The 286,045-nt window shown below is 40.0% G+C and overlaps 1 protein-coding gene, 2 long non-coding RNA genes, 2 other non-coding genes and 1 pseudogene across 13 annotated transcripts; 3 read left to right on the top strand and 3 right to left on the bottom strand.

Annotated features, from left to right (window-relative positions):
• Nucleotides 1–31,865: 31,865 nt before the first annotated feature.
• On the bottom strand, nucleotides 31,866–32,340 carry LOC129652775 (40S ribosomal protein S26-like; annotated as a pseudogene).
• A 32,178-nt stretch (nucleotides 32,341–64,518) lies between these two features.
• ATP2B1 (ATPase plasma membrane Ca2+ transporting 1) lies at nucleotides 64,519–199,661 on the bottom strand. 8 transcript variants are annotated; one of them, XM_055585826.1, is made up of 22 exons: nucleotides 199,522–199,661; nucleotides 137,364–137,791; nucleotides 125,152–125,349; nucleotides 119,399–119,653; nucleotides 119,185–119,310; nucleotides 114,968–115,108; nucleotides 112,491–112,529; nucleotides 111,588–111,749; nucleotides 109,751–109,965; nucleotides 106,476–106,718; nucleotides 104,148–104,389; nucleotides 101,374–101,611; nucleotides 96,478–96,657; nucleotides 95,743–95,830; nucleotides 95,274–95,380; nucleotides 81,135–81,326; nucleotides 80,684–80,897; nucleotides 80,046–80,257; nucleotides 78,519–78,626; nucleotides 76,425–76,607; nucleotides 75,923–76,036; nucleotides 64,519–67,799 (listed from the first exon to the last, which is right to left on the bottom strand). In XM_055585826.1, the coding sequence occupies exons 2-22, from the start codon at nucleotides 137,569–137,571 to the stop codon at nucleotides 67,488–67,490; spliced, it is 3,777 nt and encodes a 1,258-aa protein (XP_055441801.1). In that variant the 5' UTR covers nucleotides 137,572–137,791; nucleotides 199,522–199,661; the 3' UTR covers nucleotides 64,519–67,487. The 8 variants fall into 8 exon arrangements, with proteins under 8 accessions (XP_055441801.1, XP_055441820.1, XP_055441810.1 ...); XM_055585845.1 differs by having other exon boundaries at nucleotides 75,950–76,036; XM_055585835.1 differs by lacking the exon at nucleotides 199,522–199,661 and adding an exon at nucleotides 198,900–199,164.
• On the top strand, nucleotides 94,290–94,422 carry LOC129642658 (small nucleolar RNA snR80). The gene has a single exon (XR_008709906.1). It is a non-coding gene; the product is annotated as a small nucleolar RNA snR80 (small nucleolar RNA).
• On the top strand, nucleotides 182,599–184,435 carry LOC129655452 (uncharacterized). Its single transcript, XR_008716009.1, has 3 exons — nucleotides 182,599–182,704; nucleotides 184,086–184,130; nucleotides 184,240–184,435. It is a non-coding gene; the product is annotated as an uncharacterized LOC129655452 (long non-coding RNA).
• A 12,719-nt stretch (nucleotides 199,662–212,380) lies between the features above and the next one.
• On the top strand, nucleotides 212,381–212,498 carry LOC129642396 (5S ribosomal RNA). The gene has a single exon (XR_008709694.1). It is a non-coding gene; the product is annotated as a 5S ribosomal RNA (ribosomal RNA).
• Nucleotides 212,499–236,377: 23,879 nt separating this feature from the next.
• Nucleotides 236,378–252,909, bottom strand: LOC129641765 (uncharacterized). Of its 2 annotated transcripts, none has more exons than XR_008709421.1 (4): nucleotides 252,818–252,909; nucleotides 251,688–251,776; nucleotides 237,232–237,284; nucleotides 236,378–236,930 (listed from the first exon to the last, which is right to left on the bottom strand). It is a non-coding gene; the product is annotated as an uncharacterized LOC129641765 (long non-coding RNA). The 2 variants fall into 2 exon arrangements; XR_008709420.1 differs by lacking the exon at nucleotides 252,818–252,909 and adding an exon at nucleotides 252,398–252,486.
• Nucleotides 252,910–286,045: the final 33,136 nt, after the last annotated feature.

The raw sequence follows: 286,045 nt of genomic DNA, 5'->3' as shown, positions 1-286,045 counted from the left end.
TTATGCTTGCTCTGGCTCGGCTGGTAAAGAACCAGCCTGCAATGCGGGAGACCTGGGAATGACCCTGGGTTGGGAAGATCCCCTGGAGAAGGGAAAGGCTATCCACTCTAGTATTCTGGACTGGAGAATTCTATGGACTGTATATTCCATGCGGTCACAAAGAATTGGACAGGACTGAGTGACTTTCACTTTCACCCAGCTCCCCCAAGCCAACAGTTAACCTATTGCAGAAAATTCCTGCAGGAAATGAGCATTAGGATCACCTGAAGGACTTGTTAAACTGCAGAGAGCTGAGTCCACTTGAGAATTTCTGGTTCAGTAGATCAAGAGTCTGAGAATTTGCATTTATAATTATTAGGGTCGATGCTTATGCTATCAATGAACTATTTTGTGGAAGTCCGCAGAATAAAAAATAAAAAGTTGTGGTAGCAGAGTTAGGGAAAGAGACAGGAAGTAGAATCTGGTGTTTGCCAGGGGCTGAGGGGGAGAAGGAGATGCGGAGTTACTATTTTATGGGTGTAGAGATTCAGTTTGAGAAGATAAAGTATGTCTAGGTGGATGTACTTAGTGTCACTGAGCTATATACTGAAAAATGGCTAAATAGTAAGTTTTACATGGGGTGTATCTTACCAAAATTGAAAACAAAAGTAAGAGAGAAGTATTGAAGGGAAAGAAAGCACATAAGTAATGGCATCCTATTTGGAGGGTGAACTTCAGTAGAACGGAGGGCACTGTAGGAATGGAGCATTCTGGCACTCTTGGGGTGCTGGCAGTAGGGATGTAAAAAAAAAAATGAGCGTTGACATAAATAGAGCTTCCCAGGTGGCACTAGCAGTAAGAATCCATCTGCCAATGAAGGAGACATAAGAGACACATTTGATCCCTGGGTTGGGAAGAGGCCCTGGAGGAGGGCATGGCAACCCACTCCAGTATTCTTGCCTGGATCCCATGAACAGAGGAGCCTCGCTGGTCCCAGTCCATGGGGTCGCACAGAGTCGGACACGACTGAAGTGACTTAGTACACGCACACGTGACATAAATAAAATGAAGGGAGGGGGCAGAAAAAACTGAAGTGCTGTCCTTGGTCCTGAACCAATACTACCTGTTGGCAAATAGTTATCGGACCTGCCTTCAGACACTGATAACTCTTTTTTAAGACATATATTTTAATATTTAATTTTCTAAAGAAAGAATGTAGCTTTTACTGTCTCAGAATAAATAAAATCATGATAATAATTCACAATTTACCTAGCTTCTTTCATGTATATTGACAGTTGTATCAGGTTTCCACTTGTAAGAATTTTCTCCTTTTTCCCATTATGAAGAAAAGACAATACACGCCTCCCTTCCCCTCTCCATCCAAATCATCAGCTTATGCATTAGAAGGTCATTTAAGGTAAACCATCACTGTGACTTGTCAAGTAAGTATGTAAGAGGGATGAAGGGGAAGACGGAATTGAAGATGGCTGACAGGTCTTTGCTTAAATGACACTCCTCAAAGAGGCTTCAGAGACCACCCTATTTAGTGTGACTCCTCTTTGCAGTCATTCCCTATCCCATATCCCTAACCATCCTTGATTTTCTTCATAGCCTTAGCTATTCCCTCTGCCTTTACTTCCATAAAATCTTTGCATGACCCCCTTCGTTTCCTTCACTTAAGTCTCAGAAGCTTTCCAAAAATTCATGCCTCATCTCATTCTATACCACACCAAACTTTTATTTTTCTTCAAGCCTGTATGCTTCACAACTTAAACATAGTCAAATGATTTTAAAAGACATTTCACTAAAGAAGATATATAAATGGTCAGTAAGCATGATGAGATTCCCAACATCATTAATCGGTTCAGTTCAGTCACTCAGTCGTGTCCAACTCTTTGCAACCCCATGGACTGTAGCACGCCAGGCCTCCCTGTCCATCACCAACTCCCAGAGTTTACTCAAACTCATGTCCATTGAGTCAGTGATGCCATCCAACCATCTCATCCTATGTCATCTCCTTCTCCTCCTGCCCTTCAATCTTTCCCAGCATCAGGGTTTTTTCAAATGAGTCAGCTCTTTGCATCAGGTGGCCAAAGTACTGGAGTTTCAGCTTCAGCATCAGTCCTTCCAATGAAGATTTGGGACTGATTTCCTTTAGAATGGACTGGTTGGATCTCCGTGCCATCCAAGGGACTCTCAAGAGTCTTCTCCAACACAACAGTTCAAAAGCATCAATTCTTTGGTGCTCAGCTTTCTTTATAGTCCAACTCTCACATACATACATGATTACTGGAAAAACCATAGCCTTGACTAGACAAACCTTTGTTGACAAAGTAAAGTCTCTGCTCTTCAATATGCTTTCTAGGTTAGTCATAACTTTCCTTCCAAGGAGTAAGTGTCTTTTAATATCATGGCTGAAGTCACCATCTGCAGTGATTTTGGAGCCCCCCAAAATAAAGTCTGTCACAGTTTCCACTGTTTCCCCATCTATTTCCCATGAAGTGATGGGGCCAGATGCCATGATCTTTTTTTGTTTGTTTGTTTTGTTTTCTGAATGTTGAGCTTTAAGCCAACTTTTTCACTCTCCTCTTTCACTTTCATCAAGGGGCTCTTTAGTTCTTCATCACTTTCTGCCATAAGGGTGATGTTATCTGCATATCTGAGGTTATTGATATTTCTCCTGGCAATCTTGATTCCAGCTTCTGCTTCATCCACCCCACGTTTCTCATGATGTACTCTGCATATAAGTTAAATAAGCAGGGTGACAATATACAGCCTTGACTTACTCCTTTTCCTATTGGGAACCAGTCTGTTGTTCCATGTCTAGTTCTAACTGTTGCTTCCTGACCTGCATACAGATTTCTAAAGAGGCAGGTCAGGTGGTCTAGTATTCCCATCTCTTTCAGAATTTTCCACAGTTTGTGGTGATCCACACAGTCAAAAGCTTTGGTATACTCAATAGAGCAGAAATAGATGTTTTTCTGGAACTCTGTTGCCTTTTTGATAATCCAACGGATATTGGCAATTTGATGTCTGGTTCCTCTGCCTTTTCTAAAACCAGCTTGAACATCTGGAAGTTCTTGGTTCACGTACTGTTGAAATCTGGCTTGGAGAATTTTGAGCATTACATTACTAGCGTGTGAGATGAGTGCAATTGTGCAGTAGTTTGAGCATTCTTTGGCATTGCCTTTCTTTGAGATTGGAATGAAAACTGACCTTTTCCAGTCCTGTGGCCACTGTTGAGTTTTCCAAATTTGCTGGTGTATTGAGTGCAGCACTTTCACAGCATCATCTTTCAAGATTTCAAATAGCTCAACTGGAATTCCATCACCTCCACTAGCTTTGTTTGTAGTGATGCTAATCATTAGAGAACTATAAATTAAAACCACAATGAGATACTACTTCACAACCACCAGGATAGCTATAGTCAAAAAGATGAACAACCTTAGGTTGCAAGGATGTTTCAACATACGCAAATCAATAAATATGATACATCACATTAAAAGGATGAAAGACAAAAATCATATAATCATCATGTGCCTAGCCAATATGTCTCAGCATGATATGTGATCATTTATGTGTTTTCTCCCTCAGTAGCTCTTACCAAATCATGGTGGATATCAGTTAATGGCATCTTAAACTCCCCAAAAAAGTCTACTGTGTCCTCTTCTAGGCATCTGCATCCTGTGTTGGATCAGGAGTTCCTGAAATAGTGCCTGAAGACATGAAAAAGGAATCTATTCATATGTGCCCTGATTTATTATCACTGATGCAGTCACTAATTGACTTTTCTCCTGCTGCTGCTGCTGACAAATTCTGCTGTCAAGTTACGCACATGCTAATCTTTTTCTGATGACTACTCAGAACAACAGAAAACTGCAAAACATTAGGTAGGGGTCTTGGAAAGTCTTTCAATGTCTTTCTGTTACAGGTGAGAAACCAAAGATCCCTGAAGGCTCACTGATTCCCACACTGTTCAGCTAGACCATCATGGAGCCAACCCTACAAGTCAACGCTCCAGAATTCCAGGTCAGGGCTGGCCCTTGACTACGAATGTGTACTCTATGTTCAAGATGACCTCAGCCAGAGGTTATGACTTTTTAATCCATCTTTTTATCCAGATTTAGTGGAAGTCTTATAGTCTCTATGGAATATACTTATGGTCCTCAGACTATACTGATATATTCATGATATAAACATTATTAAGCATACTACTATGAACCACACAATATTTTAAATAAAAATATAAGTAAAAATGAGAACAAAGGTAGAAAACTCACTTACCTTCTAGGCCCAAGCAGATAACAGAAATGAGTGAGACAGGCTAGACTGTAGGGTTACCAGATACAACAGCGTGTCTTAACTGAATTGCACGAGTTACACAAGACATACACTGAAAACAGTACAATAAAATCGCTGTATATCTGAACTTCGGGAATTTGCAGAGACCTGGAAAGTGCCTGCCCCTCTCACCTGAAGGGGGCAGCTGCCACTCAGTCTCAGAGGTTGTTGCCATGGGAAACACAGCTCTGGTGTCACCAAATTATTTAAACTTGATAAGCTGGAAATCCAGGCTTTTAGTCAAACTCTCCCACACTGTAAAAGTTGTAAACTGACTTGGAAAATTTTACAGACTACTTGGGGGGAAAAAAATCACGTCTGTAGATTCTGATGGTGTTTAAGGGAGCCCCCAAATAAGACTTCTCTTTCCCACCCAAATGGGGAAGCAGTTGAGCCCTACAGGTTTCAGACACATGGAGGTCGAAATGCCAGCATTGATATCACCAGTGCTGTAACAATAATGGATTTGGCTTAAGTATTAAGGATATGGGCTTCCCAAGAGAAGCTAGTGGTCAAGAATCTGCCTGCCAATGCTAGAGACAGATGGGGCTGGTGTGGGGGGTTGGGTTCAATCCCTGATTGGGAAGCTCCCCTGGAGGAGGGCATAGCAACCCACTCCAGTATTCTTGCCTGGAGAATTCCATGGGCAGAGAAAGCTGGGGGGCTACCGTCCATGGGGTCACAAAGAGTGGGACACGACTGAGCGACTGAGCATGCGTGTAAGCATTAAGGATATAACCAAACAGACTCCTAGCAGGTTCCTAAATTGAACTAACCGTGTTCTCACCTGATCCAGCCGTTCACTCCAGCAAAGCAGAGTTTACCCTTCAATGAAAAAAGCAAACTGGAATACTGCCTCTTCGCAGACATAAGAGGCAGGATGTGGAGAGAGGCGGACCTGGGTGTGCTCCGCCCCTTCTTCCCGACTCTTCGGGCAACTCTGCGACAAGGAAAGCCAAAGGGGAGAGGAGGTGGATGCTTTAATTTCTGAAATAAAACTGTTTTGAATTAAGGGTGTACTGGAAGGCATTTTATTATCAGTGAAAGAACAGATGAGGCATGGGGCTTCCCCCTCTCCCTTGCAGATTTCACACAGAGAGGAAGAAGTAGGCCTTTGGGTAAGTTTGAATGGGCAGAAGAAGAAAAGAATTAAATTGTTTTCTAATTGCACCTTATGAATCCCGCTTTTTTATTAACATGAATGTTGCAGATATTTTTAGTTTGAATAACTGAAAACGCATCTCAAACTGGCTTGTGTAACAGATGTGGGCACAGTGTGGTCGAGACCACAGATCTGTTTCCTGTGGTTCTCTCAGATCTGCCTCTCTCCATGCTGGCTTCTTCCTTAGACCCAGCACCCTGCTTGGTTACAAAAAGGCAACTGGCAGCAGATGTAACTTCATGTTCCCGGTTCACTTCTGAAGGGGAGAACATTACTTCCTGAAAGGGAGGATCAGAGATTCTCAGTTCCCTGCTGAGTAGAACACCTGCGAAGAAATCCCTGTGGCTAGGGAAATGCCACATTCTGGCTGGATTAGGCTTGTATAAATTAATCCAGTCAATGGAACATAATTAAACTACCCAGGATCCTTCCACAAACGCTAGTGAACAGGTAGACACAATCAAAATGCAAGGCTGCTACCAAGTAGGATGGAAATGATGTGGGTGTGAGATGGGGAAAATGTACACCATGGGAGATGAGGCTGGACTGAATAGAAGACACGGCTGTTGAGCCATGACCTCTGAAGAGGAAAAGGGATTGGGTAGAGGCCAGGAGGAGACTGGACTGTAAAGGGGTTGGACACAGAGTGTGAAAGGGCTCTGCAGATCAGTGAATTAATCGAAGAATCCTGGAGCTCTAAACAGCACATTATATTATAGAAACTGTAAGGAGTTGATTTGTTGGCGTACGAGGTACCAGGGAGATGAGGGAGAGGTAAGAGTGTCACCCGAGGAATCTGGACACAGGATGAGTAGAACTGTTAGGAGCTAGAAGCCACTCTCAAATAGGGTAATTGAGAGCTTGGTAAAGGGACTATTTACAACGCTGTGGGAAGGGTTAAGGGAAATAACAGAGAGATGCTGTGTTGCTGTTGTTCCATTGCCAAGTTGTCTGATTCTTTGCGACCCCATGGACTGCAGCATGCCAGGATTCCCTGTCCCCCTTTATAAAGGCATAAAGAGACCTGCTGTTTTATGAGGTAATAACAACACAAAGTCATTGCCATCCCTAGGTCTGAAGGGGAACAGGGAGAGCCAACACCAACGGACCAGAAATCTCAGAGTCTAATGACAGGAGCTGTGGCCTTTGCTGGAAGGGTGTTGTTGTCTGCTCTTAGAAACCTGGCTGGGAGGAACCTGGAGAAATAATACCCTAGACCTCAGCGCTGGTGACTTCCATTGGTTAGGATAAACTAGAAGTTGGTGGGTGAGGGACATTATGAAGGCAGTCTATTACAAGTCAGCATCCTGGGGTCCAGAGCAGAGTGGAAAGTGGTGGAGTGTAGAGCTAAAGAGACAAACAGGAAACAGTCAGCACAGAAGGAGGGTGAACCCCTGGAGGAATAAACAAAATCTCATAAAGCATCCTGGGGGGCCCAGGACGTTATTGAAAATTTCAAAGTTGGAGCAACACTGGCCTCTAGAGGGAGCTCAAGGATTTCTCTCCTTGCACTCACTGGCTCTAGAGACAAAACATCAATAGAGGCTTAAAGAAGAAATATATAGATTCCACGGAAAAAGCCCTCAGCTGGGAGATGGAACTCAGAAGTGGAAAGGAATTGCTCCCAGAAATGGAAATTTTCCCTTTGCACTTAGATTTGCTACATTTGGGTTGATTTGTAATAATACCAATTAAATGATTTGTAATAATACCAATTAAATAAAGCTGCCACTAAGCATTATTCACTGGAGGCCAAGTTTTAGTACAGCGTTTAGTACAATTCTTCAAGGTATACACCACTTAAATTCCCATTTTACAGGGGACTGGGAGAGCACGGATTTGGACCCACATAAGGCTGAGCCACTCTACTCCTTTTTGCTTCCAGGTTGCTGGTTTAGTCCACTAAAGGTTGCCCTTCCTTAGAAGCCTAATAAAGCCATATAGCCTAATAAAGCCAGGGCAGGGTCCAGGGAAAAGGAGCTTGAAAGTGGAAGAAGCTTTCTATGTTAGGGTTTATCGTCATTGAACAATTTTAAGCACATATATAATGACTGAAACTGACTACCTGCCAGGCTCTGGACCAGGCGCCAAGGTTCCCCAGGTGAGCAAGATGAGAGCACGACCGTGCAGCACCTAAGGGAGTCCAGAGTCTGCTTAAGCAGAGGCGCATCCCGAGTCTACGACATGCCGCCTGGCTGAGAGGGGCCAGGCACTTAAGTCACTCAATACTCTGTTTCCTCATCCATAAAACATACATAGTAGATGAATACTACTTAAGAGCAATGCCATGGGAGCTTCCCTGATGGCTCAGTGATAGAGAGGCCACCTGTCAATGCGGGAGACATGGGTTTGATCCCTGATCTGGGAAGACCCATGTGCCGTGGAGCAGCTAGGCCCGTGAGCAACAACTATCGAGCCTGTGCTCTCCAGCCTGGGAGCCGCAACTACGGAAGCCCGCGCACCCTACGGCCCTCTGCAGCAAGAGAAGCTATCACAATGAGAAGCCCACACACCACAGCTAGAGAGCAGCCCTGCTCTCTGCAGCTGGAGAAAAACCTGATCAGCAATGAAGACCCAGCAGAGCCAGAATGAAAGAAAGAACAGCACCGTGCATGTTGTTAATATTACAAAAGTATGAGCTGCTGTCTTTACGACATGCTTTCAGCCTCTGAAGCTTCTACAGTAGGTGGAGAGATAGAAAGACAAGGTCAGGTTTTTGGCCTGAGGAGCCAAAGGAATCAAAAAGACCACACTGTCTGCCACATTGGCAAGATCCAAGGTTATAAGGGGAAAAAAAAGTCTTCTGGAGGCTCTAAGGAAACCCAGTTCAGCTGTTGGTCTGGGGGTCAGAGCTCTGAGTTCCGAGGCGGCAGACAGCTCTTGCTAGCATTCCAATTCTGATCAGTTGATATTGGCTGCCTAGACCAACAGTCAGAAGGCTTCTCAGACTATATGTAGGATTAATAGAAAGAATGCCATGAGCCAGAGAAGATGTCTGTCTCAATACAGGATTGAGAGGGGAGAGCACGTGATTCTAGAAATGTGTTCTTTTGCCTGGAATATTCCTTGAGCAGGGTCCTCTGGGGAGGACTCGGAGGTCCTGACCAAAGTCTGAGATGAAGGTAATCCCTCGGCTTCCCAGTCTGTCCAAGACCGTCCTTGACTCAGCGCTGAAGGAATCCCCTCAATCTCAGGCACAACCCAATTCATGTCACAGGCTTTTTCTACCTGACAACCCTTAACAAAACAAACAGCAACAAAAAACTATGAACTCAGACCAGCTGAGATGACTGGTTTCTTTTTTTTTTTTTCAGTCTGTGGAAAGGCATGGATTCTGGCCTGCTGTTATGTGTTGGCCTGTATATCCCCTAAATTTCCCTTCTCCTCACAGCAGCCAATCGTATTTCAATTTCTCAGCGATTTTTCCCTGTTCTATGCACTGGAAGTCTTAGCAGGAAACAGATGGCACCCTCAATGGGGTTTAACTGAAAAGCATTGCGCGGAGGGATTATTTACAGAGGCGTGGGCAGGGTTAATGGGGCCGACAAGATCTAGGGAGACCCCCAGGGATTAGCTCTCAGCCCCCAGAGAGGGGTGCAGCTCCCGGTGTGCTGAGAGCTGAGCTGCCCAGGGAGACCCACGGCTGGGAGCTGGAGCCTCGGCCAGCAGGAACCCCGGGAAGGCGGATGCATCCCCGACCTCGCCCGCCTCCTGCCCGCTGGCCTCCTGCCAGTGCCTCCGGTCAGAGGGCAGGGAAACCATGCCAGGCGCCTGGTTCAGTAGCCGTCAGACTCCAGGCCCCAGAGCCTGGCCAGAAAGGACAGAGAAAAGACCTAAGAAGAACCAGGCTAGGCCGCCCTGCTGTCACTCAGCTTCCATTCTAGTCCGTTCCTCCGCTGGAGAAAGCAGCTCAGGTCCGCAGCCATGAGAAAACTCGAAGTGTCATCACTGAGGGATGACAGAGTTCGTTCCTGCTGCTTCCTGGACACTAGACCCGGCAGGCCGCAAGGTGGCCAGGAGAGGGAGATGAGGAGCAAGCAGGGACAACTGAGTCCGGCTGCTGCAGCCCCAGGCCTGAGCAGATCTAACGTGACCATCCTGACTGCCTTCTCCCGCCCCCTCTGCTCATGATGCCCCGACTCTCAGCTAACACCCTGGCAGTGAAGGCGGTGCTGACCTGAAGGAATGAGCCCGCCCTTCAATTCCTCAGGACCCAGCTATCATACTTAGTGCTCTGTCATTATGGAGTTGCTCTGGTCTCCCATTGACCATGTCAGCTGCACAGGGAGTACGATAAATCCCACTGGGCTCCAGTCACAGCACTGTCCCCATTTGGTAGCAATCCAATTTCTCCCTGTTAAACAGAATCAATCACACTGGCCCATAGAAACACCCAATGCTTTGCCCTTAATTATGGCAGGCACAGCCTGAGATGGCCATGGGGCATTTTCAGTGCTGTACAGTGGAAATATGCCTCCCTGTTTGGCATAAGGACTGCAAACTCACTAGATACAAAATGTTTCAGGGACAGGAAGATAACCTTCTTGAAGAGGGTTATTCAGGGTAACAGTGAGAGAAGTCACTTCCGCCTCTGCCCTGGGTGCCTACAGACATGTACTCAGCACCTTGTACTGACCACTGATCTGACCACTTGATGAACAACACTCCAACCTCACACGAGGTCGTCTCCCTTGCCGCCCCCTTCCATAAACCAAACCTTCAATAAGTCAGACAAAGACAAGTACCATATGATATCCCTTATACCTGGAATCTAAAAATAATGATACAAATGAATCTTAAAAATCAACAAATGAAATTATTTACAAAACAGACACAGATTTAGAAAACTAACTTGATCCACCAAAGAGGGAAGTCGGGGGGGAGGGATAAATCAGGAGTTTGGGATTAACATACACACACTACTATAAATAAAATAGATAATCAATGAGGACTTAGGGCTTCCCTGGTGGCTCAGCTGGTAAAGAGTCTGCCTGCAGTGCAGGAGACCTGGGTTTGATCCCTGGGTTGGGAGGATCCCCTGGAGAAGGGAAAGGCTTCTGGAGTATTCTGGCCTGGAGAATTCCATGGACTGTATAGTCCATGGGGTCACAAAGAGTCAGATACAACTGAGTGACTTTCACTTTCACTTTTCATTGAGCTCTACTCAATATCCTGAAATAACCTATGCGGGAAAAGAATCTGAAAAAGAATGGATATACGGGTACGGATAACAGTGACTTTGCTGTACACTTGAAACTAGCACAACATTGTAAATCGACTATACTCAAATATAAAATACAAATTAAAATTAAGAAAACTGAGACTTCAGTATGACACGCCACCATTCCATCAAGCCAGGTGCTTCTAGGTGATGTAAGAAACAATGGATTTCTTGATGTCAGCTCTCAGTACCACAGTTATTTCATGGTAACTGAGTTCCGCAGTCAAAGGCAGTGACGTGCCTGATACCATGGGGGTGAAGAAGGCAGTCTATCAACCACCTATGATAACGCTGGCGGAAGCACGACGAGTGCCTCTTCCAAACTGCAGTGCTCCAAAATAATTGACCTGAGTGGCTGATGCTCCTAGGAAACGGTGCCACATAGGGACTCAGGGTTGGATTCTGGTTTAGAAAGTTGGACACTCTGCGGCACAGGGGCTAGATGAACTGTGGTGAGAGGAAACGCACATTTTTGTCCCCATGTATTGCGTCTATCTCAGTTCCCACAGCCACTTGGTACTTGAGCCATTTATGCAAGTGCACAGATGGCCAGGGGAGGGGGTTCACTGACCAACAAGGCATAGGCCATCTTGGCTGCCTCCTTACTTAGCCTTCCATGCAGTGAATGTCCTCTGCCATTTACGTGAGACTCAAGTCGCTTCAAACACTGTGGCCATTCTTAGGAGTCCATGACATAATTTCTCTGCAGATGATCTTGGCATCAGTCTTCCAAGATGTTTAAAAATTACTGAGTCCCTGATTAGTCCATCCACCTGTTAGCTATTGCCCATGAAACAGTATATTTCAGGAAAACTCATCTTACCTTTTTTTCCATGTCAAGTGACCAACCAGATCACTTCAGTGCCTGAAGTTCTATCAGAGGGAGATTTCCCTCCGAATTGCAGAGCCACCCTAGACAGATACATCCTTAAATCAGGCCAGAGTCCCCCTGTCTTCTGATTATTTGGTCAGAGGGAGTTCCCTGAGGCCAGAGGTAGGGTTTGAGGGAGAGGTGGGAAACAGCAAGAAATCTGAGTCATCTGCTTCTGCAGCAAAGAGAAGTGCTGAGAATAGAACCGGGGATGTGAAGGAATAACAGTTCACCCACATGCGTGCAAGTTCTTTGCCCTTAAATTTAAATGGGATTTAAAGGGAACTTCAGGAAGCTTCTTCTTACTTTATGTGAGAAATTCTTACAGACCTAACAGCATCGATATTCAAGCCAAGAAGGCAATAAAGGAATAACAACTTAGCACTTGACATATATTTCTGACACACAATGTATTTCTTAGTCCATCTTAAATGTACCTGAGGTAAAAGTAGATGCTTCTTACAACTGAGCTTAATTGATTTTTGCCAGAAAGTCTGTTTGGAAATGTGAGCTTCTGATACATTCCTTTTGCATGTGCTTTGTAAAACATTTCATTTTTCTGTTTTCTTTCCCAGTGAGGGGAAAAAAATCACATCAGTTCTATAAGATCAGTTATACATAAGCAATCTTAAAACTGCTGGAGCCCCAATATGGAGTCTTTAAAATAAATGTGCTTAAGCTAAGCCATGATGTCAGAAGCCATGAAAGGTAGCACAAGGGGGCATCTAGCGGCTGATAATGTGTGTTTTTTCTTCTGGGCATTGATTACACAGGAAACTTCATTTTGTGAAATTACAACAAGCTATGTGCTTATGATAGATGTACTCTTGTACATGTCTGTTACACTTCAATAGGAAGGGAAAAAGAAAATGCATTTTATATAATCATGACATTCTTGCAAAAGTTTTCCTGAGCTAGAAATTAGATTAGACAATTTTGCAAAATGCTGCACAATTAGTGCCTTTTTCCAACTAACCAACCCACCAAAATCATGTACTGGAAGGTCTAGGATGCACAGCATTGCATTAAATATTGTCCATAGCTTTGTGGGGAGAGCAACATATCTACATTAAAAGCAATTAATTCACAACAGAAATATTTATTGAGTACCTACTAAGTAGCAGACATTATTCTAGACTCGTGAGCTTACACAAGTGAGCAAAACAGGCAGAATTCTTGTCCTTGTGGAACTGATGGCCTAGTGAGAGAACACAGCCAGTTAGCAACCGATAATAAGTAAACTGCATGAGGTATCAGATGGTGACATGGGATGTTCAAGAGAGTCGAGCAGTGTAAGACAGACTGGGAGTGTTGTGAGGGAAGTTGAAATTTTCAATAAGATGTTCAGGGAGGTGTTACTAAGAAGGTGATAGTTAAGTAAAAATGCCCAACTCTTTGTGACCCCATGGACTGTAGCCCACCAGGCTCCTCTGTCTATGGGATTCTCCAGGCAAGAATACTGGAGTGGGTAACCATTCCCTTCCCCAGGGGATCTTCCCAACCCAAGGATTGAACCTGTGCCTTCTGCACTGCACACAGATCCTTTCACCATCTGAGCAACCTTGGAAGCCCCAAAAGAAGATGCTACCTATGTGTAAAGGTGGAGGAAAGGAATCCAGGCAGAGGAAACAATGAGCCAGGAAAGGATCTGATGAGTTCCAGCCAAGGAAACCAGTGTATTAGGATAAGGTGAGTCAAGGGGAAAGGAGTAGTTGTGAGGTCAGGGAATTAATGGAAGGAAAGAGAACTGTAAGCTGCTCTATGATTTTGGTATTTACTTTCAATGAAATGGGGCAAGAATCTGAGTAAGGGAATGTCATGAGCTGACATACATTTTGAAAGCATCTAGTTGCTTTTTGTAAATAGACGACAAAGGAGGAAGAGTAGTGTGAAAGGAAAGCCTCCTACACCGTTGGTGGGAATGTAAATTGGTGCAGCCACTATGGAGAATGGTATGGCGTTTCCTTTAAAAACTAAAACTCAAGTTACCATATAATCAAGCAGTCTCACTCCTGGGCATATATCAAAAAAAAACCCCTGAAAACTCTAATCTGAAAAGATACATACACCCTAATGTTCATAGCAGCACTGTTTACAATAGCTAAGACATGGAAGCAACCTAAATGTCCATTAACAGATAAATAGATAAAGAAGATATATATAGTATATATGCTATATACATACATAACATATATATATATATATATATATATACACACACATGCACACACACAATGGGATACTATTTAGCTGTAAAAAGAATGAAATAATGCCATTTATAGCAACATCAGTGGACTTAAGGGATAATCATACTAAGTGAAGTAAATCAGACAAAGATAAATATCGTAGGATATCACCTATATATGAAATCTTAAAAAATGATTAAAATGAACTTATTTAAAAAACAGAATAGTGTCAAAGACATAGAAGGAGTGGGGATAAATTAGGGATTGGAGATTAATGGCTATACACTGCTATATATAAAATAGATAACTAATAAGGACCTACTGTACTGTATAGCACAGGGAACTCTTCGCAATACTTTGTAATGACTATATGGGGAAAAAAATCTGAAAAAGAGTAAATATATGTATAACTGATTCACTTTGCTGTACAGCAGAAACTAACACAACATTTTAAATCAACTATACTCCAATAAAAATATTTTAAAATAATGACCTACTGTATAGCACAGGGCTTTTCATATCTTGTAATAATCTGATAGAAAAGAATCTGAAAATAATATATATATTAATATATACATGTATGCCATGCATGCTTAGTCATAATCAACTCTTTGTGACCCCATGGACTGTGCCCCCACCAGCCTCCCTTGTCCATGGAATTTTCCAGGCAAGAATACTGGAGTGGGTTGCTATTTCCTCCTCCAGGGATCTTTCTGACCCAGGGATTGAACATGGCTCCTGCATCTCCTGCATTGGCAGGTGGATTCTTTACCGCTGCTGCCACCTTTGAAGACCCATATGTGTGTGTGCTTATAAATCACTTTGCTGTATACTTCAATTTTTTTTTTAATTGACAAACAGAAAAAGAGTAGCAGCGGGAAGACCCATCAGGAAACTTTTGCAATAACACACGGGAAAAGCGATGGCGATGATGGTGCCTGGGCCAGGCTGGTAGCAGCAGACATGCACATCATTGTCAGGGTTTGTGTATATTTTGAAGATTGAACCGACAGGATTTGTTGAAAGATTGGGCATGAGACTTGAGTAGTCAAGCGTGGTTTTGAGGTTTCAGGACTGAGCAAGGTGAAGTTGTCAACTCAGCTGAGGAAGACTGTGGGTAGGGCAGGGCTGGGGAGGAACATGGCAAGTTCGGTTTGGGGCACCATGAGTTTGGGACATCTGTCAGACATGCTAACAGAGAGATCAAGTAGGTCATGAAGCGTCTATGAGTTTAGAGTTCAAAATAAACGTGTGAATGCAAATGTAAATTACAGATTAATAGGCACAGAGGCTATATAAGATTAGATGAGATAACCAGGAAAAGAACACAAAATAGAGAAGTGAACCAAAGAGAAGGATCAAGCAATAGACAAAGAACAGCCAGTTCTGTCCTAGGGCATCCTAAGCCTGCAACAGAGCTGGTTGACTTTCCACTGTAATAACTACCTTCCAGGAAAAGAAGTCCAAGGGCATTTTACTAGTTTCTATGCCAAGCCATGATCATGAATAATCGCACAGTACCTGGAACATAGTAATAAGAGCTTCTGAATTATTACAAATTGTTGAATGAGTTATTTCAGGGCTCTGGGGATAGGCTAAAATCTCCTGAGGTTTGAGCTCTTTTTATTAGAGAGATTTGATACTCTAAATACAGTTAGACTTCCTCCCCTTCATACCCTCCGGGCACAGTGGGGATCAGATGGGCCAAGGTGCTTCCTCCTTGGGACTGAGCTGAAAGGCTGAAGGCGGCTTCACTCAAAACAAGCTGCTCTTTCTCCCTAATCAACTCTATCTGATCAATTCTTTTTTATTTTGTAACATGTACCTGCTGTGACCAAGCACTCTTCTTGGTATCCCCGGAGAGGGGAGAGTCTCTGGGCCATCTCCCCTCTCAGCAGCTTGCTTCCTCTCTTCACTGAAGCCTCTGTTAATGTCATCTCCTCAGAGAAGCCTATTAGCATCATTTGATCTCAAGCTGTCCTAGTCTCTTCCACTTTCTTTTTATACCACTCATCACTATCTGCCACTTTATTAATTTGTTGGACGGTTGGTGATATGAACTGAGATGTATCCCCTTAAACTTTGTATGTTGAAGCCCCACTTCTCAGCATACTATATGTAGATTGAGAACCAATTAAGGTTAAATGAGGTCCTAAGAGTGGCTCCCTGATCCAACAGGAGTAGTGTCCTTATAGGAAGAGACAGCAGAGATTCGTCTCTCTCTTTGTGTGAGGACACAGAAATAAGGTGGCCATGAGCAAGCCAGAAAGAGCTCTCGCTAGAAACCAAATTAGCCAATACTTTGATGTTGGACTTCTAGCTTCTGGAACCATGAGAAATAAATTTCTGTTGCTTGAAGCCACCCAGTCTACGGTATTTTGTGAGGGCAGGCCAAGCTGACTGAGACCATTGGTTACCTCCTGCCTCTTCCACTAAAAGAGTCTTTTTAAAGCAGGATTTTGGGGGTTTATTTTTCTTATTTCAGTGTATGCAACTAGAACAAAGTCTCACTCATAGCAGGCCACTCACTAAATGTGGATGCACGAATCAACTCTCAGATCTTGTCGAGATGTCACTTAGTTCAATAGTTTTGTGGATGACCCCATGTGGAAGGATCACGCTGAGCAAGAGCTAAAGTAAAGAACATGTGGTCCCTGGCTCACGAGAAGCCTGCAATCTGATCACTCTGGGTTAGGTTGCTCTGTTAGGCTGATAGCAATTCACTACCCCAAACTCTAAATTCCGTTTCTTGCTAGGCTGCAGAGAGGAGGGACAGTGCTTTGGGTAATAACAACCCTCATTTTAGCAGAGGCTCCAGGCTGTTTTCCATGAGAGTCATCTCCAGGCAAACAGAGCAGGTTTTCAAAATAAATTTAGTGTCTCATTTGGGATGAATAGTCTGCATTTTCATCTTATAAATCATACCTAGCAATCCTTTTCTCAACTTTGACCCTTGAAGAGTGGAGGAAATGGTGTTTCTGAGCAAACCAGTCACTGGATGGGAGTCCAGTACACTTGTAGGAAAGGGTATGGAGAAAATCCTTATCTCTTTTGTCAGGAGTCTCCCAGTGCAGGATCTTTTATCCTTGACTAAGCTCTGACTCAAAGTTTCCCAAAATACACACACACACACACACACACACACACACCAGAATTAATATATTCAGACTGAAACCAGTGAACACAGGGGCACGTTGTGTAGAAGCTGACCTTTACTGTGACCTAACTCCATGCACTCCATAGACATGAGAGTCAAAACTAGACAGTTGTGTGGGGGAAAGGTAATGATATTATGGATCCACAAGGCTGTAAAAGAATAACAAAGAAGATAAGCAATAAGAAAAACTTTCAAGGTCTCACAGCTCAGTCCCCTGTTTGGAGGGAAAAGGGTTTTATTTCTGTCTCAAACGTAGGCTTAGGCAAACTCAAGCCTTGCTCTTTGTGGTGGGCTTATAAGCAGGGTAAATGGAAAAAGGGAAATTCCTGGCAAGTACTGGTTTGGAGATGGTACAAAAAAACCTCAGTAAGTATAGTGTATTTCCTCCTTTCCTGAATCCATACTAACTTGCCCAGTGAAACTTTCTTTAGTCCTTTGCTGATTCCAAAACTTATTTTAATTCGTGTGTTTTGTTTCTTATTTCCTTTCCCACAGATGGTGGGTAAAATATAAGCCTGTAAAAGTGAAGCTTAAAAGACTTTCTTTTCTTTTTTTGGCTTTCAAATATTTCACATGACTATACGGTAGTCCCACCTCATCCGCCCACACTTACATTTTTCCTCTTCCTAGCATTAATAGGTCTAAACATTTGGTTAGGCAGGAAATTTAGAATAGAAATTCCATCCACCATTCTCTTGTCTCTTCTAGGAGCTTTTAAAAATGATTGAAGAGGTTCAATTCTAGGTGCAATAGAGTGAGCACACTGACTCATTCCACCCTCTTCCTCCCACTGACTGTAGCTACGAAACCTGCATACAATAAATGAAGCATCTGAGGGCTCTGAGGGTAAATAGTAGCAGTCAGATTGCAGAAGATGACCAAAATGGTGAGTTTATTACTTTTTCTCCTCTAGTATCACTTGAAATGAACTCAAGTCTACCCCATAATATGCAAAAACAATAATATACAATGCCAAGCGAAATTTATCCTGAGAATACAAGACTGGTTCAGGGTTGAATATCAGTCAAGGCAATTTCATCATATCGACATTTTGAAGAGTAAACTAACAAATACCAAAAGTATGAAGTATAAAAGAAGAAATTGATAAATTGGACTTCATCAAAGTTAAAAATTATTGATATGCAAAAGACATTAAGAGCATGAAAAGACAAGCTATGTGCAAAAGAAATATTTGCAAATAGTATCTCTAAAAAAGGAATTTAACCAGAATACCTAAAGAGCCATCAAATATCAATGAAAAGAAAACAATCCAACTCTGACATAAATCATATCAATGTTTACTTAGGTCAGTCTCCCAAGGCAATAGAAAGAAAAGCAAAAATAAATAAATGGGATATACTTAAACCGATAAGCTTTTACACATCAGTCTCATTTCCTAAATGAGATGAAAAGATAGCCTACATATTAGGAAAAAATATTTGCAAACGATGTGGCCAACAAGGGCTTAATTTCCAGAATATACAAACAGCTCAGGCAACTCAATAACAAAAAATTAAAAAAACTCAATCAAAAAATGGTCAGAAGACCTAAATAGTCTTCTAGTATAGAAAGTTAAAAGTGAAAGTGAAGTCGCTCAGTTGTGTCCGACTCTTTGCGACCCCATGGACACCAGGCTCCTCCATCCATGGGATTTTCTAAGCAAGACTACTGGAGTGGGTTGCCATTTCCTTCTCCATCTACTATATAGAATAATAATTTCTCCAAAGAAAACATACATATTCTAAGAGGCATGTGCAAAGATGCTCAACATCACTAATTATTAGAAAAAAGCAAATCAAAACTGCAACGAGGTACCACCAAATACCAGTCAGAATGGCCATCATTACAGTCTACAGATAACAAATACTGGAGAGAGTGTGGAGAAAAAAGAACTCTTCTGTACTGTTGGTGTAAATATAAATTGGTGTAGCCACTATGGAGATCTTAAAAAACTAAAAATAGAGTTGCCATATGATTCAGCAATCCCACTTCTGGGCATGTAACCAGGAAATATAAAAACTCTAATTCAAAAAGAAACACACACCCCAATGTGCACAGCAACACTATTTATAATAGCCAAGACACGGAAACAAATGTCCATTGACAGACGAATGAATAAAGATGAGGTGGTACCTATGTACAATGGAATACTACTCAGCCATAAAATGAACGGAATAATGCCATTTGCTATGACATGAATGGACCTAGAATTTATTGTAGTAAATGAACTAAGACAGAGAAAGATATCATATGGTAACTTTGTGCTTAGTTGCTCAGCCGTGTCCAACTCTTTGTGATCCGATGGACTGTAGCCTGCCAGGCTCCTCTGTCCATGGGATTCTCCAGGCAGTGGGTTGCCATTTGCTTCTCCAGATGATTCCATCATGTGGAATCTAAAGTATGACACAAGTGATCTTACTTATGAAACAGAAAGAGACTCACAGACATAGAAAACAAATGGATTGTTACCAAAGGGGAGAGAGGGTAGAGGAAGAATAAATTAGAAGTTTGGGATTAGCAAATACAAGCTGTTAATACTATATAGAAAATAGATAACAAAATCCTATCTAATAGCACAGGGAACTATGTTCAATGTCCTGTAGTAAACCATAATAGAAAAGAATATGAAAAAGAATATGTTTATATATGTATAACTGAACCACTTTGCCATACATCAGAAACTAATACAATGTTGTAAATCAATTATATTTCAATTAAAAAAATAAAAGAAGCTAATATTAAAATGGGTAAAAGACTTGAGTAGATACTTTACCAAGGAGAATGCAAAGATTGCAATAAGGCCCATGAAAAGATGTTCAACGTTATTAACCATTAAGGAAATACGACTTATAACCACGACGCATCTATTAGAATGGCTAAAATAAAAATTACCAAAATACAAAGTGGCAGCAAGGATGCAGAGCAACTGTAACTCTCGTACTTTGTTAGTGGGGATGTAAAATGGTATATGCCCTCTGGAAAAATTTTGAAAAAAAATTTTATTAGCATAGAGTTGATTTACAATGTCGCATCGGTTTCTGCTATATAGCAAAGTGTATCAGGTAAAAATAAACATATATTTATTCTTTTGGGGGGCTTCCCAGGTGGCTCAGTGGTAAAGAACCCATCTTTACCAATTCAGGAGATGTGAGTTCGATCCATGGGTCTGGAAGATTCCCTGGAGAAGGAAATAGCAATCCACTTCAATATTCTTGCCTGGGAAATCCCATGGAAAAAGAAGCCTGGTGGGCTACAGTCTGTGGGGTCTCAAAAGAGTCGGATAACAACTTAGCAAGTAAACAGCAACAAACAACAGCAAATTCTCTTTCAGATTTTTTTCCCATATAGGTCATTATAAAGTGCTGAGAAGAGGTCCTGTGTTACACAGTAGGTCCTTATTAGTTATCTATTTTACATATAGTGGTGTATATTTGTCAATCCCAGTTTCCCAATTTGTCCCCCCTTACACCCCGAAACCACAAGTTTGTTTCTACATCTGTGAGTCTATTTCTGTTTTATAAATAAGTTCATTTGTACCACATGTAAGCGATATCATATGATATTCGTCTTTCCCTGTCTGACTGACTTTGCTCACTCACCACATCCAGCAATCCTATTCTCGGGTATTTACCATAGAGAGATAAACACATTTACAAAAGCAAACAAGCTTTGTACATAAGTGTTTACATAGTGGCTCTAGCCATAATCACCAAACGTTGGAAACAAGCTAAATGTCCTTCAATTAGTGAATGGATAAACAACCCATGGTGCATCAACACAATGGAACACTACTCAATATCATGAAAGCGCCTTTGAATCATTCAACAACTTTGATAAATCTCAAAGGCATTAAGCTGAGCAGAAGGAACCAGTCTGAAAAGGTTACCTACTCAATGATTCCATTTATATGAAAGCCTCTAAAGGACAAAGTCATAGTGATGAATAACAGATTGGAGCTGGAGAGAGAGTGAGATGGCAAAGGGGCAACACGAGGGTGTTTGGGGCAGGATTGAGCTGTTCTGAATCTTGATTTTGGTGATGGTTCCATAAATTTATGTACATGTTAAAACTTACAGGCCAGACAGTACATACAAAAAAGTCAACTTTACTGTATGTTAACTTTAAAAATAAAACTGGAGAAAACCCAGAAGACTGCACAGACACAAAGCAGGCAGAAAATCATCATTTTACTCAGTTTTCCTTTTCTACTTATCTAGGGTAGAAAACTGTTCAGGCCAAGTACTTTCAGGTTTAATATTCTACATGTGTATTCATTCCCAATTTCCATCAAAGCATCCATGCAGCTTGAGTGACCCAGTGAAGATCTGGAACAGATAGCCGGGGGAAAGGACTGGCTATCAGAAAGTTAATGACTTGGCCTGATGCCATGTTTAAAGGAACAAGAATGACATTCAAACCCTAATGGAAGTATTAAGGTTCAGTATAAAGTATTCAGTCCAGGAGACAAGGAGACAGGCTTTAGTTTTAATCAGCTTTTCCAGCAATAATCAGCAATATGTTCCAAGAGTTTGCTGGGTCAGCAAATGACCAACTTCAAGTTCTTAAGCTCACAAGAAGGATAAGCCATTGCTCTTCTATGCTCCTCAAAACAAAGCTCTATATACAACAGTACTATATACAACAGTACTATGCCACCTGGCCCAAAATAAGACTACAAATTTGTTATTTATTTTTTTAGACTGAAGCTCCCTGAGGACTTACCTGCCTTACGCACACTTGCTCCCAATACCCAACATATAATAGATATTCACCTAGTGTTTACTGGATTGTGTTGAATAGTAGAAAGTAGCTCTAACTTGGGGCTTCCCAGGTGGCTCAGTGGTAAAAAATCCACCGGCCAACGCAGGAGCCACAGGAGACTTGGGTTTGCTCCCTGGGTCAGGAAGATCCTTTGGAGTAGGACATGACAACCCACTCCAGTGTTCTTGCCTGGAAAACGCCAAGGACAGAGGAGCCTGGCAGGCTACAGTGCATGGGGTTGCAGAGAGTCGGACACGACTGAGCATATGCCTCTACACAGAGCTTTAACTACCAGGATTATTTTAGAGTCTTAGTTCCAGACGAGGTTAGCAGTCATAGTAAAAATAAAGTGAGAATGTCTGGTAGGAAAGAGGGCTAAATGTTTTTCAAGGTCTGAACCACAAGCAGAAAAAGGAGGCATCATCTAGAATCCTAATGATGGAAGTCAGGAGACGTGAACTTGGCCCAACCTGGGCTCTAGCTCTGCAGCACTCACGGAGCAGAAGCGCAGGGAGTGTATAGGCAGGGGGGCCACACCCCTTGAGCCCTGGGGAGCGGAAGATGGTATTGTTTTTAAAATATCAGGAATGAACTGAGAACATGCTTTAGCTTGGCTTGGGTCAGTTTTCAAGTCACCTCAGGAAAAATGAGAGCTACTTGCAGGAATCCCCACGCATTATTTCTGTCAACAGCTCAGGAAGGCAGGCAGCCTCGTTCCTGGACCAGCACTCTCTCAGTCTGTCTGCTGCGATCCTTTATTGGCTCCATTTTCCTCTCCCCACCCACCGAGTCCTCTGCTTCGGCATTGACTCCTGTTGCCACTACTAACAGGGAGATCTCTTAGAATTTTCTAGTTCTCATGGGTTACAGAATGTCACTGGGCCACGATAATGTCACAGCCTAGACAATGGATGGGCTGCCCTTGGGTCATAAACGCCTGCGCACATGAGGCCACAAAAAGTCGGGGCCAGGGGTGGGGCAGTTCTCTTCACAAGTGCTAGGAGGGGATGGGACCCGACATTCAAGCACAGTGCTTCCTTGGGGTTTGGGTGGGGGCTCATGGTATTTGGGTGACTCTCTTCTTACTGAGATAATGCAACAGATGAAGGGGTGAGCGAAGGTGCGACTCTGCAGGCCGGAAGGACAAACTCACAAAGACTGGAGGACACAGCTCCTGTTGCTGCCAGGCACTCTCAGGCCAGACACAGAGTTGGAACTTTGTTCTCTGGACCCAGGAGGTGCCCTCTGCTGCAGATTTCTTTTGAGGCTCCTGCAACTCCTGCATTGACAGGCGGGTTCTTGATGACTGAGCCACCTGGGAAGCCCAGATCCTGTTACTCTACTACCTAAAACCCTGCGTGTCTCCCACTCCTCAGAATCGCAGCCCAGATTCTTACAATATCTGACAACGCCCAGAACAACATCGGCACCCCACTCATCCCCAGGCGCCCCTGCACCCCCACCTTGTTCTGCTGCGGGCACACCAGCCTACTGGCTATTACTTGGACACTCCAGACCTGCTTCTACCTTGGCCCCTTGCACTAGCTGTACCTTCTGCCTAGGAAAACATCACCCAGGCAGCTCCAAGATTCTCTGTGATCAACTTCCAGTCTGTCTCGCCCTCTGGCCTGTGTTCTAGATTCCCCTTGTCCTGCTTCACTTTTCCGTAGCTCAGATCCCTTTTGAACACAGCACATAATTAATTATTGATCAGGCTTATTTTCTCTCTCCGGCAGTAGAACATAAACTCCAGAGAATAGGAATTGTATCTATTTTCTCCACTGATCGGTCTTCAGCACCAAAAACAGAGTAGGTAGAGAACAGGAGCACAAGAAAGAGCTTTGAATGAATGAGCAAGTGGGTATCAGCTACTGCGGGCGGCGTTTCCCTCCCTGGCAACCTCAACTTCTGATGATGACCTGAATCACTGCCTCACCTTTCATTCATTCATTTATTCATTTGTTTGCTCAACAATTATTTATGTGTCTGTTCTGTACCAGGCCTTAGAGATAGCGAACAAAACTAAGTCACCACCTCTTTCCTTGCCAGGAAGACAGGCGATAAATACATAAATAGATTGAAATGTGCTCTAATGTTACATGCTATGAGATACCAGGATATGCTGCCCCCAAATATGCTTCTTTTGCATAAGGATTATTGTAAGCTGATTATTTTGAGAAAGAAATCAGAGTAGAAATTACCCTTTTGTAAGGAAAATTTCCATTCATAAAAGAAATCTCCATTTGTAAAAAGCGTCTCTCACTCTGTACCAGGGAGAAGAGGACTCTAAATCACAGAAACCTCTTCTCCATAGAGAAGGAAGGCGCAGATGTCACTCTGCAAAGCAAGACTTACTCTTGTTTATTATATTTTCCTAGTCACCTTCCCTTAACTTGCCACCTCCCCTCCCACCTTTCTTCTTTTGTTGTAGCAGAAGATAATGTTTAAGTCCAAATTCTAAACCACTTCTGAGTCACTCTTTCCAGAGTTTCTCTCTGTATATGAGGCACGCTGCTGCTACAGCTATTTAGTCGCTCATTCATGTCCAACTCTTTATGACCCCATGGACTGTAGCCCCCAGGCTCCTCTGTCCATGGAATTTCCCAGGCAAGAATACTGGAGTGGGTTGCCATTTCTTTCTCCAGGGGATCTTACCAAGCCAGGGATAGAACCTGCATCTCTCGCTTCTCCTGCATTGGCAAATGGATTCTTTACCACTGTGCCACCTGGAAGTCCAGGTAAACACATGTTAATAAACTTCTGTTTGTTTTTGTCTTTTAAACTGTCTTTTGTTACAGGCTTCCCTGGTGGCTCAGATGCTAAAGCATCTGCCTCCAATGCGGGAGACCTGGGTTCAATCCCTGGGTTGGGAAGATCCCCTGAAGAAAGAAAACCCGCTCAGTACTCTTGCCTGGAAAATTCCATGGATGGAGGAGTCTGGTAGGCTACAGTCCATGGGATCACAAAGAGTCGGACACACTGAGCCACTTCACTTTGTTACAAGGACCCCAGCTGAGAACCTCAAAGAGAGGAAGTAGGATTTTTTTCCTCCCCTAAAGGCCATCATATGCTAAAGCTGGAATTTTCCTGGCAGTCCAGCAGTTAAGATTTTGCCTTCCAATGCAGGGGGTGCAGGTTTGAGTTCTAGCTGGGGAGATAAGATTCCACATTCCTCGTGGCCAAAAAACCAAAACATAAAACAGAAGCAATATTGTAACAAATTCAGTAAAGACCTTAAAAGTGGTCCAATTCAGTTCAGTCACTCAGCCATGTCTGACTCTTTATGACCCCATGGACTGCAGCATACCAGGCCTCCCTGTCCATCACCAACCCCTGGAGCTTGCTCAAACTCATGTCCATTGAGTTGATGATGCCATCCAACCATCTCATCCTCTGTCATCCCCCTTTCCTCCCACCTTCTATCTTTGCCAGCATCAGGGTCTTTTCAAATGAGTCAACTCTTCGCATCAGGTGGCCAAATTATTGGAGCTTCAGCTTCAGCATCAGTCCTTCCAATGATACTCAAGACTGATTTCCTTTAGGATTGACTGGTTGGATCTCCTTGCAGTCCAAGGGACTCTCAAGAGTCTTCTCCAACACCACAGTTCAAAAGCATCAGTTCTTCAGTGCTCAGCTTTCTTTATAGTCCAACTCTCACATCCATACATGACCACTGGAAAAACCATAGCTTTGACTAGATGGACCTTTGTTGGCAAAGTAGTACCTTTCCTTTTTAATATGCTGTCTAGGTTGGTCATAACTTTCCTTCCAAGGAACAAGCGTCTTTTAATTTCATGGCTGCAGTCGCTATCTGCAGTGATTCTGGAGCCCAAGAAAAGAAAGTCTGTCACTGTTTCCATTGTTTTCCCATCTATTTGCCGTGAAGTGACGGGACCAGATGCCATGATCTTAGTTTTTTGAATGTTGAGTTTTAAGGCAGGCTTTTCACTCTCCTCTTTCATTTTCATCAAGAGGATCTTTAGTTCCTCTTCACTTTCTGGTCCGCATAAAAGAAATAAAAAGGAAAACAACCAATCAGGATGAGGTAGAGTGTTAGTCTCAGGAGGGTGACTAGGGAGGCATCACTGTAGAAATAACATTGGTGGAAGAGTCTGAGTGAAGTGAGGCAGGAGCTGCACGGCTTTTGGGAAAGGTGCTCTCAGCAAGAGAACGGTAAGCAAAGGACCAGCAGCAGTGGCGACATGGGTGGCATGTTGCTGCCCTCACTCAGCCAAACATCAGGTGGTACAGCCTGCCTTCGCCACCCGACACCTGATCAGTGGGAGGTACTCATAGCCCTGGGCAAACAGTGATGCTGTAGATGTACTGTTTCAACTCTCAGATGGGCTCTCCTCTTGTTCTTAGTTCTCTCTCCTGAGACAGGAAGGAAGTGGGCAGGGAACAACCACAAAAAGACAGACAGAGCTACTGAGGATACAACATAAACTGCTTAGAATCTACTAGGCCCACGATGGCAGATTTGATTTCCAGTAGGCCCTGAGTCTCGTTACATGCTCACTGTAACACACCAGCATGCTAAATGACACATCTACAGATGCCATGGAAGTTCCGAGGCCAACACTAAAAGGCCAAAAAGTAGGTGGTGATCCAATTCCTGCACATTCTCACCCCTTCCCCCAAATACCTGGAACAGTTCTCCCACTCATTAGCCTAGGAAATAACCCAGCTGGTAAAAATTAACCACCCCCACACTAGGGGGTTGCTCTTGCCTTTTGAAATGGACCTGTGTTCTGCCTATGGAGTGTGCATCTCTGTTTTCACTTTACTATGGCTCATTCTTGAATTCCTTACTGCAGGAAGCCAAGGAACTTTGTGAGACCTGGGACATGACCATTCTCTCAAGCCCCATTTCCTGCAACCGCTTTACAAAGGATATAAATAAACCTACTTCTTACCTAGCACTTTGCCTCTCACGGAATGCCTTCTGCACTTAAACATAAAGAAGTTGAGTTTCATTAAGTCCGGAGATGAGTCATGCAGCTTCAGTTGGAAGATGCAAGTCCCATCTGAGGTGTGCAATTTCACTCCCACTTGCCATGGCAGCCCTTCCCAACATGCACACATCTCCAAACCAAAAATAAAATTAAAACACAGCAATGAAACACAGCCCTTCCAAACATGCACACATCTTCCACACCAAAGATAAAATTAAAAACACAGCAACAAACTTTTACTCGAAGCCTCTATGCTGCAGGCAACATGTTAAATTTTTTCCCACACATTTAATTCATTTAGTCTCCAAATATACAGGTTCAGTTCAGTTCAGTTGCTCAGTTGTGTCCAACTTTTCGTGACTCCATGAACCGCAGCAAGCCAGGCCTCCCTGTCCATCACCAACTCCCGGAGTTCACCCAAACCCATGTCCATTGAGTCGGTGATGCCATCCAAACCACCTCATCTTCTGTCGTCCCCTTCTCCTCCTGCCCTCAGTCTTTCCCAGCATCAGGGTCTTTTCAAATGAGTCAGCTCTTCACATCAGGTGGCCAAAGTATTGGAGTTTCAGCCTCAGCATCAGTCCTTCCAGTGAACATCCAGGACTGATCTCCTTTAGGATGGACTGGTTGGATCTCCTTGCAGTTCAAGGGGACTCTCAAGAGTCTTCTCCAACACCACAGTTCAAAAGCATCAATTCTTCGGCGCTCAGCTTCCAATGGCACCCCACTCCAGTATTCTTGCCTGGGAAATCCCATGGATGGAGGAGACTGGTAGGCTGAAGTCCATGGGGTTGAGAAGAGTCGGACACGACTGAGTGACTTTACTTTCACTTTTCCCTTTCATGCATTGGAGAAGGAAATGGCAACCCACTCCAGTGTTCCTGCCTGGAGAATCCCAGGGACTGGGGAGCCTGGTGGGCTGCCGTCTATGGGGTCGCACAGAGTCTAACACGACTGAAGTGACTTAGCAGCAGCAGCAGCTTTCTTTATAGTCCAACTCTCACATCCATACATGACTACTGGAAAAAGCATAGCCTTGACTAGATGGACCTTTGTTGACAAAGTAATATCTCTGCTTTTTAATATGCTGTCTAGGTTGGTCATAACTTTCATATTTAGGTACTCCTATTTTATAGATGAGAAAATTGAAGCATAGGGATGTAAAACTTGACCAACGATCTCACTAGTAACTGGTGGAAAGTGAAAGTGAAAGGGTTAGTCACTCAGTTGTATCTGACTCTACAACCCCATGGACTGTAACCTGCTAGGCTCCTCTGTCCATGAAATTCTACAGGCAAGAATACAGGAATAGGTAGCCATTTCCTTCTCCGGGGATCTTTCCAACCCAGGGACTGAACCTGGGTCTCCTGCATTGCAGGCAGATTCGTTACCATATGAGCCACCAGGGAAACACAGTAACTGGTGGAGCCAAGAGTCATTTTTTTAAAGACAATTTACTTCTTGAATCTTTAAATAGGAATTGTCAACATTTTTGTCCATAATTGAAGCATTTTTTAGTGTTATATGAAATAATGGTGCTTCTGATAATCAGTAATCACTTAGATGTGATGAAATTTGGTAGGTAATTGTATCAGTAATTGTTTGACCATCCCCATGCTCTTCGTACTCTGAGCAGATGAAGTAAGAGATATAGAGAGGTCGTTTGCCACTGTAAGATGATGGAGTAGAAGGATGTGTGCTTATCTTCTGGGAGAACTTCAAAATTTCAGCTCGCTGCTGAGCAACCATAGAGAGGAGAATGTTGAGTCCCACCAAAAAAAGATACTCCATATTCAAGGGTAAAGGAGAGGTGCCAACCAGACAGTAGGAAGGTGAAATCGCGTTTAGAATCAAACTCCATACCCATCGGAGACACTCGGAAGGGTTGAAATAGAGATGAGATCAGTTCAGCCCTGACTCTGAAGTAACTGATGGAACCGATAGTCAATTCAGAGCCAGGGCTGAACTGACCTTGTCTAAATTTCAACCCCATCCCTGCTGGCAAACAACCTCTCTGCATCTCTTACTTCATCTGCTCAGAATACGAAGAGCATGCTGCTAAGTCGCTTCAGTCGTGTCCAACTCTGTGTGACCCCATAGACGCAGCCCACCAGGCTCCCCCGTCCCTGGGATTCTCCAGCCAGGACACTGGAGTGGGTTGCCATTTCCTTCTCCAATGCATGAAAGTGAAAAGTGAAAGTGAAGTCGCTCAGTCGTGTCCGACTCTTAGCGACCCCATGGACTGCAGCACACCAGGCTCCTCTGTCCATGGGATTTTAGAGGCAAGAGTACTAGAGTGGGGTGCCGTTGCCTTCTCTGATGAAGAGCATGGGGATGATCAATTACTGATACAATTGCCCACCAAATTTCATCAAATCTAAGTGAGTGTTGAGTATAAGAAGCACCATTATTTCGTATAACACTAAAAAGTGCTTCAAGTAAATTATGGAAAAAATGTTAAGATGACTCCTATATAAGAGATGGTTCAAGCAGTAAATTTTCTTTAAAAAATAGATGATTTTTAAGTATGGTACATCCATAGCCATCAAAACCTTTTTCTTTCCTGTGTCAAAAGCTGAGATATCCCTCCTCCAATCTGAAATTCTCTCATTATGTTCTCTATTTTTTTCTCCTCCTTGAACTTTTCCCACTGATTTTTTCCCTTTCTCTCCAGTGTTTTTCAGTCCAACTTCCTCAGACTAAAAACATCTCCAGCTCTCTTTTATCTGGAAAGTCATCAGCCTGGCTCTCATAATGTCATCCTCTAGCTATTATTATTCCATTTTGCTCTTTCTCTTATTTTCCTTCCTTCCTGTCTACTATTTATGTTGAGGCTCATAAAGGCTATCAGACATCAGATATTCAGATCCTAATTATTAATCCTAGTGTGTGTCTGCAACATCTTTGTTGTGGACTTGTTGCTGTGGTTGTTCTTTGCCCAGAAACCTCCCACTAGGGAACCCATCTTCCCTTATACCAACCCTTAGAAACATTGCTCAGGAGAACTGACTCACCCAATTACTTCCACCAGGAATGCATATGTGATCCAGGCCCTGATAGAATGCTACCTCAAGACCGACACCATGGGCAGACATGATCTAAACCAGACCGAATCAGATTTCTGCCCTGAACTTTCCTCTTAGGGCTCTCATGAGAGATGGAGTCTTTCTCTCGAGACTGTGCTTTCACTGCTGGTGGCCATTTGGTCCATGATGTGGAAACAGCCTAAGTGATGGAGAAAGATACAGATCCCTCAGGTCATTCTTTGATGTCATAGATACAAATATGCATCAGACTAGGATACTCCTAGACTGTCCCCTACGTGAGTTAAAAGATTTCCTTTTTCTTCATGGTGCTTGATTTGTGTTTTAGTTACTTGCAATTAAAAGTGTTAATGCAGCCTTCTACGTGCTTTTATGTGATGGTCAGTCAAGGGCAGCCACAGGAGATCACAAGAAAGCCAAGTTTATTATACTCATGGGTCTAGACTGGAGTCACTGTTGCCATACAGGGTCACAGGAAAAGCACCAGAATGTGGGTTTTATCTTCAAGCAGAAGACAGGAAAAAGGAGGAAGGCTGAGGCTAGAAATTTTTTGCAGTTTCTAGGGGAAAGTCAAGGCATCCTAGGGTAAACAGTCTTGTTTCTGTGGGCTCTAAAGTATAGTATCAGTCGCTCAGTTGTGTCCAACTCTTTGCAACCCCAAGAACTGTAGCCCAGCAGGCTCCTCTGTCCGTGGGAATTCTCCAGGCAAGAATATTGGAGTGGGTTGCCATTTCCTTCTCCAGGAGATCTTCCCAACCCAGGGGTTTAACCCTCATGTCCTGCATTGCAGGTGGATTCTTTACCATCTGAACCACCAGAGAAGTCCTAGTCACCTGACACCTGGCCTAGGATGATTAAGGCAGAGGGATATTGTCTGCTGGGGTGTGAGGCCTGATAGAGGACGGCTGTAATTGGTTTGTTGGTATATCAAAGGTGTGCTCCCAGACAGGTTCTTGGAGCTGCTCAGTCACTAAGTTGTGTTCGATCTTTGTGACCCCATGGACTGCAGCCTGCAGTGGTTCTTTACCACTTGAGTCACCTGGGAAGCCCTTGGCTATCTCTTAAGTTTGCTAGCTCCAGGAGGAACAGTCTATCTCCAGAAAGGCTTTTTAATTTTTTTAAATTCATTTACTTTTTATTGAAGCATAATCGCTTTACAGAAGTTTGCTGTTTTCTGTCAAACCTCAGGTGTCAAAATAGCAAATAAACAGAAAATAAAAATATATATGATACCTAAAGTCTCACAGTTTTCAAAGAGCTTTGATATGCTTTGTTTCACTTGATCTGATGGCTTTTCAGGGCAGGATATGTTTGTCTTGTCTTGCTTTTGCTCATGAGTAAATTTCTGGGACTTAGCACATGTTGGACATATGACGATTGCTCAAAAGTATTTGTTGAGTTAAACGAGAAGTATATATGTTATTATTTCTCCCATTTTATAGAACAGGATACCGAAATCAGAGAACTAGTTAGGTCCTAGAGTTGATTTAGAATGGTCTAGATTAGGAACTTCTCTGGCAGTCCTGTGCATAAGACTCTGCCTTCCAATGCAGGGGGCACAGGTTCAATATCTAGTCAGGAAGCTAAGATCTCACATGCCAGTGTGGTTCAGCCAAAAAAGGAGAATGGTCTAAGTTAGACTAGGGTAGCAGGCTATGGTGAAAAACTAAACTGGGAGTGTAGGATGGACTTGGATTGCAATACAGGTGACAAATTCCATCTTAGCTTTTTTTTTTTTTTTGGAGTTCTACAGCAGTTCTTAACTATGTCTCATTAACTTTTGCTCCTCTACAATCACTCCATCCACCCAGCAGCCAGAGTGAGCTTTTTAAAATGTCAAATCAGATCCTATCACTCTTCTGCTGTAAGGTCTTCAATCGTGGCCCTTTTCTTTCAGAAATAAGAGCTCCAATCTTCAATACATAGTGTGGGGTCCTTATGACTTGGCTGGTTCTGCCCATCCCTTGGACCTTTCCTCCTACCCTCCATTTCCTCCTATCCTTGCTGCTCCAGCCCCTATAGACTTCTTTCCATTCTAGAAAAATACAGTCCTCTCCCAATTCAACACCTTTGCCTGGAACACTCTCCCTCCTTCACTCTGTTTTTTTTTTTTTTTTTAAGTATAATTTCCATTTTATTGTCATTTCAGAGAACCCAGTATTTCTTTAATCTTTAAGGACTTGGATTCTTACTTGGGCTTTGGAGGAGGACATGGGGTAGCACCTGGACGTCTAAATCGAGGATAAAGGTGTTCAGTCTTTTGGGGCTTCCGAGAGATTCCTGACTACCTTACGATGCATTGCACAATGCATGCAGTAATGGAAGCTTAGGAACACATGGGCATCAAAGACACTCACTTCAAAAATGTCCCTGAAGGCTGCGAGCGCTACGATGTTCTAAATAAAGACTTCTTAGTAAACTTATCCTCGGGCAGGCACCAGGCACAGCTGGTGCAGCGAATAGGCTGCACGTGGCCGAGGCCCTTGTTGGTCCGACTGTTATTCTTGTTTTTGGTCATTATTCTTTTCTTGGTCATCTTGGAAGTGCAGAGGCAAGAGAGGTCCTCCTTCACTCTTTATCTAGTTAATTCCTCCTCGGTGTTGAATTTTCAGTTCCAACATCATTTACTCTAGAGGTTTCTGAGCTCTCCTTCCCCACTCTCATTCTAGACCAGGTCTCTTGCTACCCACTCTTTTCCCCGTGTTTTGATTTCATAGCCTCTATCAGCTTGTCATGATTTATTGAGTATAGACTCTCCAAAAGACCACCAGCATAACCTGTCACTCAAGTAAAACTTAGAAATGTCTCAGAAAGGGGAAGTCAGGAGCTGATATGATAGAGTTTTGAGGTCTTGACTCAAGTGGTTTTAAGGGGATCCAGTTGAGATCAGGCAAAGTTCTTTATTTAATCATTTAGAAGTAGTGAATTGAGAATGAGCTGGGGGTCTTGAAGCAAGGAGTTATACAGTGAAGAGTTCTGTTATCCTGAGACATTGACTGTTTGAGCAGCTGAAGTTCAGATAAATTGATTTTTTAAGGAAGTTCCTAAAGCAAACAATAAAGATATTTACCAGTGTATAGTCTTAGCTCCCTGGGCAGGAATCACTGGAATAAATCATGCAGTCTTGTTGATGTAGGTGGCCTTAGTTCTGAGTCCCAAGTTACAATGATATGTATGCAAGCAGTCTCAGTCCTTTTGACATGCCTGTGTCTCTGTCATCTGTGGCAATTGTAACTTTACATCAGATTGATGTCCATCTCTACCATGGAGTCTATGCTTTGTGAGGGGAAATTGCACATCTGTTTTGCTTACCATTTTATTCCCTATACCAATCAGAGAACCTGGAACGTACAAGGTATTCACCTAATATTTGCTTAATGACTGAGACCTTTGACAAGAGCCTATGGGAGGATGGGATAGAAATCAGAACCTGCATTTGTCTTCACTCCTACATTTGAGTGGCTCTAGTAATGCCAAGTTGGGTGCCGGAAGAACTCATTTAAAGATGAGAAGTTCCACTTTGGGAAATGGAATTTCATCTCTGACAGCAAACACATATCTAGAATTCAGGAAAGGTAAAAGTCAGGGCAATATATGCAAATGTAATGAATTTTGTTGATTCAGAATGGCTTAAAAAGCAAAGTAATGTGGAGCTGTCAGATAACTATCGTTGCTATAAATCTGATTTTATCAGAAAAAAAATCCTTAAAAATCCATTTAGATTGAAAGTCCTCCTCAATCTGGCACGGGCAAGACTAATTAAAGTGTACTATGTTGGAAAGATGATGATAAATACATACGTAACACCTTCTGCATGCCAGGTACTTTTTCTAAGTGCTTAACCTCCATTAACTCATTAAACCTCATAATAACTCTATGAGGTAAGTGCTAGAATCATCTCCATTTACAGATAAGAGACATAAAGAACTGAGAAAATCTTACAACTATACAAAATAGGACTCCATTAACATAGCTTTCTACACTGGGAAGTTCTTGCCCAAGAAGATAGAGCTTGTAAAATATTTGTCTCAAAAACATCCAGAAAATGCATTCATCTGAAGGCTAGACAGCTCAACTGGGAAAACGAGATTGCTTATCAAAGAGTTGTTTACTTACCAAGAGTCATTTCAAAACCTACACCTTGCTGAATTCACCAGTCTTTAATTGTGTGTCACACACTTGGTCCAGCCACAAGCAAGTTCCCACGCTGGAAATCTCACCTTCACCTTATAAATACCCATCCTTGAAGTTCCACTCTGAGACACCCTAAGATGATGCCAATACAGGGCTCTCCTTCATTGTAATGAGCAGCAAACTCGGCTTTGCTTGAGCAATAGATTAATTTGGTGTTCTTTTCAGGGGCCCAGCAGTTAATAGAACCACAAGACTAATGCCTTGTGTCCAGGGCTTTACTAATGTGTTCACTAATTTTGCGTGGAGAAGGAAGAAAACCAGAATTTATTATCCAAATAGATGCCCACTTCATTTGGGTAAAGACAGTTAAGTTTTGAGAAAATTAAGGGCAAAATTCTTTGTATCTGAACCAGAGTTGAGTAGAGCTTTAAATTGCATTAAATAAAATCATAGGGAACTTGGTGCTTTTGCTGCCATGAGCCCTGGTTCAATCCCTGGTCAGGGAACAAAGATCCTGCAAGTCATGTGGCCAAAAAAAAAAAAAAAAAATTAAAAACATATATATATATATACATAGTCATAGACTAACAGACAAAAGCAAGATACTTAAGTGAATATAGCCAAAAATGTCATCAAAACCAGCCAGGTGAGAAGGAAGGTTAGGATGCAGAAGGTCCTATCAGGCACAGAGATGAAAAGCACTGGCTTTGCATTCAGAAATGAATTTAACTTCTGGCTTCAACACGTAACAGCAATTTGACTTCAGGCAATTAACTTCCCAAACCTCAGCGGTTCACCTATAAAACAGAAATAATGGTCATACCTACATCACAGAGTTAATATGAGAACTGAAAGGGACAGCATATGCCAAGAGTTGGCCATGGTGTAATTGGTGTACATGCTGCAGTTCATGGGGGTCACAAAGAGTCGGACGCGACTGAATGACCGAACTGAACTGAACTGAACTGATTGTTATTATTACCACTCACTGCAGGATTTTAGGGCTTGGGAAGAGGGAAGATAAGATCAGTGGTATACTTGAAGGAAACTGGAGAATTTAAAGAGAAGAAGAAAACTGTCTTGCTGGCTAGGAATTCAGTGTTGGGCTTTTCTGTCATAATCTGGTATTTTTCCAGGAAGACTAGTTGCCAAGGCCAGAGGGGTAGTTCCCCAGTGAAACTTTTTCTCCCTTTTTGACATGAAAGCACTGTTTACCTCCCAAGAGGCAGAGTGTAGGACTGTAGCTGGAGTTTGATCTTAAAAGTTTAAGAATTCAGAACCCTGAGAGAGAGAAGGAATCTGTCAATGAGAAACACCTAAGCATTTTTGTGTGGCTGGCTATGCATGAGGTGAGCACTGTGCAAAGGAACAGGAGCTCACTGAGCCAAGACATGTTCTTTTCCAAACTTGCTTTTTCATCAACCATGCAAGTCTTGCCCAGAAGCACAGATAGGAGGTGTTGGGTGGGTTCAGCGCTTATTGCAGCCACCCCAGCTTTTTGTCTGGCCCCCAAAGAAGAATAATCTTGGAAAGGGAGGCCATTTTCTCATGACGAAGAGAACTGTAGAGTCAGTGTTTATTTTGTATTTATCATGAGCCTCTAGGGGCTGCTGCTTTGCCTGCGATACCTTATTGGATCCTTCTCACAAACCTTTGCAGGTATTATCATTCTCGTCATTGAACTCCTACTTGATTTACTTGTGTTTTCTTTAGCTTTGCGAAAGAGCCCCAGGGTCGGGAAAATTCAATGCTTTGCAAGCAGGCAGGAGAGACGTGGTGTGGCGTTTCACTGAATGTGGAAACAGAAAACAGTAGAGAGGATCAATGATCCCAAGCTCAAAGTAGAAGCAGCAGGATGGAAAGACGGTAGGTTGAAAAGATAAGAAAGGCTAATGACCCCTATTTTAACAGTGTGGCCTTGAATCGTAATTTCACATGCAGGAAAAAGTCTCTAAATAAAAAGACGAGTTTTGAAGGTGAACTTGAGAATATGAGACTCAAAAGGGTGAATTTCTTTCTGATGCTAATGTGGCCACTTGGAAAACTCGGTGGTTTTCCAGATCCTAAATGAATTCTTGGAATAAGGTTAAAAGGTATGAAACATAATATTGTATGTATATTTTCAGTCTCACCTTCAGCTTTATCTCATGTGACTTGATTTTAAGTTAATACCATGTCAAGATACAGCCCACATGGGTTTTAATAATCTAAAGTCCATCTCTTATTGCTATATAAGAGATAGGAGAGTATATAAGAGATATCCTATAAGATTGGAGAGTGATTCACTCCTGTGTTAGTTAATTTCAACCCTTTCTCAGATGCAGTCAAAATAAATCAAAGTTCTTCAAAAGTAACCTAAGGGCAATAGAGCTGTGCCAGTGTTGTGAGACAGACATAAATCCTTTCACAAACGTTCTAACTTGTTGAACTGTGTATTTCCAAGTTTCAAGCTTAAAGAATCCATTATGTAATCTTAAGAGAGGAAACATCATCCCAGAAGAAATGAGATTTGCCAAACTCTTCAAACCTTCTTCAACAACTTAGCGAACATTCCTGAGCTTCTTTTATGCGTGATGCTGTCTGCATGTTTTCATATATATACGGAAATGAGAGAGCATAAGCTGGACAAAAGTTATAACACAAAGTAGGAAATGAGTTAGCATCAAATCTCACTGAGTTTGGAAAAATCAGAGATGGGATTGTTCAATGGAATACCTTAGGAAGTATGTGGGGTTTGAATTTTTTCTTGGGTTAAGTGGGATGCGGTGGAGGGCAAGCAGTGGGGCTTTGGAATAAGTAGAATGGTTAAAGGTCTTCCCTGGTGGCTCAGATGATAAAGAATCTGCCTGCAATACAGGAAAGTGAAAGTGAAAGTCGCTCAGTCGTGTTCAACTCTTTGCAACCCCATGGACTGTAGCCTACCAGGCTCCTCCATCCATGGGATTTTCCAAGCAAGAGTACTGGAGTGGGTTGCCATTTCCTTCTCCAGATCTTCCCAACCCAGGGATCGAACCCAGGTCTCCCACTTTGCAGGCAGACGCTTTACCGTCTGAGCCACCAGGGAAGCTGGAATATAGGAAGACAGGAACCTGGGTTCAAGCCCTGGGTCAGGAAGATCCCCAGGAGAAGGAAATGGCAATCCACTCCAGTATTCTTGCCTGGAGAATTCCATGGACAGAGGACCCTGGTGGGTTACAGTCCATGGGGTCACAGAGTTGGACATGACTGAGCGACTAACACACACACACACACACACACACACACACACACACAGAATGGTTAATAGTCTACTTTGATTGAAAAGGGGATTATAGTGATTAGGGTCCCATGATAGGTCCGGTGCTGAAAGCTTGCTGGTTTGCTTCCTAGAGAGAGCCATTGAATATTAGGTAGAGGAGTAATTTCCTTTGCTGTTAGTAAATAATGTGAAAAGGATCAGAGCCTAGGATGTCCCTTTGCCCTCCAGACACATCTCTACCTTCTCCTCCTGCTCTTCTCCCCAGTGGGCAGGCCTGTGGAAGCCATAGGCCCTTACCTCCTGGTTCAGCCACGGAGTGACTAAGGAGGTGAGTGATGCGAGGGAACCTATTTTCTAGGCTCCATCCTTGCAGGGTCATCTCATGCTGCTGCCTCCCATAGAAGAATTGCACACTTCCCCTTGGGTTCTGATGGCCATTCCTTCTTTTCTGGTTGGGTCCAGGGGTGGGGACAGCCCAGCTTGAGTACTATCTTGTTCCTGCTCCCTACAGCCTGCTCACCTTGTTATTAGTCTTTTTCTTACACTTTCCTCAAGTTGTCCTAAGATGCGTACACTCTCTCGTCCTCACTGAGACCTCCATCAGTCCTGAGGTAGAGACATGCAGGGTATCTGCTCACCCTGATCCCAGGCGGGGTGCCAAGGATCTGTGTTCATGCAACGGGGTTCCATGCTCCAGGCTATAGTTCACTCAAAGAATGTTTAGACACCTCACTCAAATTAGTCCAGTCAGATATTCTTCTGGGGAGAATGCCTGAAGGAGTTCTCCATCTGGACTGAAGAGGAGGGGAATGCACGGGTTGTGCTGTGCCATTTCCACCCACCAAGTGGACTGACAAGCTGAGTAAATTGGTCCATAGAGAAATTCACTCACTGAAATCGCGTGAGTTCTGAATGGTTTTGCAGTTTTAGGTTCCAGTCCCTCTTGAGGGCCAGGTAGGTTCTAGTCCTCAGGCCCCATGAGATAACTATTTTTTTTTACAATAAACATCACAGCACCACATCCCACATTCTGTGTGTGCAAACACACACACATGCATGCACACAATTCTTTGTTGGTTTAAATATGTTGCAGTTATTTTCTGTTCACAGCGATTTAACAGAAGACCCCAAACATGTACCCCTCTTAACCACTTATGGAGTACTTAATGTGCACCAGACTTCACATGACTTATCTCGTTTAACCCTTCCAACTCCCTGAGAAGTACTTCTTGTGACTCAGCTCTCTCATGGGTTAAAAGTTTCCTCTAATAGCTTCAAGTATCCCCAAATATTTTCTTGTGTCACCCAAAGCGTGCCTCATTAAAGGGGCCCTGGTCACTAGTTCCTGATGGGAGAGGGATTTCCTCATAACACCAACAAACAACTCTCCAGCACCAGCTGGGTGTCAATATGGACTCTATCCACTCTGAGACCGCATCAGTTTCCGTAGGTAAAGGGCTCAGTCCCACAAGACAATGCTCTATTTCAGATGCCAATGGTAAATCCAGATTGTTACTTGTACCTCTGATTGATGGAATATGAATCAAAGGGTCCCAGGACTCCCTCCTTGGGTTTGATTAATTTGAGGGAGTGGCTCACAAAACTCAGGAAACCCATTTATTCACCAGATAACCAATTTATTACAAAGGATACAACTCAGGACCAGTTAGATGAAAGAGATGCCTAGGGCAAGACATGAGGGAAATGTGTGAAGCTATAGTGTCCTCTTCAAGGGCAGCGCTCTCCCCATATCTCCATGTGTTCGCCAGCCCAGAAGCCCTCCCAACCCCACTCTTTTGGGTTTTAGAGAGGCGTCATTACACTGGCATGATGGATTACATCATTCGCCATCGATGACTGAACGCAATCTCCAGCTCCCATGCTCCCCGGAGGTTGGGGGGTGGGACTAAAAGTTCCAACCCTCCAGTCATGCTCGATCCCCTTGGCAGCCAGCCTCCACATTTAGTGCTTACAAAGTTCACCTCATTAACATAAACGCAGTTGTGGTGGAAAGGGGCTTGTTATAAATAAAAAGGCATCTATTCCACCTTTACAGTCCTGAAGCGATTTCCAGAACTAAGGAGAAAAGACTCCCATAACTCCCATTACCCAGGAAATCCCAAGGGTTCTGAAAGCTGTGAGCCAGGAACCTGGGACAAAGACCAAATATAGATGAGAAATATATTTTAGTCATCGGAATGACCAGATATATGTTCCTTCTAAATCGCAATATCTCACTTATAGTTTCTTATAAACCAGTCTGTCAGCCTCAGTCACCACACCGTCTGTTCTGTTCTTTTTCTTCACACGCAGATGTCACTGTGAAACAGCGTCTACAGTCAAGATCTCAGCTACAGATGCTCCTGAATGCTACCGGTCCTTGGGGTGCCCAGACATCTCTGAGTTTAATGAAGAGACGGGGAGAATGTTTCCTTGCCCTCTGTGTCAACGCATACCTTTAGCAGTTCTTTGCATGGCGAGTAAGTAGCTTGTATCTCCTAATGAGAAGCAGGGCTTCCTAATAGTGCGCCAGGCGGCACTGATGAACCACAGAAGCTACTGGGGATATTGGTCCCCTTGGCCCCTGGGGCAGCCCGGTAGGACTGGAGCGACAGAGCTCAAACACATCCATGTAACCTTGAGCAGTCTCTTTCATCACCCCCCAGTGTGGCCTATAGAGACTATCATTTTCTGTACATATTATGACATGAATCTAGCCATCTATACAAACCCAACCACACAAACCTGTGCCAACCACAAAAGGGATAAAAATCCAATCTGGACCAGCTCAACAACAGACACTGTGCCATTACTTGACTGCTTGCCTTTCCTGTTTTCTGGTTTCTCTTCTTTGTTAGGAAATAAAACTTGCATGCAAAGGAAAAGGCAGACTGTGGTGTATGTATGAGTGTGTGGGTGGGTGTATATATATATAATTAGATATAATATTGTCTATACAGATCTTCCTTGACTTATGACGGGGTTATATCCTGATAAACCCATCACGAGTTCAAAATACTGAAAGCAAAAATGTATTTTATACCCTAAACATACAGAACATAAGGAGTGGAGTCAGGTGACAGCTTCCAGATGCAACAACTTTGGGGTCTGGTGCAACGTTTGAGGCAAGGACACACTCTCTCGGCATAGCTGTGGCCAGCGACTGAGCGTGGTAGGGGTACTAGGGCCTGTCCACTTCTGCTTAACTTGGGACTCCTCTTCAGCAAGTCAGTGAGCTGGGGCTCTCCTTTGGGCTAGCCAGGATGGTCTCAGAGCTGCATCCTGGTCCAAGGCTCACGGTGCCTGTTGCTTTATCCCTTTACCATTCATAAGCATTGCCCCCTGTAGATCTCCTGCCCTCCTAGCTCTGTCTTGGTGTTCCTTCCTAACACAAGCTCCTGGAGAGATATAGAATTATATCCCATATAATTCTATTTATCCTCCACCAGCATCTAGTATGTTTTGCACATAATGAGTTTCTTTATTCCTTTTGTGATGGGGTTTAGGGAGAGGTTAACAAGCAGTTTTACATGGTGGTAATGAGCAGTTTCAATATCTTTTTATACTAGTTCTGGGGAAGCTCTGGACCCATAGTAACACAGGTCAAAGATGCCCCCCACCAACTTTTTGGCCGTGCTGCACAACTTACAGGATCTTAGTTCCCTGACCAGGGGTCAAACTCCTGCCCCTGATAGTGAAAGCGCCAAATCCTAATGACTGGAAAACCAGGGAATTCCCAAGGATGGCTTTAGAGCATCAGATTCAACTTTAGATTTTGCTTAAATGAGGATTCCTGTGTCCCACGCTCAAAGATTCTGACTCAGAGCCATAGGGAAGGGCTAGAACACCTCATTTTCAGTGAGTATCCCCCAGTGGATTCTGAGCCAGAGGTCCTCAGACCATACTTGAGAAGCACAGATTTTGAGACTGACTGCAAGGCTCCAAAGTTCTCCTCTTCTCCCACAGCTACCACATTCAGTGGTGCATGCGTCCCTGAGAACCGGGGGGGAAACTTGGCATAGTCTAGAATGAGGGTTTTTCTAACTTCTAAATATGTTCCTGCCTGCATTTAGAAATGAATAGGTCCCCAAGGACTGAAAGGAGATCAAACCAGTCAATCCCAAAGGAAATCAACCCTGAGAATTCATTGGAAGGACTGATGCTGAAGCTAAAGCTCCAATAGTTTGGCTACCTGATGTGAAGAGCTGACTCATTGAGAAAGCCTCTGATGCTGGGAAAGATTGAGGGCAGGAGGAGAAGGGGACAACAGAGGATGAGATGGTTGGATGGCATCACCGACTCAGTGGGCATGAATCTGAGCAAACTCTGGGAGACTGTGGAGGACAGGGGAGCCTGGCCTGCTGCAGTTCACGTGGTCACAGAGAGTCAGACACAACCTAGCTACCGAACAACAATGGCACCAAGAGTACAGTGTAAGGATTTCCTTGAACCTGGAAGAGACATAAACTGATGCTATTCCCAGCTGACTTCTGGATATGGACTGGGATCATGAAAGGGAAGTACTAGGCTCATCTTCCAGTGTGGATTGCTGGCATGGGAGTCATTATGAAGGTAGCCGTTCAGTTTAATCCAACCTTGTCCCTTTGTTATTCAAGCAGAATGTCTTCCGTTCATCTCTTATCTTTCCTACAAGGAAAGTCTCAAATCACTTTCTGACTCCTCCAAGTGCATAGCTGCTTCCCAGACCCCATCGCCCCGTGTATTTTTTTTTTTTTTAATGAAATACATTACATTTAAGTTACTTACTTTATGTATCCTTTTCACTCACTCACTCACCTGAAAATTATTTGAGAGTGAAGTCCATTTCTTTTTATGTCTTCATTCCAATGCCTAGACTGTGGTAGGAGCTCAATTCATGGGATGGATGGAAAGAGGGAAGGATGGGAGTATGGTAGCAGGGAGGAACTCAAGATGACCGGACACCTCCTTGAGACTGCTTCAGTTCACTTCACTTTGCTTCCCATAGGCACATCCAATATCACATTAACTTGAAAATAAATGCTTATGTCACAGAATGTATACACATATATCTCTCCTTTGTGCTTTCAATGGATTTAAATCTACATATTTTTAAAATTATAATTATTACGTATTTCTTTTTGGCTGTTCTGGGTCTTCATTGCTGTATGTGGGCTTTCTCTAACTGCAGGGAGTGGGGGCTACTCTCTAGCTGTGGTGCATGGGCTTCTCATGGCAGTGACTTCTCCTGTTGCAGAACATGGGCTCTAGAGAATGTGGGTTTCCAGAGTTGGGGCATGAAGGCTCAGTAGCGGCAGCACACAGGCCTAGTTGCACCGAGGCATGTGCAATCTTCCTGAACCAGGGATGGAAACCGTGTCCCTTGCATTGGAAGGCAGACCACCAGGGAAGGCCTTAAATCTACTTTAAATGAATTTAAATATATGAGAACATTTTTAAAAAGTAAAAGAAAAGAAAATTTTCTAATCAAGATGAAAATTTATATTGTAGGAGGCAGTGGGTTAGAGCAGGCTGTGGAATCCATTATGCTGAGGTTAAAAATCCCACTTTGTGACTTACTGGTTATATAGCTTCAGTATCCTCACATGTAAAATGGGATCCATAATATTTATGTCATAAGAGTTATACAAGCCCAGGCCAAGTCCCCAACACATAGTAAAGGCTCAACAAATATTAATTAGCTTCTTCTTCTTTGGCCAAAACTTAATAGAATCCTTGTACTTGGAGAACAAACCCATGTCGTCACTTTTTAAAAATTTCTAAATGCACACACATAGATTAGATATTCAATAAGTACATGTTAGATGAATGAGGAAATTGTTTCATTGCTTCTAGCTTATTCCAAATTCTAATTTTAGTTCACTGCAGTGTTCAGAAATGAATTTAAAAGCATAGTGACATGACTCAAAAGATTAAGGTTTTCTATCCAGAAATCTAGATTTAAATCTTCAGTGGTTGACTTCTGAGTGGAGTGCAAATGTTGGCATTATCTCCTTTATTAGCAATTTGTAAAGAGCTGGGATCTCACACAGCTGCATGCAGCTCAAAGATGTACCGAGCAAAGAATAAATTTCCTGCCCACGCAAACTCGAGGCAAAAAAACCACAAGCTGTCTTACATTATTCTGACAGCCCAAGCAAGATTTCTTCTTTTTCTCATAAAGAGACTTGACACAATTACAAGAATTTTCCACTAAGTAGAGTTTTTACCTTATGGGATTGGTAAAGCTGATGATATATTTGTCTTAGGAGAGACCAAAGTCTCAAGAGTTACAGAAATGTACAGATCTCACTCTAGCAATTCAGTGAACAAAACATTTCTCTTTTAAGCCTCCAGGTGATTACTCCTATGAACTGAACTGGGTCTGCTCACAGCACCTGCTGAGTCACATTTCAAAAAACACCAATACTTTGTCTTCACAGCCGTAGTGTACCCAAACTTGTGGCCCAGGTCAAAGTGGGCCACTCCACCTTGAAACTGTTTTGGAGCCCAGTTCTTATTTAAAATGGACAACAAAGGGAAAAGGGGGTTCAACGGGGGTTCTGCTTACAGGTCTATTTATCAGAACCCATCAGTGTGAAGCACAGACAGGGCTGTAGACATCTAATCTTCTCAATGAAGCTCAGGACTAGGCAAAGACCAAGAAAATTCCTATCTGGGGCATTCATTCTGGAAGAGGCACTTAACATTATTAAGTATTTGTGTATTTATTTTATTTATACCTTCTTTCCAGAAGGAATATAAAACTTATAAGACAACACAAAGGATAAGTGGGAACCCTATACAATAGGAAATAGCAATGAAGCCAGAAGTCAGGGGTATAGATGGTACAGCAGTCCCAGTCTTCCTGCCAGCAGTGGCCTGCCAACTCAGCTTAGAAATTCGTCCCAGCCAATGAAAGATCACTCCACGTGGTTCTCCATGTCCAAAAGGCAAAAGCACATCAGTTGTTCTGAAACACAGAGCAATTCTTGATACTGAGCCTTCAGGGAGATATTTTCCCCTCTATGCTTCTGAAGGGTGAGAAGTTTTAGTGTATTATACAACCACCCTACCTGCTCCATACACTCTGTCTTGGAGCTCATTCTTCAGGACCCTGTATACACAAAAATAGAAGAATGGGAATCAGATTACTTCTCGATTAATAGATGCTCAACCACTTATTATTTTCCCAAGCCAAGGTTGTCTGGTAAAACCACCTTTGGCATGACCTGAAGGCTTGAAGCAGAAGTCAGCTCTCCCCTCTTCCCCTGGAAATGCACATGTAGGTCAATTTTTGGAGTCTGCCTCCCCTACTACATGGAGTATGAGAAAGAACAGAGCATAATTAACCTGGGAAAGAGAATGTTGTCATCTGTGTGATAAACCACCCCAAACTTGGTGGCACAAACAGTAACGGTTTCTCATGACCATTGTCTCTCATGGCTCTGAGGGCTGAGGCAGCGAAGCGAAGCGTCCTCACACAGCCTCTCCCATGGGTGCAGTCAAGCAGTGGCTGGGGCTGGGATCATCTCAGAGGCTTCCTCACACATGTGTCTGGTGCTTGATGTTGGCTGTCATTCGAAACTATCCCCAGGATTGTCAGCTGGAAGGTATGTATCAGGTGCCCCCAGGGACACTGGACATTCTCACCCCTTGACATCTGGAATCAAGAGCAAGTGGGGGTGTGCGAGGGGAGGGGTGGAGGAAGGAGGGGAGGTCTGGATGAAGCTATAGTGTTAAAGTGTTAGTTGCTCAGTCATGTCCGACTCTTCACAACCCTATGGACTGTAGCCCTGCCAGGCTCCTCTGTCCATGGGATTTCCCAGGCCAGAATACTGGAGTGGGTTGCCATTCCCTCCTCCAGGGGATCTTCCCAACCCAAGGATGGAACCTGGGTCTCCTGCAATTGCAGGCAGATTCTTTACCATCTGAGCCACCAGGGAAGCCTGGATGAACCTATATCACCTCCTTACTTTCAAACAAACTTTATCTTGGAATAACATTAGATTTACAGAAAAGTTGCAAACAAAGTCCAAGGGACTCTCAAGAGTCTTCTCCAACACCACAGTTCAAAAGCATCAATTTTTCAGTGGTTAGCTTTCTTCACAGTCCAACACTCATATCCATACATGGCCACTGGAAAAACCATAGCTTTGACTAGACGGACTTTTGTTGGCCTACAAGGAGATCCAACCAGTCCATTCTAAAGGAGATCAGCCCTGGGTGTTCTTTGGAAGGAATGATGCTAAAGCTGAAACTCCAGTACTTTGGCCACCTCATGCAAAGAGTTGACTCATTGGAAAAGACTCTGATGCTGGGAGGGATTGGGGGCAGGAGGAAAAGGGCACATCAGAGGATGAGATGGCTGGGTGGCATCACTGACTCAATGGATGTGAATTTGAGTGAACTCCGGGAGTTGGTGATGGACAGGGAGGCCTGGCATGCTGCGATTCATGGGGTCGCAAAGAGTCGGACACGACTGAGCGACTGAACTGAACTGAACTGCAAACAAAGTAAAGAGTATCTATACATGCTTCACCCAGGTTCACTTTCCCCTAACGTTACCATGTTAAAATTCATTAAACTCTAGACTTTATCAGGATTTCACTAATTTTTTTCAATAATGTCCTTAATTTTTTTTTTCTTTTCTGTTTCGGGATCCAATCTAGGATCCCACTTTGCATTTATTTTCATGTCTCCTTAGTCTGCTTGGGTCTATGACAGTTTTGAGGGGTACTAGTCAGTTACTTTGTAGAACACCCCTCCAATTGGATTCATCTGATGTTTTTCTCATGACTAGACTGAGGGGATGGATTTTTGGAAAAAATACCACAAAGGGGAAGGGCCTTTCCTATGTGTAGGTATACAATATCCATGTGATATCACTGGTGATATTAACTTTTATCACCTGATAAGGTCATATTTGCCATGTTTTACCAAAGTTTTTATTTCCCCCTCTCCCCATATTCTATTCTTAGGAAGCAAGTCACTAAGTCTATCCCACTCTCAAAAGGGAGGGTGAGGCTAAACTCCACATCCTGGTGAGGTAGTATCTGCAAGGATCATTTGGAATTCTTTTCTTTGAAATATCTGTCTTTCCTTCCTCACTTACTTATGTCACATATATTTATTTTATACTTTGGATTATAATACTACAAGACTTCCCTGCAGGTCCAGTGACTAACATCCCACGCTCCCAAAGCAGGGTGCCCAAGTTTGATCCCTGGTCAGGGAATAAGACCCCACAAGCCACAGTTAAGAGTGCATATGCCACAACTAAAGATCCCACATGCCTCAACGAAGGTTGGAGATCCCGTGTGTCACCACTAAGATCCAGTGCAGCCAAATAAATAAATGAATATATTTTTAAAAATTACTACAATAATACATTCCTTTATTGCTCAGATTATTCCAGCTTTGGGCATTGGGGGGTCCTTTAGTTCACTCTTGTGTTCCTTTGACATGCCTTCATTCTTTAACTTTTTAAAGCAGTTCCTGGTACTATAAGATGTTTGCAGGATCACTTGGATTTTCCCTATCCTATGCTCTAATTTCTAAAAGAAACCTCGGTTCCTTTCCCTGGTATGGCATTGCTTTTTGTGATATAGCCTCAAGTCACAGATTCTCTGTCTGCCGACTGAGTGAGGCACAAAGTTTCATCCAGGTTCAAAGGGAAAGGAGCCTCAGTGCTGTATGTTAGGAAGAGAGAGAAAAGGGGATATTGTTAGAAGAGTCTCAGGATGAGATATTTTCTTGGCCATATTTGGAAGATTCAAGCTGTCACAGGTGGTAAGGGCATCAAAGACTCACAGGAGGTGAGGAAGTCAGCTGTGTGGCCATCTGTGGGAAGAGTGTCCATGCAGAGGAAACAATGAGTGCAAAGGCCTTACAATGAGACCACACCTGGTTAGAGAAGGGGATGATGAGCAGGGTCATAGAAGATGAGGATGCAGGGTACAGGGCTGAAGATGCTTGGAGAGAAGGAAGGGGTGAATGGCTTGTGTATGTGTGTGCGTGTGGTTAGGAGGTAAGGTTGAAGTTAAGTGAGCTTCTTCGCTGGCACCAAGAGAGGGAAAGTCCCAGCTTTCATAACCGCTTTCCCAGCTGTGCAGCAGAAAAAGAAGGGGGACCAAAAAGCTACCAACTGTCAAGCATTAACAATGGAGTCAAGGGTCTTTATTACAAATACATGCCACAAATCTCTTAGGCGACAAGGATAGCATGGTGCTTAAAACTTTAAGCCTGGAGTGAGGCTGAAGTTTAAATCCTAGCTCTTTAGCTGTGTGATTTTCATTAGCTCTTTGAGCTTGTTAGGCAAATTAGTTTCTTTTCTGCATCTCAGTTTCTTCATCTGGAACAAGGTCACAAATTAGGTAACTCCTTGCTTGTGGTGAAGCTTAATGATGTCAGTAAACTGTATGCACAGCTTTGCAATTTAGCATGCCACATACTCTTTGAAAATTCTGTGATTGAGGTTTTTATTTCAGACACGTGTGATCTTCATGGTAGAGCCATGTCAGGTTGCCATCCGTTCTAAAAATGTTATTTTTCAAAATAGTTTATTTCCTTTAATATTGAAATCATTGCATATTCACTGCACAAAAATTAAACTTTTCCTTTATGCTCTAAGCTCCTCTAATAGTTTATAGTTAGAAAACAAAACAACACTTAAAAAACCAGAGAAGGAATCTTGGGTGAATCATTTTGTAAGTAAAGAGTTCTTTCAATTTAGATATTAATTTATATTTGAAGTTTAATTTTCATAGATAGGTTTTCTTAAGTCATAGGATGCACTTAATGTGTTTTGAGACAGTGAAAGTATGACTTTTCAACATTGGTTATTGGCATCTCCTATATGTTTAACACTCATTTGTTCATCAGATAACTATTGCGTGCTTGATTGCTCAGTCGTGTCTGACTCTTTGCAACCCCATGGATTGCAGCCCACCAGGGTCCTCGGTCCATGAGATTCTCCAGGCATTCCCTTACTCGAGAGAATCTTCCCAACCTAGGTACCAACCTGGGTCTCCTGCATTGCAGGCAGATTCTTTACCATCTGATCCACCAGGGAAGCACCAACTTTGTTTGAAACCGGGGAATTATGCCATGTGAACAAGCAAATACAGACTATATTCCTAAGGGATTTGGTTGTCTAGTGGGTTTGGTGGACAATCAGATAATATCATTCTAATAGGGTTTTTATTTGTAAAAGACAGAAACCAAGTCTGGTTACCATAAAGGGAAGAGGATGTTTTGGAATGGTGCTGCATAGCCCATAGATACTGTAGGAAACCAGGAGAGAAATCTGCATAGAAAACGGGGATGTTGCTAAGGGAGTCTGAGCCCCTGAATCAGGTCAGAGCCCAGTCCAGACATCCCTGCTGCCTCTGCTGGGCCCTGCCATGGACATCACTGCCACCATGGACCATGAGTGCAGCCGCTGCCTTTGCTTCTTTGTGGCACCCACTCTATGCAAATCCAGGAACAAAAGCATTCAACTAGAGGTGCCCAGAGATATGCTGTTGGGTTGAAGAGGTCAAGAGGAGGAGGTTTTGTTGAGGAGGTTAAGAGGAGGACCTCCAGCTGGGAGGTAAGAAATGTTGGGTTTTCCACCAATCAATTGAATATAATTACATCCATCACAGGCGCAAAGAAGAGATTACTCTTGTTAAGTGCTTTGACGGAGCACCCACAACAAAAACACACAACATTCTTGTGCTTCCCAGTCTTCTCTAGGGCTGCAAATGCTGCTGGCATGCCTCCTGGGGAAGCACCTTCTTTCAGCGTTTCCCACACATCATCATTCTCGTGTCTCCTTCCCCAGGTGGCCAGAGCTCTGCCCCGTCTACATTCACACTTACAACCACTCTCTTAAATAAGTGTCTATGCATCACTGCTGTAAATGGAAAGACAGCATCATTCATCATAAATAGATGGTAGAAGTAAGAATAAATACAATGGAACAAACAAAGCTATGAAGACCTAGCTACCTCCTTTACTGAAAGCTCTGAGGCTGTGTGCCCATTTACAGCAAATGTTAGGTACTGAAAACAAATTGTCATCAATCAGAGATTTTATCTTTGACCATATTAGAAAACTTAAAAGAGGACAGAAAAGGGTCAAACCTTCAAACTTTGTATTCAGTGCTTTTCAGAATGCTTTCTGGGCACCATTTAAAATTACTTTTCATGCCATTAGTAACACGTTTCATGCATTGAGTGATAAATGTTAGAAAGAGTGTGGGCTTAAACACGGGCAAGCTTTGAGTCTGAATTTTAGCTCCTACACTTATGAGCTCTGTGACTTTAGACACGTTATGCAACCTCTCGGAGCCTCAATATGTTGCTGTTGTTCAGTCGCTCGGTCATTGACTCTTCGCGACCCCATGGACTGCAGCACGTCAGGCCTCCCTGGCCTTCATGGATCACTGCCTTGTCGTGGCCAAGGGGCTTGCATAACTCAATGAAGCTATGAGCCATGCTGTGCAGGGACCCGCAAGACAGATGGGTTGTAATGAAGAGTTCTGACAACATGTGGTCCACTAGACAAGGGAATAACAACCCACTCCAGTATTCTTACTGCGAGAACCCCATGAACAGTATAAAGGGTATAAAAAGAGCCTCAATATACCTCTATAAAATAGATGCAATAATACCAGTTTTCCTGGTGTCTTAAATAGATCAGTGCTTCCTGAACTACGTTCTACATATGAATCACTGGGAAATCTTGCTAACTGGAGATTCTGATTCAGTAAGTCTGGGGTGACGCCCGAGATTCTGCATTTCCAAGAAACTCCCAGATGATGCTAGTGTGTGGGCCACACTTTCAGTAGCAAGGCTGTAGTTCTGTGCTGTCAGTATGGAAGTCATCAGTTCCATGTGCTATTGAGCCCTTGAAATGTGGGCTAGTGCACCAAAGAAATGGCATACTTTAATTTCAATTAATTTTTAAAAACTGACACTTGGTTCAGTTATCTGAAAACATTTTTTTAGTATGTTCAGAACAACTTGTGAATCTATCTTTTCAGTTATTAATTTAATGAAATCTAAATAGCTGAACATCTTTTTCCAATGGAAACTTAATGTCTGAATTGAAATATGCTCTGAGCATAAAATAAACAACAGATTTTGAAGACTTAGTTAAAAAAAAGTAAAATATCTTTTTAATAAATTTTCTAATGATTGCACATTAAAATGATATCTTAGCTATGTTAGGTTTAAATATACTATTTTTGAAAAATGTATTTATTTTTATTTTTGGCAGCTCTGGGTCTGTGTTGTTTTGTATGGGCTTTCTCTAGTTGCGGCGAGCAGGGGCTACACTTCATTGCAGCACGAGGGTGTCTCATTACAGTGGCTTCTCTTATTGCGGAGCACAGCTCTAGGTGTGGGGGCTTTGGTATTTGTGGCTCATGGGCTCTAAAGGATGGGTTCAGTAGTTGTAGCACACAGATTTAGTTGCTCCATGGCATGTGGGATCTTCCTGCACCAGCGATAGAATCCATGTCCCTTGCGCTGTCAGGAAGAGTCTCATCCAGAGTTATCACCAGGGAAGTCCCAAAAATATACTGTTAAAGTTATTAATTTCATGTTTATTTTTATTTATTTTTTAAATAAAATAAAATAGTGTGGCTACCAGAAAATTTAAAACCACCCTTGTGGCTTACTTTATATTCTAGTGAGCCTAGGGGCTGGCTTGGTCAGCTCCCTTCCTCGGGTCTGAATTGGGTGGGTGAACTCCAGCTGGAAAGAGTAAGTGAAGTGGTGGAAAAAGACAAAGTTTCTTCCTTCCACAGTCAGGAGGCCATGGCAAAAAGCCAACATTAGCAGCAAGTTCTTTGGCCCACTGATGATTTCTTCTGTGGTGGGTTATTTCCACCACATTCCAAAGCAGGCTCTGCTTTCTGAAGAGGTAAAAAAAAAGAAACACGTCAGCATCCCAAAGTAAGTTGCTCCAAGCTGGCTCTCCTAAGACGATGATCACTTTTCAAGAGTTAAGGGTCATGGGGAGGGGCCCACTCAACCCAACCTTCTCTGTGACATTCAGGCAAGTTAATTAAAACAGGCTGGCCTCCCACAAATATGTTGCATTATCTGCTGGTCCACTCAGCAGTTCCCAAGAAGGCTGAAAGTTTAATGAGCAGTAATGAAGGCGTCTGCAAATTTGACAACAGCTAAGAATTTAGCCAAAAGAAGTTATGCAGAAATCAAAGTTAGGTTTTTTCATAAGTTTCATTATGAAACTTCCCCTACTTGTGTGGAAAAAGAAAATGTAACCCACTCAGGCAAATATTTACGTGTAGAATCAGACCTGGCAGCAGATTCAAAGGCTAGCAAGAGCTGCTTCTGTATCAGAGGCCTAGAGACTCCAGATCTCCATTAACCTTTCTAAACAGGAACTGACAGCCTTGGATGGAAAATGTGGGGGGAGATGCAAATGTTTTTGAAGAATGTTTGACTACAAAGTAAACAGCCCAAATAGAAAATATTAAATCAGATGCTGCCTCCACATTCCATAAAACTGAGTACACAGTAACATATACTGTATACTTTAAAAAGTCTTCTATAAAAGAATCAGGAAACAATTTTAGCTTTGTGATGATTTAAATGTCATGGACTTGGTTATGTTGACATAACACAGAGAATTTATTTTTTCTCATTATGTTAGATCTTGACATGAAGTTATATAGTTGGCAATGAAGGTATGATTTTTAAAGATATTTATCTTTAGGCCTTCTTGTTCTTTATGTCACCAAATTAAACCATGAGAAAATATTTACTAGGTAAACCATTCATTAAAGGGTAGACTGTTCTTTCAGTAACCAAAAAAAAAAGTTTTTTTAAAAAACACAAAATAGTACAGTAAATATTTATTATTCTGATTCAGGATTTATTCTGCCTTAGATGCAAGTGAAAGAAGGTGAGTTTAGCAAATTCTTAGTATAATCAAGATTGCAAGGGAAAAGGAACAGCGCATGTTAGAAGCACACATTTATAAGCTATTCATTGTTAATCTAAGATTCTTATTATCCAACAGTCATTCTTGTCTGAACGCCTTGGTATGTTTAATACAAGCCCACAACTTCAAGAATCTAGCTGATCAAGATCTTTCCCATTAGCCTGTTCTATAGAGATTTTTACTGTATTTTAAACATTCATCATTCAATTAATCTTAAAGGGTAGTGGATTCAGAACAATTGCTTACCTGACAAACTTGCAGATGATCACGGCAAAAACATCTCTGTCTTCTCTGCATGCTGTATCAGCTGCTTTCTCTGTCTGGACTGCCTCTGTCTGTCTCTCTGGGCTGGCAGAGCTCCATCTTGCCCTGAGGACTTCTCTGATAAGCATTCTTTAACCCTGGATTCCCATCTTTGTTGGAGCTAACCCCAACATATATTGTTCGACATCATTATTGCATTTATCATATTATCATAATTGTTGCCGTATCAGTCTCAGATACTGGGGATTGTGTCTTTTTCACTTGGTACATTTTCTGCCAAGGACAGTCCCTTCATAAGATGGATACCCAATGAGGTTTCTGAACCAGAATTTAAAACATCAGTTTGAGTGATTAGCATAACCAAACTGCTTATTTCTGCTCTGGTCTGCTCTCCCATTGGGTGTTCCTCACTTGGCCCTTGGGACTATGCCATTTGAACTTCTTGAAAATCTACCTCCATCTCCTTCTCTGACTGATGGAGAAATGGCTTCTCTGTGTATGTCCTTGCCTCAATTTTTGATGGTTCCATAGGAGAGTGGCTGGGTCCATGGTAACAAGGCTGTTTCATCCCACAGTCCTCTTGGAAGGTGGCCTGTACTGCGTAGTCGCCAGGCCTCTGACCACACAGCTTTTCTGTTTCATGTTTTCTTTCTCAGGAACAGCACTTGCTGTGAACCAAGGTCCTCTGCCTTCATCCCTCTGCTGGTCTGGTCACTAAGGATCGATAGGTCATGACTTCCACCTTCATAGATGTGGACTTTTTTTTTCAGGGTGTCCCTCATCACTTCCAACAATTATCATGGGGTTGCATTAGACTATTCCTCAAATCCATCTAAGTTTTTTTTTTTTTTTTAATATCTAAAACTCCAGTTGTGGACAGTTCTGAAGACATAAGCTGTGGTATTAACTCACTGAACAAAAGCTTCTAAATATACATTCATATTTTAAGTCTGTGTGATGGGGTTAAGGGTAGTTTTTCTTGTCATAAGATACTGTCCTTATTTAATAATGAGTATAGATTATTCTTATAATCTAAATAATACTAATAATCTTTGAAATAAAAACCAAAACTATTTATGCTTAGGAATGTTTCATAATGAATATAATCCAAAATCTCCTATATAAAACTGTTTCAAATCCAATGATAAAAGGTAATGTTCCCAAGGGAAAATATAGAATGCTGTTTTCTTAATGGAATTACTAGCTGTGTTGCTTTGTTCTATCTTTAAATTAACTCAATTAATCACACCATAAATCTCAAAAGAACTTTTTGTTTTTATACATCCTAATTATATCTCATGGCATCAGCAATTCGATGGATTTGAGTCTGAGTGAACTCCGGGAGTTGGTGATGGACAGGGAGGCCTGGCATGCTGCGATTCATGGGGTCGCAAAGAGTTGGACACGACTGAGCGACTGAACTGAACTGAACTGAATTATATCTCACTTATTTAGGATAGAGTCATTTGTGAATTATCCATGTCATCTGCTTTCCAACTCCTTTGGGCTGTTTCCCTTTCCAGAAACTGGAGAGGGGAAGAAAAAGAATATAAGAGTATTGAAAAATGGTTTAATTCAGCTGTTTGTTATTTGTATTCTGTAATGTTTAGGAGAAGCTTGAAATCAATAGTTAAAAGTAATTACAGACACAGACATGAATCTATTATTCACAGGGCTTCTGGTTTCACAGGTAGTCAAGAGCCAATGCAGTCTTCCTGATATGCTAAACCACGTCTGCAACTGACAACACCAAAACCACCTCCACATACAGGTTTCAAGGTTGCATGGCCTTCAGGAACAAATTCTGTCCAGGTTCTCCATTCTTGAAAAAAAGGAAAACCATCAGTGCAAAGCACTTTTCAAATGGTCTTTTAAAATTCACTATGAGCATTGCAACAAAACTAAAGCTTCTTGAACTAAAAAGCTTCTTAACATTATTGGAAAAATGCTAAAAATATGCATTTAAAAAGCCATGAATTACATATGTATTTTGTAGAGGGAAGAGGTATCAGAGAGTTTGTTTACTCTGAAGAGAATTGACACTAATTTCTATTATTTAAAAATTAAGACAAAAATGATAAAATGTTTAGAAGTCTGAAAAACAGAGAAATAAAACTCTACATGTGATTCAGCCTCAAATGTGTTTCTAACTAAAATCTTGGGCATGTCACTGTCTCTGAGGGGTCTTAACTCACGCATACAATGAAGAAAAGATGAGTACCTGGTCGAAAGTGCTGGTTTGTTACAGCTCTAGAATTTTATGAGAGGCTACAGGTTCCATACAAACACCTATGGGGTCAGGTAGGTAACACATATTGAGTGAAAAAGACCTGAGTGAGAAGAATTCTTCTTGAGAGTGAATCCTTATCAATCCTACTTTATTCCACACTTGATAGCAATAAACATGTTTCACTTTGCTCTTAGTTTTACTCTGAAAGAAACAGGAATAAAGGGCCACCAATGCTGATAAATGACCGTGGTGTGGCCCTGTAGGGAGTGATAGAGGCTGTGGCAAACCAGTGAGGGCAGGTAAAGCAACAAGACAGTGTTACCATATGGGAATCAGGGGCTAGTTATGCTAGATACTAATAATGTGAATGTTTTTAGTGAAATCTAATTGTCAATGCAGGCAATCAATTAAGAACATTGGAAAAACAAAAACCTTTTTGGACCATTACCGTTCTGGCCAAATGAAAGACACTAATGGATCAAATATGGCTCCCAGACTACTAAATTTACAGTATCGGAGTTATTTTGTCTCCCTTATGGTACTGGGATCAGCACACAGTAAATAATTTGCTAATAATACTCCTTTAATGAAAGCTCCTACTGTCATGACCCACAGAGTATTTACTGAGGTTTTTTTACATGCTATGCTCTGTGCTAGGACTTTCTGACATTTAATCTCCTTTTATGATTACAATTGGAGAAGGCAATGGCACCCCACTCCAGTACTCTTGCCTGGAAAATCCCATGGACGGAGGCGCCTGGAAGGCTGCAGTCCATGGGGTCGCTAAGAGTCGGACACGACTGAGCGACTTCACTTTCACTTTTCACTTTCATGCATTGGAGAAGGAAATGGCAACCCACTCCAGTGTTCTTGCCTGGAGAATCCCAGGGACAGAGGAGCCTGGTGGGCTGCTGTCTATGGGGTCGCACAGAATTGTACACGACTGAAGTGACTTAGCAGTAGCATGATTACAATAATCCTGAGAGATGGGTAGATATACTGTTACCCTAACATTTTGGGATGAAATAAGGCTCACAGAGACCAAATAACATGTCCTAAGTCATGTAACTTATTTTTTTAAGGAGCTGAGTCTAAAGTACTGACATGTAATTATTTACAATATAATGCATAATGAAAACAGCTATAAAAGTATATATGACATAAACTTCCTTTTTCAGACTTTTAATGATTCCTTATTATTCTATCATGAAGATGTGGTATAATATACATTAAAAAGCCTTTGCTACTGAACACTTGAGTTGCTAGTAAAATCAAGTAGGGAAGTCTTTTTGCAGAATCCTGACTTCATTCACTTGAAATTATTAATTGATGGCCTATACATCAGTCATTTTATTATATGCTGTCCTCGAAGAAATGCCTGATTTGTAATTGTATCTTTGGTGAGCATAGATACACACCACCTGCCCTACCCCTACCCCACCCCCCACACACATGGTATAGGGCTTCTGTGAATTTTAAGGAAGTCCTCTGATCAGCTTCTGAAAAATTTAAGACATTTAAGCATTTGCCTCTGAATCAGAAGTCAGGTCCCAAATTATATCGATACTTGGTCTCTTGGGTGGAAAGCAGCTGTCCTCGATAGCTCAGTGTGGAGAATTGCACAGTAGGTTACAGTGGTCTTCTCAGCTAGAAACTTTAGGAGATTTATTGAGATTTATATGCTGAACTTTGCAAGTTACCCCTACCAACAGGATGTACTTTGGAGTCTCTTTGTCATCTATGCCAATGACAAAAAAAAAAAAGGCTCCACATCTTTTCTCAATTTTCCACTTGTCAAAGCAGTAGAATTTCAAACTCCACAATTTCAAAATAATAGCTGTCCGACTGTAGACACAGAAGGATATAGACACTTTAGACAAAAGGGACCAAGATGATGATACAACTTAAAACATAATTTTTATCATTCCATCTAGAACACTTTTGAAAGTAAAAGACAGGAGATCTTAATAATCACATAGGGATGGCAGGTTTGTATACCGACTACCCCTGGGAACCTGAGACATATGGTCAACCTACTATGAAGAACAGTTGTAGAAACTGGCAATGGTGAGCATGGAGAAGAGAAGGTGAAGATGTGGAGGGACCTGCAAGCTGCCTCAGGTATCTGCTGCTGCTGCTAAGTCGCTTCAGTCGTGTCTGACTCTGTGCGACCCTATAGACGGCAGCTTCCCCGTCCCTGGGATTCTCCAGGCAAGAACACCGGAGTAAGGTTGCCATTTCCTTCTCCAATGCATGAAAGTGAAAAGTGGAAGTGAAGTTGCTCAGTCATGTTCAGCTCTGTGCGACCCCATGGACTGTAGCCCATCAGGCTCCTCCATCCATGGGATTTTCCAGGCAAGAGTACTGGAGTAGGGTTCCATTGCTTTCTCCTCAGGTATCTGAAAAACCCACAAAGAACCGGTTTGATATGATCCTTATTCTAGCCTTTGGAGTGACTGATCCAAGCTAAAGAGGCTTTACCATCTGATGTAATGGTCATGAGCTTGGCTGCTGAACAGTTCTGGATTCAGTCCCAGATGAGGCTAACTAGCTGTGTGACCATAGGTAAGTCTCTTATTATAAAAGGGGAACAGAGTTGTAATGACATACTGAGGTAAAATAGAAGAGCAAGTGACCCAGAATAGGGGTTCAATAAATATTGCTGGGAATAGTCAAGCGCAGGGACAGACCACCAGGGGTGCAATGCTGTTTTATGGATTAGTTAAATGGATGATCAGAGCCGACCTTTTGTTTTCCTGAGTAATTTAACTTTTATTCTTATAAATAGAAGAAATCAATTAGTAATTTTTTCCAGGTACAAGATAAAGTGATTTTATGCAAAATCTTTAAGACATGTACTCAAATAATGAATGATAAACATTTTAATATAATATTTAATATTCATCATAAAATGACGTTTTCCTGTCAAGCTATATATGCTGTTTAACAATGCAAAAAAAGCATGTTAGAAAAAAATTAAAAATGGCATATAGCTTGATTTTGAGACTGCATCTGTATAGAGATTAGAATTTAAGAAACAAGTAAACTTCCATTTTATTTGAAATCCTTTCATTAAAGACAATTGATTTTAAAATTGGTCATAATCTATTTTTCAAATAATAAGACAAAGAGGTTTTAACTTCTTACTAAAATGTATTTTGTTAGTTTTTAATGACAGTAAATTAAAAACAAATCTAAATATAGTCCTCTACAGTTTATTTTCTCTTGCTAACATTGATTTTTTAAAGTACTAAAGAGCCTGATTTTTTAAATGCATTTTGTCCAAGTAAACAGAACTTCTGGTACTGAACATCTTGAAGGCAAGTTTATAAAAAGATTACTGTTTATCCTCTTCATTATACCTTCTTGTCCTTCAGCATTGTAGTTCTCAATGCCTCACTGTTTACCGCGGTAGTTTCCAAACTTTGGCTGCATAGTAGGAGCACCTGGGAAGTTTTTAAAACTCCTGAAACCCAGGCCACAGCCTCTACCACAACGCCCGGGGAGTGGAGGCCAGTCTGTTTTAATGTTCCCTGGGTGACTCCACTGTACAAGCAAGTTTGGGAAATATGGTCTTATCCCATGGCCCATTATAGAAATAGTTATGACTAGGATTTTAAAAGCCATTAAAACTAGGTTCCAAAACCATCAGTGGTGTTTAGCTAAATACCATAGTTTAAAAAAAAAAAAAATTGAGTGGGTTTCTAGCACACTCATCTGATCTCCACCTCCAGATGTGCAAGAGGCAAGCAAACTGCTTCTTTTTAAAATGTAGAATGTTTATAGTGACTAAAAGCACAGAAAAAAGGAAATGGAAGCAAACGCTACGACTTCTAGCAAGATGAATCTCCAGGGTACTCTTCACAAAGCCTTGGGTGTTTATAAACCAACTGAGATTTAAGGGCACTTTTCAACTCGGAAATTTTCTATTTAAACCAAATTTATTGGGAGAGACAGGAAGAGCTCTTCACAGGATTGTTTCTGTCGCTGTTGAGTCAACAGTACCATCTTGCATTGCCCTTTATAATTGCCAAAGTGCTTTCATGTCTCCAAGCCCATCTGAACATCCAGAGCTGTGGAAGAATCGTAATGGTTGCAGTTCTGTTGAGGAAAATAAGGGCTCAAGGTATTAAGAGCTGGCACACAGCAGAGTTGGAACCAGACCGCAGGGGTGACGTCTATGGAAACGCTCTTCTGATATCACATCACCTCTACCTAAACCTCAGCCATCTTTAAGCCTCAACATCCCCTTCTGGGGAGCTGATTTTTCCTCTAAGAAAACACTCTTCCCTATTTCTCCCTAATACATCTGAGACGCTGAGGTCCGGTGGTTCAAGCGCTACAAAGAGGTATAAAGTACAAAAGGGGCCAGGAAAATGGAGCTTCAAGGAGGAATCTGTAAGAGAGGGGAGAGAAGACGGATAGAGAATGTGCTCAGAGCATGGAGAGCGGGCATGTGACCACGTAAGGCCAGAATTATCAAGGAGCAATTAAGGGGCATTATGGCAACCCACTCCAGTACTCTTGCCTGGAGGATCCCATGCACGGAGGAGCCTGGTGGGCTGCAGTCCATGGGGTCGCAGAGAGTCGGGCACGACTGAGTGACTTCACTTTCACTTTTCACTTTCCTGCATCGGAGAAGGAAATGGTAACCCACTCCAGTGTTCTTCCCTGGAGAATCCCAGGGACAGGGGAGCCTGGTGGGCTGCCGTCTATGGGGTCGCACAGAGTCGGACACGACTGAAGTGACTTAGCAGCAGCAGCAAAGTGTTTTTTAAAACTGGCTGTTTATTTATTTTTTGAGGAGAGGAGGGGTGATGTGGGCAGAGTGGTAATTTAGAAAGATTTGGGGTTACATGTTATGATGGACTGATGATGGGAGAGGAGAGGACAGGGATGTGGACCATATGGTTAAGAAACCTAAGTATATGGGCTTGAGGTAAAGAGGGAATAGATTAGGGCAATAAGAGTGAAAATCAAGAAACTGACAAAATACTTGAAAGCAAGGATGAAGTATCTGTAGCAAAACAGGAAATGCTGCTATTTCAATAAGACATTTACTTTCGGATCTGATGGCTGTGTGTAGGATGACAGGATACTTCATTAGGTGACCCCTAATTGGTTGAATGACTGGATTAAAAGGGCATTAATACCAACCTGGTAGTGGTTTTGAAAAGTAAGGTGAAGGGTTGTTGGCAGAGGTGTCTTATGTCTTTCAGTTTTGGCGAGAAACTGGCTTCCATAAAGGAGTAGAAAGAAAGCTAATCACTGTCTTGGGCAGCATTAAATTGAGAAGGGTCAGGGATAAAACTAGATGATCAAAATAGGAGTCAAAGTGGTATGAATGGACTAGCACAACAGTTTACTATAAATAGATGTAAAATCTTGTTCTTTGGGACCACAAACCAGTAGTAGAAGTACAAGGCAAGGCAGATGTCTGCTGAAACGTGTGAATAAATACAGGATTGGTTGACAGTGAGAGGTAAAACAGAAAGGTATGTTCTAAACTGAGACAAACCACATCTCGAATCCTTGCCCTGAGAAAAATGTAAAAGGTATGGAATGCATACAAAGAAGAATGACCCTTAAGAGAATAAGGGATTAAAGTCTGGTTTGAGCATCAGTGAGAAAAACCAGGAAATGAGTGTGAACTGTGGTCACCAGCAAGACTGTGAGCACACTCTGAAGCTGAGAACAGGTATGAAGCTAGAGGTGGTTCAGGATTGTGCACCGAGGTGTGAAATGTCAAGGAAGCAAAGCCATCTTGGTCGGCGACAGAGCAGGTGTGAGGCAGCCTACTGGAGTGCCTTCAATAGGATGGAGCCAGGAAACTAGCTGAAAAAGACTGGGAGATGAAGGAATCAAGACTAGCAGTCACGCTTGGTATAAAAAATAAAGTTAGCAGGTGTAAAGAGCTTTTACAAAGGAAAAAAAAAAAGAAAAAAAGGCTAGTTTGGAGAAGGTGGAATTATAATCTTAGAGACTGAACAACTGAAAAATGATTATATTCTATTTGTGACCATGTTTCTGAATAACACAGTAAAAACGTAGTACTATAATTTATGTGGGAAAATGCATATAGTCTAAAGCAAATGAGGAAAATATCTAGGTTCTGTGAGTTGACTAAAAATGCTAGCCTTATGTCATCTGGATCAAGCATAAAGGTAAAACATGACAAAATAAGAGGTCCACAAGACCTTTTAGTAGCCTGAAGCTTCTAAAATACAGCTTTGGGGCCACAAAAGCAGAATAAGCTAAGCTGGAATGGAAAGCATCCAAAAAAGGCAACGGCTCCCTAACTGGTTTTCTAATTTCCAACCTCTCGTTCTGTTGAACAGGCAACGAGCCTCTCAAAGGCTGGACCTGCTACTACCTGGCTCAGAAACCTCCACTGGCTTCCCATCTCACTCAGCCTGAGAGCCAACGTTCTTGCCCAGGCTTATCAGGTTAGGTAAGTCCTCGCATTACACCTCTCAGGCTATATTCCACCAGTCACACTGGTTCACTCTACTCCAGCCACACTTGTTGTTCCTCAGCTACCAAGCACCAGCTGCTTTCCTTGGAAGGGTCTTCCAGGCAACCACAAAGTTGGCTGCTTCACTTCCTTCAGGTCTCTGCTCAAACGTCACCTCGTCTGAGAGGCTTCCCTGACCACACTATGTAACACAGCACCGTCTCCTATCACCTGACATAGGTCTCCCACCCATTACAATAGTCTCCAAGAGGAAGGACCTTGATTGGTTCTCCTGTCTAGAATGGCATGAATTTCCCCTGACAGGTACCAAATATCTGTTGACAAAATGACTGGAGGGGAGACGTAGATAAAGGGCAGGAGAGCAGTTGTTGGGAGGGAGGAAGTAGGAGACAGACACTAGAGTTGTGTTCTTAAGAAGCTGAGTCCCAGACTCAGGAAACACGGCGTGGTTTCACTGTCATGCTCTCCTCCACACTTCAGATTAAGACCTATGTGCCATCCTAAGTCTGTATGTGAGACAGTGAAATATTTTAGATACTTACAGGCTACCCTTCTTGCAGGATGTGAAGCCAACTGAGAGTAGGCTTATGGTTGAAAGAGCAGAATCCTAGATCCATCAGAAACATTCTACATTTGAAGTTCTAACCTCAGATAACACAACTCTCCCTGAGTTCACATTTTAAAATTTTTGCATTCGTCTCAAACTACTCATTAAAGTATGCCTTATGTTAAATTTTTATGATTCCAAGAGCAGCCTTACAGGGAAAAAAAAAAAGAATCTTAAAATATTTTATCATCAGTAAGATAATTTTACCTTAAAGATTATAAAAATCAGCAAGTATCTCTTTTTGACAGACTGGGAGGATGGCTATTCACTAACTATAAACAATGTTAATATAAAATGGTATTGAAACAGCTGTGAAATAATGGGTGCAATTTTAAAAATTATTGAAGTCTAATGTGCAATAGGGTTACTCCCTTAGGCTAAATACTAAAACATTAAAAATTTTCACCAAGGAAAATACAACTGGAAGACAGAATAATTCTTCAAGAAATTTACCCTATCCTTTTAGTTTCATAAATTTCAAGACAAATGCTATTATCTCATCAGAGTGATCAATTTTCACTATACATTACTTAGGAAATGAAGCAACTGCTACCGAGTTTACCTTACATGAGGTCTGATTATAAGGAAAGCTTGGGTTATACATCTTAATCAGTGATTCTTTCCCTGTCTCTTCATAACCCAGGAAGGTTGTGAAGAATCTTTAAGACCAACTCTGATGCATTTGATATCAGAAAAGAACAACAACAAAGAAACACTTAAAAGTTAAGGTTTTTAGGCACTGGGCCTGGATTCCAGATAACAAGATGTTAGCACTGCAGTAAACCAATAGCTACCAGCCTGGGCTCTTGCAAAGATCTGTTTAGTGTCAATTCCAGCTCACCATGTGACCCAGAACAAGTTACTTAAACTTGCTAAGCCTCAGTCTCTCCTTATGTAAAATGGCAGAAGTAACACAGCGTTATCACTTACACAGTCCACATAAACTGCTTAGCATATTGACAAATCAGGTACTCTATACATATTCACCCGTGATGTGACGTGATTCCTTTGAATAGTAAGGAAAGTATCAGCGTCTATATTTAATCATCTAAAAAGTAATTTGGAAGCTATGTGGCCCTTGAAATTTGTATTTAATTCGGACTTCCCTGGTGGCTCAGACGGTAAAGCATCTATCTGCAATGCAGGAGACCTGGGTTCGATCCCTGGGTTGGGAAGATCCCCTGGAAAAGGAAATGGCAATCTACTCCAGTACTATTGTCTGGAAAATTCCATGGACAGAGGAGCCTGGTAGGCTACAGTCCATGGGGTCGCAAAGAGTCAGACACGACTGAGCGACTTCACTTTCACTTAAGACAATCTTAGTAACTTACCGCATTGAACCCCCACACCGAGATTCATGTAATACTGACTTGGAAACTTGTTTTCCTAGGATATAGTGTGGGTTAAGAAAGTTGGGCCAAAGACTGATATTATATAAGTACATAGGCCTATTTCTTCCTTTAATTTCCTACTTTGGAACCATTAATGTTAACCTGACACTGAATTCAGAGAATATAGCTTGAACATGTCTATGTTTAGTATTATCATCTATAAGCAGAAACATTTTTCTAATGAATAAGAAAATGTTAAAGAAGTCGTTCTTAAGACAAAAGTAGAGAAATAAATTATTGAGAGTTTGAGACAAAACCACCCTTACAAATTACAGAAGGATATTTCCTTTTGCACTGATGTACTGCTGAGAACTACAGGAACACAACCAAGACTCCTCTTCCAGCACGGAACATCCTTTATGGTATTTTTATAATACCTATTGTAACAGAAAAAAATTTTCAAGGATCTTTCTAAGATTGCTTTTAGGTAGGTAGTATCATTACACTAATAACATTTTTTGGTCTACAAGTGAATATAACACTAAGGAGATCAGGCCTGGGATTTCTTTGGAAGGAATGATGCTACAGCTGAAACTCCAGTACTTTGGCCACCTCATACGAAGAACTGACTCATTGGAAAAGACTGTGATGCTGGGAGGGATTGGGGGCAGGAGGAGAAGGAGACGACAGAGGATGAGATGGCTGGATGGCATCACTGACTCGATGGACGTGAGTCTGAGTGAACTCCGGGAGTTGGTGATGGACAGGGAGGCTTGGCGTGCTGTGATTCATGGGGTTGCGAAGAGTTGGACATGACTGAGTGACTGAACTGAACTGAACTGGAAAAGGTAAAAGTCAATGTGTGATCTGGACATTAGGGTCCCAGAGTGGCAGAGGTTAAAAGAAAGCAGCTGTGGTATAACAGGAGCTCCCTAAAGACACAGGCAAGAAAAAAAAAATCAATAAACAAAAACTTACAGAAACTTTCCTTAGTGAATTTTACAAAGGGATTTCATTCAAAATTCAATCCTTATACTTAGTACACTTACAGAATTGAACTTGACAAAGTGGAAAAAATCTCTCCTCATAAATATGGTACTCATATACTCATTAGTTGAATAATATTTACTAATGGAAAAGTATAGTATTTGTAACCATTCAAAGTTTTCTCAGTAGTTCAAAGTTGCTAATTTATGTTAAAAATTTATTATAAAAATACCAGCAGAGGGCAGATTGACTAATTTTGTTACCATAAACTTCAGATAATTGCTATTGACAAGTTTGGATTAGTTAATGAAAAAATCAGGTCTTACAGTTAATGTGAAAATATAATCTTTTCTAAAACCAAAACTTTACTTTCCCCTGGACTGGAGAAATTAACTCTTGAGCTACAAAGATTGAAGATGGTGGGCATGAGAGAATGGACAACATACCCACGTTCATTCTAGGGGCAAGATCATGCATATTAGGCCACTGATTCACTGTAACAGAACCATAACATTTCAAGTACATTACAGAATTCTCATTAATTATAGATTTTTAAAATTTCAAGTAGAAAAAAGTAATTTCAAAATATGATGTTCAGATTAACTTAAATATTCAAAAAGTTCAGTCAGTCCCCATTCAGAAACAGATAAACAGTATATTTATTAAATGAGTTAAGACAAATAAACTTTACAAATAGACAAATAATAAAAGGCTCAGTGGCTAAAATAGATGGTAAGCATCATTGAAAGAAATCAACACCATCACGGTATCTCAGTTGGCTTACACGTGTAAAAAGAAATTTTCAAAGAGCAGTTTCACAGAAATGAAGCCAGTTTTTTTTTTTTTCTTATAAACAAATTGCCATTTCTTGGTTCAAAACTGACATCTGTTATGAAAATTACCATATCACATATTTATAAGATGACAAGGAGTAACTCATCTTCAAAGTGCAAGTAAGTCTATTTACAACCACAAAAAAGGCAATGATGAGGAGAAAAAGATTTTTAAAAAATATACAAAGATTAAAAACATTTGGGATGCAAAATTAAACAATTTTTTGGTTAGAGGATAAAAGAGAAAAAGTGATTGAATTACAGATGCTGATTTCAGCTATACATACTATATAATGGGATCCAAGATCTTTAACAGCTTGCTTGCATTTTTTCCTACTTACATAATGCTCTGGAAATTTCTGGTAGAAATTACAGTGTCTCAAAGAGAGAAATACACACTAAGCATGTCTTGCTACTACTTCATGGATGTCATAAGACCCGTTTGTGGATTAGAGTTGGTGTAAAAAGCCATTGCCTTGACTTGAAAAATGAATACTGTAAATGCTCAATACAAACCCTCCAAAGCACATGCACTTCTGTATCTTTTGGTAATTACATTCATATTTAAGCAGAATCAAAATAAAAAAGAAAACTGAAAACACTTCCCTTTTCTCTATTCCCTATGCCTTGTAGGCTCTCCAGTTGATAGGATAAATTTTTAGAGTTGAAAAGGGTTCTTTGAGATAGTCTAGTCCACCACCCTCATGTAGGGGAGATGACTTTCCCAAGGTCATGCAGCACATTAATAGCAAAACCCAGACTAGAAACCAAGCCTTGATTCCTAGCCTAGTATGCTTTCCAGCATATCATGCTACCTCTTTTTACAGTATGATTCACTCTAAATACCTGATGAGTAATGTACAATTACAAATGCTGACAGAGCCAACGTGTTTCTAAGTCTTGCAGAGGATAACTGCAAAGGATTGATGGAGAGAAAAAGATTCTCCCCGACCCACCAAAAATATCAAGCACCATCAACTAAATGTTTCTTTGCTGGGTCAGCATTTTCAGATGTTGTAGTAGTCCTTGTAAACTTTATGACAGCCTGAGGATTGTATATCTGGTGAAATCTGGGCCCTAACACAGTGCCAGTTCCTAAATGGTAAAGACAGAGGCCAAAGAGGGGAGAAGGCAGACCAAAGAAATAAAGACTTGAAAAATCCAACTGGCTTAGAGACAGGCATTCCAGCATACGGTTAAGTAATACATCTAAATATATATTTTTAGGGCCTTTCCCATCTTTTCACATTATCATTTTAACTAATTTGTTATTTGGCCACTTAAGAATGAAAACAAATGTATCCGAGACAATGGCGGTCGTTATTATTATTTTTTTAAACTCTGAGACTATTTTAGGCAAACTAAATAAACTCTATGAAGAACATGTCAAACTGCAATGATTTTCTTAATCTGCTTCTAGTAGATTGCCACCAAGGAATGAAAGAGGGTACCTCATGGGGCTGTTACCATCTTGAAATTTATTCCAATTGCAGTTAAAGAGAACAGACCGATGCACCACATAGGCAGAACTGAGTAAAGAAGCTGAAAGTTCTTTTTAAAAAAAATTGCTGTGTATTTATTTAATAAAAGGGCATATTTATTTATGTTTACAAACAAGTTTCAAAAACAAAAGGAAAACATGTATGCTTCTACTTATTAACCTTTTTCAAAATGCCAACAGCCCTCATGCTGTATGAAGGTTTCTAAGGATTTATTAGAAAAAAATAGAATCAATACAGTTCACTCACAGTTCACCAAGACATCACTGAACTAACATGTTTAGACAAAAACAAAAAGGACTAAAATTCTCTTGTAGTTTGATAGTTTGATTTAATTTGATTTGCCTGAAATAACAAAAGCATTTCAAGCATCTTTCATTATGTCGTTGATGTCCTGCATTAAACAATCTACTAAATTCTGAACAAAGGTTATTAGCAAGTTTTCAAAAATTTTAAAAATTAAACAGTTGTTTCAAAACCATTAAGTAGTAAATGTATTTAAGAAACTAATTAAGACAGATGCCATAACTTCATTAGAACACCACTGCTCATGTTTTTTTTGTTTTGTTTTTTTGTTGTTGTTTTTTTTTAAACAAAGCATTAGTGTTATCTATTTGGCTATTAGTATTAGCAATTTATCTACAGTATTTAACAAGGTAAATTGTAGGCAAAAATTTAGTACAGTTTCAATAGAAACACCCCCCCTCCTTTTTTTTCCTGAAAATACAGCAGTATTTGAAGGACTAATTTTATCTCTGCATCAGTTATAAGGAAGCGTCCCATCTATGAACAGGAACAAAAAAAGTATCTACAAACCTTGTAAACAGATCTGCATCATTTATAAACATAAATAATCCAAATTATTAACAGCCAACAGCAGAAATTAAAGCATCAATTCAATGATCCAGGGCTCTTTGCTTGCTTGCCCAGCTTTATTCCTCCCTCTCTCCCATCAAGGATTGAGATCAACTAAAACTTTGCTAATATACTGTTCAGGACCATTCTTAGGTTCTACTGATGATCCACAGGTCGACTTATGCTGAGTTACTGTTTATCTGTCAGTTCATTTCTCCCACCCCCCAAAAAGCACCCTCAGTCTGGCAGAAAGCTTTGCTTTTTTTTTTTAAAAAAATAAATCTACATTCGTACAAGTATGTCTTCTGTTGAAGTCCAGAGACAAGAATACTATCTTGTCCGTCACAATATGTGAAAAGACCCAGTTTCAATTTGTTTCTTTACAATGCAGCTAGTGTGTTAACATTCAGCTTACAATCAGAGTGATGTTTCCAAACTATGTAGTGGGCTTCCTGGGGATGAAGAGGTAGCAGACTTGTTCATTTCTATTGTAAGGTAAATCCCGCTGTCAACAGCATTGTTATTTTTGTTGGGAGAGGGTGGAGGACTGGAGTTACGTTTTGTAGGAGCATCATCTTCAGCGTCAGTGTCATCAATAAGGGGAATATGAGGCTCTGAATCTTCTATCCTAAACTCAGGATGTGTCATAAAGTTGTGAATTGAACTTCTTGATTCCGGTTTTTCTAACCCTTCATATAAAGAACTACGAAATGCATTCACCACTCGAATCTGTAAATATCAGAAAACACAGAAACATATCAGTACGCTGTTACCTTAATTTAAAAATGGTTCATTTATGAGTCTGAATCCACAAACAGCTAGGGATGAGTGAATCATATTTGCATGTAATGCAGTGGAACTTGCAATACACTGTAAAAAAAATGAATATTTTAGTAGGACACTACAGAACAACAAAACCACATACTCTAAGAATTAAGGGGAATAGAATTCAAAGTAATGCTAAGAATATCTCATTGTCACTGGCTAAGAATTTAATAGCCATTTTATAGGATATTTTTCCCTAAGAAAACAAAACCAAAGAGAAAACAAACATAAAATTAACCATACACAAGCGTTAGCTGATTTTTTAAATAAAAGAAATATAATTTTTAAAAACAATTCAAATAAGTTAAACGAAGTCAAGCACAGAGGGTTACTACTCATCATGCTAGGAATTAGGGAGTCACCAACTATGAAAAAGCCAAGCAAATATAAGCTGAATGCCACAATGAACTCACATCTACCCCACTACACCCTTAATTAAAAAAATAAAAATAAAGACAAAACCCAAATAAATATCTATGAAATGCCATTAAACAGCTATAAATATTTGAGTATATGCCATTTGTCTATAAAGTGTTAGTGTTTTTCTCTATAATAATAAAACTTAGATAACTTTATGTACTACACTCCACTAGAAAGAACAGATTTAAAATAAAACAAAAAACTTTCTGAGATTCTTCTATGAAAAATTTCCCAAGGAGAAGAAAAAGTGTTCAAGTATTTTCACCCTTAAACACACAGACCCAACAATTCATCTTCCTTCTCAGAATTCTGCTAAATGGAAGAAAAGAGGTCAATGAGTAATCAACTCAAATACATTACTAAACATACAGACACGGGGTCTCATTAATCCAGTATCATAAAGACTTAAAAAAAAAACCCAAATAATTGGATTATTATTATTTATTATGTCAGTTATTCAGATATAACTGAGATTGACATTTCAGGAAAAAAGATGACTAAAGTCCTAAGTCACCAAAATCATCTCATAAAACAATGGTATTCAAAAAATAAATTTCTTCACAGAGATATTTCAATTTATTTTGTAAAAATGTAACAATTTATGCCTACTTTTTTACTGCATATATTTAAGGCATACAAGTCTATTTGATACACATTTACAGCATGAAACAGTCACTACAATCCAGTTAATTAACATATTCACTAGCCCACATAGTTACTGTCTGTGTGTGTTGAGAACACCTGAGGTTGGACTCTCCTAGCAAATTTCAAGTAGACAGTAGCGTTGCTACCTACAGTCACCGTGCTATACATCAGACTTCCGGAACTCATTCATCTTGCATAACTGAAACTCTGTACTCCTTGAACAGCATCTTACAATTGCCCCTCCCCCTGGTAATCCCCATTCTACTCTACTCTTATGCGTTTGACTCTTCCAGATCCCCATTTCTAAGACTTTAACCAAAGGAACTGAAATCAAGATTTTGGAGCGATTCCTGCACTCCCGTGTTCGCTGCTGTCAGTGGCCAGTATGCACAGAGAATACGAACTGGAGGACCAGCCAGCCTATCTGGTGGGTGATGAGCTGCTTAACATGACTCTGAAGTTGCTGCTTATTGGACTTGTTTGCTGGTATTGCTAATGGAGCTCGAGAAGCAGTTGAGGTCTCTCTTTTGTTCTGACCAGTCTGGGTAGAGGACAGTAGTGAAGAATCACGGGGAAAATGAATCAATTTTTGAAACATGTTAAATTTGTTAAACAACCAAAGTGAAAATATTCAGAGTTCAGAAGAAAGTTATGGGTGTAAGTTACAGATCTGGGAGTTTAGCAAAGCTCCAGGAGGGGTAGTGTAAAAAGTAACAAGCAGGTGAGGGCAGTAAGTGTATTTGTACATACAATTACACACACCTGTGACAGCAATGCCCCCCCCCCAGTACTCTTGCCTGGAAAATCCCAGGGACGGAGGAGCCTGGTGGGCTCCAGTTCATGGGGTCGCTAAGAGTCGGACACGACTGAGCGACTTCACTTTCACTTTTCACTTTCATGCATTGGAGAAGGAAATGGCAGCCCACTCCAGTGTTCTTGCCTGGAGAATCCCAGGGACAGAGGAGCCTGGTGGGCTGCTGTCTATGGGGTCTCAGAGAGTCGGACGCAACTGAAGCGACTTAGCAGCAGCAGCAGCAGCGACAGCTGAAATCGGATTCCTTTCCACTGAAGTTTTTCAATTTTTTCCCCCTCTCTGACAAAATTTATTATGTTATCCTAGAATATCGAAGCTTGAAAGGATATTTGAGATAGTTTATTTCAACCACTTTACAAATAATACAACCGAGCAACTGAAGACAGGTGGTTTGCCTTGCCAGGTCACTCCAAATTAGTGCCAGAAAGTCTCAGAGCTAAGGTTTCTGGACTCCCAACTCCAGGTTCTTTCAAGTCAATAAAAGAAGAGAACTATGGACATTAACTTTATAACTAACTCTACTAGAATAACGTACTTCCTAAGATTAAGGTCAGCACAGTACAAGGGAAGCTTAGAAATGCTCCAAAGCAATATAATTTTCAAAAAAACAGTTCTCATGTTAGGCACACAAAATAACATCTAGATTAACTAGGGGTCACTGAAACAAATTTATTTCACTTCCTGCTCATTAAATAAGAAAGCATCCAACCTAAGGCATGCCACTGAGCTAGTTACATTTGCTCTCATCTCTATAACTTTCTATAGGTAAAATTCTCACAGAACAGTAGTAATTCTGAGTGATGAAAAAGCACAATTGCGTGCATTATACTGTAGGTAGAAAATTATTTTAATACCACAAAGAAATCAGTTTAAGCAGAAACTGATTACCTATTTTTGACAATCCAACCCTACGGTTTATTTAATCCAGTCTTTAAATGTTATTCTTTTAATAGCAATTAAGACCTACTATGTACAACACTATTTAAGGAAAATTCAACAATTCCTATGTCAAGAAAAAAATTTAAAGAATAAATTATTGAGAGGAAAAAATCTGAGGCATGAGGCACAGATGGCAAACAATACATTGAAATGATTATTATAATACTAAAGTAATTTTAGGAAACTGAAAGTGATTACCAAGGTAAGCACTACATCAAATCTAGCAAAGTAAGATCATGTACCATGCTAAACCACCCGTTTTCTTAAATATAATCCTAACTTTTGATAGGAGAAAAGAATATTACTGACCAAAACATGGTACACAGGAGACAGTTGTGTTTTACCTTCTACAACAGACTTTTCCCAAAATTTGTCATCATACTTTTACGATATGCACTATAAATTAAATAATTTCAATGGTAAAGTAAAAGATACTTTGCAAGGAAAGAAAATTCTAGGTTGCTTTTCAAAGTTGTGTCTTTGTACATCAAATTTTCTCAAAGTGAGACCTGTGTAATAGCTAATGTTTTAATTATCTGGAATAGGGGCTGGAAAATATTTTCTGTCAAGTGCCAGATAGTATCTACTGCATAGCACAGAGGACTATATTCAATATCTTGTAATAATCTATAATGGAAAAGAATTTGAAAAAGAATGGATATATATATATAACAATCACTCTGCTATACCGCTGAAACTAATATAACATTGTAAATTAACTATACTCCAATTTAAAAAAGAGGTTATAAACAAGAGTCAAAGTTTGACATAGATATTCCTAAGATTATTCTCTACTAGGGCAGGAACCCAGTGATAAAATTAAACCTTCCATTAAATGAATTAACACCATTACCCTGGCTACCTGTGCCCAGCAACTCAGAGGTTTCATACAGAGTTGTGCATCAGAAAAGAGTCTGCAGCAGGTGTGGGTGTGTAAGACTTAAAACAGAGCTTGTGATTGATTTGATATTTAATATAAAGCCTGGGACCCAATTATACAGAGAAATACAGTTAATATGATACCACACCTAGTGAAAAAAGTCAACTATTTAAAATTTTGCTGAAATAAAAATCAACAGAATTTATACCACCTACTAGATAAAACTTGTCAAAAGTTTAACTTAAAGCTAATCAAGAGGAAACAATCAAATTCAGAATGTAGGACACTTTATAAAACAATCTGCCTGGATTTTTAAAAAAGAAAATCAATGTTATGAAAAATAAAGGTAGAGAAAATGGATCCAGGTTAAAGGAGAGAAGAGTCATAACATACACTATTGAATGTCCTTTCTTGGATCCAGGATCAAAAAAGCTGTAATATATGACATTTTGGGGGCAAATGAAGAAATTTAAATATGGACTGTGTATTAGATAAAATGGTATATATTAATATTATAAAGATAAAGCAGACATAATAAAACATTAAGAAGTGGTAAATCCAGGCAAAGGGATTTTGTATGGATTAACCTTTCAACTTGTCTATCAGTTCGCAATTTTTCAGTTTGGAGGGGAGGGACTGTATCAGGATTCAGTCTCAGTTTGGCTCCTTCTTGCGGATATAAATAGAAGCTTGCTTTCCATTCCAGCCTCATCAACTCCTTCATTTCATTACTCTTTTAGTTTTAAACTATATCAGCTGGGATCTGCTTTCCTCAACCAACAAATTCTATCAAAGGGTCAGCTTGCAAGTCATTTCCTTAGGTAATTTTCCCTGACATCTCAGGGAAGGGCGAAGACTCTGTTGTAACAGTTTCATCACCATGTCGAAATTCCTATCTCCTCATCTGCTTCTCTCCCTAGAGGACAAAGTCGGGAGGTTCCAGAGCATGTAGTAGGCCTTGCAGTGTTTATGAAATACAACAAAGTGAACACTAAGAGCAGGAGGTGAAGGCATGAGTGGTAACATGCCCTTGAAAGCCAGGAACCATGTGGAATCCAGATGAGAGAGGGATGCGAGTGACATCAGCCGTCCCAGGCCTAAGGCTGCTTCTTCCATGTCATTCAGGCAGGTGGCACCACAGTAACTTCTAAGAGGAAGATTCCTATCTGTCCATGTATATAAATGTAACATCCTAAAGTCAGTCACCCTAAAGATATAACATGCCTAAAGTTACACGGTCAGTTTGTCTTTTCAGCACCTGGGTGCTCTTTCTTCTACATCATGCTGCCTCTGCTTATTGGCTATGGACACCTCATTTAAACTCTAAGTCAGCTTTCACATCTGTAAAATGGGGATAGTTCCTATTCTGCCTGCTGTGCAACACTGTCAAAAATAACAAATGAAAATTACTTAAGCAAACAGTGAACAGGCAGACTCTTGAGTGAACAGTCTTTTTTTTTTTTTTTTTAAAACAGCATTGTTTTCTCCCTTAATTTATCCTCTCCCCAGTTTCCCAATGGATGTGAGCTTGAGCCAACTCTGGAAGATGGTGAGGGACAGGGAAGCCTGGTGTGCTGCAGTCTGTAGGGTTGCAAAGAGTTGGACACGAGTGACTGAACAACTACGTTTCCCAAGATTCCTCTTTAGTCTCTCACTGGCTAAAGATCAAATGGAAAAGATAAGTCACTGCCCAAATCAGGTATCTCGACTGAGTTGGAGGGTATGGATGAGGGGTGGGTGTGTTATATCTTTAATGTTTCCAATATACTGAGAATCCACCATGGAATCAACAAGCTAATTCAGAGTAAGGATGATAAAGGTTATAAGACTTCTGGAGAGTTTACTAAAATGCAACAATCTGTTATATTTCTTTACACTAATAACTACATGAAAGGGAAATTAAGAAAACAAATCTCATTTACAATTGCATTAAAAATAATAAAGTATCTAGGAATAAATTTAACCAAGGAAGTGAAAGACCTGTATACTGAAAACTACAAGACATTAATAAAAGAAACTGAAGATGACACCAATAAATGAAAAGATACTCTGTATTCATAGGCTGGAAGGATTAATAGTGTTAAAATGTGCATGCTACCCAAAGCAATACAGATTCAATGTAATCCCTAGCAAAATTCCAATGGCATTTTTCACAGAAATAGAACAAACAATCCTAAAATTTGTATGGAATCACAAAAGACCCTGAATAGCCAAGGCAATATTGAGAAATAAAAACAAAGCTGGAGGCATTACACTCCCTGATTTCAACTGCATTACAAAGATACAGTACTTAAAACAGTATGATATTGGCATGAGTTTGTATACAAATGGAGATACAGATCAGTGGACAAGAACAGAGACCCCAGAAATAAACCCATGCATTGGTGATCAATTAATTTACAACAAAGGAATCAAGAATATACAATGGGAAAAGTCAGTCTCTTCAATAGATGGTGTTAGGAAAGTGGGACAACCACATGCAAAAGAATGACATTGGACCACTATCTTACAATCACACACAAAAATGGACTCAGAATTATAACGACTTTAACATGAGACATGGAAACCATAAAGCTCCTAGAAAAAACATAGATGCTAGGCTTCTTGACATAGGTTTTGATGACGATTTTTTGAATCTGACACCAAAAGCATAAAAGGAAAAATAAACAAGTGGGATTACATCAAACTGAAAAGTTTCTACGCATCAATGAAAACCATGACCAAAATGAAAAGGCAACATTTTGTTCTCATAAAATGTGAGAAAATATTTGCAAATCTATGTATATGATATGGGGCAAATATTCAAAATATATATATATTTCAAAATCTATACAAAACAACAACAAAACCCCCAAATAGCCCAATTAAAAATATGGTCAAAAGATCTGAACAGCCATTTTCCCAAAAATATATATACAAATGGCCAAGTGGTACATGAAAAGATGCTCAATATTGCTAATCATCACAGACATGCAAGTCAGAATCATAACGAGGTATTACGTCACATCTGTTAGGATGAAATGGAAACATTTCAAGCGTTAAGCGTTCACTGATGAATGAATGGATAAACAAAGTATGGTGGACACACACATGAATAGTATTTAACAATAAAAATGAAGGGATTCTGGACATTTGTGAAAACACAGATGAACCCTGAGAGTATTACTATCCTAAATGAAATAAATCAGACAGAGAAAGACACATACCGTATGGTTTCTCTTACATGTATATGTGACATATAAAAAAACCCCTCCAAAACCAAGCTCACAGATATTAAAAAAACAAATGGTTGCTGCAAGAGGTGGGAGGTGGGCAGTGGTGGGAGAGCTGAGTAAACTTAAAAAAAAAATTGAATAAAAAAATTTTTAGTGCATTTTCCCTACTTTGGAAAACTCAATAGAATATCTTATCTAGGAAGCAATTTTAAATTGATTGTATAAATTAAAGAAAAAAAAAAACTCACATAAATACCAAAGAACTTAGAAGCTTCTACAGGGTTTCCACCTCAAAACAAAACAAAATAAATAAAAAATTCACAGCAAGCCACAAAGTCTAGGCTTAGGAGGCAAGTGAGTGAAGTGAAGTCACTCAGTCGTGTTCGACTCCTTGCGACCCCATGGACTGTAGCCTACCACACTCCTCTGTCTATGGGATTTTCCAGGCAAGAGTACTGGAGAGGGTTGCTATTTCCTTCTCCAGAGGATCTTCCCGACCCAGGGATCGAACCTGGGTCTCCCACATTGGAGGCAGATACTTTACCGTCTGAGCCACCAGGGAAGTCTAAGAAGGCAAACACCTGCGTATATATATGCTCAGAACTTTTCTTTGGGTACCAACTTACTTTCTAAACTGATCAAGATACAAGTCAAGGCACTACGTTCATTTTCAGCTTTAAAAACACAATTTCTTGGTTCTGTTAGATCAGTTTCAAATCACATGCTTTTGGGAGTCATGCAGAATGGAATATGTTTAAAGGCATATACTCAAAAACTTATAGTCGTTTCACAAATTCTAAGCTACAGTTTTATTCCCCGTATTAACTACCAGAGTTAGCGTAGAGACAAAGATTTCATGTCTGATCTTTGGTTGCAATTGTTCCACCTGTTATCTAGCCCTCTAAGAAATAAAACGACAACAAGGACAACACTTTGAGGTCTCAATCCACTTTACGAAAAGAAAGCTTTATGAAAAGCCTGAACAATGAATTCAAACATTAAGGAGAAAATGAGAAACGTTAGGTGTGTGAAGTAGGAGATGTTAATTTCATGCACTTAGGAACACACACTCACACCCCACAGTAGTAGAAGCAGTAGAAGAGGAAAACACTACATGTGTAGGGGTAGAAATATTTGTTACATCATGATGCTGGCTGGCGATGGAGGGTTGCCGCCTTAGTGCCCCCTGAATGGAACTTCCACTCTGGAAAGCATTCACTACATCCATCTGCAAGGAATCAGAGATTGTGACAGCTTGCTCAGCAAGAGAGAGAGAGAACAAGAGAAAGGACCATTCCATCTATCAACATATAAAAAGTAAAGAAAAAGGCACTTTTTACAGAGCAGATAAATAGGCAAGAGGAGCATTTGGAGATGAAGGGGGTGGAAAAAAAGCTAGGAGAAAAGGAGCTTAGGGGCATACGGACACATTCTTTCGGGGTCAGTTAAAACTTGCACTCGTTCCAAGCACCAGTACTATTTTTCAAAAGAGTAAGTTCTGCGGGTTGGGGAGGCTAGAAAGGAAGTGAAGGAGCACATTCAAACCTCCTCCCCAGCTCCAAAGGCCCTTGGCTCCCGCTCCCATCGTCTCTCCTACCTCTCCACCAGGCCCATACCTGTGTCTGGATTCTGTTCAGACCTCTAAACCACAAGATCTGGCCACGCCGCAACTCCCGCTCAGCGTGATCAATCTCTTCCACATCCTCCGCTAACTCCTCCTCAGGTATTTCCTCCTTCTGTGTGCCATGACCAGCTTCTTTGAGGAATTTTAAACGGCTAGTTGGAATTGTTGAAATAAGCTACAACACAGGGGAGAGAACTTAGAAACAAACCATACCAAAATACAATGAAACTGATCAACTTCAATACAGAAAAGGAATGAAAAGCTGCACTCAAGAGCCAACTAGCTTTACCAATGAAGCAATGAAATCTTGTCCAGCATAGGCCTTCTTTCTCAGAACAAAAAACATTCTTCTGTTAGCTACACAAAAGATTTAAGTTTGAAGGGCAAAAGTTTCCCTGAATGAAAATAACCTGATAACATTTGCAAATTTTATTTAAGACATTTGAGACCATGAATTATCCAACCATGCTTTGATATACATATATATATATATACACATAGTTACTTAAACTCATATTAATATTTATTTCAAATAAAATGAAAATCGATCTTAGAGGATGCAAAAGAAGTTTACATTTCATTAGCGCTTTAAGAATTCAATGAGGAAAAAACACACTAAGTTCAGAAAACCTTCGAGGCTGCACTGAAAATAGATTTATTCAATGTATTTATTTTCATAAAGTATAACTATTTAAAATTGGATTAACACTGATTGAGAATGCTACCAAACAGGAACAAATGCCCCAGAAGACATAAAAGATAGAACAATACCAATATGTATTAACTTGTAAGTGTTAACAGCCATTTCTTAAGGAAGTTAGGAGAAACAGGCATGCAGTAAGTATCAGAACTGCTCCGAGAACTTCTAGTTCAACCACCTCATTTTAGAGACGAAACAGGTTCAGAGACCCAGAAAGTGACTTGTTCATGGAGTGACTAAGACCCTAGGTTTCCTGACTTAACACATCAGTGCTTTCTACCATGGCACCTAAAAATCAATAGACAATGTCAACCAAAGACAGTTACTAATGCCTATTAGGCATCTACACTATATTGAATTTCCTCTTCTTGAAAATAGCCAGATGTGGGGGGAGGCTGGGGGTTTGGCTTCGCCTGTGAGGGAACATTATAAAGTAACCAGAACAGTTAAAAAAAAAAATGTGGAGCTAGTACAGATCCTACTTAAAAGAAGATCTCTGTTAAAAAAGGTCTTTACAATGAGTAAGAAGAGAAAGCTCAAACCCTAGAAACAAAAGAAAAAGATAAAAAGCACGTAAAGATTGAGTTAAGGTTAAGTACAATCTGAACGTTTAGTCTGACTTGCAAAATAACCATAAATTAGTTCACATCAGCTACACACTGTAACATGTGCTAACCTGCATTTATGAAAATGTTAGTAGATTCTCTATCAGTTTTAGACTTAAAATGAACACACACACTGTTATCACTTATCTTTTAAGAAACAATGACATACATCTGCAAGTCAGCTACCCATCATGAAGACGAAGGACATCTCATTTTTGAGGCAGTGTATTTTATATGTACACTGTTAAAGTCATTCAATTCAAATCATCTAAAATGTCATTTTGTGGCCTATTTTTCCAGACACCAGGAGTTTTATGGAAACATTCGTCATATCAACTGAAACTCAAGATTTTTTTAATGCTACATTTTTATGAAATTATATAACAGAATGATAAAAAGGCTAAAGCATATAATATTTTTATTAAAATATTAATTCTGAAAATGCAAAGTAGGTCATAGAGCAAAAGATACAGATATTAGCATTCTGACCAGTTATAAATGTATCATTTTAGTAACAGTTGTAAAACTTGTTCTAAAAAACAAGTTAAAAGACTATGTAAGAAATTAGTGTTTTATTGCATAGGCATAATCATAATTAATACCAAGTGACATACTAGAGCAAATATTACATTAAAAAGAATCTCTGAATATCCTTTCTTGACCCAGAATGAAAACTACTTAGAATCAAGTTATAGAATTGATTAAAGAGCATACACACTAGAAATTAAAAAAAAAAAAAAATCACTTTAGGTTTGAACAAAAAGTGATGAGATTTTTTTACCTGGCCCCAGAGTAACGTTCCCATTCCTAGGAATATTGACCATAGCCACTGCTCTATTGAAAGTTCTGAACAACTGAAAGGTTTTCCACCAAACTGCACAATTATTATCTGGAGGAATAATCAAGAATAAATTTATTTAGTGAAGTTGCTGACTTACACTCTGACCCATGCTCCTTATATCTCATTGTGGACTTGTAATGAACAAACAAAATAGCTGATCCAGACATGCTTTGAGTAGCACAAAGGCACTGAAGAATGACCTTACTTCCATCAGTTGTCCTGGGCATATCAATCTATGCCAACAACTAAGTGTTATCAGACTTGCTTGGTAGAGAGACAAGAAGTTATGTTTTTGCAATCCTCATATATTAAAAACAGATAAAATACACCTAACTTTGATAGTAAGTAGGAACTAACATTTTAGTGTATCAAGAATAATGATTTCTTTTAAATAAAATACTTCAACAAACTATTATACAACAACTAAGCAAACAACAGTTCCTCTCAAGTTGACAGAAAAACTGAAAGCTAAAACAGAAACAGTTTGCAGAGAAATAATTAAGTTGAGAGTTTTGGGTTTCAGAATCCACAGTGCCCAAGGCATAGAATGAATAAATGCTTCAAAATTCTTAGACCTTCATTTTGAAACTAGCACTGTCACTGTCTGATTCTAGCCTTGAAAAGCTCACTTTTTAAATCTTACTGTGTTTACTGACCTCCTGATGTGATCACGCACCACTCACCCACCTGCTCTGATTCCAGATTCTGCTACTAACAGTCGTTTGCGTAGAAGAGTACCACAGAATCCAAGGTGGTATAAAATATAGGTATAATACATAATTACATAAAATTTACCATATGTAAAGTGATGCTTAGTTTGCCCTTATTATGGTCTTTATAAAAATGGCAAAATTCAGTCCTTTCTATTCCTTTTCAACCTCACTGTTCATACCCCGTCTTCCACTTCTCTTCTGCTTTGTTTTGACAATATTACAAAATATAAAACTGGCATATAACCAACTCAGGATGCAGTCATTTAGAATCATGTGGATTTTAAAATGCTTATTTCAAAACCTATTATTACTTAATAATGAACTCAACTGTAGAAATACAACTGCTATTAATTGCTAGAAGCAATTAAGGAATCACTCGAGGTAGACTCAGAAGTGGTTAGCTGTAAGACTGGCCTTCAATAAGATCAACATTGTAACGGTTTTCGTAAAAGCAATGTAGAATAAATAATCAGAAGCAGTGAGCACGAGCAAACGCTGCTGTGGGCGGTGTCACAGCCGCAGAGGCAGCAGTGCGCCTGAAGGAACCCTAGTTTAATGTACGCATTCACACGGAGAACTTCAGGATGGGGCCGATTTTCACTTGAGTTGGGATATTTAAAATTCTTCTTTGATGTCAAGGCAACACACAGAAGGCCCACACATTGAGGTCGAGTAATTTCTGGAATAAGTCACCTGCTTACCTAAGATCTCCACACAATAATCATATTTGAAACTCTCTTTTACAGTTACCCACCTGTACCACAAAAGTGCCTAAAACAATTGTGCAGAAGATGGCATTATTAAAGATTCCTTCAAACACATTTCTTTCACCGTGAATTTTCCGTGCATTTATTTCGTTGAAAAGTTGCATCAGTACAAAGGTATTAAAAACAATAGTATAATGTTCCGATGGAGGAGCATGCAAAGGAGCATTTCTTCCGCTATCAATATCAAAAAACTTTTCTCCTGAAAGAATGAAAAATTATTGCTTTGTAATTATCATACAAAATAACTGGACATTTTAAGGAAGCATGCAATAAAACCTAGCCAGACCGTTTGCTGTCAAACAGCAGCACAGAAAGAGTCGTGAGGGACCTGGGATCCTCCAGTACCACTCTCTTATTTTATATGGAAGGAGACTGAAGCCCCCCTGAACTGTGGTGACATGTTCAAGATCACATCCAAGTTAGTGGTGGGGCCAAGGATAAGAAATCAGGACTCTACTTCCCACTACTATCACACTGCCTCTCAAAATGTACTAAGCATCCACTGCCAGAAGAAATTAAAGATCAATGGGGAGCCAGAAAGAAAAATAACATGCATTCTTGAAAAATCTGCAATATAAGCTCAGAACCAAAACAACCGAAGCGTTACTGGGCGTTGAATTCTTACCGGCAAACAAGAGTGTGAAGACTACGACAAGCTGATAGAATGCATGACCCAAAATATTCTTCATCATTGTGCGTGAGATGAGAGGCTTATTTCTACCATACGGTTTCCGAAGCAAGAGAGATTCAGTGGGGGGTTCGGTCGCCAGAGCCAGGGAAGCAAGTGTGTCCATGATGAGATTTACCCATAGCATCTGCACAGCCTTAAGTGGTGAGTCCTAGAAAAGACAGGTTTCTTAACAGACACTCACAACTTTCCAGGGATTCAGCAATTCCCAGGAAGCCATTTCTATTTAAAAACTTAAAGTACAGGAGTTAAAAATTACATTTCTATATTAATTAACCTAAAATGCTAAGCCTGAACTTATTTAAATACTTAAATATTTAAAAAAGGCAGGTTATATACATTTGTGCTCTAAAATAAGCAAGTTTTAATAAACAAACTGTCAACCTACCTGAGTAATACAGGCGCCCGTGAAAGCAACAATCACTGCTACTACATTAACGGTAAGCTGGAACTGAAGGAATTTTGAGATGCTGTCATAGACATTTCGTCCCCACATAACTGCTTTAACAATGCTTGTAAAATTGTCATCCGTGAGAATAATATCAGATGCTTCTTTAGCTACATCAGTTCCAGCGATACCCTATTAAAGAAAATTTCTGTGAATTAGACTGAATGTTTAAAATACAACTTTTAAATATTTGAAAGGATAATATGTATTTTACAAACAAAAACTTACTATTATACTTAATAATTATTGACTTACATTTACTGTAAAACGGGGTAATATAGTTAAGTCTAAGATACTGTCTCCCAGAAAGACATTCATCTCAGTAGAAACTGAAAATAATAAATGAGACATTTATAATAAAGTTCAACTTGGGTTAAAAAAAGGAGAGAGAGAAATGGACACAGGTACTACCCCAAGTTCCTTCCAAAAGTCACATAAAAGATTTTTTTTAATTAAAAAATAAAAACTCACAAAGGCTAAAAGTTAGTGGGAAAAGAGATACATCATAAGAGGTTGGAAAGCAGATAACTAAATAGTTAAGAAACTCACAGACCCAGAAAGCTGAACCCTAAACCAACAGTAGGGAGAGCAGAGTAGCAGCCTTTTTGCACCCCAGGACTCTTCTAAGTAAGGCTCAGGACTTGCAGCACCGGATGAAGAGGTGAAGGCATGAATAAAAACAGGAGAAATTCTTACGTTTACTGAAGACACTGAAGAAGTACTTAGAAGGTCCGCACTAAAATAACAGGGTCTCTCAACAGGGGAACGGGATGGATGAATAAGTTGTGGATTAATAAAAGTGAGTGAACCACAGCTCTATGCAACCATGCAGATGAATCTCACAATAATAATGCATAAAGGAAGATGGACTCAAAAATAACATGTAATATATAATCCTAATGTACAAAGTATAAAAACAGACAAAGGGAATCTTCAGAATACTGGTTATCTCTGTGGAGAGACATAGCAGTAATTAGAAGAGAGTGTGGGTGAGGAATATGTGAATACAGAACATATTTCTTGCCTTGCACAGAACAGGTCTGTAGACTTGGGGTAATCCATTCAGTGCATACTTATGACAGAGAAACTTTTCTGTACGTGTTACATTTTAATAACAAAATTAAAAGAAAAGGCAACTGGAGCCCCAGAGGCCCTCCCCAAGTCACACAACTGGGCACTTTGCTACTCCCTGGCCTGGCAGGAGACTGCCTGCTAATTGACCAAAGAGGGTCCAACAGCGAACTTTAGACTCAAGGGTACCACGCACTGCTGAGTACAGTACTCTTCTTCTCCTACTTGTTTCCCAGAAATCAAGAGTGCCCTGTAGGCAGCCGATATGAAAACTCTTTCCTGAAAATCTGATCATCCTAGGAGATGAGACCGAAAGATACTGAAAATTCACGGCACCCTAAGAAAGTAAAATGGCCAAGCCAGATCACTTTACTGGGAAGCTTCTGGTTGATAAGGCGTATGTAGAGGCCTCAGGCTTTCCAGCTTCCTACTGGTAAAAATATGCAGAAACAACCAATCATCACTTTGACATGTGATGAAAGCACTAACCTGAAAGACACAGACTAAATTAAAGGGAGATAGAGACTCTACAGAGAGACAAAAGCTGATTAAAAAAAAAAAATCTGGGTTTACCAGGTGGTGTTAGTGGTAAAGAACTCACCAGTCAATGTAGGAGACATTAAAAAAAAAAAAAAAAGAAATCCTTAGAATGACAAAAGGCACAGCAATGAAACAAGAGCTCAGAGATCCAAAAACAACTCTTGGAAATTAAATATATGGAACTCAGAGATCCAAAAACAACTCTTGGAAATTAAATATATTTTCTTGGATATGAAAATACAACAGAAGCTGAGGAAATACTCCTGTACTCCTGCAAGATGATAAAAGTATGGCAGACAGGAAAAAAAAAAAAGACAAAATAAGGCAAGCTCACGAGGTTAAAAAATCAGGGGGACAAATTCTCCACAAAGAATAAACAGTGGAGAAGAAATAAGACAAGTATAAGAAAATTTCACAAAATTGAAGACAATGAGTTTTCATAGAAAAAAGTTGCCCTGAGACAAAACATCATGACATTTCAGAGGACTGAGAACAAAGGAAAGACTTGCATACCACCAAAACGGAAAGAAAAACAAAAGGAGGTTCAAAATTCAAAATGATACGGAATAACAATGAAGGTACAAATCCAAAATTCTGAGTGAAGTGATTTTCGATCTAGATTTTTATACCAAGCAGGACTAAGTATCAAGGAGGAGTCTTTGAAGAGAGAGAGATTTCACTCATAAAAGTTATGAAAAAGTTTAACTTTCATGAATCCTTTTTCTCAGGAATCTGTTAAGATGGCTTTACTACATGAGAGAGTAAACCAAAAAAGACGATGACATCACACAACTTCGTAAATCAACTATACTTCAATAAAAAATTTTTTAAAAAGAAAATTACAGCAAATCTAAGAAATTCAAATGCAACATAATAGAGGGGTAAAGGAAATTCTTAGGTATGGAGAAAGAAGAGACAGCTGTGCAGCAGGCTGAGCAAATAGTTCAGATTAAAGCATGTCAAAAGATCTGGGATAGGTACTTGTAAGAAGGCAGAACGGTAAAACTGCCTGACACCTCTGAAATAATGAAAGGAGAAGATGCTGATGAATTAGTGGTAAGAACATTAAAAAAAAATAAGAAAATAAACAAATAAATAAAGATTAAAAGGTGAATTGAAAAAGAAAATGTACAGTGAATACAAAAAGTCATGCAAGGAAGTAATAGTAATTATCAGCGACCACATGGCTCAGCTTGGAATAGCATTTCCAGTCACTATAACCAATCACAATAAGGATGGTATACTGACTGATCTCTAACTCTGATGGAAGAAGACAGGATAGAAAGTGCGCATGAAAGCTTATAGATGTCTCTGTGTGTGCCTATCAAAGTGCTAAATCCTTACCTCCCTAAATGAAAAGTCATCAACAGATACTTTTTATTAAACAAATTTAAAAAATCCTTCTTATTGTGCTATTTAGATACATGGAGGCCAACAACTAAGGAAAAGAAACAGCGAAAATAGTTGCTTTTCTTTAGTCAAAAAATGAGCTGTAAGAAATGATATGTGGTAGGGGATATAGTTTATCAAGTCTTATACAACTGTCTGACTTTTTAAAAGCTATGTAATATTGTTTTGATAAACACAAAAACAAAGTCCAAATCAAGCTTTTCTTGAAATAGTTCATGAAGGAGCAATCTTAATTTAAAATTTTGGTTTCTAGCTCCTAATCTGAATATTTTACTTTTAATGTGCAACATACTTAACACATCTAAACCCAACACATTTCCCTGCCTCTGATCGTTCTCCATCTTTAGCAAATGCAAATCTCACACTCCCCAGTTCAAAATCTTTTGAAATTTAAAAAGCAACTTTAAGATGTTAATTGGTGTCCAAATAAAAACTCGTTCCATTGTGAAACAAGCTTGGGAAACTTTCTATCAAAAAGAGTTTAAAACAGCTTTTTTATGAGCTTCTTAAAGCTGTATGCTGGGGTTTTCCAGGTGGCTCAGTGGTAAAGAATCCGCTTGACAATGTAGGAGACCTGGGTTCAGTCCCTAGGTTGGGAAGATTCCCTGGAGAGGGTTGCCAATATCAAGAATAATACTGGCAACCCACTTCAGTATTCTTGCCTGGAGAATCTCATGGACAGAGGAGCCTGGCAGGCTACAGCCCATAGGGCTACGAAGAGTCGTCAGACATCAGAAGTCTGCTTGGGAACTGCTGATCTACAGGATAAAAGAACAAATTGCTCAGCTTCATAGTCAAAGCCCTTATGATCCTCACATCTAGTACCCATCAACACCACACCCTCTTCTAGGGAAGTCAGGCTACTTATAATTCTTGGGAGTCTCTTGGCAGTACTTTTCTCCCTCCCTCAGTTCAAATGGCACCTCTTTCAGAAAACCTCTCTTAGCCTGTAGAGGCAGAGTCTAGGACTTCTTCCTGGAGGCACTCCCTGGGCTGTGTTTAGTCCTTCATTGTTGCCACTGTGCTTCACGGATTTACTCCCTTATGTGCTGAACCTTTAGGAGGCAGCAACTACTCACCTCTGGACCAGATTACTGGAAACAGCTTCTTAATGTTTGGAGAAGAAACAAATGTTTATTAACCCAAAGTTTGAAAGTATTTTAAATTAAGATATTTTAACTACCTTAGGGAAGATTTTATTACCACAGATGCATACCTGGTTTCAGAAATATTAATACATCATGGCGTTAGGTAGTTAGAATAGAAAACAGGAGTCCAAAATGGCGGTGGCTAAAAGACAAGGAAGGGAAAAGCCCACGAAAATAGAACAGAGGAAGGTCAAAGGAAGGTCCGAGGACCAGAGTGAGGACTTCAGGTAGAATAATCAGCACTCCTGGCTAAGCCCAATTTGCATAGGGCAGGCCCAGGGGAGAAAAAACATATAAAAAGAGCCAAAGGGCTCGCTCTCGTCCCCCACCCCCCGCTGCACACTGGGGCGCTCTTCTCTTTGCGCCTTTGGCTCGACATGCCCTCACACCTAGAAGATGGATTTTCCTGCTATTATCTAAATAAAATAGAGCTGTAACACTGACTTGTCTAAGAGCTATAACACAGTCTGTGTGAGACCTGAGAGCTATAACACGGTCTAAGACCCAAGAGCTGTGACACGCCAAGGAGGGCTTTAATGTCCGTCACTCCAAATCTTTGTTGTGACAAGACAGAACCAAGGAGCAGACACTCGCCTGACATCTGTGGTGCCGTGACTCAGATTTAACCTGGCTGAAACAACCACGGCGTGGGCCCTGCAAGGGGGAAGCCAAGCACAGCAGGAGCCCAACTCAGTGAAAGCTCCCATGGTAGAAGCGGAACGTGAAGAAAACCCAGAGCAAGGGAACTGACAAGAGGCCCATCGTGCTGGAAACCAGGACAGCGAAAAATGAACCCAGCAGAAAGCTCACGCTTCTGTCTCATGATTCCAGAAGACCTCCGGTTAAGGTAGGAGGTCCTCGCTCCTATGGCTGGAGGGACATGCCTAACAAAATCTTAATTCCTTGACAATCTCTTGTTTCTCATTTTCTTGAACCCCTGCGAACAGGCAGGAGGCACTGGGTGCAACTAAGGGACTCTGGAGAGGCTACTCCTCAGCATGTCCCAAAGGCGCTATCTGCTGAGCCCCAGTAGCTGTTACCCAAGCCCATGGGGGTTCTTCTGTTCTTACTCTTCTCTGTGCCAAGGATCAGGCCAATGAAAACTGTGAGCACAGGTCAGGAATTTAGCAGGCTTTCTGGCAGGCTACGAAGGGGATCCCTTGGCACATTTGTCCCACTGCTTTTTCCTCCTGTCCTTCAGCTCTCTCTCTCCTGGGACTCAAGCCTGGCCAAAACCCATGAAGCTTAGGCTCTGTCTCATTGCAAAAATTCATTGAGAGACAAAGCAATAAGTAAGAGGTGGATCTGTTAGGATTCAGAGAGAAGCCATTCTTCAGGGTGTGGGCCATTGCCGAGGACAAGGGCTGGGGCCATGGAATGCAGCCTGGCTAGGTTTTGCTGTCAGGGTGAACTCATATGCTAATGAGTGGGAGGATCATCCCAATCATTGGGGAACCACCCACCCCTCCCTCTTTTGACAGTGCCTTAGAGCTGTCCTGCCAACTCTGGGTGTGTCTTTTGGCTTACAGATTGGGGATTAAGGTTTACTTGAATTTAACTTCATGGGAAATAGATGGGTAAACAGTGGAAACAGCGTCAGACTTTATTTCTCTGGGGTCCAAAATTACTGCAGATGGTGACTTGCAGCCATGAAATTAAAAGACGCTTACTCCTTGGAAGGAAAGTTATGACCAACCTAGACAGCATATTGAAAAGCAGAGACATTACTTTGCCAACAAAGGTCCGTCTAGTCAAGGCTATGGTTTTTCCAGTGGTCATGTATGGATGTGAGAGTTGGACTGTGAAGAAAGCTGAGCGCCAAAGAATTGATGCTTTTGAACTGTAGTGTTGGAGTAGACTCTTGAGAGTCCCTTGGACTGCAAGGAGATCCAACCAGTCCATTTTGAAGGAGATCGGCCCTGGGATTTCTTTGGAGGGAATGATGCTGAAGCTGAAACTCCAGTACTTTGGCCACCTCATGCGAAGAGTTGACTCACTGGAAAAGACTCTGATGCTGGGAGGGATTGGGGGCAGGAGAAGGGGACGACAGAGGATAAGATGGCTGGATGGTATCACCGACTCGATGGACCTGAGTTTGAGGGAACTCCGGGAGTTGGTGATGGACAGGGAGGCCTGGTGTGCTGTGATTCACGGGGTCGCAAAGAGTCGGACACAAATGAGCTACTGAACTGAACTGAACTGAACTTGTCATGTTGGACCCAACTGATTTTAATTAGTTTACGTTATGCCCTTGTGCTATGTCATTCTTTCAAAGGTTGTGCTCTGCCCCCTTTCCTCCTGTTTCACGCTCCTTTCCTCAGCCCCATCCGGGCCCACAATGTTGCCTCTACAATCTTCTGGAGGGATAACCAGAAAATAGCTGGCCTTGGGAGGGAAATACTATATAATATCCAACCCCTTAATCCTACTCAGCACTGGTCACACTGGAGATTTTGGGGATGCCCAACTCTAGTCTGGGGGTCCCAGGAGGTCATCCTGCCTTGACCTGCCTAGGGATCTGGTCCTCGAAACCTGCTCGGGGATTTGCCAGTCCCAGGGATCCCAGGAGGTCGTCACGCCTTGACCTGCCCAGGGAGTCGATCTCCAGGGGGCTGTCATGCCTCAGCCTGCCTGGGGATCTGCACCCTGACCTGGGAACACTTGGCTCTCAGGTTGCAACAGTACTGGGTAGGATAAGCTTCAGAAAGACTCACCCCTAAGGAAGTCCACCCATGGAAATTGAAGGAGGACTGTTAGTTTTTTCTTTTCGTTTTCCTCCCTGTCATGACTGTCTTTCAGATGGGGAATAACCAATCCACTTCCCGGCAGATGCCCCTGAGATGCATCCTTGATAACCAGAAGCTGTTCGATCCTCTAACTCTGAGTAGGAGTCGCTTAAAATTCTTTTGTGCCACTGCGTGGCCACAGTATCCACTGGGGGACAAGGAACACTGGCCTGAGGATGGGAGTTTAAATTACAATACCATCCTGCAGCTAGAATTATTCTGCAAAAGACAAGAAAAATGGACAGAGATCCCCTATGTCCAAATCTTCTCCCAATTAAGAGATATGAAGGTCAAAAAAAAAAAAATAGATATGAAGGAACTCTGTCTTAAGTATAGGATTATTGTATGCCCTAAAAGTGAGCCCACTAGGCAAATGGTGTTAGGCACAGGCAACCAAGAAAAGGAACCAACCCGCACTGCTTCCTGCCACCCGCCCATGAAGGCTCAGCTCCCACAGCTCCCGAGTTGTCTGGTGCTCCTTCCTTGTATCCAAACGTGCCCCCATATCTGGGAGCACCCCCTCCACAAAAGCCAGCTCGAGTATGTCCCTTAGTTGAAACTGGAGGCGAATTCAGACCAATTTGGGTCCATAAGCCCTTCTCCCTCTTAGAACTAAGACAGATCAAACAAGACCTGGGAAGCTATACAGATGACCCAGGCAAATATATAGATACATTCCAACATATTACCTTGGCCTTTGACTTGATGTGGAAGGACATCATGGTCGTATTTAGTCAAACTTATCTGACCCTGAGCATCCAAGGGTCTTAAAGGAAGGTATGCAACGGGGCTTCTGAAGTCAAGCGATAAATACCCAGTAGGAGAAACTGCAGTCCCCTCCTCCGATCCTAACTGGAGTTATAATGACACTGAGCACATCTGGGAAAGGGATCATTTTCTAATCTGTGTGAAGGCAGGATTAAAAGCAGCCCAGCAAAAGTAATCAGCTATGCCCGGGTCTCAGCAATAACTCAGGAGCCCAACGAGAACCCCATTCCCTTTCTGGAGAGGCTAGAAGAGGCCCTCCAAAAGTTTACCAATCTGGACTTAAGATTCTTATGAGGGACAGGTGATTTTAAAGGACAAATTCCTGTCCCAATGTGCATCAGACATCAGAATTAAGTTACAACAGCTACAGCAGCAGGACCCTGCTGCCTCTTTAGATGAGATGGTCCAGACAGCCACCAATACCTTTTATAACAGAGAACAGGAGAAGGAGGCCAAGGCCCAGGAGAAGGAGAGAAAGAAAGAGATAAGGCATGCCCAGATGCTGGCCGCCCTCCAGAGAAGCCCTATGGCAAACCCCGAGTCCTTGAGGGACAAGGCACGAGACAGATGCCTAATCTGTAGACAGGCCGGGCATTGGGCCAAAGAGTGTCCAAACTGTGACAAGTCTCCTAGAATGGCTTGCCACAAATGCCATCAACTGGGACATTGGGCGGCACTCTGTCCCCGGGACCCGAGAGCCTCAAGGTCAAGCGCCAAGCCTGCCCTCACGATGGTTCAAGAGGACTGAAGCGGCCCGCTCCAGCCAGCCCGCCTGTCACAGATAACCATCACGGGGCTGGAGCCAAGGGTGCAGCTGGTGTGGCAGGTAGGCCCAAGAATTTCTTGGTTGACATAGGGGCTACCTACTCTGTCTTGATCTCCTACTCCAGAGCCTTCTCCTCCCAAACCTGTTCCATTCTGGGTGTTACAGGAAAAGCAAGTACTAAAAGATTCACCCCAGCACTTCTTTGTTGCTGGGATGGACAAATATTTTCCCACCAGTTTCTGGTGGTCACTGGGAAGACATACTGCCCTGGTGGCTCAGATGGTAAAGTGTCTGTCTACAATGCGGGAGACCCGGGTTCAATCCCTGGTTTGGGAAGATCTCCTGGCGAAGGAAATGGCAACCCACTCCAGTACTATTGCCTGGAAAATCCCATGGACAGAGGAGCCTGGTAGGCTACAGTCCATGGGGTCACAAAGAGTCAGACACGACTGAGCGACTTCACTTTCATACTCACTAAACTGGGGACCACCCTTGTGATGGGAAGCTTTTCAGCACTTGGAGCACTACAGCTCCTGGTTACTACTGAAGAACCCATTACACCTTCTTCAATAGAGAGGGACCAAAAACTAGGGGAAGACAAAATTAACCCCCAGGGGTGGGATCAGGGGATTCCTGGATGAGCCCACCAAGCTGAAGCGGTCATCATTGTCCTCCGAGATCCCACTCGGTTTCCTAAACGGAAACAGTATCCCTTAGAAGAGAGGCTTGGGAGGGACTACTATTAATTTACTTTAATAAGTAAATTCCTTGCTTGTGGGCTATTGGTTCCCACCAGTTCACCATGTAACACCTCAATCCTCTCAGTAAAGAAAAAGGATGGAATCTGGTGAATGGTTCAAGATCTCTGGATCATAAATGAAGCTGTAGTCCCCGCCTCCAACCCACAGTACCCAATCCCTATGTAATCTTGGGAGAAATCCCACCCAGGGCCAAGTGGTTTATAGTCCTGGATCTCAAAGATGCATTTTTTTGCATACCACTGGCTAAAGAACCCCGATATCTTTTTGCCTTTGAGTGGGAGGCCCCAGGAGAAAAACACCAACAGATGACTTGGGCAGTATTACCTCAGGGGTTTAGAGATAGCCCCCACCTGTTTGGACAGGCCCTTAGCCGGGATCTCCTAGATCTGGACCTGGGACCTAATGGGAAAATATTACAATACGTAGGTGACCTACTAATCTGCTCTCCAGATGAGAAAGTGCCCAACAACATGCAATTCAGGTTCTAAACTTTTTGGCAGAAAGGGGATATAAAGTCTCCCGTGCTAAGGCAGAGACGGTCGAGACAAAAGTCACTTACCTGGGAGTTCAGATTACACACGGGTCTAGGAGGCTGTCCTCTGATCGGGTACAAGGAATCCTCCAGTTGCCCTCCCCCACGACTCGAAAACAATTGTGAGCTTTCCTGGGGCTAACTGGGTATTGTAGAATCTGGATACCCAACTATGGTCTAATTGCCCAGCCCTTATATGAAAGCTTAAAGGGATGGGATGATTCAATCCCACTAATGTGGGGAACTCCTCAAAAGAAGGCAGAGGCTACACTAAAACAGGCCTTAACTCAGGCACCTGCCTTGAGGTTGCCAGACCCAGAAAAAGCATTCCAACTTTATGTCCATGAAAGAGAGGGAGCAGCCTTGGGAGTGTTAACTCAAAGGTTGGTATCTGAGCCCCAGCCTGTAGCTTACTTATCCAAGAGGCTTGATCCAACCGCCCGAGGCTGGCCCCCCTGCCTTTGAAATCTTGCAGCTATTGCAATCATGATAGAAGATGCTTTAAAACTCTCCTTTGGGGGCAAACTAACTATTTTTACCAGCCACCAAGTAAAACAACTCCTAAATGGGAGAGGCCATTTATGGATGTCTGATCAAAGAATCCTCAGATATCAGGTAATGCTGATGGAAAATCCAGGTCTCACTATATCCCCTTGTGAGGTTCTTAACCCAGCCACCCTCCTGCCTACCCCCGAGGGCTCTCTTCCCTTTCACTCTTGTCTAGAAACCTTGGACCACTGGACAAAATCCCGAGAGGGATTGTTAGAAGATCCTCTGACCAATCCTGAGGAAATCTGGTACACTGATGGAAGAAGCTTTGTCTTAGATGGAAAAAGAAGAGCCGGGTATGCAGTAGTCTCCAATTTTGAGACCATAGATGCTAAGCCTCCACCACCAGGTCAACAAGCTGCAACATGCACTGCCAGCTCAACAAAGATATAAAACTACAGCCAACCATGGAAAATATCCCTCACCCTTAGATGGACCCCGCTATAAGGACTCTGAGGCCTAAGACTAGCAAGAGGGGGAGGCCCAATACTCCTCACCATCCCAGTTCAGCAGGAAGTAGCCAGAAAGACCTTGACGCCCCTATTCCTAAAGAATTGGGCCTCCCATCTCTTGAGGGGAGAATGTTAGGTAGTTAGAATAGAAAACAGAAGTCCAAATTGGTGGTGGCTAAAAGACAAGGAAGGGAAAAGCCCGCGAAAATAGAAAAAAGGAAGGTCAAAGGAAGGTCTGAGGACTGGAGTGAGGACTTCAGGTAGAACAAACAGCACTCCTGGCTGGCCTAATTTGCATAGGGCTGGCCCAGGGGGAGGGAAAAACATATAAAAAGAGGAGCCAAAGGGCTCACTCGCTCTCTTTCCCGCGTGCTGGGGTGCTCTTCTCTTCGTCGTATCTTTGGCTTGACATGCCCTCATGCCTCGAAGATGGATTTTCCTGCTATTATCTAAATAGAGCTGTAACACTGATTTGTCTAAGAGCTATAACACAGTCTGTTCAAGACCTAAGAGCTATAACATGGTCTGTCTAAGACCTGAGAGCTGCAACACGCTGAGGGGGGCTTTACTGTCCGTCACCCCAAATCTTTGTTGTGACGAGATAGAACCGAGGAGCATACACTCGCCTGACAATGGCATTCAGGCTTTGACAACAGAAATATCTGTAGATGTGTGGTTAACTGAATTTTGGTAAGAATGCGTGGATGCTAAGTTGCTTCAGTCGTGTCCGACTCTTTGTGACCCCAAGGACTGTAGCCCGTCAGGCTCCTCTGTCCAAGGGATTTTCCAGGCATGAATACTGGAGTGGGTTGCCATGCCCTCCTCCAGGGGATGGTCTCAACCCAGGGATCGAACCCACTGTCTCCTGCATTGGCTGGTGGGTTCTTTACCACTAGTGCCACCTGGGAAGCCCCTCGATAAGAATAATGCGATATAATTTTACAAATGATATAATCATATTTTAAACACAGCATGGAGACTTGCCATCTAAAGGAATTCTAAAAGGAGTGGCTAAGTAGGGGAAAATGCCAGGTCTCTTTGCAAGCTAATAATGTACTCACATTAGAGCCCCTTTATTTTATTGTTGTAAATTTTAATGTTGAATTTGCTAAATATACATAGACACAGACATAGAGAAAGAGAGAGAGAAAAAGGGAAAGAGAGAGAAAAAAGGAGAGAAAGAGAATAGAGTGTTTTAAAATATTATTTGTCTAAAATATAAGAGACAGGTTTAGAAAGATCTAATCGATAGCAATTTTTCATGGGTCTCTAATAAAATCCAAAGATAAATAATTTTGTCAGTTTTAAAATATTAAATTGAAGAAGTGAACAAATACACAAAGTAAATTCAAGCTTGAGCAAGAATGCTTTCAAGCCCAAGCCACTAAGCACTTACTCTTCCACCATACAAAAAAAAAAATCTAAAATAAATTTAGATTTTTTTGACATGCTACCTTTAAAAAAACAGATGGTAAAATGGGCTTAAAACTTTCATGGCTTGCCAGTCCAGGTTCGATGCACAATACTGGATGCTTGGGGCTGGTGCACTGGGACAACCCAGAGGGATGGAATGGGGAGGGAGGAGGGTGGAGGGTTCAGGATGGGGAACACATGTATACCTGTGGCGGATTCATTTTGATATTTGGCAAAACTAATACAATTATGTAAAGTTTAAAAACAAAATAAAATTAAAAAAAAAAACAAAACTTTCACGGCTTAAAAATCAAACAAGACTAGCGGCTGTATTGTGCTTTTGTTTGAAATACTATATTTACCTGCCTTTATTTAAAGCCCTTAGCATCTGCCTTAAACACTTAAGTTTTAGGAAGAAAGTTTTTTTGTTTTTAAATTTTAAAATGCATTGAACATAAATACATTCCTGGTCAGCTGTCCAGATGAGAGCAGAAATAAGGATCCTGCTAAATGCTCAAGAGCAATGATTCTGTGTTTCCAAAGCTAACCTGTTTTGCTTACAGCCAAAGCAACGGCCCTGAAATATTCCTTATCCTCTCAGCTACTTTTCTCCACTCTTCAGAGGTTCACAACAACACACTGCTTACCATAATGAATTTGGGACAAGGCAGGGTGGGAAACTCTTGGGTTCACAGCTACTGGTTGAGGGTACTTTACCCATATCATTTCCTTCTTCCATCTCCCTAACTTCTGCTCAAAGGCAGCCACCATGGTGATGGTTTTGCTAAACCCCTATTTTAGCAGCGAAACATCAGGGGGATAAATTATGCAAACAAACATTGGTATACATAAATATTCTCTTATCTGAAACACCTGGGGCCTGACTGTATTTCAGAATTCAAAGCCTGATCATACTCTAGAAGCACATACCTTCTATCACAAATTCTCCCAGACAGGGTTAGCATCCCATAACACACATTAATATTTCTATTTCTACAATGACTATGAATGTTCATATTAAGTGTGATAAATAACATCCTCACATCATCCAGAATATTTTTTTTGCAATAAATGTGTGCTTCAAATTTAGGGGGGAAAATTCAGTTTTGTATTTTTGTATTTGAGAATTGTGATTACAGACTTGTATATTCCAAAAGTTAAATAAATCAAATTAAAATTAAATAAAATACTTAAATTGTCTATGTCATGTTAAGTACAAAGATTCATTCTGACACTGAAACATTAGGATTGGATTCAAAGATTCAACAGTCTAATTTTAATCATTAAACATTTATGTAGCATGTGTATTTCATGATATCTATTTTATAGTAAACACTTCATCAGTACTATGGCTACAGTATAAAGAAAATAATGAAAGGTTGAAATTTCCTCCCACTTTTTAAATAATCAAATATAAATTGAGAACTTGGGTGGGGTGAAGCAGATTGTTTTCAATCAAACAAGATTAGATCTATTATATATTAAGTGATTATTCTTAAAAGTTACTCAAGACATTTTCAGTTGAGTGCAAGATTTCTAATTTTATTCTTAATTTAAATACGCTTAACTGTCCTAAGCCTGTCCCCTATTTAACAGGACCACTATAAGGTTTAGATGAGATATAGACACTTATGTACTTTACAGAGTACAACGTAAATGTATGATCTTATTATAACTGTTCAAAAGACGTCTTCTTCCAGCATCAAAAAAAGCTATTATATAACCTAATTAGAGTTATAAACCAATTTCGGCTTACATATTGTCCCTCAAGAGTACAGGGACAGTGTTTAAAATCAACAGCAATTTAGTAACAAAGAAACTAAACAAACAGAAAACCAAGCCAGTAAATTACGTCTGAGTATTTGAATTAGGTGAGTGCCTACCATTGCAAATCCAACATCAGCTTTCTTTAATGCCGGGCCATCATTTGTACCATCACCAGTGACAGCTACCACCTGGCGTTGTTCAGAAACAGTGCTGTCAATTATACCTGGAATAGAAGTATTTGTGCTGTAAAAACAATTTGTTTAATCGTGATTCTGTAGGGTATACCTTGGCTGGCCAGTTTTATAGACTCAAGGTTCAAAATAAATAATTAAGCATAGAGAAATGGAAACTGCTGAGATGCTGGGCAAGGAACAACTCCAGAAACTGTTGTATTAGCAATTATATCCTATTTTACTCACTGAGAATAAACACAATCCACCTAAGGTATCAACGGGAAATGTATTTAGATTTTATTGGCAAAGACGACATCCATGATTCAATCTAATATTCAGTATCTGTTACTATTTCAGGAAACAATGCATTTCTGTATCAAGAAATTGTGGGAAAATTGCAAAACCTACTCACCTTTAACCAGTGTATGTTTGTCAGTAGGAGATGATCTTGCAAGCACTCGAAGCTTTGGCCAAATCTTGTCTATCCGCTCTTGCTCAATCTATAAATTTTCGTCAAAGTTAAAACATGCCCAAGCCTAGTTTTCTAATTCCAAATTAGCTATCTAGCATTTGTATCAGTGGTTCTCAAAGGGTGGTTACCAGACTAGCAGTATCAGCAACTCCTGGGAACTTGTTAGAAACGGAAATTGCTGAGCAAGATCCAAGGCCTAGCTGATCAAGATACTGTGAGGTGGGGCCTAGTAATCCATGTATTACACAAAGCTCTCTAGGTCACTCTGAGCAGACTCAAGTTTGAGAACAATGTTATACATATCATTACAAAATCAAATTTTAACCATCTCCCCACTGCCTATGAACATGAAAACTCCTTAGCATAAGTAGTGCAGAGTTTGGGGCCTCCTAAAATATGTTCCATAGCAACCTGTCCAAAATCATCTCCCCTTACTGGCTTACACAGACTGCACTTCTTGGGCCCGGACTGTAAAAAAGAACGGCTCACTCCCTTCAATGCAAATTTCTTTATCACTTGTTCCCTCTATTTCCTATAATGTTTTGCTTCTTGGGGTGAGGGCTGCGCCTTTCCAGGTGTGATGCCTAACACGCAGTGAATACTCAAAGTGTATTTGTTGAATGAATTTCCTAATATACTAAAAATATAGCAGCTTAAAAAGTAAAACACCCTTACCTCTCCTTTTTCATTTCGTATTCTCCTGTTGAAATCTTTACCTTCTAGGCAAAGAAAATCTTCCCCAGGATGTAAAATACCACATTTGGTGGCAATAGCCCGAGCAGTATTAATATTATCACCAGTGACCATCCGCACAGTAATTCCAGCCCTCTGACATTTCTTTATTGCATCTGGCACCTGGTTAATGTGGAAAAAATTCATATCATGAAAGAAAATTAGAGTATTTCCAGGATGGGGAAAAAAAAATTCCACTGAACAAATATGACAACCTTCATTTCGTCTCAAGATATTAAATATTTCTTGCAGTATGCCCAATAACCTCTTCTTTCCTTTTCCACTGCCACAGTCCTAGTTTAGGTTTCACTTTCAGTTATCATTTACTTAACTTGCCTGCATTATTCATTTGCCAAAGGCCTTTCCCAGTGCCTTTCCCCCTGCCTTTTCCCCGGCAACCAATAGGCAATTCTTTCCTGGTTGGCTCTCTACCTTTCGGGTTCTACTGCCCAGACACCAGCTGTTGGTGTTCTTGGGGTAAAGAGAGACTCACTTTCCACCCAACTCCTTATTTTTTAAGGGTCATCATCTCTCCTATTCTAGAACCTCCAACCACCATCTATGTGCTAATTACTTTCAGAGCTACATGTTTTTTCCCAGCTCATTGTGAGAGTTGGATTCTTAGTCATAACAGAAAAGCAGACATCAGAATGTAGGTGTCCAAAAGGAAAACTATGCTTTCTATCTAATAGAAACCTAACGATGATCTGACCTCCTCCATCTCCCTTACCCTCTACATCCTTAAGGGCCAAAGAAGCCTGCAGATTGGACCTCAAACCTTCCCTGCACTTCCCATCACCATGCTTGTTGCCTGAGCTATTGCAATAGCTTTTTTTTTTAATTGGCATCCCTGTGTTTATGTTTGTTTCCCCTTTAAAACGCCTGATATACCTGACAATAGAGTTCTTTTTCTAATATACTTTCTTAAAAATACATGACGATTACTCAACTGTTATACTATAAACCACAAAGTTCTCAGTATAATAGAGTATCACACTTGAGCTTCAGAATAGTTTCCTAGTAGATAAACAAGGATTTACTGTATAGCACAGGGAACTATATTCAATATCTTGTAACAACCTATAATGGAAAAGAATAAAAAAGAAAAAAATGTGTAACTGAATCACTTGGCTGTACACCTGAAACTAACACAGTATTGTAGATTGGATACATTTCAATTAAAAAAAATATAAGATGACCAAATACTGTACTACTGGACACTCTTACATTAAAAAAAAATTATTTAGATAAAACTGAAAATTTAGTTGGGTGTACTGTATTTTATCTGGAAACCCTACTCTAGATCTAACTACCAGTTTACAGGAAATAGAAGGAAAGCACTCAGCAAAATCTGGAATGTTGAAAACTCCCCAGGACACACGTCTTTCTACAAATAATCTGCAAAAATATGACTGTATTTGCTGATTAGAAGAAAATAAAACTATTTGTTCTTTGACAGATAATCTGTAAGAATGGAAAAGAGAGGAAACCTATAGAGCTCTAGATTAAGACTTTGAGGGGCATGGCAATAGATTTAATGTGTGCACTGGGTGATTCTGATTTGAATACACATTTGTGGTACAATTTAGGAAATTTTAAAAATAATGAATATTTGGGATTATCATTAAAAGTCTTAAGGATCATGATTGTGTTTCAGAAAAGAATTAGAAAAAAAAATAGCTTCCAAGATTTTTCTATTATACACTTAATCTATCTATAATTTTGGGGTCTCTGCTTCTGTAGTTCCCTTTGCCTAGAAAATCCTTTCCTGTTCTTCTCTAACCAGAAAACCCATGACGATCCTTTCAGAACAGAGGTTACAAATGCAAATACCCAGAGGGCCATGCAGGTAACAGAAATGAGGAAAGCAGGCTAAGGAAGTGACAGTTGGTCTTGGTTAAAGCTATGTGGCAAATGGTATTTAAGAGAGCAAACTAAATTATTAATAGTCCACTAATCACCAAATGCATCCACTTAAAACTCACAAGTTACCTCCAATTTTACAGAGAAACTGAAGAGAAGCCAAATATCTTTTTAAAGCATCTATGCATATGCAATAAAGCTGGATTTAGTCCAGGTATCTAATTAATCAAGATTCTCTACATGAGGACTGTACGGTCCAGGAGATGCACTCTGGAAAGCTACCTCCTATTACACTGTCTCACTTCACTGAAAGCACTCATCTCGTTTTGCGATACTGAAGAAATGAATTGCCACTTTCATGTTAAAAAAAAAATAAACCTATCAACCTCAGTGCCAAGAACACAAAATGAGCAATACATCTTCCAAAGGACAAAAGTTGAAGGAATCCTGATTTAACATTCTATTTAGATAAGATTTAAGCCATAAATCAATGTATAAAACTCTGAATGGTTTTCCTTTGACCAAAGGTTGGCAAACATGATTTATCTGGATGTCTCACAAGCATCTGAAACTCTAGAACTCCAAACTGAATTTACCTTGATCTCTAACTAGGCAGCTTTGTCTCTTATTACATTGGTAATACCATCTACCAGCCACTCAGTTATGCAAGCTGAAGAGTGATTCCTACTCCTCTAGAAGAGTTACTAAGAGAGAGCTCTGTCCTAAGTCTCTAGCTACACCTTTTCCTCAAGACATTCTCTTGCCTACGTTACCTTCAGGCTTCTAGTTCCAAATGCCTACTTGACATATAACTGGCTCTTTCAGACACCTCCACAATGTCACATATCCAAATCCAACATATGAATATCTAGTGGTTCTACCTCCATTTCCTTTGAAATCAAACTTCCTTCCAACTTCCCTGGTACAACTGAAGTACTAAGCCATGATCATCTCTTGTTTGAGATCACTGCAACCATCTCATTAGGTTCTCTGTGTCGACTTCTCTGTTTCTTACAGAGTACTCCATGTACAATTTTTAACATGAATCATGTCACTTCCCAGCCTGAATTTCTTCAATGACTTCCCACTGCATTTCAGAATAAAATTCAGAGCCCTTACTGCCTGGTAAGGCCAAAGATAATCTCGTCTGCCCTTTCTTGTTCAGGCTTAAAGACACAGCGCCTTCCTTTCTATCATCAAAAAACTAAATACTTCCTGCATAGCTCAGTCGGCAAAGCATCTGCCTGCAATGTGGGAGACCTGGGTTTAATATCTGGGTCAGGAAGTTCCTCTGGAGAAGGAAATGGCAACCTACTCCAGTCTTCTTGCCTGGAGAATCCCATGGACATAGGAACCTGGCAGGCTCCAGTTCATGGTATTACAAGAGTCGGACATGACTTAGTGCTATCTTTTTTCTTGCCTTAAGGCTACTGTATTTTTGGTCCCCTTTTCCTGGAATACTGTTCTTGCAGCTACTTAACATGGTTGGCTCACTTCTAGCCATCAGAGCTCAACTTAAATGTTAAATCCTCAGAAGTCTTTAACATGGGGTCTCTGTTATCTGTATCACTCTGTGCATATCCTTTATGGCCCTTATTTCACTTGTACTAGTCATAGTTGATGCCCCCTCATACCCCATGCCAACTAGATTAGAAGGCCTATGATGGCAGGGACCAAGTCTTATTCCTTACAGGATGTGTGTTCCCTTGGCACACTGAGTACCTATCATTTTATCTGTTGTGTTACCTCTCTAGAGCATAAGTTTCATAATTATTGTGTTTCCTACAGTATTTCCAGTTCCTAGATGAGCGCCTGGTACTACATATTGGGTGTCGAAGCACTTAGTTGATGACAGTCACTGAACAAAAGCTATTTTTGCCTTTGTGCTTTTTATTCATGTTGCTTCTTTGCTCAAATGCGCTTTCCTCTCTCTCTCTCGGTCTAGCTAATACCTCTTCATCCTATAAGACTCACATCAGGTAATCTCTGGGAAGTCAGTGACTTGACACCTCTCAGGGTTAATACAGCACAGTGGTTTTTAAGCACACATGTCTTAAGGAGAGCTAGGTTTGAACATACCAGCTCTATGGTTTACAGCTAACTTCTATAAATCTCAATTTTTTTCTTCATCTTTCTGTAAGTAACAATACTTAGAGCTCAGAGGTGAACATTAAGTAGAATAATACACATTAAGCACTAAGCACAATAGCTGGTACCTGGTAAGAAGGCATTAAACACGTTGTTACTTTCAAAGGCTGGGGGCTCATGTTCTGTGCTCAGGTAACATGCTTTCCACATGTATCTATGTACTAATATGCTGGTTGTAACTATGCATTTGTCTACTTCCACCCAGGACAGTGACTTCTTTGAGGCTAGGAACCAGATCTCAAAAATCTTTATGTCTCTAGTATCCTCGTATAGTCTCAGTAACAAAAAATGCTATTGCTCAATAAACTTAAAAAAAAAAGAAACTAAGGAAGAAAAGCAAAGGTTAGAGCTGCGGACTATCCAGCTGGTAGCAAGATGCTTAAATTGAAAAAAATTTTTTTTCATTCAGTTTTTCAGTTGAACTAGCCACAGTTCAAAAGCTCAGTAGTCACATGTGGCTGGTGGCTGTGATATGGAACAACACAGAACAATTCCATGGTTGCAGAAAGTCCTACTGGCAGTGCTGGACCACAGAGCATGAACACAGATAACTTAATGGTATTTACTATATAATTTAATATAAGTATCAATGGGAAAAAACCTACTCAGTTCGAGGCACTGGTTATGGTGCTAAATAAACATGGAGGGTCCCAAAGAGGAGTTACTGAATTAAAAACCATAAATAGGCAGCACATGCATCCCAAGTACTATTATTTCACTCATCTTGGATTCACACTGGAAAGAAAATCACAAAGGCTAAGAATTTTACTAGAAAACCGGTTACAGTTAGTGCCTTCTGCACATGCAGAACACAGAACGTTTCACCACCTCAGGTCTCACAGGATCTTCAATCCCCACAACAGCAATGCATGTAAGGCCGGTGACAATATCATTTTCATTATCCCACTCTGGTTCTGGTTCTCCTGCTGGGAAATCTCTGAATGCAAGACATATGGTTCTCAAGCCTTCTGATGCCATCGGTTCAATCACAGTTTTTACAATATCATCACGGTCCCTTGGTCTGAATACTTTTGCCTCACCATTAGCACTCAAGATTTTGAAACACCTATAAGGAAATGTTGAATCCAAACATCAATAATTAACAAAGATAATAGTTAATGCCATTTAAGTGACTTGGATGGGCTAGAAATCATGTAATCTGATTATCTGGAATTCAGAGAACTATGTATGTTGCGTTTTTACAGGCTTCAACCATATTTACTTTTCACTCTCCCCTTTACAAAACAGTTCTCTTTTTATGGTTCTCATTTGATCATTCTTCATTGAATCAGTTACTCGAGATATTCTTAAAACTTCTCTTTAGGAAATGCAGGGCTTTAAAAATTTCACCAAAAACCCCTAGTGGCAGAGAAGAATAAACTACGTACCTGTACATTTTGGTACAGATTTAGATATTAGTCTTAAGAAACACAAAACTGCCAAATATGTCCTTCTTTTACAGTAAAAAGCCACGTTCAATCAATCAACCCCTTACCTGAGATGTTGTTTTATCACCTATATTGTTTTAACCATGAAAGAAAAAAGTAACTTACTGTTAAAATAAGCCTTCTATTAGAATGAAAGATAATGCCAAAATAGCTTTAGTTTCAGTGAAATGAACTACAACCTTTTAACAATGTAGTAAATAAAAGTTACACTGTATATACTTCCCTACATAACGTTTTTCACATTGCCTCTCCTGTTCTTCCTGCTTGGAGATGCCACTGCTTCCTGCTTCTAGGAAAGTGATTCCCAAATCCCCATCTTCTGTTCTGACTGGTTTTCCATCCTAAGAGTCCACTCAGATGTTGTACCAGTACTTTAAACTGACTGCAGGCGAGACTACAGGCTGTCTCCTTACTGACCATTGAATATATATCAACATTACTACCAATAATTTCAATGTGAAGTCTAAACTCACATTGAATACTTGAATACTTCCTTTCCCCTTGTCATCTACATAGTATTAGCTCCTAAGTCCTATGTACTTGTCCTCTGAATATTTCCTCTCCTTCCTATTGCCGCTGCTTCTTCTTGCTCTTACTTGGAGCTAATAGCCTTTGAATTGATATCAGTCTCCAGCCCATCCTTTCCCCTCCTCCCAACCCACCTTATTCCCTGATGCAAGAATTATCAATTCCACAGTTTTGCTCCCTCTGCTACCTGATGAAAAAAATTCTTCAGCTGCATTATCTGGCCTACTTAACTGTTTTAACTGCTGAGCCTAGAATTTAAGAGCCTCCACAACAAAATGTAAATTTCACTGTGAGAAGAATACTGTCTACTTAGTGCACTCCATGTGAGATGTTTTGCATGCATTGTTTTATCTCACTGTCTTAGAATTAGGAGTCATTATTCTCTTTTTTCAGTGAAGTAAAAATGGAAGCTAAAGGAAGATCTCAAAGCTACTGAGTTGCAACAGAGCCACTACCTGACTGGTTTTGATTCAAAAATCTCCTCCATCCATCTACCTGCTTTCCAACAAGCCCCAGAAACAAGATATCTCACACTTGAGGGAAGTCAGATAACCAAGCACATGTAAAGGGAAGAAAGAAGTCCTATGTGTCACAAAAGCCCATCACCATTCAGCTGAACTGTGTGACTATTAGCTATTCCCCCAATATGGTCTGCACATTCTCACCTCCTTCCCTCCAATGTGGCCTCCTTCACCTTCACGTTCTTACTTCATACCAAAACCTGTCTTAAATGCTACACCCTTCAAAGTATGATCTCTCATCTTAAAAATTTTGTGTGCATTTGTCATATTTTACATTAACATTTATGTGTTTTTATCTTAATCTGTGGGATTATAATCTGCCGAACACATTATAACATTGGATTATAATCCATTTATAAGCAAACTAAAATGGAAATATTTTAAATATTGCAATTTCAAGTGAGTTCTAATTTTCCAGAACTGGCCTCAATTTTTAAAAAAAGTTTTCTACTGGAATTAAAAAAAGGTCAAAATAATTTCAATGCTTGTAATAACAGATAAGCATTAGGAAAATTATATTTAAACATGTGATGTCAAAACTGGGGCCACTGGTCTGTATATGGACAGTATGAAAAAAAGATTACCATCCAAAATGACAGCAGGTATTTAAATACAACAATGCAGTAGCATTAAGTATGATAAAACCTCACTCTGATATAAAAGGAAGAGCCTCAAGATCAAGTTTTAATGCTTTATTATTCTAAAAACTAATATATAATTCATTCATCACTATCTACATTGCAGTATAGAAGACATGACCATGAACTTTTCTTCCCAGGAAGCTTTTATTTTTTGTGATCCTATACAGCAATGGACTCAACATCCCTAAGAACAAATATCAATGTTCATTTTGTTAAACCATACAGACTGAATATAATGGGCTTATTTTCCCTGTAGAAAAATACTAAGAAATAAAAGCTGGAGTATGAGAATGGTAGAATACCCTGAACAAAAGATCAATACCATTAAATACACTAATAAACTCTTAAGGTCCTAGAAAATGCCTGATGTTCACAAAAATAAAGTATCAACAATAACAACAGAGTAGGTATTCCATAAAGCGACCACAGTGAGCAATTTATTCATCTAAGCATTTTACTCTTACTTTTTCAGAATTATCTCAGATGCACCCTTGCTGAATATTCGGTAACTTCCGTCTGAATTTTTCAGGACAGTGCTCATGGACTTTCTGACAGAATTGAAGGTGTAGACTTTGTACAGTGCTTCTTCCGGTATTTCATTTCTAACATCCTGATAATCCCGCTTTAAATCCAAAAGAAATCCCAGCAAGGCACATTCAGTTTTATTACCAACATGACGAGGTAATCCACCCTCTTTCTCTGGTGGCTATAAGAGAAAAAGGTTTAGAAGCTAGTACCATACAGTTTAATTTAGAATGCAAAACAGAACGAGACATTCTAAACAAAATCATATAGGAAACCTCTATTAGTATCAGCATTTCAAAGAGGAACATAGAAAAAAAAAGGCTGAAAGAAGGTCTGGGGCAAAAATGACGTGGATTCCACTCTCAGCCCTGCCAATTATTAGCTATGTGAATTTTTGGCAAGTTAACTCAACTGCCATGGTTTTTGGCTTCAACATCAGGACAACAGGAGAATTAAATGAGGTAAGACACGTAAAGTTTAAAGTTGGTTCCTGACACATGCTGCTGTTGTTTAGTCATTAAGTCATGTTTGACTCTTTGCAATCCCATGGACTATAGCACGCCAGGCTTCCCTGTCTTTTATACTCTCTCCCAGACTTTGCTCAAATGCATGTCTATTGAGTTGGTGATGCTATCTAACCATCTCATCCTCTTTCATCCTCTTCTCCTTTTGCCTTCAATCTTTCCCAGCATCAGGGTCTTTTCCAGTGAGTTGGCACTTCACATCAGGTGGCCAAAATACTGGAGATTCAGCTTTAGCATCAGTCCTTCCTATGAATATTCAGAGTTGATTTCCTTTAGGATGGATTGACTAGTTTGATCTGCTTGCAGTCCAAGGGACTCTTAAGAGTCCTCTCCAACACCATAGTTCAAAAGCATCAATTCTTTGGCGCTCAGCTTTATTTATAGTCCAACTTTCACATCCATACATGACTACTGGAAAAACCACAGCTTTGACTATATGGACCTTTATCAGCAAAGTGATGTCTCTGCTTTTTAATACCCTGTCTAGGATTGTCATAATTTTCCTTTCAAGTAGCCAGTGTGTTTTAATTTCAGGGCTGCAGTCACCATCTGCAGTGATTTTGGAGTTCAAGAAAATAAAATCTGTTACTGCTTCTACTTTTTCCCTTTCTATTTGCCATGAAGTGATGGGACCATATACTGTATCTTAGTTTTGCACATTGAGTTTTAAGCCAGCTTTTCCACTCTTCTCTTTCACCTTCATCAAGAGGTTCTTTAGCCCCTCTTCACTTTCTGCCATTACAGTGCTATCATCTGCATATTTGAGGCTGTTAATATTTCTCCCAGAAATCTTAATTCCAGCTTGTGATTCACGCAGCCTGACACATATAGGACTTGATAAATTTTAATTTCCTTCCTTTTCTCTTGTTTTCATAAAAGTTTATATTAAATAGTTCAAAATTAAATCTACTTTACCATTTTTTATGGCTTAAAATAAAAGTACAGTCATTAAAATATAGTTGCCTTAAATACATATAAAACCTTTATTTCCTTCAGAGTATCTTCGCAAATATCTCCTTCTGTAATCATCACAACAGTATGAAGGGCAGATAAAACCATCTTCACTTAACAATTGAAGAAAGTAAAGCTTAGGCTTTCAGCTAGTAAAAGACAGAGCTAGATGTAAAACCAAGATCTCATAACTTTCCAGTCCAATAATCCAATTCAGGCAATATTAATTGCGTTTACAGTCTTCATCCATAAGTCACTAGAACACATAACAATCTCATTCTTTATGTTATAAATAAAACTTTTTAAATGTGCAAAGTTAAAAATATTTTATTCTAAGGTACCACAAGTCTAGAGTTTCTTTATTCAGTTAGTGCCAAAGGTTTAAGCATCACCTTATAGGTACAATCTACTGAGAAACCAAACAGAGCCTATAGCAAGCGTATTTGACACATAGTAAGTTAAAATCTGGTTTCAAAATTTGCTCCAGGAAATTGACTTTCTACAGAAAGATAGCCTAGTCTTTCACAAAATGAATGAAGTAGAAATTTTAAATTGAGGACTTATTCTGGTTATGCGGCTCAAAAGTTTCTAAACACAGAAAATTCAAAATATAGAAGAAAAATACAAGTAAACATAATATACACACTGATCAACAGATCTTATTTAAAAACTTAACACAGCTCATTTCTTCAAATTATGAATAACAGTGATAGGGCTGAAGAACTACATATAGTCAAATCATCACAAATGGAAAAATTAGTTTTCATACATAAATCATTAAAGAAACCTTACCAATATTTTTGATGTATAAGCACAATTCACAGAAATTCCTGTTACAAGATAGGACAAAATACTTGGTGGGATAGCTTCTGGGTCAGGAATCTTTTTATAATGTTTTTCATTTATGTAGGCTTGAACAACCGTCATTCGGTTCATTGTCAATGTTCCTGTCTTATCTGAACAAATAGCTGTAGCATTTCCCATGGTTTCACAAGCATCCAGATGCCTTACTAAATTATTATCTTTCATCATTTTCTACAGTGACAAAAAAAAGAGGTAGTTAAGCTACACATAAAACCAATGACCTCATTGTATCAAAATGATTGTACACTGCTTTAAAATCAGAACTATAACTTCCAACTTTACTTGGATACATAGTATAAAGCACCGATTTAATACTGGAAGAATTTAATATAAATGGCCTATTCAAAAAAAGAAAAAAAAAAAAAAAGCTAAACAAAGTACTAGCTTTCTGTGGCTTCAATCAGTTTCCCACTACATAACATAATCTAGTAAATGAAAGCAAATCATGCTGACATGCCTCCAACAGCTTCTAGGAAGCATCCTCAAATTCTAAGAGCAATGACAATTTGTACTCACAGCCATGTAACTGTATTTACAAGTAAGGTTTAAGTCTCCTTGTTAAGTGGAAAACAAAAGATTCTTGAATCAGTCAATAAGAAAAAAGTAGCTTTTATCAGTTAAAATACAGACTTTGTGGGTATGTAGTTGCCTGAATTTTTTTTTCCTCTTTTTGACTCTGACAGATTGAGGTAACATATCAAAACCAGCAAGGGTCACTTTTATCTTCTCCAAATGGTGGTACACTGGCATTCTCATCCTGAGGATCATCCCTTCCTCTTACTTATAAGAAAAAGATAGTTTCTAAAGAAAATAAGAAAATTACTGTAGTTCCAAAAGGCATTTAGGCTAAAATGCTTAATAACTGATTCCTGAAACATTAACTGGAATGGGTTAAAAACTGCAAAGAGTTATTTTACAAAGTATGTTCTGTGTCTACTAATATGCAAGATATTGCAAGAAACTGGTTCCTTGAAGAAGTTTGGGGAAGGAAGATTACTGTGATCTGTGTTAATACTAATGATTAAAACAAAGTTCTGCAGTAAAAAAAAAAAAAAAAGGTGTTCAGTTTTGCAAAACACTAACAGAGGAGCCATAAGGACGACACCTCAGTGAAAAGAAAAGTGGTAACGTTTGGGCTAAATGAACATTTAATGAAAGCTTAAAGAACAATAGTCAAAATGCTCCTACTCATTTTCTGTCAAAGGAATGCAAATCAATTCTGCCTATATCTTTTTGATCAACTGAAAAATCAGTATTACTAATGAGTACTCAAAATGAGCTAATTTCAGTACTGATAAAATGATTTTACCTATGTGTCTAAAACTTACAATTACCCTCAATTGTTTTCTAATTATTTTAAGACATCAAGTAGATGAACAGATAGTATCTCACTATTACTTTGATACATTCACTACTTCATTTTTGAAACAAAAGATGTGAAATGCCTGAATATAAACTTAAACAGGAAGCCAAAAAATATTCTTATCAAGACAAGTCTGATGTAAATTCTTGGGAACACTGAAGATGAGAGTGCTAGAGCAGAAACTATGATTAATTACTTTGTATTGCTTTCTGTCATCAATACTACTTAGGAAGAAATACTAATTAACATTAGAAAACTGACAAAAGCAGCATTCTTTCATTAGGTATAATTTTATATGTGAAGCCATTTTGCAAGAAAGATCAAAACTGTCCAGGCTGAAGACATGTAAGCAAACTAGATGTCCATCAACAGATGAATGGATAAAGATGTGGTACATACATACAATGGAGTATTACTCAGCCATTAAAAAGAACGAATTTGAGTTAGTTCTAGTGAAGTGGATGAGCCCAGAGCCTGTTTCACAGGGTAAGTAAGTCAGAAAGAGAAAAACAAATATAGTATATTAATGCATATATATGGAATATATATATATATATAGTATATTAATGTATATATATGGAATCTAGAAAAATGGTATTGATGAACCTATTTGCAGGGAAGGAATGGAGAGGCAGATGTAGAGAATGAACTTGTAGACACAGTGGGGGAGAGAGCAAGTGGGACGAGTGGGAAAAGTAGTATCAACATATGTACACTATTGTGCGTAAAGTGGATAGTTAGAAAGAAACTGCTATATAACACAGGGAGCCCAGTCTGGTGCTCTGTGATGACCCAGAGGGGTAGGATGGGGGTTAAGGAGGGCGGCTCCAGAAGGAAGGGATATATATATATAAAAATATGGCTGATTTGTGCTGTTGTATGGCAGAAATGAACACAACGTTCATGTAAAAATTAAAAAAAAATAAAACGAAAAAACTGTCCAGGCTAATTCTTTTAAAATCCAATTTGCTTTTACCATTTAAGATACAAAACCGATAAAAAAGAAAATTAATAATCTTCAAACAGAATATTCCTTTAAGTAAAACAGCAGTCAGCAAAAACATCCAAGCTCATTTTTTCAGCATTCGACTTTGAGAACAGAAGGATTGTATTACTGTAAACGGAGTGGTCAGAGACAGTAACACGTGAAGAGAGCTGAGTAAAGTTAGAGAGCTGATGATTCAAAGAAAGGAGCACACAGCTCCAAAAGTGAGAAGAGGGCTAGAGTTTTTGAGAAGCAGCAGGAAGGCTGGTGAGGCTGGACCAGAGGGGGAGAGAGAGGTGGGAGATGAGCACAAGAAGACAGAGAGACTGGGCAGACTGGGCAGGCCCTGCAGGCCACGGTAAGGAACCTTGGATCTCATTCTGATGAGAAGCCACTGGAAGGTTTTTACACAAGAAACAAAAACGATCTGAATTATTTTTTAGAAACATGAATCTGCCTACCATGTGAAGGCAGGACTGTGGGGTCATGAGGGTCCAACAAGGAGGCCCGAGATTGTTGGAGTCAGGTCAACCACTCTGCTCTTGTACCACAGGCAAATGACAAACACGCTTACTTCAATTTTACAGATGGGAAACAGAAGGCGACTGGACATCTTAACTATCATATGAGGAAAAGTAAGCCAGAACTTTTCCCAGTGGAGTTCTGCTTAGCTCTGTGTCAAGCTGCCCTTTCAGGCATGTATAGGTCTCGATGCAGAGATTTTCAACTGGGGAGAGGAGGAGGGGACCAGCAACAGAATTTCTAAAGGACACAGAGTAAATGTATGGAAGTCTCCTACTTTGAGAACCCAAAAGGAAAAGGGTAGGCAGTTGTGCATAAGTCTTTTCCGCTTACCTTGACTGAGTACGCTAGTGAGATAGTGACTGCAAGGGGCAGACCTTCTGGTACTGCCACCACTAAAACCGTAACTCCAATAATGAAGAACTTCACAAAATACTGTATGTAAATCGGTGTGCACTCAGCAAGCCATGGTCTCTTCTGAACCCAGAAGGTATCAATTACAAAATATAAGACAAGAATGATAACTGTGATGGCAGACATCAACAAACCTTTCAGCACACAAAAAGAAGGAAAATGTAATCATTAAATATTCCAGACACGACTCATTGTCAGTTATGTATTAGCCACTGGAAGAATCATAGCTACTTTGGTGACATTTAATTTCTCTGAGAAACTGTTACCTACTTTTTTGCACCTAACTCATCCCTTGACATTGTTAGATTTAAGTTCTGCTTCTGACTAGGAGAACTGGAAAAAAGTGTTTATGATTCTTTTCTAGACTTAACTGTATCTTCGGTCTTTTACTAAAGCTGAGACCAAATAACAAGCAATGACAAGGAAATACCAAAAGTGTAGCATAAGCTGCTTAATGACAAAAGAGAAGTTGCTAAGAATCTGATCAATGGGGAGACCTGGAATTAAATATTCAACTCTATGTTTTTTAATGAAAAAACACAAATTACTGAAATTAATTTTTTCATCTATCCTTGCTGCTTTATTAACTAAGAAAACCAAGAGTTAATCACATATTACAAATCATTTACCTTTCTATTTTGTGGGGTGTTTAATCTCCTTATAAATGAATATTACAAAATAAAGCTGTCCACATATCTGGAACTAATAATCCAATCTGATGTTTATTAAAACACCATCACCACCTTAAATCCATCCATTTCTGTATGGTTCAGTATTACCATTTGGCTAAATATTATAGAAAGCAAATATCTCCTAGATAATAAGCTTTCTGAGGACAGAGGTAAAATCTTAACTTTTTCTGAGATAATCCCAGGAAGTAACAGAATGATGCAATGTAAGTGACTTGAACTGTTGTTTAGTCATGAAGTTATATCTCTTTTGTGACTCCATAGACTATAGCCCAACAGGCAAGAATACCGGAGTAGGTTGCCATTTCCTTCTCCAGGGGATCTTCACGACCAAGGGATCGAACCCGAGTCTCCTGCATTGCAGGCAAATTCTTCATTACTGAGCCAGCAGGGAAGCCCCTACGTGATTTGAATAGTATATGCTGATTTAGCCACCTGTGTTCTTTCATAAAGATGATACAGTTGAAGGGCATGCTCTGATTTTAGCTATAGCACTGTTTTATTTTCCCCTGAAGAGTGGTTCTATTAACAGGTGTTTACTAGTGATGGTTCTAATTTATAACTTCAGTCTCACTAGGGCGATGCTATAACTAATCCACTCAATTTAAGTAAACGGCAATTTTTGGAAAAACACGTACCCAATTTTTTTTTCATAGTCAATAAAAAGATGAGAAGATGTGTGGTGAAATTTCTTTTTATTAAAATATAGCTGGGTAATTTGTATGGAGTAAGCCCCCTCTCTATTGCTCCCAGAAATTCAGATACGAGCTCATGGGCTTGTGAATTGGGTAGACTTAAGCACTAATCCTAACCTGACCCTTTATTTATTCGCAAGTTGACTGAGGACACTCCCTCCACATAAAAGATGGTAACAGTTCTCAAGTTTCAAAATATTATGAGGCTCTCTAATAACTCAAAAGGTACACTATAAATAAAATTGAAAATATTGTTAACTCCCCTTCCACTCACAAAGCCAACGATTTCCAGTCTTATGTCAAAAGATATTTTTAAATAGCAAGTCGGCATATTTTAAAACAAAACATCTTATCTGCTTATATATATCATACCTGCTTTGCCAATCTGAACAGCTAGTTTTGTCAGTTTCCCCTGTAAAACAGATTTTTCCTTTTTTGGCAAATTTGCTTTCTTTTTGTCTTTCTCATCACCATCTCCACCTTCTTCACTCTTCAGAGGCTGCATTTCCATGGCTGCACCATCCTGGGCTTTTGCTATGTTGAAGTGCACATATAACTGTTAACATTCTAAAGCAATTTGGTGTGTGTGGGGGTGGGGGTGGGGGCGGGCAGGAATCAATTTCTTACAGAAACACAGATTTAAACATTCACCTTGGTGTGTATGTCTGTGCCTACCCAGAGAAAATAAGACAATAGTGACACTAGGTTTTGAAACTGTACCAGATTTGAGAATGCTGTGCTAGGAAATAGAGATGAGGCGATGAAGAAATACAGTCCTGAAAGAGCTAAATACCCAATCATCTCTCCTCCTGTGTGTTGTCATTCCAAACACCATAAATTCCTCCCAATAAGTTATAACCATAATGTAGAACATCATGTGAGACCACACAAACGAGAAATGTACATATGCTTACAGACTCTTAAATAGATGCCAAAAAATTTACATTATATTTTGTTACTTAAGCATTTCTGCCAGCAATCACATAGTTATCAATGATAAAATGCCTGAAATGTTTAAGTTTAAAGTTACCTACATCTGGAGCTTTCTAAGTTTACTACCACATGCCATAATTAAAATCTTATCAAAACGTTAAGGCAGCATGAGTCAGGCACTGACCAGAGAGACATACACCCAAGTAATACAGGTTGTTAATTTTCTCTGCTACAAGTATCCTACTTTTGGATGAATACAGTACACAAGAGAAATAGTTTTGGCTATAAAGTTTTGGCTATAATAAGAATAAGCTACGTGTACTTTTAACCTCCTGAATTTACCTTTGTTGCGATTCTCAATAGCTCCATCTTGTTTCTTATCTGTAGGAACAAAATGGGAATTAAAGCTTTCCAAAAGAAATGAATACAGCCATGCTAAATTATGCAAAGGTAGTTCACATTTCTATAACAGAAATGTTACACAACAGAGTGTGTGTGTATAGATTAGAAAGCCTGAATGACCTGATGGCTCAATCTCTCCCTAGGTCTTAACCATGGGGGAACATTCCAAAATAATTTGGGGTATCACATTTGGGTTGACTTCTCCATAAAACTTTACTCTTTTTTATGCTGCAATATCTCCAAAGGTTTTCAAACTAAATATAGATGTAAGCCTAAGAATGTAGGAAAGAGACAGGTAGAGAGGGAAGGAGTGCCCTAGGAAGACCACAGGCACACAGGACAGCTTTGATGGGAAAGAGAAGCAAATTGGTCTGTGTAACAGGAGAGGCAAGCAAGTAAAACTGGAACATGAAAATACAAAGTCAGTCAGTAAGACTACTAGGAAGGGTAATTCCTAAATTAGCTTAGATTAGAAGAATGCAGAAAGATGAGAGCATCTGAAGTAAAAAGGAATCAAGGAAGGAAGGGGCCTAGTATCTGGAGCTGGCAGTATAATATTAATAATAAAAATGACAAAGAGGAAAGTGAACTTATCCATCAAGGAGTGCTACCTTCAAACTTCAAAACAAGGAGCAAATATGGTCAAAGAGGAACAGATACTCACGACAGGTAAGGGAAACAGAATACCTAGCTACTTTCATGAGGTCAAGTCTGGAGTGAGCCCAAACATTCACATTTCGGATTATGAAGGGAACAGAAATGTATTACCCTGGATTATACTAATATATAGTATTAATTTACTCAAGGGAATGGGAGAAGAGCTCAAAGTCCACAGATGAAAGAATGGTGCCTGCAACTTACACACATGCAGACCCCCTAAGAATCAAAAATGGTAGACAATCAGTCAGATGCCAACTCCTGGGAATACTCTTTTGACTGCATTAATAAAAATAGGTGTATAATAGATCTTAGAAATAGATCTTAGAAAAAATGGTGCTTACTGGAAAAGAAACTGGAGTTAATAAGAACAAGGTCATGATATGAACTTCCCTTTCCTTTTTAATAAGGTCTGTTGACTTTAGTATCCTGAAAATTAGGATGCAATATAATATACGGTTAAGAATACAGACTCTTGAGTTTGACAAGTGGGTTTGGTCTGACACTAACTAAGATCTTTAATCTGGAGCAAGTTATGCAACCCGCATAAGCCTCAATCTACTCATCATTAAAAAAAAGATAGTCTTAGGTTATTGAGATAATGCATATAAAGCACTCAATAAATGGCATCACCACTAATGGTTTCTAAATTGACTTCTACTCCGCCTTAAGAAACCTTAAGGTGGCATAAGGAGGACTGCTGTGAGTGGGACAGGAAAACTCCTAGCATGTGGGGCCTGCCACCCTTGCCTGCAGCCAGAGCTTTTCAAATATGTTTCTGTTTAAAATAAAGATTTCACAGCTAAAGATAAAGCCCAAAGAATAAAACCTAAAGATTTAACCTAAGGATTAAAAGCAATGATGTAGATTATAGCAAGCCAAGCATTTATTTTAGAAGATTTCAGAATACTTATGTGTGTGAGAAAAATATGGGCTTACTAGCCTAAGTAAAATTAAATAAATTTAAGTGGTTAAACCTCAATAAACTGCTGTTGCCCTAAAAGGAAAAACTCTGGAGTAAACGGTGGTACAGTAAATACTTAAAAGCAGAGTAGGGAAGGCTTTTTTAAAAAAGTGACATACTGCCCAGTGAAGTGATTCTGATAACTATTTCCCTATACAAACAGAGCTTCTTATAAGACCCTTGTGGATAAACTATGGTTATCAAGCTTACTAATAACAGATCCCATGTAGGGACAGTAGATACAATGGATCAAGATAAAAATTTTAACACCTTAATAAGCTAATAATGGGCTGAATATAACAAGACAAATATACTAGGTGTTAAAGTGAAGTCTTGATCTTATGTCTAAAAGCCAACAATGTAAGATAATACATAAGTAGTAGGAAACTTGAAAAAGATGAAAAAGTTCAATAAGGCCAAAATGTGATATGTCTGACATATCAGAGTTGATATGAAAGTAGTAAAAAAAAAAAGTAAATAGGAACTGGGAATTTAATTCACTTTGCTGGTCAAATGAAAATGACGGAGATTTTAAAGTGTCCAAGGATGTGCTGAATTTGTCTGACTCTGGTAAAGGGGATGATGTCTTTATAAAGCCTTTTATGAACTCTTAAGTCTTAAAACAAAAAAATCCCTTCTATCAATTCTAACACCTGAAAGTATTACATTGGGTAACGAACTTTTTGTAGAACTCTGTATCAAAACCTGATGAAAGAGTATATTTACTGGGTGAGTTATTACAATCCAGCTGCTGTATTTCCAATTACCAATTTGTATAGCGTATTGCTATTCTTACTTTTCTTTTCCTTTTTCTTCTCATCTTTCTTCTCTTCCTCTTCACCTCCAGCTCCAAGTAAGGTAAAGATAATTCCAGTTTGAGAATTTATACCTACAGCAGTAACTACCATTCTTCCAGAGCCTTCCATTACATGAGTACCTGTAACAATAAAAAATTTGGTTTTAAAATCCAGTAAGACATTAAATAAAGCCTAAGTTCTTGCGCTTAAGGTTTTATGTTCGTAATATGTCATCTGAATTCAAAACCCACTCTACCACTCATTTATCCCGTGATTCGGGGCAAAGTGTAACATCTCAATGACAGATGGGGTAACAGTACACGCACACTTTCTAAAAATGAGAATCAAGTATAATCTAGGGGTTCAGTGAATGGTCACTATTAAATTATAACTGTGTTTTTATCATTGGGGACATTTCTCTGAGAAAGCCATCACTTAGAAAGAAATATGCTTAGAACCAAAAGGGTTACACAGCAACAACTGCCGTATCCCTAAGACAGCCCCACAACCTCTCCCTAACTCAGGCTGTCATGCCAGCCCACCTTGATCACTGCAACAGCTTCCTAGCAAGCTTCTGTCTTTCCAGTTCATCCTGGAAAAGGTTTAACCCTCCTCAAATGTGATTTTATCCAAGCCTCTCATGGCTCCAAAACTTCTGACTCTACATGGCCTACTCCATAAAATCCAAAATCTCCACACGGAGACCAATCCACCTTCCAAATTTTTTCATCCATTACTCTCACATAAAACTCCATTACAAAAAGCTAGCGGGCAGAGACGGGAACGCGGACTGAATTCTGACTCTGTCCCTCACAATAATCTTGCAAGCTGACAAGACAGATTCAATCCAGCCCTGGCAGAGGAAGAGGGCATATTCTCCTTATAACACTGCTAAGCTTGCTTGCAGCTCTCCAACCTGTACATCCACACCTCTGCATCTTTGCTTTACTCACTACAAGGCTTCCCATCTCTCTGTTCTACTACTTTTGTGAATTTTAAGTAGCTTTCTAAACTGAAACTCTTGTTTAAATATTGAAAATCTTCTTTATAGTTATGACTTATTTATTTGATCTCCTACTTCAGGAGGACAGGTCTGAAGCACCTACTAACATCCTGTTTAACAAATCAACCTTCAGTTGTTATTTGCAAACTAAGATTGTGAAGCATGTGTACTTACTATAGTACTTAGGGATTTGTATGTGGCTATTAAATACTGAGTAATTTATCCCACATGAATTTTTAAATCTTTGATTTTCTGGCTTTAAAAAAATCTACATTCTGACTATTTCACTAATTATTAGCTTCTATGCCAGCAAAAATGCAAGAGAAACAAGAAATGAAGGACAGTGAAACAATATTTACTGAGCAAGTTCAGTTCAGTTCAGTCGCTCTGTCGTGTCTGACTTTGTGACTCCATGAACAGCATCACGCCAGGCCTCCCTGTCCATCACCAACTCCCGGAGTTCACTCAAACTCATGTCCATCGAGTCAGTGATGCCATCCAGCCATCTCATCCTCTGTCGTCCCCTTCTCCTCCTGCCCCCAATCTTTCCCAGCATCAATGAGTCAGCTCTTCACATCAGGTGGTCAGGTGGCCAAAGTATTGGAGTTTCAGCTTTAACATCAGGCCTTCCAATGAACACCCAGGACTGATCTCCTTTAGGATGGACTGGTTGGATCTTCTTGCAGTCCAAGGGACTCTCAAGAGTCTTCTCCAACACCACAGTTCAAAAGCATCAATTCTTTGGCACTCAGCTTTCTTTATAGTCCAACTCTCACATCCATACCTGACTACTGGAAAAAGTATAGCCTTGACTAGACGGACCTTTGTTGACAAAGTAATGTCTCTGCTTTTTAATATACTGAGCAAGGACTAAATGTAGAAGACAGTTTCTTTTAACAATTCTAGCTTTTAGCAAATTTCAATTTATGTTATGTTCATCTTTACCATAGATAATCAAATGTTGGCCACTAATAGGCTCAGGCAAAGTAAACAGTGTTTGTTTTGGTCATATCCCCACTGCTAACCGAATAACTGCTTTTAACCATCTAAATTTAAAAAGCCAAGAACAGCAGTGAGAGATGGCATCATGAGAATAAATTTAAAAATAAATACATTTCATGTTTTCAGTACATTTTTGGAAGAGGGAAATAAACGTAGAAAAACTTTCCCACCCGTACGGTGATAAGGGACTCCAGAAAGTTATTTCAGTCTTTTCTTAAACATGGAAAATTTATCGAGTCCCTCTTGGTATATACTTGGTGTGTTGAGAACCTGAATCTCCAAAAACTTAGCAGCCATCTCTGTTAAAACAGAAAAGGCCCAAGGTTCCTTAACAGGATGTCAACCTAAGACACTAAGAGCTAGGCACTGTGTGAATAAGCTACAAGTACAGCCAGCAAAGTCCATGAAGTACATGCGGCAAAAACACAAGAGGAGATGCCTCAGTTCACCAAACACCATGGCCTGGTCAGTCTATGGTTTAGGTCTGACCAGCAAGCTTCCCTCTCCTTTGGAAAGATCACAGATTTTACTTGGTTAACATGAAATGCAGTTTCTTAGAAGTATGGCAAGGAATAAGTAAAACAAGTAACATTAAACTTAATATATGGACTTCCCTGTGACTCATATGGTAAAGAATCTGCCTGCAATGCAGGAGACCCAGGTTTGATCCCTGGGTCAGGAAGATCCCTTAGAGAAGGGAATGGTAATCTACTCCAGTATTCATGCCTGGAGAATTCCATGGACAGAGGACATTATATAGCCAAGATATTTCTATCTGGAATGAATTTCAAGCACACCAAGATAAAGAAAAACTTAAAAGGAGTATAAATAGTCTTAGTAGTGCAGGATACTGACAATATACAAATCTCAAGTTTTTTCATAGAAATGAAAGTCTATATTACAACTGAAACCTTCCCCCTATATATAATGGTGTTTATAAATGTACATACATGAAATTACTGTGATTTTTAATGGCGGCATGTTTTGCAATGAGCCTTTTGGAACATATTTACAAATCTTAAAAAGGTAATGGTTAAACTTAGGTATGTGCTCCATAGCTGTGATTCTAACGTAACTGACCCTTGTCACAGGTTTGACTTTGGGTTGAGTAAAACCATGTCCGACCAATTAGAACATAAAGTTCACAAAGACGACGTGAAAAAGCATAGCTGCCAAGTTATTAAACGGTTAAGTAAGCAAAATCTCCTTATAATGTAGGAAATGTTATCATTCCATTAACATCTGAAAATGATAATTAAAGATAAATAGGCAGCATTTTCTTACTCTAAACGCTAGTGTGACTCAATCTAAAAATATACCTAAAACAAATGTTTTACAAGCAATTCTACAAATTCTATAAAGAATACTAGAATATTAAGATAGCAAACTGGAAAACAAAAGTTAAGGAACTGGCATACTTTCGGAGACAAGTTGTGGTACTTTGGTTTCTTTTCATTTTAGAAGGCAGCTTGTAATTTTTTTCATCCCTTCCATTTCATTTTCAATTAACCTCAGGTCTAGTTATCAACAGTCAAGTTGTTACAAGAGCCTTCTAAGTAGACACATACTTCTCCTTTTCAGACAGTACCCTCACCTATACACACCCTTCCATTTTCAGAACATGTCTTAACCATGTGCAAATTCATCTCTGTCTGGTAGATGTGGTGCTATTCCTGGATCTATTTACTATTAATCATATCACCTTAGGTAAATAGTTAATGTCTCAGACTCATTCCTTAGCAGTTAAAATGAGGAAGTGAGATTAGGCTAACTTTAAGGAATTTACGAGCTTTTTAAAAACAGAAAACTTGTCCTGTGTAGATCATCACAAAAAATGCATTAATTTGCTTTAAACACATAATCATTCTTTCATTTTATATTTTACTAGGCCTGACGAATAAATATGACACAGAAAAACCGATCAATTCAACAGAGATCATTAAGTTTATATTTTATCATTATACTAACATTAACAGTGACTTTCAAGTCTTCTGTTTTTTGGACTCGAGTTTCTCATTTATAAAACACAGTTCTGAATTCAAAGATCTCTAAAGTCTCTGCCAGCTTACAAAAAAAGTATCTAAGGATTATAAGGCTAGAAGCTAACACAAACTACAGAATCCTCTTCGTATTACTGGCTCTTGGGGAAACTACCAACGGGTGTACAGTCGTGGAGGAGGAAAAAGTTAAAAGTGATAAAGAAATTCATACCTGATAAAAGTAAGGGATCCTTATCTAAAGACTTCTTAACATGATCAGATTCACCAGTCAATGAGCTTTCATCAATCTTAAGATCATTGCCTTGAATAAGTATGCCATCAGCGGGAAGAAGATCACCTAAAACAAAATAATGGTAAGCTAAGCTGTGAACAAGATTACAATAAAATCACATTATGCGTCACATGGACTACCCTGTTTTACTTACCATATTTCACTTGAGCAATATCTCCAACAGTAATGTCAGCTACGGGTATCTGAATGACCTGACCACCCCTGATGACTGTGAACTTCTGTTCTTGTTCAATTCGACTCTGCAGACCTCTAAACTGCTTTTCCTTACTCCAGTCATTAAATGCTGTTACTAACACCACACACACTACTGACAAGAGGATTGCCGCTCCTTCAATCCAACCAGTTTCACCTTCACCTTCTTCCTCTCCAACAGAAACGTCTCCACAAACTGTTTGGAAAGAAAGAAAATGCTTATCAAAAAAGATTCTGAATTGATGGCAACAGACATGTAATTATGATGCTTATATGTTCCGTTAATTTTACGTAGAGCTCTGAACACCTTATTGACTCAAAGCATTCCACAGTGAGGACGATGCTAACTCTGTTAATTTCAAGTTCTCTGCCTCCAAAGAGTCTCATCTTCAGGATGGGGAGGCAGCACAAGGTGCTAGTTAAGAGGGAGGAAACTGGAAAGATTAAATCTCAACCTAAAGCAAGTTACTTATTTTTGAGACTCAGTTTCTTCATCTGTCAAGTTAGGAGACCACCACTTACTGCAGAGTTGTTGCAAGGATTACATGAGAAGACATTTATAAAGAAGGTTGAGCAGTAGCTAAAACTTGTTCATCCTCGACCAATGGTTAATGCTATTAATTATAACATACAGTAGGCAAGCCACATATAGAAACTTAGGTATTATGTGTTACCCATGAATCATGCCTATTTGACATATCAACATTGCTGAAGTATGATAAACGCTTAACTTTCATAAGATAAAATTTTAAGCCAAGTGCTGCTCATTAATTCAACTATTTAAGCACCTACCCTGTTTTTGAAGCTAAGGATGTGATGATGAATAAGACATATAAGGTCTCTCTCCTTAGAGAACCTATATTCTGACTGGCAGGTGTGGACAGTATATGAAGAATTCAGTTAATAAAACACAAATAGTTAATTTCAGATATTGCAAATGCCATGAGGAAAATACAATATGATGATGTGCTATCAAATAAAAAAGAAGGCTAATCGTGGTTAAGTGAACAGAGGCCCTTCTGAAGTGTCCATGAGATTTGATCCAGGAGCTGAACGATACAAGGGAGCTAGCCGTGTAGATTTAAGGGATGAGAACTGCAGGGAGAGATTAAAGTCAGCATAAAAGAGTTTAGAAGACAAGAGGAGGGAAAAAAGAAAGCTCAAAACTGCAGGGTCAGTAACGGTGAAGAAAGAACAAGGACAGTGCTCTTTTTGGACCTTGGGCTGTAGTCTATTTGTGAGTCTAAAATCAATTCAGTGGCTCATGACCAAACTTTGAGAAATAAAATAGAACAAAACAGAGAAGACATACATGTAGTAAAGATAAGCATTGTTTTCTGAAAGCTTACTTTGGTCATTTATAAACTCACATGATGGAACATGTTCTTCTGTGTTCCTATGTAAAGTTAATTCTTACTGAGGGTTGAGCTAAACTCTCTGAAAGTCAATGGTTTTCTTAGGACATGCAGAACAGGAAAAGGATTATTCACAAAAAAATAATAAGTAAACAAAACATTAGAAATCATTAACACATATTCCAGAATAGTGAGAATAACTGAAGAGAGGACTTGAGGTGCAAGGGTGCCAAATAAAGATGAGCTGGTGAGAGGTATGTAGGACAGATAAAGAGAAGACAGAAACTGGAGAAAAATCAACTGGGGTGAAATGGAAGGGATGATGTGAACAATCATAAAAAATTTCCCTGTGAACATCAGTAGGATTCAGTGATCAATGGGTATAAAGTATGTTCTCTAAAAGAGATGGGAAGATGGTCTACTGAATGTGCCAGCCTAGCCATTCAAATACTGAAACTTCTATTTTGATTATTTTCAAGCTGAACAAATAACCATGTATCACTGCATACAGTAACTAGTTAAGTGAATCTATGGTTGGTATCATTTTATATAGCAGAAGCTGTAAAGATAGCTGATTCTTATCTACACCCCTGCCCAGAAGATAGGAGATTTGCTTTCTGAGTCAGATTTATCTGGCAAATCTGAACTCAAGAACAGAGAAAGAATGAAATACTATATTGACCACTTTACTGACCACTTTGACCAACTTGGAGGCAGTGCTAAAATATAATCTTCCAAACAAAGCACTGCAGTGGGCTTTGCTCTTACTAGTTAAAAACATAACAATGCAGTACTTTACAAGATGAAATTTACCAATCATATTTCAACAAAAAACTTTTACATAACTGGTGGATGTATCATGGTGTAACTATCACGATTTAGTGAGTGCACTAAAATTTTCTACTTGAATTTATCCAACATTACGAGTTTTTTCCTACCTATGAGAGACATTAAAACCAAGTTCTGAAAGAAAACAAACTTAAGACCCAAATCAGGCCAAATCAAGATTATAAAATATAATAATGTACATTCAATCATGCTATCAATGAAGATGTCTTATGGCTACTAAATATAAAAATTTAAAACTTTCATCTTTTAAATCTATTTTTTGTATATGTTTTAAAATGCTCACATTATATATAGCTTTAAATATATATAAAACATAAGTGTATCGTCTGGCGACATTTACTCAGATCTTTTCTTTACAGGGTAAATAACCAAAAAAGTTTAAAGATAGTGAAACAGGTTAAAGGAAAGGAATTATGAGAGAATTATCTAATTTTCAGCTTTAAATCTCACATGCACATGTATTTATAACTAAACTATTTCTATTTGAGTAAACTATTTGAGTATTTCTAAAGAGAGCAGTTAGTGACATATTTCATTTCATATACAGTTCTACTTTATATGACACTAAGTTAGAATGATCTAAGTAGACAGTAGTAAAGTATTTCTAGAAATTGAATACTTTTCCTACTGATAACCATTACAAACTTTTAAGGGAGCTGCAGGGAAAGATTAATCTCTAAAATCAAAGTTATGAAAGGACTGTAATTTATCAGTTATATATAGAAAAAAGAAGAAAAAGTAATAATGTTTTCAGTAAAGTCCAAGTATAAATAAAGTAATAAAAACCGATTTTACTAAAGGTGCTCCCTTGTAAATATATTCACCTGAGAGGTACTTACCATTTGAACTCAGCCTATGCTATCACAGGGCAAATATGCCATTTTCAAATCCCCTATGTGATTCTTGGGTCATATGTGAAGTGCATATATGAACAGCAGAAAAAAGCAGTTCTCAAAGTATTGTTCAGGAACTCCAGGGGGATCCTCAAGGTGAAAACTGTTTTTACAATACTACTAAGATGCTGTTTGTCTCATATTTCATGAATGTACAGTGAAACTTGCCCAAAACTACATGAGCTAAACACAACACAGTGATTGCAGAAGCTGATGAGAATCCAGTTATCTTCAATTAAAGCCAGACATTAACTAGGCACAATGAAATTAAAAATATCACTACCCTTCACTGTCTCATTTTAAACTTCATTCATTAATTAGAGTAAGTATAATTATATGCTAACAATATTTATTATTTTTAAATGCACTGATATTTTTTAATTTCTCACTTTTAAATTAGAATATAGATACCTACTGCTATAACTCACATGATCAAAACCTTTGGAGTTCTCAGTACTTTGAGAGTGTAAAATGGTTCTGAGACCAAAGAGTCTGAGAACCACTAGGTGTATGGACTGCAGATTTCTGGGTTATAGTGCTTATTTTCATACCAAACAGCACTAGTAAGAAAATTTGATAATCTGGATTTCTATGACTACAGATTTATAATTACTGGATTTCCTTTTAAGCAAGTCACCACTTCTTAAGTCTTAAATATGATGAAAAGATACACGAAATACATATAAAAGCATATTTTTTTTTTAATTGCAAACACTAAATAACTTTTACCTCGGAGCAAAAACATCTTTAGATTGTTTATCAAGACCTTCTGGTAGATCTTGAGTCTCTTTAAATGGCCCTAAGACACCAACCACTCTAGATTATCTTCTCAGTTGGATATAACACCAGTTATCTCCTTAAGCAAATTTGAAAAAGGGCCTGTCACTACACTGTACAAATGAAGCAGGCTGAATTCAAAGGTGTGTCCAGATTCTGTGAATAAAAAAAAAACAACCCACTCCCACTGAAAACATTTTTCTCCAGTTTCCTTATAGTCCTGGGAAAAAAATGTTACAAGTAAAAAGTTTTTAATCATCTGCTAACTCACTTAAGGCTAGAACACCAATTCCCAGTATTCTACAATGACAGCTGGGTAGACCAAGCAGTGAAGAAGTCAGCTGTATCACCTCCTTTTCCAGATAAAAAGACACACACACACTTGCACATCCTCACGCCCACTCACTTGTGCACACATGCACATACATGAGCACCATTAGTGACAACTAAAAAAAAAATTTTTTTTAATCTCAGAAGATATATATATCTCTCAAAATGGTATAGCAGTAATCTCTAAACAGTGGGATTTTCAGTAAATATGACTTCCTTTGAAAAGTCATTTTCCCTCTAATTTTTCAACAGCAAAGTATGTACTATTTATTCAACAAATAAAAGTTTAAAAAATAATCTGGTTCAATATTGCCCAGAATGTTGCCTAAATCCTCTTTTATCTACATCAGAGATTTTCACCCACAGGCACTTCTGCCCCCTTAAAGGATGCTGGCTATCTCTGGAGATGTTTTGACTTGCCTCAGCTGGGCGATGGTACAAGGAACAGGTGACAATGAATGTTCCAGTGCAAAATGTCAACAGTGCCACTCTGGGAAACCCTGATCTGCACAGACTTCAGCCTCAGGTAAATCTGCTTATTCTGTGACCAGTTGTCTCCTCCCACTCTGCCCCCAGACCTCCAAGAAGTTCTCTCTCACTTGAGCTCTAGGCATACCTTTGAGGAATTCATTTAAATGATTACCTAAGCCAAGTTAGCAAATACTTATTAAAACTCTTTATAACTTGTAAGACAGATGAATGAAGATTTCGCAAACAAAAATATTTTGGTGAATCATTCTTCTGACATATAAAATCCCACTGGTTCACTCTATAGCTCCTTAAATATGGTGACCAAAACCAAGCTAGATCTCCTGTCAGATATAGAAAGTACTGTCAGGAAAATCCATTTAAAATAATTTGCTCTAAAGAAAAAGAAGAAATTTAAAAAAGAAATGAAAGACATAGAAATATAGGAGAAAAACAAAATCATCTGCAGCTACAGGTTAAAGCCAAGTTACCTCAAGCAGAATACTTTGTAGCATAAACATTTCTAAGACGGTAAAGAAATTATCCAAATCATGCACATAACAATAAAATATATACAATATTTAAAGTACTTGGAAAGTAACAGCCTGGGGAAAAGAATAAATTTTGCTTTTATAATGATTTTCCAAAAGGTTCTTTAAAAAACCCCAAATTAAAAACTATTTCACAATAGTGTTCTAAAGAACTTAAAATCTACCATGACACATAACACATTATATACATGCTTAGCTCCTTGCCAGACACAGAATATGCATATGTGGGCAAGTTATTTAATCTCTGTGTCTCACTTGTAAAATGCAGATGACACGATCTATCTTACAGGACTACTGGGAAAACTATCTGAGGTAATATATTTAAAGAACTATTAAAAAGCACTATTAGAATGATATCTAGCATACAGCAAACTTAATAAATGCTGGCCTGCTATTTTTATCATATACTAAGTCAGCAAATGAGCTGAACTTCGCATCACACATAACATTTTCCCCTACCAATTTACTTACGTGCATTATCTCCTTCTGGAGGTTGATAAAAAGAAAGGCCCAATGATACTATGGCTGCAATTTCTAATATAATTAAAGTGACATCTTGTAATGCTTCCCATACTAGCTGAAGAAAGGTTTTTGGCTTTTTAGGAGGTATAAAATTCTTTCCAAATACTGCTTCTCTTCTTTCTATATCTACAGGGTTTCCACTTAAACCTAGTAAAAAGAAAGAAATTTTAGTAAATGGCTTTTCTACTTACAAATGAAAATATTTTATTCAAAACACATTCTCTACACTTCATAGATTCATTACATTTGGACACAATGCATAAGATCCAACCAAAATGGTTTATTCCTGTGAGTTAGACTAACTGTACGTAATTTAAATCACCAAAAAACATGTGCAGTGCTTGAAGAAAATATTTTAAGTAGACAACATAAGGCTGAATTAAGAAACTGCACTTTTCCCAACTGCTGCTTTTTGTTCATACTATCTATACCATCTATATAGACTGCTAGAGAACCAGAGATGATATGTCTGATAGTTTTATATTGGAATTAAACATTTCCCTGATCTTTCCTTGTACTTTTCTCCCATAAGTAGGGAAGTATATAAAGATGTTTATGGCATCTTAGTTAACAAGTGCAAGTTTCTTTTACTTTCATTCTTATTTGCTGAACAATGAAAAGTTCACCTATCATAAGCCTTAAAACTTCTAAAAGTTCTAATTCAAGTGATAAAAGATTTTTAAGTCACAAAAACTGGGACTTAGGATGACCTTTTCTTCAAGCTTGACTTTTAGGATTTATGGCCACCCACTCCAGTACTCTTGCCTGGAAAATCCCATGGACAGAGGAGCCTGGTGGGCTGCAGTCCATGGGGTTGCAAAGAGTCAGACATGACTGAGTGACTTCACTTTCATACATTGGAGAAGGAAATGGCAACCCACTCCAGTGTTCTTGCCTGGAGAATCCCAGGGATGGGGAAGCCTGGTGGGCTGCCATCTATGGGGTCTCACAGAGTCGGACACGACTGAAGTGACTTAGCAGTAGCAGGAGAAACAGGCAGTGCTATTGACTGACTGTAACTGTTAAGGAAAAGATACATTTTGTGGGGAAATACTATTTACTGCCTAGAGCATAAAATTAGAAAGCTATGAAAGTTAAGAGAGAGTTGCGTGATCAAATTTGCCTTTTCTTCACCTACCAAGTTAGTCCTCCTCTAATCTAATCCTGATGATCCTGTCAAGCCTAGATACATCCCAGTTAGCTACTGCAAAGGATGTCCACGCTTACATTACTATGGAGGTAGGGAAACAGAAGCGGCAGTGATAAAGGACATTTTCCCCAAGTTTCAGAACAATGAAGAAGGGGACAGAGATACCGGGATGACATGACTTTTATCATTATATATTTAAATCTATAATGAAGTAACCTCAACTCTTTGTTTTTTGGCAAGAACTCATTCTAGGAGAACAGCCAGGGAGGAAGACAGGAGAGCAGCAGATCACTGGAAAGCTCTCGGCTCGCTTTAGCTATGATTCTGGATGTGAGGCAGGCAGAGAGTAGCAGAGAGAGAACAAAGCAAGCTCACCGTTAGAATAAACAATGAGAAATGTATATACAGAGCTTTAAAGATTTACTTTGGTTTATTATTAATTATTTATTTACTTGTTAAAGATACCAAAAAGCTTCCAGAGAAGGTTGTCACTAGTAACCATAACAAAGTCAGGTCCACACTGGGCAGTGTGGAAAGCACCTTAGATTTCTGATGACAAGTCATCAACTGAAATCTAATACAGTTATGTAAAGTTTAAAACTAAAATAAAATTTAAAAAAAAAAAAAAAAGAAAAAAAAAAAAGTCATCAACTGAAACCTTCCAGAGGGCTCGAGGCTCTGAGTCGGAGTCCATGGAAAGACAGACGGTGAAGGCCTGCGCTGACAGTGACCGGGGAAAGGCAGATGAGAGGAAACCTGCAAAGCAGGACTCAGACTTCACAAGCTATTTCTTCAGGTGAGCGCAGTCCCTTCACCAATCCTGGCTGTGGAGACTTAATAGCCATCCATGCTTTAACTGGGGGTTAAGGGAATCAATGTAGTGAGGTTTTCCACAAGACGAAATGTATTTGTTTTAAAGAACTATGCTTTGAGATGTCCTGAAGTTATGTGCCTAACGCTTTTCAAATTAAGCAGCCTTTCTTTTATGAAGCGATGATTATTATATAGTGGGTACGTTTGTTCTGTCTTATATTTTAATGCCATTACAGCAAAAATAAAAGATTCTTGTTCCTTCCCTGTGTTAGTCTCCATTTTTTTCCTAAGAAATATGTTTGAAGATATTAGTTCCATCAGTTTAACTCACCCTTAAGAGTCAACCATCAATTACATACAACACCTCAGCTTTAAATATCATCACTGTAACTATAAAAATAATTGATTAAATCTTAACTTATGTTGGTAACAGGGGCCAATATTTTATGTTAATGCTGAAAAGAACAGCCATAGAGCTAAAGATCGCTTTAAAATGTTATCTTGGAGGGAATACAGGAAGTAAAAAAGCAACTGACCCAAAGATTAGCACAATTCTTCTATGTTCCCACCACACATACAAGTACATAACCTAGAACACTGCACCACCAAAGCTATCTGGTTTAGGAATTAGAAGACCTAGGTCCCAGTTAACCACTGAAATCTTGTACAAGTCACTTACTCCTTTTGGGGCTGGGGATGGGGGATGGGCAGAATTAATATTTATTGGTAAAACCTAGATTGTTTGGGAGGACCAAAGAACATACCAAGTATATAAATCATAAACTACAGGGCAATAGTTAATTAAGTAAGGAGGAAGACAAGTTACAAACTGAACACTATAGGTTTTAACTCTATTTTGGAGACAACTGATTTCTATTAATTTAAAATAACAAACTTACGGAACCTAGTTAAGAGTTTTGCAACAACAGTCTGACCCCTTCTCTGATATTTACTGAATATCTACTATGCCCACGTACTGTTGTACTTTGCTGAGAAGTCAGGGTGAACAAAAAGGTCTTACATTCAGCAAGGTTATACTGTACTGGAGGGAAAGAGAGAGAATTAAAATAATAGAGAGAGGACTGGCATTTATTCTAAGTGCAATGGGAACCACTAGAAGGCTTTAAAGGAGGGTAGTGATAACGAATCTCATTTAAACTGACTGAAGGACAAACTGAAGAGCATGCATGCGAGCGGAGGAAAAGACCAGCTGGGAGACCACTGGTCTCTACAGTACAAAATGAGGTGGTGGTGGTTGGCTCTGGGTTTCAAAAACAGAGGCAGAGCCCCTGAGTCTTCCAGGTATCTTGTAAGGAAATCAGATAGAACTTGTGGAAGGACTGGATGAGGATGAAAGGGGGGGAAAAAAGGGATAAAGCACGAAGCTATGCTATGCTAAGTCACTTCAGTCATGTCCGACTCTGTGCGACCCCATAGACGGCAGCCCACCAGGCCCCACCGTCCCTGGGATTCTCCAGGCAAGAACACTGGAGTAGGTTGCCATTTCCTTCTCCAATGCATGAAAGTGAAAAGTGAAAGTGAAGTCACTCAGTCGTGTCCGACTCTTAGTGACCCCATGGACTGTAGCCTAACAGGCTCCTCTGTCCATGGGATTTTCCAAGCAAGAGTACTGGAGTGGGGTGCCATTGCCTTCTCTGATAAAGCACGATACCTAGATTCTTTTTTGCCCATGCACCTACATGGATGGAAGATAAGAGACATTTATCAAGATAAGGCAGGCTTTGGGAACAGCAGAATTGGGTGGAAAAGGGGAGGCAGGAGTTCATGGTTCTGCTTTACAGGTTTAAACATGATATGCCCATTAAACAAAGAGGTGGAAATGTCTAGTAGATGGCTGGTTATCCATATTCAGAACTCAGGGAGAGATCTGAGCCAGAGAATCTCATTATACAGATGATTCTGGAGCCATGGGCCTAATGGCAGCCCCTGGAAAGCTAGAGTACACTGAGAAGAAGGAAGCCAGACTGAGGTGGGAGCCTTGGAGCACTCCAACATTTGATGGTCAGAGAGGGTTCTCAAAACACCAAAGGCAACTGCGAAGAAATGGGGGACACACACAGAGACACATGTTCATGGAGTACCACAGAAAGGCAGTTTTTAAAAAGGATGATGTGCGATCCTATTAAATGGTGTTGCAAAGGTGGAATAAATTGAAGACAGATGGGACAACTGGCCTGCACTAGACGGGGGCTGATGACTTTGATAAGGAACCTTCGAGAGGCGGCTTGGAAGCAAGTCTGGGAATGAGTTAAGTGGAAACAGTGAGCACAGGTAACTGCCAGGCGTGTGATGCAATGACAAGAAATAAAGCAGTCAAGGTAAAACATAGTAAAGGTGAAAATAAAATGGCAACCCACCTCTGCAGTCTCGCCTGGAAAATCCCACGGGCAGAGGAGCCTGGCGGGCTACAGGTCATGGGGTCGCGCAGAGTTGGACACGACTGCACACACGCACACGAAGGAAAAATACAGTGCTGCTGCCCTCAGTACCACGTTTTACCTTAATGCTTTACCTCTTTATTTTATTTTGCTCTTTACTACAAAATGGATAAATAAAACCATTCTGCTTTCTTAAAGATGAGTGACAGATATTAAGGCAAGTTATTTAGCAATGGAAATGACCACACTGGTGACAGAGATGGTTAATCTAGAGCAAACCTCTGAAGAAGCCAGGGGAAATGGAGGCCAGGGCATGGGTGTCAGGCTACTACAGGTATGGGAAGACATTCCCACTGTGAGGAGGGAGAAAAGCAAAGCGTGTGGGCAAGAGAAAGGCAAGCCCTGTTGAAACTGGCAATGAGACTACATGGTCCTAGCTTTAAAAACAGATGCGATATGGTATCAAATCATTTAGAAAAAATTACAGATAAACAGAATGAGAACTCTTCTGCCTAGACCTATTGGCTCCATAGATTGTAGTGGAGCAGTGATGAGGCCAAGGCATTGACCTTTCAATGGCCCAGTTAGCTTCACAAAGAGGAAACAGATTCGAAAATAGATTAAAAACCCTTAAAAGTAGCCTCAGAATTTATGCTTTTGGGGTCTGGATCCACCATTCTATGAATAGATAATGGCTCAAGAATACTGTCTGTATATTTGAAAGAGACAGATTATGGGAAAAAATGCAACGCTATCAAGATACTGATGTTTTACCAGAAAATGTAGCATTCCAACAGAGTCTAATAAAGCCATGTCTCAATTTAGAAAATGAAGAGGAAAGAGCACTGAAATGGAGAAAGCAGGTGGATTTAACTGAAAACCATGGCTAATACACAGCACATCCTAATCTCAAATCTTCTACTTGAGATTATGTCAGCATTTGTAAGTGTGTTCTGTCTGTGGAACAGCAATGCCTTCTTTTAGTGAGGGTCACAGGAAAACATAGCTTCCCAAGTGGCACAGAGGTCAAGAATCCACCTGCCAATGCAAGAGACGCGGGTTTGATCCCTGGGTCGGGAAGATCCCCTAGAGGAGGAAACGGCAACCCATTCCAGTATTCTTGCCTGGGAAATCCCATGGACACAGGAGCCTGGTGGGCTACAGTTCACAGGGTCGCAAAGAATTGGGCACAACTTAGTGACCCTACAGCAGCAACACAGGAAAAGATGCAGATCGAGAAAGGATGTGCAGATCTGTGTTGACTCTTTTTGAAAAGCAGATCAATATTCTCATCATATTCTCAATTTCAAAAAAGAAGGAGACTCCCCTCAAATTTAAGTGAAACACTTTCTGAAGTCAAACTCAGACTTTGTTCCTGAATGCCAACTGCAGGCCAGATAAGGAGAAGCACAAACACACAAAGGGAAATGAGTCAGACGGGATGCCTTTCTCCAGCACTTGCCTTCAAGGAACTCGTAGTTTGGTGGGGCAGACTGACAAGCAATCAGTTAATCACAACCCAGAGTGTTAAGCAGTAACGATGGGCATGGTGAGGATGCTAACAGAAGCCCGCAAAAGGAGCTGGAATCCAAATTTAGGGAGCTGGGGTGGATAAGGGAAATATAAGATACCAAACCTGAGATCTCAGGAATGATTAAGAGACAGTCACAGGAAGGGTGAGGTAGCATGTTTAAGGTGAAGACATCACAAGACCGGAAATAAGAATGAGCTTGGCACAACAGTATTTCAGAAAACTGAAAATTTTGCTATGCCTCAAACACTGAGGGGGAGACAAGAGATGAGATGAAGTAAGCAGGAGCCAGACCCCAAAGAAATTTGTTAATGTAAGTGAGAAGTCTGAACTTCCTTCTAAGTGCGAGTGCAAAACCTTTACCAGCTTTCAGCAGGAAAGTGACAGGCAGTGCAAAGGGAGACAGGAAAAAACACCCGTTAGTATGCTGTTACCTGAATTATGCGAGAGAAAGACAGCAGCCTCAACCAGGGTGGTGGGGAGGTAGACGAGCAGATACCCTTGAGTTGAGAGGCAGGCGTCACGGCGTTTCCATGCCTTGTCGACCCAATGAGTAAGAACAGGCGAAGACTCCTATCAAAGTCAAGTCTGCCTAGCAAGGTGGGCGACAGTTTCATCAGAGGGGGGGGATGGGGGAGTATCCTCTCCGAAGGGAAAGTCTGGAGAGGCTGGGGAAATGAAGATGCCTACTAGCAACTGAGCTTTTGGCTCCAAAGCCTGTGAGAAAAGCCTGGACTGGCGCCACAGATGTCAGAGTCAGATGGGAAGTCTTAGAAGCGGAGAGCATCACCCAGGGAGAGGGCAGAGATGAAGAGGCGAGTGCCCCACGATCGGAAACCCAAGGCGACATGGAAAGGAAAGCACGGGAGGCGGATGAAACCGGTCAGACAGGAAAAAGCAAACCTTGAGAGTCCAGTGTTATGAAAGCAGAAGAGAAGCTTTGAGAGGGAAATATTATATTCAAAAAAATTGAACCTGAAAAAATGAACAACGCGATGCTGCTTCAGACTCTATCGAGTACAACTTTACCAAATAATGTATATGCTACAAGATTTGAGGAGGAGTCGGTATTGCAATTATCTTCAAGAAACTCATAAGCAATGAAAACTGGTAACCAGAGCAAGTATTAAATGTATAATTCTCTATATTTTTAAATTGGGGTATGTAATTATCATAGCAGGAATAAATGTCTAGGACAAGGTCACACAGAGTCATCAATAGAACACCCTCACTGGTACCTGTATACAAGTATTAGAACATACGTGGCTGGCATATCACCACCATGCAGATCCTTGTCGAGTGCCTAAAATGGCTATGCCGACTGGTATCACCAAACACACGCATCAGGGAATCACTGCGTTCCTGCAGCAGCCTCTAAGTCAATAAGGATTTATCCCGGGCGAAGGCTGATGTCTTTAGGGAGTTAAAATACATTTCCATGTGTGAATGCCCGTTTTGTTATATTACATCATGAAGACATGGCCAAAGCACAAGGTGACCAACAGCCTCATTACAGCCAGTGCAAACAGAAACTGCCATCTGAAACATTATGGAGACATCAGTCAGCCAGGGACAACTGCTGCTGGCTCTCCTGCTTCCTACCATACGCTACTTTTGTTTCTCTCTACCACTGTTTCCTTTCCTTATTTCCTTTTTTTTTTTCCTCTCTCCCTTTGTTCTCTTCTAATTTTAGCAACCCCCACCTTAGAAAGTCTGGTGTCTCTTTTTGCTTTCCTACCCTTTATAAATCCACAAAGCCATGCCTCTTACAGAAGACCATTCAGTACCTGTCTAATTTTTATGAATTCATTTTTATCCTTTGCTTAATACAGTGCTACAAATAAGAAATGATACCAAGGGCTGAGATCTGCACTCTGTAAATCTTACTACTAGACTCTATTCTACCATCCAATAAAAAATATACTATAGATAACACAAGGAACACATGAAAATGGAAAGGATACCAACAGCTAGTGTAAACATAAAAAGATCAGGAGAGAAGGTTTAGAATAGGAAATGAGAAAGTTAATGTAAGGAAACAGTAATGATACAGAAGAACAAAACTGTAATGACAATTTTATACAGTTAGGTCATTTTGTTACAAGGTTGTTTTGGCATAAAAGTTCTTTCTTGGAGTCTGGGGACTGTAAGCTAGGTGCTTGGTAACAGATAAAACTAAAAATATGAATAAGTCACAATTCCAGTTTACCCTGAAATTTATAGTTCTAATTCTTTTAAGAGTGAAGATGATCAATCAGAACCACTAGTCCATGGGGTTGCAAAGAGTTGGATACAACTGAGCAACTGAACCAAACTGAGGAAATTTTTAATATGAAAATCACATCTAGCTTCAAACACTTCCTATTGATCAGTACATGAACAGTAAGGTTCAAACTCAGTCGAGTACTAGTCTGCTAGAAAACAAGCAGTGAGATAGCAGGCCAAATGAGAAAGCACAGAAACACAACTTCTTAAGTAGCGCATATTTTAAACATTGACTGATAAACCCCCATTTTTTTTTATTATGTAATTCTTGTCATCCAAAAAAAAAAAACAAAACAAAAAACTATTGTGAAGAGAGAACACAGATACTCCATTCTCAGTATCTCAACTCTTTTGCAAGCTGAATGAGGTGAGCTTTTACAACAGGCAGTACACTATAGCAGTTAAAAGCATGGTCTCTGTAGCTAGAATGTCTAGGTTTGAGTCCTTCCTCTGGGCTTATAGGCTGTAAGACTTCAGCAAAGCTGCTTAACCTTTCTATGCTGTGGGTTCTTGGGCTGTAAATTGGATAGGGTCGTTGTTAGGATAAGTTAATATTTCTTAGTGCTAACTACCAAGGTGGCACAAAAACCATTCTGTTGTTCTTAACATCTTAAACTTTTCCTCCAGACTTTAGAGCAATCTAAGATCTACATCCCTACTATTTCTGATTTTTCTTCTTCAGTTTTCTCTTAGCCATACGTCACTAACATAACATACATCTCATTTTTTTTTTCCCTTCCCACATCTCATTTATTTGTCCTGTGAACTTGTCTCCCAGGTGGAAAAATAAGGCAGGCAGTTTTGTTTTATTCATTGATGTATGCCCAGAGGGCTTCCCAGGTAGTGCCAGTGGTAAAGAACCATACTGGTTTGATCCCTGAGTTGGGAAGATCTCCTGGAGAAAGAAATAGCAACCCACTCCACTATTCTTGCCTGGAGAATCCCATGGACAGAGGAGCCTGGCGGGCTACAGTCCACAGTGTCACAAAGAGTTTGACAAGACTGAAGCGACTTAGCATACATGCACATGCCCAGAGCCTAGAAAAGTGACAATCAGATAGAAGATACCCAATAAACACAATAAATCAACTCTAAAACACACATATTCTTACCTTGTATTAACATCTCTGAAATTGGAATGTAATTTAATTATACACTTACAACTCCCAACACTAATTCTTTTTTTAGGGATTATATAATACATACGACAATGACCTAGATCTGAAAGATTATATGTTATCAATGAAGAAATTAATGAATGAAACAACTAAAGGGACACATAAGCATCAGTTTTACCTAAACAAAATTCCTGTACGCTGAAGAATCGTATTTCTATCTCACTTTCCATGATCATAAGCAGATCATACTAACAAAAGGCTACTTATTGTCTAGATCATTTCACTCGGGCATAAAACCTCCCCAATGATGAGTCACTTGTTATTATTTGCCTAGTTGATCAGTGACAAAATATTCATTAGCTTTCTGAGTGAGTTATTTCTAAATTAAACTAGAACTATTTCTTTGGAAATGACATTGTTGTGAAAGCTGCTGTTGTTTATATTTATTCTTATAAGGAGTGTAAGTACAAATATAATGCTTACAAAATTCTTTAAAAGAATATTTCACAATGACAAGCTTATATATAAAGAGTAGAAGACAAAAGTCTGTACAAATTTTGACAAAAATTAAATTCACTATACTAGGAGAGAGATGAGCAAGAGTGCTCTAGTAAACGAGGGGGATACAGCATTCACTTGTTTAATAGCACAAAACAGCAATAAAACATACACAATTTTGAGTGTTGACTATTTCTACAGATTATACACAACTTCCACCATGTCACAAGAGAGGTACATAATCATTCCCTTCCCCTAAATTTAGAAACTAATGTATTAGGTTTAACTTTTCAGTTAATTTAAGAAACTTCACTAATTAAACCAAAATCAGTGTAAGGAGCGCTGCCTGAAATAAGAGAAGAAAAGCAACTGCAGTGCAAACTAAACAGAAACTAAGTCCATTAAAAATAACACACCATGGAGGGATTTTTAGTTATGAGAAGACAAAAGTTCTGATTAACTAGGGAAACACAGAGCTATGGTTGGGGAAAGTGCAGTTAAGGGCAGGTTTCAAAGTACAGTTCAGTATCACTTTCGGTTATACTGAGGGTTTTTAAAAAATGTTAATGCTTTTGATCAATTTGGTGATACTGAAACATCCAATGATTAGGTTTTAGATTAAATGTAGTTAAGTACAGATGGTTAAACTACTGAATCAACCAACTGAGAATAGCATAAGTAACATACAAATCTCTAAAGTCATATGAAGTTAGCTAAAACTTTAAAGTAAGACTTGTATAAAGAACAAGCTCCAATTTTGTCATATTACATCGATTCAAGCCCACGTGTCTGTTTCCGATTCCCTGAAGCAGCTCTTAAAATGGTACAGCATATTTAAGGTGTAACTGAGATGTTTCCAGTGGTTCTGACCTGAGGAAAAGATCCAGACCATCTGGAAGACTTTACAGAAAAAAGAACATGCTCCAAGTGACCTGAGGAAGCCCTTTAAGGAAATGGGAATATTGACATCAGCTTCCTCAGAAAAATTAAAGTAAGTACCCATCATTAAAACAATGAGCAATTCACATAGAATTATATAAAGGCTTCAAAGAATCTTTTGCTATGATTTAAAATTCTTTGACAATTTTGGAAATAACTTTTTGCTATGATCCCAAAATTTATCACAAGTAGTGGCACGGCATAAGATGCTTCCGGAAAAATGATTTCTCTAGAACTGGCTTTAGACAGATACTCCTTTCTACATAAAGATATAAAGGATATATACTAATATCCTTTAAACTTTTAACGTTACTAACCACCTATTCTTACTAAAATAAACTGTAACCACCAAACACTCACCTTCATATATTTGCCTGCCGCTTCCTTTGCAGTGTGCAGAAATGCCATCCTGAAACTCCCTAACCTTAATTTCATGTTTAACATGATCAGTGTATAAAAAAAGGTCATCCTTTGAAAACACTTCAAAGATTATAATGTAATGAAGTTATAAGGAATTCTTCTGCTTCTCAAAAATAAATTTACTACAAATCAAGAAATATGAAACCAAAGACTTCTTTGAACACGGAAATTGAATATAATTCTAAGATTGAAAACTATTTTTAATCAAAGGAAATGTCTGCTAAATAAAAAATTGCCATCTAATCTACTCCATTTGCTTTGGTACCTTCTGAACAAATTGCTAAACTTTTAGGTTTTTTTGTTGTTTTTTTTTTAAAAAACAACAACAACAAAAAAAACAACAACTCAATCAGCTACAGGCAGTGAAAACTATTTTAAGCTGCCTGGCAAAATGAAGGATAGTGAGCAGGGTTTATTTCTACAGAATCTCCTGGGAACTACCAAGTCTGGTTCCACCCTCCAAAGCTCAAGTGGAAAGACAACCATGCTCTTTAATAAACAAGCAGCAACATGTGTGACAGTACAAAATCCTTCCTCCCACCGACTTAAAATAAATTACTGTGCAATACTATTTTTTGATCTAAAGTTACTTTACACCAATCTGATAGCTGCTGCTGCTGCTGCTAAGTCGCTCTAGTCGTGTCCAACTCTGTGCGACCCCATAGACAGCAGCCCACCAGGCTCTGCCATCCCTGGGATTCTCCAGGCAAGAACTCTGGAGTGGGTTGCCATTTCCTTCTCCAATGCATGAAAGTGAAAAGTGAAAGTGAAGCCACTTAGTCGTGTCCGACCCTCAGCGATCCCATGGACTGCAGCCCACCAGGCTCCTCCGTCCACGGGATTTTCCAGGCAAGAGTACTGGAGTGGGGTGCCATTGCCTTCTCCGAATCTGACAGCTAGCCCATCTTAAATGTTAAAAAAGAATGGCATCATCAAACAACAGCTAAGACAATCTAAGCATGCTTCTTTATGAGTCAATCACAGCACTTGCTGAACAAAGTACTAAAAAGGGACATAATACAGCTCACCTTCATTGGGAGATGTTTTTAACCTGGCGCAGATTCCATAGACGTCTCCATAGCTTTCCTGTATTTTCCGTAATGCGTCTGTGGACCTGAGCTCCATGAGGGCCCGAAGCTCTGCGAGTGTAATTCCAAAGTCTCCATCGTGATTAGCTTCCTTCAAAGAGTTTTTTACTCCACCATATGCAACTGAGTTGTTTGCCATGTCGCCCATTACAGGTATAATTTATTAGGAGGAAAATGTTTCCCAAAAAACTCTATAATTTTCACTTGATATATTTCCAAGATGAAAATCTCTTAAATAGGAAAATCTTTCTTAAACCAAACATTCATTGTATGACTTTGTAAAGGAGCATCAGCAGCATTTCCCAGGGAAGTATCTTGACCTTTGGCCCATGACTAGTTTCTTCCTATCAGTCATGAGAGGTACATATCTGTAAGAAGAAAATATTTAAAGTGAGTAAAATCCATCTGAGAGTGTTATGCATATAAGCATACTTTAAGTGTCATCAGATCCCTAATCAAAATATATCATTTAACTGCAAAAATAACAGTCTTGCACCCCTTAAAACATTTTGCATGATAAAAGTTCAAACTATAACTTCTAAATAAAACTGTGTATCAAGAGACATGATATTTCACCATTATTAAATAAAACTGTATTTCACATGACCAATCGAGATTATTAATAGTTATCATTAAGCACGTGTTACAAGCAATACATTAGCGGCTTTAAATTCATTCTCTCACTTAATCATCACAATTTAATCCCATGAGGTGTTATTACTCCTTACTCTACTGAGGAAGAATAGGCCTCAGATAAATTGAGGAGTTTCTACACAGCCAACAAATGCCTGACATGAATGACGTAGGATGCCTCTAAGCCCATGTTCCTTCAAATAGACACTATCCTCTCTCTCCAAACCTTTCATATGGAAGAGTGCCTGAAAAGGCAAAAAGCACCACGAACCTTCTCACATGCTTTCCTGCAGTTCTCCTTGGGCACTCTGTGATGCCAGCACCTCTTGGCTTCCTAAAACTATCTTTCACCTGTTTCACATTTTTCAACTGGTTTCTGTCACATGTTGCCAGCTCAGGTCCTCACGGACTAACTATCTAAAGAAATCCTCTACCCCTTAGCCACTCTTCACTGTTACTCTATTTTCTTTGCTGGCCCTTAGTTATTACCTGAAATTATTTTGTTCATTTATTTACTTATTTGTTGTCTCCCTCCACCCACAACATTAGTTCCGAAGGCTGGGCACGGGTTGGTCCATTTTTATATCCTGAGAACCTAGAACTGTGCCGGACCCATGGTAGACATTCAGTAAGCATTTCAAGAATGAATGAATACATTACTGTAATTTTCTTCACAACAATCCGTTGGCTGAATGGGCAAATGTGGAACCCATAGATAGATGGCCCACATGAGCATCTGCAGATTTTGGTATTGGGAGGTTGGGGGCCGTTTTGGCCTAGAACCAATCTCCTGCCAACACCAAGGGACAAATGTGCTTTCAAGTTCTCCTCTTACTCTAAACCAACTGAAAACGAGCTCTCAACTTTTCCTTCTCAATATATGTCCTTTTAAACTAGGACCACAAAGTTAACACGCCTGACAATGGATTCACTTTATTCCTTAATTGGAAAGCTCCTTCCCAACTATCATTATCTTAATCATGTGGGCCTCAGCTCTTAAATCATCTTTGATTCTGTCCACCTCAGCTTCAGTGAGTTAACTGAGCTCAGTTAATCGTTCCTTTGAAAAGCCTCTTCTGTACATCCCCTTTTCTCCTCCATCTTCAAGTGTCCTACACAGATTACAATCACTACCCTCTAGTTTCTTTCTCATTCTATTATCTCCTATAACCAATCCCTTCTACATTTTGAGGTTCTATTTAGTCTTTTAAATAACCACTGTGCCACTCTATCTAAACCTATATGATGAAAATACAGGCTTAATGTTAATATCTGTTGGACATTCAAGACTAAGCTCAATTTTACCTACTCAATTTCTTCTGCTCCCCAGAATTCCCCATATTTAAGTAAGTAAGCGTTAGTCACTCAGTCGTGTCCAGGTCTTTGTGACCCCATGGACAGCAGCCCACCAGGCTCCTCTGTCCACGAGATTTTCCAAGCAAGGATACCGGAATGGGTAGTCATTTCCTTCTCCAGGGGATCTTCCCGACCCAGGGATCTAACCTGGGTCTCCTGCAGTGCAGGCAGATTCCTTACCAACTGAGCTACAAGGGAAACCCGTATTTAATAAATGCTTAATGACTGGGCTTCCCTTGTGGCTCAGGTGGTAAAGAATCCACCTGCAATGCAGGAAACTAGGGTTCGATCCCTGGGTCGGGAAGATCCCCTGGAGTAGGAAAAGGCGACCCACTCCAGTGTTCTGGCCTGTATAGTCCATGGGGTTGCGAAGAGTCGGACACGACTCAGTGACTTTCACTGTCACTAATGATGAGGAACTAGAAAAGATTACTTGCAAGTGCATTTAGTCTTCAGCAATGGAATTGTTACAGGGATGTTTGCAAAATCGTGGTACGTGTTTCTCCCAGTTCAATACCCATCAGAACTGGCTAGAGGACTTGTTAAACTACAGACTGCCAGCCCCACTGCCAGAGTTTCAGCCCGGCTAAGGCGGGCACCACAATTTCTGTTTCTAACAAACTATCAGGGGACATCAACACTACTAGGTCAGAGAGCAAAACGTGAGGGCCCCTGGACAGGAGAGCGGACGAAGGTGCTGACTCTTTACCCGCTGCTTAAAGACGCCTGGGGAAGGAAAAGTTCGCTGGCCTTGGCTTAAATTTACAAGGATGTGACAGTTATGAATTCTGTAAGACATTTTCTTTCTTTGCCTGCTTCCACCCACTTCACAAATCCTTATGCTTGCCCAATTATTACTAATTTTACTCATCCCCTAGGCAAAGTGGGTTCATACTCACACATCAATTATTATAATAACTCAACTTCAAAAGCTGGAGAGGGTGGTTAGTTTTACGATCTCTGTGTTTTCCTACCTAAAATTTCTTGGCATCTGAACATCACACCAATCCTAGAGTAAATCATTATTATTTAAGAAATAAAACAATTAAGATTCATCAGTCTGTGTGTTGGAAGCATGTATGTCACCATTCCTCTGGTTTCCAGAAAGAGAAATTTTCCTCAACAAGTTCTGGCCTCCTACCCATCTATCACCATCAAGCTGAAATGAACTGCTTGACTGATTTTCAGAGAACAAGGAGCTTCCTCACCTCCTTGCCTTCTTTGTAAACAACATGTCTGTAAGACTCCCGCAATCTGGTCTGAATAAGTAGGGGCAGACCCCCAGGTAGAAAATCGTATCATCCTTCAAAATGCCTGGGGTGGAGGTAAGTAACTGTTTAGTTCTGGGTTCAATACTAGAATCTCAGTTATCACACAAAACCTAAGTCATTCATTTCAGCTTTTGTCAGTAATAAAAGTAGTATTTTTATTCCTACGTGTCAATATTTGCCTTTTCTCTTGACAGAATTCACGCTGGAGAGAAGGGTATTGTTTACTGGGTGGCCCTTAAATTTCTCAACAATAAGGATATATAACAGAGCTAGAATCAAACCTCTATTTGCAAATCAAAAGTCATGTTTCTTATACTATCTGTCTCTGCTTTAAGTCTTTATCTTTATCAGGCTGAAATGGAAATGTTTGTAGGTTAAACAGTCAAACAGCAGCAAATGTACCAATTTATATGATAAAACGAGAATTCAATAGACATTAGAGTGGTATTTGTTATCTGCTACCTCTGCCCTTCCCCAGCTCTCAATGGTCCATCCCCATATCCTGATACTGCCCTGACCATAAGGATGATGGGTTCGGTCACATGCATGTGACTTGACAAAGGCCAACAGGTGGCAACAGGGCTTCTACTGTGACTCTGGAATAGACTTGTTTCTTCTTACTGAACTTAAAACTGAGATGCGGAAAGCCTCTGAGAATGTGTCTAAAAGGAAGGGATGATCATTTGGGCTCTTGTGTCAACCAACACCTAAAGTCTGTCCTAACTGTGATCTTTTCGTTATTTGTCAATAAACTCCTTTTGGAGGTTTTTCTATCACTTTGCAACTCGCAGGGCTTTGGAAAGTACATGTCACCATGTTCAGTTCCCCCTACTGTGTAAAGAAAGAGAAGTCCAGAGAAAACTACCAAATGCAAATGAACCACTTTCCCAAAGTGGACTATCTGAACTACTGATTAACCCACAAATGATAAACTGAACTGTTGTCTATTTCTAGATTGTCTATAACCTATTCTATTATAACCTCTTCTATTTTCTTCTTTTCCCTACTATTATTCACTCTTCTAGTCACCTACCTAGTAAACTGACAAAAATGCCAAGGACAACAAAAAAGCTTTGCTCTTTATTGTTAGCTACACCATGACAATCAAGAGAGAGATACACTATTTAGAACTGAGATACAACAGAAAGAACATTTCCTTTGCTTCTCATTGTTCATGAAGAGATTCTGATCTTCCATTTGAAAAGTTTAAGAAGAAATCTTGGAAGCTGAGGCTCCACAAGAGGGGGGTTTTAAAGAAAACACCTATCTCCATACATAATTTATCCCAGAATCCCTAGATGATGTCTCTGATCCAAGCACTGTTGGTAATCTTTGAGTTATTACATAAAAAGACAGATGGTTTAAGACTAAAGTTGGGCAAAAATAGCTACAGTCTTCAAAAAGAATGAGATGGATTCCAACTGACACATAAGCTTTACTGTGAATGGGCAGGCAGGACCCCAAAAGAAAACAAAAGGATGACTATGAAGTCTTAGCACTGAGTGAAGCTCATAAAGAGACAGTTTTGTTAATGTTACAAATCAATGCTTTCTTTCACAAGGTCACCTGACTCTGGATCACAGAATGGCTGTATGATATTATTTAGACTCAACAATAATGAGGACAACAAAAATACCACACATTAGAAAAACTAAAAGAAATAGCTGGACAGCTAAATACATTTGGTAATGAAATATGGAGTTGGATGAAACACTGAACTCTAAAAGTGATTATTAATATTATACAGTAACATGATGATTCCTGCAGGCAAGAAAACATATCTACTATAACTAAGTGTACTAGCATAAGAGGAACAACCTGAAAGGTGTTATTTAATGCATTATTGGGTTCCAAATGCCCAACTGTTCTAAGCTTCTATTAGTGATGTGAAAACACAGAAGTTATATTTCTCCAATCTATAGATGACTTGCAGCTAGGTAACTCAGCAAGTTTATCAGATGACAGAATTAGAATCTGGAAAGACAGGTGGGAATGGGACGTTAACTATAATTAGTACAAAGGTATGATCTCTTACATTTAATTTCAAAAACATAACTGTACAAATATGACATATAAGAAACCCAACTGTATACATTCAAAGACAGAGGTTCAGTTTACTCAAAGCATTGGCTTGATGTTAATTAACATGATGTAAGTGCTTTCCCCTCCCATTCCCAAGCTGTCTTAGGCAGCAATGACAGGAGTATTAAAAACTAACAAAGGGAGTTAACAAATCCTTTCTACTTTGCCTTGCATGTAGACACTTATAATGTTACAGGATCATACAACACAGACCCAACATAACACACCTCCCTAAATGTGTGACTATACATAAAACAATGTGAACTTAGCCTGGCACACAGTAAATTGTAAATGCATGTGAGCTATTTTTATTGTTGGGCTTCCCTGGTGACTGAGTGGTAAAGAATCTGCCTGCCAATGCACGAGATGCAGTTCAACCCCTGGGTTAGAAGGATCCCTTGGAGAAGGAAATGGTAACCCATTCCAGTATTCTTGCCTGAGAAATCCCACAGACAGAGGACCCTGGTGGGCTAATGTCCATACAGCCACAAAAGAGTTGGCCATGACTTAGCAACTAAACAACAACAAACAAATTTTTATTGTTAAGATTTCTAAACCTAAATAAACATAGAATTCTGATGATAAGTCTAATATACGTGAGGCTCTGCTATACAGATAAAGCATATGATGACTGAATACATCAAAAAGACTAATGAACAGAAGAGGGGCACCAACTTTTATGTGTATTATGGACAACAGGCCAACTAGATTTTGCACTGGTCAGGTATGAATTACATGAGATGCACAGTGTAAAAAATAATAAAGAGAATGTTGAAGACGTCAGAAAACCAGTCCATTACAGTTGTGGAAAGAATTTAGTCTAGGAGAGGAATATCTCAAGATGGCTATTTTCAAACATTTGAAATTTTTAAAAAACTTTCACTGAAGTATTGCTGATTTACAGTGTTGTGTTAATTTCTGCTATATAGCAAAAGGAATCAGTTTTATATATATATATATATATATATATATATATATATATATATATTCTTTTTCATATTCATTTCCATTCTGTTTTATCCCGGGATACTGAATAAAGTTCCCTGTCCTACACAGTAGGACCTTGTTGCTTATCCATCCTGCGTATAATAGTTTACATCTGCTAACCCCGGACTCCGAATCCTTCTCTCTCCCTCTCCACTTTTCCACTTGTGTGTAGGCAACCGCAAGTCTGTTTGCTATGTCTGTGAGTCTATCGGTTTCACAGATGTGTTCATTTGTGTTGAATTGTAGATTTCTCATATAAGGACAGCATAAAACATTTGGAAATTTACAGTGTAGAACAGTGACTTGATGTATTCTATAGTGGAGGGCACAACTAGTATGAAATGAAAGAAAGTTACAGAGAGGTAGATTTTTGGCAGAGGCAACACTTATTAGTAACAAGTTATCCCATATTGGAACAGATCTGTAACAGTTATTAATTCTTTGTCAACTTGACTGGATCCCATGGTACTCAGGTATTTGGCCAAACATTTATGGGTATGCCTACCAGGGTATTTCTGGATGAGATTAGCACGTGAATGAGTAGACTAAGTGAAGCAGACCGCTCTTTTTTATGTAGGTGGGCATCATCCAATCCAGTGAGCACCCACACAAAACAAAAAATAGTAAATTGTACCCCACTCCCTGCCTGACTGTCCAGTCTTCGGCCCTCAGGCTGGCAATTACCCATCGACTTCCTTGGCTCTCAGGCCTTCAAACTGAATGAAACCACAAGCTTCCCTGAGTCCTTTACTTTGTAGATGGCAGATTGTGGGACTTCTCAGTCACTGTAACTGCCTGAGCAAATTCCTCCTGATAAATCACTATAGATGATAAATCACTATACAGATAGATTTCCCATTGGTTCTTTCTTTTCTCTGGAGAGGGAGAACTCTGACCAATAAAGGGTCCCTTGCTGAGTTAGACTCTCTACCCTTGGAGTTGATGAAGCTATACTGAAAGAATGTATGGAGGACAGTTCAAAACTTGAAGACAGCCCATGCTGTTTTGGTGATGACTCAAGTCCTAAAGGGCTTCCCTGGTGGCTCACTCAGTCAAGAATCTGCCTGCAACGCGGGAGACCTGGGTTTGATCTCTGGGTTGGGAAGATCCCCTGGACGAGGGCACGGCAACCCACGCCAGTATTCTTGCCTGGAGAATCCCCATGGATAGAGGAGCCTGGTGGGCTATACAGTCCATGAGGTCGCAAAGAGCTGGACATGGCTGAGTGACTACACACACACGCGCGCGCGCACACACACACACACACACACACACACAAACACACTAGTCTTGAAAGTCCATCCCTGTTTTAAAAAATAACACCATCAGTCCTGATGCAGTTAAGTACGCTTTATACATGTACACAACTTCTATTCAGCACTCCATTCCCATGATCCTAAACTGCTTAGCTTTTAAAAATCAAGATTCCTTTTAGACAAGATTAGGTCAAAGACAACATAACCCAGATGAGAAAACTTATTTTTGTATACAGTGTATGAAACATAACATCCAATTTGAAGATCTGCTAATTGTGGTCATCAGCTTAGGAAAGACATTTCATTAATTTCAACTTTAGATTTATGCAAACTGGTTATAAATCAAAATTTGTTAGAAACCAATCTTTTCATTTAAACTTTCATTAATCTCTTAATGTGTCCTTCAAGTCAACTAAAGATTCCCAAGTAATTTTGATTTTTCCAAATCACTCCCAACTCAGGATGAAATTCCAAAACTAACAGAAAAAGTTACAGTCCTAAATCTTAGTCTTTAATTTTTTAATACTTACAAATTCTGTAATTAATTCAGTGATTAATTTACTTCTGATTTCATATATTCTTTTGCAAGAAAATTCCAAAATTTCTCTTACGGTATCTACACTGAAATAACTCAATGTCTTCAAATTTTCATTCATATACCAAAGTAACTTAAGTGTTAGGTCAAATTTCTATTTACTAGATCTATCACATATCTCAGTAAACATGAAAGTAAAAAAAAAAAAAAAAAAGGTATTTACAAAGATTCTTAGTCCATGACTCCTTCTGAAGAAGTGAAGTGAGGTCGCTCAGTTGTGTCCAACTCTTTGCGATCCCATGGACTGTAGTCTACCAGGCTTCTCTGTCCATGGGATTTTCCAGGCAAGAGTCCTGGAGTGGGTTGACATTTCCTTCTTCAGGGGATCTTCCTGACCCAGGGATTGAACCCAGGTCTCCTGCATTGCAGGCAGACACTTTACCCACTAAGCCACCAGGGAAGCCACAACTCCTTCTATAGGAACACAAATTATGGATCTGGGGTTTGGCAGGGGGCCCTCTAAAGATAAAGACAGCTTATTTTCATTCAGTTCAGTTGCTCAGTCGTGTCCGACTCTTTGCGACCCCATGAATCACAGCACGCCAGGCCTCCCTGTCCATCACCAACTCCCGGAGTTCACTCAAACTCATGTCCATCGAGTCGGTGATGCCATCCAGCCATCTCATCCTCTGTCATCCCCTTTTCCTCCTGCCCCCAATCCCTCCCAGCATCAGAGTCTTTTCCAATGAGTCAACTCTTCGCATGAGGTGGCCAAAGTACTGGAGTTTCAGCTTTGGCATCATTCCTTCCAAAGAACACCCAGGACTCATCTCCTTTTGGATGGATTGGTTGGACCTCCTTGCAGTCCATGGGACTCTCAAGAGTCTTCTCCAAGTTCAACTTGGAGTTCAAAACAACTTCTCCGCAGTTCAAAAGCATCAATTCTTCAGTGCTCAGCTTTCTTCACAGTCCAACTCTCACATCCATACATGACTACTGGAAAAACCACAGAAGTCCAAATTCTGCCCCCTCTCCCCTAGAGTGGAAAGTACCTAAAATCTCTGATTACTTATCTCAGACTTCCATCTGTTACTTTGTAGTCTCCTTCACACAAATGCAGTTCAGGTATTGGAGAGACTGGAGTAAAGTTTATATGAAGATCTGTGGCCGCCTCCCCTGTGATTTCCCCACTAGATTTATTGCTACTTTAACAGCCCTAACCTCCTTCCTCTGTTTGAGCAGACCAATATCACTGCAGCTTCCTGCTTGACATATGGCCCTCCTATGCAGCAAAGACTGGGATTTGCTTTTAGACTAAAAGCCATGGGGATGTGAATTTCGCTTCCTTTATTTCCTTCCATCAAACGTTGAACCCTCTCCCTTTTCTTCCTGCTCTCCTTGGCCTTCCTGGGCCTTGTGTGGTTGGCAGAATAGTCCCCCTAAAATGTCTATGTTCTAATTACTGGAACCTGAAATATAGGAAAGGCAATTTAAGGATACATATGGGATTAAAGTTACTGATCAGTTGAGATTATTGAGATGGGAAGATTTTCCTGATAGGCCCAGTGTATGTACAAAAGTCCTTTTAAGCGGAAGAAGCAGGGAGAGGAATCATAACCAGAGGGATAGCATCTTTAGAAACACTTAAGCAGATACTACTGGCTTTGAAGATACAACAAAGTCACAAGTCAAAAATGTGGCCAACTTCTAGCAGCTGAAAAAGTAAGGAAATGGATTCCCCCCAAGAGCCTGGAAGGAACACAGCCCCCCAGGAACTTGATTTTACCCCAGTGAGATCTAGTTCATACTTTTGACTTCCAAATGTATGAGAAAAACGTTTCCTAATACCTTAAACAATATTTTACATTGTTTATAATTATTGACTCTTTGAGAATTAGTGCCATAAAAGCAACTCTGCCAGAAGCATAAACTTGAGGCTTTACATGTATTATTTCATGTAAATATTTATGAATTCTTATTTTCAAAGAATCTCTAATATTATTCAAAATCATATAATTCGTGAAATATTAGCAGAGGTTCTTCTATCTTCTATCCTCGTATACATTAGCTTACTTAAGAAAGTGAATTCAGTGCATGTACACTGTTGAAAATGCCATGAGACTTCTAGTCAGAAGCTCCACTGTCTTCTAACTCTCTTAGCTCACTCTTCTTTATAATTTGTTGTGAGCACACAAGATAACTGAATGTGAATGTTTTTCAAAGAACTGCAGAGATGTAAGGCATAACTGATAAATGTGTGCCCCATGAGTTAGATAACAAAGCATTGTGTGAAGAAATTAAAAAAAATAGAATTAATTTTAACTGAAATAAAGACATCATGGATATTTCATAGTGTAAAATATGGTTTTTCACTTTTCAATTTTAAATCCCAAGCAAAGGCCAAGGATGTCTAACTAGACAGCAAATAGGAATATTTACCAATCCTAAAATATCAATTCTGCTAACCTGGGAACAACACTATAATTTGTTGAACAATGAAGTGAAAGTGAAAAAAGTCACTCAGTTGTGTTGGACTCTGCGACCCCATGGACTATACAGTCCATGGAATTCTCCTGGCTAGAATACTAGAGTGAGTAGCCTTTCCCTTATCCAGGGGATCTTCCCAACCCAGGGATTGAAACCAGGTCTCCCACATTGCAAGAGGATTCTTTACCAGCTGAGCCACAAGGGAAGCCCAGGAATACTGGAGAGGGTAGCCTATCTCTTCTCCAGTGGATCTTCCCAACCCAGGAATCAAACCAGGGTCTCCTGCATTGCAGGCGGATTCTTTACCAGATGAGATATCTGGGAAGCCCTTTGGAACCACAGAGCTACATAAATCACTTACGTCTCTCTGCTCACCTAGCTTTCCCCTTACATTTTCCATATCTTTATATGCATTTTATCATTCTTGACTTGACTTGTGCTCATGGCCAACATCACTGCCAAATTTTTCTTACTAGATCACTGGAACACATGTTCCTTAGTAAGAAAATTACCTTTTACATTACACTACGCTGAACTACACTAGTATGTATACACACTAGTAAATATATATCTAGTTGTGTGTGTGTGTGTGTGTATATATATATATGTATTTGCAGAAAGAGGTTGAATTAGATATAGATGTACATATATTCTATATATATATACATTTACTTATACATCTATAAATGTATACTATAATATTCTGTAGTCTACAATAATGTATGTATATGCAATATATAATTTGTATATATATTATACAAATATATATTCTGTACATATATTTTATACATATACTATATATACTAGAAGAGAAGTGAAGGCAAAGGAGAAAGGGAAAAATATACCCAACTGAAGGCAGAGATCCAGAGAATAGCAAGGAGAGATAAGAAAGCCTTAAGTGAACAATGCAAAGAAATAGAGGAAAACAATAGAATGGGAAAGACTAGTGATCTCCTCAAGAAAATTTTCATTCACTTAATGATAAAAATTGTTTAAGTTTCTAAATCAATATACCAACAATGAACAAAATTTAAAAAGCCAGTATTCTGCTAAAAAAATTATTACATAACAAAGAATCAGAATTTAACAACTGAAAGGCATGTTGAAGATCAAATCTGATGGTTCATTTTATAGCAATGAAACCAAATACTCATCATCATCTACTGCCAAAAAGAACGAAAGAAAGCAAGCATTAAATGCTCACAAAAACCATTAAAAGAAGGGTAAAAAGATCAAAATTTAAAACATGGGATAAATCATAACAACATATAAGTTCTACAGAGGCTACTATCGAGAAAATAGCTGGCGGTGTGCCTCAAATGGGCGCTACTACCTCAGCTGTTACACACCTTTTGATTGACCGAAGTTTTTGACTGCAGCATTTCAAAAAAGAAGACTCAAGTTATCTCCATTTTCATTTTTTTTTTAAACATAAAAATTGACTCAAATTCCTTTGTAGACAGGTAGCTATGAGAAGAGGGACAGTATCTTTATAGCTGTTTCTCACTGTGGCTCCTATTGGCATTTTATTGACTGTGAGCACTATTTCATAAATTAAGAAATCCAGCCTCACCCAGCCCCTCCCTGCCCCACCCCATCAGATATTAGCAGTAACTCTCAGCCAGGGTGAGCAACCTGAAACTCCCCACCTTAAATGTTCCCTAAGGGAGGAAGACTGTATACCTATGATTAAACTTAAGAGGAAATGGCAATCCATTCCAGTACTCTTGCCTGAAAAAACCCAAGGACAGAGGAGCCTGGCAGGCTACAGACCATGGCAAAGTGTTGGACACAACTGAGTGACTAAGCATCCTTTCTACATACTGAACATTTATTTATCTTTGATCTTCATATCTTAAACAAAAAGTACTACCCTCTTTCAAGTTCCTTATATAGTCACCTTCTGTAGAAAAAAAAAATTATACCTGACTCATATCCTAAAATGAAGTTTTTAAAAACTTAAAACAATTTTAGTAAGAAATGATAAAAATTTACTGGATATTGCTGAACAGGTTAAATACTTATTGTAATATATGACTGTAATGGAGGAAAGAGCAGATGATATAATATCATACATACGCAGGAACAGACATCACAAGACCATGAGTGGCGGGAAGTTTCTTTTACAGGATTTTGTTATATTCAAATTATTCCATTAAAACACTGTGAAGAACCAAGGGACTGTTTGCTTTTAATATTACTCTTAACTGACTTTAATCACATTTTAAGGGGCTTAAAGAAAACATACACACTTGCACAAAATATTAAGCTTGTTTAGAAAAGCAATTTACCTCAGGTGTGTAAAGAATGATATGCATATACAAGATAAAATCCACCCAACAGGATTTGCTTCATGAGAACTGACAAGCAGAAAATAAGCACTATCTACAAGGCCTGATTTATAAGTTCCCCAAAATTCATGAATATCATGGCTGTGTCTGTGTTGAGAAAAAAACTAGCCCTACTCCTCTCAGCAAGTTACTTATCCACCAGAGTCTTTGAGAGAGAGACTAAATACAATACTTGGAAGGGCAAGTTACAGATGCTGCCAGTGATAAATTCAGCATGACCGCTTTAGCAAATCTCTCAGTGTGGGAAGCAAGTAGATTAGAATAGTGGAGCGCTAATTTGTTCTTCTAGTACAGCTTTTAAACACGGCTGCAATGATTTGTTTACCACTCTGTCTTCCCCAATGATCTGTGAACTCAAGGCAGGATTTGTGCCATTTATTTTTAACCCCCAGCACTCTCAGGAATATAGTAGGTGCTCAATGTTTACTGAATAGAGACATTCTTTTTTGAACCTTAGCTAAAAATCTATTTGAAAAGTAATCAATGCCAATTCAAACAGCAGAGCAAAACAAAACCTTCTAAACTTCTGTTTAAAATAATATGCTAGGTGTTTAGTTTGTTAAGAGAAAGTCATGAGATTCAAAGAGTTTTCAAAGTAGTTTGGTATGCAAATACACAAACTTTCCTTTAAATTCTTTCAGACAATGTAAGTTAAGATTTCCAAGTAAATTATACAATGACTGCTACATGGCAGTGGTTCTTAACCAGGTGCTAGACTCTATGCCAAGTAATAATGCCGAGTTTCAATATTTCACAAAGCCCAGAAGAAATGATGCATTTATTTGAGAAATAATTTGTTAGGATTACTCATGCTAAAATGATGCCAAATCAATATGTAAGAAAGTTAGTGATTAGATCTAAATAAAAAAGAAATAATCTTACCCATAAAAGTCCACTGGAAAAATGATCCTCAATCCCACATCTAGCTGTCGTCCTCTTAAATCTGCCATTTCTGTTTCATCTCCAACTCACAGATCACCCCATTTCTATCTAGCTGCTGCTCCTATGCCACACTGAAACAACTCTTCAAGGTGATCACTGACCTCTCTTGTTCCTAAATCTAATGGACACATTTAGTCCCTTTTATCTGACCTAGTGGCAACCTCTGTTATTACTAACCACTTCGCTCTCGAAATGTTCTGTTGCCTTCATGTCTCTGATGTTTGACTCCCGTTCCCACCGTGGTGCCATCTGTGGTGGCCAATTCTTTTTTTCACTGCTTGTTCCTCTTCTTGAATTAACTGTCAAGGGAATCAGTGGAGAGAGACTGGGTGGCACTGCAATCCTGACCATAATTGTTTCTTTCCATCTATTTTCAGTTAGCAAGCGTGAGATCAGTTTGTAGGTAACAGCAAAAATTTATCTGCATGTGCATTTACAAGATTCATTTTTTTCCTTGCATAGCTCAGAATTTTACTGTTCAATTAAAATGATGAACCCACACTACAGCACTCTGGCTTAGTAAAAATGTGGAAAAAAAAAAACAAAACAAAACCCACCCAGTTTCCTTATCCTAGTTCCCACTACAGGTCCCATTCCTCTTAGTCTTTAGTTTATGAAGAAATAACTTTGTCAGCCCAAAGCAGAACAGTTCCTGTTAAACTAGGGCTTCACCGCCGTCCCTGGGGCTATAAGACAATTATTCTTTTGATATGTCATTTCCAGCACATATGATTTGTTTATGACATCAAAGTCCTTAATTAAGCAGAATATATGATAAAAGTGTAATGTGAATGATCCCCAACACAGGGATCTTCAAGTTCACTATAGATATTTTTGCTTTAGGGTCAAACCAGTTGGAATCATCTTGCCCCAAACACCGATGATGCCTGTGTCTCGGGGAAGGTTGTCCTGACCACCGATGAGTGCTTCTCAAACCTCAGCCTGCATCAGAATCACCTGAGGGGCTCCTTAATCCACAGACTGCTGCGATCTCTGACTCCAGTTCAGTAGATCTAGGATAGGATGTAAGAAGAATTTGCATTTCGAAAAACTTCTCTGGCGATGGTGACGCTACTGGTCTGGACAACCACTATTAGAGATAAGAAGTATGCCCTGAAACTGGATTAAGGAACAAACTGTTGGATTACCACCTTAACCCCAAATTTCCCAACAACAATAGAAACAAATTACTCACAGTTCTTTATCATGCTATTCTTAATCTGCATGAACATTTGAAAGTAGCCCATACTCTAAAAATAGGTGTTACTTTGATTTTTAATACCAAATATACTGATGTATTACACAAATACTGCAATTTCCTTCAAAGAAACATGAAGACGTACTGCTTTATTCTGAATTTACGTAAAATGATTTTAAACAACTAAATATATCAAACTGTAACAAATTTAACAGAGAACTACAATTCAGAGATCTACCTTCTCCTACCTGCCCCCACCCCTGAGCCTTTGAAAAGCTCAGAAGTAAGTAATTTTATATAATCCAGCGCTGCTTACCAACAAATATAAGAACATATATCTACAGTTAAATATGAGAACCAAATGTTCTATCATTTTTCTAGCCTCACTGGCTTGGAGCATTTCAGCTATAGTCAAGAAAGCGATTTCTAAATTAAAACCGTGTTTTTCCCCTTCTGTTCAGGAGCTCGAAGGCAACATGAACACTTGAATGTCACACCAGCTGCTCTACCAGCCTACTCAGTTCTTAAGAGCTTCTCTCTCCTGTCAGTTCACAAGAACCTACACTTAACTGCTTAAGGAGGCAGGATGCTCATTATGTCACAGAACAAACTCACAAAAATAAAGTTGGCAATATTTAAGGAAGCATAACTCTTATCTGTAAATTTAACATGAGCTGTCTGTTTTCTTAATTAAAACTTCTAGATTTCAAGGACTATTTATTCCAATATTTAAACAACGGAACACAGATTGAAGGGCAGAAGATCCTTTTCCACTCCTTTCTCTCATTTTTTTGTTTAAACCGTGTGATAGTAGCTGACAGTCTTTTGCATTTTCCAGCCACGGATACTGAAGAATGGTCCAGTATATCAAAACTCACTTCTGCAACACATTCAAGGCATCTGGCTAAAATATAAGGTTATTTTAAGACGATGTGAGGCAAGAAGCTGATTTATAGTTCACTCACCAAAATGCAAAGAATAAGGACATTAGTGGATGTGTTGAATCATAACCACCCCATCACAGCACACTGATGATCCTTTAAACTCTGGCTTCACACAATTCCTGACCTTCATTCCAAGACTTTGATCTGTACTCTGTGACTGCTATTCAAGGGTAGAGCTGCACATTACAAGTCATGCTCACTGGGAACTTTTCTATATTCAAGACTTTCTCTCTGGTACAACTTCTCTTCATTTCTCTTATACAGAATGGAATCTTATGTAGACATTCTGACCTTCAGGCTCAAAGGCAATCAATCATACTTGCCTTCCTAAAAAAGGCTCACTTCCCAGTGGTCAGTGACTGCAGTTCTGCTTGTCTGTCCTCTGTGCTTTCATTCTCATCCTACACCCATCTGGTTACTTAGCTACCCCTGAAAAGATGTATCAACTGGCTGAGCAGCGGTGGGTGAAATTTTAAAAACTGAGTTCTTAGTTCCATTAGAAACTTGTTTTTCTCAGTTACATATGATCCACTCACACATCTCCCATATCCGAGCCTGTTCCTTTTTCTATTCAGAGTCTCCTAAATTTCCTCCTGCTCCTGCCTCTCCAGGCTACTCAAGTCTACTCCCAGACCTTATTTCCCGAACTGCCACTGCAAGCCCCAACCACCACTTTATACTGGTTCCTTCAACTTCCATATTCAGATACCACCCCATAAGACTGTTCTCTCCTCCTCTTCCCAAAACGAGCCTCTCCTGGATTTTGCTAGCCAAACAAGATCTCCTTTTCCGCCTTTCCTTTTGTGCTTAGTCGCTCTGCTCAGTCATATCCAACTCTCTGTGGCCCCATGGACTGTAGCCTGCCAGGCTCCTCCGTCCATGAGAGTCTACAAGCAAGAATACTGGACAGAGCGGGTGGCCGTTTCCTACCCCCGGGAATCTTCTGGACCCTGGATTGAACCCATGCCTCTTGCATTCCCTGCACTGGCAAGTGGGTTCTTCACCCTGGTGGCTCAGCTGGTAAAGCATGCACCTGCAATGTGGGTGACCTGAGTTCAATCCGCGGGTTAGGAACATGGCCTGGAGAAGGAAACAGCTACCCAGTCTAGTATTCTGGCCTGGAGCATTCCATGGACAAAGGAAGAGGAGCCTGGCAGGCTACAGTCCATGGGGTCACAAAGAGTTGGACATGACTGGGCGACTTTCACTTTCTTTACCATAAGCGCCAGCTGGTAAGTCCATTCTCTGATTAAGGTCGATCTTCAGTTCTTCCTGGATCATCACTCATTGTGATGAGCAAACTGGATCCATCTTCACTCCTGAGTTGGCTGCTTGTGGTGATTAACAATCTCAGGCTTCTTCTCAGTCCTCATCCTCCCATATATTTTTGTGTCATTTGACAGTATTTCTTCCCTCCTCTCCATTATCTTGCTTACTTAGTTCTCCCAGGTCTCTATTCAATTCTCAGCCCACATATTTCCTGGCTTTTTACATTTTTACCATATCTTAAATGAAGTTCTCACCCAGGGATATCTCCATAGGCCTCTCAGAACAGCAAATACCACATCATAATCTATATTGCAGGATTTGATCAAGCCCCAGGCCAATGTTTTCAACTGTTTCAACATTTGAATGTCTTGCAGCAAATCAAACTCAATCACCAGTATCATCCTTATCTTCCTGAATCTGTTTTCTCTGAAGTTCCTATTAGTCCCAAACAAGTTCCTAAAGTCCCTGAGTAAGGCCTTCCCTGGTGGCTCAGATGGTAAAGAATCTGTCTCCGATGCAGACTGGAGGATCAAACCCGGATCGATCCCAAAGAAAAGCAATGCCAAAGAATGCTCAAACTACTGCACAACTGCACTCATCTCACACGCTAGCAAAGTAATGCTCAAAATTCTCCAAGCCAGGCTTCAATAGTATGTGAATCGTGAACTTCCAGATGTTCAAGCTGGATTTAAAAAAGGCACAGGAAACAGAGGTCAAATTGCCAACATCCGCTGGATCATCGAAAAAGCAAGCGAGTTCCAGAAAAACATCTATTTCTGCTTTATTGACTATGCCAAAGCATTTGACTGGGTGGATCGCAATAAACTGTGGAAAATTCTTGAGGAGGTGGGAATACCAGACCATCTGACTTGCCTCTTGAGAAATCTGTATGCAGGTCAGGAAGCAACAATTAGAACTGGACATGGAACAACAGACTGGTTCCAAATCAGGAAAGGAGTACGTAAAGGCTGTATATTGTCACCCTGCTTCTTTAATTTATATGCAGAGTACATCATGAGAAACGTGGGCTGGATGAAGCACAGGCTGGAATCAAGATTGCCAGGAGAAATATCAATAACCTCAGATGTGGAGATGACACCACCCTTATGGCAGAAAGCAAAGAGGAACTAAAGAGGCTCTTGATGAGGGTGAAAGAGGAGAGTGAAAAAGCTGGCTTAAAACTTAACATTCAGAAAACTAAGATCATGGAATCTGGTCCCATCACTTCATGGGAAATAGATGGGGAAACAGTGACAGACTTTATTTTGGGGGGCTCCAAAAATCACTGCAGATGGTAAGTGCAGTCATAAAATTAAAAGACAGTTGATCCTTGGAAGAAAGGTCATGACCAACCTAGACAGCATATTAAAAAGCAGAGACATTACTCTGCCCACAAAGGTCTGTCTAGTCAAAGCTATGGTTTTCCCAGTAGTCATGAATGGATGTGACAGTTGGACTATGAGGAAAGCTGAGCGCTGAAGAATTGATGCTTTTGAACTGTGGTGCTGGAGAAGGCTCTTGAAAGTCTGTTGGACTGCAAGGAGATCCAACCAGTCCATCCTAAAGGAAATCAGTCCTGAATATTCACTGGAAGGCCTGATGCTGAAGATGAAACTTCAATACTCTGGCCACCTGTTGTGAAGAACTGACTCATTTGAAAAGACCCTGATGCTGGGAAAGATTGAAGATGAGAGGAGAAGGGGATGATAGAGGATGAAATGGTTGGATGGCATCACCAACTCAATGGACATGAGTTTGAGTAAACTCTAGTCAGGAGTTGGTGATGGACAGGGAATCCTGGCGAGCTGCAGTACATGGGGTCTCAAAGAGTCGGACATGCCTGAGCGACTGAACTGAACTGATACTTGAGTAAAGCCCTATATCCAGGGCAATTTCTTCAAGAAGTTTACAGCCTAAATGAGGGAGAAAGACAAATAAACAAGCTGGAATCAAGACTGCCAGGAGAAATACCAACAATCTCAGATATGCAGATGATACCAGATTAATGGCAGAAAGCAAAGAGGAACTAAAGAGCCTCTTGATGAAGGTGAAAGAGGAGAGTGAGAAAGCTAGCTTAAAATTCAACATTCAAAAAATGAAGATCTTGGCATCTGGTCCCATCACTTCATGGCAAATATATGGGGAAAGAGTGGAAACAGTGACAGATTTTACTTTCTTGGGCTCCAAAACCACTGCAGAGAGTGACTGCAACCATGAAGTTAAAAGACACTTGCTCCTTAGAAGAAAAGCTATGACAAACCTAGACAGTGTTTGAGAGAGAGACATCACTTTGCTGACAAAAGTCCATCTAGTCAAAGGTATGGTTTTTCCAGTAGTCATGTATGGATGTGAGAGTTGGACCATGAAGAAGGCTGAGAGCTGAAGAATTGATGCTTTTGAACTGTGGTGCAGAAGAAGAAGCTTGAGAGTCCCTTGGACTGCAAGGAGAACAAGCCAGACAATGCTAAAGGAAATCAACTCTGAATATTCACTGGAAGGACTGATACTGAAACTGCAGCTCCAATACTTTGGCCACTTGATGTGAAGAGGGGACTTACTGGAAAAGACCCTGATGCTGGGAAAAATTGAGGGCAAGAGAAGGGGCAGCAGTGGATGAGCTGGTTGGATGGCACCACTGATTCAATGGATATGGCTTTGAGCAAACTCTGGGAGTTGGTGAAGGACGGGAAGCCTGGTGTGCTGCAGTTTATGGAGTTGCAGAGTCAGACATGACTCAGTGACTAAACAACAACAAGCAAACACAATGAGTTGTTGTAGAGAGCATCAGGAATGGTTTGGTGAGCACACAAAGCGTCAAGTGTTAATTGGGATGTGGATCAGAGAAAGGCTTCACTGTCAGGGACACACCTGGACTGAGGTGGGATGGGGCAAAGTGGATGAAGGGGTTGAACACAGAAGGGTGGATACATCTGAGCAAAGGAGAATAAGGAGGTAGCTCAGTAAAGAATTGATACCATGATAAAAGAAACAACAACACTATCTACTTGTATCTTTGGAAGATTTCTTGAAAGAAACCTTATCTTTTCTTCTTAAATACAACTATAGCTTTCTGAGGGAATCCCAACTACTGTTCTTTTTATAGTTCTTACAGAGGCTAATAAATTGCTTAACTATTCACTAGAATAAAAATGGTTAAGAGTTAATCTGAATTATGGGCGATCAATGCAATTAGAATCCTCAAACTCCCCTAACAGAGTGTTTAAACAAACAAGAATACACATAATAACCAAAACTTCAGATTATTATAGTACTCGGGGAAAAACATACAGATTTCAAAAGCTCTTGGCTTTTTATTTCTTTATGACAATTTCTTAATACAAATGATTTTAAATCATCTTATAAAACTAATGAGAGATTTTTATCACTTTTGAGAAGGTCAGAACATATTTAATTTGCTTTCTTGTGTGCTCAGTCGCTAAGTTGTCTCCGGACTCTTTGTGATCTCGTGGACTGTAGCCCACCAGGTTCCTCTGTCCATGGAATTTTCCAGGCAAGAATACTGGAGTGGGTTGCCATTTCTTCCTCTGGGGGATCCCAGACACAGGGACGGAAGCCACATCTCCTGTGTCTCCTGTATTGGCAGGCAGATTCTTTATCACTGAGCCATGTGGGAAATTTCCTTTCTTAGCACTAGCAAAAAGTAAAATGAAGGAACCAGAAGGCAATCAGAAGGAAGGGGTCTTTTCAGATGGTGGTAAGACACTGGGCAGCATTCAGCCTGTGGGCATCTCCCTTGTGCAGAGGTCTTCAAAAGGAGAAACGTGGATGCTGAGGGCCTCAGCGTAGGGTCATGTACCCAATCAACATCCCTTCTCTCATCCATTTGTTTCAGTATTGCTCTCAGACTCCCTAACTCCTTTGTCTTTGCACATGTTTCAAGTAAGTCTCTGAGCATCATCTTTCCTAATGAATACTGGCCTATTTCCTTCACCTTTCTCCTAACCTCTCCTTCAAGGTAAAGTTAACATGCCCGACTTTTTCGACCCCATGGACTGCAGCCCACCAGGCTCCTCTGTCCATGGATTCTCCAGGCAAGAATACTGGAGTGGATTGCCAGTATCGGACTGCCCTCTTCCAGGGCATCCTCCCCACTCAGGGATGGAGCCCCCATCACTGAAGTCTTCTGCATTGGCAGGTGGGTTCTCTACCACTAGCACTACCTGGGAAGCCATACCTACTTAATTGTTAAATTAATAATTTGCAGTAACACTGACACTATAACACATTTTTAGTTTCCAATAAACTGTCACATGCAGCATACACTGTATAATACTTAAGTCAGCCTACTAATATAGAAGGCACATAATATATACTTGTTAAATAAATGAAGACATTAAATTCAATATCTGAATGTGATGTCCTCATATATAATGACATACAATAGCATTTAAAAATTAAAAAGTGAGAGGCCTGGATCACATTCAGAATTTTCTAATAGTTGATCTACTTTAGAAAAACAGTAGTTACACCCAGAGGGAGAAAAAGGTTTTCTTGCCACAATTAAAATTAGATAATTAACCACTGAGATTCTTCAAAACTTAAAAATAATGACTAGGAAATCTAAACACCAACCTGGAAAACTCTTTGTGACACAATATTCAGGGAATAAACACAGATCTATGTCTGTATGATGATTACCACCATTTAGAATTCACATACTGTAAATGGGCAAGAACCAGAAACCACAAGGAAGAAATAGCCAATTTGTCAGAGCAGCCTTTAGATCATTTTCTTTTCCTAAAAGCCAGTGGATGTTAGTTGAGCATTATAAAAGTGATGTATTTGCCTTCAATGATCAGGCCTTCTGACTTTGATCTAGTCAGCATTATGCTGAAATTCTAGTGCAATGAAGGAATCTGCCAACTTTGGTACTGAGCCACAGTATCCTCAGTGGAACTGTCAACATTTTAAACTTAATGGCCACGATCTAGGATATAAAACCAGTAGTCATGTACAGATGTGAGAGTTGGACCATAAAGAAAGCTGCGTGCTGAAGAACTGATGCTTTTGAATGGTGGTGCTGAAGAAGACTCTTGAGAGTCCCCTGGATGGCAAGGAGATCAAACCAGTCCATCCTAAAGGAAATCATTCCTGAATATTCATTGAAAGGACTGATGCTGAAGCTCCAATACTTTGGCCACCTGATGCGAAGAGCCGACTCACTGGAAAAGACCCTGATGCTGGGGAAGACTGAAGGTAGGAGGAGAAGGGGACTCCAGAGGATGAGATGGTTGGATGGCATCACCGACTCAATGGACATGAGTTTGGGCAAGCTCCGGGAGATGGCAAGGGACAGGGAAGCCTGGTGTGCTGCAGTCCGTGGGGTCACAAAGAGTTGACGAGTCAGAGCAACTGAACCACAACACACGGAATGTACAATGGGCAGCAGACAGTGGCTTAATAACTTAAACAGAAAATGCACCATGTAAATTATCAATCAAGGGATTACAAATAATCATTCACATGTTTGATGCTGGCCTGAGGAGGTAAAAGAGTAAATGTAAAAAGAAGAGGAAAAACGGTGTTACAACACAAAGGACACAAGCAGACATACAAAAGAAGAACCTTCTCAGAACCTCGTTACAGGAAGAGAAGTATACCGGTATACACACACCTCTGCATTTAAAGGAAAGACTTCTGGATTCATCAACAGACTTAGCTTCTCATAAAAGAAACTACTGGGACCACTTGGAAGGAATTAACTTTAAAAATCAAGGTATTCTATTAAGCCATATGACCCTGCCATTTTTGTATATGAAAAGCAACAGAAAATCTGCAATTTCATATGGTTCAACCTAATATGATCGACTGAACAGAGTATCCGTATCAAGCACACTAAAAAGGTTAAAATGGATCCCAGGACTCAAGATCAGACATCATCTAAATCGAATGAGTTAATTTAATGGGTGGGAGGGGGAAAGAGTAAGAGTCAGAAATGGGTTGGTCAACCGTAAAACAACAAGGAAAGAACAGCTGTCAGAACAGCAAAAGAAAACTTGGTCTTTATCATTTAAGCAGGGTTTAGGGGAATATTCTCTGGAGGAGGGCATGGCAACCCACTCCAGTACTCTTACCTGGAGAACCCCTCGGAGAGAGAAGCCTGAAGGGCTATGGTCCACGGGGTCGCAAAGAGTTGGGCACAACTGAAGCGACTTAGCACACACGTAGGGGAGTATACTAAGCCACGATGAGGTTCCAGTAGTAGCTGTATCCTAGTTGGGAGATGGTGAGACAGGGAAGCCTGGCGTGCTGCAGTCCATGAGGTCACAAAGAGTCGGACACAACTTAGTGACTGAACAACAACACCTGGGAAGAACTGTAACATTGATGGTATGCATGCGGCAGGAACTATGCTAAGCAATGACCGTGTATCCGACCTAATCCTTTCAACACGCTATGAACAAGGTACTATTATTATTACCCCATCTGCCAGATGAGGTAACTGGTCTTTGAGAGCATAAGAGAAGCCTGACTCCAGTACACATTCCAAAGATTGTACCACTTGCTCTGCCTACATACTCACTAAGCAACCTTCTAATTATAATGTGGATTCCCATGTGGCATCATCTATGGGAAAGAGAATGTGCTAGCCAGAACTCGAGAATCTGTTTCCCAAGGCAGTTATTTTTTCCCCCCACTGTAAATTAATAAACTGACATTCTAATATTTTATATGAATCTGATGAGGCTTTGATAACATGAGCCTGATCCCCAAAAATAGATTATTAAGAGTACAGATCAACTGAGTTTCAGAACCTGCAAGTTTCAGCCTCTTTATCATGGTAAACCTACTAAGGGATATAATAAACCCTATCCTGAGATGGCCCCTGGGGGGACAGCCAGTCCTCATTCTCCCAAAAGACGAGATACATCAACATCATCATTAACATTTCCTTCCCTTTTGACATCACTAGGGGACAAAGAGGTAACAGAAGCGTCCAGATTCTAATCCTGACTGTGCTGTGCTAACATAACCGGAGCCAATCACTCTCCTTCCTCATTCCCAGTTCTTCATGGATAAAACGGAGGAGCTGGCCTCAATGATCTGATATCCCTTTCTTATCTACACCACTGGCTGTCTATCCTGTTCAACGCGCCTCCCTCACCCTCCACAAGCACTTTCCAGTTTTACATTTCTTTCTCTTAGCATTGCTTCTGTTTCTCTGACTGGCTCCCCCATCCACTTTCTGTCTCTCCACCCATCCCAGGAAAGTCTGGGGTCCTCTACTCCAACCTCAGCAACACTCAGTTACGACTCTAGATCTGTTCTCATATAAACACTACTATGCTCCCCATTATACTGAGCCTAGCATGGTATCTGTATATACTTGTGGTACTGAAAAACTGTGCCTTTATCTGAAAGACCCACATGCAATTCAATAGTCTTAGGTTCAGGATTTCAACTGGATATTAGTATTTCCTTTTCCAAGTTTTGTCTCTTGCTTTCACTTCATTTACCTACAAGACTCTATTTCAGACCTCATTTCTCACTCGTCTCCAAAATCCTTATAGTAATTTAAGGTTTAGTCCTAACCTCAAGCTCAAACCTCACAATCCATTCCTATTACCAATCCCCAAATTCCTCTAGACCAGACTTCCGAACTGGTGTCCCAGAGAAGGCTAATTCACAATATGTTAATAGCTATGATGTGAAAAGGTCAGCACAGCAAACAGCCTTCTTTAGTCAGACTTCGAATAACCTTGCGATTTTGTGAATCTACAAGAGAGGAATATGTATGTAGCATTTCCTGAACTTATTTTTAACTACTATTCCCCCCTCCCTCTCCATGGAGCACCTATTAATATCTCCTGGAACCAGTGTTTCACAGAATATTTTAGGAAACGGTGTTCTATTCTTTCCTAGTTCAGTCAGAGTATCCACCACTTAGGTTCAGAAGTGCCTCTGCTCTCTCACTCTCTCCCCAATATCCAGTCAGTAGCTAAATTCCTTGACCTTCTCAACCTCATCATTTCCATCTTTTCTATTCCCTCCTAAACTCTGAATTCCAGACCCTGTCATAAAAGTGATAGATCATGTCTACAAAATAAATATTAGATATGTTGCTCTCAACCCCTCAAGGCTGTCATGAGGATTAAAAAGAGAATGAAAGTGACATCTTGAATAATGTGTCTTTCATAAGCACTCACCATTTCTCCCTGAGACTTAGGCAGAATTTGTGCTTTATGATGACAAATTTTAACTCGAAGCTCAAGGATACCATCTCCCTAAAAAAGGCAGCACTGGCCTTATACCTACCAGCCAGGACTAGAAAGTTTTAAATGGGTAAATGAGAAATGTAGATAGTACGAATATGGCACGAATAACAACAGTGGCGGAGTGAATGTCACCTAACACGATCGTCACTCCCTTCAAATTACAATCAGGAGGTACAGATAGGGGACAGCTTACAGCTAGTTTCCTCATCTATTCAAGCATCTGAAGCTGGGCTTTTCTAACTCTCTAAACTGCGTGCCTCCTCTGCTACTCTATCAGGTTTCAGAGGAGGCGAAGGTCTTCACTCCCCTACACTGACCTGTAGACCCTCAGTGACACCAGCATGGAGAGAACAGGCAGGCAAACATGTCCCCTCATCCAAGGTGCATCTGAGTGCTAGGTGTTGAGGCCACAGGGGAAACAAAACCGAATCATCTCCATCCACAGACCTCACGTTCTTCTGGAGAAGATACAGATATGAAACCACTACAACTGCTAGCTGTGTGTATTAAACTACATGCAGCTATTTAATGACAACTGGGACACGTATACATCAGTTGATTCTTTTCAACCTTTAGTTATTCATAGTTCGGGAAGGAGAAAAAAGTGGGCATGAAGCTCTAACAGGGTTCAAAACAGTATGCCTCGTTAGAACCTTTTAAAATCTGCCAGAAAACAAAAAAGGAACCTGGGATATTCCAGGGAACACAGGGGTGGCTGAGGGGGAAAGCTCTGGCCACAAGGTAAAATGAAAAGCAGGTTCCCTGTGACGACAAAAACAGTAAGAAAAACACCACCCAATCTTGAGTGTTTACTATACAGAGAGCACTGCTACAGTTTTACATGAAATTGAATGATTATGATGATGATGGTTACAACAATAATTAACATTTCCATAGTGTTGCATGGAACACTACAGCCCTATGAGATTGGCAGTATTACTTTCCATTTCACAGTTGAGGAAACTGAAGTGAAACAGGTTAAATAATGTGCCCAAGGTCACAAAGCTGTTATGGAGAGCTGGGATTCCCACCCCAGCAGTGTGGTTTGCTCCTCCCCACTCTGCCCTGCTTTTGCATATGCATTCACAAATATACTGAGGCATGGTACAGACCTGCGATGTTCATCTGTTCGGAAATTCAGCACATCGCTAAAATTCTCTGGGAATTTAAATTCTGAATGGTCATATGTTGAAGCGATTGGGAACTTTCATTATCATCAATATTTCCTGAAGCTCATTATGTGAAAAGAATTACACTACATTATGAAAAAACAAAGAAGCTAAAAAAAGGAAAAGGTGTTATCTATACAAACCAAGAAGAGAATTCTTCATTAAAAACAGACAGGAAAACCTCAACTTATTCTACTAGTTAAGCTTATGCTCAATGCTTTTTACAGTTAAGACATACATGTAACTGTATACAGGGAATCATATTACATAAACGTCAACAAATCTCTTTCAGAGCCCAAATACTCATCCATTATGAACCATGGCAAACTTGTATCTGAAAGCAGCATTACTATTCATCCTTTTACATATATTATTCTGAACTCTGAGAATATTTGTGGTCTTTCTTTATTAACAATGAGCCTAAGGGGTACATCTTTTACCTGCAGAGAGGAGTATGTGGTCTGGGACAAGGTAGGCACATGAATGTTTGCTAAATGAACAAACGGCACTATTTAATTATAATGGTAGAAAAGCCATGCAAATATAAAATGTGTACCCGCCCCAATATTACTTTTATGTAACTTAAAACTGAAGCAATGAAGTGTTTACTATATTCCAGAAAGGTGGCCCTTACAACTCAAGATCATAACCATGAAAATATTTTACCTGATTCAACCTGAGTGAGTGAAAGGCGCTCAGTTGTATCCGACTCTTTGCAAATGCATGGACTATACAGTCCATGGACTCTCTCCAGGCCAGAATACTGGAGTGGGCAGCCTTTCCCTTCTCCAGGGGATCTTCCCAACCCAGGGATCGAACCCAGGTCTCCCGCACTGTAGGCGGATTCTTTACTAGCTGAGCCACCAGGGAAGCCCCTGATTCAACCATTAGTTACCGCTATAATAAAATAGGTAAGAAAAGAGTCCTTCCCAGGCTGCCCCAGAGTCCGTTTTGGTACCAGTGACTGATGTACTATTGCTTTTTTACCTTAAAGCCCTAACTACCTAGAACTTATTTTTATGTATAATTATTTCCCTTCACAATGATAAAAGGTTCTCAGAAAACAGTACTACTTCAGGAATATCTAACAGATCTATTTAGGCCAGAGAACCGTTTTTACAACCTCAGAGACTTGTCATCAATGTTTGCTCAGTGGAGAGAGAGTAAGTAGGAAAGAGGAGTCTGCTTTGAAAGCAGTTGAAAACCTGTTGTTTGTGTGTAACCAGCATGTAAAACACAAACTCCAAGCTGGAGGTGGGCACTGTGAGAGGAAAGACGTGAAGGCATGGAGAGAACCTGCCAAGCTCCCCCTCCACCGCAGGCTCTGCGAGGACAAATTCAAGGGAAGAACCCAAGGTCTTCAATTTATCTTCAACAGTATCTCACCTTGGATGGCACAGAACCACGTAAGGCGCTGCACAAGAGTTACAGACATGGTTTCCCCAGCTGATGGCTGGCAGAATTACTGACAGCAGATTCTGTTAAGACTTTGTGTGGCAGCGCCAGCTAGAACTGCATTTGAAAATTATAGTGTTCTCCTAGAAAAGATCTGAAAAATAAGCATTTCCTATATTTCAGTTTTTAAGTGAAAGGAGTGTTTCTATTGCTGCTGTTTTTGTAGGTATTATTTAATTAAAAGGACAACAAAGTTTGTATGCAAAGATCGGGGACTACTCTACTATATGAAGACACCACTGATACTTGTCCAAGGGTTTAAACTTGCCAACAGATGCGGCTTTTATAGTTGTGGCCACTTCTCATAACACAAAATAAAATTTTCTGACTCCCAGAGTCTTACAAGATAAGTACCCTTCTAAATTCACATTTTTAAAACAATTATAATTCCCAGATTCACAAAGCAGCCATTTTTATTATTACTACTATAATATTATTACTACTATCACTACAGAACACAAACAAAAGAAAAAAGTATCTTTTTTTTTTTTTTACAGTTTCAAACCACCTTCTCTCCTTAGAAAAAAACTCTGTAGGAAACAGTATCCATTATGGATCAAAAATTTTTTCCTAAGTCTCTCTCAAAAACAAAAAATAACCACTATCGCTCCAAAAAACCAATCACAGTCCTAGTCCAAAAAGGACTTCACAATTCTGACTATTAACAATAGCAGTAGTGCCCGGAAAGCAACACCAGGACCAGCAGACAGACGCCTTCTTTATCACTGCCAGATGATACTGCATACACACCCTGCGGGCTATTAAACACCTTGAATTTCTCAGGGATCCAGGGCCCAGCTTCTGCGATACTCCTATGCAAAGCCCAGCTGTTTTGAGTGATTTATCCACAGGAGTTTAATTTCAATTGTGTGCTAGTAAGTGGGAGGCAGTGATTATACCCTCCCCAAATCTTTCTGGCACACTAATGAACATTTTAAGGAATAGTTTCCAACTGAGATTAATTTGTCCTTCAAATACTCTCCTCCTAACTCACTAATGGCACAATCTGATTCACCATCCTTTAAATGGAAGAACACAGGACCAAGTTTCTAACGAAAGGGATGCTTTCTTCATTTGAAGACTTGAAATGACACAGAGCAAGTACACCCTCTTGTGTGTCCTCCCCTACTATCTTCAAAAGAAAAGTGAACTGGGACAAGTACCACTTATACTTCTTGAAAATACATCACCAGGTTCCTTCACCACTTTCTGCTCTTGCTGATTTCTCCTTGTATTAGACCACACCAGTGTTCATTTCTTCTTCCCTACAGTACCAGAAAATCAGGTGTGGCTATTCCTAAGCTTACCAGTAGTAAGTAGTCTATCACATCAATTAAATTTTATGTTCATTCTGTCCAATGCTTTTAATCAAAAGCCTAAAGGCAGACGTAAAAGATGTACGATCTTCAAATGCTACAACCAAGGGAGATCTCAGATACCAGATGGCAGGGGACATGTTCAATAAAAAGGACAGAAAAGGAAAAACATGAAATATTATAAATACTAAACCCTGCATTTAGATTTTCTAAGGGGGGAGGGAGCCTTAAGTACAGAATGGAGAAATCTTCAAAAAATATTAGGAGTTTTAGTTTGCTACACCCAAAGCCTGCCTGCATTAACATTACACTACAAAAGAAGGGTACAATGCAACACGGGAGACCAGGGTTCGATCCCTGGGTTGGGAAAATCCCCTGGAGAAGGGAATGGCTACCTACTCCAGTATTGTTGCCTAGGAAATCCCATGGACAGAGGAGCCTGGTGGGTTGCAGTCCACGGGGTCACCAAGAGTCAGATATGACTGAGTGACTTAATACACTGAATAATGCTCTTTGGAGGCTTTGCTGATGGCTCAGTTGATAAAGAATCTGCCTACAATGTGGGAGACCCAGGTTCAATCTCCGGGTCAGGAAGATTCCCAGAGAAGGAAACAGCAACCTGTTCCAGTATGCTTGCCTGGAGAATTCCATGGACAGAGAAGCCTGGCAGACTACAGTCCATGTTTCAAAGCGACGGACACGACTGAGTGACTAACACTTTCACATAAGCAGGGAGGGCAGCAGTGATCTTCAAAGTCTCCTGAGCATTTCCCTGAATAAGTCTTAGATACTGAGGACACTTGGCCAGTTAAGTTTTAAAAAGCACTTGATGACACATCATGGGGAATGGGGTAGGGGTGGTGCTGAGTGTAAGACTTGACAGTACCAATTCCTGGGTCTGGAAGATTCCCTGGAGAAGGGATAGGCTACCCACTCCAGTATTCTTGGACTTCCCTGGTGGCTCAGCTGGTAAAGAATCCACCTGCAATGCAGGAGACCTGGGTTCGATCCCTGGGCTGGGAAAATTCCCTGGAGGAGGGAAAGGCTACCCACTCCAGTATTCTGGCCTGGAGAATCCCACGGACGGAGGAGCCTGGCAGGCTACAGTCCATGGGGTCGCAAAGAGTTGGACTTTCACTTTCAACAGTGACAAGGAAGAAGCCTCAAGAACATGTGAGGCAAGAAGCACTTCTGTGGAGGAAACAGGAAGGTCCCAAAGGGACAGGAGGAAGCCCACTGTGGCCCGTGCACAGTGTGTGAGGAGGCAGAGGCCGGCTGGGAGTAACCGGGAGAGATGGAGCGGGCCAGATATGGAGGGCCTGGTGGGCCCTGGCAAGGCTTTTGAACATTAACTACAAGGTGATACAATCTGATTTTACGATTATGCTGGCTCCCATGAAAAATGGACCACAGCACCAGGGTATCCAACTGCTTTTGCTCATTTTTCTTGTTTGGCAAGGAAATGAAAATCATAATACCACCAAAAAAGTGGAGGAGTCAAGGACAATGCATCAAGCAAAATCACTAACCTACCAACTGTCCCTTCCTCCTACACAAAGTAAGAGTCCATGTGAAAGACATTTACACACTAACTGCAGCAGTGAATAATGAAGATAAACAGGATGACTTGTCACCAAAAATAAAGGTGACTAACACAGTGCCTTTTTTTTTAACTCCATGCTTCAAACCACAGCGATTTTACAATAGAAATCCATCTCCTCATGGATTACAGAAAGATTAAGCTATGTGACTCCTGAAGTTTAAAATGACCTTACTTTTATGGGGCCAATTTGACCTCCATTTCATGTTTTCTTGGGCTTCCTTGGTGGCTCAGTTGGTAAAGGATCACCTGCAATGCAGGAGACCTGGGTTCAAACCCTGGGTCTGGAAGATCCCCTGGATAAGGAAATGGCAACCCACTCCAGTATTCTTGCCTGGAGAATCCCATGAACAGCCTGGCGGGCTGCAGTCCATGGGGTCACAAAGAGTTAGACACGACTGAGCGACTAACACTCTCATTTTTCTTTCATGTCTTCTAACAGTAGGGGAAAGAGAACCTGTCAGTAAATGGCTTTCAGAGATGGCTAAAGACTAATAATAACGAGCCTGCTAATTAATTAAGCCTTGCTCTTTCTTACCTCTATATCTCCACAATACTGTTATTCATGCTACTTCACCTTCCAGAATGATCTCTCTGCTCCTCGCGTTAAAATTGTGCTATAAAAGCCTGTTTAAAACTACTGCTGGAGAATCAGAAGTGGTAAGGGTGGTTGTCGACACAGTACTAATTCATGCACTTTCTCCAATATATTTACAGACAATAGAATAACAGCTTTAAGACTAAGAACATGCCCTCTGGTCCTGGGAAATAGAAAGCTATTTTGTGCCTGCCTTACTAACAGAAATCAAGAATTGCCTTAAGAAGCAACTGAATCTGTACGTGGTCAGAAAAGTTCATTGTCAGCTGTGCAAAAAGTCAAAGTAAATTTGGTATAAATCCTTAAAATTTAAACAAATAACTCTTGAGGGATAACTGTGACTCTGAGGCTCCTGATCCCATAGTAATACACACTGTGCTGGTCGACGTGCTAGGCACCCATCCAAGCGCAGGATTCTGTGAAGTGAGCTGGTTTATGGGAGTCATATGCAGTGCTTTCGTTCTTGAAGCAGTTAGCCGGCAACCCTACATTTCCCTTTTCCATTTCACGTTGTCCCTTCCGTGCTCTCTGGCTTGTCGCTCAGCCTGTCTCTCGGCTTACACACCCGAGGAGACCCAAAGCTGCTTAAGGCACTGAATATGGCACTGAAAACATTCACTGTTGCAGGATCTCAGGAAACAGTCAACATCAGTCAGTAAACGCTAGCTCTCAGGCCAAATCCATAAAGAGGCAACTGAAGATGTTCTGTGGCAGGTTATGGGCCAAACCTGCCTTTACCCTGTTTTTCTAAGGCCTAAAGGTAAGAATGACTTTTTAAATAGTTTGAAAAGGTTAAAAAAAACAAACCAGAATATGCAACAAAGACTGCAGAGGCTCTTGAACGCCTAAAATATTAGTATCTGACCCTTACAGAAAAAGCTTGCTAATCCTTGGTCTAAGGCAAGCAGTTCCCCAAACTAGCTCTGTATCTAATCTAGACAGCTTTCACTTCACCCTACATACACCAACAGAATCCGAGTCTCCAGGACTAGGATCTGAGAATCTTCATTTTAAAAAGCTTACTGTAGTGATGGAGAAGATTCTCGAAAGTCCCTTGGACTGCAAGGAGATCCAACCAGTCCATCCTAAAGGAAATCAGTCCTGAATATTCATTGGAAGGACTGATGCTGAAGCTCCAATACTCTGGCCACCTGATGTGAAGAGCTGACTCATTGGAAAAGACCCTGATGCTGGCAAAGATTGAAGGCTGGAGGGGAAGGGGATGACAGAGGATGAGATGGTTGGATGGCATCACCGACTCGATGGACATGAGTTTGAGCAAGCTCTGGGGAGACAGTGAAGGACAGGAAAGCCTGGCGTGCTGCAGTCAATGGGTTACAAAGAGTCAGACACAACTGAGCGACTGAACAACCACCACCACCTCTGGGACTTCTGCGTCAGGAGGATAATGGTAACAGCCTGAATCCCAATCTCTCTCTTCCCAAAATACATAGAAACATGAAGAGCGCAAATAAGACCACACATGACCCCTCTAGTATTAATAAGGAGACAGAACACCACAAACTTCAAATTACCTCAAAATCCAAGAGAGCTCCCATTGCCCTGGCAAACCTATGGGAACATAACACAGGCACCTGAGACTCTGCAAAAAGAGAAGGGACCTAAGGACACAGATGAAGCACAGGCCAAATCACCCGCTGGAGAAGGAGGTCCAACATCGAATGCTGAAATAACACTGTGATTTTGTAGTTTGCATCACTGGTGACACATAAAGACAACAGCAACAAAAACGCAAGCCCAAACAAGCAGCACTTCTGAGGAAGAAGCAGACTGAAAGAGAAGAGAGGCCGCCCTTAGAGAGAAAACAGTGAAGAAAGGCAATGTAAGGAACCGGAAGAAACCAAAGAGGAAAAAAAACAAATTCCTGCCGAATTCTCTGCACTACTGCCATGATTCATTAAAAAAAGTACTTTACTATTTTGATGGAAGGCACTTATAAACCAAGAACCTTGTCCAAAAAAAGGTCTATGAATAGATAGGGGAAATCACATCAGTTCCATCAAGAGCTACTGAAAGAAGCAGAAAATGCAAATAACATTTTAGCCAATGAACACGCTCCCCACAAAACATGACATCATACAACAAAACCCACAAAACATTAGAAAATTATAAGGTGATATTTCAAATTGAATTAAAGACCCTCAAGCAAGTACCTGAAGACACTGAAAACAAAACCAAAAATCAACTAGAATAAAACATTCAAAAACTAAAAACAGAAATGAACAAAATTCTAGGAAGAAACGCAACTGGAATTGATCAATCTCAAAGAAGAAAAGATAAAACCATTTCTGAAATTAAGAATAAATTATAAAGTGCTCTGGAGAGAATGGATTTGAGTGAAAATCTAATAAGAGACATTTGAAGAAAAGGCAGGAAAATAAGAGAACGAAAATAAGAAAGGAATAAAAAGGGTCAGAAAAGAATGTATGAAATATAAGACATGCAAGCGATCCAACACTGTATAACTGGAGTCCTTTAAGAAAAGAAAAAGGGAACAGAATATTTAAAACTATTGTTCAAGAAATCTTTCCAGAAATAAGAGAAAATCTAAACTTGAACCTTGAAAGGGTCCACTGTATACCTGAGAAAGGTGATCTAGAACAATCTACTTCAAGATATTTCTTAGTAAAATGACAAAAACAAGCACCACCAACAAAAACCCCAAACACTAAGAAGCAGTAGTGGAGCAGAGAAGCATTTTTGAGACGTTTAAGACTGTGGCAGCCAAGCCTCCCCTCAAATATTAAGTCTACCAAAGAGAACAGTTGTGGATTCACAAAAACTCAGAAATATTAATATGCACATGCCCTTCCTGAAGAATTTACTAGATGATGAACTTCATCAAATCAAAGGATCCTTGGGGAATTCTCAGTGAAAAGTTCAAGGGTGAGCATTTTAACATGCTTAACAACAGATCTAAGACAAAGATGAGAACGTAGTTAAAAGAAGAGAATGAACACGTTATACAGGCTGACAAAGTAGAAAGAATGCACAAATATACTAAAATAAAGCGACAACAGGAAAAAACTATGCATAGGAAATTTCAAAAAATAGATTATAGGCCTCCATGAAAATAAATCTTAAAACCTAGATGAAATGGGTAATTTCTTAAGAAAATACAGCTTATCAAAACTGACCACAGCAAAGATAAAGAGAAAACATTACCAAAGAAAAACCTCTACAGAAGAGCACCAGGTTCAAAGGTTTCCGAGTAATTCTACCAACACTTTGGAGGCCAGAGTCCCAATGCTAATTTTCCTTAAACACTGAAGGTATTTTTTAGGTTGATGGGAAAAAGACCAAATATCCTATAAAAAAGTCAGACAATACACTAAAATACAAAAACAGACCTTAAAAACAGGGAAATATGCTCAATGTCATTTATAAGAGAAATGTAAATTACATCTACAGTGAAACACCATCTTGCACCATGTGTGCTAATAAAACTTCAAAAGCTGGAAGCTGTATTGTTTAGTAAGGCTTTGAGGAAACAAAACTATGATCCAGCAATGTACGCAAGGCATCAGGCAGCAGCTGTCAAACAGTTGCAAATTTTTGGACACCACTCCCATGGAGAGATGAAGTTCAAGTCCCTACCCTTGAATCTGGACAGCCCACTCAACAGAGTACCGGAGCGGCCGCCGTGCTGCTTCTCCCTGGTTGTCTTGGAATGCCCAGTCTCCTCAGGTGTATCCCTTCTCAGAATCCAGGCTGCCAACTCTGTGAATAAGCCCAGGGTCACTCTGAGAGCATGGGTACATATTCTGGTTGACCATCTGAACTGAACCCAATTTCAGTCCAGGCACCAGATATGGGTAAAGAAGTATGGTCCCTAACAGTTCTAGTCCCTTCCTGCCATCTGAGACTCCTGGTGGAAGCTCCAGACACTGTGGAGCAGAGATGAGCCACTATAAAGTCCCCTACCCATATTTCTGACCTAGAATCTAGAAGCTTAATAAAGGAATGTTACACAATTAAGTTTGAGGTAGTATATTAAGCAGAGAGATAACCTGAGCATGGCATGTCCTTAACTAGACAATAGCTAATAAAATTACTATTAACTGATGCTTCACATCAGCACAGAAATTTTATTTTGAAGTATATCTTAACAATATAAAAATACGTGTGCACACTCATTACAGCATTATTTATAACTTCAAAATGCTAGAAACTACCTAAAATGTCCAAACCCAGGACAGTGATTGCAGAAAATATATGGCAAAATACTAGGAAGCTATAAAAAACAAAAAACCAAAGAAGCCTTCTACAAGCCTATATGAAGGGATGTGCAGAGAAGGTAGAGTAGGGGAAAAAAGCAGACTATGTACACCACTTTTTGTGTAAAGAAAGAGAAATAACAAATGATACATGTCTGTTTATTTTTCAGAGAAGAAACAGAAAGAATAAAGCAGAAAACAAAGAAACTGGTTACTTGCAAAAAGAGCAGGGACAGAAGGGAAAAGGAAAAGAACCAACTATTCTGAGTACGCTTTCCTGATAGCTCAGTCGGTAAAGAATCTGCCTGCAGTGCAGGAGACCCCGGTTTGATGCCTGGGTCTGGAAGATCCCCTGAAGAAGGGATAGCTATCCCTCCAGTATTCTGGGGCTTCCCTTGTGGCTCAGCTGGTAAAGAATCTGCCTGCAATGCTAGAGACCTTGGGTTGGGAAGATCCCCTGGAGAAGGGAAAGGCTACCCATTCCAGTATTCTGGCCTGGAGAATTCCATGGACTGTATAGTCCATGGTGTCGTAAAGAGTCGGACAGAATTGAGCGACTTTCATCTTCAGTACACATTTTTCATGTGGAGTTTTGGAAGCACATTAGTGTTCTACATACTCAAAATATAAAATTGAAATGAAAATGGTTGGGGGAGTTGAAAGAGGATACAACATAAATAAATGAGCCCAACTGTATTTCAAATGAATAAAACAACTCTGTAAGTGTGTTTGAGGACACAATGCAAGTTAACTTCCAGACACAGTATTATTTTTACTTCATAGCTCTTGTCTAAAAGAAAGGGGACTATAAACAAGTCTTAAATTTCTTAGTACCTCTGTCTGGCATAGCGGCATGGATGCAGATGTTCCCAAAAGAAGTGTTCATGTGAGGAGCTATATTTCTCATTGTAGAAGTAGAGAGAGAAAAAGATGGAACAGGGGAAGGCAAAGAAGAGCCCTGTGGGCTGGACTGGTATGGAAGCTATCAGTATGAATTCACTATTTCACACACACACATATATATATGTGTGTATGTATACGTATATACATATGTATATACGTATACATATACATGTATATGTACATATACGTATACACACACATTTATATGTGAAATAGTGAATTCATATATGTATATGTACATATACGTGTATACATGTATATGTATATGAAACATATATACACACATATACATGTCTTAAAATATAAAAACTTCTAAGGACGAGGAAAAAAATGATTTAGGGCTATTTCAATACCCAGCCAAAATCAGCCGCACCAAGAGTCATGTTTTAAAAGAAAAGCTAGGTTATTTTGGAGTATCTAATACAGAGCTTTATGGTCACACTGTAAAACTTCCTGTTCTCTCGGTCCATCTGAGACTGGCTGAGAGAAGGGAACCTGGCTTCTCTCCCTCTTCCCTGCTCCTCAGTTAATGAAACGGAGACTCCCAGACCTCAGGCTAGGACAGCACTAGTGACTTAGCTCCATTTTTGGATCTTCTTCACACACTGTTACAGTTCTGTTTCTATGAAAAAATTTTGTTTCAAGTTCTAAATCGACAAAATTGAACTTCTGAAGTACAACCCAATTTTAGTCACTGCCTATATTTCAACCCCAAAGTCTGTTTAGCAAATATTAAATGCAAAAGCATCAGAGACCACTCTATCTAATTTGTATTTTTCACTTTATCACCTACCTCTGCCCTCTTTTCTTGGGGTAAAGTCTGTATTTTCATAGATATAATTTAATAGGATGGTCAGGGAATCCCTGACCCAAGACGGGGGCATTTCAGGAAAGACTGCAAGGATGTGATAAATATTCTAGGAATTAAACTCCTTAATAACCAAGTCTAGAGTCCACTCTCCTCCCGGAACAGACAACATAAATAAGTGCTTGCTTTCAACACCCAATCAAATGTCTCTTTAACTTACTGAGAGCAAACTTGATGACCAGTGAGCAGTATTTCTCCCACATCCCCCCAAGCCTTCTACTCTACACTGCAGTCCATTTGTCACGCTCACCCCAAGAACTCTCAGGGGTATTCTTCTTCAACTTCTCTCAATTCAAATGAGAGATCTAACAGCCTCAGAGATCTCAAAGGTCTGCAGACCAGTAGCATAAGCATACCCTGGAGCTCACTGTAAATGCAAATTCTCAGACCCACTCCAGACCCATTAAGTCAATGCGCAGGACCCAAGAATGAGTTCTGATGAGCATCTGGGTGATTTTGATGCATGCTACAATTTAAGAACCATTTTCTAATGGACTAAAATCACACTTTAAAGAGTGAACTTCTTTGTTTTTCCTGTTACCACTGGACTGGATCTCCTCAAAATTCTTATGTGTAAGCCCTAACCCAAAAGGGGACTGTCTTTGGAGACAGGGCTTTTAAAAGAGATAATTAGTGTTAAATATGGTCATAAAGTAAGTGAAAGTCGATTAGTCATGTCCCACTTTTGGCGACCCCACCAGGGTCCTCTGTCCATGGAATTCTCCAGGCAAGAACACTGGAGTGCATCAGTTCAGTTCAATGGCTCAGTTTTGTCTGACTTTGCTACTGCAGCACACCGGGCCTCCCTGTGCATCACCAACTCCCAGTTTACACAAACTCACATCCATTGAGTCGGTGATGCCATACAACCTTCTCATCCTCTGTCGTCCCCTTCTCCTCTTGCCCTCAATCTCCCAGCATCAGGGTCTTTTCAAATGAGTCACTTCTTCATATCAGGTGGCCAAAGTATTGGGAGTTTCAGCCTCAGCATCAGTCCTTCCAATGAATCTTCAGGACTGATTTCCTTTAGGATGGACTGGTTGGATCTCCTTGCAGTCGAAGGGACTCTCAACAGTCTTCTCCAACACCACAGTTCAAAAGCATCAATTGTTCAGCTCCCAGCTTTCTTTGTAGTCCAACTCTCACATCCATACATGACTACTGGGAAAACCATAGCTTTGACTAGACAGACCTTTGTTGGCAAAGTAATGTCTCTGCTTTTTAATATGCTGTCTAGGTTGGGCATAACTTTTCTTCCAAGGAGCAAGTGTCTTTTAATTTCATGGCTGCAGTCACCATCTGCAGTGATTTTGGAGCCCCAAAAAATAAAGTTGGCCACTGTTTCCACTGTTTCTCCATCTATCTGCCATGAAGTGATGGGACCAGATGCCATGATCTTAATCTTCTGAAAGTTGAGTTTTAAACCAACTTTTTCACTCTCCTCTTTCACTTTCATCAAGAGGCTCTTTAGTTCTTCGCTTTCTGCCATAAGGGTGGTGTCATCTGTGTATCTGAGATGATTGATATTTCTCCCAGCATAGCTATTTCTTTCTCCACAGGATCTTTCCAATCCAGGGATCAAACCCTGGTCTCCTGCATTGCAGGTGGATTCTTTACTGTCTGAGGCATGAGGGAAGCCCTGCCATCAAAAAGATGAAGCCCAATCCAACAGACTGGCTGTTCTTATTCGAAGAGAAATCAGAGAGGTACACAGAGAGAAAAGGCCAGATAAGGGCACAGCAAGACAGCCACTTACAAGCCTCGAAGAGAGGCCTCAGGAGGAAATGCAACTTGCCAACACATCCACCTGTGAGACTTCCAGTATCTGCAACTGTGAGAAACATTAATTTCTGTTGTTTAATCCACGCAGTCTGTGGTTATTTTGTCATGGTAGCTTAAGCAGACCCTTACATTCCGTTTTACCTCACGCAATATATAATCTGATGCTCTTTTTCTTTAGATATGAACTGAAAACACTGGCCATTGTTAAAAGAAAACTGTCTGGAGTTTCCTTAGGCATCTGTAAAACTCATTCTTCCAGTCACTCTTTCACCCTTTTTTAGATGATAAAGGAAGGGTTGCCTTATACCCCACTTCCCTGGAAGGTAAGAAGCATAGGCAGTTTAATCTGCTGGAAGTCTATTTCCAAATACAAAATGGTGCTGCTCCACATATCTGTGATCCATACTAATTTGACTTTGGTCTACTCTTTACTTGTCTAAGCAAAGACTAGACCCCTTTCTCAAATTCTCACCCCCTATCTTCCCCTCACTCCAAGAATACCAGATAAGGGATATGCTTTCGAGCACACCCACTTTTATTTCAGTTTGCAGTTAAGGATTTTAAAAATCACAACTATATTTCCCATTTTATCCAGTTTACCTTGAATAAAATGTGATGTGGAGCACACCACAAAACGTGCCATAAACCCTAAGAGGAAATCTTAGAAAAATAATGCTACATTGAGTGCACGCTTCATTAAGAAATATAAACATGCATTTCTTATACATGTTATACAAATGAACATCGGCCAACCAACCAGATTCATCAACAGCCTAACCAGCCTAAGAGCACTCTCCAGGCACAGGCACTTCCACCACGTGTACTTCAGGGCACAAATACTCGTGCTCAGTCTCAGCATGAAACCACATGACTGGGAACAGTTTCATATTTCAAGTAGTGTGTGTGTGCACGCATAGACACTAAGAGAAAACTGGGTTCAGTTCAGTCGCTCAGTCGTGTCCGACCCTGCGACCCCACGGACTACAGCACGCCAGGCTTCCCTGTTCATCACCAACTCCTGGAGCTTGCTTGAAAACTGGGTATTAAGTCAGATGTAAATATGATCCTGTCCCTACCACTCATAAATGATTAGCCACGGCCAACTTACCAGACAGTAAGATCAAGAAAGTGGCCAATCTAGCCCTCTAGTCCCTTCCCCACTTAAATAATACTGAGAGTATTGCGTGTGCTCAGTTGAGTCCAACTCTTTTCAACCCCACACACAGTTGTCCGCCAGGCTCCTCTGTCCGTGGGATTCTCCAGATAAGAATACTGGAGTGGCTTGCCATTTCCTACTCCAAGGGGTCTTCCTGACCCAGGAATCAAACCTGAGTCTCCTTTATTGGCAGGCGGATTCTTTACCACTGAGACACCAGGGAAGCCCTGAACTCATCCTCTGCTGTCCCCTTCTCCTCCTGCCCTCAATCTTTCCCAGCACCAGGGTCTTTTCCAATGAGTCGGCTCTTTGCATCAGGTGACCAAAGTATTGGAGCATCAGCATCAGTCCTTCCAATGAATACTCTGAGCTGATTTCCTTTAGGATTGACTGGTTTGATTTCTTTGCAATCCAAAGCATTCTCAAGAGTCTTCTCTTGCCTACAATTCAACGTTTTTTTTTTTAGATTCCATACATAAGTGAGACCATATAGTATCTGTCTTCCTCATCTGACTTATTCAGCATAATGACCTTGAAGTTTATCCATGTCATCATAAAAGGTAAGAGATCCTTTTTTATAGCTGAATAGCATTCCATTGTGTATAAATGCATGCCATATTTTATATAAATCAATATGGCTTCTTAATCCTCATTTATTCTCTAATTTGCAATTATAAATACTTACATTCATCTATCATACCTAATATATCATAAACCAATTAGGGAGACACTTCTTTTGAATCCAAACCTTCATCTCTTATCCTACACCATACACACAACATTACATACATGGAAGTTTAGCAAGTGTTTTCTATATACTGAAAAATGGTTGAATAGTACAGACACAGAAATTGTAATTGTCAGTACTGACTGTGTATTGATCCCACGACAAACCTGGAACTCACTTTTTGAATTAAATTTACATTGACTGCTTGACTCTGTAGCTTAAAAATAAAATGTATAGAAATTCCAATTATGAACTTTCTGGAGAGTTGGCTTCTTTGCAGTAAGCATTGCGTGAACTGTGACAGTTGCTCAGTCGTGTCCGACTCTTTGCGACCCTAAGGACTGTATAGTCCATGGAATTCTCTAGGCCAGAATACTGGAGTGGGTATCCTTTCCCTTCCCCAGGGGATCTTCCGAACCCAGGGATCAAACCCAGGTCTCCCGCATTGCAGGCAGACTCTTTACCAGCTGAGCCACAAGGGAAACCCATAAGCATTTACTAAGCAGCTAATAAATCTAGATTCTGTCCTAGATACTTATTATGACTGGGTAGCATGACTATAAAAAAATAGCTGATATAGCAAAATATATAGCCTAAAAATATCTATTTTTACATTCAGAATTATTAATACCTTAGTTCATCCTAGTAAGGCTGTCATTGCTAAAAACATTTCAAGCACTCCTCTTTTGAAATTTCTTTTACAGTCTGGGGCACTTTTAAAAGAAAATACTCTCAGTAACAGGCAATCTTCATTATTTTTGAAGGATATATTATTAGAAATAATTTTATGGATAAGTTTCATTAACAAGTGAATTGCTCACACACTGTAAGTTATGGGGACACGGTTTAAAAAAATTATATCACAGAAACTTGTTTATCAGAGCTAAATGTCTATGAAAGGCAGAGTTTCATAACACAGAAGCACTTCAATCAATTCAGAATGTCAACATCCTAAACCCAAATGAATTTTCAACCTTGTGGAATGAATTCAACAGAATTATGGTTGTTAAAATTAACAAACATCTGTTTTATCATTTACTATTTATCACATTAATTTTGACATGAATGCTTTCTTGAATCTCCAGTGTTATGTTTTTCTATTATAGATCTTATTGTCAGACATACACATTTCATTAACAACTACTACTTCCTAATATCTCTGGTAACATAAATTCTCCTCTTAAGATCAAGATACTATCAAATCTTTGTTGTCACTTTAAACTTTTTAAAAAAGTTTAAAAAAAACTTCCTACAACCTAAGCAGAACTAGATTTAAATTTAGCTTTTCACAGATGATATTTAGAGTTAATCAGAATACTGCAAATCTCTAGCCTCCTGTACATTTTTTGTCAAACCTTAGGGAAACAGGTAAGCATGCCAAAAATCATCCAAAAACATTTTAATTCCAAGAAAAGGAAAAGGAAAAAAATCCAACCCTTGGTATTACTTTAAATTTCTGGTGACATGTCAGAGGCTCAAGACTGTAGAGCAGAAAGAGGAGCAGAGTGGGGAATGAGAGGGCTGGGTCTACAGATCTTCTCTGCCACCGAGCATCTGGACAGGTGAACTGACTGTTTCTCTAGCTCCAGAGAAAGGAACCATCATTCCGTCTTCGTATCTGGAGGGCTGCCATGCAGAATAAATGATACTGTTGCAACAAGCTTCTGACACGATCAATCCTCTTCTATCAAAGAAAATCAGATTCTTTATCCTCATGACCTCGAGTATTAAAGCCAGTAAGCCAAATCTGTTTTCTTTAACTAAAGCAATGGTCTGAAGTCTGTGATTGTTTCCAGTATAATATTCAAATTCTTCATGATAAAAGCACTTATTTAAATGCAGCAGAATCGGGTTGTGAGATTATTTGCCATAAACTGAAGTTTATCCTTATAAAGAAAAGTTTATTTCAAATATTTTTACACAAAAATCTTTCAACAACATACCACAAAATTATCTTGGACAATTTGAAAAATTCAAACATAATTAAACCAGCAAGTAATCAGTGAAGATTATTACTTTGGAAAAAAATAAAAACCTACAATGTGCTAGGTATTATTCTAGGTCCTGGAGACAAAGACAACCACCAAGTTAAACCTAGCCCTTGAAGAACTCTGCTTATCTAGGAGTATGAACTTGACAGATAAACAGAAGATAATAAAAGATATTTTAGAAATGCCATATTTCTCTGGCTTAAATATATTTCAGAAATCATTCTCTCCACTTCCCAGCATTTTAAGCCCATAAAATAGGAAATTCCACCCTTCACGAGCTGATGAGAATTTGAATCCCAATTTTTACTTAAAATGTCTTTTAGAAGTTATAATTAAGAAGCAACAATGAAACCCAAAGCTAGTTTATACAGATTCTCTGTTTTTAGGCAAAGTAATTAAAGGAAACAAAATTTGCCACCTCTCAGAAAAAAACACAAAATTATCAAACTAAGAGAGGGCAGCAGTTCCTTTTTATGCATTAGCACTCAGAGTTACGTTAAAGACAAAATTAAAACACAAATTATCGAGATGTCCATTTTCAACTTGGGGGGTAATATTTCTGCTTTCTTCTGGACAACATTTCCAGTTTCTCTAAATCTGCTCTCATTTGTAGTGTGGTGGAAAACCAGTGAGAAAAATGCTACAGAAATGTATTTAAAATACTAGTAAAAACACCAAGTAAATACCTAAAGTAGAATGAGGCACTGAGAGATTTGATGCCTGGACTCCTGGCTTCTAAGAGAACCTATCTGTCAATTTCCTGGTTTTCTACATGTTTTACATGGTTCAGGAAGTTAGATAAACAACAGCCTTCAGGCTAGCAGAGAAACTATCCCACACCTCTCACTCTTCTAGTCTCCTTCCTCTTTCATCCTCTCCCTTTCAGAGGTATTTCAGACAGCAATCAGTCTACTAAATAGCGTTCCACGACATGACCACCATTATTTACCGACTTCAACATTAGAGGTTTGTCACTACAGTTTAATTCTTTTACACCTTTAACCTTTCTAAGTAATTAAGAGGCAGGACTTAAGAGGAAAAAAGCCTGCTTTGAATATTCAAATATATATGATGTCTATCTACTAACTAAATGTAAAAAGGTTACATTCAGTTAACTACATAATCTGTCCTATTTTTCCTCTGGTCATATCCCACTTCTGTAGCTGTCTAAAGTCCTCAACAATGCTATAATGTAGTGACTTCTGATAACTCTAATCTCTCTGTTTTAAGTTAAATTATAATCTCTCTAGATCCCCAAAACCACTCAAAACGTTACTTTCAACTCCCTGCAGACCTGCCTTTTGGGGCTACCAGGCACTGAATACTTTTGTGGGACGGAGCCAAAGAAGCTCCTTAAAGGAGTTTTCCCTTTTTTTGGCACAAAGACCTTCACCAACACAGTCTGGGCTTGGAGAAACATTCAGTTTTCATCTATGGGTACATATCAAAAAAGGAGACCGACTACAGGGGCAAGTCCAAGATCATGACGCAACTCCGAACTGACAGGCTGGCTCTCTACTGTGGTTGAATGTAGAATACAAGCAGAGCTCACTGCAACTTAAAAAAAAAAATCCTTGAAGAGTAGTAGTGACAGGAGAGAGATCACCATCAAGAGTTCCAGGAACAGGAAACGATGGTAGCAAAACCGTTGAGATGAAGGTTGGACAGCTGACTTCAAAATGTCTCTCTTCTAGAATAGTTGGGAACAATGTATTCCTATTAATTATAGGAAGAGATCAGACTAGGAAAGCGACATGTGCACACACTTAACGCTGGTTTCCCTGGAAGCATACGGCACCTGATGAATCACTGCACCAAAAAAGAAACCAAGAAGGAACTCTGGACACACCAAGTGCGACGGACTGCAAGCTGTGCCGAATAGCCTCTCTTTCTCGGCAGGTCACAGTCGTTACTCTCTAGCAGTGATCAGGTAACTATTTCTTGAAGGAAATTATTTATCCAAAATCTTAAGTTTTCCACTCAAAGACTGAGCATTAAAAAAAGAAAGAAATCAGCCACGATGTCACAGGAAGAACCTGCCAAGACACCTTTCTAAACCTTTATTTAAGTTTTACTTCATATGCAAACATAGAACTTCCACTTTTTTGGATTAACTCAGCATACACTTGCACTTAAAAGCTTAATGCCAAACTTTTGTAGGATTTCCTCCTCTGTTAAAAAAAAGATATATTAATCTGTAAGAAGCATTCTAGGAAAACTTTATCAGCATTATGAAATAAATAATAATAAAGGTAACATCCATTTCTGTGGGCTTCTTAATATTCTACTCCTCTTAGTAAAGTCTATCTTACTCTAAAAAAAAAGTATGGAGGGTGAACAATTTCAGAAAGAATTAAACCTATACAGCACAGTTATGACAAGCTATTTCTCATCTTCAATAGTATGATTCAGCTGTCATATTATTCAGCTTACAATGAGTGCCTTGTGATAAATTCTCACTGCAAGTGTAATAGTTTCTAAAGAAAGACAAAACAAGCATTTCACAGGAGTTCGATGTCACAAGATGCTCATTCGAGAGTCATTAAGAACATTGCAGGTAAAAGGCACTGTGCCAGAGGTGAGAGATAGATTAAGTCCCCGTCCTCAAAGTGAACATCTCATGGAGGGGTCAAACATGTAGAACAACAACAAATTTATGACACTGTAAGAGGGCTATGTGAATTAGAGAAAATAAATGAAAGACCTAGAAGCTGAATGGCACAAACTTATACACACAGTAGAAAATGACAGAGAATCCCAAATACTTAATCAGTCTCCCGAAAATGAGGCTAGCAGAAAATGTTAATCAAAGATAACAAACTACGGAAATCTCTTAAACCTAATAATTACAAAATAAACAATCATAAATGAAGATAAAAGCTACAAAAACAAAAAAAATCCCAGATGTTCATTGGAGGACTATTTAACATAAGAAAAAAATTTTAAACCCAAACATCCAGGAACAAGGGACTAGCCGTGGGATGAATTATCATTTCATTAAAATGATGTTAGTGAAAAAAATTTGAGAACCGGAGAAAATGATATAAACTTTTTTAAATCAAAAAATTACACCTACATTATCTCAAGCATGCTAACAGGTGTACAACTTTTTTTAAAGGTCAAACATAAATCAAAATGTTAAAGCTGGCTATTTCTCAGAGGCAGTGATTTTGTTTCATTTTTAATTCTTCTGTATTCTCCCAAAATTATAGTGTTGTTACATTTTAAACTGGTAGAAAAGTTATGCAAGTCACTGTATTCCAAGGTTCTCTTTTAAAACCATTAATAACCCTTTTCATCTTTTTTGGCAGAGACTATCTCACCCCAAATTCCACAGAGCCTACTCACTGAAACAGGTTAATATCTGCAAGTTGCTTGGAACAGTATCTGGCAGATAGAGAGCAGCTACATCAGGACTTCCCTGATGGCTCAGTGGTTAAAAAAAAAATTGGCCTGCCGATACAGGGGACACAAGTTCAATCCCTGCGCTGAGAAGTTCCCACGTGCTGCACACCATACTAAGCCAGCGAGCCACAACTACTGAGCCTGCGTGCTGAACTACTGAAGCCCTCGTTCCCTACAGCCTGAGCTCCACAACAGAAGACACTGCAATAAGCCCATGCACCACAGCTAGAGAGCAGCGCCTAGAGAAAGCCTGCGTGCAGCAACAAAGACCCAGCACAGCCAAAACAAGTAAACAAATTCTAAAAAAAAACAAAAAAAAGAAAGGATCTATACCAGTGTTCATTTTATCCACTACTTTTAAATTTCCTATATCCAATAAAAGTAATTAGTGTGTTTTAGAGCTGGTCTATTTTTCACGGCACTTTGACAACAGAACCATAGGTTTTTTTATTTTTCCCCTCTGAATTCCAGCATCTTTCAAGGGATGTCAGCTGTCTCCCTTTGAGAGTTTTCCTTCAAAGAAAGAGCAGGAGGAAGGAATTCTGTCAAATATCAAATTCTTCAAAGAGAAGATGGGAAATTAATGAAGGGGGTGGAATTTTGTTGTAAACTGTTACGACACACACGCAGAATGGTATCCTTAACATATTAATAAAGAAGTCTCTCACAAATCAACACTTCATGGGATGAAAGTTTAACATTAAGAATATATACTTATCCAGATAAAGAAATGGAGAAATCACATGAACTCTTAATCTGGGACAGGGCTATATGTACAGGGCTATATTATTTGGAAAAAATGTCTTCACATGTTTCTATGAGGTGCGTGGCGTGCCTGTGGAGTAGCGGTGGTGCTGAGCGACAACCCAGGGGAAACTCAACCAAAGAAGGCACCCAACTGTTCTAATAATAACGGAGGGGAAATGTGAACTTGCAAAGTGGAGGAAGACTTGAAGAAGAGAACAGGGAACTTAAGTGGACTTGTCTTCCCGAAACAAGTATTCAATCAAGTCTATACTATTTACTTATACGCTTTAGTGAAAATAAATTCTTTTATCCAAAGTAGTACTGAAGTCTGCATCTCAGTTGCCCAAGACTGCATGCAGACTCAAAAACAACAGGAGACATACCTAGTGGTAAAGAACCCGTCTGAAATGCAAGAGACCTGAGTTCAATCCCTGGGTCAGGAAGATCCCCTGGAGGAGAGGGCATGGCAACCCACTCCATATTCTTGCCTGGAGAATCCTACAGACAGAGGAGCCTGGCGGGTTACAGTCCATAGCGCTGCACAGAATTGGACACAACTGAAGCGACTTTGCACACACACACGCATGCAGACTCAAGAACTGAACAACAGGAGACAGACCTGTCTTACCCACACGTACAAACATCCCACTCATGTTTTCATTTTTAGTTTCAACAAACGTATACATGCATAAAGTTTGTGTGAAACAGGTCTACAAGGCTTTTAAAAAATATCAGCCCCCTTGTCCCATTCTCCATTCAGAAGCAAAAGGTACAGGTGACTTTTGTTTAAGTGTCTACTTCTACTTCTACAAAAAATACCTGCAGCGCTCCCATTTGCTTTTCCAGTTTGAGGTGATATCTATCTATATCTATAGATACAGATCTATAGATATAGATGTGTAGATATCTTTTAACATCATCCCTGCCTCCACTCCTAGCACAAGTACCATGCTTCCCAAAGTACTTTTATTTAGAGTATACCAAGAAATGACAACTCAATAATAACACAACCTAATGGAAAAGTAGACTGAAGATCTGAATAGACACCGTAAGTTACCGGAACCCAAAAGGTCCATCAATGGGCAAATGGATAAACAAACTGCAGTATATCCATGCAATCAATGAGGGGGGTGGAATTTTAAAGAACGGTAAAATTCTTGTTTTACCATAAACAGTATCAGCAGTAACACGAGTTGAACTATTAATATATGCAGCATGGATGTATTTCCAATAATTAAGCTGAATGAAAGCCAGACCAGGAGCACATATCTTGTGATTCCATGTACATAAACCTTAGAAAGTTCAAATTAATCTAGAACAACAGAAAGCAGATTAGTGGTTGTTTTTAGAAAGAAGGTGGTGGGAAAGGAAGAGGGAGGGAAGCTGATTACAAAAAGGTACAAGGAAATGTTTAGGGGAATGGCTGTGTTCATGAATGGGACTGTGGGAGGAGTTTCACTGCAATACACATACAACAAAACTCGAGTTTTTCATTTTAAATATATGCACTGGACTACACATCAATTATGCCTCAATAAGGCTGTAACAAATTTTCTTTTTTTAAAATTCTGATGGAAAACAATAGGACACAAATAAGTTAAATAGGAGTTCCTGACTCGCATGTGGAGTTTCTGACTAGGGACACTACCATAGGGTGGTCTGCAGGGCACAGGCTCTTTGGACAGCCCCTCCCGCAAACACAGAGTTGGTTTAGGACTCTTTCGGTCCTTTCTCTTGAGCTTATCAGAGTCCTTAGAGAAGACACTTCAACTCTGGTCAGCATCTTGAAAGCAAAGTGAGGGAAGGGGCCTGAGGATCTTCACAAATACTGAAAACACACACACACTCTCATTTCAGTGCACTCTGGCAGGGAGAGGGTTAAATGCCAGCGTCAAGGCACTTCTGTAACTGGAAGTCTCAGATAAATATACTTATTGAAAAGCTAAACTGTCCCCATGAATGAAACAGCGTATCACCGATGAGACATCAAATGATCAGTTAAAGGCAAAATTAGGTGGCAAACCTAAAAAACAATCGAAAATTTGGGACAAGGCAGAGAGAGAAGACCACCTAGTGTAGACATACATATTGTTTTAAAAGCCAAAATTCCAGGAAAGAAAGTTAACAGAACTCTGATTTTGCATTTGGTACTTTTGTGGGAGGTAACAAATAAACCAAGTGATGTACCCATGGTCACTTGGCTTTTTAGTGGCAATGATGAAACTCAACTTCAAATGTGGAGAGATCTTAAGAACAACATCACAGAGTTAAAAACCAAAATCAGAAGTTTTAGGTCTAGTCACACATAGGAATACCATGAAGATACATAGGCTCAAGGACATACTACACAGCACAGGAAACTGTACTCACTATTTTGTGACAGCCTATAAGGGGGAAGAATCTGAAATTCAGTCATATCTATATATCACTACACACACACACACACACACACACACACACAACACACACATATAGGGCTTCCCTGGTAACTCAGCTGGTAAAGAATCCACCTGCAACGCAGGAGACCCCGGTTCAATTCCTAGGTCGGGAAGATCTGCTGGAGAAGGGATAGGCTCCAGAGTATACTCCCACTCCAGTATTCTTGGCCTTCCCTGGTGGCTAAGCTGATAAATAATCCTCCTGGAATGCAGGAGACCTGTGTTTGATCCCTGGATTGGGAAGATCCTCTGGAGGATCTACACTCACTATTTTATGAGTATAGATCACTGGGAATTATACTATTTTGTAACAACCTATAAGGTGGAAAGAATCGGAAATTCAGTCATATCTATATATCACTATAGATACATATACAGATAAGACAGTTTTCTGAATTACTGTGCTTTACACCTGAAACTAACATGACACTGTAAAACAACTATAATTCATTCAATTAAAAAAAAATAAAGAATATACACGCTCTGAGAAAGGTAGGCATTCCTGGCAAAAGGAATGATGTAGCAAGAGTCCAGAGGCCAAAGAGAATCAGGTGAGTTCCAATGTTCAATATATCTCAGGTCAGTTCAGTTGCTCAGTCATGTCCAACTCTGAGACCCAGTGGACTACAGCACGCCAGGCCTCCCTGTCCATCATCAACTCCCAGAGTTTACTCAAACTCATACCCACTGAGTCAGTGATGTGAACCAACCATCTCATCCTCTGTTATCCCCTTCTCCTCCCGCCTTCAATCTTTCCCAGCATCAGGGTCTTTTCAAATGAGTCAGTTCTTCGCATCAGGTGGTCAAAGTATTGGAGTTTCAGCTTCAGCACCAGTCCTTCCAATGAATATTCAAGACTGATTTCCTTTAGTTGGACTAGTTGGATCTCCTTGCCATCCAAGGGACTCTCAAGCGTCTTCTCCAACACCAATTCAAAAGCATCAATTTTTCAGCATTCACATTTCTTCTCTCACATCCATACATGACCACAGGAAAAAACATAGCTTTGACTAGTCAGACCTTTGTGGGCAAAGTAATGTCTCTGCTTTTTAATATGCTGTCTAGGTTGGTCATAACTTTTCTTCCAAGGAGCAAGTGTCTTTTAATTTCATGGCTGCAGTCACCATCTGCAGTGATTTTGGAGTCCCCAAAAATAAAGTCTGTCACTGTTTCCACATCTATTTGCCATGAAGTGATGGGACCAGATGCCATGATCTTAGTTTTCTGACTGTTGAGTTTTAAGCCAACTTTTTCACTCTCCTCTTTCACTTTCATCAAGAGGTTCTCTAGTTCTTCTTTGCTTTCTGCCATAAGGGTAGTGTCACCTGCATATCTGAAGTTATTGATATTTGTCCCAGCAATCCTGATTCTAGCTTGTGCTTCATCCAGTCCAGCATTCTCATGATGTACTCTGCGTATAAGTTAAATAAGCAGGGTAACAATATGCAGCCTTGACGTACTCCTTTTCCTATTTGGAACCAGTCTGTTGTTCCATGTCCAGTTCTAACTGCTGCTTCTTGACCTGCCTACAGATTTCTCAAAAGACAGATCAGGTGATCCCATCTCTTTAAGAATATTCTACAGTTTGTAGTTATCTACACCGCCAAAGGCTTTGGCACAGTCAATAAAGCAGATGTTTTCCTGGAACTCTCTTGCTTTTTCAATGATCCAACGGATGTTGGCAATTTAGCTTCTGGTTCCTCTGCCTTTTCTAAATCCAGCTTGAACATCTGGAAGCTCACGGTTCACATATTGCTGAAGCCTGGCTTGGAGAATTTTGAGCATTACTTTGCTAGCATGAGAGATGACTGCAACTTGTGCAGTAGTTTGAACATTCTTTGGCATTGCCTTTCTTTGGGATTGGAATGAAAACTGATCTTTTCCAGTTCTGTGGCCACTGCTGAGTTTTCCAAATTTGCTGGCATATTGAGTGCAGCACTTTCACAGCATCATCTTTGAGGATTTGAAATAGCTCAACTGGAATTCCATCACCTCCACTAGCTTTGTTCATAGCGATGCTTCCTAAGGCCCACTTGACTTCACATTCCAGGATGTCTGATAACACCATCATGATTATCTGGGTCATGAAGATCTTTTTTGTACAGTTCTTCTGTATATTCTTGCCATCTCTTCTTAATATCTTCTGCTTCGGTTAGGTCCACACTATTTCTGTCCTTTATTGTGCCCATCTATGCATGAAGAGTTCCCTTGGTATCTTCTTGAAGAGATCTCTAGTCTTTCCCATTGTATTGTTTTCCTCTATTTCTTTGCACTGATGGCTGAAGAAGGCTTTCTTATCTCTCTTTGCTATTCTTTGGAACTCCGTGTTCAAATGGGCGTATCTTTCCTTTTCTTCTTTGCTTTTCTCTTCTCTTCTCTTCACAGCTATTTGTAAGGCCTCCTCAGACAACGATTTTACCTTTTCGCATTGCTTTTTCTTGGGGAATGTCTTGATCGCTGCCTCCTGTACAAGGTCACGAACTTCCATCCATAGTTCTTCAGGCACTCTATCAGATCTAATCCCTTGGATCTATTTGTCACTTCCACCATATAGTTGTAAGGGATTTGATTTAAGTCATGCCTGAATGTTTTCGTGGTTTTCCCTACTTTCTTCAATTTAAGTCTGAATTTGGCAATAAGGAGCTCATGATCTGAGCCACAGTCAGCTCCCGGTCTTATTTTTGCTGCCTGTGTAGAATTTCTCCATCTTTGGCTGCAAGGAATATAATCATTCTGATTTCGGTGTTGACCATCTGGTGATGTCCATGTGTAGAGTCTTCTCTTGTGTTGTTGGAAGAGGGTGTTTGCTATGACCAGTGCATTCTCTTGTCAAAACTCTATTAGCCTTTGCCCTGCTTCATTCTGTACTCCAAGGCCGAATCTGCCTGTTACTCCAAGTGTTTCTTGACTTCCTACTTATGCATTTCAGCCCCCTATAGTGAAAAGGACATCTTTTTTGGGTGTTAGTTCTAGAAGGTTAGTTGTAGAAGGTTATAGTGCAGTTTAAGCTTAAGGGCAGGTGAATTTAAATCCACTCTTCATGCAAAAAAGGGCTGGTTGACTGACTGACGTTTGTTTTTCTGAAACCTGACATTCAGAAGGTCTGAGGCTGGAGGTGCTCCTTTTCCTGGATTTTGCCAGCATCTCTTCCCCATTTCACTGCTGACCTTCCTTGTTCTCAGCCCCCTGTATTTGCCCTTGAACTGAGCAGTTCTTCATCACAGTACTAATTATCTGGAATGTGCAAAGTAAAGTTCCTCAAGTTTGTGATTCACTTTTTAAACAAAAAAGGGTAGCTAAGGCATCACTCACTTGATTTGGGGTAAAAGTAGAAAAAAAAGGACAGTGTTACAGCAGAGGAACTGAAAATTTCGCACAAACTTCTGCATAACTGTAAGCAAAGCAGCATGGAGTCCATGGCAATGCCATCCATGTCTGTCCCAGGAGCAAAAGATCCTTCTCTAAGCCATTTATTTCACTTCTGCGGATTCCACTGATGACTTGCCTTCACAGAACTTTAATTTTATTCACTACTAAAACTGTCTACACCCCTGTGTGAGTAACAATTAATTCCTTCTACAATACTTTTTTCTACATTACATCTGTACAGTTTCAGTGGTGCTAAATGCTGGAAAGTGAATAATCTATGAAGAGCTACTTTTTAAAGCATTTAAAACTACAACAGCTTATACACCAAATCTACCTCAATTGTTAATTGCCTAGATGTTTGAAATTATGACTCCATGTACTACATGAGCATTCAACAGAAATGACTAAGTCAAGGACAGGTTTTCTTGCCTTGACCTAGGGAAGGTACTTAGAAGAAAATCCACAATGCTGTGCTCCAGCACTTAACAGAAACCATGTATCTACACATCTTCCTGATGCCTACAGTGATACTGCACCAGGTCATGGGCCAAAAGTTCACCCTCAATTCATGAAAAAGAACTCTCAGAAAGTAAGAATCTGCAATAAGTTGACATTTAAAAACTTGGCTCCAAGGGTATTCCTATCAATTAAGAGTAACTACAAGGGTATCATATTTTACTTTAGACATAATATATGCTTTGAATTATGGCATTTTTGCATCACACAATATGCTAATGGATAGCAGATGCAAAAACATCTTATGAACATCAATGCTGATGAAAGGAAAAGATGTCACAAGCTACAAGAAAAGTGAAACTGGTTGTTTTAGGACAAATGTTAGCTAAGAAAGGGGAAAGACTTCCTACATAGAAGCTAAATTCTATTGTCCTAGCAACACTCTATGAAATATAGAAGTAAAACAAGTTGTCCTATGAATTCATCTGAGCAAAGTTAAAATTTCAAAGGTAAACAGCCTTTGGAAATTGCCCAAGAAAAATTCTTCCTTCTTATCTACTTTACCTTCATGTCAGCTACACAATGTCTAAGTTCTAATCAATATACACACAAAAAAAATACTGACTGAATGTTTGTGGGATAAAACTCTATATATCCTCAAGAACTCAAGTTCTTACCTGAAGTCCCATATTATCCCAAAGACAAAAAGGATATATAACAGATGGAAAATATGTGAACCAGACCTACTGAGCGATGACTGGGAAAGCCCGACGAATGCTGAGTTTTAAAGGATGGGAACATTTAGATAGGTGAGATCGAGGGTCCTATCAGGGGAGAGGAAAAGCAGGATGAAGTCACAGCAAAAGAAGGGATACAGTATATGCAGTATATACAGAGAGACTGCCAGACTTGACTGGCCCGCAGCAAGCAGCAGTACAGGACTGAAGCAGTGCTCTCAACTCCCAGAAACATGATTCACACTGTGAACAGCATCCCCTAGAGCTGTGCAAAGCGGTGATCCTGGCTAACTAGTTTAGAAAAGTAACAGGTGGAGGCTTCACTAAAAGGGATGAGGGAGCAAAATACTAAACACATTTAGACAGGTGCAGTCCATACTACTATATCAAAGTATGGGAAAAGTCCCAAACGGGAAACTGCATCAACCAGCCTAACTCAAATTTCGGTTTTGGCCCTCTCCCTCCATAACCCCCTCCTATTAATATTTCTCAGAATCAGTGTCCTAAGGCCTTCAGAGCCAAGTTTCATCTTGATAAAGGGAAGAATGAGAAACCACTGAGAGTTTTAGTCAAGAAATGACAGCAGGCAAACTATGTAAAAAACAAAACAAAACAAAAAATTCTGGCACAAATATCAAAGGTAGATTAAAGCAGCATAAAGCAGCAGATCTAAGAATTTTGAGAGTAAAAGACTGCTTAAGATCCTTCTGGGAGCAAACTAACTCACTGAGTTAATACAATGAACAATAAATCTACATTGCTAATAATCAAGTTATTTAAAAAGCATCTTTTGAACAGTGAAATCCTTTTTAAGATCTACTTTTCAGAGCACGCAACTTTTAGTCCTATATTTGTCAGATCTTTACAGTAGTCATACCAGTTTACAGTGAGAGTATAATCTCAGATTTCACAATGTAAGCAAGCACTAAACCATCATTTTTTCCTTCAGAGGCCCAAGTGACAAAAATATTAATATAAAGCAGGTATCCCAGATATTGAGATGCCATATTGTTGAAAGTTACCCAACTGAGAAATACTAAATAATATTCTTACCAAAGAGGTAACTGCATATGAATGTTTAGAATAATTAACACAGTCCTAGGAAAAATTTAATAAAAATTGCTTTAAAAGAATAAAAGAAATAGCTTTAAAAGGGTTACCTACATTTTCTGGATCTCCCTGCCAGAAATCTTTATTAGTTTAAATTTCCACAATCATTAGTAAATTACAGCCCATGATTCCTAAATATATTCTAAAGCATAGCCAATAAGCTTAAGTTTTTGGAACAAATGAACAAAAAAATATTCAGCACAGTCTTGAGATGGACCTGCTTTGCAATTAAGTTCAATATAAAATGTATTTTAAAAACAGATACAGGCTATTTACTATAGTGTCATAAATGAAGCAAAAATAATTGCATTTTAAATCTGGTCTTCAATAGTAATCCATACGGGGATATATAGTATTAGACAAAATTAGTTTAAAAGTCAGATCAGGTTATATAAAATGAATCTTACAGCAGATTGCTGAACTACATAAATTGTTATTTAACATTTAAGTAAAACAGCAGTAACTTTTGTTTTCATGCACAGAATGGTAAATTATTATTTAGTCTTGAGTCATTAATATTCTTGAAAGATCATAAAGGACTAACACTATTTCTGAAGGAACAGCTACTTGTTAACTGATATTAATAAGGACCACTACTTATCCACCAATTTATGTCCTTTTAGTTTGAAGGAACATTTGATATAAATGTTCCATTCAACATAAAATCAGAGCTAGACTAAAGCATAAATATACAGTACTGTAGTGACATAGCATTCAGTATTTTTACATAAATAGGCCCCCATTTTCAACTCATTTGGAAATGGCAGACACTGGGGCATGAAAACAAAGAGAAGAACATTCTCCACTTGGGGCTTTTACAGTGCTTAGTAAGTAACTTAATAACTACAGATGGATCTTCTGAAAGAAGACAAGGCACACAGATATCACAAATATTTTCAATTTACCGGTTTTACAATTATCACAAAACCCACCAAGCCCACAAATCAAACTTGGCTACAATAGTCAAAACTACTTGAAAGCCCGATGTTCAAAGTCAAATAAATCAATAACACCCTTCTAAGTTATAAAGGCATCTCTACTATGCAATATAATTTTAACCTAGATGTAAATTCAACGTCAGTGTTTCTCAAAATGCTGACTGCTGGGCCCCACTCAGATCTGCTGAATCAGATCTGCAGGGGCAATGCCAGGGAATCTGCACTTTCAATAACTCTCCCAGGTGATCCTCTTGCACACATTTTAGAGAACCACCACCTTTCTTGTGAGATTTCCAACAAGGTTTTGGATTTCCAGAACGAAAATCTCTTCATTTGGGACCTTTTAAAACCAAACTTCGTTACGTACCAAGTTAATATTTCAAAAAGCTTTAGGTAAAAAACATGCGGTGACAGAAAAAAAAAAGCATGAAAAAATTTACAGCAGTAATTCAAAGAAATTTTCAGTATAGGCCTCTTTTAGTTTTAACTCATGATTTAAGACAACCCTGATCATTTCAAGGACTAACAGGTCTTTGAAAACAAAATTCCTAACTTAAAAATAATCCAATCCACAATATTAAAAATATAGTACTTCAAACATGGTCAAATTCATTTACTCAGCTGTTAAGCAAATCAGGGTATGAACTGCTTACTTACATTATACCAAACACAAGTAAAGATTAAATTTATAAAGTTAAACCCAAACAAATCTGTTTATATTCCACTATTAAATTTACTCTGGTCGGAAACTGATTTTCATAAACTTATATAACTTTCACAAACTTACATAAACATTTATAATGGAAAGAGCAATGAAGCAAAAACTAGAAGCCACCTAGAGTCCAGTTCTAGTTAATCTAGCTGCTGACTGTATTATAAGACCTTAGGGCCTAGAGAAATCATTTTATCTATCTAAAAAACAAGAAAAGTACAGCTATCTACTTAGCTCATTTCACAGAATTACTGACTGTGAGAATCAGAGGAGATAGTATGTAATACATTGCAAAATACTGTAAAGCATTTTATAACTCAAAGGCATTATCATTAGGAGTGAAATTTGAGAGACACTATCTTTAGGTGCCTGCTATAAAAGACTATTACAGAAACAAGGAACATAAAAACTGACCTTTTAGATTCAATTACATATTGGACATTATTGTATATATCCTAGAAATTATAAATTAAAAAACATAAGAATTTAATTCAGTCATCTGTCTTATGTCCCCACTTATAATAGATCTATTTCTTGTTTAAAAATAGAAATGAAATTAGATGTGCCATGAATTGATAACTGTCAAAACTGGACAGTAAGTATATTATTCTACTTTCACATTCTGGACAATTTCCATAATAAAAAATTTAACAATAAAACTGTGTATGTGTGTGTATAAAATATTTATAAAGACTAAAAAATCTTTAAGTTTTTCTTTGAAAATTATTCCCGTATGTATTGTATCATTTTCCTTCCATGTTACCTCAGATTCTATATATTCCAAAATAAGCTACTCTCACAGTACCCTTCTACATATCATGACACCTATTAAAAAATATTCCCCACAATGGGGCAAGTAAATACTCTTACCCAAGGTGCAAAAACTTAATTCTTAAGTTTCTGCATCCTGATCTTACTCCTTTAATTTTTTGCTCATTCATTACAAAACTTCATAATTAAAAAGTGAAAATGACCAGTTTCAACTGCATATATGTGTAAAAACATAAAGAAAAAGAGGAGTCTCACATACTTTTGGGTTAGTATTGCAAAAGACCACCAATAATTGTAACTGGCCATTCCTCTTAAAACCTGTGAACCAATACAATTCAGCTCACATGGTAAGAGAACGCTGCACCCAAAATGAAGTTAACGTATCTGTCAGACAAAAGAAATCGGTATATTTAACCCCCAAATCAGGATTCTATCAAGATATGAGTAACACTGTATAATTACTCTACATACATCAACCTAATTGCTCAAATGATGTCCTTTAACCTGGGGCCATATTCCACAAACTTACAAGCATAAACTACTTTTCACCTCAAGCAGATTTTTTTACCTTAATAAAACTATCTGGGGCTCAATAGCATATGCTTTACAGTAGTCTATGAAGAAACTGCTCAAAGTGTTGAATTAAAAATTAAATGCAGATAGGAATGCTGACAACCTTGTGGCTTGCGATTAAAACTATATTTAGTAATATTCACACATTTATTCATTCATTACTTGAAAGCTAATTCTTTTTTCTGTTACGTCTGCAGTCACAGTCATCAGAAGGTATCCGTGTCTGAACAGACAGTGTACCTTAAGTTTTTGATTTGTGAGGGAGGGAGACAGGAAGGAGCAAGTGGTGGGGAAGGAAATCCCATCCATTCAGCTGTCACTAGAGCATTTGTTTCCTAAGCATTAAAAACTCCATTTATTTTTATATGAGCTACATGTGAGAAAAGGCACACACAGAAACCACCCTTCCCAATAAGGTCTTCAATAACTTTGAGTGTTAAGTACGCCTGCTGAAGTCCTTGTTTGCATTATCTAAAAACAAGTAATTGGAAAACTCGAAAACCATAAAAAGCAAGCTGTTGGAAGATGAAAAACAAAAAAGAATTACTACACCTTATTCAAACAAGGTTAATAATTTTGCATATTTACTTTAGTATTTGTTAATAGCACAGAAGCTAAAAAAAATTTATAAAACCACTGTCATGCTAGTGAGTACCCTTATTTGTGGCACCTAGTTTTAAATATCTATTTACAATGAAACTGTTACTTTCCTTCTTTTCCTAAACAGATCCAAACTATTATTGTCCCTGTTATTTTATAAGCACAAATCAAATCTAGTTTCTCATCTCATCTCAGAGTTCTACATTAAATCCCAGGCTTCAATGAAAAAACCATGATTTCCCATACAATTGCAGAAACCCCCTTAAAGGAGTGAAGAATTACAAAATACAAAAAAATGAAGACAGTTTCATCTTACACATCTAAATGGGGATGCTCGTAATGACAACAACTCCAACAAAAGTCAAGAAGGCGTAATCTGAATATTCACCATTTTAATAAAAGAATATGCCGAAATCTTAAAATTAAAGGTGGCGCTCTGTCCTCAACTCACCCGATTGTGACTCACTTTTGCAGACTGTATGGTAGGAAATAACTGTTACTTTTCAAAGATCTTTGCAGTTACACCCAAGCCAAAATCAGGACAGAGATCCACCCTTAATTACAGCAATTTAACTGTCTCATGCAAAGCAAGGTAGAAACTAAAACGTCCCCCTGAAATCATGGCTAAATAAGCCTATTTCATATACAAGTTCTCAAAGGCTCCCTTTAAGGAACATGTTTCTATTTACTTCAAATCTGAACTCACCAGGACAAAAAAAGAAAAAAAGGGGGGGAGGAGCAGGGAGACCAAATGAAACGCTCAAGTATAAAAAGCAGATTCTCCTCCAATCCCTTTAATTCCCCTCAATCCGCCTCTGCCACACACAAGGGCAGGGAGTCTGGGGAAGAAGGCTGGCAGCAGGGCGAGCGGTGAAGGCCCCTCATTCACTCACGTGGGCCACTATCCAAAGGGTTACACACCCTCTGCCCGACGAGAGCCTCATACAAAGCAGAGCCTCACAAGTACTTCTTATTATAAAATACACCCACGCTGAACAAGAGCTTTATTTTAAAATAAGACTGTCCTCAGGTGGGGGAGGTTAAACACAACAAAGCCTTCCATGTTGAAAAGCAGACAGTCCAAATAGATGCATATACCTACACTCCGAGGAAGAAAAATCCATAGAACTAATTTATCACGAACAGCAATCGATACCAACAGGGGCCATTAGATTATTAATAAACCCAGAAAAGTAGCGTGAACAGCGGCCCGAGGTGGCTGTCTGCTGCGCTCCCACCCCAGGAAGGGCACAATTACGCCTGCAGAGGAGGATCAAGGCTTCCGCTGGTTGAAAGACCCCCCTGGCACCTCTGGCCCGCCCCGGCACCACTGCACCGCACAGGATTCGGGCACTCCCGGCGTTGCCAGTCCCGAGACGCACTCCTGGCATCTGCCAGGTGCCAGAAAACTGGTGAATGAAATGCGCACAGACACCAACCTGGCCAGGGACCGCGGCGCAGAACCAGGGGTCGCTAACTAGCCTAGCCAGAGGATTCGCCTACAGGATGGAATCTAGGGAGCACACCCCCCCCCCCACCCCCGCGAATGCGGTTCCTACCGACCCTTCCAAAAAGAGTGGAGAAAACAAGATTTTTTTTTCTTTCTTTTAAACTAAGTCTAAGAACGCGAATCGGACGGAAGCAACCATGAATATCCTGGGGGGCCAGACTGGAGGCGCAGGGAAAAAAGCAAGGCGGTTCTCCAACTCCCGGGGAATCATCGTCCGGTGTGACACACATCAATTAGCTAGCCCTAGTCGGGGGTCCGCTCTCCGCCCGCGGAGCGCCAGTGGGGCCGAAGCCAGGGATTAGAGGGGTGACCCTCCCGGGGCGCGGGGAAAGACTGCCGGGCACCGCTGCCCTCAAGGTCACCAGGCGCCGGGGCGGGGGCGGCCGGCCGCAGGATGGGCTACGGCGCGGCCGAGGAGGCTCGGAGAAGCCACAAAAAGCTGCGGGTGTAGACGCGAAGTCCCACCAAGCCCCGTCCCTCGAGCCCTAGGCGGGGACACCCAGTCGGACACGGCGCTGAGGCGCACGCGGAGGAACCCGCTCACCTTTACGATCTGCCGGGGCGGGCGCAGCGAGAGACCACCTGCGAGGGGCCCCGCGGACCGCCCCCGCCAACTTCTCCCGAATCGCCGCTGTCCGCGGAGCACCCAGCTGTCAGGATCCCCGCCGCGACGCCCGGACCTCCGCGTTCCGCCCGGCCTCCCCCGCAGGTGACCTGCCCAGCCGCCCCCGCCGCTGGCGGGCGGCGGCCGCGACTCACCTCGCCCGGCAGCAGGAACCATTTTCCGAAGGGGAAAGAAAGGGGAGGATGCAGGAGGGTCGGGGGAGAGAGCGGTGGGAGCTGCGGGAAGCGCGGAGATCGAGGGCTCGGTCCTCGGCTCGTCCGCAGGCGGCTCGGAGGACTCGGGGAGCCACGCGGAGGGTTGGCTGCACCTCGAGGATGAGGTGACCGCGCAGCCGAGAGGCTCGGCGTCCACCAGCCTGGGCTCCCTACTCACGCTGCACTGCGAGGAGGCGGCAGCGGCGGAGGAGGAGGCGGCGCCCGGGCCGGCCCCCGCCCAGAGCCCGGCAGCCGCCGAGTGGCCGCCCGCGTCCCCGCAGGACCCGCCTCCCGGGCTCCGCAGAGCCGCACATAGGGCGCGCCGCGCTCAGCACGGGCAGCTCCGCCGGCCTCACGCCGCCGTCCGCAAAGGCAGCGGCGGGCGGGGGTACAGCCCTCTCGGCGAACAGCGCAGCCCGACCCGCTCGGGGCGGGACCCGCAGCCCCCGGAGAGCCGACCACCGAGCACGAGGGGGGCTGCGCGAAGCTTCAGGCAGGGGCCCCGTTTGCACTGGGTGGCCCGCAGGATTGCCGGGGGAGGCAAGGGGAGGAGGACGCTCACCCGTTCCAGTCTGGCGCTCCCTTCTCTCCACACCCTCTTGCCTCCCGCTCCACGCTGGCGGCGCAGCTGCTGCCGCTGCCACTGCCGCCGCCGCCGCCGAAGCTCGAGCCGCCGCCGCTGCCGCCTTGGCTAGGCGCGGTCACGTGACGCGGCCCGCGGGGAGCCTGGGGGCGGGCAGGCGCGCGCGCGGGAGGAAGCGCGACTCGGACGGAGACTGGGAGTCGAGCGTCGCGGAGAGGGCGTTTAAGGGGAGGACCCGGCGAGCGCGTTCCCGGCTGACGAGCACGCGCCCGGCGATTAGAACTTGCCGCGCGGCGGGGAAAGGGTGGCCGGAGTGAGGGGCGGGGGACTCGCGCCTCTGCGCGCCCTCTCCCTCTCTTCCTCCGCTGAGCGCCCCGACCGGCCGCTGCCCCCGCCCCCTCCTGCTCGCCCCTTTCCTCCAGTCGCTGTCAGCGATTGGCTGAGAGGCTCTGACGTCCGTGTTTCCATGACGTATCGGGGCAGGGGGGGCACGGGGGACAGTGGGGGGAAGAGGGGGTGGCTCGGACGCGGGGGGCGGTGACTCCGTCAGTCACAGCCGCTGTTTCAGCGCGGCTCCGGGCGGCTCCCTCGACTGTGGACGCTGGGAAAGCGATGACTGCCGCAGGCTGACTTGGTCACCCTTCACCTTGGGGCCACCCCAGGGCCTGCGCCCCTCCGACCCCGGGAGCCAGGCGGGCGGGCGGGTGTGCTAGGGTGAGCCCTCCTAGCGAAGACAGGTTTACGTTGACCCCCGCGTCCGCGGACATTAGAGCGGCTTCCTCGCCGCTTCTCTGCTCCATTCAGTACTGGACTCAGTGCCTGTCTTGGGCCGTGACTCACGCGCCGGACGACAAAAGTGCCACCCAACTCGGTCCCTTCTTGTGGAACGATAGCCCGTACCCCGCACAGGCTCGGGGCGCCCCATCTCTGTTCCTGCAGGTCGGGCCCGTAGACTCCGGGGATCCCCGCTGCAGCGCCCAAAGGGTTAACCCAGTTGTTTGGCGGGTGCACACAGGCCCGTGATGGTCTGCGCTCAGAATCCCCGCGTTTTTGTTTGGTGTTTGCTTTTTCTACCTATGCCAAGCTGTTGGCTCTTTTAGTTCACTTGTAGCATCTCGACCCAGCACTCTTCTTTGCCGCGGGGCGGGGGTTGGGGGGTTGCGCGGGCGGTGGGGGGGGGGGCGAGGGGTGATACACGGGGTAACTTGCGATAATTGAGATGCTGAAAGGTAACATGTTTTTCGCCAACCTTCAAGAGATTTTGCAAGTTAATAAAAAATCACCGTAGTGACCTCTTTAAGAATAAAACGGTTTTTCTTTCCTACACAACACATACACACGTGTAAAGACTTGTACCTTACCTAGGACATCCTGCTCCGTCTTCGTCTCATCACCTCTGACCTGTCGCCGCTGCTTTAGAGACCATGTCAGTGTTATTTTCAATGCCACTTAGAGCAGAAAGATAAGTTCATCAGAGTCTCCTTTCTACTCACTCCAGGGCTGGAAAAAGTAATGTCTGTAACGTCTTCCTGAAAAACAAATAGGTGATACGAAGGAGTTTATTCTATTTGTTCACTCTGATAGTGTTTAAAATATTTTTTAAGGATTAAAAACTAAATATGTGCAAAGTTTTAAAAAAAAAAACCCCAAGTTAACCTTGTTGAAAAAATTTTATCAATGTACGTATCTTTCCAGGTCAAACAGTGCCAACATTTTGAGCTGTGCCCTAGACATGCAAAATAAGCACTGGGCATGATGATACTTTTTTTTTTCTCTCAGTCTTTAATCACTGTTAAAAATTGGTGGTGGGTACAACAGCCATTCCTGACACTATTTCTAAACTTCTTAACAGAAGAACAGATTAACTTTTCTAAACAGCTTAGAGACATTTAAGAACCACTGGCTTTTGTCCAACTTTTCCTCCAATAGAAAATTGAATTATGTATTCTACTTTAATCAAGAATTTGACATTAAAGTAATATATGATTCATTACTATAGTGCACTAGAAATATGGGTAATAGATTAAATTAGGATCTGTTCACTTTGTGGGTTTGTTGCAGTCGCAGATAATAAAATATATGCTGTTAAAGTGTGTGGTTGTGAAAAGTTACTCAACATCTTCACCTTAGAACATGATTTCAATAGCGTTTTCATGTATGGGGCTCATATACATATATGGCTGGTGGCTTAGCCGCTAAGTCCTGTCCGACTCTTGTGACCCCATGGGCTGTAACCTGTCAGGCTCCTCTGTCCATAGGATTTCCTTATCCCAGAACATATTTATATGCATTTTAATGACATGTGAGTTACATGCAATAGTATATTTTTACTGTCATAGTTAAGATGATTATACTGTTATTTGGTTTTTATATTTTCATTCAAGTAGAAAGCAATATATAAATAATTGTACACATTAAATTAGGAAATTCATCTTTTTCTCCCAAAAGTTTAGCAATGAAACCTTCTTAATGGCATATTTTTCATTGTTAAAAATCAAGAGTTTTGGTCTGCTTAAATAGCATTTATGTAAAAAATGGAGCTACTTACAAGATGCCACTGTGTTTGATATAATCATATCCTTTTAATCTTATACTTCACTTATTTTATGGGTTTAATTGATCCGGAGATATATCACCACATAAGAACAATATAATGATACAATTTATTGTTGAAATACTTAATTTTGCAAAATTATTTGAATACAATTTAAATATCTTTTTTAGTTACAGTGAAAACAGTATATAAAGATATTTAAATCCTATGGCAAGTTACCATTGGAAATGTTAACATTGTTTGAAGACAGACTGTGTATTCAAAATGATGTATTTTGCAAACTGTTAAAAGTATGTTCCATTTTGTTGTTCAGTCGCCAAGTCGTGTCCGACTCTTGGCGACCCCATGGATTGCAGCACGCCAGGCTTCCGTGTCCCTCACCATCTCTCAGGGTTTGCCCAAGTTCATGTTCATTGAACTGGTGATGCCATCCAACCATCTCATCCTGTGTCACCCTCTTCTGCTTTCAATCTTTCCCAGCATCAGAGTTTTTTCCAAATGTTCCATTTAGTGGCATAAATCTAAACTATTGACATCTTTTCTGATAGGTTGACCAACTCAGTATGAACTAATCTTGTATAACTCGTGGAGAGAATTTTCTAAAACCCTCAATGTAATTAAGTGTAAATGGAAGCATTTGAATCTTTATTCCCTTGAAAATTCTGTCACATGCATCTAGCAAGGGGACAAAATAAAGACATACCAACAGCAGCATGTTTTTAAAACCATATCATTTCCCAAAATACACATTTATACATGTGTGAATGTGTCACTTCTAATCACCACAGACTGTTAAAGAAAGCTGACAGGTGTACGGAGGCAGGAGAGGAAAAATATTCAATGCTTCATAGAAAGTAGTTGTGTGTGTTCTCAAATTTCCATTAACCTGAATTACCAGAGAGAGATATGAAGAGAAACATTACTTAGCCGAAAACAACAGAGAACTGTTATCTATTAGTTCTGAATTAAATCATGGATGATTACAGGTAACCCTAGAATAAGAATTTTCAAGTCACAGAATGGAAAATTTTTATAGATGAAAAATGTGAACAGTTAGATGTCAAAATTTGATGGAATTATTTAACATCCTGTACTCTTCAAGGTATAAGGCTTTTTTTTTTTTCTACCCCATATGTAATATCTAGGTCATGGGTTATGGCACTAAATCTAAATTCCACAGAATCAAAAAAAAGAGGGAGGAGCTCTTACTTAAATGTTGAGGAAGACTTCCTACAGGAGGATTTGGACCTGATTTGTGCCACAAAATGTCTAGCAGATTCAAATTAATGCAAAATAAGATGGGCAATAGAAATGCCAGGAAATGTACTGAGAATAAACAGGTTTACCATGTCCATTTTCCTATCCTTGTATTATCTATGGGCTTCCCTGCTGGCTCAGGTAGTAAAGAATCTGCCTGCACTACAGGAGACCCAGGTTCAATCTCTGGGTTGGCAAGATCCCCTGGAGAAGTAAATGGCAACCCACTCCAGTAATTCTTGCTTGGAGAATTTCATGGACAGAGGAGCCTGGTGGGCTACAGTCCATGGGTAACAAAGAGTTGGACACAACTGATCGACTAACACTTTATTATCTATGAAACAGATTTCTACCTTTGTTATATTTCACCTTGAGTAACTCATTTATTTTTCCATTAGTAATGGTGAGTTACGGTGCATCTAGGCTTGTTGTGACGTTTGGTGAGTTGTTTATGTACAGCTCTTAGAATATTTGGTGTGTACTAAATGCTCAATAAATGTTGTCATTATTATTAGTAAGCATGTAGTCTTTATCCCTTATTACAAAGTGAATGTGCTATAAACAAGAAAAAACATTTTTATTTAATTAATAAGTAGGGACTTATTCTCACACTAAAAGTTCAGGGGTAGGTGATAATATGATTGATTTAGCTGTTGAACACAGACATCAAGGGTCCAGACTCACAGCTTTCTGCTCCACCCTCCCTGATCTGTGTTTACTTCAGTATCTTTTTATGCTAAAAATAGGAAAATCAGAAGGATTTTCTCAGATCTGTGGTACATTTTACATTTTTCAGATTATTTAGTGCTTATGTTGTTGTTGTTGTTGTTGTTGTTCAGTCACTAAATTGTGTCTGATTCTTTGTGACCCCGGTAAACTGCAGCACACCAGTCTTCCTTGTCCTTCACTATCTCCCGGAGTTTACTCAAACTCACGTCCATTGAGTTGGTGATGTCATCCAACCATCTCATCCTCTGCCGCCCCCTTCTCCTGCCCTCAATCATTCCCATCATTAGAGTCTTTTTCAGTGAGTTGTCTCTTCCCATCAGGTGGCCAAAGTATTAGAGCTTCAGCATCAGTCTTTCCAATGAATATTCAGGGTTGATTTCCTTTAGGATTGACTGGTTGGATCTCCTTGCTGTCCAAGGGACTCTCAAGAGTCTTCTCCAGCACCACAATGGTTTTATATAATTTTTCTTTATTGCCTACCTTTCCTTTGAAACTCCTCCTTTGTTTCTCAAGATATTAGAATGTAGAGCAGAATCACCTGTGTGAACTTAGCAGTTCAGGTTCCTGGAGCCGGAGTGGCAGAGCTTCTGATTCAGACTGTTTGGAGAGGACCTACAGGATCTACATTTTTGGCAGTTCCTTTAGGTGACTTTGATGCACCTCACAGTCTCTGTTTCCCCCTTTGTCATGACAATCTCTTATTGTGTTTTTCATTAGTTCTTCTTTGTCTTTCCCTGTTTCCAACAGTAAGTTCTTCTACTTGAGCATTTCTATCCAAACTTTCATAAAATTTACCCATTTGCATGACTTCAGACCCTTGAGGGTAAGGATAATGTTAATCATTAATTTATTCATTAATCATTTGTTGATCTTGACAGTTATCCTACCAGCTTACTAAGGAAGGAAAACATGGACAATACCTACTTAGGAGGCATTAGCATCGACATAGTAATTAATCTATCTTTTTATACAAAGAAACTTTTATTAAACATTTATTACATGCCAGGCTTAATAAGATCTGGCACATAATAGGTGATTAAAATAAAATTAGTTTGAAATGAATAAACAAATGAACTATCACCTCTCCAATGATGAATTCTAAATGTTTATTCACTGCCTTGTTCTTTTATTCTGGTGACCTGAGGGAACTCCTTTCAGGGTCTTTTTTTTTTCTTCCAGGTAGAAATAAAGTTAAACCTTGAACAACACAGCTGTTAAGGAGCACCCACACTCCCAGAAGTTGAAAATCCACCTACAACTTTAGAGTCAGCCCTCCTTCTGTGCCAGAGGTTCTGAATCCTCAGATCCAATCAACTGCAAATGGAGCAGTACTATAGTATATGTATGTACCAAAAAAAAAAAAAAAAAAAAAATCCACGTATAAGTGAACCCAAACCCATGTGTTCAAGGGTGAGCTATGTTGAAAAAAAAAAAAGCCAATTTACCAATCATCAAAAACCAGGTCAGAGAAAGTCAGTTTGTTGATATATGTGGTTTTGATGGTGAGGAAAGCTGATAATGCTGGGGAGTGTGCAGATCAGAATAAGATAGGTTCTAAAACAGAGGGGAGTCACCTTGGAAAGAAAAAGCAGCATCTCTTTCTCTGATGTAGAAGAAAAAGGCAAGAAGAAAAGAGTGTGAGAAAAGTAAAACTTGAAGTTTAGAGGAGGGGTGCCACAGGCACACAAATGCCATCTTAATATTCATTATACAGTCATAGGTGTTTACCGTCATAAGCCAGAACTGAATAAGGTTAAGGAAGGACTGGAATGGGCTGGTGAAAGAAACTGAAGGGTGAGCAAAGGATAAAATGTTACCCAAGGCCCAGGCAAATTTAGCATACAATTTTATAGCAATGTAGGTTTGCACAATATTCCCTGATGACTCAGAGATGGGGTTTCCCATTGTGGTTACAGTTGTTAAGAGTTCAGGGGAGTCTGGTGCAGTTCTCAGTAGGGATGGTCATGGGCATTGATAATTGGACTGTATTAGTCAGCCAGGGCTGCCATAATAACACACCACATGCTGGATGGATGACTTAAGGTACTTTACTTTCTTACAATTCTGCAGGCTAGAAGTCCAGTGAGTGAAAGTGTTAGTCACCACAACTGTGTCCGACTCTTTTGACCCCATGGACTGTAGCCTGCCAGGCTCCTCTGTCTGTGGAATTCTCAAGGCAAGAATACTGGAGTGAGTTGCCCTTTCCTTCTCCAGGGGATCTTCCCGACACAGGGAACGAACTCAGGTCTCCCGCATTGCAGGCAGATTCTTTACCATCTGAGCCACTGGGGAAGCCCCTAGAAGTCCAAGATCTGACTCTTTGCTTTGCCTTTCTCCTTTGGAATCTATGGCTTCCGGGTTCTCACACTCTGCCAGTAACCGTGCTGGTAAATACTCTTTTCAGTAGCTCTTTAAACTCCAGTGACCGTGTCCTCATGATCTTCTGCTTGCCTCTCCAGTTTCTGACCCAGTGAGTAGACTTACTTCTCACATCTATTTATACTCACTTCTGCTTGCTTATTGCTTAGTTTCCACCTCCCTGGTTCATCTTGAATTTTACTTATGCCTGTTTCTTGAAAAAAATGCTCTGATGGCTGATTACCTTGTCTTGTCAAGATTTTCACTTTGTCTGCCTCTCTGGCTTTCCCAGTTCCAAACTCTAGCCCCCTTTTAATGTTCTGCTACCATCATAACACAGTCCCTGAATTGAGTTGTATGTCTGGCCACTGTCATTTCATTTCTTATATAATTCACCTAACTTTTTATATTTAAATTTTAAAATATTTCTTACATTCCTTGTTTCAGTGTAAGCTATATGAAGCCACTTTACCATTGAATAAAGAGTTTATCACAGCAAAATTATTTTCCCCAAGTAATAGTGCCTCATTTATAGGACTACAACAATACTTCAACACTAAATAATCTACCAACAAGGATGAAAATTTTACCATTTTGGTTTGGGGTGTTAAATTCTCTTTGAACTATCATTATTCTACTGATAAAGCATGCGTACATGGCCTTCTGTATTCCTGGGAACGTTTTTTGAGGTTGTTCAGTCACTAAGTCATGTCTGACTCTTTGTGACACCATGGACTGTAGCATGCTAGGCTTCCCTTTCCTTCACTATCTCCCAGACTTTGCTCAAACTCATGTCCATTAAGTTGGTGATTCCATCCAATCATCTCATTCTCTGATGCCCCCTTCTCCTCCTGTCAATTTTTCCCAGTACCAGGGTCTTTTCCAATGAGTCGACTCTTTGCATTAGGTGGCCAAAGTATTGGAGCTTCAGCTTCAGCCTCAGTCCTTCCAATGAAGATTCAAGGTTGATTTCCTTTAGGATTGACTGGTTGGATCTCCTTGCTTTCCAAGGAAGGACTCTCAAGAGCCTTCTCCAGCACCACAATTCGAAAACATCAATTCTTTGGCACTCAGCCTTCTTCATTGAGGTCTTCATTGAGGTAGTCCTATTTTAACTAAATATCTCTGTAATCAGAGATAAAACCAGTGTAAAAGATTGTATCATTTGTCCAAAGTAGTTCTTGCTGGGAGGCATAAAAAGAAGTAGAACATATAGTGTCTGGACCCAGGGAATATGTGCATCCAGTAGCCTCAACAAGTCATGAAGTAACAATAAAAATAATTCCAAAGAAATACCTAAGTATGTGACAGTATAGTACACATTGTGTAAACTCATGCCAAGAGAATTAAACTGAATATTATGTGAAAGATGAATCTTAAACTTGGGTTTGATGAGGAGGCAGTATGACATTTAGAAACAGCTTGAGTTTTGATGGAAATCAGGCCTGGATTCAAATCCCAGTTCTGAAATTTGCCAGTTATGTGACTTTGAACAAGTGCCTTAACTATTCTGATTCTTTGGTTCTTCCCTGTGTAAATGGAGACAGTCTTCTAGTGTGGCTGTAAGTATAAAATTAAATCATGTAATTGTTTTCTAGTAGACATTAAATGAATATGTATTTATATTCAACTCCCATTTAATCTGCCACATTTTATATTGTCTTTATATTTTGTAGTATATGTGCAAACAATACAATTCACTGGGAAATGTAGAAAATACAGTCAAATTGAATACAGCTTAAAAGGGATTTTATTACAATTTTATAATCTATATTCTTCATCACCAGTAGTCATGTATGGATGTGAGAGTTGGACCATAAAGAAGGCTGAGCACTGGAGAATTGATACTCTCAAACTGTGGTGTTGGAGAAGACTCTTGAGAGTCTTTTGGACTGAAAGGAAATCCAACCAGTCAATCCTAAAGGAAATCAACCCTGAATATTCATTGGAAGGACTGATGCTGAAGTTGAAGCTCCAATACTTTGGCCACCTGATGTGAAGAGTTGACTCTTAGAAAAGACCCTGATTCTGGGAAAGATTGAAGGTGGGAGGAGAAGGGGATGACAGAGGACAAGATGGTTGGATGACATCACCAACTCAATGGACATGAGGTTGAGCAAGCTCTGGAAGTTGGTGAAGGACAGGGAAGCCTGGTGTGCAGTAGTCCATGGGGTCACAAAGAGTTAGACACGATTGAGGGACTGAACAACAAATATTCATCATTAAAAAGGAGATTTTAAAAGCTTAATGAATTTTGAAATAGTAAAGCACTTGAGATTTAGGCTCTGTGTGACTTATATACTAGTTAACTAGTAACTCAGATAATTTTTTGATCCCACAGGCTCCTTCTATGTCTAGAAGATTGCCACCCTTTATTATATTAAGGCCAAATCAACAGCTATAAAGTAATCATGACAAGATTACTAGTAAGTGTTTCTGAGTAATGATCAAGCAAGAGAGTATATGGTCTTCCTTAAAAGCAAATACAAGCAATTCTTTAAGAATGCTTCAAATGACCACTGAACTATGAACCAGAGCCCAAATGAAAACCAAGCTAACTCTTCAACAAGAAATGTTATCCCAGCAGTGCAGCTGTGAGCTAATTAAACAGCCTAGATCGCTGTGCTGAACTTTAGTACTGCATTTATAGAATTAATTCAGAGGACATGTTATTAAAGTCTGGGGTTTATCAGAAGAAGGCAGCCTCTTTTTTTGAGCAGCATTTAAAAAATTAACATACTGAATAAGCTGCTTATTATAGATGGAGCCTATCAGATCCTTCATATAGATGCAAAAACCACACAACGAATTTCTAACCAAAACAATCAGGCTATTGCCTCCTGACACTACAATCCAAAAATAGTGATTTAGATACCTTGAGAGCATGTTTAAAAATAAATTTATATTCTATATGATTGTTTCTAAGATTCTAAAAGACGTATTGGTAACCACAAATACACTAGAATCTAACAGTTAGATATATATCCAAAATATGTAGCAATTCTCAACTTAGCATAAATCAGTAATTGGAAGAAGTAAGTCAAAAGTAATTTAAATTATAATACTTTCCCTCCTAATTAATCTTAGTAACTAGGCTTTAAAGTTTATCTCTAGAAGTCTAAATAGTAAACAAAAATTATACTTTATCAATAAATTCTGAAAGCTGTACTTATTTAAGTTATTATACATGGGCCGTAGGGCTTCCCAGGTGACTCAAGAGGTAAAGAATCTGCCTGCTGATGCAGGAGATGCGGGTATCAATCCCTGGTCAGGAAAATTCCCTGGAGGAAGAAATGACAACCCATGCCAGTATTTTTGCTTGGAAAATTCCATGAGCCAGTCCATGGGGCCTCAAAGAGTTGGACATGTCCGAACGACTGAGCATGACACGTGGGGAGTAAGGATAGAAGATAAGAAGGTAGTTAATGATGAAACTTTTTGTAGGCCATAAAATGTTACCATTTCAGGGACCTTGATGTAGTGATTCAGAAAGACACAGAGCCAGACAGTGATGCATTTACAACTGCATCCACTCATCCAAAATGGAGAGAGCAGCACTTATCCTCCATTTCTTCCAGTGCTGTTAAAAAAAAAAAAAAAAAAAAAGGGACAATAGCTTCTGAAGAGTTAAATAGTTTTAGTACTTACATTGGAAGAGGTAAAAACCATTTTGAAAAATACACTAGAAGCCTCAGTAGACACTTCATATTGACAAACAAATAAACCTCACATACAGTACGTACTCTTATTTATAACTTTAATAGATGGGTAAGGATTTAAGTCAAGCAGTGGGGCAAGGCAAAAGAAAGTTTCTGCATAGCTTTTCAAAGTTATTTTTAGTTTTCATTTTGACAATTTTAAAAATACAGTTAAGTATAGAAAAATAATACCACAGGTATTCATGTGCCATATCTACTTTCAAACTGGGAAGGCACAGAAAGTTTGACGGTGATTTTGTTAACAGGTTGACCTTTTTTGAAAAGTAGGTACACGTATCTCTTCTCATTGCTCCATACGGACTTATTCTTCCATGTAGAAGGTGGCGCCAGTCTCCCAGGTTCCACTAGTGGTAAAGAACTCGCCTGCCAATAAGAGACTCCGGTTCAGTCCCTGGGTGGGGAAGATACATTGGGGGAGGGCATAGCAACCCACTCCAGTATTTTTGCTGGGGAATCCCCATGGACAGAAGAGCCTGGCGGATGGTCGCAAAGAGTCCAACGCAACTGAGTGCACACTCACGCCATATTTTGGTTAAATATTTGATTTGCTTTCTAGATCCTGCAAACACCTTCCTAAATAATTCTAAGTAGAAATGAAAGACTTTTGTAAGGATTGGTCTTTCAGAGCTAATTATTAGCATGGTAGAGTTTTCAGCAGTCTTAACTTTTTAAGCTAAGACATGTACATGCATGCCAAGTCGCTTCATTCGTGTCGGACTCTTTGCAACCCTAAGGACTGTAGCCAGCAAAGCTGCCCTGTCCATGGGATTCTCTGGGCAAGAATACTGCAGGGGTTGCTGTGCCCTTCTCCAAGGGATCTTCCCGACCCAGGGATCCAGCCTGAATCTCCTATGTATCCTGATTGGCAGGTGGGTTCTTTACCACTAATGCCACCTGGGAAGCCCCTTAGTCATAATCAGTTCAATTCAGTTCAGTTCAGTCCATCAGTCGTGTCTGACTCTCTGCGACCCCGTGAATCACAGCACGCCAGGCCTCCCTGTTCATCACCAACTCCCAGAGTTCCCCCAAACTCATGTGCATCGAGTCAGAGATGCCATCCAGCCATCTCATCCTCTGTTGTCCCCTTTTTCTCCTGCCCCCAATCCCTCCCAGCATCAGGGTCTTTTCCAATGAGTCAACTCTTCACATGATGTGGCCAAAGTATTGGAGTTTCAGCCTCAGCATCAGTCCTTCTAATGAACACCCAGGACTGGTCTCCTTTAGGATGGACTGGTTGGATCTCCTTGTAGTCCAAGGGACTCTCAAGAGTCTTCTTCAACACCACAGTTCAAAAGCATCAATTCCTCGGCACTCAGCTTTCCTCACAGTCCAACTCTCACATCCATACATGACCACTGGAAAAACCATAGCCTTGACTAGATGGACGTTTGTTGGCAAGGTAATATCTCTGCTTTTTAATATCATAATAGCTGTCTTCAAATAATTTTTGGCTTAACAGAAAAAATTTCCCATGTTCATTCAAAACTGAGTACCTAGCTATAGTTCAGTTCCTATAATAGTACTAGAGCCAACTCATGGAAAAGACACCCATGCTGGGAAAGATGGAAAGCAAAAGGAGCAGGGGGTGGCACAGGATGAGATAGTTAGATAGTATCACAGACACAATGCAGAGGAATTTGAACAAATTCCAGGAGATAGTGAAGGACAGAGGAGTCTGGCAAGCTGCAGTCCATGGGGTCACAAAGAATTGAACATGACTGAACAACAGGAAAAAATAGTAATATAGGTACCATAGGAGATGAGATACAAGGCTCACAATCTAGTGGGAAAACCAAAGAAGAAAAACAATTCTAATTCAATGTGAGGAGTGCAAGGTATGCCTATACTCTGTGACAGCTTCACAGGGGAAATGATATCAAAGCTGATTTTTGAAAAATTAGCTTAGCCATAAGAAGGTTGAGGAGACATTTCAGATAGAAGGAATCACACATAGAAAGATAGGGAGGCATGAGGAAATGCTAGCTCTTTACAAATTATTAGGTTATTCACAATGCTGGAGTACAGGATGTAACTGAGGTTAGATATAGACATTCACTTGCTTGTGAGTGTCTAGGAGTCTCCAGTGGAGGCATGTGTCAGTGGTGGCCTGCTGGAGGGTTGGGGGCACTGAGTGTAGCAGTACATGCATGGGACCTTTTGAAGGAGGTCACCATTATCTTCATTATCTCCACCATAGTTTGACCCCAGGTAAATAGCAGGAGTCTACTGCCATACCACCCTGAACGTGCCCGATCTCGTCTGATCTCGGAAGCTAAGCAGGGTCGGGCCTGTTAGTACTTGGATGGGAGGCCACCTGGGAATGCCTGGTGCTGTAGGCTTTTTTTTTTTTTTTTTAAATCTTAGGCTTCCCTGGTGGCTCAGACAGTAAAGCGTCTGCCTGCAATGCTGGAGACCCGGGTTCATTTCCTGGGCCGAGAAGATCCCCTGGAGAAGGAAATGGCAACCCACTCCAGTACTCTTGCCTGGAAAATTCCATGGACAGAGGAGCCTTGTAGGCTACAGTCCATGGGGTCGCAAAGAGTCAGACTCAACTGAGCGACTTCACTTCACTTCAAATAGCAGGAAAGGAACACAGCTCCACCCATCAACAGAAAATTGGATTAATGATTTACTGAGCATGCCCCACCCATCAGAACTAGACCCAGTTTCCCCCTCAGTCAGTCTCTCCCATCTGGAAGCTTACATGAGCCTCTTATCCTTCTCCATCAGAGGGCCGACAGACTGAAAACCACAATCACAGAAAACTAATCAATTTAATCACATGGAGCACAGCCTTGTCTAACTCAGTGAAACTATGAGCATGCCATGTAGGGCCACCCAAGACAGACAGGTCACGGTGGAGAGTTCTGACAAAATGTGGTCCACTTGAGAAGGGAATGGCAAACCACTTCAGTATTCTTGCCTTGAGAACCCTATGAACAGTTTGAAAAGGCAAAAATAGGACACTGAAAGATGAACTCCCCAGGTTGGTAGGTGCCCAATCTGTTACTGGAGATCAGTGAAGAAATAACTCCAGAAAGAATGAAGAGACAGAGCCAAACCAAAAACACCCCAAACCAAAAACAATCCACAGTTGTGGAAGTGACTGATATGGAAGCAAGGTCTGATGCTGTAAAGAGCAATATTGCATAGGAACCTGGAATGTTAGGTCCCTGCTGCTGCTGCTGCTGCTAAGTCGCTTCAGTCATGTCCGACTGTGTGCGACCCCATAGACGGCAGCCCACCAGGCTCCCCCATCCCTGGGTTTCTCCAGGCAAGAACACTGGAGGGGGTTGCCATTTCCTTCTCCAATGCATGAAAGTGAAAAATGAAAGTGAAGTAGCTCGATGACCATTATATCTACTACTGTAGGCAAGAATCCCTTAGAAGAAATGGGGTAGCCATCATAGTCAACAAAAGAGTCTGAAATGCAGTACTTGGATGCAATCTCAAAAACAACAGAATGATCTTTGTTCGATTCCAAGGCAAAGCATTCAACATCATGGTAATCCAAGTCTATACCCTGACCAGTAATGCTGAAGAAGCTGAAGTTGAACGGTTCTATGAAGAACTACAAGACATTCTAGAACTAACATCCCCAAAAGATGTCCTTTTCATTGTAGGTGATTGGAATGCAGAAGTACAAAGTCAAGAAACACCTGGAGTAACAGGCAAATTTGGCCTTGGAGTACAGAATGAAACAGGGCAAAGGCTAATAGAGTTTTGACAAGAGAATGCACTGGTCATAGCAAACACCCTCTTCCAACAACACAAGAGAAGACTCTACACATGGACATCACCAGATGGTCAACACCGAAATCAGAAGGATTATATTCCTTGCAGCCAAAGATGGAGAAGCTCTAAACAGTCAGCAAAAACAAGACAGGGAGCTGACTGTGGCTCAGATCATGAACTCCTTATTGCCAAATTCAGACTTAAATTGAAGAAAGTAGGGAAAACCACGAGACCATTCAGGTATGACCTAAATCAAATCCCTTATGATTATACAGTGGAAGTGAGAAATAGATTTAAGGGACTAGATTTGATAGACAGAGTGCCTGATGAACTATGAATGGAGGTTCGTGATATTATACAGGAGACAGGGATCAAGACCATCCCCATAGAAAAGAAATGCAAAAAAGCAAAATGGCTGTCTGAGGAGGTCTTACAAATAGCTGTGAAGAGAAGAGAAGCGAAAAGTAAACGAGAAAAGGAAAGATATAAACATCTGAATGCAGAGTTCCAAAGAATAACAAGGAGAGATAAGAAAGCCTTCCTCAGGGATCAATGCAAAGAAATAGAGGAAAACAATAGAATGGGAAAGACTAGAGATCTCTTCAAGAAAATTAGAGACATCAAGGGAACATTTCATATTGAGATGGGCTCAATAAAGGACAGAAATGGTATGGACTTAACAGAAGCAGAAGGTATTAAGAAGCGGCAAGAATACACAGAAGAACTATCCAAAAAGATCTTCATGACCCACATAATCACAATGGTGTGATCAATCACCTAGAGCCGGACATCTTGGAATGTGAAGTCAAGTGGGCCTTAGGAAGCATCACTATGAGCAAAGCTAGTGGAGGTGATGGAATTCCAGTTGAGCTATTCCAAATCCTAAAAGATGATGCTGTGAAAGTGCTGCACTCAATATGCCAGCAAATTTGGAAAACTCAGCAGTGGCCACAGGACTGGAAAAAGTCAGTTTTCATTATAATCTCAAAGAAAGGCAGTGCCAGAGAATGCTCAAACTACGGCACAATTGCACTCATATCACATTCTAATAAAGTAATGCTCAAAATTTTCCAAGCCAGGCTTCAACAATACATGAACCGTGAACTACCAGATGTTCAAGCTGGTTTTAGAAAAGGCACAGGAACCAGAGGTCAAATTGCCAACATCCCCTGGATCATCGAAAAAGGAAGAGAGTTCCAGAGAAACATCTATTTCTGCTTTATTGACTATGCCAAAGCCTTTGACTGTGTGGATTACAATAAACTGTGGAAAATTCTTCAAGAGATGGGAATACCAGACCACCTGACCTGCCTCTTGAGAAACCTATATGCAGGTCAGGAAGCAACAGTTAGAACTGGACATGGAACAACAGACTAGTTCCAAATAGGGGAAGGAGTACGTCAAGGCTGTATATTGTCACCCTGCTTATTTAACTTATATGCAGAGTACATCATGAAAAACGCTGGTCTGGATGACCCACAAACTGGAATCAAGATTGCCAGGAGAAATATCAATAACCTCAGATATGCAGATGACATCACCCTTATGGCAGAAAGTGAAGAAGAACTAAAGAGCCTCTTGATGAAAGTGAAAGAGGAGAGTGAAAAACTTGGCTTAAAGCTCAACATTCAGAAAACAAAGATCATGGCATCCGGTCCCATCACTTCATGGCAAATAGATGGGGAGACAGTGCAAACAGTGTCAGACTTTATTTTTCTGGGCTCCAAAATCACTGCAGATGGTGATTGCGGCCATGAAATTAAAAGACGCTTACTCCTTGGAAGGAAAGTTATGACCAACCTAGACAGCATATTAAAAAGCAGAGACATTACTTTGCCAACAAAAGTCCATCTAGTCAAGGCTATGGTTTTTCCAATGGTTATGTATGGATGTGAGAGTTGGACTATAGAGAAAGCTGAGTGCCAAAGAATTGATGGTTTTGAACTGTGGTGTTGGAGAAGACTCTTGAGAGTCCCTTGGACTGCAAGGAGATCCAATCAGTCTATCCTAAAGTAAATCAGTCCTGAGTATTCATTGGAAGGACTGATGCTGAAGCTGAAACTCCAATCCTTTGACCACTTGATGCGAATAACTGACTCTTTTGAAAAGGCCCTCATACTGGGAAAGATGGGGGCAGGAGGAGAAGGGGACAACAGAGGATGAGGATGATGCTGGATGGCATCATCAACTCAATGGGCATGAGTTTGAGAAAACTCTGGGAGTTGGTGATGGACAGGGAGGCCTGGTGTGCTGCAGTCCATGGGGTTGCAAAGAGTCAGACACGACTGAGCAACTGAAATGAACTGAACTGAGGTTAGATATAGGAATGAGTTTGGAGAGGAAGAATAAGGTAGGCTGGGACCAAAGTCTTTACTATAAATTGAAGAAGTATGGTTTTAAGCAGCAGAGGATCAGATGTATGTTTTAAAAAGCTACTCTGATAGCATCATGAATTAATGGTTGGAAGGGGTGGAGACAACTCCTTGGGAAGTTTAGGCTATTTCAGTAATGCAGTTGCAAGTGTTGAGTGTGTAAAACAGGGCAGTGGTGATGGGCATGGAGATTGAGGAAAATATTAAGGAGTTGGACTCTAAAGCACTCTGAGATTAACTGAATTGGAGGGGTAGAAAGACAATGGAGAAGAAGAATTCAAACTTTTCTCAGGTTAAGGTTGGAATTCTATGCTTACAAAGTAGTGAGTTCCTCATCTCTGGAAAAGGGAAGCCTTTCAGTAAAATCTGCATTTTTAACTGTTGGGGACTTTTGCATTGAATAGAGGATTGGAATCTCATTATCTCTAACCCTTTTTACTCAAAGAAAAGTCCTATTTACATTTGTATTACTAGAAAGTTAAACTATCAGAGAGTCATTTTAAATGAACTACTTCTCTAAAGATGAAATCTATAGGTTTTCTTCTGTTTCTTCAGTAACTTACAGAGGGCCATAGTAATTTTCCAATAATCACGTAAATAATTCCTCATCTTGTTGTCCTTCAGTCGCTGAGTCGTTTCTGACTCTTTTCGACTCGGTGAACTGCAGCATGCCAGGCTCCCCTGTCCTTCACTATCTCCTGCAGTTTGCTCAAACTCATGTCTGTTGAGTTGACGATACCATCCAACCATCTCATCCTTTGTCATCCCCCTCTCTTCCTACTTTCATTCTTTCTCAGCATCAGGGTCTTTTCCAGTGAGTCGGCTTCTCACATAAGGTGGTCAAAGTACTGGAGCTTCAGCTTCGGCATCAGTCCTCCTAATGAATATTCAGGGTTGATTCCTTTAGGATCAACTGGCTTGATCTCCTTGCTATCCAAGGGACTCTCAAGAGTCTTCTCTTGAGAAGTTCTCTTGTGGTTCTCTTGAGCACCACAGTTCAAGGGCATCAGTTTTTTGACTCTCAGCCTTTTTTATTGCCCAGCTCTCACATCCATACAAGATTAATTGTCTAGATAGAGTGTCTTGAGATAATAAGTTAATACTCTAAATGAGCATATACATTTGTTTGTTTCTTTCTCTATATATCTAGATAAAGAAAGATAGAGATAGCATATATATTTGAAAGTTCTATCTATACAGAAGTTTCTGTAGTATATACCTATGTTTCCTATAAACATTCTATCTGAACCAAACTCCAAAGACTTAGGTTAAAATGTATTTTGGATTTGATACAAATCTTTGGGCTTCCTTGATGGCTCAGATAGTAAGAGTCTGCCTGCAATGCAGGAGACCTGGGTTCTATTCTTGGGTTGGGAAGATCCCCAGAGAATGAAATGGCAATCCACTCCAGTATTCTTGCCTGGGAAATCCATGGACAGAGAACCCTGGTGGGCTACAGTCCATGGGGTCACAAAGAGTCAGACACAACTTAGCAATTTAATACTTAATACTTAATCTCCATATTAAGGCACTTACTCCATCTGAAGCTGAAAGTTGTCAAAATTAATAGTTGTTAATGGTAATTAAAAAGGAACGATCAGGAAAGGAGCAAGTGTTTCCTTAAAAAAAAAAAAAAAAAAAGCTTCCTAATAAATACACAAAACACAACTTAGTAAGTGGCAAAAATATTTGAGGCCAAAATTACCAATTCAGTGAGTGAGATAAAAGGATTGAAAATATCACTCTTATTCCCTTTGGACCAAATTTTTGGACAATATTCAGTTCAGTTCAGTCACTCAGTCGTGTCTGACTCTTTGTGACCCCATGAATCACAGCACGCCAGTCCTCTCTATCCTTCCCCAACTCCCGGAGTTCACTCAAATTCACGTCCATCAAGTCGGTGATGCCATCCAGCCATCTCATCCTCTGTCGTCCCCTCTTCCTCCTGCCCCCAATCCCTCCCAGCATCAGAGTCTTTTCCAATGAGTCAACTCTTCACATGAGGTGGCCAAAGTACTGGAGTTTCAGCTTTAGCATCATTCCTTCCAAAGAACACCCAGGGCTGATCTCCTTCAGAATGAACTGGTTGGATCTCCTTGCAGTCCAAGGGACTCTCAAGAGTCTTCTCCAACACCACAGTTCAAAACCATCAATTCTTTGGCACTCAGCTTTCTTCACAGTCCAACTCTCATATCCATACATGACCACTGGAAAAACCATAGCCTTGACTAGATGGACCTTTGTTGGCAAAGTAATGTCTCTGCTTTTCAATATGCTATCTAGGTTGGTCATAACTTTCGTTCCAAAGAGTAAGCGTCTTTTAATTTCATGGCTGCAGTCACCATCTGCAGTGATTTTGGAGTCCCCAAAAATAAAGTCTGCCACTGTTTCCACTGTTTCCCCATCTATTTCCCATGAAGTGATGGGACCAGATGCCATGATCTTCGTTTTCTGAATGTTGAGCTTTAAGCCAACTTTTTCACTCTCCTCTTTCACTTTCATCAAGAGGCTTTTTAGTTCCTCTTCACTTTCTGCCATAAGGGTGGTGTCATCTGCATATCTGAGGTTACTGATATTTCTCCATTAGTAAGATGTTAAGACTGCTTTTCCTCTCCGCTGCTGCCCTTTCTGTGTCTTCCATTGAATACAAAGCATTTTCCTGTTGCCCAGACTCCTTCCTGGTGCTCCACTCTGGCCTCACCCCAACAGACCTAGGGTCTTTCTTTCCTTCCATAAACCTAAAATGATAAAGGATGGTGTGAATTTTAGACTCCTCAATAAATAGGAGACATATTTTTCATTAGAAAACAGGCACTCCTTTGGGTGAGTCTCAAATCAAAGAACACCCAAGGAACTGCCAACTTTATAACACTTTCTTTCCAAAACTGCCCACTGTAATACTAGATCTGAACTGTCATTCATTATTTTCTATTGTGTACACTTGACCTCTCTTCTTGCCTTTAAAAAAAGAAACAAAACAAAACAAAAAACCAGGATGTGTGGCAATCAGCTGATTCATATTCTTGCCACAATGATGACTCAGGACATTGATAAGTATGTGTCTTTCATATTTCCCTCCACCCCTGTCACTTTTCCACTGTATCTCATTTAATGGGTGTGCTAATCACAAAAATTCCCAGTGCAATAATACACAAAATTTTCCATGACTATAAAGAAAGATTGAGTTCTATAGGGCTTGAATACCATCCACGAGTCCACTTTATTTTGATTTTCTTGCTTGCCTTCCAGATTTGGTGAACAAAAACTTAATAGGCAAAGAGTAGACCATTATCCCTTTAATTGACCTCCACTGGCTAATTCATAGGTGGCTTTTAGAAATGCACTTATTATACAATTAACAGAGATTTGTGTCTCCTTTGTAAGACATTGGCTGTAAAAGCTTTGCTTAATATTAGGTTGGTGCAAACGTAATTACAGTTTCGGACCGTTAATTTCAAATCATTATAACTAGGCTCAAACACATCTTTATTAATCAAAATAGGAACCATTACAATCAACACATTTTTGCTAACAAAAAACAAGTGTGTTTATTATTATAGCATAAAAATCTGGGCTTCTGGTTCAGATGAAATTTTGGGAAAGCATTTTCTGCATCCTACTGGTTGTGGAAGTGTTTTCCCTGCAAAAAGTTGTCAAGATGCTTGAAGTGTTAGTCAGTTGGTGAGAGGTCAGGCGAATGTAGAGGATGAGGCAAAACTTCGTAGCCCAGTTTGTTCAACTTTTGAAGCCTTGGTTGTGTGATGTGTGGTCGGGCATTGCAGTAGAGAAGAATTGGGCCCATTCTGTTGACCAATGCCGGCTGCAGGCATTGCAGTTTTCAGTGCATCTCATTGATTTGCTGAGTATAATTTTCAGATGTAATGGTTTTGCCAGGATTCAGAAAGCTGTAGTGGATCAGGCCAGCAGTAGACCACCACCGAACAGTGAGCATGACCTTTTTTGGTATAAGATTGGCTTTGGGAAGAACTTTGGAACTTATTCTCCATCCAACCACCGAGTTGGTCATCACCGGTTGTCATATACAATCCACTTTTTGCTGCACATCACAGTCCAATCGAGAAATGGTTCATTGTTGTTGCGTACAAAAAGAGAGGATGGCTTTTCAAAATGAAATGTTTTTTTTTCAGTCAGTTCACAAGGCACCCACTTATCTAGGTTTTCACCTTTCTGATTTACTTCAAATGCCAAATCGTAGAATGGTCAACGTTGAGTTCTTGGGTAACTTCTCACGTAGTTGTAAGAGGATCAGCTTCCTTGTCAACTTCCGATGGCTAGTCACTGCACTCCTCATCTTCAAGTTTCTTGTCTCCTTTGCAAAACTTCTTGAATCACGGCTGCTCTATATGTTCATTAGCAATTCCTGGGCCAAATGCTTTGTTGATGTAAGTTGTCTTCACTGCTCAACAACTCATTTTGAACTCAAATAAGAAAACCACTCGAATTTACTTTTTGTCTAATGTTATTTTCATAGTCTAAAATAAATATAAAATAAACAGCAAGTGATAAGTCATTAGCAAAAAACATAAAGTGAGAAAAGCACATTAAAATGATGTGTAACATAACCACATTTATATAGAACGCCTTCCAATATCAAAGGGCAAATTTCAACAATGCAAAAATCGCAATTACTTCTGCACCAACCTAACAATTGCCTATCACATTCGATTCCTGTGTCAACAGTTTCCTGCTCAAAGACTGATTTCTCAAAGTCTAGGCAGTCTCCTTGATCTTCCACATTTCTCTTAAGGTCCTCTCTGAAATCTTTCTCTTCAAAATTCCGGTGCCTCTGCTGGTCTTATTTGTAAAAAAAAAAAACAAAAAACTTCGTATTTTCAAGAAGATTGAAATAATCAGACTTTGTTTCCCTGCTCGTGTCTCTTCTGTAATTGTCATATCCTGTTGCTTTAGAGTGATCCTTCTACTCTAAGATTCATACTGTGGTTCTATAATTTAGGTAATTATGAAATATATTCCAGGCAACAATTCTGGTCTTCAAGTGAGGTGGTTGTAAATATAGCATTATTAGAATTCAAGAGTGTTTCCATCTTTTGTATTTGTCATCACCTCAACGCTGAAATATTCTGCACTTGACTTGTATCTACTTTTTCCTCCTCCTTCTTCTGATAGTTACAAGCTTTTTCCTTCCGTCACCACAAGCTGTCCTATTTCTTCCCTAGGCTAATGGTGCCCTTATGTTCCGTATACTTGGGCTGCCTGTTTGCTCTCGAGTTTATTTCTCCTCGCTTTTAAGAGAGTACAGAATTTGAGCATGGTAAATGCAATTGATATTCTCTGTTATTTGTCAGGCAAGTAGCTAATTTAAGACTTAAAATAGTAGTGTGCATTGTTATACATAACAGTTATAAGTGGCCAAGTACCAATTTTGTGCTTTTAGCTGTAGAAAAGAAAGTTTTCTTACAAAACCATGACTATATACTATCAGTAATAAAATATTCATGCTAATCATAGTAGTAAGATTATGAAAGTTAGAAATGCTGATATTCTAATACCACCATCTCTCCCCCGTGACACTTAGTAGAACACGGAACTAGGTACTAAATCTAGAGCATTTTTCTTTACAGTTTAATTTTACAGCTCATTCTAACTAAAAAGTAAGTCTTTTCTACAACGACTTCTGTTACCACTGAACAATGTTGTTGACAGGCCGTTACTACTGTGTCAATTTTAATAGAATTGATTCTATCATCCACACTAGATAGGGCAGAAACCTGGTGAAGCTTGTTGTTGTTTAGTCGCTAAGTTGTGTCCGACTCTTTGCGACCCCATGGACTGTAGCCCACCAGGCTCTTCTGTCCATGGGATTCCCCAGGCAAGAATACTGGAGTGGGTTACCATTTCCTCCTCCAGGGAATCTTCCCGACCCAGTGATTGAACCCAAGTCTCTTGCATCTCCTGCACTGGCAGGTGGGTTCTTTACCACTAAGGATAAGTCTAAATTTTTGGAGCATCTTTTTTTTTTCTTTCAGAATAAATATTTAATTATGCCAGGAAAACTTCTGAAAAAATTGTGACACACAATGGGATTGATTTTCCCTACAAGTAGGGCACTCATTAGGTATTTGAGAAAGGAACTAACACTTTTTAAGTCTTTCTAAGTGATGACTCTATTCTAGGCACTTTGAAATATTCACTTTCATCTTCACTGTATCCTACAAACTAGATACCATCATCCCAGTTTTACAGATGAGTAATTAAGAAATAACTTGCCCACAGTTGCACAGTTACTACTAGGAAGAGCCAGGGTTATGACAAAGAGCTGATTTGAAAGCTCACATTCTTGTCTCTTTCTTTGAATAGGCCCTTCCTCCTCTTTCTTAAGGAGAAATATCAGTCTTGCAATATATTATGATGCCTACCTTGAGAGCACTATAGCTTAATGGATAAGAATGTAGGCTCTAGAGTTGAACTACTTGGGTTCCTACCACTCACTAATTGTGTATTAATATCTTAAACAATGACTTGATGTATCTGTGCCTCAGTTTCTTCATCTGTAAAATGCGGGTGACTATAGTTGACACCATAGTGTGGTTTTTGTGAGGACCAAGTCAAAGAATATGTGTCAAGTAGTCACTTGAGTGGCCGACATATAGAGAGTGTTTAATAGGTCCCATATTCTAGGAGTTTGCTAAAAATTGGTCTTTCTGTGGGTAGAGAAAAGAAGTCTGGATATGGGAAGCTAACTAACAGAAAGTCTTGAATCTTTTGCCTATACCTCTTTGAATGTTCATTTAGAAGCTCTCAACCACTGAGGAAGAAGTTGTAATTTATTTTCTCTTGGCTACTTATGGCTGGCTTATCTAGCAATCAATGTTTTCGACCCTTACCCAATTTTACATATTCATTATTTTTTCTTCATGCAACGTAGAAGATTAAAAAATGACCATGTATTCTTTGCTAACCCTCCCTTTGAGACATGGAGTCCAATTCTCCTTCTCTTGAATATAGGCTAGACTTGGTGACTTGCTTGATGAATAGATGGAGTGGGATATGGGAAGCTAACTAACAGAAAGTCTTGAATCTTTTGCCTATACCTCTTTGAATGTTCATTTAGAAGCTCTCAACCACTGAGGAAGAAACCTGATTGCCTTGAGAACTCCATCTTGGACAGTCAGATGTAGGCCCTTGGGTCATCAGGCCCATCGAAGCCCAGCCTTCTAGTCATCTCTGCCAAGGAGTCAGAAATGTGAGCATATCTGTCTTGGATCCTCCAGATTAGCCCACCTCCAAAATGAATATCACTGAAGGTCCTCAGTTGCTAGAAGAATCTCCCAACTGACCCTTGCCCTAATTCCTGACCCTCAAAAGCGTGAGATATAATAAAATTGTTTTTGTTTTAAGCCACTACATTTTGGGGTAATTTATTACATAACAACATATAACTGAAAATGCACCTATTTATTTAAAAAGAAAGTATTCTGCCAGTAGCTGTTGTAGACACTTGGGGGATGCATCTGTGAATAACCCAGGCAAGGCCATTGTTCTCATGAAGGCTACATTCCACTGAGGGAGACAGACAATAAAAAATAGATAGCACATACATAATTTCAGATACACATAAATACTCTGGATAAAAAGTAAAGCAAATAAAAACAGAGACGGACAGGGATAGCTGTGTGTAGATATTTAGGTCAGCTGGTGGGGAAAGACTTTTTTGAGCCATTTGAGCAGAAATTCAATTATGCTTCACTTACTCACTCACTCATTAATCCACCTACCTATTCAATGAGCAAGCAATTATTAACCACTGCTCTGTGTCGGGCATGGTAGTGAAGAATAAAATAATGATACTCTTGTGAAGTAAACCTACATGTTATATGTAGATAACAATATTATATAAATGTGCTATCAAAGAGATATGCACATAGAGTTTTGGAAGATGGTAAAGAGGCATTTGGCCCAACCATGAGGAAGCTAGGAAGATATAACACTTCTTTAAGTAATATACCTCTCAAAGGAATCAACTGGGGGACCTTAATATTTATTCAAATGATGCTTCTTACTCAAATGCTATGGCTCAAAACATATCAGCAGCTTCCTTTTTGCTACTGTGCACAGAGAGCACAGCGCTTAGCCTATAGACACTGCAGAAATATTTATTGAATTAAAATTGCTTTAAAATTCAGTTATAAGTCATAGAAGAAAATTTCTTGCTATTGCTACTCCCTTTTTTTAAATCAAAATGATCTTAGATAATAATATGATTATTCATTTCCTTTATTCATCAGACTTAGCCCTGAAGTTTTTCTTCCTCCCCCGCCCCCATAAAAGTTATACTAAATAATGAAGATTTGCCATCACTGAGGATGTTCAAAAGAATACTCTTTTCATTTTTCAAAGGATGGCTCCAAAAAAAAGTGTTGAAAATATTTTTAGCAGTAGTAGCAGCAGAGACAGCATGAATGTAGGGCTTCCTGGGGCAACTCAGCTGAAGGAAGCATCAATTCTTTTGGATGTCTAAGTGAAGCTGTTTTTGTTTTGATGAAGCAATTGTAGCTGTATAATCATGCCATGTTTTTACAGATGAGTTGGGCTTGGTCTCATTTGGATCCCTGTTTTCAACTATCTTCTGTGCTCCATGTGTGTGTTAGTTGCTCAGCCGTGTCTGACTCTTATGACCCCATGGACTGTAGCCCACTGGTCTCCTCTGTTCATGGGATTTTCCAAGCAGGAATACTGGAGTGGGTTGCCATTCCCTTCTCCAGGCGATCTTCCCTACCCAAAGATTGAACCTGGGTCTCTTTCACTGCAGGCAGATTCCTTACAGACTGAGCCACCAGGGAAGCCTAAGAATACTGGAGAGGGTAGCCTATCCCTTCTCCAGGGGATTTTCCCAACCCAGGAATTGAACCAAGGTCTCCTACACTGCAGGCGGATTCTCTACCAGGGAAGACCCCAATGCTCCTTGGATTCCCTCAAATATGTCTTCCACTTCAAACTTCTGATTTCTTATTGTCTATACCCAAAAGTTTCCCCAAATCCCCAAATTCTGTTTATCCTAAGCTTAGCTAACTTTCTTGGCTTTCCAAACATGTACTTCTCTTTTAATCCATACTTAATAAACGGTGTTGTTACTACTCTAGTTGCCTCAGGTAAAAAGGCAGAAGTCATTTTGAACACTTGTTTCCTCAATATTCTCGACCAATCTCTCAACACACCATATTGATTCTACTTTCAAAATATATCTGAATTTCCAGTCCCCCCCTCCCACTACAATTACCTTGATTCAGGATTTTAGTAGTCTTTTGTAACTATTATCTCTTCTGCATGAAATGCTCTACCTGGTCAACACATTTTTCAAGACATGAGTTAAACTCACTGTTCCGTATACTGTAGCATCTTGTTCATGACTCGGTAGTAGCCTTAGCCACTTTGCAGTATTAATCATTTATGTTAGGTCTGTGTTTAGCGTTCTTTTTTCACAGTTTATATGACATCTCATTAATTTTTTTAGTCAACAAGTATATATGCAACATGGGGCAGGCAGTCTGCTAGATTCTGATGTACAAAGCAGACATTATCTTAGAACTCGTGGAGCATATAAGTGACAAAGATGGATAATCAAGAAAATAATTATAGTATAGAACAATGCATAATGATAGGTGGATGACAGGCAGCCATGAAAATACATAATGTAATCATATGGGGTTAGAAAAAGGTTTTCCTGAGGCAATAACGTTTATCTGAGACCTGAAAGTGAGTTAGAGTCAGCGAGATTGAGAAATGGGAAGGTAGGATTAGAAGGGAGAATGTTCCATTTAGAGGAAATAGCATATGGAAACACCCGGAGGCCACAAAGAAAGGGAAAGGGTTGAAGTAAAACTATAATACTATCAGTAAACATCTACTGAGTGAATATAAGGGGACATGAGTCCACTTATGCTGAGCATTCTGAAGAACATAAAACTCTTTTTGCTTTAATTACACAAAAAACTTTTACAATAGTTAGTGGACTTCCCTGAATTCTTAAACAGAAACCACATAATTTAACTTCTATTTGACAATTCAAAATTATCAATAATAATTTCAGTAATTGTATTGATGTGGCAGTCATTAGCTGCCTTTATTCATATCCCCAAACTCTCCTCTCCTTTGTTAATAAAACCTGATCTAAAATGATTTTATATGTAAAAATAACCTCTTTTATAGTCATGGTGACTCCTCCATGGAGAGCACTGGTGTAATCTCCACACCTTCGACAGTGGCAATTCTGTACTTTTTTTGGGTAGTCCTTATTTTCATTTTGTATGAGCTCATGCTCCAATGCAAAGGCAGAAAATATCCCAAATATTCAGAAGAATTTAAAGGTACTATTAAAACTTATTCGATTTACATTTTGAGCTTCTGTGAATATATCAATTAAGAGTGCTTTCAGGTACAAGTAACAGAAAACTAGAACCACAATGACTTAATCTCAGGATATTGTTTTCCCAACAAGAAATCTGGAGATAAATGGCAGTTCAGTGATTTAATAAGAATCCTAGCTCTTTCCTTTCTGCCATTCCACCACTCTCAGCTGTTGGCTTTTATTTTCCAATTTAGCGCCTCATGAGGACAAGATGGCGCCCGCAACTTCAAGCACCATGCCCTCAGACAAGTGTTCAAAGGAAAACAAGGAGGGAAGGACTCAAAACACTTTTTTCTTACACCCTCTCTCTTTTATTATGAAAGAAATGTTTTTTCAGAAACCTCTTTAACTCACTTCCTCATATTTCATACTCAGCAAAAGTAGGTCACTTACGTATAACAAGATCAATCACTGGCATAAAGGATTGGAGTCGCTTTGTTGCCTTAGATAAGGGCTTGACAAACTATGGTCCTAGACCAAACCCAGACTGATGCCTGTTTTTATGAATAAAGTTTTATTGGAACACAGCCACACCCATTCACATACATACTGCCTACGGTTGTTTTGTACTACAGTGGCAAAACTGTAGTACAATGGGTTGTGAGAGATCATATGAACTGCAAAGCCCCAAAATATTTATTACCTGGCTTTTTATTAAAGAAAAAAAATTGTCTTCCTCTAGTGTAGACTATGATTAATTCCTAAAGCTGGCCATAAAGCCAGGATTCTTTAAACAAAAGGAAGAAAGAATGGCTCTTGGAAAGGCAATTAATATGGACTAGCCCCTCCCCCACTGCCTCACCATCTTTCCTAACATCATTTATCTGGTAATAATGCAAATTTCAACAAATGGCCAAGAAGATACCCTTTTTGAAAACTATTTTTTTTTCCCCCCCAAATTGTCAGTGTGGAACCTTTACCTTGAGTTTCCATTGCCAGTCCACCCAATCTTTAATTACATCCCTAATCTCTAATCTCCTCTTTCAAGACTTTCTTTCAACCTTTGGAAATTAAGACAAATTCTTCAGAATCACAGGCCCTGGAGGGAGTGTGGCATAGAATTCAATTACTGAGTAAAATTGAATTTCAATTTTTTTTCTATCCTGCAACATTACTCTAGTGTCTGATTTCCTATTTCCTTCCCTGGAAGGACACTGTGGGCCTGGTTGGTGTTTTCCCCCCAAGTGTAGGCCACTCTCTTCGGAGCTAAGGGAGAAACACTAGAAAAAAATTTCTTAGAAATATTAGTAACAATTTGAAGATGCACCATCAGATGCTAAATAAGAAAAGGTGGCAATCTTCAAATTTGAAGTAGATGAAAGAAGGAGGTGGTGGAGGAATTTTCTGATGTGTGTTTTTCATGTGCAGGCTCCAAATCTCTGTTGTGAGTTTGGGCTGAGGCCCCTTGAAGGAGCTTATGAGAGTCAAAGCATTTTTCTATCACCACATAGCCTCCTACTCTTTTACCCCCAAATCCTACAGCTTTTTATCTAGATGTCACAAGGGAAGCTTTTAAAAATAGAGGCCCTGGATGAGGAACAAGGGTCTGGAACATGAAGGGACTGTATCACTTTGTTCGACAGCTATCAGAAGTCAGTTTCAACTTTTTAGATCTAATGGTATGGAGAGGTTTAACCCACAGTTTGATGAAAAAGTTCAACCAGTATGAAATTTTGGAATACAGAATATCTATGAGTTAGGACGCACAGACCTCCTATGACCCATTTTATGGTTCAAACTTCAGTTCAAAGAAGAGACAATTCAGTTGAGTTGATCTAATTGTGCTTCCGCTTTCCTTGGAACAATAGCCCTGTAGGGCAGGAGGGATAAAAAAGGGCTTCCAGGGTTCTACCTATTTAAGCCCCTGGACCTCTCAGCCTCCCCATGTCTCCTTGCTCAGGCCCTCCCCACCGTGGCCATTTAGGATTTGTTCCTGTTGCCAACGCTCATTCTCCACCTGCTACTGGCTTGGGTCTATCCTCTCACTACAGCTCTGTCACCCCCTCCTTTCTCTCAGGGGTGTGCAGGTGATCCCGTCTCACCGTTGTTCACAGCTCTGCTTCCCGATCCCAGCATCAGCCTGACTTATTTACAGGCACTTCTCCAAAAGAATCTGCAGCACTTCCTAGGGCCTGGGAGGAAGTCAAGTTGAGGGACATAATCATATGTCTTAAAATGCTCTCTTCCACACCGCTGTGAACAGGTATCATAGGATGGATTCGAAACACATTGACCTCTTTCCTATGTTACGTGGGGTGGTTCATCATCCCTTTCTTTTTGGGTGAGAGAGTGTCAACCATGGTTTCCAAGGCTTTCCAAATCGATTTTTCTCTCAAGGGGGCTGGTATATTCTTCAGCAGTTAGAACTCTTGGAAGCCTGTTTTTGTTTGTTTTAAATTCCCAATTCCCAATGTAAATATACTGGCTCAATTCTTCCTCACTTTCCATCTTTTCTCATCTGCTGGTCCTTAAAGCACTGGCATCTTAAAGTCAGGCCATCAGTATGCCATGGTAAACCTTGGGTTTTAGGGTTTTAACTATATTAAAAATATAGTTCTGTGTGTTTTCTAGCTGGCGGCCTCTTTCCTTCCTACTGAGAACATCTCAGCTTTAACACACGCTGGCGCATGTGGGACCAGGCAGGAGGTGCTAAAACATGTGTTTGGGTTTTGAAGTAGTGGGAGGCCCAACACCCATGACTCTGGCATTCAGTCATTTATTCACTTATTAGACTTCTAGTAAACATTTGCTGTTTAAGATAATCTGATAATGATGTTGGAAAATATAAAGATGTAAAAGGCACACAGTCCAATTTATGTACAAGGAAGAGGATAATTTAGACAGAATGGGGGGGAATTCGAAATAGAGCCTATTTGAGTTAAACATTTGGAAATATTTCCCATGGAGATGACATCTGAAGTTTTGTGACAGGCAATCATTTATTGAAATTGAAAGTGAAAGTGAAAGTCGCTCAGTCTTGTCTGACTCTTTGCCACTCCATGGACTATACAGTCCATGGCATTCTCCAGGCCAGAGTACTGGAGTGGGTAGCCTTTCCCTTCTCCAGGGGGTCTTCCCAACCCAGGGATCGAACCCAGGTCTCCCACATTGCAGGCAGATTCTTTACCAGCTGAGCCACAAGGGAAGCCCAAGAATACTGAAGTGGGTAGCCTATCCCTTCTCCAGGGGATCTTCCCAATCCTGGAATTGAACCAGGGTCTCCTGCATTGCAGGTGGATTCTTTACCAACTGAGCTATGAAGGAAGCCCACAGATTTGGAAATATTTTCCATGGAGATGACATCTGAAGTTTTGTGACATGCAATCATTCATTAAGTCCACAAAAAATTATTAAGTACCTATGTGGTAGGCACTTACAGAGCATGAGCAAACAGAAGTGGGGAGGTATTGTTTAATGGGTACAGAGTTTGAGTTTTGCAAGATGAAAAGAGTTCTGAAAATGGTAGTATGGCGATGGTTGCACAACACTATGAAGGTAGTTAACATAACGGAACTATACATTAAAAAACGGTTACCGTAATAAGCATTATATTATGTGGGGTTTATCACACACACACACACACACAAACTGAACGAACAACCCAATAAAAATAAATAAATAAACACACAATTTTTAAAATGAGGTATAAATGATGTTCAATGTTATTTAAGTTTTAGGTGTACAACATAGTGATTCACAATTTTTGAAGGTTATATTCTATTCACAGTTATTATAAAATATTAGCTATATTCCTTATGATGTATAATATATCCTTGTAGATCATCTATTTGATACATAGTGGTTTGTACCTCTAATCCCCTACTCCAACCGTGCCCTCCCTGCTTCCCTTTCCCCACTGGTAATCTCTAGTTTGTTCTCTACCTATGAGTCTGTTTCTTTTTTGTTATATTCGCTGCTTTATTTTACTTTTTAGATTTCATATATAAGTGATATCATACAGTATATGTCTTTCTTTCTTTGACTTACGTTTCTTAGCATAATATCCTCCAAGTCTGTCCATGGTGCTGCAAATGACAAAATTTCATTCTTTTTTATGGCTGGGCAGTATTCCATTGCATACATACACTACATTTCCTTTATCTGTTCATCTGTTGATGGACACAGGTTGCTTCCATGGCAATTGTAAATAATGCTGCCATGGACATTGGGCTGCATGTACCTTTTTGAGTCAGTGTTTTTGTTTTTTTTTTCAGATGTATACCCAGGAGTAGAATTGCTGGATCATATGGTAGTGCTATTTTCAGTTTTTTGAGTAACCTCCATTCTGTTTTCCATAGTGGCTGTACCAATGTACATTCTCACTAACAGTGTATAAAGTTTCCCTTTTCTCCACATTCTTGGCAATATCTATGAATTGTGTAACAAACTCATGAATTAAAAAAAATGTATGAATAAACAAAAAAGATCTTTGCCTCTATGGAGCTTATAATCTAGTAGGAAGAGATAGACCACATGCAATTAAATTACTCCTATGTTAAAAGGTGATAAGTACTATAGGCACAAAAAGAAGAACAGGGTAAGGACAGATTAGACATCCTAAGGTGGGGAGCTATTGTACATCAAATTGTCTGCATGGGCGTTTCTAAGGAGGTGACTTGAGCAGAGACATGGAGATGATAGAATTAACCACATGAATATCTAGAAAACAGTCAGTATGCAGGTTCTAAGGTGGGAGCATGCCTGGCATGTTGAAGGGACCACAAGGAGGCCAGTGTGGCTGGGTCAAAGTGAGTGGGTGGGGTAGAGGGAGAGTGGTAGGAGCTGTGGTCACAGACATAAGGGGAGGTCAGTTCTTGATATCACTTGAAGGAGTTTTGTTTTTATTTGGAAATGGGAGCCATCGCAAGGTTGTCAGGAGAGTAATGCCATGGTGTGAAGCATTGTAAAAGGGTAATTCTACATGGATAGCACAGGGAGCAAGAGAAGAAATAGGAGACTTCTCAGCAGACTGTTGAATCATCTCTAGGTGAGAGATGATGGTGGTTTGGGCCAGGATAGTAGCAGTGGAGGTGAAGGGAAATGATTAGATTTTAAAATGTATTTTAAAGTTAAAACTGACAGAATATTCTGAAAAAGTAGAAGTGAGTGGAGAAAAGAAAAGTCAAGACGACTCCAACATTTTTGACTTAAGTAGCTGGACAGATGGAGTGCCATTATGGAAGTGTGCTCTGAGTGAGCAGTATTTTTTGGAAGAGGGGATAGGTTGAGGGGAGACCAGGAGTTCAGTTTTGAATGCACTGAGTTAGCTCTGTTTTCAGTGCAATTCATTCTAAAGCTGCACCAGAAAGGGCCATGGAAAGCATGAGTCAGAGATACAGCATCTGTCACAGGGTATCGGCTCAGAGTGGGTGCGTCCTTTAAGATGTGGAAGAAAAAGAGGATGCGAGATTCGAAGAACCCCATGACTGACTCATGCTTTTCATGACCCTCATTTGTGCAATTTGAAACAATTAACTGCAGCAATAATAGAGCTAACATGTGTTGATCTCTTACTCTGTACTTGACGCAAGACATGTAAGTCATGCCTATGTGTATAATTGGAAAAAGTGATAAATTTCACTTAGAGACTACAGAAAGCAAAGGTGTAATTTTTCCCTTATCCAAATGCATGGCACCCTGTCTTGTATCCTTGGACTGCAAGTTGACAATTCTAGGGTGCTTTATAGTTTACAAACACCTCTTCATATACATTACACATCTTTAGAGCAATCTTATGAGGAGATCAGTGAGGTAATCCTTTTCAAGCTCAAGGGGCTGGAGCGGCCAAGAGAGAGGTACCAGTTTGAGCTTCCAGGCTCTCTGACTTTAAGGCTCACAATTTCCTAACACCACCTTGCTGTCCAGCTTTTTATTTCGAATGCTTTAAACCTATGAACAGTTTATAATAGCACAACAAACACTTGTTCACCAATTATATTTTGCCACATTTGATTTATGTCTTCACACACACACACACACACACACAGAGTTTTTTGGTGACCTATTTGAAAGTAAGTTGCAGACATCCTGTCACCTCCAAGTATATTTAGCCTGCATCTCTTAAGAATAAGGACATCTCCTACATAATAAATCTTTTCACACCTAAAAAACTAATAATAATGATTCAGTGACATCACCTAATATATCATCTGTATTTACATTTCTATAACTGTCCCCCTATTTTTTATTGCTCTATTTTTTTCTATCTAGGAACCAATCTAGGATCATGCATAGCATTTGGGTAGTCTATCTTTTATCTTTTTTCACAGAACAGTTTCCTCATTTTTTATCTTTTATGCTATTATCTTTTGTGAGAAGTCAGGTCACTTGTCATGCAGAGTGTCCTAAATTCTGTATTTGTTTGATTGTTTCCTCATAGTTCGGTTTAGGTTAAAATATTTTGGGCAGGAATAGTACAGAGGTCTGAATGTCAAGTTGTTCCCCTGTTGGTGGTGCTTAGTTTGGTTACTTGTTTAAGATGGTGACTGCCAGATTTCTCCTTTGTAAAGATAAGCTTTCCCCCTTTTAATTAGTAAGTCTGCGGAGTAATACTTTGAGACCAAGGTTTCAGCATCCATTGGTGACACTTGCCTAAATTACTTACTACATTGATGGTTACAAAATTCCCACGATCCTCCTGTGCTACCTATGGACCTAGATACTCCTTTTCTCAAAGCTTTACTTCCAGTACTGAGCCAACCGTGTCTAGTATATTCCTCAGGACACGGGGCATGCACCGAGGGAAGGAGCAGGAAGTGAGCCATGGGATCAGATAGCAGATCAGATAGCAGATAGACTGATCTTTGTGTTCCAGAAATGCCAGGCAGGGCATATTATTGTGAAGCAATAGGGCTATTTGGTAACAGAAAAGTTTCAGTTCTGCAGTTCTTGGGTGGTTACAGTTTGTGTTTTATATAATTTTTAGCCATCTTTCTCTTCAAAATAGTTTTTTTTTTTGGTGAGGGGTGTGGAGGAAAAATAAGGCACATTATATTAGCTATAAATCTATTTTGATTCCTTTACTATCCTCTTTGCCTTCTTTTTCTCTTTTTAAAAAAAAACATGTTTATTTTTAGCTGCTCTTGGTCTTCGTTGCTGCACGAAGGCTTTCTCGAGTTGCGGTGAGTACGGGCTACTTTTCCTCATGGTGCACAGGCATCTTACTGCCACGATTTCTCTTGCTGTAAGGCACAGGGTCTAGGCATGCATGCTAGGTGTGGTGCATGGGCTTAGGTGCTCCCAGACATGTGGGATCTTCCCCGTCCAGGGATTGAACTGGTGTTCCCTGTACTGCAAGGCGGATTCTTAATCACTGGACCACTAGGGAAGCCCTGTTTTCTTCTTTTTCTTTCTTCTTGTTTTCTATTCTTTCATGTCTCTCCCAATGCCCTTCTTTTTAAAATCTTCTTAAAGGTCTCCTTCTGATGTTTCTGTTTTTTTCAACTTACTTCTTCCCAGAGACCAGTCTCTACTTTTTTCTTCTAGTTGATCTGTCCCTCCTGCCTTTCTAGATAAAAAGAGGGCTTCAGAATTTATAAGGCAATTTTAAATTAGGGCATATGATGTTCAACTCATCATATAATAAAGATTTTATTCTTTATTATTTTATTTATTTTATTCTTCATATAATACCTGATTTTATAAGACTTTAAAAATATATTACATTATATTCTCAAACAACCATTGATGGACTTAGTTGTCTCAACAGGACATTTGTCACTTTAAAACACACTATTTTGTTAACCACACTCTTTCTCTTATAAAGTTAAGAAATAAGATTTTCTCTCTCTCTTTTTTGGTAGTTTCTAACCACATTTTTATTGTTTTCATGTAAGCACTTGATAATCAACTGACAGGTGTTGTTATGTACAGAAGTTATGCTTATGAAGTATGAAAATGAGTGAGACAATATTTGAAAAAAATGTATATTTAACTCGCAAAGCATTGTCACTATGGCAAGAAAGACAAATGATTTTTCTCTAATGTGCTCACCTGTTCCACAAACAGCCCTTTGGTTGTTCAAAGATTATTGTCACTATCCACTTTGTAATGTAAAATAAAGATGAAAAAATTTTTTTTGCCTCAATGTACTTTTGTTGTTTATTTAAAAAATTCCACAGGCTCTAGCAACTCTCTCCTAATTTATAACTCAAAATAATAATAACAGTAGTATAGCATATGGCGTAGTTTTAAACTGATAAATATAATTTTGTTGATTGGTAATGATTTACTATTCAAGTCTCTGAACCAAAGTTAAGAATGAGACTCATGTACATGGATTAGAGAAGGCCTTCTCTATTGGCAGTGCATGAACCTGCTTGTCAATCTCTTTCAATAGTTTGGAAAGAAAAAGTTGACAGAGACTTTTGTTCTGCCCCCAGGACATCCTTGGCCTACCCCTGCCAGACAAGGAATGCTGTTTTCTTCCAAATGCTAACCCAAGCCTTACATAAAACTTCTGAGGGTAGTAATTAGGGCAAATAGAGTAAATTATATTCCAGAAGAATAGATTTTCTGAAGATCAGCTTTGAATCCTGTTTAAGATTAACCAAGAGTTTCCTAAACTTAGTTGAACTTAGAAATTATCCGTCTTATTGAATAAAATAAAACAACACAAAGCATGTGTTTTTGTTGTTGTTGTTGTTGTTGTTGTTTTATTTTTAAATAGTGGTACTTGCATTCTGTGGAATTCACTTTGGAAATTAAAGTTTAACGACTCTATACTGAAAGTTAAGGCCTAAACCAGATAGCTTTTGAAGGTTCTTTCAGTTCCTATAGCAATAAAATCCCAGTATAATGTGTTAACAAGATCTCATTTTCAACCTGAAGTGTTAACAAAATACTATAGGTTTTATAAATCTATAAAAAATGTGTAAAGCAAAAAAAAAAAGTGTTGTTTACTAATATTAATGCAATTTTAAGGGGAATTAAAATAGTTTTAGCTACATGTTTTTTTTTTGGTGGTTAAAAATGATGTTTTAAATTGAAAGATTTAATATTTGATTATAATCTAAATATTAATGGGTTTATGACTCAGATAATTTTATTATAATTTTAAAAACATTCTCCTGTAATCTTTCAAAATTCAAAATCACCTGCCAATGCAGATTTTCTGATGTCTAAGTCATTACCTTTGAAATCTGTGGTACCACTTAGAAACAACCTAAAAACTAAATTGCAGGTGGTTTTATCTAATTGATTTCTATGTTTCAGTTCACAAGTTTACAAGTCACCAAATCATGGGGTAAATAACAAATCTGATTTGTCTATGATACATAAATATCCATAATAAAGTGGAATTTATGTGAAGGAACCACTAATGTTTAAGAACCTGCCAATGAAAGATGATGTTGACATAAATGATAGAGTCCTGTCTTAAAATGGTAACCGCTCTGATTCTTTAATGACACAGGTTCTTTATTAGTTATTTATTTACTTTAGGCTCAAGTAGAGACACAAACCTGTAAACATTACTACATTTTACCCATTCTCAACCTATTCTTTTGGATATATACTAGTATTCATCAGATTAGATCTCATCAATTAGTAATTTTCATCAGAGTGAGTAGACTACGTATGTTTTCTAATCTGGGAATACGGTATCAAATGTTGCAGACCAGGGATTGGGCAATCTACAACCTTCAGGCCAAATCCAGCTGACCATCTATTTTCAGAAATACGGTTTGATTGGATGTCTAAGCATGCCAATTTACTTATTGTCTATGGCTGTCTGGCATGCTGCAGCTACAGAGTTGAATAGTGTAATAGAGACTATATGGCCCACAAAGCCTACAATATTTACTTTGTGGTCTTTTATGGGGAAAGTTGGCTAATTCATGGTCTAGATGGCTGTGTGAGGGGGAAAAAAGGTGTTTTTATTTTATAAGTCTACCAGGGACAGACTTCTTGGTTTCTAGAGTAAAAAATGATTCCCATGTTACTAATGACCTGGACAGCACATTTCTGAAATGGAACACATGGGTTATATGCTTCATTGAACTCAGTTTTTCTTATTTACAGCTGCTTGTAATTAGTAGTTATTTTGCTCTTATAATTACTTATTTCTATTGCAAGTAGCTAGTTATAGAACTGAAAAATGGAAGGTTGTCCAGAGGCATCATGTGTTTGGAGTAGTTTTGACCTGATGTTTCTTGAAGCCAAGGAGATGCCTGCGCTTAGCGTCAGCAGCTTCATTTCCTGAGAGGAAATCACGAAGGGCACATAATAGTGGGCTCAGTACATTCTTGCTGCTTGATTAGTTCATTGATTTAACAGAACTGAAATAATGAAGAAAAGTATTTCTATTTTGGAAATGAATTAAAACGAAACATTTTTAATAATGTGACCTTAGAAATTTACCTCATCTCTCTCAGCTTCAGTGACTTTCTCCCTAAAATGGAGCTAATAAAAACACACATCTCATAGTGTTTTGAAGATTAAATGAGATTGCTCACTTAAAAAGTTTTTGACTGAGTATCTTGCACATAATTAAGGCATAATCTATTTGTGGTATTATTATTATTGATATCTCTTTAGCTTCATATCCTTATTCCCCCACCATATTTTAACTATACATACCATTATTCATTCATCCATTTTGTTTATTGATGCTTATTGTATTAGTCTGGGTCCTATAGAAAAACAGAACTCATAAGACACACACACTTATGCATGAATACACACATGTACAGACGCATATTATAAGAAATGGGCTTACATGGTTATGGAAGCTAAGAGGTGCCAAGAGCTGTGGTCAGTAAGCTGGAGACCCAGGAGAGCTTGTGGTCTAGTTCAAGTCTGAGTCCAAAGGCAGGAGAAGACTGACATCCTATTTCAAAGACAGTGTGGCAGAGACAGCCATTCTCCATCATTTTACCTTTCTGTATGATGACTGGAACTAAGAGCTTAGAGACGGGCAACTGGATGGTTATCTACAGCTCTGGTGCGGTCATCAAGTATGACAGCAATGATGGCAATGGAGAAAGAGCTGGTGAGTCTTGTGGCTAAATATTCCATGAAGTCATTCTTCCATAAGAGTGCCATGATTTTCTTATTTCTGACTTGCATGTACTACTTTTGTTCAGAATACTCTTTCTTTTCCCCTGGAAAATTCCATTTGTTCTTCCACTGTAGATGACACTTTCTCTAAAGAGGATGTACTGACTTTCCCCATATAGACAGCTTTTCCTTTGTGATCACATAGCACCTTATAATACTTTTGTCATGACACTTAGCAAATGGAAGAGGAAGTTCTGTGTATAAATCTACCTCTCCATGTAAACTGGGATGTCCCAGAATGCAGAGATTACATCTTATATGTCTTTGCTTCCATTCAATAAATATTTGTCAAGTGAATGCTCTCCTATTAGAATATGAGCAGATTAAGGGCATTATTATATTTCCAGTGCATGTCACTATGTCCAACCATAGGAGAATGCCAATAAATATTTATTAAGGTCAACTATCACTTTTCAAAGAAAAAAAAAAAAGCCCAGATTCATTGAAAATAATCATTTTCAAGTGTCCCTAGTAGACAAATACTTGGAAGCATGAGCAACCCAGTTAATATTTGATTACAGTAAAATATGAATCATATGTGAGCTTTTCTATCTATAAATCTTTAAACCATTCTAGCTGACTAATACAGGCAAATGGAAAGTTGAACTACACTTACACAGTTAAAGTTTAGGAGAGAGTTGGAGGGATTTAGATTCAAAGGCTGGGGTGGTTTGCATTGGAAATATGCTTGGAATTTATCGCAGCTGCTGAAAGTGGGATCGCCTGGAGGTGCACAGATTGTGGAATTACAGCTGTTCTGTGGAACTGAGGTAATTCTTCTGAGAAGTGGTCAAACTCTCCTTGTCAGGGAACACTTTAGTTTTTAGGTTTGCATGGCAATATCCTAATTCCCCACAGAGAAAAGTGACTGAAGAACCATTTATGTGTTCATGAATTGCTTATATCAGAAGTCTCAATCTTGTTTGTGCATTTAAGTCACTTGTAGAATTTTTTTTTTTCCAGACAAGTAAGTCCAGACTGCACCTTCGGAGGTTCTGACTCAGCAGGTGTTTTTATAAAGCTTTGCAAGTCATTCTGATACATGGTCAAGGTTGAGGACAGCTGAAATGTAGAGTCAAATTCCAGCGAAGGACTTTTACTGTGAATTACTTCTCCTAAATTTAACATTAACTGAAATCTTTTGTGCTTACTAAATGGTTTTAAAATTGCATGTTTAAAAAGTGTCAAGTTCTTTTGTGGGAAGGTCTGTATTATGCTATGATTCATCCATTAGAAAGAAACATTTTCATTTCTGTCATGCTGCACAGGTTAAACACGTTCATTTATATGGACAAGTCTCTGGGTTTCAGTTCTTGAACTTCATGACTAAGCTGTGAGTTGATGATGGCTCTGTTCTGAGATAAATGTTCAAGAACAACATGTCTACAGAGGTAGAGAGCGTTTGACACTCTTGGATGGAAAAACATCACATTCAATTTCTAAATAATATGGAAAATATTAAAATTTCAGATTTAAAATATCTTATCACTTAATCTTTTTTTGACTTCAGGGCGTACTCCTAATATTATCACAGAATATGAGATAATTTTTGGACTCTGTGTTAACAAATGATATATTAAAAACAACGCTACGCACTCTGAGTGCATCTTTCCTATATATCTTTTTAGCATATATTTATCCAGCTTATATCTTATTATTTGTCTTAACATTATTCTTATTTCCTATTGTGTTTTTACTCTTCAAAGATAGTGATGTCTTTTTCTATCGTATCTTGTATCTTTTCTCTTTTATCAGGACACTATCTAGCAGATCCTATTCCTTTGTTCATGGTGTATTTAGAGAAGAACCATGCCCTTTTGCTGTACACCAAATTCAAAGCTGAAGACTTAGCTTTGAATCACATTCTGCCATAACACTGTGACCTTACTCAGCCTTTTTGAGGTTCCATTTCTACACATGCACACACACACGCCATCATCATACAGGTAATTCTAATTTTTGGGATTGCCTCTGTCCTTTGCTCTTTGCATTTAAATCATATTGGTTCCACAAAATAGTATTTGGTTTCTTTCTGGCTTCACCATGCCTCCATTATTTTGATGGCCCTTTTAATTCATCTCACACCTTGCTTTTACTCCCATTTTACTCACACCTTTTCTTTTACTCCCATTCTGTGTGGTTTGTTGAATCCAGGCCATTTTTTTTTTTTCTTTTTTTTTTGCCCTGGGATCCTCTGGTGGCTCAGCTGTAAAGAATCTGCCAGCAATGCAGGAGCCACAGGAGATGCAGGTTCAATCCTTGGGTTGGGAAGTGAATCATGGCAATGCACTCCAGTATTTTTGCCTGAAGAATCCCATGGACAGAGGAGCCTAGTGGGCTACAGTCCATACGGTCACAAAGAATGGGACACAACTTAGCAACTAATCAACAATAACCAGTGAAGTAGGGTTCACTATAAATTGATAGAATTTAGATTAAAATACTGTTAGTTGGTGCTTTTGATACACTAACAAAAACACATGTCGTTATAGCATACTCATTCTTACTATTAAGGTTTATTTTACTGGAGGGACACAAAAAGAATGAATGTTAGATATTACTAAAAATTCACTGAGGAATTAATAATATGGTGCACATCCATTGGTTTTGTGTTATGAAGTAGGCATTCAAGTTCCTACTACACTAATAGAATGCTTATTGAACTGTTACTGGGAATCTAAATTCCTCTGACTGTGCACCAATTGGAAAAGCAAAGATATAAATGGTTTCATCTTTCTTCTGAAGATTTAGTCACTTTCATGGCCCTTTCCTCTGCATGATTTAATTTTTTACATAAGGAATCACTGCTGCTGCTGCTAAGTCACTTCAGTCGTGTCCGACTCTGTGTGACCCCATAGACGTCAGCCCACCAGGCTCTCCTGCCCCTGGGATTCTCCAGGCAAGAACACTGGAGTGGGTTGCCATTTCCTTCTCCAATGCATGAAAGTGAAAAGTGAAAGTGAATCACTACCAACCAATAAAAATTTTTTATATGCTTGCAACTAGCATGTACAGGGAGTCAGATTAAAATCCTAGGTGAAGTTCTCAGTGGAATCTCAGCATTTGATCATGCCACCAAGGCTTTATTCTTAAAGTGTGATAAGCTGATCAGAGAGTTTTAAGATCTTGGTACCAGTATAGAGTTGAAGGCTGCCATGAAATCTGCTACTTAGGCAGGCTATCTCCTCTGAGGTGCCGACAAAGAAAGAGAATGTTAAGTAAAGAAGTTGAAAGTCAAATCAAAACGAGTAAAGGGTATTTGGAATGCTGTCAAACACTCTCTGGACTTTACTAAGCACCAGACCTTGACCAAATTAGGAAATAATAAAAATTTAAGGCTTAGATTTAATACAGGTCCCATATATAACTCCAAGTAGTTTTATAATTATTTTCCCACATATATAATTTTAAATGTGGGCTTCTAGTGTCCCTTGCTCCCAGTCATTGTCCACCATAGCACTACCTTGATGGAGATCTACCTTGTCCAACAGTCAAATACACCTGCTCTTATCCATTTCCCTACAGATCTGCTAGGTGACTAGTTACCAGCTTTCAAACTCCACATGGGCTGTTGAATTAATGTATTACTGCCCCTCTTCCACTTTTATATCATTTGGTTTTCAGTAGGATCTTCTTGGGAGAAGGAAATGGCAACCCACTCTAGTACCCTTGCCTGGAAAATCCCATGGACAGAGGAGCCTGGGGGGCTACAGTCCATGGGGTCTCAAAGGGTCAGACACAACTTAGTGACTAAACCACCACCACCAGCACCTTCTTGGGGCTTCCCTGGTGGCTCAGTGGGTAAAAGATCTTCCTGCAGTGCAGGATACAGAGGACACATGGGTTCAACCCCTGGGTCAGGAAGATGCCTTGGAGAAGGAGATAGCAACCCACTCTAGTATTCTTGCCTCGAGAGTTCCATGGACAGAGGAACCTGGCGGGCTACAGTCCATGGGGCCGCAAAGAGTCGGACATGACTGAGCAACTAAACACACAGCACAGGATCTTCTTAGTGCGTGTTAAAAATAACATCATAATAATAGCGAATTTAATGAAACTACATGCTAACCATTACCTTACACCCAGTCACATTTAATACTTATACCAACTCTATGAACTATTCACTATTATTAATATTATATCCATTTTACACATCATGGACCTGGAGTGTAGAGATGCCAAGTAGGTCATAAACTGAGAAGCGGTTTTGAAACACTTTTAACAGTTTAACTCCTCCGTCCCTTTGCACCACTAAGCTGTCCTGCCTACATATGGCTGGGGATATACAGTGGATAATGGGAAACACTTGTGCAGGAGGGTCAGAAATACCTATTCAAATTTTGTCTCCGTCCTTTACTGGTATGTGGCTTGGGTAAGATATTTAATTTCTCTGAATTTAATTTTCTAAAATGTAGAATAGTAACAATAGTACTTATAAGTTTAGTATGGAATTAAATAAATTAGTACCTAGACAGTACCTATCACCCAAATAGAAAGTATTCTTCACATCTGAATGTATGACTGGGAAGAAATGGGGAAGATATTTTTGTGCAAAGGGATTTTGTGAAACAGCTCAGCTGCTCTTCCCAGCCTGTGGGAACAGCAGCATCAGAGGAGTAAACCCAGGGCTCATAGTCAGAATTGGGAGAAGATATAGGTGATGTTCAAGTTGGTTTTAGAAAAGGCAGAGGAACCAGAGATCAAATTGCCAACATCCGCTGGATCATGGAAAAAGCAAGAGAGTTCCAGAAAAACATCTATTTCTGCTTTATTGACTATGCCAAAGCCTTTGACTGTGTGGATCACAGTAAACTGTGGAAAATTCTGAAAGAGATGGGAATACCAGACCACCCGATCTGCCTCTTGAGAAATTTGTATGCAGGTAAGGAAGCAGCAGTTAGACCTGGACATGGAACAACAGACTGGTTCCAGATAGGAAAAGGAGTACGTCAAGGCTGTATATTGTCACCCTGCTTATTTAACTTATATGCAGAGTACATCATGAAAAACGCTGGTCTGGAAGAAACACAAGCTGGAATCAAGATTGCTGGGAGAAATATCAATAACCTCAGATGTGCAGATGACACCACCCTTATGGCAGAAAGTGAAGAGGAACTAAAAAGCCTCTTGATGAAAGTGAAAGTGGAGAGTAAAAAAGTTGGCTTAAAGCTCAACATTCAGAAAACAAAGATCATGGCTCCGGTCCCATCACTTCATGGGAAATAGATGGGGAAACAGGGGAAACAGTGTCAGACTTTATTTTTTGGGGCTCCAAAATCACTGCAGATGGTGACTGCAAGCCATGAAATTAGAAGACGCTTGCTCCTTGGAAGGAAAGTTATGTCCAACCTAGATAGCATATTGAAAAGCAGAGACATTACTTTGCCAACAAAGTTTCGTCTAGTCAAGGCTGTGGTTTTTCCTGTGGTCATGTATGGATGTAAGAGTTGGACTGTGAAGAAGGCTGAGCGCCGAAGAATTGATGCATTTGAACTGTGGTGTTGGAGAAGACTCTTGAGAGTCCCTTGGACTGCAAGGAGATCCAACCAGTCCATTCTGAAGGAGATCAGCCCTGGGATTTCTTTGGAAGGAATGATGCTAAAGCTGAAACTCCAGTACTTTGGCCACCTCATGCGAAGAGTTGACTCATTGGAAAAGACTCTGATACTGGGAGGGATTGGGGGCAGGAGGAGAAGGGGACGACAGAGGATGAGATGGCTGGATGGCATCACTGACTCGATGGACGTGAGTCTGGGTGAACTCCACGAGTTGGTGATGGACAGGGAGGCCTGGCGTGCTGCGATTCATGGGGTCACAAAGAGTCGGACACGACTGAGCGACTGAACTGAACTGAACTGAACTGATAGGCTTCCCTTGTGGCTCAGCTAGTAAAGAATCTGCCTGCAATGCGGGAGACCTGGGTTCGATCCCTGGGTTGGGAAGATCCCCTGGAGAAAGGAAAGGCAAACACTCCAGTATTCTGGCCTGGAGAATTCCATGGACAGTATAGTCCATGGGGTCGCAAAGAGTCGGGCACGACTGAGTGACTTTCACTTTTTCAAGGGCTATAAATCCAAGAGGCAGAGGTGATAGTCACCATACCTACAGGCCAGAGGAGACCCAAATTACAGTGTCAAGAGACTCTCCAATTGACATGCATTTGTGGGTAGTCAACTTTTAGAAGGAGATGATAGAAGTATCAGGCAGAGGTCCATTTAAGGAGGCTGTGTCCCCAAATACAAGTATATATGATATACTTCCCATGTATAAATATAAAATTTACACTTAAATAGAATATAGAAACCACTGTAATTGTTTTAAATTGTCTTTATTTTTGACATATCAGGTAGAAAATGAATTTTCTTTTTTTGTGTTTTCTCCATATGTTCCTTAAAAAACAAAATTTGAGCTGTTTTTCCTGTAATTCTTTTGAAGTCTACATACTAACAGAAAAATCTGTCAGGAAGCTCTATTCATTTTTTTCCTTCTAATTTTGTACACGTCAGGAAAGATATTACATGACAAAATACTCACATTAGCCAATGGGATTATGGAGGCTGCACTCAGAAAAAAGAGTAACTTCCCAAGTATTGATTACTGAGCTAATAATAAGATATTTGTCTTTCAAAACCAAATTCTAATAGGCAAAATGAGTCTTGTTATTTTAAAGATTTTTTGGAGAGAGTGAACATTAAGAACATTTTGTACTTGAGACTTGTCCTTAAGAGTTTACCTTAGCTTCCCCTATAAGGGAAGATACTATTCTACTTTATAAATAGGTCTCATGGGAAAATTACTTCTTCCTTGAGGTTAAACAATCTGATATACATTTTTAATGTTGGGATAGTTAAAGGCAATTTGAAAGCTAACCCATGTTAGGTTGTAATATGCCAAACGTCTGAACAAAGACTTCATTAATCATGGTGTTTTAAAGACTCATTAAGTTTGCCATACTTTATGGAATAAAGAAGCTCCATAAATAAAGGAATAAAGACTCTAGAAAATGTACTAAAAAGATTAAACAATATTTCTCAAGAGTTAAAAAGCAGGCAATAGCTAAGTGGGAGAAAATGCCACGTAGGAGAGAATGTTATTAGTAAATTCTGATAAAGTTAAACATGAAAATTATAAGGTAAGTGACAGTGATTACCAGATTTTTCCTAATTCATTAAGGATGGAAAGGGAGTAGTTTGAAATTGAAGTAGGAGAGATTTAGGTTAGATATCAGAAAGAACTTCCTAACTATGAATGTTGCTGATCAGTGTTAAAGGGCATATCACATTCTGAAAGAGCTCCTTGGAGACATTAAGAAAGAGACATAAACCTTTTCCTCAGGGGTGGTTTAAAAGCTATCCCACCCAACCACAGCAGAGTGGATGGTTCCAGTTCACTTCCTGGTGGCAAAGACTGGGACCCAACCTCAGTGGCTGCGGCCCTGCCACCTCCCTCCTCTGCCCCACATTTATGGGCTCTTTCTGTCTGTCAACAGCCTGGAGTGTCGGTTGCTGAGATAGTCAGTTTCCTCTCCAGGAATTCCCTCTTTCTCTGCCAAAGGGAAGCTGCCTTGCTCAAGTCTATGCCTTTGCCCCAGGCACAGCCTGCATTCCGGAACTATCTGGTACTGGGGCTGTGGAAAATTAAAAGGACTAGTCTCTTTGCTTCAGTTCAGGACTATCCATGACCTTTTGAAGGGGCCACTCAAGCTCTTCCACCAGCACACCCTCAGAGGGATCAGCTGAGGCCTTTGGTTCAACTGAATCACAGTTTCTCCATCTGTCCTACCCTGTTTCCTCTGCTTCTCTTAGGAAAGACAGAATGAACTTTCCAGAATGTTTGTGTTACTTTCTGTGCTGTCACTATTAGGGAAGAAGACAGAGGAGGGAAACAGTTAGCTGAAGGGTTAAAATTGGAAGTGAAGTGGACAAATAGATGGAGAAGGCAAAAAAAAGGAAGTGAAATCAAACTACTTGTTTCTTCCTCCATCTCGAGTTTCACTTGTGCACAGAGACTGAGAGGAGCGGGTCGACCCCAACTTCTTCATGATTGGAAATTGGACTTTTTGTCTTTAGTGTCCCCCATTTCATTTTCTTACCTCCTAATTCATTTCCTTTTCTCTACCCATCCTTCAAATTTATGTAAACTATTGGATAATGTAAACATATTCAATAGTTAGCTTTGAATTGTACAGTGAAGAGTTGGGCTTTCTAGCTCTAAGACGATCATGGCCTCAGCTTTTGTTCTAGTCTACTCCAGCTTTTGGAGTCATCTTATGAACACCTCCTCTGTACTCAGAGCCACCAGCCAGCAACACCCCGTACATTTGCACTGAAGGGTTCACATCCTGATCACAGACCATCTTGGCTATCATAGCAGCTGTGCCCATGTCTAGGGAGGTAGCTGTCAGCCACATGTGGACATTCACTTTTAATTAAAATTAAATTTGCTGATTAATTAATAAGATGAAATTAACTAAAATTTTAAAGAAATAGTTCCTTAGTTGCACTTGTTGTTCAGTTGCTAAGTCGTGTCCAACTCTTTGTGACCCTAGAATATGGACTTACGCTATGGACTGTAGCATGCTAGCCTTCCCTATCCTTCATTATCTCCTGGAGCTTGCTCAAATTCATGTCCATTGAGTTGGTGATGTCATCCAACCATCTTATCCTCTGTTGCCCGCTTCTCCTCTTGCCCTCAATCTTTCCCAGCATCAGGTCTTTTCCAATGAACTGGCTCTTTGCATCAGATGGCCAAAATATTCAGCTTCAGCTCCACTAGCCACACTTCTATGTTTCAATAGCCACATGTGGCTAGTGTCTATCATATTGCACAGTTCCAATATAGAACATTTATTTCACTGTAGAAAGTTCTGTTGGACAGCCTTGTTAAATTGGAGGTCTTTAGAGTACAATCCTGACCATATTTTGCCCTATGTAGACAGAAATGATTTAGGGTGACGTATTTGGAGTGAAGATCTAGATTGAGTCAGATTTTAGGCTGTACCAACTTCCTAAACAATTAAGTGTTAGTGATAAGTTGAAAGTCTGTGGGTACTTACTGTGTCCTAATCATATTGCCTTCAAAATGACCTTTGTCTCTTCTCTTTCTATTTCATTGCCACCATTGTTAATAATCATGATAATAATGGCAGTTAAAAGTTACTGGGTGTTTTCTACTTGCTGGATGCTATGTGCTTCTTATATAGCAGCTCATTTAATTCTCCTGACAATTCCATGAATTGGATAATATCATAATCTCCATTTTATAGATGAAAACATGGAGTCTTAAAGTAATCAAGTGTCTTGCTCAAAGGCAAAGAGCTGGTAAGGAAAAAGCCAGAATTTGGCGCAATATTTGTCAGACTCTAGAGCTAGTCAAGAATGCTCAAACTACCACACAATTGCACTCATCTCACACGCTAGTCGGAGGAGGCAATGGCACCCCACTCTAGTACTCCTGCTTGGAAAATCCCATGGATGGAGGAGCCTGGTGGGCTGTGGTTCATGGGGTTGCTAAGAGTCGGACATGACGGAGGGACTTCACTTTCACTTTTCACTTTCATGCATTGGAGAAGGACATGGCAACCCACTCCAGTGTTCTTGCCTGGAGAATCCCAGGGACGGGGGAGTCTGGTGGGCTGCCGTCTGTGGGGTTGCACAGAGTCCGACACGACTGAAGCGAATTAGCAGCAGCAGCACGTGCTAGTAAAGTAATGCTCAAAATTCTCCAAGCCAGTCTTCAGCAATACGTGAACCCTGAACTTCCAGATGTTCAAGCTGGTTTTAGAAAAGGCAGAGAAACCAGAGATCAAATTGCCAACATCTGCTGGATCATCAAAAAAGCAAGAGAGTTCCAGAAAAACATCTATTTTCTGCTTTATTGACTATGCCAAAGCCTTTTACTGTGTGGATCACAATAAAATGTGGACAGTTCTGAAAAAGATGGGAATACCAGACCACTTGACCTGCCTCTTGAGAAACCTGTATGCAGGTCAGGAAGCAACAGTTAGACCTGGACATGGAACAACAGACTGATTCCAAATAGGAAAAGGAGTTCGTCAAGGCTGTTTATTGTCACCCTGCTTATTTAACTTATATGCAGAGTACATCATGAGAAACACTGGGCTGGAAGAAGCACAAGCTGGAATCAAGATTGCCGGGAGAAATATCAATCACCTCAGATATGCAGATGACACCACCCTTATGGCAGAAAGTGAAGAAGAACTAAAGAGCTTCTTGATGAAAGTGAAAGAGGAGAGTGGAAAAGTTGGCTTAAAGCTCAACATTCAGAAGATGAAGATCATGGCATCTGGTCCCATCACTTCATGGGAAATAGATGAGTAAAAGTGGAAACAGTGGCTGACTTTATTTTCTGGGGGCTCCAAAATCACTGCAGATGGTGACTGCAGCCATGAAATTAAAAGACGCTTACTCCTTGGAAGGAAAGTTATGACCAACCTAGATAGCATATTAAAAAGCGGAGACATTACTTTGCCAACAAAGGTCCGTCTAGTCAAGGCTATGGTTTTTCCTGTGGTCATATATGGATGTGAGAGTTGGACTGTGAAGAAAGCTGAGTGCTGAGGAATTGATGCTTTTGAACTGTGGTGTTGGAGAAGACTCTTGAGAGTCCCTTGGACTGCAAGGAGATCCAACCAGATCCAACCATTGTAAAGGAGATCAGCCCTGGGTGTTCTTTGGAAGGACTGATGCTGAAGCTTAAACTCCAATACTTTGGCCACCTCATGTGAAGAGTTAACTCATTGGAAAAGACCCTGGTGCTGGGAGAGATTAGGGGCAGGAGGAGAAGGGGACGACAGAGGATGAGACGGCTGGATGGCATCATCGACTCGATGGACATGAATCTGGGTGAACTCCGGGAGTTGGTGATGGACAGGGAGGCCTGGCGTGCTGAGATTCATGGGGTCACAAAGAGTTGGACATGACTGAGTGACTGAACTGAACTGAGAGCCAGTCAACTATTCAATTACACTGCCTTCATTATCACGGACTGAGATGGCTGGAAAGCATTTGGCTCTTTACCGGTCCTTATTTTCTTCCACTTACAGTTCAGATTGGGTACTGTTGTCAGACTAATTTTGCTTAAATTTCACTTAAAATTTAAGTGTCTTAAATTTTAAATTAAAATTAAAAAATTTTAATGTCTCTATTTTGCTTTGCATCTACTCCATGGTCTGGCCTTTTTACAAATGAGTTTTATTGATTTAATTTTGTAATTTATAGAAATACATCAAATTGCATAAACTGATGACTTTTATTTTTCAGGATTTTTAAAAAATAAAAACATTTATTTTAGTTTTTTTTTTTTTCTTGTATATGACTGATTATGGCCAGGCTTTACCAGGTTCTCTATATTTCTGCATACAACCAACCTGAATTTACTGTTCATCTTTCTTTAAAGAGCATTTTCTACTCTAGTCAGAATAGTTGCCTTAGATTTCAGGAACATGATTGTTTTCAGGCTACAGTGGGGGCTCTACAATTTTCCATTTAATCATATATTCCCTTGAGTTGCCTATCAACATTTCATATTTATTAATGGGTTTAATAAACACTTACTGGTCAACTGAAATCACATGGAAATAAATTTGAAATTATGTTTCTAAATTCTAGTAACAAGATAGGAGCCTGGAAATACTATTTTCTAGGAAATGTGAAGTGATCATTCCTATCTCAAATGAATGCTGAACATTTCAGTATCAAATTGTTAAGTACATCTTTTGATGTATCTTTTGAGAAGAATTGTGAGATAACCTAAATGTACCATGACATAAACTTCTTTTAGTGCTCAGCCCATCAGAAAATATATTTTCTTTATGGCTCCAGCTGAAAGTATCCAATTGTTGGCAAAATAATACTTTCAATGGTGTAAGTCCTGGAAGAAATTACATCAAAATCAGTAGAAATGCAGCTAAACTTTGGCTTCTTTTTGGAAGCTTTGGAAAATGCATTAATTCCTGAAGAATGTCAGCCTTAAATATAGTTAATGGAAGTGTGGGTTTACATGTGGGTGGGAGGGAGGGACGATGGAAGAGCAAAAAATGCCAAATTGCCTTTCTGAGAAAAAACTGTTGGAAGAACATTGACTTGGGTTTGGAGTAAAACAACTTGGGGATTTGAGTCCATTCTTTGCTGCTTATTGTGCATTCTTTGCAAGGCTTTTATTCTCTTTGATCTTCATTATTCTTCTTGAAAATGTGGATAATGATAACAGTGGGAGGAAAACTAATGAATCTCCCAAGATGTTGTTGTTGTATTAGTTACTCAGTTGTGTTCAGCTCTTTGTGACCCCATGGACTGTAGCTGGCCAGGCTCCTCTGTCCATGGAGTTCTCCAGGCAAGAATGCTGGAGTGGGTTGCCATGCCCTTCTCCATCTCCCAAGATGTCTATGTCTTAATCCCTAGCACTTGTGAATGTGCTATGTTACATGATAAAAGGGGCTTTGCAGATGTGATTAAAGACATGGACTCTGAGATGGAGAGTTATCCTGGAGTATTCAAGTGGGCCCAATCTAATCACACAAACATTTAAAACAAACATTTTCCTGACTGAAATCAGAAAGATGTTGTGCCAGATGAGGCAGGAAAGATTTAAAAAGTGATTGCAAGTCTGAAAGTGTTAGTCGTTTCAGTCATATCTGATGCTTTGTGACCCTATGGACTGTAGCCTGCCAGGCTTCCCTGTTCAGGCAAGAATACGGAGTGGTTTGCCATTCCCTTCTCCAGGGGATCTTCCAGATCCAAGGATCAAGCCTGGGTCTTCTGCATCACAGGTAGATTCTTTACTGTCTGAACCACCAGCAAAGCCTGAAAAAAATGAATGGGACTCATCCTAATATTGCTGGCTTTGATGGAGGGAAGAGGCCATGGGCTGAGCAATCGGGAAGCCTCTGGAAGCTGGAATGGCTGTCAGTTGACAACCAGCAAGGAAATGGGGACCTTAGTCCTACGACTGCAAGGAACTAAATTCCACTCACAACCTGGGTAAGCAAGGAATTCAATTCTCCCCAAAGCCTCCAGAAGGAAACACAGCCCTACGGACACCTTGATTTTAGCTTGGTGAGACCCCTGTTGGAATTCTTACATGGAGAGCTATAAGATAATATATTTGTATCATTTAATTCAGTAAATATGTGGCCATTTGTTATGCAGCAATGAAAAACTAATATAATCACACTATCCATCTACCTCACAGAGTTGTGTGATTATTGTATAAAATACATCAGAAATTATTAAGCAGCATACATAAGCTAACTGCTATCATTGATGTTCTTAGCATTATCAGGCTCTATCTTGCTCTTGAATTGCCAGCTATTAAAATGCCAGTCTTAGAAAATAATAGCTACTGTTTGGGCTTCCCAGGTGGGGCAGTGGTAAAGAATCGGCCTTCAATGCAGCAGACTTAAGTTGGAGAAGGGAATGGTTATCCACTCCAGTATTCTTGCTTGGAGAATTCCAGGGACAGAGGAGTTTGGCAAGCTACAGTCCATGGGGTTGCAAAGAGTCAGACATGACTGAAAAACTATTTACTAAGTGTCCATTCTGTGCAAGATTCGTATGTAATATAACTTCATGTGCTACCATGACTATGTGAGATAGAAAGCATTATGCTATTTTGCATATGTGGGGCCTTACCAGAGAGTTGACCCTTCTGGATTTTATTATATTCTATCAAATTTTTAAAATTTAAAAACCATTTTAATTATTTTAAAAATCGAGTTATAACTGGCATATAACATGATGTTAGGTTTAGGAAACAGAGTGGGAAAAATTTAGAAATGTAGATCCAATGAAAAAAAACTAGAAGAAAAATTATTGTAAGTTTTTCTTTGCTCTTTTTTTGATCACTAAAGATGAAAATTAAAATAGAAGTTACCAGAGAGAAAGAGAGGCAGCACATGAAGTGATTAAATATAAGCCATTATCCAGAGTGTGTTCATGAGAACACTTGGGGTTTACCTTTAGATCTTGGTTGGAAGATCCCTCCTGCTGAACTGTGGGCTCTGATCAGACACAGGTCCCAGGGAGCTCTCCACTATGTGCACACTCTGTGTGATGAGAAAAATTAAAGAGGATGCTCAGTTTGAAAATGAAGCTTAAGGTACAGTGCTTTGAATCCTGAAATCCCAAACATATCTCGATGGAAGGAAATGTTCTTTGAAAATTAATTGAAGAAGTTCAGCCCCATGCTTGGAGATATTCTTCCAAACAGCCGTAGATTTCAGTGATGCTCTTTTATGTGGTCAGAACAAAACTTTGTTTTTGGCAGAGAGAATGCTAGAAATGGCAGGTCATAGGAAGGTAAGCAAATAGGGAAGATAAACAAACTTCCTGGATTATTTTATGACTTTGATGTTACTTTCCACATTTAAAAGCATGGGCTCTGGAAATTCTAGTTATTATTTAAGTTCCTGCACTCTTGCTCCTCAACTCTCATTCTGATACAATGTGTTCGTCAAAATTTGGGGAATGTAGATTGTAGCCTTGGAAAAAATTTCTCGATTGGACAAAGTTAAAGAAAACACACCATACACTCAACGACCTTAGTTTTACGGCCAGTTCCAGGGAAAGCTGTGAAGTAGGCAGATTTTTTTTTTTTCTTTCTCTATAACGTTGCACTTCCCTATTCTCCACCCTTTTCTCCATTTTAAAATCTTCCCCTTTCACACCTGAAAATACCCTTATATTATCCTCATCCTTGATCAGTTCAGTTCAGTTCAGTCTCTCAGTCGTGTCCAACTCTTGGCGACCCCATGAATCGCAGCACGCCAGGCCTCCCTGTCTATCACCAACTCTCAGAGTTCACTCAGACTCACGTCCATCGAGTCAGTGATGCCATCCAGCCATCTCATCCTCTGTCGTCCCCTTCTCCTCCTGCCCCCAATCTCTCCCAGCATCAAGGTCTTTTCCAATGAGTCAACTCTTCACATGAGGTGGCCAAAGTACTGGAGTTTCAGCTTTAGCATCATTCCTTCCAAAGAAATCCCAGGGCTGATCTCCTTTAGAATGGACTGGTTGGATCTCCTTGCAGTCCAAGGGACTCAATAATAGTTAATAAATTGATTTACCCTTTTGTATTATTGACATACCTTAAGGGTATTTGCATTTTAAAGGAGACCTTGATAGATGTGGTTATTCCAAAGGAAGGGATTTTTAATGGTAACCTTGCAGAATCTATGGGATTTAATGGTTACCTATGGGATTTAATGGTAACCTTGCAGAATCTGGGCTTCCCTGGTGGCTCAGCTGGTAAAGAATCTGCCTGAAATATGGGAAACCTGGGTTTGAGCCCTTGACTGGGAAGATCCCCTAGAGAAGGGAAAGGCTACCCACTCCAGTATTCTGGCCTGGAGAATTCCATGGACTCTAAGTCCATGGGGTTGCAAAGAGTTGGACACAACTGAGCGACTTTCACTTTACTTGCAGAATCTGTGGGATCCTGAAGCATCTCAAAACGACAATCAATTAGTAATCAGTTGCCTATTTCACCTCAATATCATTCCCTTCTAAGCCCAGTAGTTGAGTGTGGGTGCACCAGCTGCTGCTTGTTCAATAGAATCCATCAATATTGAGGTATTTCAGTTATAACAAATATCTCACTAGGACTCGGAGTAATGAAAACAGATAAAACTCATATTCACTAGGCACTAAATCCATAATCACAATTAGTCACACAAAACTTACACTATTATGAGAAATACAACACAAAAGTTAGACCCCTAAGTCTCCTTTTCCTGCCAAGTGTGGGTTATACCTACCCGTAAATCTGACGCTGATTGAAAGCTGATGTAATGCTAAGTGTTCGGTACATGTTTGTTAAATTTGTTGAATAGACTATGCCTTAAAAAACTGGGCTTTGTACCCTGAGATAGGACACATGGGATGATCAGAGAAATGGGGCTAATTTCTCATATTGGCAACTACTTGAGATTGATGGAAGCCTTTAAGACATATGTCTTTCTTTCTCAACTTTGTGTTTTACATGGGAGAAGAGTTTGGAATGCTCTCTCTTACAAATGACTTCCAATATAAGTTTCAGGTAACTGCTCTCTCACAGGTCTGAGTTATTTTGCATTCTAAATGTTCTTCTGATGTTCAGAAAGAGCTCTAATAGGCTCTGTATCCCTGGAGAAGAGGGACTGATTTGGCAGGGGCATTCTTTTGCCCTTTGGCTGGGTAAATTCACAATTGCTTGCTCTTCCGGGGGAAAGAATTAAAGTCTTACTACTATTGATGATGGCAATATTTAGGATCTTGTTTTGAATCTACTAATATTTAAATGACTGTGTCAATCTGATATGAAAATATCTAATTATAGAAATAGACATTTAAATTTTAGCCAGGGCACGTTTAATATATTATTCAGACAACTTAACAACTCATGCTAACAGTATCAAAAATGATGATATTCTGTACTATGCAGTGGCCAAAACCATATGTGTATGCCCACTGTAGACTCCTCCCACATAATTCATCGCTTAAATCAGATCCATGTTCCCTCCCACATTGTTCTTGTATATGTTCCTTTCTCTCTAACCCCACTGCTATTGCACCAGCTCAAGGGCTCAGCACTTTTATCTTTATCCTCATTTTGACATAATTTTCTACTTAAAGAAAAATTGTAAAAATAGTAAAGGAACTATTATATATCCATCACCCGAATTCCCCACATTTTACCATTTTATAGTATTTTCTGTCTTTTCTTTCTCTCTGTGCCTTTTCCCCCCTGAACTGTTTGAGGGTAGACACAGGGCATCTTTACACCTCAATACCTCATTATGTATTTTTAAAAAACAAGGGCTTTTTATTACATAACTGCAGTACAACAGTCAAAATCAGGAAATTAACACAGATATAACACTGTTACCTGATTTACAGACCTAATTCAAAATTCACAGCGTGTCCTGCAATGTCCTTGTAGCAGGAGAAAACACTGTCGTGCACCGCATTCAGCCACCTTGTCTCTTTAGTCTCCTTTCACCAGGAACGACTGTGCAGTCTTTCTTAGCCTTTCATGACACTGACATTTCTGAAGTGGATGGACTAATTGTTTTGCAAGCTGCCCCTTGGCCTGGGTTAGTCTGATGAGTCTTCATAATTAGACTCTGGTGCACATTTCTTCCAAGTGAATCATACAGGGAGGCACGTGATACCACTTTGACCTGTATCTGGTGATGCTAACTTGATCATCTAGTCAAGGTGGAGTCTGCTAGTATCTTTTACTGTGAAGTTACTATTTTTCCTTTGTAAAGGATAAGTATCCCATGGGAAGAACCTCATTATTTGTCACCAGGATGGCATGACAGCCTGTGCTGGATAATTTTTATCAGCTTTGCTGTGTCCCTGTCCCAACCTTCTGCATCCTTCTTTGCGGCCTACAACATTGACCTATAAGGACTAGTTAAGCTGGTCCTCTGGTGGCAGAGTGGGTTTGGTCAATGGGGAGTCCTGCAGAAGAACTGAAGAGGGTGGAGAGTGCGTCCAGGGATATGCCCCTTTGATTTCTTCTCCGTAGGTGGCCACCCTCCTTCCATCCTAGGGCCTATAATGTCCCTCAGTTGGAGGCTGGGGGCATCTCTCAGGCTGCAGTTACGGCTTTTGTAACGACCCCGTCCCCTTGCTGTCCCAAGCCCAGAGGTGGAGCACACATCCCGTGTAGATTCTCAGGATTTCCTACGTTCTTCCCACACCTTTGTAAACTCTCCTTATGTTTCCCAACTTGAATGTGTCATCTGCTTCCTGCAGGGACCATTATAATACAGTCTCTGATAGCCTTGATACTTCTTTTCCTTCCTGTTTGCTCAGTGGCCCATGTGCTGGTCTTCACTAGTCTCAATCCTGACTTGTTCTTCTGTGAGTCCTGATCCAGGCAGAAAGTACTAAAGGCATCAGTGAGCTGAATCTAGGATGAGCGTTTCTGCTCTGCAGCCAGTCCTCCAGCATGCCTGGGGACTTTCTCCTCCTCCCACATCTCTGGCAGAGCATGTGCCAGCAGACTTGGTTTGATGGTTAGCATCTGACTTCCTACGTGGGTGGAGTCCTCTGACTCAATTTCTGTATTTTTTTTTTTTTTTGATGAGGGCTGTAATATTCTGCTTCCCTCTGTTGGCCCTTCTCTGGATGCTGGACCCTCATCCCTAGACTCCCACATATTTGGGGGGATCCTGTTTATGTCACTATTTTTTTTGTTTGCTCTGCCAGACTCTTTTCCACCCTCTTCCACCTTGCATTCTTCCTCTCTCGTCCATACTGACCCATATGAACCTACCAATCCTCACCCTTTGGTTCTGGCTGGGTTTGGCCAGAATTTATACATTTATATCTCTGGATTCTTCCCTCTGAGGCTACCTTGAGCCGCTGCCTCCTTCCACAGAAGGTCAGAGCTCTGTTTCAGGTGGTTCTCTGTTTTCAGACTCTAGGAACTGCTTTCACTTCTCACCCCTTCTGGCTAGGGATGGTTATAGCCTAGCTAGGTACTGGGGCTTCCCTGGTGGCTCAGATGGTAAAAATCTGCCTGCAATGCAGGAGACCCAGGTTTGATCTCTGGGTAGGGAAGATCCCTTGGAGAAGGGAATGGTAACCCATTCCAGTATTCTTGCCTGGAGAATTCCACGGACAGAGGAACCTGGTGGATTCCATGTGGTCACAAAGAGTCAGACATGACTGAGTGACTAACACTTTCATTTTCAGGTACTGGGGAATTGTATTTTCCCTTTTGATTTCATCCTACAACTTTTGAAATAGTCCCTTACTTAAACTTTCTTGAATTTTCCTAACCTGAGTGTGATTCCTGTACGACCTTGACTGACACAGGTTCTGTGGTGACAGAGGCATCTGTCTTGGCAGGCCACCTGCTGCCTGAATCCTCATTTTGCCAAACTGTACCTTCTCAGTGGATCTCAGGTGCTGATGACTGCAACCACGCTGGAGGATCACTGTGCCCTTTTGGACTGGTCATTTGACTGTAGACTACCTCCTTGGGCGCCAGCCCTGGAGCTGGGTTGGTTTCTCCCAGCTTTGTCCCTGCCCAGTCCTGACCTCATTTCCCTCTTTACTTACTCAGTGTTGGAGTATTAGCATGCCTAATAGCAGAAGCAATACCTGCCCAGGTGACAACAGGAGTCTCCTGGTTTGTAAGCCACATGAGACAGACTTTTTATCTGGACCAGCCCCTTATGGTTAAAGAAAGACCTCAGAAAAGTGTCCTCTAATCCAGTTCTCCAAGGGATGCAAAAAAGTATCTAAAATATTTATATATGAACCACCAAGGACATGCTTATCAATACGAGTGTACAATATAGTTTGCTAATTTAAATTTGTAGTTCTTTTAGATATTGAAAAATGAGTATAAATTAGCTTCATTCTATAAGAATTTACTGGTCAAGAAAATCCTGTACCTACTTGATAACTCTAAAAATCTCTCCATTTATGGAGATATTTGAAAGTGTTTCAAAAACTGAGATGGTAGATTACTAGTCATGTTTTAATGTTTTGCAGCTTATTGTTTTTATGATAATAAAAATTTCACCATAACCCAGACATGCATCTTTGTATCTTAAATTGTGCCAGGTATGAAGGATAATTTGTAGTGAAATGCCCTAAATTACAATTTGTTATTTTAAAGCATTCCAAACTCAGACTATATCACAAGATCATTACACTTAGAGTTTTCTACTATGTTATTTCAATTGTACATTAATTTGTTTGTTGGTCATATGTAAACCCTATACCTTTTGATAGGATATTACCTACTAAAACATTTTGGAAATGCTATTTTGTACTCAGTTTTGAGTGGTAGGTTCATCATTTGATAGGCTGTGCTATTTGTCTTATGCTAAATGATGAATGGTCTTAGTCCATTTCCTAATGGGCTTGTGTTTATTTTTGTTGAGGTTGGCATTAATAGGTCTTCTGAGCAAAGATGCCAAGGACTGACCTGGAACAGACTCTAAATTAACGTTCAGCTTTGAAGATGTTCCTTCTAGGTCAGGATGGAGGCCAACTAGTAGCGCAATGGACCGGAGCAGACTCGTCAATGCTGTGTCTCTCTTCCGTGAATGGGCGGCGGGGGGCGCGGGGGCGGGGCATGAAAACTCATCAACAATGTTAAATAAATCCTTTGGTTAGAAGGCAAGCAACCCTAGGTAGGATCTCACCTGAAACATTTTAAGGCCGAATCCACTTACAGTAAAGATAGATTTAGGAGGAATTTTCAATAAATTTCATAAGTGGTTTTGTGGAATCCGGATAATGGCCAGTGCTTTACTATTGAGAGATCAGCTGTTTGTCCCCCTACCCACACATTTATTGATTAATTGACAAATATAATTGTATATAATTAGTGTGCAGCACGATGATTTGATACACATATATGTTGCAGAGTAACTACCAACACCAATAAAATAAACATGTTCATCACTCACATAGTATTTTTTTTGGGGGGGGGGGTGATAAAGGTGAAGATCTAGTGTCAGCAACTTCCAAGTATGCAATACCATGTTATTAGCAGTAGCCCTCATGCTGTACATTTGATCTTCAGAACTTACTCTACCTATGACTGAAAGTTTGTATTTTTTGACCCACATCTCTTCTGTCTATGCCATCCATTTGGCCTTTCATTTCCATTTGTGCAGCTACCAAAAAATAAGCAGGAAGAAGAGAAAAAGACATTTAGGGAAAGAAGAGCCAAAAATAAATAGATAAAATTAGGTTTTAGTATTATCAGTTATGTTAGATACATTAATTTCATCCCAGTTAATTCGAGAGCTGTCTGCATCCCTTTGCCATTTGAAATAGAAGCATAGAGTATTAGTACTTGGAGGGACTCCAGAAATGCTTGGTTTATTTCCTGATTTATCAGTTAAGAAAGTGCTTGGACATGTCACAGGTCAGTCTCAATTTGCTAATTATATTACCCTATTTTTTTTAAATGGCTGTGATAAAATGATATAATAATTCTGCTTGCAGATTTCTTTTAATTGTTGGGAAGGGCAGTCTAAAGCTTTATTAATTACTGTTTTACTTGAACAAGCTCATGGTGATAAAGCAGAAAATAACTGTACAACTATCAGAAGCCTGGAAGAGGTAGAACTAATTAAAACATCAGATTTTCTACCCCTGCTCCCTGCATTTTATTAAAATTTCTGCTTCTCCACTGCACATCCTCTAGTAGACTTGGTCTAGTCTATTGCTAGCCCTCAACCTGGGAATCTATGCTATTTAACTTTGTTGTGTTATACAATACAGAAGGTGAATGGAAAAATAAAAAGGAGCCTCGTGGTAAATGAGATTTGGACTCCCCCAGACATCTTCATCTAGCCATGCAAACCAACCTGCTAATGGAAACACTCAAAGTCATGGTCCCATATCTTGGCTTCCAGATATAATGTGGTTGTGAAGTGGCAAAGGTAGGGAAAAATATCAGTTCATTTGTAGAAACTGTTCTTGCTATTTTAATATCTGAAAACTGAAAGCTGAAATTTTAACCACTGGCAGTGAGACTGCTGTCATGATGCTAATGTTTGAGCTGGTTCCGTTTCTACCGGTCATGTTCTCATAGAGCTATACCCCTTCAATCCCAAAGACCAGATAAACATAAGATGATGCTATCACTTTCTGAAAAATAACTTGTCCCAGGTTGAATACCTAGGTGACAAAGTGGCCATGTCTTCATTCACGGACAAGGTTCCTGCCAGGTCCTTCTGATAACTGAATTGAGAAACTACATTGCTACTCTAATTTAGTTGCTCCTTAAGCAGGTTAATAGTTTACCTTTAGGCTAAAATCAGTTTAAATAAATGTGAGAGCCCTTGCTGAAATGCCTCCCAATTCCTAACAGTGACTTAACCTCACTAGGGTAGCTGAGCCCCAGGTGTTTGCATCCTGCCTCATTTTTCTTATCAACCAGCCCACAGGGTTGTAACATGTGGTAGCTGAAACACTGTAATATTGAGGACAGCATAAAACTGGTCTCCAGCTAAAGCTGAGTATCTCTGGCCTGCTGCTGATACCATCCTGAGCCACCAATGGACTGATCTCAGCTTTACAAAACATTGAATAATTTTCAGGCTTAAGGACAGGCCACATGGTTTGAGCCTTTGAACTTGATGTTTTTATGTCAAGATTAGCTTTGGGATATATATGAACTGCCATAACTAATTGCTTCATTTTCTGACAATGTGGCTTTAAAGCAGGAGAATATCAACTACTAGTTAAGTAAAATTGTATCCCAAATGCCTTGCATTGCAAAATGCTTTCACATGCACTGTCTTCTCTGATTCTTCTAACAATCCAGCTGGGCAGACCGGAAGATATTTTTATCCTATTTTACAGATGAAAAAACTGAGAGTTATAAGGGCTGAGAGATTTTCCCAGGGACACTGTGGAGCTGATATTTGAGCTTCTGGCTCCTCATCCAGGGCCTTTCCATTGTGCTACCTGGGCTGTCTGAGATAGAGAGACCTGCAGTCAGCCCGACAGCTGATCAGCTAAAATGGATTATGCATGGACTGGTTATCGTACCCACAATATATAGAGATTTTTCTCTTTGGAAACCTAAAGTGACTAGGTAAATAATTTCACTTATTTGGTATTCATGTTGATCAAAGAGTATGCAATATAGCAAATTCACAAATTAATTAACTTGAAAACTTTGGATAAGAAATCATATCCCATATTGCACAGAAGGATATTGTAATTGAAAAGTAATTTTGTGAAGATTTTCAGTTCAGTCTCCCTGAAAGACTATATTCAATATCATAGGGTCCAGGTTTCAGAATTTACACAAAAAAGTTTCCATTCAGTGATCAGAAAGGCAAACTATTTTTGGTACCCATAGAGTCAAAGAAAGGGAAACATGAACAGAACTAGAATATATTAAAAGCAACAGATTAATATATGATCTTATAGAAACGAAGGAAGAGAAAGAAAGAAAGGAAGGAAGGAAGGAAGAAACTGGACAAATAGTAGAAGTATGAAATAAAAGTTTTTGTCAAATATTATTCTGTAATTTTCCCCATCTGCTAATATACAGACATTTTAACTCTGCTATTCCTAGACATCTGAAGCATGTTCTATATTCTGGTGCATTTTTGCTCCCTGAAAGCTCCCCTTTTCTTTTCCATAAATGTGGTTTCACATTTAATATGGCATTTGCATTACCGGTGGTACATTCAGCCTACCATACATTCCACAATCTTAATGAATAATCCTCTTGCTTTCTCTGACAAAAACTCTAACTTCAAAGATCAGAGAGCAGGGCTTCCCTGGTGGTTCGGCAGTTAAGAATCTGCTTTGCAATGCAAGGGACACCAGATCGATCCCTGGTCCGGGACAATCCCACATGCTACAGAGCAGCTAATCCTGTGCACCACACCTACTGAGCCAGCACTCTAGATCCCATGAGCCACAGCTACTGAGCTCATGCGCCGTAACTACTGAAGCCAGTGCTCCTAGAGCCTGTGTTCTGCGACAAGATAAGCCACTGCCATGAGAAGCTTGCGCACCACAACCAGAGGTACTCCCCGTTCCCTGCAACTAGAGAAAGCCTGCATGCAGCAAGGAAGACCCACCACAGCCAAAAAAGGAAAAGATCAGAGAGCAGAATTTCAGAGCTGAAAAAGTAAGCATAGACATTCCCTGATTCAGGTGGGTCCAGTTAATATTAAACACATAACTTTCGTGCCTACATCACTAAGATATAAAGGCCCTAAAAATGGCAAATCTTGTGGTGATCATATCCATCCCCACTTCCTTTTTGTTGTCATAGCTTTCTTAGGAAAGAAGAGTTCTTAGGAAACTTAAAGAAACACAGCAATCATTAGCAGGAAAAATATTGGGAGATTTTACTTATCACATGGTGTTTACTACACAATGGAGTCAGATACTAATCTAGATTAAATTTGATTCTATGGCACATTTTTATAAAGATTTTGAATTTATGCTTCCATGTGGCCAAAGAAGATGTGTGATTGGTATCTCCAACTAAAACTCTGCAAGTGGAGATCTACTGGTATTACTACCACAGTTCAAGGATATTATCAATTAAGTAGATTTTTGTGGGATGCCACAAGGACCTGACTGTCAGGTTGATAAACCACAAAAGGGCAACACTGGCAACTTCTTATGGGCTCCATGCTGACAGAAGCCCAGAGATTAAACTGTCGAGGAGGTCAAACACTGTTGTGGTAGTGGTCTGGAATTTAAGTGAAAGGCAGATCAGAGGGGAAATAGAGATGAACATTAGGCCTGAATCCTAAATTTTAGAATAAGAGAGGGGTGAGGGAAAATTCACTTGGATTCTAGACCTGCTTGCAGAGTGCTGAAGAAGAAATGTGTCTTTTCAAAGTGTTCACCAACAGAAGGAATCGATAAAGAAGATGTGTGTATCTGAACATACACATACACTCTCTCTCACACACACACACTGGAATATTACTTAGTCATGAAAAGAATGAAATAATGCCATTTGCAGTCACCACATGGATGGACCCAGAGATTATTATACAAAGTGAAGTAAGTCAGACAGTGAAAGGCAAATATAATATGGTATCCACTTATATGTGGAATCTAGAGATATAGAGAACAAACCTATAGTTACCAAAAAGGAAAAGGGGGGATAAATTAGGAGTACAGGATGAACAGATACACACTTCTATATATAAAAGAGATAAACCATAAGGATTTCCTATATAGCACAGGGAACTATATTCAACATCTTATAATAACCTATAATGGAAAAGAATCTGAAAACCAAATAACTGAATCACTTTGTTGTACACCAAAAACTAACAATATTGTAAATCAACTCTACTTCAATTAAAATAAAATAAAATAAAGTCAGGAATAAATCTGACCTGGGGGAATAAAGTTGGTAAAGGGATACAAACTTTCAGTTATCAGCAAGAGCCGAGAGTCTAATATATAACACAGTGAATATATATTGAATCATACAATTAAAAAATACGCCTAAGAGAGTAGAACTTGAATGTTCTCACCAAAAAAATAAAATTAAATAATTGATAAAATATGTATCTTTTGGCCATCCTTTCAGAAATAAAACATGACAGGAATTCTAATCAACTGGGTGGAGTACTACAGTTGGTGGATACTACAGTTGATTAAAACTCTTCCTCTACTTTCTTGTCTGTTTATTAATTTAATTTTTTTTTTTATGCTTAGGATTCTTGGCTTATCTAGAGGAACATGGAAACTCTTGGTCTAAAATGAGGTTTTTGTTAGCCACATGACATTCATCATATCACAGGAGTCAGATCAGGTTCCGATTGAAGCTAACATAAAATTTTGACAGGTATTCTAACAGTTTGGGGCTTCCCTCATAGCTCAGTTGGTATAGAATCCAAATGTGATGCAGGAGACCCTGGTCCGATTCCTGGGTTGGGAAGATCCACTGGAAAAGGGCTAGGCTACCCACTCCAGTATTCTTGGGCTTCCCTTGTGGCTCAGCTGGTAAAGAATCTGCCTGCAATGCAGGATACCTGGGTTTGATCCCTGAGTTGGGAAGATCCCCTGGAGAAGGGAAAGGCTACCCACTCTAGTATTCTGGCCTGGAGAATTCTATGGACTATGCAGTCCATGGGGTCGCAAAGAGTCGGACAGGACTGAGCGACTTTCACTTCACTAATAGTATGATATTGTTATCTTCTCCAACCTTCTAAGTCTACCCTTCCTCTGCTTATCAGGGCAGCCCATTTTACAAGGGGAACAGTCTTGTCTAGGAACTTGGAATTATTCTTTGTTACTCTCAATGCCATGGGGTCCTGATTATTGGAAGTTTATGTATCAGTTTCATCAGAGACAGCTGTGGCAGCAGAAATATTCAAAAGTGGCTAGTTGGGGTGACAGAAGCAACCAAAGGGACACAGTCTCTGTCCATTCTTGGTTCCCTGCCTTGGTGTCCCAGCAAACTTCTAGTAGAGAATTAGAGGAGGGCAGTCAGTTCCACACCTCTTTTAAATATTAGAAGTTCAATCTCTAAAGTCAGATGTATGAAATCTTAATTTAGCAATATCACTCAATATTGAGAAGGTCTTAAATCAACCTATGGGCCGTGGATCCTGGGCAACTGCTCTAGATTTTAGCCTCAAAATGTGGGGGTTCAACACAAAACTTCATCTGGAGGTTCGCAGGCAATCGTATATGTAATTACATAGAAGTGCATGGTTTTGGAACTGACAAGTTACAGACATTGCCTAGAAGCTGATGAGAATTTGCTTTTCTACAAGTGCTAGAGTGCATTTGTGGTGGCAGAAAGTAAGAGTGTCTGATGGGCCCTGAATCCAAGGAACTCTGCTTGTATCTCACCTCTCAGGGTTATCTGTGTGACCTCTCTGGTTCCTGTCAAGTAAGGAGGTATATCAGTGTTTCCCAGCTTTCTTTTTGACTTGAACACCTCTCAGTGAGATAAATAATCTATAGAAAGTGCCTAGAAGTTAAAAATAATTATTATCTGTGTGAAATGTAGATTCGAAAGGCAAGGAAGACTTCCAAATCAGTATGTCTTCAAAGAGCACTATCCACATTTTTATTCTTTTTCTTAATATTGCTTTGTATATATTGTGCATTAGTCACCATATATTTAAATATACCATTTGGCTTTAGAAAGCATTTAAATTTTATTTTTATAATTGAGGTATAATACAATATTCTATTAGTTTCGGGTGTACCACATCATGATGATTTGATATTTGAATATATTGCAAAATGATCACCATGACAACTATAGTGGATATCCATAGCCATACATAGCTACAGAATTTTTTTTTCTTGTGATGAGGACTTTTGAGATCAACTCTCTCAGCAACTTTCAAATGCACAATAGAGTATCATTAACTATAGTTGTTCTGTACATTACATTCCCATGACTTATTCAGAAAAAGCTTAATTCTCTTTAGTTTTCCTGAATTTTATTGTATGAGAAAAAGCATAATCTGCTGGTGAATCAACTAAAAATAATATTACATCATGTTTCTTTGGGGATTAAATACATATTAAAATATATACTAAAATTTTACTGCCTAGTATGCATCAAACCTTGACAAAAAGCCACTTTTGTAGCTATACTTAGAATTTTAACATTTAAAGCAGTTTTCCTTTAAAAAAGAAGCTAGCTTATTTTCATAATTTTTTTCTTTTGTTTCTAAATGGTAAGATAAAAGAGAAGGCTTCAAGCTGCTATTCCCAACCACTCATCCACAAATAACACATTGAGAGTTTAGAAAGATTTTATACCTAAAAAATTATAAGTCAGATTGGATAAAATGTTATTAGGTTTTCCCTTTCAACAATGATTTTTAAAGTACTAGAGGTACATTCAAGCATTGTATAAATTTTTTTGATCAGATATGCAATTTATTAATTTAGTGTTGATCATTTTAAAGGAAATGTTCGTAATTATCATTTTTATGCTTCTTTTCAGGATTATATGTTGCAAACCATAGAAACCTATTCTTGAAAAACTCAAACAAAAAGAGAATTGACTGGAAGGCCACGGGTGACTCACACATCCAAGGATGCTCAAGGGCCAGGTTAGAAACAGCAAGAACCTGGAAAGCTCTTGGGCTTTGTGAGCAGTAGGTAATTTAATCGTCGTGTTAAGGTATCATCGCAGAGATGAATCAGCTCTGTCATTCTTTCCTGTCCCAGGAAAAGGTTGCAAGTCCCATGTTCACTGCTTGATTATGGGATAGAGGGACATCGTGATTGATGTTGTTGCTATTTAGCTGTTAAATTGTGTCTGACTCTTTTGTAGCCCGCCAGGCTCCTCTATCCATGGGATTTCCCTGGGCAAGAATACTGGTGTGGGTTGCCATTTCATTTTCTAGGGAATCTTCCCGACCCAGGGATCAAACCCACATCTCTTGCGTCTCCTGCATTGGCAGGAGGGTTCTTTACCACTGAGCCACCAGGGAAACCCTAGTCCTGCTTATACTGTGCCCACTAGGAAAGAGGTGCTGGTGCTGTGCTCAGTCTTTCAGTCATGTCCGAATCTTTGTGACCCCATTGACTGTATAGCCATCAGGCTATTCTGTCCATGGGATTTCCCAGGCAAGGATACTGGAGTGGGTTGTCATTTCCTTCTCCAGGGGATCTTCCCAACCCAGGGATAGAATCCATGTCTCCTGCATCTCTCGAGTTGGAAGGTGGATTCTTTACCACTGAGCCACCTGCTAAGTCCCAAAGTGTTGGTACCCTCGTATAAGAAAACTGTGGTTCTATCATCAGAAGGTGCCGGGTGAACATGAACAACACATCAATATGTATACCTTTTTGTCTTGAAACAGCAGTCCCTTGTAGATGCTAAATTATACAATACACAACTAAGAATAAAAATTATCTTAAGGTGAAGAACAAATAAAGCATTAAACTAGTAGTATTAATCTAGATAGTAAACTGACTGAATGAGTCTTGAGAGTATCCCTCTGATATCCACTGGCTGCCATGAATGGTCATCTGATAAACTGTTGGAGGCTCTAAGATGCATCTAATTTGAAAGAAAACATCTGAACAATTATTTTACTTTTCAATTTTAAAACACTCCCCCTCGCCCATGTATGGCAGACACTTGCCATTTCAGGCTTCTTGGCATTCATTGCATTTTCCTATGGCAGTAGTATCTTAGTTTTCCATTTGTCTCATGAGAAAACAACTTCAACCCTAGCTCTAGGACTTGGCCCTGATCGAGGTCCAGTTCATTCTCTGGACCACAAGGATTAGGTCCCATAAACCCACCTGGGCTAAAGGAAAACCAGAATATATTTTTCAAGGATTTCTAGAAAAAGAGAATCCTTGTCATTCTTCAGCGTTTATCTGGAGTGACACTTTCTCTTTGGATGGTATGGGATGTGATGAGAGGCCTGATACTGCTGCAGCTGTTTTGCTACAATGACGGACATCAAGTTTGGAGTCAAAGTCGATTGACATAAGGAGGAGAGTGAAACCAAGAGAATGGCAGAGAAATGGAGCTGGGGCAAACTGCACCTGAAACCGTCCTTAGCCGTGGACCTAAAATGAGTGAGCCTGTGTGCTTGACCAGTTATGCTACTTTGAGTTGGAGCTACTGTTATTCACGTCCTTCAGCTACTACCTTGCCAGAAAACTTTTGTGAGCTCTTGGGTCCATGAATTACTGGTTGCAAAATGCTGGATTATATGATATCTAAAACCATCTCTAGCAAAGACTTTGTGCCATTAGTGTGATTAAAGACAAGTTGGAGAAATGTATGTTGGTTAATTGGACCTGCATTCTGCAATGGATTTCAGCCTTATTGTTGAAGCACATTTACTATCTAGCTAGCTATTTTCAATTCAGAAAGAAGAGATTTCATAATATATTTTCCTTTTTGTATTCTCTGTGATTGAATGTTTGTGGTTCTTACAACTTTTAGTTTTAATGCATCATCTTTCTGCATAGTTTCAAGTGTTATTAATAATCTCACTTTCAGTTGTTTTCTTGGGCAACAGGAAACTCCAAAACGTGGCAGGTATTACATAATTGCATGTTTAATTAAAGTTATGATCTTATAGATAGTTTATTCCCAAACCAGTGGTTCTTAAACTCCACTGCACACCAGCATCACCCGGGTCGTTTTAGGATGTGCGTGCCCATGCTCAGTTGCTTCAGTCGTGTCCAACTCTTTGCGACCCTATGGACTGTAGCCCACCAGGCTCCTCTGTTTGTGGGATTCTCCAGGCAAGAATACTAGAGTGGGTTGCCATGCCCTCCTCCAGGGGATCTTCCTGACCCAGGGATTGAACCCATATCTGTGTTATAAGCAGTTCATTACCCACTGAGCCATTTGAGAAGCACCAGTTTTAGAATAGTGGCAGTTAAAAGTTCAGTGTACATCAAAATACCTGGTAGGCTTGTTGAAACAAAGATTTCCTGTGCCAACCTCAAGAAGTTTTTGATTCAGTCATTATGGGGTAGGGGGGAGAACCCACATTTTGCTTTTGTAACTAGTTCCTAGGTAATACTGATGCCACTGATCTGGGGACCATTACTGTAAAAATTGTTCATCCTAGATTATTTAAATCAGAATCTCCTTGGTGGAAATAATTTTTAAGACTCTCCATACTGAAGGCAATGGCAACCCACTCCAGTACTCTTGCCTGGAAAATCCCATGGACAGAGGAGCCTGGTAGGCTACAGTCCATGGGGTCGCTAGGAGTCGGACACGACTGAGCGACTTCACTTTCACTTTTCACTTTTATGCATTGGAGAAGGAAATGGCAACCCACTCCAGTGTTCTTGCCTGGAGAATCCCAGGGACGGGGGAGCCTGGTGGGCTGCCGTCTATGGGTCGCACACAGTTGGAGACGACTGAAGCCACTTAGCAGCAGAAGCAGCAGCAGCATACTATTCTGATGGAGAACCAGGTTGAGAAACAAACAGAGAAGGCAGACTGGCTTTTGACTCCTAACTAAGCACTTACAGAACCCTTTTATTATCCCAATTATGTTTCATATGTGAAAGGAAATCCTTGATCCACACACACTAGATCACTAGGAAAAGTTAATAAACTCACATTGAAAAAAAAGACAGTCACTGGATATCCCTTGTGGCTCAGTGGTAAAGAATCCGCCTGCCAGTGCAGGTTTGATCCCTGGTCCGGGAAGATCCCACAAGCTGCTGAGTGACTGAGCCCATGTGCCGCAACTATTAAGCCTGTGCTCTAGGGTCTGGGAGCCACAAGTACTGAGCCCACACTCGGCAGCTACTGAAGCCCATGCACCCTAGAGCCTGTGCTCTGCAACAAGAGAAGCCTTCACACTGCAATGAAGAGTAGCCCCCACTCACTGCAACTAGTGAAAAGTCCCTGAACAGCAACGAAGACCCAGCACAGCCAGAAGTAAATAAAAATTAGGGCAAAAAAAGACAATCACTAAAGTTGATTTTGAATCACAGGCCAAGTACCAACTATCTCTTGCCCCAAGGCGGGGGAAAAAAACTGCAGATCAACTCAAAAGAATTATTGCAATAATTTTATCAGCCAGAGTCCAATCAGGAAAACAGAAATCATCATGCAGATTAGCAACTGCTGGAGACTCTCAAGGAGGAGGTAGTATTATCAGAGCCTAGTGTTCAGGGTTATCTAAAGGAAGGTGAAACCAAGATGGGCTTTTTAATGATAGCTGGAGTCAAGGAGGAAATATATATGCTGCCAGAGATGATCCTCAAGGCAGAGTGGGAGAAATGACCTCCCTTCTCTCTTCCTTTCCCATCCTCTGTTCAGCATTTCTCATTGACCACATCCAGCAAAAGAGCAGTTGACAAAGGAGTCTGGGAAAAACAGTGTGTGAAACAGCCCTTCTGCACGTAGAGCAGAGCAGAAGAGCAAGAGGGAGAGCTGTGAGTCTGAGGACAGTCTAAGGACCAACACATTGTTCTTATTTCAGGGATGATTCAATCTCTTATTGATGAAATCATTAGAATGTGCATATCACTTCATTTCTAACAACATTTGGAAAGTGTTAATCTCTCAGTCATGTCTTTGTGACCCTATGGACTGTAGACGGTCAGGCTCCTCTGTCCATGGGATTCTCCAGGCAAGAATACTGAAATAGGTGGCCATTTCCTTCCCCAGAGGATCTTCCTCACTCAGGTATTGAACCCACATCTCCTGCATTGCAGGCAGATTCTTTACCATCTGAACTACCAGGGAAGCCCTCAAATATGATATATAGTCATATATAAATGTATAGTTTTATTAGCTATTACTAATCATTGACTTCTCAGTAAATGCTATGTCTTCTGAGAGGATTGGTTTTAGGAGTTCTTCTAATGGAATTAACTTTTTAATTAGCTTTAGTGAGGTGAATGATCCCATCTGGGGCCTGTGAGTGAATTAGCAGCATTGTAAAATTACCTTTCTTTGGCTCACCCAACATCACTCCAACCTATGGATCACGCATTATTGGAAAGAAGTGGCTGGAAGTCAATGCCTACATTTCACCATTTCCCTTATATTTGGGATTTTCCAAATATAATTTTTGGAAGTCAGAAATGAGGTTATTGTGCTTCTGTTGTTACTTTGCACAAGTTTGTTTATGAAATGTTTGGTTGTGAAACATTTGTTTTTCTGCAAGAGGTGTGGTTGTGCCTAACTTCTTGAGTGTTGAGAAGCAGGATATAGACCATCCATTTTGCTTTGTGTGGATTATGGTTAAGATGGTGTGTTCTTGAAACGAGCAATTGCATTTTTCCTATTTTCTAGATTTCTGATGGAGAAACAGCAGTTCCCACACGGGTTCATTGTTATACCTGGGAATCATTTCTGGAAGCTAAGACTAGATCTTGCTCCTCAAACTTTGTGTATACCTGTTCCTCTGTATTAGTCATGTTTCTGACTAGATAAGCTGGAGTGTTTCTGCATACCAGAACTTAATTAACTACAACTAAAATCTAATTAACTGCTAAACACTAAAAATATAAATGGCAATATTTCCTCTGATTTCCAGAAACATACTGCATACTGGAGATCAGTGGAGAAATAACTCCAGAAAGAATGATGGAATGGAGTCAAAGCAAAACAACACCCAGTTGTGGATGTGACTAGAGATAGAAGCAAGGTCTGATGCTGTAAGGAGCAATATTGCACAGGAACCCAGAATGTTAGGTCCATGAATCAAGGAAAGCTGGAAGTGGTCAAACAGGAGATGGCAAGTGTGAACATCGACATTCTATGAATCAGCAAACTAAAATGGACTGGAATAGGTGAATTTAACTCAGATGACCATTATATCTCCTGTGGGCAGGAATCCCTTAGAAGAAATGGAGTAGCCATCATGGTCAACAAGAGAGTCTGAAATGCAGTACTTGGATGCAGTCTCAAAAACGACAGAATGATCTCTTCATTTTCAAGGGAAACCATTCAATATCACAGTAATCCAAGTCTATGCCCTGACCAGTAATGCTGAAGAAGCTGAAGTTGAATGGTTCTTTGAAGACCTACAAGACCTTTTAGAACAAACATGCAAAAAAGATGTCCTTTTCATTATAGGGGCCTGGAATGCAAAAGTAGGAAGTCAAGAAACACCTGGAGTAACAGGCAAATTTGGCCTTGGAATATGGAATGAAGCAGGGGCTAACAGACTTTTGCCAAGAGAACACACTGGTCATAGCAAACACCCTCTTCCAACAGCAAAAGAGAAGACTCTACACATGGACATCACGAATTCAGATTGATTATATTCTTTGCAGCCAAAGATGGAGAAGCTCTATACAGTCAGCAAAAACAAGACCGGGAGCTGACTGTGGCTCAGATCATGAACTTCTTATTGCTGAATTCAGACTTAAATTGAAGAAAGTAGGGAAAACCACTAGACCATTCAGGTATGACCTAAATCAAATCCCTTACGATTATCCAGTGGAAGTGACAAATAGATTTAAGGGACTAGATCCAATAGACAGAGTGCCTGATGAACTATGGACGGAGGTTCATGACATTGTACAGGAGACAGAGATCAAGACTATCTGCATGGAAAAGAAATGCAAAAAAGCAAAAATGGCTGTCTGAGGAGGCCTTACAAATAGCTGTGAAAAGAAGAGAAGGGAAAAGCAAAGGAGAAAAGGAAAGATAGAAGCATCTGAATGCACTGTTCTGAAGAATAGCAAGGAGAGATAAGAAAGCCTTCCTCAGTGATCAATGCAAAGAAATAGAGGAAAACAGCAGAATGGGAAAGACTAGAGACCTCTTCAAGAAACTTAGAGATACCAAGGGAACGTGTCATGCAATGATGGGCTCGATAAGATATTAAGAAGAGGTGGCAAGAATACACAGAAGAATTGTACAAAAAAGATCTTCGTGACCCAGATAATCAGTATGGTGTGATCACTCACCTAGAGGCAGACATCCTGGAATGTGAAGTCAAGTGGGCCTTAGAAAGCATCACTACGAACAAAGCTAGTGGAGGTGATGGAATTCCAGTTGAACTATTTCAAATCCTGAAAGATGATGCTGTGAAAATGCTGCACTCAATATGCCAGCAAATTTGGAAAACTCAGCAGTGGCCACGGGACTGGAAAACGTCAGTTTTCATTCTAATCCCAAAGAAAGGCAATGCCAAAGAATGCTCAAACTACTGCACAATTGCACTCATCTCACATGCTAGTAAAGTAATGCTCAAAATTCTCCAAGCCAGGCTTCAGCAATACGTGAACTGTGAACTTCCAGATGTTCAAGCTGGTTTTAGAAAAGGCAGAGAAACCAGAGATCAAATTGCCAACATCTGCTGGGTCATTGAAAAAGCAAGAGAGTTCCAGAGAAACATCTATTTCTGCTTTATTGACTATGTCAAAGCCTTTGACTGTGTGGATCACAATAAACTGTGGAAAATTCTGAAACAGATGGGAATACCAGACCACCTGACCTGCGTCTTGAGAAACCTATATGCAGGTTAGGAAGCAACAGTTAGAACTGGACATGGAACAACAGACTGGTTCCAAATAGGAAAAGGAGTACGTCAAGGCTGTATATTGTCACCCTGCTTATTTAACTTCTATGCAGAGTACATCATGAGAAACGCTGGGCTGGAAAAAGCACAAGCTGGAATCAAGATTGCCGGGAGAAATATCAACAACCTCACATATGCAGATGACACCACCCTTATGGCAGAAAGTGAAGAGGAACTAAAAAGCCTCTTGATGAGAGTGAAAGAGGAGAGTGAAAAAGTTGGCTTAAAGCTCAACATTCAGAAAACGAAGATCATGGCATCTGGTCCCATCACTTCATGGGAAATAGATGGGGAAACAGTGGAAACAGTGGCAGACTTTATTTTTTTTGGGCTCCAAAATCACTGCAGATTGTGATTTCACCCATGAAATTAAAAGACGCTCACTCCTTGGAAGGAAAGTTATGACCAATCTAGATAGCATATTCAAAAGCAGAGACATTACTTTGCCCACAAAGGTCCACCTAGTCAAGGCTATGGTTTTTCCAGTGGTCATGTATGGATGTGAGAGTTGGACTGTGAAGAAAGCTGAGTGCCGAAGAATTGATGCTTTTGAACTGTGGTGTTGAAGAAGACTCTTGAGAGTCCCTTGGACTGCAAGGAGGTCCAACCAGTTCATCCTAAAGGAGATCAGTCCTGGGTGTTCATTGGAAGGACTGATGCTAAAGCTGAAACTCCAATACTTTGGCCACCTCATGCGAAGAGTTGACTCATTGGAAAAGTCTCTGATGCTAGGAAGGATTGGGGGCAGGAGGAGAAGGGGACAACAGAGGGTGAGATGGCTGGATGGCATCACCTACTTGATGGACATGAGTTTGAGTGAACTCCGGGAGTTAGTGATGGACAGGGAGGCCTGGCATGCTGCAGTTCATGGGGTCACAAAGAGGTGGACACGACTGAGCAAGTGAACTGAACTGAATGGAACTGACCTATTCAACAGGTTAATTCTTATAGTTATCAAAGATATATCTGTAACAAATTCATCTTTACTGGGAAAAAAGGATTTAATGTCACTCAAAATTGTATTTGGCAGGAAACAAGATACTTAACAAATGTTTAGATCAGTTATATACTCATATCTACCTTGAAATTCCAGGTTTGTATTATCTCTACTGTGATATATGGTGAGTGGTTGGTCTTAGCCAAGTATTCATTGAGATACTCAACATGATGAAATGTTGCTTCTGTAGAACATTTTAGCTCTATAGAGTTCCAGTAAGAAATGGAGTAGTTGGCACTGTCCCCAAGTGAGACTACAAACTGTTCTTTTTTTGGCAGACTCCTTCTCTGAATTTGTATGGGAAGGTTGAGCACATGTAGAAAGAATTTGCTTTATGGGAGTACATCGGTTATTTATTGCTGCATAACAAGCTACCCCAACAGTTAGCAGCTTTAAACAACAATTTTTGGGGCTCACAGTTCTATAGGCTAGGAATCTGGGCTAGGCTCAGCTAGGCAGTTATTTTGATCTCTGTGGATATTGCACGTTTGTCCACAGTCAGCTGTTGGAAGGTCAACCGAGAGTTGGTTGGCCTAAGATGACCTCACTCATAGGTTCAGCCGATGGTTCACTGTCAGGTTGGACAATGGAGGACACCTGGGTCCCTTGTCTCTTGCATCCAGTGGGATAGGCCAGGCTTATTCACATGGAAATACAGAGGGTTCCGGATGAGAGGAAGAAAGCACGCAAGCTCTCCTGAGGCCCAGACTAGGAGCTGGCAGAATGTTGCTTCTGCAGCATTCTACTGGCCAAAGCAACAGATAGTGTGAAGAAACCAACCGTACCTCTTAAGGAGAGAATCTGCTAATTCACATGGCAAAGGGGTATGGACACAGAGAGGAGTGGATATCGTGATGAAAATATTTTTGCAAGCTATCAGAGAATTATATCTAGTATGAGGTGGCTTGACAGATCAATAAGTGTCTTAGTTTCTTATGGCTGCTATAACAAATTATCACAAACTCAATTACTTAAAAACAACATACATTTACTCTTGTTCAGTTATGGAAGTCAGACATCTGCAATCAGTTCACTAGCTGAATCAAGGTATTAGCATTCATCTAAAATTATATAAGACAATGTCATCTCTGCCATGGGCAAATTTGGCACGAACAGAATATAGGCATTATAGAACACTTATATTCCACATATTCCACATTCTTTCATTCATTCCATAGCATTATGAGCACCCAAAGGGCAGACATTACTATGCTAATCTAGGTTCTAGAGATATACCTGCGAATAAGAGTTTACATTTTAAATTGTTCTGTCTAGTATGGCAGCCAACAGCCCCATGAAGCTAGTGAACATTTGAATGTGGCTACTGAGAACCTGAAATATGGCTCATTTGAATTTCAATGTGCTGCCAATATAAAATAAACCCTGGATTTTGAATACTTAGCATGAAAAAAGAATGTTAAATATTTCTTTAAATTTTTTATTGTTTGCTATTGAAATGGTAATATTTGAGATATACTGAGTTAGAGAAAATATATTACTAAAATGAATAAAATTTCTTTATACATATATATTTTGGTGTGACCACTAGAGAGTTCAAAATTACAAGTGTGACCCTTGCATTTATGGTTCACAGTATATTTCTGTTATCACAATTCTAGGGGTTATGAGAACAGAATAAAGGAAGTGCCAATAAACAGACTGAAAATAAAATCTAGTGATGCATTAGAGAGTATCTGAGTAGGCATCTCTAGATTGTGTGGTCAAGGAGGAACTAGTTTGACTTCTGCTGGGATCTGGTTACATGAAAGCGTCAGTCATGGAAAGAGTTTTGGGAAATATTTTCTAGGTAGAGGGGTTTTTTCCAAGTGCAAAGCCCTAATGTGTGGGGAAGACGTTTGGTTGGTAAGAGGCATTTTACTTCTTTATAAAAATTCACTGAGGAAAGAGGATAAAAGAGTTAGATAACATTGGAAAGGCAGGAGTGGTGCAACTCATCTTAAAGACAACAGACTCAAGAATTTTGAGTCTTGAGCTCAAGCTCAAGAATTTTGTTATTCAACTGCTTTTGAATTCTTGAATGAGATCATTAATATTTGAAGGAGAAAAAAGGTAGGAGGAATATTACCAACGTTGCTGTGTGAACTGGGCAAGTTATGCACTTCTTTGCCTCAGTTTTCTCATCTGTAAAATGGGAATGGTAGTAATTGTACTAACCACAAAAGCTTTTGTGAAGATTAAATGAGACGTTGCATGTACACACCTTCTAAATGATACATGCTGGCTATGACCAGATTTGATTCCATATAAAGTTATAGCATCAGAGATATGGGTATATATTACTTGAATTGCTTACAGAAATGCCTTTATAGGAATATAATGAAATATGTTCTCAGGTTCACTGATGATAGCTCTATGTATAGTATTTTTGTTTATTCTATTAGACCACATTTGCCTAACAGTTTATTAAACATTCCTTGTATGTGTCCATGTGAAAAATTTCTGAGAATTTAGTACAAAGAAAATGAGTCTCCTGATGAATTAGTATATATCATTTTAGACAATAAGAACTTAAAAAAAGGTTTAAAAAGCAAAAAAGAAAAAAGAATCTCATAATTTTCTCCCTTTCATATTGTATTGGCTGACAAGATTCTCAGTTATTTCTATGTGGTTTTGGGTTAGTGTAGGCTTATGAGATTTATGATATAATTACTTTCCATAGGCCAAATATATTGTTAATAGACTTTCTTTCATTACTCTAATAGTTTATGACATGTGCATTTTATTATATACTACCTTAAATCATTTTAAAATAATTTAAGTCTAAATTAAATAAAATATATAAAAGATTGTTTCTACGAGAAAATGCATTCCAAGTTTCACAGAACCAAGTTATAAAAGAATGTTTGGAACATGGCCCATTTACAAGTTCAGGAGTTCCTCATATATTTGTGGGATATTCTAAAATATCTTATTAGATGTTTTCCCTAAAAGATTTATTTCCTAAAAAAAAGAAGCAAAATAAGACCCTATTTTTTTGGATGATACATGTTAAGTTTTAAAATAAAGAAGCTATGTGAATTTATATATGACTAAAAATTATTTTTTAAAGTTTTTTTTTTTTGATGTGGACTATTTTTAAAGCCTTATTGAATTTGTTACAATATTGCTTCTGTTTTATATTTTGTTTTTTTGGCCATGAGGCATGTGGGATCTTAGCTTCCTGATCAGGGATCAAACTTGCACCCTCTGCATCAGAAGACAATGTTTTAACCACTGGACTTCCAAGGAAGTCCCTGGATAAAAGTTATTATTTGTTGAAGATAAATAAAGTCAACATAACATTTTTTTAAAATCTAAGGATATCTTTTCCAGAATTCTTTCATTCACTCATTCATTCAGTAGGTGCTTATCAAAGGCCTATCTTGTACTAGGGCTGTAAATATAGAGATCAATATGTCTGTGAGATGCCAGATAATGAAAGGCCTTATATGCTAGATATACTACAGAGTTAAAATTTCATCCTTGAGGTAATGTGGAACCATTGAAGTATTTTAGGCACAAAAATGGCATGATCAGATTTGGTTTTTAGAATGGCCTTTGACAGCTTGTTTTAGAGATGAATTGAGTGGTGATAGGGAAATGGGGGCAAGTGAGTAGGTGGATCATACACAGGTGGACCAAATAAAAGGCTTTTTCATAATAACCAGGAGAAATATTTTGAGAGCAGCAGTGAGCATGGGGAAAATGGGCCAAATACAAGAAATACTTAGAAAGTAGAATTGAAAGGATTTGGCAGAATAATCTGGAATGACTGAAGTTTCCAATGTGGATAGATAATACTGGTATTCATGGGGACAGGGAGTCAATGATGTGAATATTGGTGGGATTTAATACAAAGCAACTGATTTAGGGCATGCTGAAATCGCAGGATAGCTGAAGTGTTTGTGGATTTATTGATGGAGACCAAGATTTGGGAGATGTTAAATCAATACTCGTTGAAGGCATAGGAGTATATAAGATTTCCTAACAGAGTATGTAGACAGAAAAGACTGTTGACAATGCAGCCTTGGGGAATAATAGCATTTAAGAGAGAGATGCTTTCAGTGAGAAGGGGTAAATAGGGGAAATCGAGGGAATGTGGTCTTCCAGGGAGAGAGTTTTAAGACCAGAGTTATAATGCCAGATGCCAGAGAGAGGTCAAATAAGATAAGGGATAAGAAGAATACTTTGAAACTGAAATTAGTATATGGTATCAGAAACTGGCAAGAACAAGTTTAGCAGAATAGAGGGTATGAAAACTGAGTCACAGTATGAAAAATGAATGAGAAATGAAGAAGTGGAGACAATGAGTTTAGACTTTAGTTTCTGAATGGAAGGAAAGAATGTGGTTGTTATAGGGGGATAAAAGGATGAGCCAGGATTGTTTTAATATTGGGACGGATGGCTGTAATTTTACATTGAGTAAACCTACAAGTGAAGAGGGGGTATTTGATGGCAAAAAGCCCCCTAGGGTGTGACGGGGGATGGAATTTACAGTGCAGGTGGAGGAGCGGTACTTTTTCATTTTAATTTTGCTGAAACTTTATACAGCTCCACAACAATAGGGTAACTTATATGTGTCCTTCATCAATTAGTAATCTTCATTTATAACCAATGGGAACTTCAAGAAATGATTCATTTTCATTACGCTCTCAAAAAAGAATAATATCTACAGTCATGGCCCTCGTAAAGTCTGCAGAGTTCCGTTTTCCCTCTACTCATTCTTCAGATTTTATGTCCCATCAGGACTTGTTCTCCATTAATTCAACCAAGATTACACTTGCTGTCAGGGATATGATGATGCATGAAAGCAGTGCTGGCTTCTGAGACCCTGCAGAGGCCCCCAGGCCCGAGCTAGGAGCACTCTCAAGGTGCTTGTGATTGCTGCTGGCAACGGCACCACGACCGTGACATACCAACGACAGTGATACGGTCCTCTGCTGGTCCGTTTAGTGTGATAGGGACAAAAGAAAGTCCACTTCTACTTTGCACATGCTGTTAGAAGTTCCACAAAACAGTCCTGTAGAATTCCTCTTATGAAAAGAAAAGAAATAGTACTCCTGCTGCTGCTAAGTTGCTTCAGTCGTGTCCGACTCTGTGCGACCCCATAGATGGCTAGTAAAGCACAAATCGGTTTTTCACACAAAACTGCTTTCAAGGGCATCAGTTTTTTTTTTTTTTTTCTGCTATTAATTAGATATCTTGAGGATAAGGCTATTGTCTAATACAATCCTTTCAAGATAGGCTACGCTGGGAAATACACAGTGTTTAGGATTCACAGCAACTGGAGTCAACTAGTAATCAGCTGTGCAATTTACTAGCTGAGAGACCTTGAGCACATCATTTAATGACATCTAGAAGATGAAGGTAAGACCTGTCCTGCCCATCCGTCTACTTCTTTATCTATCTATCTACCTACCTACCGATGTCCATTATCTATTAATAGCAATCCAATAAATGTAAACATTCTTTGTAACTTAAAAACTCTGGGCCCATGTTTTGGAAGGGTTCATGCCTAAACTTTTTCATTTAGGAAAGAGAATAACTTCCCAGTTCTTCCTAAACAAATTTGAGCTGGGTTTCTGTCCTTTGTAACAGAAAGAATCCTGACTTACATGACTTACAGTCATCTCCTACAGAATTCAGGCACCTGCATTATCTGACAGCTCATCTGAATCAGATGAATAGCAGCAAGGGGGCACAAGGAAACCAACAGGAATAGAATGGCTTCTGGGGGCAAGCCCAGAGGCAGGCGCTTCCCCTCAGGACCATCTCTTAAAAGTGCAAGGGTGACCTTGGGAACTGACCATACATGTGTGATACTGGCTGGGAAGATGAGAACAAGACTGTAACCACACCCTTCATGCATATACTCAGACTGGGTCTCTGACTGGGGAAGGACCAGATCTTCTGGACCCTATGGGAACACTGGACTGTTTCTTGTTATTGGTAGCAAGAAATTCTCTTCACATTTTTAAAGTTCAAGATTATTCTTGGAGGAAATAAACATGTGTATCAACTTGTAAAGTTAGGAATTCTGGTTGATTTAGGGGAGCATAATAGAAGTTGGAAGAAAATGCAATCAGGTTTCCTTGTAGTGAATTAGCAGTTACAGTCTTGTTCAACGGTCAGTTGAGAAGGAACCATCCATGAGGGGTGGATCTCTTAAGAAACTAAATACCTTTGCTACTCAGGTTACTATTTCAGGGGACATTAATGATTGACAGTACAAGGAGAATGATCTGAGTTATACATCCTTCTGTAATTAAAGTTTTCTTTTGCCTTCTCTTGATTTCTGTGACTTGATATGTATTGGTCAACTTTACCTTGTCTACATTTTTGGGTTTGGGAATTGGGAATAATATCGGCAGCTTCTGTATTTTGAAAGAGCCTAGATCCTAGATATTAAGTCATAGGGCATTAACTTTTGCTAAGCACCTGGCAAAACAAACCCACATAGATGCTTAATGAACAACAGCCTTTGCCCTGAGCTTCTTGGTCCCATAAGAAGGCTTTCCACCCTCATATCCATCGAGTAAGATGTAGTTTAATCAACCTACCCTTACCAATGTTGCTTCCTACTTTTGGAAGCTTCATCTCTTTCCACATCACTGAAATAAGAAAATATAAATATTTACAAAGAAAATACAATTTCTCAATAAAAAATGGTTTATATTGAATTAAATGATGATTATGCATGAATATGTTAGGACTTGCTGCCTATTTTTCTTCAGACATGCCTATTTTTTTTAATGCCTAGCCTAGTTTCATGGTTCATATAAATAATATTTACCAAGCAGCTACAGCCTTTAGAAAGCTGTGTGCTTTAATCCTTCTGTCAGCTTCACCTCTGCAAGTCTGTCTTATGTTCAACAGAGAGTGGGGCTGTTTTGATCAGCTTATCTCACGTGAGCATGAACAGGAGGGGTGGTTAAGAGTGAAGACTCTGAAATCCTACAGAGCAGCATCCAGACGCAAGCTCTGCTTTATTCTGATTTTGAACCTGGGCAAGTGGCTTCAACCCTTTAAGCCTCCATTTCTTCTTCTGTAAAATGAGGATTACTCGAAACTCCTTGCTGTTATAAGATTAAAGAAGTTAATATAGGCAAATAGTTTAGCTGGGTGCCTTCCACAGAGTAATCACAGATGACTACTGCTGCTATCATTTATATTTTTTTTTCAGAAAATAATGGGATTTTGTCTCTAGGTTAAATCAGTGGTTCTCAGTTGTGAGATGGTTTGGCCCCCTGTACCCCGCCCCGACCTGGGAACATTTAGTGATGTCTGTGGACACTTTTGGGCTTCCCAGGTGCTTCAGTCAGTAAAGAATCTGCCTGCAATGCAGGAGACTCAGGAGATGTGGATTTGATCCCTGGGCTGAGACAATCACCTGGAGAAGGGTATGGCAACCCACTCCAGTATTCTTGCCTGGAGAACCCATGGAGAGACGAGCCTGGTGGGCTACAGTCTGTAAGGTCACCAAGAGTCAGACGTGACTGAAGCGACTGAGCGTGCACGTGTTTTTGTTGGTCTTACTTCATAAGAGTGGGGAGGGGAGGCCGCTATTGACATCTAGGGCTAGATATAGTGTGATGTTTGGTTTCTCAACATTCTACAATGCACAGGCAATCCCCACCCCTCACGTTCCACATTTCAGCAAAGAATTATCTGGTTCATAATGTCAACAGTGCTGGGGTTGAGAGCCCTGAAGTAAATGGAAAGGAATCCTTCCATAGATGAATCATGAATAAATCCTAATCTTGAAACCAGTCTACCAACAACTGTTTGTTGATCTTCTGCTCCAGGTATAATATCATTGCCTTCTAGCAGTGGAGCTTTTTACAGTTTATGTGACATCTTCACACATATTAATCTATTAACTCTGACAAAAATCCTAAAAAACCCAAGCAGGACTGGAATTAACCATCCACTTCCTTATTATTATTTTTTTTCTTTTGCAGATGAGGAGTTAGGCTGAGAGGCTGACTTTCTCACAAAAGCACAGATGGTAATTAAACCCAGATGCTCTGAGTTTCAAATACAGAGCTTCTGACACTCTCACGAGCCCAGCATTGCATTTCTGTGAGGAAGGCAGGAGACATTTTAGACACGGTTCCTCCTCTAAGATTCTTAATCAATTGTTAAAGAGATTTACACCCATCAACACTTATTTATACCTATTGGGCTATAATTGGTACACATCGCCATCCCCTCCCCATCCTTCAGTAGAGAACATTGCAATACAGCTAACCTGAAACCAGAGTGGTTTTTTTCCTCCTGAGTCTTAGAGGGCTCTTTTGCAACATAAATGTAGTTACTTGTCTGCAAAACAAGGGTGCTACCCTTCTTTACAATCTGTACTTTTATAGCATATGCCATCATGTTCCCTTTCCCCAGCAGTCCTCCTACATAGCCCAGATGGTGCCTGGCCTGCTCCTGCAAACTTCTGATTGCCTCTGTTTCTTTTTCATACTCGTCCTCTTCTGAGCCGTGAGAAGCTGAGGTTTATCCATACACATCCAACTTGAGGCCCAGATGTTAGAATATTCCAAAATGCAACCAGTTTTGACATGTTAACTTTGCTCTCAGCTCAGCGGCTATCAGCATGTTTAGCACCTGCAGATTATTTCATGAGGTTCTGGAAAGCACTGATTTTTAATTCAGATTTTATGATAGTCATAGGAATTTATTTTTGAAAAATGAGAAATGTAATGCCCAGTCATTGCATAGCTGCTGGATATCTCTAAAGAACAATGTACCTTTTTCTTTGCACACGTTTGTTTATGCTGTCAAATTAGCTCGATTATTTTGACAAATGAGTAAAACTGATTCTAGCTGACAGTCACAGAGAAGTTTTAATACCTAAGCTATTAAAAAAAGGAGCTCAAATACCAAGTAATAATCCTTACTGCTGAGGAAATAAACAATTTATGATTAATTTAGTGCATAGTTATTATCAAAAAGTTATCAAAAGATGCTTAAAAAACTTTTTATGAGGAGTTCTTTGATGATGATAATAAAATCTGTCCTTGCATTTCTTATTCAAATATGTGTAGCCATTATCAGCATAAACATTAGCAAATATTATATCAGTATATGACACTTTGAGAGATAATATATAAATTTTAGAGCTACTTGTACCCAAACAGGGAGGTTTTTGTTTGTCCCTATGTTTCCTTCTCCGACTTGGGAAAATATACCTTAATTAAAATCATTGAAAGTTCAATGTTGCTTCAGACATTTTCAAGATAAATGACTGGGAAAGACACAGACCCTCCAAGCCTGTCTTTCTTCCTGCCTAAGGACACGCAAGGACGTGAAGTATAAAACACAATCCTTCTTGATTTATTTTTACTTGAGTGACTTCGGAGGTTACTCAGAACTTACATGCTCCATAAAAGACAGAACTGAAAGTGTACAAGATGCAATTCAAGTGGAAACTACCAGCTAGAAATATTTTCCAGACTCTGCCCCTGACTCTCGTGGGGGGCTATTAAATCACCCTTAGAGCTAATCACATAAAGACATGCTAAGTTACGCCAATGCTGAAGGATACACATGCTACTTCTTTCTGAGCAGTCCTTCCTTATGTCATTCCCCTGATCAGAGCCCTTGCATTGCTTCCCATTAAAGCTTTAAAGGCTTTAATCCCTAACATGTCATATTCACATCTTTCTAGATCTGGTCTCTGACTAGCTCTCCAGTCTCAGCTGACACTACCCAAACAGGCAGGAGTATGCAGGAAACTGCTAGCAGTTGACTTAGCAAATACTTGTGGAGTGCCTGCTCATTCATAGGCATAGGGCTTGGCACGGCTGGCCGTTATCAGAGTGTGAAGAAGGAAGCAGGGCATGGGGGCAGTGCAGCACTGGGAAGGGCTCTAGACACCAGTTCTAGAGGCCTTGTGTGTTAGGATAAGGATCTTGAACTTAATTTTATTGGTGATAGGTAGTCCCTAAAGCCAGGCTTCAACAGTATGTGAACCGTGAACTTTCAGATGTTCAAGCTGGATTGAGAAGAGGCAGAGGAACCAGAGGTCAAATTGCCAACGTCTGCTGGATCATCAAAGAAGCAACAGAGTTCCAGAGAAACATCTACTTCTGCTTTATTGACTATGCCAAAGCCTTTGACTGTGTGGATCACAACAAACTCAGGAAAATTCTTAAAGAGATGGGAATACCACACTACCTGACCTACCTCTTGAGAAATCTGTATGCAGGTCAGGAAGCAACAGTTAGAACTGGACATGGAACAACAGACTGGTTTCAAAGAGGGAAAGGAGTATGTCAAGGCTGTATATTGTCACCCTGCTTATTTAACTTATATGCAGTGTACATCATGAGAAACGCTGGACTGGAAGAAACACAAGCTGGAATCAAGACTGCCAGGAGAAATATCAATAACCTCACATATGCAGATGACACCACCCTTATGGCAGAAAGTGAAGAAGAACTAAAGAGCCTCTTGATGAAAGTGAAAGAGGAGAGTGAAAAAGTTGGCTTAAAGCTCAACATTCAGAAAACAAAGATCATGGCATCTGGTCCCATCACTTCATGGGAAATAGATGGAGAAACAGTGGAAACAGTGGCAGACTTTATTTTTTGGGCTCCAAAATCAGTGCAGATGGTGATTGCAGCCATGAAATTAAAAGATGCTTGCTCCTTGGAAGAAAATATATGACCAAACTAGATAACATATTAAAAAGCAGAGACATTACTTTACCAACAAAGTCTGTCTAGTCAAAGCTATGGTTTTCCCAGTAGTCATGTATGGATGTGAGAGTTGGGCTATAAAGAAAGCTGAGTGCCGAAGAATTGATGCTTTTGAACTGTGGTGTTGGAGAAGACTCTTGAGAGTCCCTTGGACTGCAAAGCGATCCAACCAGTCCATCCTAAATGAAATCAGTCCTGAGTGTTCACTGGAAAGACTTATGTTGAGGCTGAAACTCCAACACTTTGGCCACCTGATACAAAGAAGTGACTCATTTGAAAAGACCCTGATGCTGGGAAAGATTGAAGGTGGGAAGAGAAGGGGATGACAGAGGATGAGATGGTTAGATGGCATCACCAACTCAATGGACATGAGTTTGAGTAAACTCTGGGAGCTGGTGATGGAAAGGGAGGCCTGGTGTGCTTCCATCCATGGGGTTGCAAAGAGTCGGACACGACTGAGAGACTGAACTGAACTGAGTCCCTAAAACATTTTAAAATAACTTTGTAGAATGAATTGCTTTGCAAGGACTTAATTTATATGGTGGTGACAGAGGCAGCATTCTCAGCATTAGAGTTTAAAAAGAAATGACTTGCCAACATAAAGACATAAAATAATTTTCCAGGATGACCTCTTCTTGGGCATCAATTAATTTACTGAACAAATGTTTATTGAGAATTTACCAAAGGCAGGCACAGGGATATGTACTCACATTACAGTATAGAACTACACATTCTGATCCCCTTGCCATGGAGCATGCAATGAGATGGAGGTCAAATAACCAGGCAAATGACAAATGATGGTATGTGTTAAGAAAAACACAAGCAAGGAACTATCCCTATTCCTCAAATAGGAGCTAACAAGGAGGGTTCCTATTGTGACAAATTACTGGGAAAGACCTGACTGGGAAGGTGATATTTAAGCTGAGGCCTGAGTGATAAGCAAGCGACCATTCAAAGAGAGGAAAGATAAGCATTCCAAGAAGAGGGGAAAGCTAGGGGAGGGCTAGATATGGTTGTAGAGCTGAGAGATCAGTGTGGCTGGATTCTATAGGGTGAGTGAGGAGGAATAAAGCATGAAAGGAAATTGCAAACATAAAAGCCAGAATATGAAGGAAGTTGTAAACTGTAGTCCTAGTGTTCATTGCTCAGTTGTGTCCGACTCTTTGCAATCCCACGGACTATAGCCTGTTGGGCTCCTCTGCCCATGGAATTCTCCAGGCAAAAATACTGGAGTGGGTAGCATTCTCTTCTCCAGGTGGGGGATCTTCCTGACCCAGGGATCGAACCCGGGTCTCCTGCATTGAAGTTTGGATATTGTTTTCATTTTCTCTTTGGGGACAGGATGCAGGGTCTTTTAAACATGGTTACATAGGAATTTTTACCTGAATTGTCCGAAATATGTGAATTTCCATAAGTACTTGAAAACATTAAAAATAGAGAACGATTGTAATTATTTTTCTGTGAAAAACAGTTAAAATATTTATGATTTTAAAATGATCTATTTTATCTTTTGGATAAAAAAGGAAAAAAAAACTATTATTGGATAAAACAGGAAAAATAACCACCCTTTTAACTGATCTTCTAGGAAAAACCTAGTAATGTCTTAATCTTCCAGCTGATCATTGTTTGCTAAGATTATAAAAGGATTTTGACTTTCAGAAGAGATTTTCTGAGAAAGTTTTGGTTATCCAATCTGAAGGTTATATCTTTCTTCTGTAAACTACCAATCAATTTCAGTCTCTAGTGTATGTCATACTTGACAGAGAAGACAATTCTGTGAAGCTGATTCCTAAGTCAGGAGGCTGATACCATTTACAGCACAGCCTCTTAGACAAGGTTTCATTCCCTTTAGTGCAGTAAGATGTTAGGTCTAATGATGCAGTCTGGACCATTGTAATTTTGACCATGGCAGGGTTCTAAGTGCAAGTTATAGGTAGACTGTAGATTTCAAAGTGACTTGAGAAATAGTTTTACAAGTCTTATTTCCTTGAATGGCACTCCCCCTAAATTCACATATTAAAAACCATGGTTGCCTTTTCTATTAACTGGATAACACTTATAATGTAATGATTCCAATATTTGGAGCAAATAATTGGAGCAAATCCTAAGGTTGTTTGAAAACTAAAAGGCCACTTA

This window comes from Bubalus kerabau, chromosome 1, assembly GCF_029407905.1.
Source record: "Bubalus kerabau isolate K-KA32 ecotype Philippines breed swamp buffalo chromosome 1, PCC_UOA_SB_1v2, whole genome shotgun sequence".
In the NCBI taxonomy this organism is placed as follows: Eukaryota; Metazoa; Chordata; class Mammalia; order Artiodactyla; family Bovidae; genus Bubalus; species Bubalus kerabau.
This window is presented reverse-complemented; position numbering and strand designations above follow the sequence as displayed.

Coding starts and splice junctions, on each gene's coding strand:
- ATP2B1 (XM_055585826.1), bottom strand. CDS start 137,571: ATGGGCGACATGGCAAACAACTCAGTTGCATATGGTGGAGTAAAAAAC. Junction 111,750..112,490: donor TATTGAGAATCGCAACAAAG/GTAAATTCAGGA, acceptor ACTTCAACATAG/CAAAAGCCCAGGATGGTGCA. Junction 95,831..96,477: donor TACGAAATGAAAAAGGAGAG/GTAAGGGTGTTT, acceptor GAAAATTTATAG/ATTGAGCAAGAGCGGATAGA.